Here is a 288,358-nt window from a genome sequence, read left to right as displayed (position 1 = left end):
GGACATAAATACCAGGAGTCAAGAATTGTTAAGATCCATCTTGGAGGCAAGCTACCATCCTGGAGAAGCATGTGTGGGAGGTTTTCATAGGCCAAGACTACTCGAATCACATTCAAGTACTCACATGACCACTTCTAATAGCAGAAGAAGCAAGGACATGCAGTGTAGCTGGCCAGCCATGTGTCTTTTATTATAGTGTAAGAAGGGGGCAGGGCAGTATTTAGATGCACATCTGGCAAACTCTGCTACAATTGGGAAAATGAATTAAGAAAAGAAAATATTCAAGAGATGAGTAACTAAAATAAAAACAATAAAAGTTGATCTTAGAAAATTTCCAAAGATATGTTTCTACGCCAACATAATGTTTAAAAATTTTTTTCTGACATCATGAAATTGTTCTTGCCAACAGTACCTCATAGGCAAAAGCTTTGAAATTCCAATAGGATGTTTGAAAAGCCAACATCCTAGTTTTGGGTTTAACAAATGTTTTCAATTTATTTTAAGTAACTGACATTTTAAAAATAGTGCAAAAAAAAATACTAATATCCATTAGCAAAACCCAAGACACATACACAACAGGGAAAATGTAGTCTGTCTGCACACTCATTACCCAGAAAACTAATAACATAAGAGCAAAATATCCTATCTCTTCTTTGAGACTCTCCCTTGGAGAAATGCTTCCTAGGCATTGATTGAGATCACAGACTAGATAATTCTCATTGCATTTCTTGTAAAACCAATAAAACCTCAGATAGAATATTAAGTATTCAATCAAAAGGGATTTTCAATTAGTTCTGCTTAATGAGGAAGAGAGATCTCTTAGCTGTAACATGAATCTCAAGTGGGGGAAATTTTTGTTCCTAATTTGTCCCAAACATTCTGTTTTGGCTTTGAGTCATATTCTGCATCAATGAACTGTAATTCAGAATGTTGTTGATTTGCCCTAAACATTTAACAACTTAGAACTAGTTTTGCCATTTCCACTGAGGATAGTATATATTCATTCTTTTTTAAAGTAAGCTTGCTTGGCTATACTTGGTTGGAATGATAGAAGTAGCCCCTTGTAAAAATTCTATATTCTCTGAATTGTTGCATGTTGCCTTGTTACAATAACAATTTAAGGAGGATGTAGTCCCATTTCAGGGTCTGTCAGTCTTTTAATAATGGAGAATTATGTAAATCAGATGGCAAAATTCTTGTCACTTATTACCATCACTTTGTGACATCTTGGTTTATGATAAAAAATAATATAAATATACATTATACATTTTCTATAGAATTCAAGAATTTTGACCCTGCCTAAAACAAGGAGCCGTTAGAGTGGGAGTAGAAAATAAAGTTGGGAATCTTGACTCTGTCATTAGCTAGGAAATCTTAGGCAAAGTCATTTAGTCTCTTTGAGTTCTAGTTTCCTCATCTAAAACAGAAATACTAATAACTTCCTCTCTAAGGTTTTGTGTGAATTAAAGGAGGGAAAACTATGTGAAAGTACTTAGCAAACATTTGTACAGTACACAAAGGTTTTGTTTGTTGGTCCTGTAATAGAATTTCACAGATGAGAAAATTCAGACAGAGAAGTCAAGTGACCTGCCTAATATATATCCAAGAACATTTTCTAGTGCACTTACCACTACACTATGCTCACCCCAAATTCTCTTGCAGGTGGCCTATACACCAATTACCTGCAACAGGATGAGTATGGGACCTAACTGGTTATATATGTGTAGTAGGAATTGAGAGTAGTGTAGTGTGGACTATTTTTTTGTACCTATTTCAACACATAGAGGAAAAGGTTAGTGTATATATATATATATATATATATAGTTTCTATATATAGAAAAGGTTAGTGGATATATATATATATATATATAAAGGTTGGTATATATATAAAAGTTGGTATATATATCTACATATTTATACACACGCCAATTTTAGAATTATTATTATTATTATTATTATACACAATCATTCTCTGCATAACGATGTTTCAGTCAATGATGGACTGCATATATGATGGTGGTCCCATAAGATTAGTACCATATAGCTTAGGTGTGTAGTAGGCTATACCATCCAGGTTTGTGTAAATACACTCTATGATGTTCACACAACAACAAAATCACCTAACAATGAATTTCTCAGAACATGTCCCCCTCGTTAAGCAACCCATGACTGTACACTAATTTTAGATTTTTTATTATGGCAGCACCTCACTCCAGGTGCAATTTCTGTATCAATCCCTATACAGTATCAGTATAGACTATCCTATGGCAACAAACATAAATATCTCAGCGGCTTAAAACAACAGAGTTTATTTTTCACTCATGCTACATTGTGGGGTGCCTGGGGAAATCAGCTCCACATCTTAACTCAGGGTACCCAGACTGATGAGGTCTCCACCATTTGCTGGGTCTTACACCTAGAGATTCTGCTTTTATCAGCAGGTCAAGGGTGGGGTCTGTTAATTTGCATTTCTAACAAGTTCTCAGGTGTTGATTTTGCTGGTTGGAAACCACACTTTGAGAACCATTGACCTAGAAAATTAACTCCTTGCTCCTGTTCAGGAGTTTCCAACCAGGGTTTTCATACTCTCAGAAGGTAACCAAACCTCTGAATCTATAAGTTGTCTCAGAGTAAAGACTCAATTAAGTGAGAGCAAATCCTTTCAAGTGGTCGAAACAGCTCAGGGAAATGAGATTAAGTCTGCTTCTCTCAACAAAGTCTAGTTAGCTCTAAGTACACACGTTTACAATTAAGAGAGAGCGCTATGGGGACAAGGAAGCAAAAAAAGCATGGTAGAACCATGTCTCAAAAAGAACCATGGGTACAGTTACTGGTAAGTGGAGCAGACAAGAAACAAACAGATTAAAAATCCTTCTAAATTTTTGAGAGAGTTGTATTGCCAAAAGAGCCATCCGCCTAGACCAAAAGAAAAGGTAGCTATTTCAGATTTAAAACAACCCTTGGGCCTCTCACTGAGGCCCAGTAGCAGAAACTGGGCTGAGACAGCTGCTCAGTCCTGAGAGAGGGCATATTCCCCAATGTCTATTTCAGATTTGGCCAAAGAGGAAAACGAAAAAGGAAGAATCTTTCAGAAGGCAGAGCCAGGGACCACAGAGAACAATGAGCAAAAGAAACTTCTCAAAATCAGGGCTTAATCAGATAACATTCCTTAATCAGGTAATCACAGGTAGTGAGCCCTCAAAAGTTCTCCCTAGCAGGATTTCAGAATTCCTACAGACCCCTGTTCACTGTGTATTTCCCATTTTCTCCAAGGAGAGTGTTTATTGCAATTATCCTGTTCCTGTACTAACAGTATATATTGAGGGGGAGCAGGTAGGTTCCCCACCCCCCACAGGTACAGGTAGGATCTAGAGAAGCAGCATCATGATTTGAAACTACCACATCTTACCCAAAGATCTCAAATTATGAACTTGATGCCAGAACTGCATGGGACTTGGAGGCTTTCTTCCTTAGGGAGTGGATGAGTATATTTTGCACATCAGAAACAGAGTGAATCAAATATTTGGTGAATAAAAGGGAAGTAGACATTAAGGCTGTCCTAAATATTTCAGTTCTTCCAGGGATATGATAGTATTGTACTTTCTCGCCCCTTGAAGTTAGACATGGACAGGTAATTTACTTTGGGCAATAAAAGGTGAGTATAAATGATATGTGTCACTTCCAGGCAAATCCTTTAAGAGCCAGTGCATTATTCACATGTTTCTCCTCTCTCCTACTGCAGTGATCACAGAAGCACATGCTGAGATGGAACCTCTTTGAGCCTTGGTTCCTGAGTCACTAACATGAACAGAGACCCTTTGGCTGAGCTGGGTTCTGCATGTAGAGCAAGCAAGAAGTAAATATTTGTTATGATCAAGCCTCTGAGAGAAGGGGGTTGTTTATTACTCCAATAAAGGCAGTCTATCCTTATGGATACAAGCACAAAATTTCTTAATTCATTGAGACCACTTCTTTCACAAAGGAACTTCACAAGTAGGATCAATTTCAACCAACATGAGACAAGGTTTTTTTTTTTTTTAACCAGGCTAATAAGTTGTATTTCCCAATAGCAGGTGAAATTGTTTGCCAAAAGTTCTGTCATTGATAGAGCCAACAATCTAATCTCCAATCATCTATGTCTGGCCATTTCATTAGAGAGTTAGGCTACAATCTGTGCCATACAGTGTGGAATGAAAGGCAATTATCCGGTGAATTTTGTCAGCATAGATGACTGATATGGATAACTCAAACTTTCTTTTTTCTTTTTTTTTTTTTGTGTGTGAGGAAGATCAGCCTTGAGCTAACATCCATTTTAATCCTCCTCTTTTTGCTAAGGAAGACCGGCTCTGAGCTAACATCTGTTGCCAATCCTCCTCCTTTTTTTTCCCCAAAGCCCCAGTAGATAGTTGTATGTCATAGTTGCACATCCTTCTAGTTGCTGTATGTGGGTTGCGGCCTCAGCATGGCCAGAGAAGCGGTGCGTCGGTGCGCGCCCGGGATCCGAACCCGGGCCGCCAGTAGCCAAGCGCACGTACTCAACCGCTAAGCCACGGGGCTGGCCCAGGATAATTCAAACCTCAAACAACATTTTCCCACAATGTAGCAAAATTTTTTCTCTCCCTTGAATTATCCTAAGAGAGCAGTTGCAATTTTTATTGTATTTTACTTCTCTAGGAAAAGTTGATAGGAACAAAGAACTGGTGTGGGGGAGGGGAATGAATCTCCAATAGAATTTTGTAAAGATAAAGAATGTTCTTATTTCAGTAATTTCAGTGTATATGTGTGTGTGTATATATATATAATATATTGTTATATTTCTGAAGAATATATTTGAAAAATCTCCATTCTTATTTTTTAAAAGAATCATTACATTTATTTGTGCTTTCAATTTGTGCAGAACCACAGAGCTTCTCAAACAGGGATAAAACCAATTAAGGACAGATTGCAATAATTGAAGGAAGAGGAGGCTTTTTTTCTTCCTTGTAGAATGTGACTATAAGCAGAACTCAGCAGCCCAGCATCATTTAATTGACAAGTCTTCATCAAGAAAGGAGTCTAGGAATAGCTCAGCACAAGAGGCCTCCCAAGGAGGCCAAAAGTAACCCCTCTGTGGCAGAAAAGCAGAGTGGAAGAAAAATATTGTAATGATGAGGGCCTCAATAAATGTTCACCCTTTCTCGTGTCAAAAAAATATGACTGCTTAGCTTGTGATATATGGGTTTCAAGGTAAGCAAGAGAGGTTCTGTAATTTTCAAGAAAATTCTAGATTCTTAAAGTGGATCCATGAGTGGGTGGAAGGCATGCTATGAATGCAGGGGTGGAGTTACCATAAAGCTAATGAGGCATAAGCTCCAGGACCCCTTACTTGCACAGGCATCCTCCAAGGTCCTGTGAAGTGACCTAGCAATTTTGCATTTATAATTTTTTTGAGACGTGCACCCTATATTATATAATCTTCAGTTCCATGAACCTCTATCTACTTCTCTATGAAGGTAGCAATCCGGCATGGAAAGCATTGTCACGTCTTTAGGCATTGTGAGCCAGGTTCGGGACACTCACAAATAGGAAATTAATCTTTCCTTGGGGAAAGGAGGCTTCAGAGGAGGACCAGCTACATCATTGCAGGGCCTGGGACAAAATGAAAATGTAAAACTCTTTGTTTAAAAAGCAGGAAACGTGTGTTGTTAAAGGGACTAATATATAAATCTTTTTCCTTTCTTCCACTTTCTCATTCTCAACCTGTCATGGTGGGGATTTTTTTGCTGAGGAAGATTCACCCTGAGCTAACATCTGTGCCAATCCTCCTCTATTTTGTATGTGGGTCGCTGCCACAGCATGGCTGACGAGTGGTGTAGGTCTGTGCCCGGGATACAAGCCCACCAACCCAGGCTGCCAAAGCTGAGCACATGGAACTTAAACACTACACCACGGGGCCTGCCCCCTGTCATGGTGTTTTTAATTTGCTATTTGACACAGTGCTCCGTCTGGCATGGGGATCCTGGTGTGATGAATGTAGACCCTCTCAAGCAGGGGAGGGGTGGCTCCATGTGGGGTGGCCCCACCAACTGCTGGGTCCCTCCCCCCGCACCTAGCCACTAGACCAATGCACTGCTCCCCGGTCAGGGGTGAGGAAGTATCCCCTTCCTACTGGCCTGGTGCCCCAATCCATAGTGGACAAGACACCTCCAGATGCACTAGATTCCTGGATCAGGGGTAGGCTAGAGGCTCATTCTGCCAAGTTCCTGTCCAACATGTTTTGGCACTATCAGCCTAGGGTGGGGATGGCATTGCCCCTGCCTAACTAACCCCATCCCTATGCCTGCACACAGGCCCCAACAGGGGACAAAGGGCAGCAGCCACTACTGGGTGGGGAAAGTTAGGGGGAGGCTGGACGGGGCTCTGGGAATCAGGGAACAGGGGGTTGGACAGTGGAGAACCCATCCAGGGAGGTGGTGGGAAGTGGGACTGTGCATGAACCAAGGCTCCAAGCCATGGGCACGTGCTTCAATGCCCCATCAGACTTTAATTACAAAATACAAAGTTGAAGATGAAAGTATTAAGAACTTCAAGATGGTGACCACAGAACATTAAGCCTTAAGCATGGAGCCCCTGTGAGGCTGCACCCATGAAGGAGGTCCTGCTTGATAGCGTAACATGCCGGCCAGAGTTGAAGCTGATATCCATTATTATATATCAACTGATACAATTCTGTTCCAGGAGGGCTTGATTATGTCTCAACTCAGAGGATTTAGACATGAAAAGGATTTATTTTTCTCCAATCCTTGTTTTCAGCAGAGCTCTGAAGAATCTCCCCTTCCTGCCCTTAACAACTTTTAGAACTTTTAAGAAAGTTAGATTCCTAACTTTCAGATTCCATAACTACTCACTTTGGTATTAAAACTCTATTTAATGACTTTAATCTCATTCTCAATTGAAATCTCATTTCCCCTTCCCCTAGGGCAGAACTGACTTGGAGTTCTGAATATTAGAGAGCCTGGCTGAGATGTCTCTCCCCCTTCCCTCTTCCAAAGCTGAACTTTGCAGTGTTGGGCAGGACAGACAAGTGACCAGAACAAGGATCTCTTCCTCTCTTGGTGGGTTGTTGCTTCTCTCTGGTTAACACTGTGGTTTTGAAGATGTCCTCTGTGTGACAGTCACCCAAATTCTGCCTTCCTTGTAGGGTGCATGTGTGAGTTCTTCAGAAGCAAGGCCTGCCTGCTGCAGGAATCCCTGAAGTGGGGGATGCCACCCAAGCTCTACCTCTTCCACAGACAGCCACCACCCGGCCCCTCAGTGGTATACCTCACAGCCTCTTATTACTGGGCTTCCTACTGGGCTCTCTTGCTCCTTCTTTGCCCACTTGGCTTGGGGTGGGAGGGGAAAGCTCCCTCTTTACCCCCAAGGGAAGATGAACCACAAGCCTGATATTCTTGCTCCTTCTAGTATCTTCTTAACATAGCCCAAGGGTGGGATGGGTGGGTGACATAATGATTGGGGATAAATCAGTTGGTTCAGCCTGTTTTAGGAATCTTGGAAAAGATGTGTCCCATTGTTGATAGCTGCCTTATAATGTATGGTATTAACTCTTGTTTTGAGCTGGCCCTAGTTGCTAATTCCTCTGCAATAATACTAATGTTTTAAAAAATACATGCATCAAACCAATAGGGATATTATTAAAAGTCTCAGCCTGGTTCTTCAGGACCATTGCAAGATCACCATCTCTTTCTGGCCAAGGCTCAGGGCAGGATTGAGATGCTGGAATGTGCCCTGAGTAGGGGCATCATGGACCAAATCAGGGCAATCAGCCCAAAACCAGGCCACTAAGTCCAAGGGCCTAGGCAGAGAGTAAAGGCTGGTGTAGAAGTCAGAATCTTCAGAGAACAGAGAGGTGTTGGTGACTGAGGGGAGTAAGGAGGCTGCAGAGGAGGATGGATGCCTTTTTTCCATAGGAGTTTTCTGTGGCTCTCAGCCCACTTATGTGAGCAGGATAAATGAATTAAAAGCAGACAATCTGAAGATTTGACATGAAAATGATATTTGCACACTGAGGAGGGTAAGAAAGAATGCATTCATTACTCTTTTCAGATTACTGCCAATAAATTAGGCATTTCTGGTTTGAGTCAATGCTGCACTATATAAGAACCACATAAAACAGTGAAAACAGTGTATAATTATGGAAACTTTCATCCATTTTTAAAAAAATATTTGCTAAGATTCTAGAATGTGCCAGACCTATCATGTTTGCTGGGGATACAGCAGTGACCACGAAAACCAGGCTCTTGATATCCTGAAGCTCACCTTTGTCTTCTGATATAGCTTTCTATACTTGAAAAATGATTATCTACACAATTAATGTGATTATTAGACCATTAATTTTTAAGTGGGGTGTATGGCTTATTCATCTCTGTATTCCTAGCACCTAAAACGTGACTGATGCATAGAAGCCACTCAAAAAATATTTGTTGACTGAACAAATGAATTCACATGCAGTGGGAATAGCATAGCTCATGAAATTCATCCAAAATGCGCATATTGTTACATTAGTATGACTAAAACTTCATGAAACCAAAATCCATCTCATATATTCTGAAATGTAACACCAAAAAAGTATTTTGATTAATGAAGTTATGTAGAAAAATATCCTTATAAAGGATATATTCAGAGATTAGTCAGGAGTTATTTTTGTTTTCTTCCATTATGGCTATTACTCTGTGCCAACAATTTGCTGCTAGAAGCTGTTTTTTAAAATGGATTCATTAAGTTTGGATTAAATCCAGCTGGCTTCAAATGATATGGGAGGAGGAGGATGGAGGGGACAAATATGGCCACATATCCAGGGAATTCTATGACCTGAGTGATGACCAACTGAAATTCCTAGACTTTTCTTGTGAGAGAAGTTCTATGTTCCTTGAGAATTATTGTCATTATTTTTTATTACTGAGGTAAAATTCACATAACATAACCATTTTAAAGTATACAGTTCAGTGACATTTAAGTATATTCACAATGTTGTATAGCCATCATCTCTATCTAGTTCCAAAATATTTTCATCATCCTAAAAGGAAATCCCATACCCATTAAGCAGTCATCTGAGAATTATTTAATCTTTAGCTCCATGTAATAAGTACTAATCCTATCAGCTCTGTAATAAAGAAATAACATGAAAATTATTTTCCTCCAAAAAGTATAAAAATAGTAACTTAATAACACAGTTTGCAAGGCCTGTCAGGGGCCAGTCTGTGATCCCAAGAGTGATGCCCTCCTGACCTCTTATTCTGAGCATGTGGGTATGGTCTGCCCTCCAGAGGGGCAGCAGTTATACGCCCGCACAGACCTTACAGCCTCTGAGAAAGCTGCCTGGGTGATCCTAGAAGACCAAAATGTCAACTGAGTTTTGAAGAGTATTCAAAGTTCAGATTTAAGTGATTTTGAATTATCAATAGCCAGGCAATCAGGAGATGTGGTAAGTGGTTCAAAAGAAAACTGTGGATTCAAAGTCTATAAATGGATGGGAAAGTGAAAAAAGCCACAAACACTACACTAACAGTCTCCAGGAATTGCCTCTTCACAACCTTGACTCTATTGATGGAGAATGTGTGCTGGGAAAGGGATTCACGGATTTAGGGGAAGGACCAAGAGGCCTCTTGGGGAGAAAATCCATCCTAAGAGAAGAGCCTGGAGGAAGAGTTTGGTCAAGAAACAAAGATTGAGTCACCAGAAGGGCATGGTTTTTCTGATTCCAGTGTTATATTTGTCATTCAGATTCCTCTCCTAGCCCAGATTCTCTTGGGGCTCATGTCGGGGTTGGGTAGTGTGGGGGAACTGGTGAGTAAAAAATTGAAAATTGAAAGAGCTGCTTAGCTAAAAAGGAGGAGCGCTGAACTAAGCTAAGGCAGCTCACCCATTCATCAAATACATGTGGGAAGAACAAAGTGCGGGGCATTTGTTAGACGCGGAGGATATAATGGTAAACAAGATAGATATAGTCCCTATCCCTGAGAAGTTTACAGTCTAGAGGTAGATATTTAAGATGGGACTACATAAATACTGATTCTAATAAAGGCTACAAAGGAATAGTTCAGTAGGCAATGGCAGTGTTTAATGGGGCAATCTAACCTGGTCTGGAAGGACAGGGAAAAGGCTTCCCTAAGGAAACAACATTTCAGCTGAAACCTGAAGGATAAAGAGTGGGGAAGGATGTGTAAATATTTTTAGAGGTGGGAGGAGCTTGAGTTTGAGGAGCAGCAGGGCACAGCTTATGAAGGCGCTGGCTACTTCGCACTTGCCAAGTCGAGTGTCCTGCTAGCAAGCACACCCAGCCCCAGGAGGGACAGAGAGTCCCTCTCAGTTGTAAGACTGTGGGTGTGACCTGAACCAGGGCCTGGAAGAGCTTAGTAAAAGGATTTGGCAGGTGTCCAGTCTCTCCTCCAGCTAAATGCACTAGGCCATTAGTTTGGTCACATCATCTGCCTCAGTCTTCTGTATATCATTGTCCCAAAGATGTGGATTTAATCTCTTCAGGAAATTCCATGACTATTCTAGAATCTAGATCAAGACTTATATCAGGAGCCAAAACTAAGGCATGTGGTGCTGGCAGGACCAGCATACTGCCTGGTTAACACTTTTGGCTCAGTTCAGGGCCACATCTGTTTGTACTGCTGCATGAGAAACTTCTCACAACACGAACTCCTTTGTGGTAGGAAGGGCGGCCATGTTTATGCTTTCCCTAGCAGAAAAGTTTCACCAGAAATGAGCAGCCTGAAGAGTCATAAATTTCTGTTACATCAGGGCCAGGTTTCCTACCAGATATTTGGGTAGAATTGCTATGGGTGGGGACAGCACCTCCAGCCATCCTTTGCTCCAGGAGGCCAGGAAAGTTGACCTGGTTTAGCTCTGTATCCCGGCACCTGGCACTGTGCATACTGCGTGGTAGGGAGTCAATAAATATCTTTGTGTGGAGGCAAGCACAGGGCAGGCAGTTCTGCCTGAGCAGGTCCCAGCCAACCCAAAAGATGAGCATTCTCTGCTCGCGGAGATGTGAGAAACCAGCAGCTAAAGCAGTGATTCTTATCCTTGCCTGCACATCATGAGGATTTAAAAAAAATACATATACGGTTTTATCTCAGATATGTTTTTTTTGTTTTTTTTTTGTTTTTTTTTTTGTGAGGAGATCAGCCCTGTGCTAACATCCGCCAATCCTCCTCTTTTTTTTTTTTTTTTTTTTTGCTGAGGAAGACGGCCCTGGGCTAACATCTGTGCCCATCTTCCTCCACTTTATATGGGACGCCGGCACAGCATGGCTTGCCAAGCAGTGCGTCGGTGCGCACCCGGGATCCGAACCAGCGAACCCCGGGCTGCCACAGCGGAGCGCGTGCACTTAACCACTTGCGCCACCGGGCCGGCCCCTTATCTCAGATATGTTTTTAAAAGTATATTTATAAAGAAATTAGACTGGAAGTAAATATCACCAAATATTAACTTTTTGACAGTGAGGGGCTGGCCCCGTGGCTTAGCAGTTAAGTGCGCGCGCTCCGCTACTGGCAGCCCCGGTTCGGAACCCCAGGCGCGCACCGACTCACTGCTTCTCCAGCCATGCTGAGGCTGAGTCCCACATACAGCAACTAGAAGGATGTGCAGCTATGACATACAACTATCTACTGGGGCTTTGGGGGGAAAAAAAAAAATTAAATGACAGTGAGATTGTGTACAGTTGTTATCTCGTTCTGTTGCTTTTCTGCATTCCAAGGTGGGAATGTTACTTAAAAAAACAACAACAGCTTTACTGGGGTGTAATTGGCATACAATAAACTGAATATGTTTAAAGTGTCAATATGATAAGTTTTAACATATGAATACATCTTAGAAACCATCACCACAAAAACATAGTGAACACATGGATCACGCCCCAAAAGTTTCCTCTTGTCCCTTTATAATACTACCCTTCTGTTCCACCCATACCCCATGCCCAGGCAACCACTGAACTGTTTCCTGTCACTATAGATTAGTTTGTGTTCTCTAGAATTTTATATAAATGGAATTATAAAGTATGTATTCCTTCTGTCTGGCTTTTTTCACTCAACATAATTATTTTGAGATTCACTCATGTTGTTGTGTGTGTGTATCAATAGTTTATTCCTTTTTTATTGCTGGCTAATATTGCATTGTACATATACATAATATATTTATCCATTAACCTGTTGATGGGCATTCAGGTTGTTTCTAATTTTTAGTTGTTACAAATAAAGCTGCTATGAACATTCATGTTCAAGCCTTTGTGTAGATGTATGTTTTCATTTATCTTGGGTAAATACCTAGGAGTTGAGTATAAATACCTAGGTAGGTGTATGGCTTAATTTTTATTTTTTATTTTTTTTTATTGATGTTTTAATGGTTTCTAACATTGTGAAATTTGGGGTTGTACATTTTTGTTTGTCCATCACCATACATATGACTCCCTTCACCCCTTGTGCCCACCCCCCACCCCCACTGCCCCTGGTAACCACAGTCCAGTTTTCTCTGTCCATGTGTTGGTTTATATTCCACATATGAGTGAGATCATACAGTGTTTGTCTTTCTCTTTCTGGCTTATTTCACTTAACATAATACGCTCCAGGCCCATCCATGTTGTTGCAAATGGGACGATTTTGTCTTTTTTTATGGCTGAGTAGTATTCCATTGTATATATATACCACATTTTCTTAATCCAATCGTCTGTCGAGGGACACTTAGGTTGCTTCCACTTCTTGGCTATGGTGAATAATGCTGCAATGAACATAGGGGTGCATAAGCCTCTTTGGATTGTTGATTTCAGGTGCGTTGGATAGATTCCCAGTAGTGGGATGGCTGGATCATAGGGCATCTCTATTTTTAATTCTTTGAGGAATCTCCATACCGTTTTCCATAGAGGCTGCACCAATTTGCATTCCCACCAGCTGTGTATGAGGGTTCCTGTTTCTCCACATCCTCTCCAACATTTGTTGTTTTTTGTCTTGGTGATTATAGCCATTCTAACGGGCGTGAGGTGGTATCTTAGTGTTGTTTTGATTTGCATTTCCCTGATGATTAGTGATGTTGAGCATCTTTTCATGTGCCTATTGGCCATCTGTATATCTTCCTTGGAGAAGTGTCTGTTCATTTCCTCTGCCCATTTTTTGATCGGGTTGTTTGTTTTTTTGTTGTTCAATTGTGTGAGTTCTTTATATATTATGGAGATCAACCCCTTGTCAGATGTATGTTTTGCAAATATTCTCTCCCAGCTGGTTGGTTGTTTGTTCATCTTGATTCTGGTTTCATTTGTCTTATAAAAGCTCTTTAATCTGATAAAGTCCCACTTGTTTATTTTTTCTTTAGTTTCCCTAGTCTGGGTAGGCATGTCATCCGAAAATATTCCTTTAAAACCAATGTCAAATAGTGTGTTGCCTATCTTTTCTTCTATGAGTTTTATAGTTTCAGGTCTCACCTTCAGGTCTTTGATCCATTTTGAGTTAATTTTTGTGAATGGCAATAGCACATGGTCCATTTTCATTCTTTTGCATGTGGCTGTCCAGTTTTCCCAACACCATTTATTGAAGAGACTTTCCTTTCTCCGTTGCATGTTCTTAGCACCTTTGTCGAAAATTAGCTGTCTGTATATGTGTGGTTTTATTTCTGGGCTTTCAATTCTGTTCCATTGATCTGTGTGTCTGTTTTTGTACCAGTACCATGCTGTTTTGATTACTATTGCTTTGTAGTATGTTTTGAAGTCAGGGATTGTGATGCCTCCTGCTTTGTTCTTTTTCTTTAGGATTTCTTTAGCTATTCGGGATCTTTTGTTGCCCCATATAAATTTTAGTATTCTTTTTTCTATTTCTGTGAAGAATGTCATTGGGATTCTGATTGGGATTGCATTGAATCTGTAGATTGCTTTAGGTAATATAGACATTTTAACTATGTTTATTCTTCCAATCCACGTGCATGGGATATCTTTCCATTTCTTTTTGTCATCATGGATTTCTTTCAATAATGTCTTGTAGTTCTCATTGTATAGGTCCTTCACCTCCTTGGTAAGATTTATTCCTAGGTATTTTATTCTTTTTGATGCAATTGTAAATGGTATTATCTTTTTGAGCTCTCTTTCTGTTAGTTCATTATTAGCATATAGAAATGCAACTGATTTTTGTAGATTGATTTTGTACCCTGCAACTTTGCTGTAGTTGTTGATTGTTTCTAACAGTTTTCCAACAGATTCTTTAGGGTTTTCTATATATACAATCATGTCATCTGCAAATAGTTAGAGTTTCACTTCTTCGTTACCTATTTGGATTCCTTTTATTTCTTTTTCTTGCCTAATTGCTCTGGCCAAAACCTCCAGTACTATGTTGAACAGGAGTGGTGAGAGTGGGCAGCCCTGCCTCGTTCCTGTTCTCAGAGGAATGGCTTTCAGTCTTTCCCCGTTGAGTATGATGTTAGCTGTGGGTTTGTCATATATGGCCTTTATTATGTTGAGGTACTTTCCTTCTATTCCCATTTTATTGAGAGTTTTTATCATAAATGGATGTTGTATCTTGTCAAATGCCTTCTCTGCGTCTATTGAGATGATCATGTGGTTTTTATTCTTTGTTTTGTTGATGTGATGTATCACGTTGATTGATTTGCGGATGTTGAACCATCCCTGCGTCTCTGGTATAAATCCCACTTGATCATGGTGTATGATCTTTTTAATGTATTGTTGTATTCGGTTTGCCAATATTTTGTTGAGGATTTTTGCATCAATGTTCATCAGCGATATTGGCCTGTAATTTTCTTTCTTTGTATTGTCTTTGTCTGGTTTTGGTATCAGGGTGATGTTGGCCTCATAGAATGATTTAGGAAGTGTTCCATCTTCCTCTATTTTTTGGAATAGTTTGAGAAGGATGGGTATTAAATCTTCTTTGAATGTTTGGTAAAATTCACTGGAGAAGCCATCTGGTCCTGGACTTTTATTTTTTGGGAGGTTTTTGATTACTATTTCAATCTCTTTACTTGTGATTGGTCTATTCAGATTCTCCATTTCTTCTTGGTTCAATTTTGGGAGGTTGTATAAGTCTAAGAATTTATCCATTTCTTCTAGATTGTCCAATTTGTTGGCATATAATTTCTCATAGTATTCTCTTATAATCCTCTGTATTTCCATGGTATCCATTGTAATTTCTCCTCTTTCATTTCTAATTTTATTTACTTGAGCCTTTTCTCTTTTTTTCTTAGGTAGCCTGGCTAAGGGTTTGTCGATTTTGTTTATCTTCTCGAAGAACCAACTCTTTGTTTCATTAATCCTTTCTACTGTTTTTTTGGTCTCAATTTCATTTATTTCTGCTCTGATTTTTATTATTTCTCTCCTTCTGCTGGCTTTGGGCTTTGTTTGTTCTTCTTTTTCTAGTTCTGTTAGGTGTAATTTAAGGTTAGGGCTTTTTCTTGTTTGTTAAGGTAGGCTTGTATCGCTATGAGTTTCCCTCTCAGGACCGCTTTTGCTGCATCCCATATGGTTTGATATGGCATGTTATCATTTTCGTTTGTTTCCAGATAGTTTTTGATTTCTCCTTTAATTTCATCAATGATCCATTGGTTGTTCAGTAGCATGTTGTTTAATCTCCATATTTTTGTCACTTTCCCAGTTTTTTTTCCTGGTTCATTTCCAGTTTCATAGCCTTATGGTCTGAAAAGATGCTTGTTATGATTTCAATCTTCTTAAATTTATTGAGGCTTGCTTTGTTTCCCAACATATGGTCTATCCTAGAGAATGTTCCATGCGCGCTTGAGAAGAATGTGTAGTCAGCTGTTTTTGGATGGAGTGCTCTGTATATGTCTACTAGGTCCATCTCGTCCGGTTTTTCATTTAAGTCTACTATTTCTTTATTAACTTTTTGTCTGGATGATCTATCCATTGCTGTAAGTGGGGTGTTAAGATCCCCTACTATTATTGTGTTGTTGTTGATTTCTCCTTTTAGGTTTGTTAATAGTTGCTTTATGTACATTGGTGCTCCTATGTTGGGTGCATATATATTTATAAGTGATATGTCTTCTGGATGTAGTGTCCCTTTTATCATTATATCTTTCCCTTCTTTGTCTTTCTTAACCTGTTTTATCTTGAAGTCTACTTTGTCTGATATGAGTATGGCAACACCTGCTTTCTTTTGTTTGCCATTAGCTTGGAGTATTGTCTTCCATCCTTTCACTCTGAGCCTGTGCTTGTCTTTAGTGCTAAGATGTATTTCCTGAAGGCAGCATATTGTTGGGTCTTGCTTTTTAATCCATCCTGCCACTCTGTATCTTTTGATTGGAGAGTTCAATCCATTTACATTTAAGGTAATTATTGATATATGAGGGCTTAATGTTGCTGTTTTGTCACTTATTTTCTGGTTCTTTTGCATTTCCTTTGTTTCTTGTCCCATTTGTTTTGGACTGCCAATTCAGTTTGGTTGTTCTGTCTTATGATTCTTCTAGTTTTCTCTTTGTTTATCATATGTGGTTTTGCTTTGATTATTTGTTTAGTGGTTACCTTGAGGTTTGGGCAAAAAATCTTCTGTATGAGATAGTCCATTATCTGATAGCCTCCTATTTCCTTATACTAAGTCAATTCAGTCACTTTCCTCTTCCCCTTCTAAGTTGTTCTTGTTATACCTTATTCTATCTTGTGTTGTGGCTGTGTGTTTACAGTGATGAGGTTAAACTTATTTTTGGTGAATTTCTTCCTTTGATCTTTGAGTTTAGTATTTAAGTGGTTGCTAACCTATTCCGGTAAAGATCTACTATTTCTCTGATTTTGTCTACCTACTTTTCTCCTTCCTCCAAGCTTTGTGTTCCCTTTCTCTTCTTTTTTTCAGGCCTGAGGGCCTTCTTGAGTATTTCTTGTAGTGGGGGTCTCGTGGCCATGAACTCCCTTAGCTTTTGTTTATCTGGGAGAGTTACTATTTCTCCATCATATTTGAAGGATATTTTTGCTGGATAGAGTATTCTTGGCTGAAAGTTTTTGTCTTTCAGTATTTTGAATATATCATTCCAGTCTCTTCTAGCCTGAAAAGTTTCTGTTGAGAAATCCGCTGAGAGCCTGATGGGAGTTCCTTTGTATGTTATTTTTTGTTTTTGTCTAGCTGCCCTTAATATTGTTTCTTTGTCGTTGACCCTGGCTAGCCTTACCACTAGGTGTCGTGGTGAAGTTCTTTGTCTGTTAATATATATAGGCGTCCTGTTGGCTTCGCTTACTGGTATTTCCTGCTCCTTCCCCAGATTTGGGAAATTCTCAACTATTATTTCCTTGAATAGGCTCTCTGTTCCTCTTTCCCTCTCCTCTCCCTCAGGAATACCTATAATTCTTATGTTACATTTTCTAATAGAGTCCGATATTTCTCGGAGTCTTTCTTCATTTCTTTTTAGTCTTAGTTCTCTCTCTTCTTCCATCTGGAGTATATCTGTATTCCTATCCTCTAAAGTACTAATTCTTTCCTCCATATTGTCAGCTCTGTTCTTTAAAGATTCCAGATTCTCCTTTATCTCCTCCATTGTGTTCTTCATCTCCATCAGCACTGATTGGTTTTTCTTTATGATTTCAATCTCTTTTGTGAAGAAACTCCTAATCTCATTTAATTGTTTGTCTGTGTTGTCTCGTATTTCGTTGAGTGTTTTTATGATAGCTATTTTGAAATCTCTGTCATTTAGTTTATGGATTTCTGTGTCTTTGGGGTTGATTTCTGGGTGCTTGTCATTTTGTTTCTGGTCTGGTGATTTCATATATTTTTGCATTGTGGTTCCTGTGTTGGTTTTGTTTTTCCTCATCCTGGAAGTCTCTGGTTGCAATTTCCACCTGCCGCCACTGTCTGGTGGTAAAGGGCTGTGTAGTCTAAGCCCCCTGCGCTCTGCCCCGGTTTTTCTGCTGCGATCTGCAGTTTTTTTTTTTTTTTTTTCCCCCGCTGCGATCCACGGGTCCAGTTGTTTAATCAGGTCTGCCTCGGATCGCTAGGTCTGGTCGGTTGAGCTGCAGAGTCCAGGTTGCGGGGAGGGGGGAGCTCTCTCTTTTGCCCTCTGGGTCCCCGACGTGGGAGGCTTCTCGTTTGCCCCTCTTTATCCGCTCTCTGGGGTGCTCAGATGTTGATGGTAGCCCTGTGGCTCCTCTGAGTCCTCTGTGCGGGAGTTTCCCACTGGCTGAGAGAGTCCGAAGAGCCACGGTTTCCCTGCTGAGGGCCGCCCCTCCCCCCTCTCTGGGAGCCGCGCGGACCGGGATCGCTGATCTGATGGGGAGGGAGCGGAGTTCTCCTTACCTCTCCCCACTTCCTCAGGGGGCCCAGCACGTTCCGCTCTCAGATGTGCGGCAGTGTGGATCCCTCTGCTCTAGGTTTTCACTGTCTGGGATTCCGTTGTTGGTCTGTGACTGTTGCTTTTGTTGTATCTTGTTGGGGGAAGAGTTCATGGGAAAGCTCACTCCGCCATGATGCTGACGTCACTCTGTATGGCTTAACTTTTTAAGAAGCTGCCAAACTGTTTTCCAAAATGGCTATAACATTTTACATTCCCACCAGTAATGTATGAGAGTTCCAGTTGTTCCAGATCCTCTCCAACATTTCATATGGTTAGTCTTTTTAATTTTAAACATTCTAGTAGGTATGTAGGTATACCACTCTGCTTTTAATTTGCATTTCCCTAATGACTAATGATGTTGCGCATCTTTTCATGTATCTATTTGCCATCTGACTATCTTCTTTGGTGAATGTCTGTTAAAATCTTTTGTCCATATTTTTATTTGTGTGTGTGTTCTTATCACTGAATTTTGAGAGTTCTTTCTGTATTCTGGATACAAGTCCTTTATCTAATATGTAATTTGCAAATATTTTCTCCCAGTTTGTGGCTTGTCTTTTCATTCTCTTCACAGTGTCTTCTGAAGAGCAGAAATCCTTAATTTTGATGAAGTCCAATTTATCAAAAAATTTTTTATGGATAATCCCTTTAGTGTAGCATCTAAGGAATCTTTGCCTAAATAAAGGTCACAAAAATTTTGCCTATTTTTTCTTATAGAAGTTTTATAGTTTTAGGTTTTATATTTAGGTCTCTAATCCATTTTGAGTTAATTTTTCATATGGTGAGAGATATGAAGTTAATTTTTTTTTGCACATAAATGTCCTATTGTTCCGGTACCATTTGTTCAAAAAAAGCCCTATACTTTCTTCTCTGAATTGCCTTGTTCCTTTATTGAAAATCAGTGGACCATATATGTGTAGACCTATTCCTGGATTCTCTATTCTGTTCCATTGAATTACTTGACTATTTTGACACCAATATCCTTAAGTCATGAAGTCATGTACTATAAGTCCTCCAACTTTGTTCTTGTTTTTTCAGAATCATTTTGGCTCTTCTAGATTCTCTGCATTTCCATGTGAATTTTAGAATCAACTTGTCAATTTCTACAAAACGTCTGCTGAGATTTTAATGGAGGTTGCATTGAATCTATAGATCAATTTGGGGACAAAGTACATCTTAAAAATATCAGGTCTTCAATCACTCAGATGTTTTTAAAAAAATACTGAGGCCTGGCTACTCCAGACAAATTGAATCAGAATCTCTGTGGATGGGACACGGGTATTGTTATTGTCTAAGAAATTCCCCAGGTGATTTTAATGAGCAGCCTGGGTGGCAAACACTGAGCCCTGGCTTCTCTCTAGTGGGGTTCAGCCTGCTTAATGCTCCCCAGCCATGTTGAATAACACAAGGAATGATTGAAGGAACTAGTGATGCTGAACTTAAAGAAAAACTTTCAAGGAGACACAGATTTGAAGGGTTATCATGCAGGAGAGGAATTAGATTCTTTCTAATCCAACAGACAGAAACTTCAGGGAGTCAGACATCATCTCAGCCCAAGGAGGTACTTTCTAACAATTAGCTATGTCCTCAGAAACAATAGGCTTCCTGGGAGAGGAAATTGTTGCAGTCCTATGGGCTGAATAATTATTTGGTGGGATCCATTCATTCAACATCCACCAGACGCCTATTATGTACTAATAGAAAATTTGCAGAGGCTTTTCAGCATCAGCAGAGTTCTTGGAAAAATGATTTAGCTAACTACTCTGAGTTTCTGATTCTGTGAACTAGTTCTTTAATAATTTTCATGAAATGGCTGCATTACACTGTTGGGCCACAAGTGTAGACTCTGTTATAATTCATATCTCAGAGTTGATGTGGAAAAAATGAAATACACTGCTGAGGGGTAACTAGTTCTGTTTGAGGGATAAGAACAGTCAGGGGCATAGAGCACTATGTGGGAGGGACAATAGAAATGGTAATAATGGGCAATCTTACTGGGAAAAGGAAGCTCAGACCACAAAACTTCTGTGGAATCTATCTACTGTGTTGATCACATGAGCAGGATAATGATACTGTGTTGTAAAGTTTATATGGAGGTAAAGTAGCAGCTAAAATGCTTGACAGATTTAAAAGTATAATTAGCTTTTTTAAGGGTACATGCAATGTTGACCATATTCTGGGCCATAGAGTCTAAAAAAATTTAAAATGATTGAAACTATATAGAGCATGTTCTCTGATTACAGTGGAATTAAGCTAGAAATCAATAATAAAAAGATAATTAAAGGGGCCGGCCCAGTGGTTCGCAGGTTCGCTTCCCAGGCATGCACCCACGCACCGCTTGTCAAGCCATGCTGTGACGGCATCCCATATAAAGTAGAGGAAGATGACACAGATGTTAGCCCAGGGCCAATCTTCCTCAGCAAAAAGAAGAGGATTGGCATCGGATGTTAGCTCAGGGCTAATCTTCCTCACACACACAAAAAAGAAGATAATTAAAAAATTGCTAAGTGTTTGGAAATTAAGTAATATACTCCTAAATAACCTATGAGCCTAAGAAGAAACCACAATAAAAATTGGAAACTATTTTGAACTGAAAGGAATATTTTGTTTCATATTACAAAAATACAACATATTCAGACTGAGGTGCAACTTAAGTTGTGCTCAGAGAAATACATGTAGCCTTAAATGAACATATTAAAAAAGAAGAAGGGCTGAAAATCATTTTAAGAAGTTAGGAAAAGAATACCAACTTAAACCTAAAGGAAGCGTTAGAGTGAGTCATATGAAATTATCTGTACCCAACCATTTTTTACCTAAAAAACCAGCAAGTTCATTTTGTTCAACCTAATAGAAGAAAGGAAATAATGAAAAGTAAAACTTAAGTTATAATGAAATAAAAAACAAATTAATGGTAAGAATCAAACCAAACTTGGTTCTTTAAAAAGAGTAATATAGAGGTTCTTAAAACGTAGTCTGAGAACGCTTGGATGTCTCTGAGTTCAAGGGGTCCACAACATCAAAATTATTTTCATCATCATCATCATCACCAGTTATTTTCCTTTTTCATCCTCATTCTCTCACAAGTACACAGTAGAGTTTTCCAGTAGCTACATGACACATAATATTGTGAAAGATTGAAAGCACAAGTAGATAAGAGAATCCAGCTGTCCTCTATTAAATCTGGTATTAAAAGAGATTTGAAATGTAAAAATAATGTCATTCTTATCACTCAATTTTTTGTTTTGAAAAATATTGCTATTTTCATTAAAATAGAGATATTTTTACAAAACTATGTTATTTTATTAAAATGTAATGGGTTTTAAATGAATTAATAAATATTCTTATATTTTCACAATTTTAATTTCTAATATGATAGACATTGATACATATAGCCAACACAACAAAAGTCCTTTAAGGTCCTCAACAATTTTTAAGAGTGTAAAGGATCCTGAATGTCACTGGACTAATAAAATTGATTTACCACTGGTGAGGTTTATCAAGTAAAAAATAAAAAAGAAGGCATGAATCTTTAATAGAAATAAAAAGGAGATATCAGTATATGATCTATGGACATTAAAAAGATAAGATATTATGAACACATTTATGCTAATTTATTTGAAATTTTAATGAACTGACAAATTCCTAGAAAAACAAAACTTACTAAAAACTGACACAAAAAGAAGTAGAAATGATAGATAGTTCTATATCTATTTAAACATTTACTCTCTAATTTAAAACCGTGCTCTGGCATATGCAAAACTTCTAGGCCTTGATGACTGTCCCAGTAAATTCTACCAAAAAATTAAAGAAGAAATAACACTAATCTTAATTAAATCTTCAAAAGAATAAACTGAAAGGGGAAACTTGCCAATTTGTTTAATGAGACCAACATAATCTGATGCCAAAACTGCACAAGGACATTACAGGAAAGGAATATCACGGGCCAATCTCTTTCATGACAGATACAAAAATCCTAAATAAAATATTAGAAAATTTAATCCAGTGATGCATAATAGGATAATATATCACAACCAAGTTGAGTTTATTCCAGGAAGGCAATGTTGGTTTAATATTTGAAAATGAATCAATGTAATTCATGACGTTAATGGAATAAATAACATCAATTATATGCTCAATTCAACAGATACAGAAAAAGCACCAATGATTTAAAAAATTTAACAATTATTCATGATATAAAAATAAAACAAAACAACCTATTAACAAATTAGGTATAGAAGGGAACTTCATTAACCTGATAAAGGATAGTTACAAAATACCTACAGCAAACATCATACTTAATTTGAGGTATTGAAATCTTTCCTTCTGAGATTGGGAATGAAGCAAGGATGCCCACTGTCACTACTGTTATTCACTATATTTCTTTTCTTTTTTTTTATTTATTTTTTTATTGAGGTAATTATGTAAATAAATTTATTATATAAATAAATTTATAAATTATATAAATAAATTCAGATGTACATCATTATAGTTTGACTTCTATATAGACTACATTGTGTTCACCAACAAAAGTCTACTTGCCATCCATCACCGTACAAATGTGCCCTTTTACCCCTTTCACCCTCCCTCCACCCCCCTTCCCCTCTGGTAACCACTAATCTATTCTCTGTATACATGTATTCACTTGTTGTTGTTGTTTTTTATATTTTCCACATATGAGTGAAATCATATGGTTTTTGGCTTTCTCCATCTGACTTATTTTGCTTAGCATAATACCCTCAAAGTCCATACGTGTTGTCCCAAATGACAAGATTTCATCTTTTTTATGGCTAAGTAGTCTTCCATTGTGTGATACATATATATATATTCCTTAGGGTTTTCTATATATACAATCATGTCACATGCAAATAGTGACAGTTGTCTTCTTTCTTTCCAATTTGCATCCTTCTTATTTCTTTTTCTTGCCTAATTTGTCTGGCTAGGACTTCCAACACTATGTTGAATAAGAGTGGCAAAAGTGGTCATCCTTGTTTTGTTCCTGTTCTTAGAGGGTTTTCAGTTTTTCCCTGTTGAGTATGATGTTAGCTGTGGGTTTGTCATATATGGCCTTTAATTTGTTGAGGTACTTTCCTTCTATACCCATTTTACTCAGAGTTTTTATCATAAATGGATGCTGAATCTTGTTGAATACTTTCTCTGTATCTATTGAGATGATCATGTGATTTTTATTCTTCATTTTGTTAATGTGGTGTGTCACGTTGATTGATTTGCAAATGTTGAACTATCCTTGCATCCCTGGAATAAATCCCACTTGATCATGTTGTATGATCCTTTTAATGTACTGTTGTATTGGGTTTGCTAATATTTTGTTGAGGATTTTTACGTCTATGTTCATCAGCAATATTGGCCTGTAATTTTCTTTTTTTTTGTGTTGTCCTTGGCTGGTTTTGGTATCAGGGTAATGTTGGCCTTATAGAATGATAGGAAGCGTTGCCTCCTCTTCAATTTTTTGGAAGAGTTTGAGAAGCATAGGTATTACATCTTCTTTGAATGTTTGGTAGAATTCACCAGGGAAGCCATCTGGTCCTGGACCTTTGTTTTTTGGAAGATTTTTGATTACTGTTTTGATCTCCTTACTAGTGATCTATCTGTTCAGATTCTCTATTTCTCCTTGATTCAGTTTTGGAAGATTGTATAATTCTAAGAATTTATCTATTTCTTCTAGATTATTCAATTTGTTGGCATATAGCTTTTCATAGTGTTCTCTTATAATCCTTATATTTCTGTGGTATCCCTTGTAATTCCTCCTCTTTCATTTCTGATTTTATTTGAGCTTTATCTTTTTTTCTTAGCAAGTCTAGCTAAAGGTTTGTCACTTTTGTTTATCTTTTCAAAGAGCCAGTTCTTACTTTCATTGATCCTGTCTATTGTCTTTTTAGTCTCTATTTCATTTATTTCCATTCTGATTTTTATTATTTCCTTCCTTCTACTGATTTTGGGCTTCATTTGTTCTTCTTTTTTCTAGTTCCTTTAGGTGTAATGTTAGATTGTTTATTTGAAATTTTTGTTATTTCTCGAGGTAGGTCTATATTGCTATAAACTTCCCTCTTAGTACTGCTTTTGCTGTATCCAATAGATTAGTATGTCATATTTTCATTTTCACTTGTCTGAAGGTATTTGTTTATTTCTCCTTTGATTTCTTTGTTGATTCAATAGTTGTTCAGTAGCATTTTGTTTAATCTCTACGTATTTTTGACTTTTTTAGTTTTCTTCTTGCAGTTGATTTCTAGTTTCATACCATTGTGGTCAGAAAAGATGCTTGGTATTATTTCAATCTTCTTAAATTTATTGAGACTTGTTTTGTGGCCTACCATGTGATCTATCCTGAAGAAGGTTCCATGTGCATTTGAAAAGAATGTGTATTCTGCAGATTCTGGATGGAATGTTCTGTATATATCTATTAAGTCCCATCTGGTCTAATGTGTTATTTAAGGCCAATGTTTCCTTATTGATCTTCTGTCTGAGTGATCTACCCATTGATGTAGGTGGGGCATTAAATTCTCCTACTATTATTGTGTTACTGTCAATTTCTCCTTTTATGGCTGTTAATAACTGCTTTATGTATTTAGGTGCTCCTATGTTGGGCATATAGATATTTACAAGTGTTACGTCCTCTTGTTGGAATGTTCTCTTTATCATTATGTAATGACCTTCTTTGTCTCTTGTTACAGTTTTTGTTTTAAAGTCTATTTTGTCTGATATAAGTATTGCTACCTCAGCTTTCTTTTCATTTCCATTTACATGCAATATATTTTTTCATCCCTTTACTTTCAGTTTGTGAGTGTCGTTAGGTCTGAAATGTGTCTCTTGTATGCAGCATATATATGGGTCTTGCTTTTTTAACCATTCAGCCACCTTATGTCTTTTTGCTATTTTTTGTGTGTGTGTGAGGAAGATCAGCCCTGTGCTAACATCTGCCAATCCTCCTCTTTTTTTGCTGAGGAAGACTGGCCCTGGGCTAACATCCGTGCCCATGTTCCTCCACTTTATATGGGATGCCGCCACAGCATGGCTTGCCAAACGGTGTGTTGGTGCACGCCGGGATCTGAACTGGCGAACCCCGGGCTGCCACAGCGGAGCGGGTGCACTTAACCTCTTGTGCCACTAAGCTGGTCCCACCTTATGTCTTTTGATTGGATCATTTAGTCCATTTACATTTAAAGTAACTCTTGATAAGTATATACTTATTGCCATTTTGTTACTTTTTTCCTGGATATTTTTGTAGTCCTTCTCTTTTCCTTTCTTCTTCTCTTGCTCTTTTTCATTTTTTTTTTTTTTTGTGAGGAAGATCAGCCCTGAGCTAACCACGCTAATCCTTCTCTTTTTGCTGAGGAAGACCGGCTCTGAGCTAACATCTATTGCCAATCCTCCTCCTTTTTTTGTTTTCCCCAAAGGCCCAGTAGGTAGTTGTATGTCATAGTTGCGCATCCCTCTAGTTGCTGTATGTGGGACCAGCCTCAGCATGGCCGGAGAAGCAGTGCGTCCCTGCGCGCCAGGGATCCCAACCCGGGCTGCCAGTAGCCAAGCCCGTGCACTTAACCTCTAAGTCACAGGGCCGGCCGCTCTTTTTCCTTCTGATTTGATGACTTTCTTTAGTATTATTTTAGGTTCTTTTCTCTTTATTTTTTGTGTATATATTATAACTTTTTGGTTTGTGGTTACCATGAGGTTCATATATAATAACCTATGTAAATTGCATCTATGTGAAACTGATGATCTCTTAAGTTGGACTTGATACTAAAAAGTCTATGCTTCTACTCCCCTCCTCCACATTTTATATTTTTTTTAATTAAAAAAAATTTTTTTTAGGCCCTCCGCGGTCGCGATTTGGCAGCCGCCGCCGCCGCCGCGGCTCGCCCTGGGATGTCTGAGCCCGCGCCTCGTGGCCCCCGAGCTCCACGCGGCGGCCGCCGTCCTGGCCTTTAAGGGCCGCCGCGCCCCGGCGGCGCGGGCGGAGGGCGGCTTGGTGCTGGCTGGGGGCGCCCGGGGCGGGTCCCGGGCAGGCCGGAAGGGGCTGCCCAGGCTCCGCGCCCACTCCACCACCGCGGCCGGCGCGGATGCGCGGCGCCGGGCTCGGAAGCATGGAGGGGGTTCTGTACAAGTGAACCAACTATCTCACAGGTTGGCAACCTGGTTGGTTTGTTTTAGATAATGGAATCTTGTCCTATTATGATTCACAAGATGATGTTTGCAAAGGGAGCAAAGGAAGTATAAAGATGGCAGTTTGTGAAATTAAAGGTGCTTACTTGGGGGGGGACAACTCTTGACTGGCACATAAATTCTGTCCATTCAGCCGACAACACGAGAATGGAATTAATCATTCCAGGAAAGCAGCATTTCTACATGAAGGCAGTGAATGCAGCTGAAAGACAGAGGTGGCTGGTTGCTCTGCGGAGCTCCAAAGCCTGTGTGACTGATACTAGGACTAAAAAAAGAAAAAGAAATAAGTGAAACCAGTGAATCTCTGAAAACCAAAACGTCTGAACTTCGCCTCTACTGTGACCTCCTAATGCAGCAAGTTCATACGATCCAAGAATTTGTTCACCATGACGAGAAGCATTCATCTCCCAGTGTAGAGAATATGCATGAAGCCTCTTCGCTGCTTAGTGCCACATGTAACACATTCATCACAACCCTTGAGGAGTGTGTGAAGATAGCGAATGCCAAGTTTAAACCCGAGATGTTTCAGCTGTCCCATCCAGATCCCTTAGTTTCTCCTGTGTCACCTTCTCCTGTTCAAATGATGAAGCGTTCTATCAGCCACCCTGGTTCTTGCAGTTCAGAGAGGAGTAGCCACTCTAGAAAAGAACCAGTGTCTACACTTCACCCACTCTCCCAGCGACGCGGAAGAACCTACTCAGATACAGACTCTTGTAACGATATTCCTCATGAAGACTCTGATAGACCCGTTCACTGTTCAAGAAATACACTTAATGGAGATTTGGCTTCAGGAGCTATTCCTGAAGAAAGCAGACTTATGGCCAAAAAAAATCTGAATTGGAAGATCCTCTTCCATCCTTCTCTTCCTGAGGAAACGGAAGTGTCCAACTTCCTCTAAGTATTGCTATGCAAAAGCTGCTGTAATTAAACTATGTTATAGGGAGTAGTTTTTCCCTTAGGATTTCTCTGCACTTTATAGAATATTGTAAAACAAACAGAAAACAACCCACATACCTTTGAAGTGTATTTTATCTTTATATAGTTTATTTGCAAGAGTATTTTCCTAATAACTTCACGGTATGAATGTGCATCTTTTTTTTTTTTTTTTAAACAAATGATGGTGTAACATTTCGACATTCATAAGGACAAATGTAGATATTTTTCTAAAAAACTGTGAGGGACTGACAGGTTAGTCAGTGTGTATTGTAGCTTATAAACATGAAATCTTATAAACATAAGTTTTCAGTTTGACAGAAATGTGATATATGTAACTTCTGCCATGGACCAAATGGTCACTTTACCCCAGCAAGAAATGAGTTACAATAGCAGCTTTATGGTGAATGTATTGTATTCCTTTTAATATTCTATTTATTCTATTCCATTTAATATTCTAAATATTTTTAGCCCAAATACTATGACATTGAGGATTTTTTAAAACCAGACTGTGCTGTCCTTCATATATGAAGCTGACACTACTGATTGGTCAATACCAAATGTTGGGTTAAAGTATTTAATTTTTATTTATTTATTTTTCTGTTGCATCAAAAAAATGATTGCATCCTTTATGACCTACCAAATTTAAGATGTGTATACATTGTTATTTACATTGTTCTAGAAAAGAAGTTAATGTTGTAGTGACTTGCTCACTTACACCAGAGAAATAAATGACTTTCAATGGAAGAGGATTTTAGTGCTTTTTTCCTAAAATAGACATTAAGCTGCTGTTGTAAGGTATTAATGTTTGCAGCTCTTTAGAATATCTAGAGACACTTTTTATTTATGAATATTTATACAAAAAAGGAACTCTGTCAAGGCGACTGCTCTACATCACTTGAGAATGGCATTATTTAATTAAAGAACAAATAGCATTTTTTGGTAGTGCCTGTCCATACCTATTGTCAGTGTTTGCCTTGTAAACTGTTGTTTTAAATTCAATTTGGAGTGACAGTTTTTTCCAAGACCAGACCAGACAAGGACAACACAAAAAAAAGAAAATTACAGGCCAATATCACTGATGAACATCAATGCAAAAATCCTCAACAAAATACTAGTAAATCGCATACAACAATAAGTTAAAAAGATTATGCACCATGATCAAGTGGGATTTATTCCAGGTATGCAGGGATGGTTCAACATTCGCAAATCAATCAACGTAATACACCACATTAATAAAATGAAGAATAAAAATCTCATGATCATCTCAATAGATGCAGAGAAAGCATTTGACAAGATATAGCATCCATTTATGATAAAAACTCTGAGTAAAATGGGTATAGAAGGAAAGTACCTCAACATAATAAAGGCTATATATGACAAACCCACAGCTAATATCATCCTCAATGGTGAAAAACTGAAAGCTATCCCTCTAAGAACAGGAACCAGACAAGGATGCCCACTGTCACCACTCCTATTTAACATAGTACTAGAAGTCCTAGCCAGAGCAATTAGGCAAGAAAAAGAAATAAAAGGGATCCAAATTGGAAAGGAAGAAGTGAAACTGTCACTACTTGCAGGTGACATGATTTCATATATAGAAAACCCTAAAGAATCCACCAGAAAACTTTTAGAAGTAATAAACGAATATGGTAAAGTTGCAGGATACAAAATCAACATACAAAAATCAGTTGCATTTCTATACACTAACAACGAAGTAGCAGAAAGAGAAATTAAGAATACAATCCCATTTACAATTGCAACAAAAAGAATAAAATACCTAGGAATAAACTTAACCAAAGAGGTGAAAGATCTGTACACCGAAAACTATAAAACATTGCTGAAAGAAATTGAAGAAGACACAAAGAAATGGAAAGATATTCCGTGCTCTTGGATTGGAAGAATTAACATAGTTAAGATGTCCATACTTCCTAAAGCAATCTATAGATTTAATGCAATCCCTATCAAAGTTCCAACAACATTTTTCAGAGACATAGAACAAAGAATTCTAAAATTTATATGGAACAACAAAAGACCCCAAATAGCTAAAGGAATCCTGAGAAAAAAGAGCAAAGCTGGAGGTATCACACTCCCTGATTTCAAAATATACTACAAAGCTATAGTAACCAAAACAGCATGGTACTGGCACAAAAACAGACACACACATCAATGGAATAGAATCGAAAGCCCAGAAATAAACCCACACATCTATGGACAGCTAATCTTCGACAAAGGAGCCAAGAACATACAATGGAGAAAAGAAAGTCTCTTCAACAAATGGTGTTGGGAAAACTGGATAGCCACATGCAAAAAAATGAAAGTAGACCCTTACCTTACACCATACACAAAAATTAACTCCAAATGGATTAAAGACTTGAATGTAAGACCTGAAACTATGAAACTTCTAGAAGAAAACATAGGCAGTACGCTCTTCGACATCAGTCTTAGCAACATATTTTCAAGCACCCTGTCTGACCAGGCAAGAGAAACAATAGAAAAAATAAACAAATGGGACTACATCAAACTAAAAAGCTTCTGCACAGCAAAGGAAACCATCAACAAAACGAAAAGACAACCTAACAATTGGGAGAAGATATTTGCAAACCATACATCTGATAAGGGCTTAATCTCCAAAATATATAAAGAGCTCATGCATCTCAACAACAAAAAAACTAACAACCCAGTTAAAAAATGGGCAAAAGACCTGAACAGACATTTCTCCAAAGAAGATATACAGATGGCCAACAGACACATGAAAAGATGTTCAAAATCATTAACTATCAGGGAAATGCAAATCAAAACTACAATGAGATATCACCTCATGCCTGTCAGACTGGCTATAATTAACAAGACAGGAAACTACATGTGTTGGAGAGGATGTGGAGAGAAGGGAACTCTCATACACTGCTGGTGGGAGTGCAAACTGGTGCAGCCACTGTGGAAAACAGTATGGAGATTCCTCAAAAAATTACGGATAGAAATACCATATGATCCAGCTATTCCACTGCTGGGTATTTATCCAAAGAATTTGAAAACACCAATGCATAAAGATACATGCACCCCTGTGTTCATTGCAGCGTTATTCACAATAGCCAAGACTTGGAAGCAACCTAAGTGCCCATCAAGGGACGAATGGATAAAGAAGATGTGGTATATATACACAATGAATACTACTCAGCCATAAGAAACAATGAAATCCAGCCATTTGTGACAACATGGATGGACATTGAGGGTATAATGCAAAGTGAAATAAGTCAGAGGGAGAAGGTCAAATACCATATGATTTCCTTCATTAAGTAGTAGATAATAACAACAATAAACAAACACATAGAGACAGAGATTGGATTAGTGGTTACCGGAGGGGAAGGGGGGAGGGAGAAGGGCGAAAGGGATAATTTGGCACATGTGTGTGGTGATGGGTTGTAATTAGTATTTGGGTGGTGAACATGATGTAATCTACGCAGAAATAGAAGTATAATGATGTACACCTGAAATTTATACAATGTTATAAACCAATGTTACTGCAATAAACAAAAAAATTAAAAATAAAATAAAATACAATAAAACAAACTGGTTTGGTGTTTTTAAGTTAATCATATGTTTAACAAATATGTGGTTTTTGCATTCAAAAAAAATTTTTTTTAACTTTTTATTTTGGTGAGGAAGATTGGCCCTGAGCTAACATCTGTTGCCAATCTTCCTCTTTTTGCTGAGGAAGATTGGCTCTGAGCTAACATCTGTGCCTATCTTCCCCTATTTTGTATGTGGGACGCTGCCACAGCATGGCTTGAGGAGTGGTGAGCAGGTCCATGCCGGGGATCCGAACCCGCGAACCCTAGATCCCTGAAGCAGAGTGTGTGAATTTAACCACTATGCCACAGGGTCAGGCCCCACATTTTATGTTTTTGACATCATATTTTACCTCTTTTAATTTTGAGTATCCCTTAACCTCTTATCATAGAGATAGTTGGTTTTAGTACTTTTGTCTTTTGACCTTCATACTAGCTTTCTAGGTGGTCGACCCAGTATGTTTAGTATATATTTGCCTTTACCAGTGATATTTTTTCTTTGATAATTTTCTTATTCCTATTTGTGGCCTTTTCTTTTCCACATAAATAAGTCCCTTTAGCATTTTTGTAAGGCCGGTTTAGTGGTAATGAATTCCTTTCATTTTTGCTTGTCTGGAAAACTCTTTCTCTTCTTCCATTCTGAATGATAACCTTGCCAGGTAGAGTATTCTTGGTTGCAGGTTTTTTCTCTTCCAGCACTTTGAATATATCTTGCCACTCCCTTCCAGCCCGTAAGGTTTCTGCTGAAAAGTGAGCTGATAGCCTTATGGAGTTTTCTTTGTATGTAACTTGTTGCTTTTTCCTTGCAGCTTTTAGGATTCTCTCTTTATCTTTAATTCTTGACACTTTAATTATACTGTGTCTTAATGTGGGCCTCTTTGGGTTCATCTTGTTTGGTACTCTCTGTGCTTCCTGTACCTGGATGCCTGTTTCCTTCCCCAGATTAGGGAACTTTCCAGCTATTATTTCTTCAGATAACTTCTCTTCCCCTTTGTCTCTCTCTTCTTCTGAGACACTTACAACGTGAATGTTAGTATACTTGATGTTGTCCCAGAGGTCCCTTAAACTGTCCATGTTCTTTTAAATTCTTTTTTCTTTTTTTTTGTTCAGCTTGGGTGATTTTCTCTACTCTGGAATCCAGATTGCTGATCTGTTCTTTTGTGTCCTCTACTTAGCTGTTGATTCTTTCTAGTGAATTTTTCATTTCCGTTATTGTATTCTTCAGCTCTGACTGGCTCTTTGTTTTTTTTTTTGTAAGATCAGCCCTGAGCTAACATCTGTTGCCAATCCTCCTCTTTTTGCTGAGGAAGACTGGCCCTGGGCTAACATCCGTGCCCATCTTCCTCCACTTTATATGGGATGCCACCACAAGCAGTATGTCGGTGCGTGCCTGGGCTCCAAACCCTGGGCTGCCACAGCGGAGCACGTGCACTTACCCACTACACCACTGGGTCGGCCCCTGATTGGCTCTTTTTTATGTTTTCTAACTCTTTTGTTGAAGTTCTCACTGTGTTCACCTACTCTTCTCCTTGCTTCAGTGAGCATGCTTATAACCATTAGTTTATACTCTTTATCAGGTAGATTGTTTATCTCTATTTCATTTAGTTCTTTATCTGAGGATTTGTCCTGTTCTTTTTTTAAATTTTTATTTATTTTTATTTTTTGTGAGGAAGATCAGTCCTGAGCTAACATCTGCCAATCCTCCACTTTTTGCTGAGGAAGACTGGTCCTGGGCTAACATCCACGCACATCTTCCTCCACTTTATATGGGACGCCGCCACAGCATGGCTTGACAAGCGGTGCGTCAGTGCGTGCCCGGGATCCAAACCGGCGAACCCCAGGCCACCGCAGCAGAGCGTGCGCGCTTAACCGCTTGCGCCACCCGGCTGGCCCCGTGTTCTTTTATTTGGAACATATTCCTTTGTCTCCTCATTTTGCCTACTTCTCTGTGCTTATTTCTATGTGTTAGGTAGATCAGCTACATCTCCTAACCTTGGAAATGTGGCCTTATGTAGGAGATTTCTTATGGGGCCCAGCAGCATGCTCCCCTCTGCCAAATGCTCCAGGGGTGTCCCCTGTGTAGGCTGCGTGTGCCCTTCTGCTGTGGTGAGGCTGCTATTGCTGCGGGCACATGGGTATGCTAGGCTGATCCCCAGGCCAGCTGGTTGCAAGGCCCCGCCACATTCAGCTGCCACAGCCTCATTATTGGATGGGGCAAGCCCCTAGCACAGCTGGCTACAAGGTCTGGTAGCACACAATTACTGCTGGTTTGCTGGTGAGCAAGTCACGCCCCCCATTTGGCTGACTGCTAGGCCCGGAGGCGCACAACTGCTGCAGGCCTCTGGTATGGCTGGCTGCACAGCCTGGCGCACTCCGCTGCCTCAGGGGTGTGTGCTGGTGGCGGGGGTAGGCCTCCAGCGTGGACTGGCTATGCAGCCCAGCATTGCACAGCTGCCTCAGGTCCACTGATGGGTGGGACAGGCCCCTCATGCGGCAGTGCACAACTGTTTCAGGCATGTTGGTAGGCAGGGTAAATCCCCTGTGTGGCTTTTTGTGAGGCCCAGCTGCACTTTGCTGCGGGCTTGCTGGTGGGTGGGTGGGGTTCCTCCCTGGGGCCCTGCCTGCACTGCCTGGCTGCGCTCAATTGCCTCCAGTGCTCTGGGGGAGGGGCAAGCCATTGCGCTAAGAGGCTAGAGGAAGGATTCCAATGGCACCTGTTAGCGTCTGTGTCAGCATGGCTGAACTAGATCACAATAATGGCTGCTGCGAGTGTCTCAGACCCTAGGGGGTGGGCTCAGCCACCTCCTGCCTCTCCAAGATGTGCTCTGAGCTTAGGAAGTGAGACTATTTTATCAGTGAACTATTTACTTTTCAATCTGGTGTTTTTGTGCTGGTTTCTGGGTTGAGTGAGTCTGCGCGGGTGCCCTTTAAGAGCAGGTTTTTCTTTCCCTGAAGTTCTATAATTTTCCTGGGCCTATTCCCTGTTAGTTTTCAAAGCCAGGTATTTTGGGATCTCCTCTCTCTTGTGCTGAATCTAAGGACTGGGGTGCCTAACGTGGAGCTCAAATCCCCTGCTTCTCCGGGAAAAGGTTCATACCTTCGAGCTCACTCCCGATCCTGACATGCTGCGGCTAGAGTGTGGTTTTTTCTCAGCAGGGCTGTATCTCTGCCTCTTCCACCGCTGTCTGTGTTGTTCCTTTTGTGGAGGTTCTTTTTATCCAGTTTCCAGATCTCTCTCAGAGCAAATTGTCCCATAGGTAGTTGTAGGTTTGTTGTGTCCATGGGAGGGGGTGAGCTTAGGATCCTCCTACGCCGCCATCTTTCAAACTCCTAAGCAGTCCTGAGGAAGAGTTTGGAAGCAGTCTCCCTACTGAATGCTTGTATGTGCTGGATGCTGGCTCAGATCCTGTTCCGATTCACTATTTTTCCGAAGGGCTTAGACAGTACAGTAAGTCAAGAAAAAACATAGTAGGTATAAGTATTAGAATGAAAGAAAAATGATAAAACTATTGTTATTCACAGATAATATGATTGTATATGTATGAAATCCAAAAGAAACTTCAGAGAAACCATTAGCAGTGTTATTTCTTTATATAACTTCAGTCCTGCATCTGTATCCAGTAAAATGTGTACCAAAAGACATTTACAATATTTATGGCAGCATTATTTACAATATTCAGAAACTGAAAACAATCCAAATGCCCATCAACTGTATAATGGAAAAATAAGTTGAGATATATTCATACAGTGAAACACTATACAGCAACAAAAAGAAACAAACCAATGATAGATGCAACAATATGGAGAATCTCAAAAGCATTATGTTGAAAGAAAGAAGCCAGACACAAGAAGTATATGTTGTATAATAACATTTATATGACACTCACAAACAGGCAAAACTAATTTATTCGGTTAGTCAGAGGAATAATTACCATTTAGAAAGCAAGGAGAATGACTAGGAAAGGTACAAAGTGAGGATTTCTGAGGTACTAGTAGTGCTTTATTTCTTGATCTAAGTGGAGATGGCATGGATATGTTCATTGTGTAAAAATTTATCAAGCTGAGCACTTATGAATTTTGTATTTTTCTGTATATATATTATACTTAAGTAAAATAATTCATAAAGATATTTGTACAAGATATTGAAGAAGAGATTTCTTTTTTATTTGTACAGGTAAATGAATGACTGTTGAATAAAAAGGCTTAGAGAAATTCCAGGGCTGATTCAAAAATACTTTTGAGATAAATCAAACTGTGCCAAAAGAGGATTATAATATAATTATATAACTCAGTTTAACATTATTATGAAAGAGAAAACAACTTAAAAATCTTATCATTTTGTTTTAGTGTTGGAAACTTTGATAAAAATGTTAGCATTGTTTAGAAAATAATGATATGGAGAATTGTAAATGTAATTAGTCACTGTATCTTCTAGGGACTGTATAAAACATCACATCAGAAGCCTGGGAAAAATTGAACCTCAAATTAAAAAGACCTCCTACTCTAATAAAAATACACCATGGCTAAATACAAAGTAAACCAGACATAATTTTAGGTGAGATCAGTAAAATCCAGGAAATGGTAGGTCAGAAATTACATATGGAAAAAAAAAAAATCACAGAAATAACTTTTAAGGGCCACAAAATCCAATAACAAAAGTTTTTTATGACACAAAATGTTCAAAATCAGGCTGAGAATCAATGGAACCAGGTCATCATCATGGAGCAAATGTAAAATGAAGGAATAACCACAGAGAAAACCTTTTTTTCTTTCATCTTTACTGAAGAATATTTTAGAAATTATCTTACTTCTAAACTCTCTATTCTCAGTGTTCCAACCTCTTCTCTTCCCCATCTACTAAATCTCCCCAGGTAATCTGATTATTCCCCAAATTTCAACCACCACCTACCAGTGTGTTGATGTCCTCAAATCTCTATCTCCAGCCTCCCCTCTCTTCTGAGCTCCAGATCTTTATCTTTAACATTCTACAGCTATTTTCACTTGGATAATTCAAACACATAACCTCCAAATGTCAAAAACCCAACTCATGATTTTTTCTGGCAAACCTATTCTTCCTCCTTTGTTCTAAATTGCGGTTAGTGGCACCATCTTTCTCCTAGTTTGCCAATCTAGAATAATCTTAGAGTCATCTTCAACTCCTTCTCCCTCAACCCCCATATCAAACCATCACTCTGTCTGTTGCTTCTACCTCTGAAATCACTCTTGAATCCCCACCTCTCAGTTTCCACTACAATTGTCTCAAAGCAGGCCCCTTATTATCATTTACCTGGACTATTTCAACAGTCTCCTACCTCTCTGGCTTCTCTGCCCATTTCAATGCTCATTCTCCACACTGCTACCAATATCATCTTGCTAAAATACAAGTCACATCAATACCATGCTTTAAAACCTCCAGTAGGTTCTTGGCCCTGCTTCTGAGATTCCCTTGATCTGACAGAGGTGAGACGGCTCTGTTAGGTAACAGCCTTTTCAAACGGATGCTAACCCCAAACTCAACTGTCTCCCTTGACATATAGGTCTGTATTCAACGAGCAGCATAGAGAAACGGAAAGTATAATTTTGGGGTCATCTTCCCAGCCCCCAAGCAACACTTATCAAAAATTTGTCTAAGAGAAAGCATGGATCATTGCCTGAAAGAAATAAAGATCATTCACCCTTCTTTATTGTCCAGACAGTCTAAAGCATACTCTTACATCGATTTAGCTCATCAGAGAAATGGGTACCTATTCTTTGTTGTAATGGTCTCTTGAAAGATTGGCTTTTACTGAATTGCAGCTAATTATAATGTGATCAGCCCATACTGAACTACCATAACAAAATGCCCCTTGAAACTTGCTGTTATTGTCCGGGACACTGTTCCTCCCTCTATGTGAGGTTCCTTGGGAGAAATTCACATCTCATCTTAGTACTAATATGTCTCTTAAGCAATTGGCTTGTTTGTATCTTATACACGTTGAATTGCTGCAAAGGTTAGAGGCAATGTGCAAATGATTATAGCATGCATTTTTAGTGTCATTAGTGGTTCCAGTTTATGTCCCATCTTACTTTTATTTCTTCTATCTACTTTCAAGTTATGTTATCTTGGATCCTTGTAAACTATCTTAAAGTTTTTCTGGAACAAGATGAAATATAAGGAAATAACTAAACAAATATACAAGCATTCAAATAAATAAATGCAACATACCACCACCTCTGTTGTTTTATGCAGTATTGGCAGCAGTAGCTGCACACCAAAATCGTCTTTGAAGTTTTACAAATACTCAGATGCCCAAGCCTCTTTCCAGACTTACTGAATGAGGATCTTGAGGGAAGAGGGCCAGGAATTAGTATCAAAAAATAAATACAAAACTATGCCAGTTGCTCCATAAAAAAAATAATCAATTGGACTTCATCAAAATTAAGAACTTTTTGAAAGATACTGTTGAGAGAATGAAAAGACAAGTCACAGACAGAGAAAATATTTGCAAATCATATATCAGATAATGTATCCAGAATACATAAAGAACACTCAAAATAATAAGAATACAAACAACCCAATACAAATATGGACAGAAGATTTGAATAACCATTTCACCAAAGAAGATATACAGGTGGTAAACAAGCATATGAAAAGATATTCAACATCATTAGTTATTTGGGAAATGCAAATTAAAACCACAATGCAAGTTAAAACCACATCTATTAGAATGTCTAAAATTTAAAAACTGACCATATCAACTATTGGTGAGGCAATGGGAACTCTAATACACTGCTGGTGTGAATATAGAATATTATAGTAATACACTGCTGGTGTGAATATAAAATATTATCGCCATTTTGGAAAACAATTTGGCAGGGTCTTAAAAAGTTAAACATACGTCTATTGTATTGAAAGCATATATCCATACAAAGACTTGCAGTTGAATGTTCATAGCAGTTTTATTTGTAAAAGCCAAAACTGGAAACAACTCAAATGTCCATCAATAGGTGAATGAATAGACAAATTATGGTACATCTATACAATGGAATATCACTCAGCAATAAAAGGAATAAACTACTGATAACACACAACAACATGAATGAATCTGAAAATAATTATGCTGAGTGAAAGAAGCCATACAAAAAGAGTACGTTATACAATTGCATTTACGTAAAATTCTAGTGACACAAACTAATTTATAGTGACAGAAGTAGATCAGTGGTTGCCTAGAGATAGGGGGAATAAGAAGGGTAAAAGAGAAGGATCACAAAGGGGCATAAGGACACTTTTGGAGGTGATAGAGATATTCATTATCTTGACTGTGGTGATGATTTCATGGGTGTATCCACATGTCAAAACTTATCAAATTATACCCTCTAAATATGTGCAGCTTTTTGTATGCAATTATACCTCAATAAAATATTTTTAAAAATGTACAAATGATTCTGATGAGGAGCTAAGATTGAGAGCCATTGGTCTTCAGGACAAAAAGTGAACTCCTAGTATGCCATTCAATGCTTTCACAATCTTTCTACCCTATTTCCCTCAACTCTACCCAATCCATCCTGTGCTGCTTATACCTTTTGAGTATGCCTTCTCCTTCATGTCTCTGAGCCTTTGAACATGGTGTTTCTTCTGCCTGTAGGTCATCTCATCTCTCTCTTCTCCACTTGTTGAACTTCTGCCCATTCTTCAAGAGCCAGCTAAAATGTCCCCACCTCTGTGATACCCTCCTAACTCCCCCCACCTGCCCTTAGTCCCTGTGTCCTCTGGTGATCTTGTTACTCTTTGTGTAAATACCACTATTCTTAAACTTACACGGCAGTAATTCTGTATTTTCTTTACATGTTAGGCTCTGCCACTAGCCTGAGCAGCATTTCTTGGCTTTTTAAAAATCCATTTTCTCTTTTGATAAACATCAGGATCTTAACCCTCAAAGCTATGCTTAATTCTGAGACTCTATGCATCTTCTGCATAATTACTACCAGTCCCAAATTATTGTTCAAGCTTTACTTTCTGTTGTTCATGTTACAAAATATTTTTGTTTTCCAATAAAATATGATATTGTGATATTAAAAATGCTTTTTTCAAGTTATACATGTTTCTTACTCCCTCCAGCTACCCAGGAGGTTCTGACATACATCCCTCTCTCTCCCAGTTGAGAAACATCACACTAAGGAAGGGGAATATGTCTTTTCCTGCTTTGAATCCCAATGTTGGACACGTAGTAAATCTCAGTTAGGTTTTATAAGGTCTAATTGAATTGAACCTATCTTTGTAGGCCTAGAGAGAGACTCTTAGGATACATAATAGTAAAATTCATAAGAAGGTTCAGGACTAAGTCACGAAATACATTTAGATAAATCACTATGATCAAGCAGGCATCTTCCCAAGAATTTGGAAGGCTGATAGGAACTGTAAAAATACTATAACTGTTCTCCAAAGTGTGTAACCTGTTGTATAAATGGCTACTTTATGGTAGGATGAATTGCTATGGCCTCCAACCATAAAACATACTTTTGAAAATAAACAAGTAAACAAACAAAACATACTTTTGGAGGAGACTCAGGGAATAATAGGTGTTAAATCTCCTTTTCATTCCTGCAGTTAAAGGTAGGATTTTAGAGTGCTTAGGTAATTATATTCTTTAAGTTGGGAAGGAGCTAAAATAAAATTTCTGAGAAATAAGGCATATGCTAGTCCTGGCATATTCTGATCTTGCAGGAGCCTCCGAGGCAACACGCTGCCTCGTGTGTCTAGCACCCACACCTCCTGCCTGAAGATAAACCATGATCTGTCTGCAAGTGTGTATTTCTTGGGGCAGAGAATACGGCCTCATGTTGATTAAGTACCTTGTGAGGAATAAACGGTAAATGCTTTCCATTCTCGAGTGTAAAAATAGGAGGGAGTTCTACAAGATAGTCTTTCAAAACAGTTTCTCAGATGGACAAAAACACTGTTGAAAAAACCTTGTTCAGCTTCAACTTCTAACCCACAGTGTGAGCATGGGCCTTTAAAGCTTAGGTGGCGCAGCGGTTAAGTTTGCACGTTCCGCTTCGGTGGTCTGGGGTTACCGGTTCGGATCCTGGGCGCGGACCTACTTGCTGCTCATCAAGCCATGCTGAGGCGGCGTCCCACATAGAAGAGCTACAACTCTACAACTATGATACACAGCTATGTACTGGGGTTTGGGGAGAAAAAAGAAAAGAAAGAGGAAGATTGGCCAATCTTCCTCAAAAAAAAAAAAAGCTTAGTCTAGCTTCATGATAAATAAAATCTATATGTCTGAATTATCCTTTCATTTCTTTTTCCAAAAAGACTCCAAGAATTAGTTCTTAGAATCAAGACATTGTCCTAACCTTTGACATATTTTCTTAATAATTCATCAGATAGGGTTCTAGTATACAAAGATGAATAACACCGAGTTCCTGCCCTCAAGTTGTTCACAGTCTTTCCCCCAAATACCAACAATACTCCCACGGCTGTTTTCTAGGCACAAAACAATCCAGGAAACTTTGCCTTTTATTCTTATTTCCAGATCTTTGCTCCTGTACTCAGGGTTCCAGCTATGCACAGCTGTTTGCTTCTGTCTTGCATAAGTTGCAAATGTGTTGTGTCAAAGAGTGACTGGCAGGGCCAGCCCCATGGCTTAGCGGTTAAGTGCGAGCCCTCCGCTACTGGCAGTCCGGGTTTGGATCCCGGGCGCGCACTGACGCACCGCTTGTCCGGCCATGCTGAGGCAGCATCCCACATATAGCAACTAGAAAGATGTGCAACTATAACATACAACTATCTACTGGGGCTTTGGGGGGAAAAAAAAGGAGGAGGATTGGTAATAGATGTTAGCTCAGGGCCAGTCTTCCTCAGCGAAAAAGAGGAGGATTGGCATGGATGTTAGCTCAGGGCTGATCTCCCTCACAAAAAAAAAAAAAAAAAGACTGGCAGTCAATGACCTTCCCAATCCTAAGTATAGTCCCTGGCTCACGGGAGGCCTGGCTCAATACATTTCTGTTTAATAAACGAATATTGTGTCTATCATTCTACCCTGAGAGAAGCTTTCAATCACCATAAAAAAGCTAGTGGAAAGGGTTCTCTTGTGGGTCATGGGAGACTATGGCTGACAAAATACAATCTGGAAAGAACAGATAGAAGGATTATTCTGCTCTTCACCAGAAGGACACCCTGCTGGTGAGCCAGCCTGAGCATTATTATCCTCAATTATAGAGAATTAGATATTTTTCCTGTTACATGTTTTTCCTTCTAAGCACAGAACCCCCAAGGACATACTTGGCTTAATCAGAAGTAGGGGCTGAAGCGTAACAAATGGAAGGCAACTTCAGGAGGAGAATCACAGCGTTTTAATCAGCCCACAAGGTCTAATTCAAGACACCTGCTGCTTTGTTTAACAATAGCAGTCTTCTCAGGACAAAACATCTTTCTTTGTTTCCTAGCACTGACAGATAATACACTCACAGCTTGGAGAACAACACTTATTATGGTAACTAACTTCAGGCAGAATGGAAGCAATAAAGAAAATAAATAGGTAGTCAGACTGCAGCGTAATGGAGCCTTTTTAGGCTCTAAAAAAGAACAATATAAAACAAAACAAAAAACAAACAACATGTGGGACCTGAAAATCAGGCCAAGTAGTTATCATATAGTCCTCCCTCCACAAAGAAAACCACTTCAAAAATGGATGGGCTCTCTATACACAGTTGGAATTGAGCCAACATTGAAAAGTTGGAGAATCAGAATTTTTGTTACAGAATAATCTGTTACAGAATTAGTTTAAGTGTATTGCTCTTTGAGCCATTCAGCTAATTAGTGCTATTCTCCCTGTATTATTACTTCAAAGCTACTCTCTTGAAGAGTACCATAAGATCTACATGTTTTTTTCCTGTAGAATTTCCATACTCAATGCCAGCCCAACTGTGAGGACTAGGGCTGGCCCTAAAGTGCCATGTAGGTATTTGCCGAGCGTAGGCATTCCATGACTGGCACATATTCACCATTGCACATGCCTGTCCATGTAGCATACATCACATATGTCAAATATATGTACCCAGAAATGTTGAAATGAGATAGACATGGGGTGATTTGGGAAGGGAAAGAGAAGGAAGGGATAGGAAGTTACATTTAAGTGCCTACTATATGCCAGGCACTCTGTAAGATACTTTATGCATATTAGCCAAAACTTGCCTATCTCTTCTCCCTTCGCACCCAAGATTTTCCATTTTGTTTGTAGTGTTACTATTGATGGCATCACACCCCAGGTATCACCATGCCAGTTAGCTCCAGGTATACCCAAAGAGTGAGAACGGTGGAGAGAAGATAAGCACAATGTCCAAGGAGAGAGTACATTTAACTTTCCCTAGAAGCAGTAAAAATTCTCCTATTCTTTATTTCATTCGTTTTTGAGAGGTACTCCAGTGGTAGTTTGTCATTTCATTTATCACTCATTTAGCATTATTGAGTACTCACGCTAGGCACTGTACAGTCGTTATGCTGGGTTCTAGGAAAACAGAGGTAAGTAAGACAAGGTCTCTGTCCTCAAGAAACACAGCCTACTTGGCAGGCAGACAGACATGTAAACAACAGGAACAAAATGATTTGTGGAGTAAGTGTAACAGTAGAAGCAGATACATTATAGGAGAGGTGTATAGAGGACGGAGCAATCACTCTGCTTGGGGCAACTAGGAAAGCTTCTTGGAGGCAGTGGCATGTCCTTAACATGAATTATTACAGCTGTAATTTCAGTAAGTGAAACTGCCAGCATATCTTGCTGAGGAGACACTCCCAGTAGGCCCTAGGACCCTGCCCTCCCTTCCCCAGCCACAGCTCTCTGGACCAAAGGTGAGCACACTATGGGAGGAAAAAACTCTTCCTCTGCCTTCTTAGGTTCAGTGTATGGGGCCCTGAAAATTAAACTGACAATAGACAGATTAACAGGAGAAAAAAATCCACAGTTTATTTATGTGTGCAATGCTTGTACCCACGGGAAAACCCAGTGATGAATAACTCAAAAGGGGGGGTTAGAATTTGGGGTTAATATACCATCTTAATAGCTGAAGGGGACAGGGAGAAAGATAGGGGAAAATAAATGACTTTTTTGAAAGGTAAATGAGTTTTCAGGAGAACAAAGACAGGAGATAAGAGAGTTTGTGATAATGTTTGTCTATACAGGTATGAGTGGTCTTTCCAGCTCCTACACTGCCATAAAACTCCCTTGGAGAAGGGATTTGGGGTAGATTTTCTTTACATTCGCCCTTCTGGGAGTAGACCCACCCTGAAGAGGAATTTATAGCAGCCTTATTTCCCAGAAATTGCTGCTTGTAGTCAGATAGGGGAAGCTCAGGGGTTTTTTTCTGCATCTGTTGAATCCCAAATGTCTTCAGCTTAAAATAATCTTTATACATACCAAAGTGGCATATTTCAGGGTGGCATAATTGGATCCCCTTTAGCACCTAACCCAAAGCAGTCAATCCACAGGCAACTTATGGTATGACGTAGGCATGTGTGTTTGTGTGTGTGTGTGTGTGTAAAAGGATAACTGGAAAATGCAGAAAGAATCAGGTAGTTAGCCCAGAAAGCTCCTTTCCCCTCTTCTTGATGTTAATTCATCCTTCAAGCTGCAGCTGAAGTGTCACTTCCTTATAAACAGTCTGGCGTGACTTCCTTGACTACGCCAAATCCCAGTACCGAATCCCTGGCACCATTCACATTTGCAGCGTTGCTTTTGTATGTTTGTTGAATTAATATCTAACTCCCTTCTGTGCTGTATCTATGAGGGCAGTGACTGTGTCTTTTCCCTCCTTATTGTATATCCGGCATCTGGCACAGAACTTCAGACACAGTATGTGGTCAATAGATATTTGTCGAATGAATGAACAGAGGAGTTTTAACAAGGACAAGTAGGCCTGACGCTGAAGTGAGGAAAAGTCAAGGCAGAGTGGGTTGTCACCCGAGGTGCTCTGAGCAGCCAGGGTTCAGCACGAAGGTCCTGGAAAGGATCTCTGAGGTAGTTAGAAGCAAACTCAAAGGAAGATGGAGGAATCCCAAAGACAAGCTTTGGCCCAAGACTGAATTACATCGTCTTAGGTCAGCTGGCATATGAAATTCCTTTTGAAAATAGTGAAATGTGCCTGCATTTGATAGTAGAATTTGGGCATAAGAAAATGTGAGTTCAAAAAAGTTCTGATTCTTTCTGTAATACTAATCATATAGATTGAAAACGTAAGGGACAAACACATGAATTGTCTTCAAAGACAATTTTTAAAAATTCTGAACTTTTGAAAAGAATCTCTTTTTTTAAAAAGAAAAATGCTGTTTCTAGATGGAAGCCCTTCAAAGATCTTGCTGCAATAAGGAAAGACAGTGAAGTAATAACAACAATTAACTCAAAATTTAGGCCCAATTACCCAACACAAATGTTAGCAAATGATTACTGTATTCTTATAAACTGAAAATAGTAAACCATGTATACAATTATATTGTAGTACCTGAATTCAAATCTCAGTATGTTGTCTTTAGGACACAAGACTTTAAAAGTGGCAAACCTGATGTGAATACTGATTCTTTGGGTGAATTTCTTAACTTCTAAAAGCCTCAGTTTCTTAATAGAGACCACGAACATAATTATACCCCCTCACAAAGTCGTAAAGATGAAATGAGACAACATATATAAAGAGTTTGGCTGTGCCTAGCATACAAGGATTCAATAAGTGGTAATTATTGTTAAATAAATGAAACTACTTTCTTTAAATATTTAAAAATATTTCTGAAAAATCAATTTCTCCATCAGATTTGCTCTTCAGTTTCATTGAGTTGGTTTTTTTTCTCATCCATAAGAATATTTAAATATATTCTTATTCTTCCTAGTTAAAGCTAGTGAAAACGTGTTCCTCAGGAAGAGAGGAGAGACTATCTCTTTTTTCCTTCCCAGGTTCTTTCTCATACCAAAGGAATCATTTCTTCCTTCCTCCCTTCTCCCCCTCTGCTTCTTCTGTACACACCTAGGCTGGCTACTTAGCATGAGTTCACACTCACTGCTTCTCCCTCTCTCTATGTGGAGAGCTGAGCTCATTCATTATTAAAGAAGGGTAGAGTGTCATTTTTTTTAGTCAGTATTTTGAAAAGATACTAAATTGGCATTTATAAATTAAGAATCTATAAATATCACATTATATACACTTACTATTCTACTTTAATATTTATAAAGTTCTTAATGCAACATTCCTGCAGATAATTTTTTTCCTAGAGTGCTATATTTTAGGAAGTGTTTATCATATCCCTCCATTCTCCTCCTTTTTTTAACTTAAAATTAGGCATCTTCCAGAGGCATGCACTCTTCAGCTTAACTGAAAGAAAGAACCACTGGAATCTTCTTAGATTCATTTTCTGTCCCCTAATATGAACTTTACAAGTTTTAATTTAGGTCATCTGGAGAAACTTGAATTGTTTAAAACTGAGTTTTTATATGATTGTGTAACAAGACAAAGATGTTTAAAAAAATACATCAAGAAAGAATGATCATGGTAACAATATCTACATTTTTATTAGAAAAAAACTGAGTACACATTGGTAGCACAGCCTCATGTTTTGAAAACAAGATGAATCACACTAACCTGGCTTTAGCTAAAATTTTAAAAAAGAAGTATGTGTTTGCCACAGACAAATTCCTTATTCTAAATTTTTATGTTCCCACCTCATTTTGTTTCTCTATATGATAGTCAATTAAGGAGAAAGTGAATATTGGAATAAAAAAATTTAGTCCCATTATGGAATGTCTTTAGGAGGATGGCTCTATGCAGTTTTGAAGAGGGCACCTAAGTAAGCATTTTAATCCAAACCTTCAGGAATCCTGGAGAAATTTTAATGCCTAGAATTTGCTCATGGCACACATGTATGCGGAGCACAGCCTCTTTAGGTCCTGATCTGGACCTTCACCTCCATGAAATTGGTGAATTTTAACCTGTCAGCCTCTTACTTTGTTTTCAATATGGTGAGAAGCAAGTCTGTCACTGACTGGCCACTTAAATCGCCACATCTCAGACACTCAATTGTGTTTCATCAAGTAATATAGATATGACATAAAGCATGATCAGAGGAAACAGTCTGCAAAAAAATACAAATTGCATGCACTGATGTTATGATTTACAATATGAAAAAGAATGATTCGTACTCTCAAGAGACACAAAATTGTACAAAAGTGAGCACCACATGCACAGGGACTTTTATCTTTTGGTGCTTGATGTATTCCAAGTGCCTAGAACACTTTCTGGCACATAACACGTGCTCAGTAAATACAAGTACCCCTCAGAGATACCGAGGATTTGATTCCAGACGACCACAATAAAGTCAATATTGCAACAAAGTGAGTCACAAATTTTTTGGTTTCTCAGTGCATATAAAAGTTATGTTTTCACTAGACTATAGTCTATTAAGTGTGTAATAGCATTGTGTATAAAAAAACCATGTACATACCTTAATTTAAAAATGCTTTGGGGCCAGCCCGGTGGTGTAGCAATCGAGTTCACGCGTGTTCTGCTTCGGTGGCCCAGGGTTTGCCAGTTCGGATCCTGGGCACAGACCTACTCACCGTTCATCGAGCCAAGCTGTGGCGGCGTCCCACATAGAAGAGCTACAACTCTACAATGATGATACACAGCTGTGTACTGGGGATTTGGCGAGAAAAAAAAAAGAAAGAGAGGAAGATTGGCAACAGATATTAGCACAGGGCCAATCTTCCTCAAAAAAAAAATGCCTTATTGCTAAAAAATGCTAACCATAATCTGAGCCTTCAGCAAGTTGTAATCTTTTTGCTGGTGGAGGGTCTTGCCTCAGTGTTGATGGCTGCAAACTGATCAGGGTGGTAGTTGCTGAAGGCTGGGGTGGCTGTGGTACTTTCTTAAAATAATACAACAGCAAAGTTTGCCTCATCAATTTAACTTTTCCTTTCACAATTTCTCTGTAGCATGCGATGCTGTTTGATAGCATTTTACAGACAGTAGAACTTCTTTCAAAATTGGAGTCAATCCTCTCAAATCCTGCCACAGCTTTATCAACTAAGTTTATGTAATATTCTAAATCCTTTGTTGTCATTTCAACAATCTTCACAGCATCTTCACCAGGAGTAGATTCCATCTCAAGAAATCATTCTTTGCTCATCCATAAGAAGCAACTCCTCATCCATTAAACTTTTATTGTAAGATTGCAGCAATTCAGTCACATCTTCAGCCTCCACTTCTAATTTAGTTTTCTTGCTATTTCCACGACATTTGCAGTTACTTCCTCCACTGAAATCTTGAACCTCTCAAAGTTATCCATGAGCACTGGAATCAACTCCTTCCAAACTCCTGTTAATGTTGAAATTTTGACCTCTTCCCTTGAATCATGAATGTTCTTAATGGTATCTAGAATGGTGAATCCTTTCCAGAAGTTTTCACTTTACTTTGCCCAGATCCATCAGAGGAATCACTATCTATGGCAGCTATAGTCTTATGAAACGTATTTCTTAAATAATAAGGCTTGAGAGTTGAAATTACTCCTTGATCTATGGGCTGCAGAATGAATGTTGTGTTAGCAGGCATGAAAACAACATTAATCTCATTGTACATCTCCATCAGAGCCCTTGGGTGACCAAGTGTATTGTCAATGACCAGTAATAATTTGGAAAGGAATCTTTTTTTCTGAGCAGTAGGCTTTTTCTCAACAGTGGGCTTAAAATATTCAGTAAACCATGCCATAAACAAATATGGTGTCATCCAGGCTTTGTTGTTCCATTTGTAGAGCACAGACAGAGTAGATTTAGCATAATTCTTAAGGTCCTTATGATTTTCTGAATGATAAATGAGCACTGGTTTCCATTTAAAGTCCCCAGCTGCATTAGCCCTTAACAAGAGCATCAGCCTGTCCTTTGATGTTTTGAAGCCTGACATTGACTTCTCCTCTCTAGCTATGAAAGTCCTAGATGGCATCTTCTTCCAATACAAAGCTGTTTCATGTACACTGAAAATCTGTTGTTTAGTGTAGCGACCCTCATTATCTTAGCTAGATCTTCTGGATAACTTGCTGCAGCTTCTACATCAGCACTTGCTGCTTCACCTTGTGCTTTTATGTTATGGAGATGGCTTCTTTCCTTAAACCTCGTGAACCAACCTCTGCTAGCATCAAACTTTTCTTCTGCAGCTTCCTCACCTCTCCCAGCCTTCGCAGAATTGAAGAGAGTTAGGGCCTTGCTCTGGATTTGGCTTTGGCTTAAGGGAATGTTGTGGCTGGTTTGATCTTCTATCCAGACCACTAAAAGTTTCTCCATATCGGCAATAAGGCCATCTCGCTTTCTTATCATTTGTGTGTTTGTGGAGTAGCACTTTTAATTTTCTTTAAGAACTTTTCCTTTGCATTCACAACTTGGCTAACTGTTTGGCATAAGAGGCCTAGCTTTTGGCCTATCTCGGCTTTTGACATGTCTTCCTCACTAAGCTTAATCATTTCCAGCTTTTGATTTAAAGTGAGAGACGTACAACTCTTCCTTTTACTTGAACACTTAGAGGCCACTTTAGGGTTATGGATTGGTCTAATTTCAATACTGTTGTGTCTCAGAGAATAGGGAGGCCTGAGGAGAGGGAGAGAGATGGGGGAATGGTAGTCAGTGGAGCAGTAAGAACACACACAACATTTAACAATTAAGTTCACCATCATATATGGGTGAGTTTGTGGTGCCCCAAAACAATTACAACATTAACATCAAAGATCACTGATCACAGATCACCATAACAAATATAATAATAATGAAAAAGTTTGAAATATTGCAAGAATTACCAACATGAGACACACAGAAATGAAGTGAGCAAATGTGTTGGAAAAATGGTACCAACAGACTTGCTCAATGCAAGGTTGCCACAAACCTTCAATTTGTAAAAAACACAATATCCGTGAAGCACAATAAAACAAAGTGCAACAAAATGAGGTATGCCTGTATGTGTCAAGTGAATGAATGATCTAGACAATATAGATGAGGAAAGGGCACCATTTCTAGTAGATTCTTACATTCCCATCCATGATTATTCTAGCCCTCTCCTATGAGTACATCCACCTTGATTTTTTTTTTTAATTACATGAACTAGTGTATCCTGGGATCCTAAGGAAAATAAACACAGAACAGGTAAATTTAAAGTGGAGAAAGAAACTATGGTACCTATGATCTTACAGAATGAGGTACTAGGAACTGAAAGGAAACATTTAGGATAGAGTACCTGGGGCCCTTAGGGCAAGAGTGACTTCAGGAAAAAAGAGGCAGGCATCTAAGACAAACATTACCTACTTGGTAATTTTGCCCAGCGTCACCTGGATTTCTACACCACAAGCAAAGTGTGTTTAAGTAAGTAGAGTAGAAAAATAGACTGAGAAGTTCCTCTTCTTATACCTATTGGTAAAGCTATTGGACAAAAAAGATGAAATATGCATTGATTGGAGAAGATTTGTTTTTATCTTAGACCAAAGTAATTTTGATTTATAGATAAAATATCTTACCTATTAATTAAGGACACTAAAATTTTGAAGAATCAAATGTGTGACTTACTTTCATTTGCTGTTCTGTAATAGACTGCTTTAAAAGATATATTTATAACAAGCATACATCAGAGCAGCATTACCTAAAATTGGAAGTAAATTTGAAGACTGACTGTAATCCAACTTCTGTCAATTAAAATGATAGTAAGTATAAGTAATTACTAAACTATGGAACAAAATATTAAGTCAATTTGACTTAGTAAAATTGGGGGCCAATATCATATTATCTCTATCTCTTTTAACCTTAGATAGAACGCATGATATCCAGCACGTCTGCAGATGTATATTGCAATTATTTTATAACCAGAATAATTACACAGCCCTTTAAGACACATGTACAAACAAGTAGTATAATTTTCTAGACCATGATGTTCCAGTAGTCAATTATTATAAAAGACAAAAATGAGCAATATGTCATTAATGGGTATGACTCACAGGACATTAGCCAATGCACTTTCCAATAAAGAGTCTGATCAACAGATGTAATGGGAAACAGGAGAATTTTTCTTAGTAAATTTTCCAACTTCATATTTTTACACTTGAGAGAAACATATGGTTCAATACTTAACAGACTTAGTGGTAGCGGGAGGCCTGTGAAACCTGTTTGCAGCCACAACTTGGAGTACATCTTTAGGGTTTCTTTCAGAACTCCTTTAAGGACTTCCTTTCTTCCTAATGCTAAATACAGATACAGTCCTATTTTATTCACTCGTATCATTATTCATTATAATCTGCGTGAATATTATCTAAAGGACATTTTAATTTTTACCAAGAAAAACAAACTACCGTAGTTCAGTTATTCAGTTGCGCAACTGATTAGGAAAAAAAGGAACCTCCTGCTTCCTTTTTATTACTTTTTGTTATACCAATTATGCAAATAGTTTTCAAAAATGCATACAAATTCTATCTGTCTTGGCTGCCCTCACATTTTCAAATCTCCTTTCTGTCTTTGCCTATCCAACCTTATTGCCTTCTGCTCCTGACACTGCCAGACTTCAGTATCACACACATCTGTCTATAGAGTGTGCCTATAATTCTGACCACTCAGACTCTAAACACAGCCTCATACAATAACCACAACAACAAATAGACGAATAAGGGCAAAGACAAAAAACTCCAACGAAACAAAAGCAAACAGCATGGGGCGAGGGTTGGGGAGAGGGGATGTGGTGGGAAGGAAATGTCAATCTGGGCACACGATGCAGGAGTCCAACAGTTGGCATTGGGACACTGTGTCCATATTAGGGCTGATGCAAGGACAAATCACAGAATATGGAAGCCTATTTCCTTGGCTGTTTTACCTCATGCATCCCCTACCCCCAGAAAAAAGTGGGCCAGGCTTGGGGCAGAGATTATGTCTGTTTTGTAGTTTTTCCTCTAGTGACAGAAGTAAATTCCCTGTGAAGCTAGTGAAGTTTAAGCTTTGGGCCCCTTCACTTATAGGGGCCTAGGAGGGCCCTAGCAATGTGTTTCCGTGGCAAATGCTATTGTAATATTTGCAAAAGTGAGATATTCTAACTGCAATAACAACCAAAGTAAAAGTATCCCCACTAGAGCTTCTCATACTTTCCTTCATGGTGTAGTGTTGGAGTAGCTGCAAGTAGATTCAGCTAAGGGAAAGTTGAATTGGAGATACATCGTTTGCGTTTAGTGGGAATGTTCATATGTTTTATAGTCACTTTCTGAGTATAGTTAAGTTTCTGCTAGCCATCTCAATGGAGGAATGGCCTCCAGGAATATCCCTAACTCATCCATGACATCAGGTGTGTCAGAACCCTAAGGTGAAGTGGCCGGAGGTTGTATCATGATGTGAACAGGTCCTATAGTGGCCAGCCCGGAAGTATACGGGTAGTGGAGAAGAAACTAGGTTTGAAATGTATGGCACCAGAAGCTAGTCTGAGGGAAATTCTTCCAGTCATTACAAGTGAAGGATTTAATTCTCATCAATGGTAAACAAAATAGAAGTTCTCTTCTGTACGAAATGAACTTGATAATGTCGCTTGTGTAATTTTAAATGCACTATACACTTTTCTCCCATTTAAATGAGAATCAGATGAAATAGAATTTATCATCATCCCTGTGTTCTTGGGAAACACACCTGTAGCAGTATTACAAACAATACATACAGTTGAGTATGTAATGTTTTATGTATCTCAAAGTATTATCACATAAATACACTGATAAAAGATTTAAATTGCTTGTTGACTTAATATGAAATACTGAAACAATATAGATAATATAAGACTCATAAGACACCACTACAATGAGGACATCAATGATAATTCAGAGTATTAAGATTAGCTCCTGTACGAGAAGATTTGCAATTCCTCAAATCTTACTGCTTATATATGAAGGAAACTTGATAGAGGTTTTCCCAAATCTTAAAAATTTACATGACATTACTAATGTGAATAGTGAGGCTGAAAGAAAATTTTCTAAAGTCTCAATTTAAAAATTTATTTTTGGGGGCCGGCCCGGTGGCGCAGCAGTTAAGTACACGGGCTGCGGCAGCCCGTGGTTCGCAGGTTCGGATCCCTGGTGCACACCGACGCTCTGCTTGCTAAGCCATGCTGTGGCGGCGTCACATATAAAGTAGAGGAAGACAGGCACGGATGTTAGCCCAGGGCCAGTCTTCCTCAAGAAAACAGGGGAGGATTGGTATCGGATGTTAGCTCAGGGCTAGTCCTCCTCACACACACACACAAAATTTATTTTTGATCAACCATGCTAGATGACTCTCCGTTATTTCTACGGGAAAAAATTTACAAAATTATTGTTATATGAATAAACTATCAAAGAATATGCAGAGAAAAAAATAGGGGAAAAGTATTACAGAGGTTTGTCAGGCATAAGTTAATAAAAATATTATATTATTTTTCTAGATTTTGTAATTTTAGTGGTATTTTTCAGCTTTTAAGAACTTAAATTTGTCATGATTTCTTTTCTCTATTCATTTTCGTACCTGTTTTTGGTTTGTTATTTAGTATTTTTTTCCTTAAAGAGGGCCCCCAAATTATATAAGCTTTCGGTCACAGAAAACATGGCTCTGCCTCTGCCCAGTGCCTGGCTTGGAACCTGGCATGTTAGATGTTTATAGAAAGAATATGTAGGAATGGCTGTCAGCGTAGGGGTAGAGACATGATACTCAGCTTAGTGAAGGAGGGGTCAGCCTATGCTGAGGTTCTTTGGTATATCCAGCCTCTAGACTTGGCCAGTTTGGGAACTGTGGTGGTACCACACCTACCAGTACAGACCCTAAACCCAGCTAGTGTGAAGTCAAGAAGACAGAGGCAGAGAAAATGAGGCCAGATCCTGTCACATTGTTTCACAACCTAGAAACAATATTTTTCCTGTGCTTTCATTCTTGATGGGTGCTGAAATTAATTAAAATAAATTCTTCCTATCTCCAAAGAAGATGCAAATTAATTTTCATGTGTTTGGAAATTTATTCCTTTGAGTTATGTTTCCTATTTGAAGAAAATGGTTACTCTTCTTTCCCTTTAAATTGAATAATATGAAACATATGTGAGTAGGATTACATCAAGTCCCAAGATATGAATGTTTGGAAGTGAATGAAGTCTTCCACATAGAGTCCCAAATTAAAATACCTTACTTGAATTAACATGCATATTGTGACATGCTATTGCTATTCTATTCATATTCCTACTTGACAATATTCCCACTCTAAAATAATGTTTAGCCTCAAAATTTCTAGATTGCTTAATTCCCATCAAGTGCTAGAAGTCTAGAAAGCTCTATTAACTAAAGACAAAATAAAAATCTAGGTACATGGTTCGGTTAACTGCTTCCTGATGGAGCTGCTTCTGAGGCACAGCACCTAGAATTAGACCCACCCACCAGATCAGGTAGAGCCTGATGCGAGGGGTTAGGAATAGGCAATCCTCTCTCAAGGTTCTGGGGGAAAGTATAGTGTAGCACGATATCTAAATGGTATAGCAATAGACAAATTCAAACAGTCGACATCATGAGTTCTGATACTCAGAGTGAGGTACCCCCTAAAGGGAGGAAATACGGAACCCAGAGGAAAGCAATTTGGAAGCAGAGAGTCAGCATCAGGGACGCCCATCAGCAGATAACAGAACTTTAGCCACCTGGCTAGTGTTCAGGGGCAGACTCCAGTCCCTGGGAAGGGTTGATAGCAGAGCTTGAAAATAACAAAACAAGACTCTGATTGTTGAAGACACTATGTCAGATACCAGCCACAGGAAAGCAAGGCAGAAACTCAGTTAACCAAACTGAAGCACAAGTGGGTTCTTGGAGGATGAGACAGATTTGTAATCAGAACTTGGGCAAGTAGTAGAGCTGGACTAGCAACAAAGGTGGCTTGATGCTGAATTCTGTAGCATTAGGCTAGAGCCCCCTAAATCTCTTCTATTCAAGATCTGGATGGGACAGTAAGGTAAACTGAGCTCATGATTAGGACCAAGTAGACTTTGCTGGGAGAAGAAGAGTACCGTGGAGACTTGGAACCAGGTAAGAACTAACTGACGATAAAGTAAAGGAAGGCCCTACCTATGCACAGGGCTTTAGAATTAAGTCCTCAAAAGAGAACCTATTACATAAAACTTAGCAAAAAAAAAAGAAGATAAATTGAATATTCTAGGCTACTTCTAAGAAAAAGAAGGCCTCTTAGTAAGGGGAAAAAATTTTTAGCAGAAGTAAGAAATAATCAAATATGTTTTTTAGTATACATTCTTTAGCTGTCCTTTACTCAAAATAAGACAAGAATGAAAGTGTCAATACAGACTGTAATTAAGGACTCTTTCTTTTTTTTTTTTTAATTTAGGAAGGATTAAGCTAGGACAAGAAAATAACTTTCTCTTCCTAAACACTGATTCAGCAATTGTTTGACATGAATTCCTCACCTAGAAAAAAAGCTGCTCAGCACATTTTTTCTCTTGACTCATTGCCTGATTCACCAGGGAGATCGGTTGTGCCAATCCTGGACATCACTGGGATCCATCATTTACCTCCACATATCATTGCTCAATTCCTGGGTCTAGAGTAGGGAATATACTAGAAGATTCCATATAGGATGAGTGGGATTTGGAATTAATCTTGTTGTTATAGACTTGGTATCTGGTGAGCCCTGGGTGGCCATATGTTCATCCCTAACCTTGCCAAGTCGGCTGAGTTTCAATCACTGGGCTTCAAGTTCCTCCCTTAGTATTCCAATTCCTTGCTAAGATGGAGCTTTACACCGAGTCCCAGTCCACTTAGCTGGGCAGCTGACCTATCTCTGGATCTTGACTCCTGAAAGAGTGAATCCCATTTCCTATACTTCCAGCTCTGATTAGGATTCTTCTCTGAAGGTGACGATAACCCTAAGCCATGGTAATGGTGCCTGCTTATCTTGGGGCACTGCTTACTGCCTGAATATCTGCCTGGAATAACACTGAGATCGGCACCCTCTCACCCTTAGGTAATAGGGAGGATATCCATAATGTGTTGTGTGGAGAAAAAAGGGAAAAATTTGGAACCTGACAGACTTGGGGTTGATCCAAGCTCTGTTACTTAACTTTAGATAAATTACTGAACTTCTCTAAGCCTATTTCCTCATCCGTAAAAACAAGGATAGTGACTCCTACTCCCATGACAACTGTGAAAATTAAATGAGATAGATAATGTAAAGCATCTACTACAGTGCCTGCATGTAAAAGCTGCTTAACAAGTGATAGCTATTGTAATTACTAGCAAATGTAAGAAAAAAACCTAAATTCATTCATTCAACAAATGTTTAAGAGCCTATTAGCTGCCAAGTATTGTATTGAACTCTGGAGGGAGGTACAAAGGTGAAGATGACATGATCCTCTAGCGGAGAAAAAGACTAAGTAAATAGACATCTTCAACACAATATGCTGTGGCTAGTACAATGATAGACATTCGCCCAGGCTGATATGGATATTCATAGGAGGGGCATCTAAACTGGAAGAGATGATCTTGAAAGAGCATCCTAAAGAAAAGAGCTGATTAGGAGGAAAGGGGGATGAAAGGTGTTCCTGGCAGAAGCATGAAAGAGCTTGGTGGATTTTGGAAACTGCAAGTAGTCCATCAATGTGGTTGGAATATGGACTGGGAGTAGGGAGGGGAGTCAGAGAGGGAAATGGAAAGGTAAGTAGGGGTCTCTCCTGATAGCTCTATGGCTGGACTGAGGAGTCTAGGATCAAACCTGAGGGCTGTGAATGGCTGCTCATGGGTTTTAAGAGGAGCAACACGATCATATTTGTATTTTAGAAAAATCACTCCAGGGGCTGGCCCCATGGCTTAGCAGTTAAGTGTGTGCGCTTTGCTACTGGTGGCCTGGGTTCAGTCCCCGGGCACGCACCGACGCACGGCTTATCTGGCCATGCTGAGGCGGCATCCCACACACAGCAACTAGAAGGATGTGCAACTATGACATACAACGATCTACTGGGGCTTTGGGGAGAAAAAGAGAAAAAAAGGAGGAGGATTGGCAATAGATGTTAGCTCAGGACCAGTCTTCCTCAGCAAAAAGAGGAGGACTGGCATGGTTGTTAGCTCAGGGCTGATCTTCCTCACAAAAAAAAAAAAAAAAAGAAAAAGAAAAATCACTCCAAAGCACTCAGGACATCAAGGATTTGAATAACACTGAAACAAAGGCAGAACCACCATGGTAGAAGCCCATGTGCCACTCAAGAAGTATGCGCCCCTCTTTTTAATTTTGTAATGTAAATGTCATGCCAAAATGATTACAAAGATATTAGGAAAATGAAAAGAAAACATTTAAAAAATAAAATGTCTTTTACTTTGAGTTTCTTGATTTTTTTAAAAACAAAAATATAAGCAACTAGAAGGATGTGCAGCTATGACATACAACTATCTACTGGGGCTTTGGGGGAAAAATAAATAAATAAAATTATTTAAATAAATAAATAAATAAAAATAAAAAAAATAAAAACAAAAGTATACATCTTCAAACCTGATTAAAATGAAATTCTAGGATCCCTACATGTGCTCCCACACTTTTGATCTTAACACCCTGTGCATGAACTCCTGGTAGTCACAGGTCAACTAAAAATGACTTAATAAATGGAAATTCTATTTAATGTAAAATGTTTAGTCTTCCAGGGACACTGTAGAGCTATGTCACACTGAACTCGACAAATGATATTGACAACTTAAATTAAGGAATTCTTAAAATTCTCAATTTTGTAAAATACTTAGTACTTCCATAGTATATACATGGCGAACAGCCATTTTTAGGATGCTGGCAGGAAATTTAATTTTTGAGAAAGGATTGCAAAAGAACTTAAGGGAACTGAATTATAATTAAAGGCATCTGCTGAATCATACACACAGATAAAATATTAGGTAAAAAATGTCAGATATTGGTTGCTGAAGCCTCTGTTTCTCATGTGGTCAATCTGGCCAGATCCACGAAAATGGCATGCTCCAGCCAAAGCCCAGTTCTGAATTGTCCTGTTTCTTGTTTGTACTTTGCCTTTTATCTTTTATCCCTTATTACGGGATTCCAATTGTGTAGTAGACACTGAGGTCATCTCTTCAACATCATCTCACCCCTTGACGTTGTGCATCAGCCATGTGGTTTAAGGAATTGACCTAGGCAACTGAGACAGTCTAAGTCTGACTCAATCAAGAAAATCTGATCCTTCTTGCCTATAATTAGTCTAGAACCAACGCTTAAACCAGTTAGCATATGACATTCCTTTAGAAACAGGCTTGTTTAGGAACAGACACACAACTGTATCTAGGCCAATGAGACATTCCAAGAAGATTGTTTGGAGGCATCTGGGAAAAGTTTCCTCACTCTTAAGTGAGAATCATTAGAAGAGACGGCTTTTTTTTTTTTTTTTTTTTTGAACAAAGAAGCATGTAGCTCCAGTTGTTACTACCACCCTATGACCTTAAGATAAAACTGATATTATTCTGGGTCCTTGATGTCATTGTTGAACTGCATTTCAACCAACTCTGAAGCTCATTCTACCTCTGGACTTCCAGTTGTGTGAACCAATAAATTTCCTTACATTTAAGCCACCACTTTTAGTTGGGTTTCTATCACTTACAGCTGAATTCATTCTAAGTGATGCAATTTCCTACCACTTTTGCCTACCACCTTTGTTTCTAACCTGATGCACCAGTTGGCTTTCTTTCTTAGCTCTAGCCATCAGCATTCCTCTATCTAGTCATTTATAGTGAACATATTGGTTGTGTACCCAACATCTGTTCCTAGCTTCTTCCACTAGACATTATCAGGCAGGATAGGTTGTATGAACCTGGTGCAGCCATGAGAGAAACTAGCCTGAGACCAAAGTAGATATGCTAAAAACAACAAAACAATGCACAAAAAACCCCCGAGTCTTGATAATGTCATTTAACTTCTGGAGTATACTACTTTCAGCCTTCTTATTATCTAACTAACAAATATTGTAATTATTTAAGACAATTTGAGTTGGGGCATTCTGTTGTTTGAATTTGAAAACAACTGAGCTGATAAAGAATTTGGTACCACCGTGCTGTGGTGGCAGCTCACATAGAACTAGAGGGACTTACAACTAGAATATACAACTATGTACTAGGCTTTGGGGAGGGAAAAAAAAAAAAGAGGAAGATTGGCAACAGATGTTAGCTCAGGGCAAATCTTTTTCCCAGCAAAAAAAAAAAGAATACTCAAATCTTTAAAAAAAAAAAAAAAAAAGAATTTGCTACCAAAATGTGAGATGCTGCAAATAACAAACCCCAAATTGTAGAAATGGAGGAGTGGAAGTGGTAAATCAGAGGACAGTGAGAATCTCACTATTCCAGACTGAGAAGATAGCCACTCTTGTTCTGTGGTTGAATAACATTTCATTGAATTGGCACTTCTGAGACACAGCTATCTGAGACTCTAATATTAGGGAAACTGGTAGTAAGAATGAGAATGATGGTATGTGTTGGCTACTTCTTATGACTTTCACTAAAAACCTATAACAAAGAGGGAAGCTTAGGCTGAAAGCAGACAAAGATGTGGGAGGCAGTGGTAGGAGATAAATGTAGTTGCGAAAGTTTCTCCTAAGGATCTCCTGTTAAATAATCTACACTGGACAAAGGCAACTAGTTTTGTGTCAAATATAGGATTACAGGGGCTGGCCCGGTGGCACAGTGGTTAAGTTCATGCGCTCCACTTCGGCAGCCTGGGGTTCAAGGGTTCGGATCCCAGGTACGGACCTTACGCACCGCTCATCAAGCCATGCTGCAGTGGCATCCCATATAAAAAGTAGAGGAAGATCGACACAGATGTTAGCTCGGCAACAATCTTCATCAAGCAAAAAGAGGAGGATTGGCAACAGATGTTAGCTCAGGGCCAATCTTTCTCACCAAAAAAAAAAATAGATATGTATATATATGGCTTCTCTACCTAAATCCATTGTTTCCAATTGCACTGAGGGCATAGGTCATCAAAATGTGGACCAGGGGAATGGGCAGATCTCAGAGAGATGTCTGTGGCTAGAAAACTGGAGTTCTCAGACCCAAAGACAGTGTCTCGATGAGCTCTCTGATTGTATTTACTGGTTTGTGGAACTGGCCAAAAGAAAAGAAATCAGGACCCACAAAGTTTTTAAGGGAATTGACTACCAAAGAAATTCTAAGCCTGGTCAATCCACAATAAACAATCTTGTGATAGCTCAATCCCTAAGACACCCCTCAGTCCCCCTCACTCACACTACCAGGAAGTGCTAAACTCTCCAATACCCGTTTCAAATGTGGCCACAGGAGAAAATGAACAAGGAAGATGTTCCCAAAGGACAGAACGAACGGCCATGGAGGGCAATGAATTCTCCCAGAAAACAGAATCAGAGGCTACCAGATTGGCTGATCAAGGAACACATCACCACTAGGGTGGGCAGTCCTTTCTCTTCTTCCTAATAGGATATGATATGGGCTATGGACAGATATCCACCGACTGTCATTTCCCATTCTCCCCTTTTCAAATGAGAGTTTTAACTGTAGTTATCCTGCTCCTTCTTCATAATTGTATATTGAAAATCTTTGCGGTGGAAAACATCTATAAGCAATGGGACTCTGGTTCACAAGAAGCCATGGCAGAGAGCTCTTGACCTTGGAGCTGGATATGGTTACTGGCTGTGACTCTAGGCTGTTTCCCACTGAGGATGTAATGAATGTGTCTCATGTAGGTATGGACAGTTTTTAGATTGTCTGTGTGGGAAGAGGAAGGTATGAAACTTGACTTATATGTGATACTGTTGACTGTCTACTCCATACCCAGTCCCCCTTCTTCCTTATTGAAAAAGCCCTATTTTTGTTCAGGTGCCCACCCCTTCTATGTGTCCATGTGCATCAGGAGAGACTGGTTTTTGCCCATTCCCAAAGGTAAATTCTGGCTAGTCTAGGCAAATCATGATTCTCCTATTCCCCTTGCTGGTAATTGTTTTACCAGAGCGTGGAGCAATGAGACGTGAGGAGAAGTTTGCCGAAAGATTTCTGGTAAAGATTTCTCTACTTTTTTAAAAAGGCAAAAGAAAGTCATTGCTTCTCTCTGTGCCCTATACTTTATCATGTCTGGTTATGATGCACGGACCTTCTGCAGCCATCTAGTGACCATGAGGAGAGCTTTATACTAAGTTCAAAGCTGACATGCTTAGGAGAGGAAAACAATGGAAAGAAATAGGGTCCTTCAGACACTGAATTAAACAGTCTTATAGCCTCTCTAGCATTATTATTGGTAATAATATCATTATTGCTTAAGTCTATTTAAATTGAGGATGTCTTTTACTTGCAGTTCAAAGTATCCTCACTGATAGATCTCTGTTTCACCCTTTGAGTGCTGTTTTTACCTGATTAATATTTTGTAATGCAAACTTCCCTAGACGCAGCTCATTGAAGGTGGAGCCTGGACACTAACCTAGACATTATATTCAAGTATACTTTTTGGAGCATGAATACATTTATTCAGTTATGCCTCACAAATATTAATTCAGACTCTAGTCTTTAGTATCTGTTACGGATTGAATTGTGTCCTCCTCAAAATTCATATGTTGAAGTTCTAACCCCTAGCCCCTCAGAATGTGACCTTATTTAGAAATAGGGTCTTTACAGAGGTAATCAAGTTAAAATGAAGTCATTAGGGTGGGTCCCAATCCAATATGATGAGTGTATAAGAAGAGGAAATTTGGACACAGACATGCACAGAGGGAAAATAATATGAAGAGCTATAGAGAAGATAAGCCATCTAAAGCTGAAGAGAGAGGCCTGGAACATATCCTTCCCTCACAGCCTTTAGAAGGAACCAACTTGGCCAATATCTTCATCTCAGACTTCCAGCCTCTAGAACTGTGAGAAAATGCCTTTGTATTGTTTAAGCCACTCAGTTTGTGGTACTTTGTCACAGCAGCCCCTGCAAACTAATACCTTGTCTGTGCCATTTCTTCTAGGAACTAGGAAGAAGCTTTTCTTTCTTAACAGATTTAGCAAACAAATTGCATACTCAATATTACAATGCTATTCATTCATTTACTTATTCAATTTAATTAGACAAGCATTTATTTAGCAATTACTCTGTCCCAGGACTTGTTAAATGCTAGGTTCTCAGAGATGAATAAAGTACTTACTCCCTGTTCTCAAGGAGCTCAGTAAAGTAGCTGACTATGTAGTCACATTTAAACTAATTAAGAGAGGAGTTATTCTCGAACATTTTAGAAGAAACTATTTATATTTCAACATGTCATATGCCAATTAGATCATTCTTATATGTACATTAAAGCAGATTTCTATCATAAATTTTCATGATAAATAAATGTTCATGAGAAGAATAAAGTTGCATTAATCTTAAAATATTTGATAATTGATTCAGATCGACTTCTATAATCAGTCTTAATTGGTGAGGCTTTATCCAAAAGATTTGCAATGAACAAATTTTTAAAAGTTGCTCAAGACTATCACTAAAGTTCCTAGGATGTGGAGATTATAAAGGGAGGGGGTAGTAAAAAATACAGAAAATGTGGTCTTTGTCTTCACTTACATAATCTAATAGATTAATAAGACAATGAAAAAAGACTATGCCTATAAAGTAAAGTGTAGGGAAAAGAAAATCTAACTGATGAAAGGAAGCTAGCACTAGGAAGGAATAGTCTTGGAAGGCTTTCTACATAGAAAGTGATAACTTTCATGCTGGGTTTTAAAGGAGAGGAGCAAATTTCATACAGCCATCATTTTTTTTTTTCTTTTTTTCTTTTCTTTTCTTTTCTTTTGTTTATTGCAGTAACATTGGTTTATAACATTGTATAAATTTCAGGTGTACATCATTATACTTCTATTTCTGCATAGATTACACCATGTTCACCACCCAAGTACTGATTACAACCCATCATACAGCCATCATTGAGCACTATTCTATTTCTCTTGCCTGGTTAGGGCCAGGAATTAGGTCCACATTTAATTTGCCAAAAGAACACCAGGCTCCTCTTGCTACTGAGGCTTAACAGCCAGTCCCCTCTCCCTGCCAACTCACCTTGGGGCAAACTATGGTGAGTTATAAAATTCTTTTAGTCCAATTGATTTCAGATGCTTTTGCAAAAAAAAATGTGCAACTATTACCAAAGAAATAAATGGTCATAACACAATAAAGTTTTAAATTTTATTTGAAATCTATCTATCCTGAGCTCTTCTAAGTTTGTCTTAATGTTATAATCTATTACCTATTTGCAGGAAGTCATAGAATAATTCCTTCATAATTGATTTTTTAAAGAAACAGAATTAATAAGTAAATAAAATATTTGACCTTAGATGAGTATGCTGTTTTTGATCCTTTCAAGTAAATTTAAGCTTCTTTGTAAAAAAAAAAAAAAAAAAGAAAGATAAATATTAAAAAGGCCATTTTAATGTCCAAATGTTTCTTTTATTCCAGAAAAAATCTCTGGTTAGGATAATCAAACAAGAATAAATATCTTTATTTTGGCTTGTAATTAGATTGTATCTATCATAATTAGTTATTGAACTGAAATCTAAAGTATCTTTCTTCTGACAAAGTAGGATAATTTTATATTTAATATCTTTAAAATGTTACATTTCTCAGTCAAAATGACACCAACTTTAGAATTACTTATTTTGAATTTTGGTAGGTCATCAGTGTTCCTAGATCTAAGATCCATCCATGATCTGAAATATTTTAGAAGTGAGCAAATGTGTGTTTCTTACCTTTGCTTAATTACCATACCTACTAAGAATGTTTCACACTTTAGAGTCTGCCAACACAAACATTAATTTTTTGTTTCTGGAATTTTTCCTATTATGTAGATCAATTGCATTTCTGAAGAGTCATTTTGGTCAAAGTGAACAGAGAAGTCCAGGAAATCTAGCCTACAAGGAAATTAATTAAGAAAACTCATCAATATCTTGTTAGTTGTTGAATTCAAAAGGAGAAACTGAATATGATAGAGGGTAAACCATAGAAAATTGGTAGTTTCCTAGAAACAGACTTTTAGATTTGGAAGTGATCTCAACCATTATCAAGTTACAAATGAGATAACTAAGGCTCACTGAGATTCAGGGACTTGCCCAAGGTCTCAGAGATAGTGGAAGTTTTAGGAATATACCAAAGAAACCTTAAGTCTAACCTGTCCTTGACACCACCCCTTTAGTGACAACCACTCAACAGTAATCTTAATGGTTTGTAAGCAGCACCAGAGTCTTTTCTTTTTCTTTTTTTTTTTTTGTGAGGAAGGCCAGCCCTGAGCTAACATCCGATGCCAATCCTCCTCTTTTTTGCTGAGGAAGACTGGCCCTGGGCTAACATCTGTGCCCATCTTCCTCTACTTTATATGGGACGCCACCACAGCATGGCTCAACAAGCGGTGCGTTGGTGCGCACCTGGGATCCAAACCTGCGAACCTCGGGCCACCACAGCGGAGCGCATGCACTTAACCGCTTGCGCCACTGGGCCAGCCCCCAGAGTCTTTTCTAAAGAGATCTAATTCTAGGGTGACATAGGTAAGAGGTCTGCAAATTTTTTCTGTAAAGTGTTAGATAGCAAACATTTTAGGCCTTGTGGGCCACAGTCTTTGCCTCATTCTTCTTTCCTTATATAACCCTTTACAAATGTAAAAACCATTTTTAGCTCAAGCCCCAGCTAAGGGCTGAAGGCCAAATTTGGCCCCTGGGCCAGTAGTTTGCCAATCCCTATTACAGGTCACGGAATGCTGGTCAGTACAATTTTCATTGACCCAGGGCAAAATGAAAAAAAATAGGGCAATGTAGTGAGCTAAATTCAGTCAATTTAAAGAACTGCCCTCTGTACTGAAATCAGGTCCTTCCTCTATTTTCAGGGAGAGAGGCATTAAAATGTTCTTTCTTTCATGGAATAATGATGATATAGATAGTAAGTTTTTGTGTGTGTGCATGTGTGTGTGAGGAGATCAGCCCTGTGCTAACATCTGCCAATCCTCCTCTTTTTTTGCTGAGGAAGACTGGCCCTGGGCTAACATCCGTGCCCATCTTCCTCCACTTTATATGGGACACCGCCACAGCATGGCTTACCAAGCAGTGCGTCAGTGCGCGCCCGGGATCCGAACAAGCGAACCCCGGGTCGCCGCAGCGGAGCACGCGCACTTAACCGCTTGCGCCACCGGGCCGGCCCCCAGATAGTAAGTTTTTGTTTGTTTTGTTTTTTATGTTCTCAGTAAAAAAAGGATTAGTTATTATGTCCATAATTAAAAATTATATGTATTACTGGTACCTGAAATCCCAAAGTCTAATAGAGTCTTTATGGATATTCTCTGCTCCCAAATAAGGCATCTTAGGGTCTTAGAATGTATCCAAATGGCATTTACAACAGAATGCAACATATCACTTAATCCTAAGAAACCCCAGTTAAGGTCTGGCAATTACTTGAGAGACATTTGACAAGCTCTTATGTTCCCTTTATTTGGATAATAGAATGTTACTTTGTCCAACAAGTTATGAGCTCAATATAGTTGCATTTCTGGTTCTTATGAAGCCCGGTACCTGAGAGTTACTGTAAATATTCAATAAGATTACCGTTCGACCTTGTTATGAAAAGATGTTAATCTTGCCAATTTGCTGTTTTCTCGTTTAACCGAGAGGTAACTCAAGGCTCACAAGGATTTATGAGCTTGTTTTACAGAAGAAAGAGAACGCCTTCAAGATCACCAGATAACCAGCCCCCAGCTGCCACTGACACTCAGAAATCAGATTGCCCAGGGGCTTACTGGAGTGAAAGAAACACAGATTACCCCTTTGTTTCTCCAAAACACCCGCAGCCACACCCCTTAGCTCTATAAAACTCCCTGCTTTCTTCTCTTGTTAAGGCAGATTTGAGAGAACCCATGCTCCCGCCTTCTCATCTTGGCCAATTCAAATAAACCTTTCTCCATCTCCAAGCACCAATGTCTCAGTGTTTGGTTTACTGTGCATCAGGCACATGAACTTGAGATTAAGAGGTTCAGTATCACTCACATAGTGAAAACAGCTTTTCTCAAGATGTATTTCTCCTGTTATGGCGTCACATACGAAGGGAGACTGTAAATTCTTTAAAGACAGAGAAGATATTTTGTCCATATTTTTATCTTCCCACAGTATCAAGCATGGTAGTAATGAGAACTACATTTGTTTTTCTGATTGAATAAATAAGCAAAATAAAATGATCAGAAATTCAGAAGTACGTTGGCAGGATTACTGCCCTTAGAAGATATGAATTTAGAGGAACTGGGGGGATAGTCTGGACTAAAATTTATGGGTACTGCAGGCAGACTAACAATTTGACATATTTTCCAAGGAATATCTAAAAAATATATGTTCAACACTTATTTAGAGGTAAAGCTAAGTGCTTATTTTTTTTTTTCTGTGAGGAAGATCAGCCCTAAGCTAACATCCATGCCAATCCTCCTCTTTTTGCTGAGGAAGACTGGCCCTGAGCTAACATCTGTGCCCATCTTCCTCCACTTTATGTGGGGCACCACCACAGCATGGCCTGACAAGCGGTGCATCGGTGCACACCCGGGATCCAAATCCACGCTGCCAGCAGCGGAGCTCACGCACTTAACTGCTATGCCACGGGGGCGGCCCAAGCTAAGTGCTTAATGGAGGAAGAGTGTATTAGTTATCTTTTGCTACACAACAAATTACTCAACAGTTTAAAACAACATTTATTATCTGGAAATTTCTGTGGGTCAGAAATTGAGGAGAGGCTTAACTAGGTGTTTCTAGTTCAGGGTCTCTCATGAGTAGTCAAGCTGTCAGTTGGGGCTATAGTTATATGAAGGTTTGGAGGATCTACTTCCAAGATGGCTCACTCAAAAGAGGACTCAGTTCCTCACCATGTGGGCTTCTCTACAATGCTGCTTGAGTGTCCTTACAACATGGCAGCTAGCTTCCCCCTGAGCAAGTGATCTTAGAGAAAGAGCAAGAAGGATGTCACAATATCTTGTCACTTATGCCATACTCATGAAGTCCAGCCCACACCCAAGTGGAGAAAGAGGGAGGATGGTAAGCACCACCTTTTCAAGGGAGGAATATCAAAGAATTTATGGACATATCTTAAAACCACCATAAATAGCAAAGAACAAGCACATTGCCTCTCTATTGTTCTGAACCACTCAGCTTTAATCTCCAACTTGCACACCCTACCATCATCATTAAAGGTGATTTATTATTCTCAGCATGCCCTGTGGGAAAGAGACTCCACCCATCAATCCCAAGTAGTTTACCAAAATATTTCTCTTAGCCCATAAACACCAAACACCATTCACACAATTTTCTCCATATAATAATATTTCCAGTGATATTTTAGTCTCACAATGAGGTTTATAGATGTACTAAATTATAGAAATGTCCCAAAGAACTGCCTTGCTGAACTTTATCTAGCTCTAATTGAAGGTTAAAAATTGTAAAGAATATTGGACTGAGTTTCTTAGAGTAACATTTCCTACAGATGATGATTTTTAAAAATCGTACAGTATACACAACTTCTTACCTAAGAATTTTGCTGCACTGCATCTACTCCAGTAAATGTATATCAAAAAAATTGTCTATATTTTTATTAGTCTGTACAGCTTAAAAAAAAAAGACATGTGGAAATGTATTGTTTCTTCCACCTAAAAGAGAAAGAAGAGTTCTGAAAAACTCTAATTCTTAGATTTCTTTAGCACATTTTAAACCAATTATTGGAAGTAGCTTAGGACATTACTGTAAACATGGAGTATTCTACCCAAACTCTAACCAACTGAAACACTAATTTCATACTTGCACCTGTTCGGGAAGTGAACCCTTTTCACATGGTCATAACACAAAAAGCTCAAGGTTTTCTCTTTGTAGTTAGATCCTTTATGGCATTTCTAGAGACCCTGACATTTCAAAGGCCCAAACCTTGAAAGCTATATATGGAATAACACAGGCACTTCCAAAAGGTGGTCAGAAGAGGCTGTGTCTGCCCACCAATTCAAACTAATAACATTTATCGTTAATTATCAATAGAAATTTATCATTAAGCTTCTGAATGGAACTATGTCTCATGGGATTCCAACATTTTCACTCTGATATTCATTCCTTGGCAGAGACACCAACCCTGACAGCAGACAATGCTGTGAGTATGACCTATGAATTTCAGCGGAGCACAAGCACTTAACCGCTACGCCACCAGGCCGGCCCCAGACCTATGAATTTCAAACATACAAGGAAAAGAGTTTCTGATTTAATACTTAAAAAAATAATAAATTTGGTAGTCAGATTTATTTCCTGCAATAAATTTTAAAATTTATTGCAAGCAATAAACATATGGAATATATGCTAAAAATAGCATGGTATTTCTTTTTGGCAGAATTAGTATAGTATAAACCACAAAAGTATCATCTTTTCTTACTATATTGCTGAGTATTATAGAACTAGCATACACTAAAAGTTAAAAACTTTGGCTCTTTGCCTAAGTAACTTTGAGTAGTGAGTTAACGTAATTTGCTAGGATTTACCATCTGCTGTAACCCCTACCTCTTTATTTTTCTGGGTGTTTAAAATTATTTTTCTGGGTACTTTCTAATAGTTCTTAATACAGAAATTACTATTCAAATATTACATTTATTTTATTATGTTTCATTATTTTTATAAAACAGATAATATCTTAGTCCCTTCAAGCTGCTATAACAAAATACCATACACTGGGTGGCTTCTAAACAACAGAAATTTATTTATCACAGATCTGGAGGCTGAGGAGTCCAAGATCAAGGCACCAGCAGATTCAGCGTCTGATGAGAGACACTGAACGCACTTCCTGGTTCATAGACAGTGGTCTTTTCACTGAGTCCTCTCATGGCGGAAGGGGCAAGGGAGCTTTCTGGGGTCTCTTTTATAAGGGTACTAATCTCATTCCTGAAGGCTCCATCCTTATGATGTAATCACCTCTCAAAGACCCCACCTCCAAATACCATCACAATGGGGACTAGGTTTCAATATATGAATTTTGGGGGAACACATTCAGTCTATAGCAGCCAATAAGGGAAAAAAGTAAGTTATTTCCTACTAGCTCACCTATTTAATGTTACTGAGGAGGTTACAACTCAAACCTGAGCTCTCCCTTGATTTCACTCACCACGTACTAAATTCAACGTTCAACTACACGTAAGGTATTTTCAGATACGTTTTGGAATTTAAGTTATTGAATACAAATATACATAATTTAGTTTTAGATATGCACTTAACATCACTGACAATTAAATGTCATGTTTTTATATTTAATTTCACATTGTTCCTTCAATCTTCTATTTTCACATCTCTTTGATCACCAGAAAACTATGTGTGACAGAGTGAGAAAAATTGGCATTGAATTGAAACAGCTGCCTTTCAGGGGAGTTTTCATTCAAAAATAGATTTATCCTAGATGATACTGCACTTTGTAATGTGATTGTGACTAAGTATAAAATTTTATCTGGCTCAATTCTTCCCCTTCTTATCCAGAGCAGAGCTGGTATCACACCTTTCCAAGCACATTAAGGAGAAGCATCTTTCTCGGTTCCTATTCCAGGCTTTCGGAGGCACAGAAATGTCTTAAAGAACAAGCCAGATGCTCATATCCCAACTCCACATATGTGCCTTATCCTTATAGGGGCAACGTGGCCAGATCCCACCTTTGCAAAATAATGTTGGTGAGCAGCTAGAATGACTTAGCAGAATTCTTGAAAGTTATGGTGGAATAGCTCTCTTCCTCTACCCTCTTCTTCTTCAGGTCTATCTCCTTGTCATATGTGACAAGAGCGTATGTTGAGTTCACACCAGGGCGCCTCTGGCTGGAAATAGGAGCAAAGGGAAAGCTAGCCATGTCATATCAAATTTACGCAGTTTTATTTTCCTTTATAGAAAGGAAAGCATGAGGGCCAACAATTTAAATCAAGCATTATGCTAAGTGAAATAAGACGGAAAGAAAAATGCCATATGATCTTACTTATATGTGGGACCTAAAAAACACAAAACAAACACAACCTAATTCATAGACACAGAACAGACTGATGGTTGATAGAGGCGGGGGGTTGGGGTGGGCAAAATGGGTGAAGGTGGTCAAAAGGTACAAACTTCCAGTTATAAAATAAATGTCATAGGGATGTAATGTACAGCATGGTGACTATAGTCAACAATACTGTATTGTATATTTGAAAGTTGCTAAGAGTAGATCTTAAAAGTTCTCATCACAAGAAAAAATTTTTGTAATTATGTATGGTGAGGGATGCTAACTAGACTTATTGTGGTGATCATTTTGCAATTATACAAATATCAAATCATTATGTTCTACACCTGAAACTAATATAATGTTATATCTTAATTATATCTCAATAAAAAGATAATTAGGGGGTTGGCCCGGTGGTATAGTGGTTAAGTTCATGCGCTCCGATTTGGCAGCCCGGGGTTCTTGGGTCCGGATCCTGGGCGTGGACCTACGCACCGCTTATCAAGCCATGCTGGGGCAGGCATCCCACATATAAAGTAGAGGAAGATGGACACGGATGTTAGCCCAGGGCCAATCTTCCTCAGCAAAAAGAGGAGGATTGGCAACAGATGTTACCTCAGGGCTAATCTTCCTCAAAAAAAAAAAAAAAGAAAGAAAGAGAATTAGATATACTTTTGACAATAATGTTTTCTGTCGGGAACCTTTATGTTCAGTAAGTACACCTACTTAATCCCACTTAGGATCACTGAATTTCAGAACTGGAAGTGATCTTAGTGACTCTAATTAGAGCTAGGCAGTTACAGGTCAAAATATTACCTTTATCATTGAGAAAGCTGTTTGGGGAATGAGGGTTAGGGCTGAGAGCCAAATGAGCTTGCTAATATTCCCTGACATACGTTTCTCCAGCCTACTCCCACCCCTACCCCTGAAACCAAACCCTGGAACAGAACTTGAGACCACCTCAGTTCAGTCCAGGGCTGAAAGTTTATGTGCTTATGTTCTTGTTAATAGATTAACTCCACTCGGTTATGATAAGTGGATTTCATGACTGTCAGCCACTAACCAGGCAGGGTAAGAGGCCAAAGAATTACTCTGGGGAAGTCCTTCCCAAGGAAAATAGGAGTAGGGGGAAAGCACACCATCTCCCCAAGGTTTATGAGGGGCAGAACCATAGGAAATCTGGTGAATAAAATCCTCCCTCTCATCTCAAAATAATCTGAGAGCAGTCTAGTAAGAATGTACTGTAAATTATCAATACAGAACTCTAGTCTACTCTTGATAACATATAAAAGACTTTACTAACCTCTCTCAAATATATAAGCAAAAAAATTAATAAAATTTAAACCACTGTATTTTTCTCTAAGTTTTATCACAACAATTTACCTTACATGTTAAATTGTGAATAATTTTAACCACAAACTTATTTTGAAGGAAATAATACTGGAAATAGAACTGCTCTATATGAAAGAAGTTTAATATTAAAACTAAGAAGATGAGTTTTGCTTGCAATTTAATTCTAAATTACAGGACTTGTAAAATTAAAACATTGAATCTCAAGAAACGACATTACACTGGATTGATGAAGTTCACAAATACATGGAAACCATCTGTTAGAAAATAATCAAACCAACAAAAGCTGTAACCAATCCATATCAATGTACTTGTTGAATTATTATAAAAAGTGACTACAAAAAATCCGAAAAATTGGGTTTTTATCTCTCAACATTAAGATGTTTAATTCATTCAGGGCTTTCCAGAAGGAGAAGGAATACTCTAGGGAAATGGGACAGAGGTGGGAGAAACTAGCAAAATAGCCCAAGACAGCGTCCCTATATCTGCATAAAGTACTAACTCAAACACTTTGGTTGGTTTGTTGTGTGTTTGTTTTAATAGAAACTATGCTTAACTTCAAGATCATTCCCAGAGATAGTATCCACCGAGTAGATCTCAAGGCTAGAGAAGACTATGCGAGTGTAGTGATAGACTCTAAGGTGTCTCCTCATGATCTTTGCCTCCTGGTGTTCACATCTCTGGTGTTCATGCCCCTTTGAGTGTGGGCAGGAAGTGTAACTTGCTTATAATGAATAGAATATAGCAAAGGTGATGGACTGTCACTCCCTGATCACATTGCTCTGTCTTGCTAGCAGACTCACTCTAGAGACTCTCCTTACTGGTCTGATGAAGTGAGCAGCCTGTTGGGAAAATCCACATGGTAAGGGATTGTGGTGGCCTCTAGGAGCTGAGGGTAGCCTCCAGCCAACAGCCAGAAAGAAGTGGGACTCTGAACTATACAACCACAAATAAATGAGTTCTCCCAACAACATGAGTGGGCTTGGAAGCAGATTCTTCCCCAGTCAAGCCTCCAGATGAGAACAGAGCCCTGTTGACACTTTGTAGTCTTGTGAGATCCTAAGCAGAGGACCCAGGCAAACTGTGCCAGACTCCTGACCCATAGACACCATGAAATAATAAATGTTTGTTGTCTTAGGCCTCTAAAATTTGTGGTAATTTGTTACACAACAATACAAAACTAATACAAATGTAACATCCTCCCTCTCCAGTCTCCTCCTTTACCAAATTTATAGATATTTTGTAATCTGTGGCCTTCGTTTGACCTCTGGGTTATATAAGTTTTAGAAAAATCACTTTCTAAAGCAGCTGAAAGGATGGATTAGAGGAGTGAGAGACTACAGGCAGGAGATAATGGCAATAGCCCAGGTGAGAAATGGTGGAGGCCTAAACCAAGTTAGGAATTATAAGAGTAAGAGCAGGTTTCAGGAGAAATATAATGAGTCCATTTGGGACATGGGAAGTTCACAGTGTCTATAGTACCTCCAAATGAAGATATCTAGTAAGCTTTGGTACTAACTTTGAGAGATGCTAGTTTTGATTTGGCAAAAGTCACATTTCCCTGAACATAGTCCTTCACAACTGGACAGTAACTTACCTTTTCAGCCCTTACCATATATTTTATGCTTCATGGAGCTACTTGATGTTCCCCAAACAGGACAAGCACATTCATATTTCTATGTTTTTATTCATGCTGTTCCCTGTGAATGACATGCATTTCCCAATTATGTTTATTTATAAAAATCCAACTTACCTCTTAAAATCCATTTAAATTTTCCTATGCTTTGTTGGAATGTAGGCTTCCTGAAGGGCAGGGCTCTTTGTTTTGTTTACAGATATAGTTCGTAAATCTAGAATAGCGTCTGGCACATAGCAGGCATTAATAAATATTTCTTGAGTAAATGGATGAATATCTTGAATAAATTGATGAATGTCTTAGAATTAGCTATTTCTAATTCTCTCCCCCGTCACAGAGCAAGTACTAGTTATTCCATATGCTTAACAAATGTTTGCTGATAAGGAGTACAACTAAGAACCTCTCCTAATGTTTCTGAACAAATGAGGAAAAGAAAATGTAAATTTAACAGGAAAGATAATGAAAGGGTGGGTGTATACCTGAACTTTAGCTCTGTTGAACACTGCGGATCACTTGTTAATTCGTACAACAAATGATTACTGAGCACATAGCAAGATGTGATTGGTTACCCAAAAGTCATTCCCAACCCTTTCTCCCTTGCCTCCCTCTAATACAGAGGTGGAAGTAGAAACTCATTTTCCCAGCCTCTTTTATAGCTAGGGATAATCACATGACACCATTATGGTCAATGAAATGCAAGGGGAAAACTACTGGTCGGATAGGTGATTTGAAAAAGATATGTCTTTCCTGGGAAAAATGAGGAAAGTAGCAACCTCTGTCCTACTTCTTGCCTTTGAAAATCGTTGTGCTGCTTGGAGCTTTTGCATCCATCTTGTGGCTATGAAGAGAAGGAAAGGGGATCACAGAGATACCAACGTAAGCCCTTACATTAAGCTGTTAAACCAATGCCAGCAAGCACCTAATGCTGGACTTGTTATGTTAGACAAACAAACCCCTTTTGCTTAAGATCTATTAGTCTGTTATTCTGCTACTTGGAGCTGAAAATATTCCCAAATTAGTAGAGGAGGCTAGAAAGTCTGGATAATAATGCAATCTGGCAAATAATGTTACATATGAAATGCCTTTAAAATGCCTAATTTGATTTTAAGATTGCAATTTTGAAAGTAGCACTTACATATCTTTTAAAAATATTTATCATAAGTTACAGGATCTAGCATTTGTGTTGTCATAGTCTTCACTGTCTTTCTGTTAAACCTCATCCTGTGGATAATTGTGTCAAAAATGAAGAAATTATGATTTCAAAAGAGTATGTTTGTCAACTCCTATTTCAGAGATAGGCCTATTAAAATGAAAATGAAAATTAAAGGAAGAGAAAAAGGAAAAATGGAAAATCAGAATTAGTGAAAATTCCAAATTTATCCATCCAAAAGTTTCAAAGTAATTATATTCCAAAATAATGGAGCTGTAGCTACACTTTTCAAAAAAAGTTAAGTTAGATTTTTGATTTATAGACATTGCAAAAGATGGGGGTGGTAATGACAGAGCATATTACATAATTTTGTTCCTATTAAAAAAAACTCCAAACCATTTTACAGAACCATTTTTTAAACTCTCTAAAAAGTCTAATGAGAACTCTGTGCTTTTCTCTGTTACACTTGCCAAGTGTCATTAGGGCCTGAGTAGTGTTTTAAATTGCTTTTATAAATGAATGGTGTAGCCAATCACCCGTTCCTAGAATTGCTGAACAAATGAAGCTGATATTCAATAAGAAACCACCAGTGTAATAAATAATATCCTGGAGACTTTCCAATAGATTTAAAAAAAAGGAATCATTTATTAAAGCTATTTCTAAGAAACTTCATTAGCAGGAACTGTTCTGCATTAGTGGAATTACTCTACCATGAAGAATAGATTTATCAACATCTTCCTTCTTATTTTTTATTCACAGGCACAATTTGGGTCAGGAAACACTTATAAGGTTAAGAAAGCATTGAGCTGGGCCTGGAGTTGAAGGATACACAGGTGAATGAGGCAGAGTCCCTCCCCTCCAAGAAGCTTTCACTGTAGAGTGGCAGCCCACCACACAGGCAGAGAGCCTCTAAACCACGTGCCAGTAGTTCTGTTAAGGTTGTGCCTATCAGAATCCAATGGGTGGGAGAGCAGTCCAGATACATGGCTTTATTTGTTTGTTTACTAAGGAGCTGCATTTAAATCCCATACCAGTGAAATGGTCAATGTTAGTCATGCCCATGATGAGATAAATGTACCAAATTTAGCCTAGGTGATGGCTGCAAGCACTACTGCAAAGTATCACAACAAAAACAGAAGAATTTACAGAATGGAGTCAAGCTGTCTCTGTTGTTTACTTTAATCTGGTATTGCTGTTATTTTAAGGAGTTAAACTCAATGTTTCCTGGTCTGAAACTTGTTTGTTTCTTGATAATGTTTTGAGAAACAAAAATGAAGATACTTATTAGAATTCCATATCTTGTCTCATGGCAGTATTATGTTTTCAGTTATACAACATATTTAAGTCAAGGGTATGCAGGTTGACCAATTCTTACAGAAATTCCTGCCAGAATTAAAAATTTTATTATGGGTAATTATCACTAAAAACAAAATTAATCACATCTTATATTAAGATAATTAGAACTGGAATTCAAAAACTGTGAAGCTGAAAACATATCCACAGAAAGCCTGTACAATAATAGTCATGGCAGCTTTATTCATAATAGCCAAAACAAAAAAGAGAAATAATTCAGATGTCTATTTTTAGGTGACTAGATAAACAAACTGTGATATTGTCATGGGTTACATCCACCTAGAACCTGTGAATGTGACCTAAATTGGAAAAAAGGATCTTTGCAGATATAATGAAGGATCTTTTGATGAAATCATCCTCGATTAGGGTGGGTGCTAAATCCAGTGTCACCGTCCATATAAGAGGCAGAACAGAAGAAAGACACAGAGACACAAAGGAAAAGGCCATGTGAAGACAGAGGCAGAGATTGGAGTAAAGCTGCCACAAGTCAAGGAACCACTGGAGCCACCAGAAGCTGAAAGAAGCAAGGAAAGATTATCCCCCAGAAGCTTCAGAGGGAACATGGCCATGCCAACACCTTGATTTCAGCCTTGTGGCCTGAAGAGCTGTGAGAGAACAAATTTCTGTTGTTTTAAGCCACGAAGTTTGTGGTAATTTCTTAAGACAGCCTTAGGAAACTAGTAACAGGTATATTCATACAAACTGTGGTGTACTCATACAATGGAATACTACTCAGCAATAAAAAGGATTGAACTACTGATACCCTCAACAACATGGATGAATCCTACAAACTATTTGAATGAAAGAAGCCATATAGTCAGACATACAGACACTGTATAATTTTATTTATAAGGAGTTCAAGAACAAGCAAAATTAATCTATAGGAATAGAAATCAGAAGAGGAGTTAACTTCTGGGGGTGAGGGTAAGGATTGACTGGAAAGGGGCATGAAGATACTTTCTAGGGCAATGGAAATGTTCTACATCTTGATTAGGATGTTGATTACACAGGTGAATACATTTGCCAAAAACTCGTCAGAAAGTACACTTAAGAGCTGCCACATTTTATTAAATGTAAATTAGATCCTACTAAAAATACTGCAGGGCCGGCCCCGTCGAATAGCGGTTAAGTGCGCGCGCTCCGCTGTGGCGGCCCAGGGTTTGGATCCCGGGCACGCACCGACACACTGCTTGTCAAGCCATGCTGTGGCGGCGCCCCACATAAAGTGGAGGAAGATGAGCACGGATGTTAGCCCAGGGCCAGTCTTCCTCAGCAAAAAAAACAAGAGGATTGGCAGATGTTAGCTGAGGGCTGATCTTCCTCACACACACACACAAAAATAAATAAATAAATAAAAATACTGAGAAAACAACAAAACTACAAACAAGCAGCAATGAGGACTGAAATTATGCACCAAGGCCGCGGTTGGCAAACCACAGCCCATGGGCTAAATCCGACCTGCGGCCTATAAAATTTTATTGGAACACAGCCAGGTCCAACCATGTACGTATTGCCTATGGCTGCTTTCACCCTACAAAGTCAGAGTTGAGTAGTTGTGACAGAGACCGTAGGGCCTGCAAAGCTGAACATATTCACTATCTAGCCCTTATAGAAAGTTTGCCAACCCCTGCACTAAAATTGTAGTCTATAACTATGTCTATAGCTATGGAGGCCCTTTCTTGTCTAACATTTTGTAATTCTCATTATACTCAATGGTATGCATTAGTGGTGTTTGTTAAGACACTTCAAATGTTTTTACCCTAGGCACTTAAGCGAGATTTTGAGCTAAACCTTATGATGCTTAGTGCATTAGTTCATTTTCTTTCATTTGCCACTTTTCAGCACAATTAATAGTTCACTACTGCGCTGCACAAAGTCATGGCATTTTATCCATATATGCATTAACTTACATGGCCTCACCTGTGAGGTACACTAGGAACTAAAGGAGTTCAAAATATGCCACCCCAAAATATGCTGCTCTGGCATATTGACTATCTTGAGTGAAAGGCACTTGAAAAACAGCACATACGAGAAAAACACTGACTTTTCTTCTTTTTCTTAAAAGCAGGAGATGAAATTCCTGTATGAGAGATGTCCTCCCTAATATCAGAAGGAAAATTACATTCTTATCAAGAAGTTAAGACCGAGAGAATTCTACACAAACAGACCTTATTAAAATAATTCTTATCTTCCTTTATCCTCCCCACACAGTTTTGTCACTTTTCCATAATTGCCTCTCTTTGTTCAACCTAATATAAAAGCAAGCAGATTTTGCCATTTCTTTGGGTCTTCATTCCTTATGCAGGGCTCCTGTGTCATGTAAAACCTGTATTAAATAAATTGGTATGCTTTTCTCCTGGTTGATGTCTTATGTCCATTTAATTCTCAGGCCCAGCCAAAAAGAATCCTAAGAGGGCTGAAAGAGAAAACTAGCAACAGATGGGGCCAGAGCCAAGAGAACTTCACTAACAGCTGAAGTGACCCCAAGAGGCCGTGGGGCAGAGCTTGGGGAGGATCTAGCCAGCTTGGTTGGATTCTTGCAGGAATGGTTATCAAGGGGGTCTAGTCCGATGGTCTAGGGACTCGCAGAGAAGAGTCTCTGAGCTTAGAAAGTTAAAACTGTCAGCCAGATAGGGCTTTTCACTGCCCTTAGAATAAAAACCAAAATCCTTAAAATGGTCTCCAAGGCCCTGAATAATGTGTCACTGCCTACCTCCCAGCCCTTCTTCTTCCTCTCCTTCTACAACTTCTCTTAACAGGAAGGACATGATCCATATTGACCTTCAGAAGATTCCTCTGGCAGCAACTGGAAAGAGCCTGGAATTGAATACAGTTAGGGATCACTGGGATAACTAAAGTAATAAGGAATCATTTAATGAATGCCTGAATGGGCCCGGCCTGGTGGTGTAGTGGTTAAGTGCGCATGCTCTGCTTCGGCAGCCCAGGGTTTGCAGGTTCGGATCCCAGGCGTGCAACAACACACCGAGTGTCAAGCCATGCTGTGGTGGCGTCCCATATAAAGTAGAGGAAGATGGGCACAGATGTTAGCCCAGGGCCAGTCTTCCTCAGAATAAAGAGGAGGATTGGCATCAGATGTTAGCTCAGGGCTAACCTTCCTCACCAAAAAAAAAAAAAAGTGAATGCCTGAATTAGGGTAGTGACAGTGGGAATGAAGAAATGATGGATTCCAGGATAAATAAAATATTTATTATTCACTCGATGAAATACTATACAGCAATGAAAATGAAATTATGGCTACATGCAACATGTATGAATGTCACAAACAATGTTGAGCCAAAGAAGCAAGACACAAATGGATATAAACAGTATGATTCCTTTCATATGAAGTTCAAAACAGAAAAAAATCAAACTATGTTTTTTGAGAATGCTTATAGACAGTTTAATAAAGAAAAGCAAGGAAACAATTATCACAAGGCAAGATAGTGGTTTCCTCTGGGGGAAGAGAGAGGCATACAGGGGCTGCTGGTGCACTTTTTCATATGTATTGTATGTATGTTATATCACAATTTAAAACAAAGTTTAATAAAAAAAGATGAACTCTACAGAAACAGTTAAAGTAGATATATGACCAGTAACAGAGGGGACTTGGAGTCAGACAGCCCTGCATTCAAATCTTGGTTCTGTTACTTATTAGTGGTGTGACTTTGAACAGTTATTTAACCTCTCTAAGCCTTGATTTTTATTGGAGGAGTTAATAGGACTGCTATTAAGATTAAAGTTGTCTTCTGTTTGATTATTTCTCCCTAAAAGAGTCACCCCTTCTGATTGATCAGCTGGGTAAACCTCCCTCAAATTACTAAATTCATTAAATGCATTGTAATTTTCTGTGCCCTACAAATGATATGAGTTCCTCAGTGCCTTTACAGGTCAGGTGCCTGGGGTTTCTAGCAGGTGGAGGATATTAAGCCATCTGTTCTCCATGCCTTGTGGTTCACAGTCTCCTGGAGGGCTTATTAAAGCACAGCTTCCTGGGCTCCATTCACAGAGTTTCTGACTTATAGGCCTGTAGTGAGGCCTGAGAATTCTCATGCATCTAACAAGTTCCCAGGTGATGCCATTGCTACTTGTCCAGGGACAACATTTTCAGAACCACTATTATAGCCCAAAGCAGACAAGCTGGCAAATTGGGATCCCTTCACTGAAAGGGGGCAGGAGAGAGCTTCTTTGCTCTTAGGCTTTCCATGTACGAGGGAGAAAGACATTCTTTTCTCAGACACTTGGAAGGAGAGTGACTCTGTCTATCTGTGCAGCCCTCCTGTCCATTCCTGACAGGACTTGGCTTCCCCAAGCTACAGACTTGGGACTCATATGTCCAATATCTACTCTCTCCTATGCATGACCTCAGACACACAGGTTACCTCCAAGGGCCTCTGGTGGTGGTTTTTAGTTGCTGAGTTGCTCCAGTAAGGAATTAGGGGGAGGTAAGGAGGAAAAGTGGGGCATCAGGTACATGTGTTCAAGCCATTTTCTTCCTAGAAACTCCTGTGAGAATTAAGGGAGATAAAAAAGCATAGTGCCTGGGATGTTAAGAGTACTCAACAAAGGTTAGCTGTTATTGTTATGACTTCAACTGTTTTTTTTTTTTTTTTTTTTTTTTTTTTTTTTTTTTGTGAGGAGATCAGCCCTGAGCTAACATCCGCCAATCCTCCTCTTTTTTCGCTGAGGAAGACGGCCCTGGGCTAACATCTGTGCCTATCTTCCTCCACTTTATATGGGACGCCGCCACAGCATGGCTCACCAAGCAGTGCGTCGGTGCGCGCCCGGGATCCGAACCAGCGAACCCCGGGCCGCCGCAGCGGAGCGCGCGCACTTAACCGCTTGCGCCACCAGGCCAGCCCCTGTTTTTTTTTTTTTTTTTTGGTGAGGAAAATCAGCCCTGAGCTAACATCCGTGCTAATCCTCCTCTTTTTGCTGAGGAAGACCGGCTCTGAGCTAACATCTATTGCCAATCCTCCTCCTTCTTTTCCCCAAAGCCCCAGTAGATAGTTGTATGTCGTAGTTGGACATCCTTCTAGTTGCTGTATGCGGGATGTAGCCTCAGCATGGCTGGAGAAGCGGTGCGTGGGTGCGCGCCCGGGATCCGAACCCGGGCTGCCAGCAGTGGAGCGCGCGCACTTAACCGCTAAGCCATGGGGCCGGCCCAATATCTGTATTTTCATATTCATAAATTTTAATATCATGGCTCTAAGGTTAAAATTGAGGAATTTTATAAAACAGAGCTATAACAAGTTATATGCCAGACAGCAGAAGGTTTCCAGAGCATCTTTTGGGAAATGGAGATGTGACCCCGTTTGAGACATAACTAGCTAGAGTGTATCCCAAATTCCAGCAGCTAGCTGGCTCATGGAGACTAGTTTTTGAGAGCAGCCAGTAAGCACATGTTAAGCTTGTGATGTGCTTTGGCAGAATGTCTTGACAAATCTCTCTCATACTTGAGACACACGGTTCCAAAGTTTCTAAACAAAGTTCAGTCTGAACCTTGACTTTGCCTCCCATGGTGGTGAGGGGAGCAGATTTTGCAATGCCTCATTAAATACGTCAGGGTTATGCTTTCTAGAAAAACATGTTCTTTTCAGGCAAGAGTTTCTTTTTGACACATTCCTATACTTTAATATTTGTATCTCAGCTATCCATTCTAATATTATTTCTTTCAACTTCAAACTTTCTCTTACCCTCCTTGATCTTTCTTCACAGACCTTACTACTACTTGAAATTTTATTAAATATTTATTTGTTCATTATCTTCTTCCCTCCTCCAAGAATATATACACACAGGGCATAGGCTCGGTTTTATTCACTGCTGTATCCCTACTACATAGAACCATACCTGGAACAGTAGGTAGCTAATAAGTATTTGTCGACTTAATGAATTAATGGCCTCTCCTCTATGCTTTACTCTTTCCTTTTTAGGCAGATGAATTCTTTTCTGTGTATCTATGCAGATCGGCCAAATATGGCTGCCCCAGAATGATACTCTTATTCCCCAAGTGACCAACACAAAATGATCAGCATTTCTGAGTTCCAATTCCAAATTCCTAGGAGAGAAAATCTGACTGGTACAGGTTGGGTCAGTGGTCTCTCCTTGGTCCAATTAGGTATGGCTAGGCGACTGTCACAAAGTGCACATGATCACAGAGGTCTCTCCCCAGTGGAGTAGAAACTTTTAGAAAAGGGAGGGCCTGGGCAAGCAGGTACTCAAAACTTGTCTCATATTTGCTGTAAGGGCAAATTGAGGAAAATTGAAAGCCACCATAGAAATGCAAGCAATTATAATATTCACTGTAGAAGAAACAGTAGTACATAGAATCAATAAGGTAAAATTATTTGTTGATTCAAGATCATTCTTAGCATTAGTTTACATTGTGACAATGATATTTAAAATTTTTTATTTCTCTTGCTTTATCTTCATCCTACTTAATCCATTGCCTGGACTCCTAACATCTTAAATTCTTGCCCCCACCCCAGCCTTCCCTTCCTTGAGCCTTAAGAAATCTTTAAAACTTATTGTTCACTTTTCCTTTCTTGCTAAGTGATGGTAAGATTGCCTGTCATTTTGTTTCTCAAGAAAATTGCCTATTTGCTTTTGTTAGGGAATATACCATTTTATGTTATGGAAGCTTATGAATTTGTATTTTTTGTGTATTAAAAATCAGAGATACAGGGGCTGGCGAAGTGGCATAGTGGTTAAGTTCATGCACTCTGCTTTGGCTGCCCGGAGTTCGCAGGTTTGGATCCTAGGCACGGACCTATGTACCACTTATCAAGCCATGCTGTGGCAGGTGTCCCACATGTTAAGTAGAGGAATATGGGCACGGATGTTAGCTCAGGGCCAGTCTTCTTCAACAAAAAGAGGAGGATTAGCAACAAATGTTAGCTCAGGGCTAATCTTCCTCACCAAAAAAAAACCCAGAGATACATATTTTAAACGATTACAATAAAAGTAATACATACATGAGTTAAAAAAAAATTCAGGGCCGGCCCAGTGGCATAGTGGTTAAGTTCGCACATTCTGCTTCAGCGGCCCAGGGTTCGCAGGTTCGGATCCCAGGCACGGACCAACACACTGCTCATCAAGCCATGCTATGGTGGCGTCCCATATAAAGTAGAGGAAGACGCGCATGGATTTTAGCCCAGGGCCAACCTTCCTCAGCAAAAAGAGGAGGATTGGCAACAGATGTTAGTTCAGAGCTAATCTTCCTTACCAAAAATAAATAAATAAATAAATTCAAACAGCTGAGTAGAAAAATGAAAGATAAAAAGGCAGCCCAATCACTGTCCACAACCTAATTCTACTTTCTACAGCACTTTGTTGACCAGGAAATTTTAAACACACACACACACACACACACACCTCCCTCTAAAGCTGAAAAAAATTTCACCAATTTTACTTACCCTTACTGGTGTAATGCAACTTGATATTTCCTTTTTTGTTCTTCCTCTCCTTCTAATGTAGGTTGTAACCCACTAAATTGATTCCACTCCCACAGTTTGAAAAATACTGCCCTACAGGTAGCTACATCAAATTGTTTTTATACTTCTGACAGTTATCTCCATAATTGAAAATAATACACATATACTGACACATTTTTGTTCAACTCCTGACATCTTTTTTGACTCCACTTTTTGAAAATGAACAATAAGAATTTAGCTCAATTACATTACTTTCCATTTTCTTCCCCAAATCGCTTCTTTGCAATTTTTATTATATTACATTAAGTTCTATTAGTTACTTTATTGCTTTAAAGAATATACTTAGGCCTCTATTTCTTGATCCACCCACCTCAGAAAGTGTCTCTTGACTCCTCCATTATGTAAGATCAATACATTTGCATCCTTTCACTTCCCTCCATTTTCCAGCTTCCATTAGCTGTACTACTACTTTTACACTGTCAATATTTATATTTACTCTGTTAGAATAATTAGGTCTTCTGCATTGTCTTTAAATTTATTTTGAAAAGCAAAATCTTTTTTCAGTATTACAATTTTGTAAATCTTTTTCACTGCTGAATCAAGCAGTATGAATGGATTTGGAAAAAGGGAAATGTAAACCATGTTACTAACTCTACATTTACTGAAGGAGAATGTTCTAGGTGTCAACGTCAAATGGATTCCCTTTTCTTATACAGTAGTCTCCGCTTATCAGCAGTTTCACTTGCTGCAGTTTCAGTTACCCATGGTCAGCCACCATCTGAAAATATTAAATAGAAAATTCCAGAAATAAACAATTCATAAATTTTAAATTGCACACTGTTCTGAGTAGTGTGATGAAATCTGTCACCCTCCGGCTGCAGCCCGCCCTGGACATGAATCGTCCCTTTGTGCAGTGTATCCACGCTGTATACGCTACTCACCCATTAGTCACTTGGTAGCTGTCTCAATTACCAGATTGACTGTCACAGTACGGCAGTGCTTGTGTTCAAGTAACCCTTATTTTACTTAATAATGGCCCAAAAGAGCAAGAATAGTGATGCTACCAATTCAGATATGCCAAAGAGAAGCTGTAAGGTGCTTCCTTTAAGTGAAAAGTGAAAGTTCTTGACTTAATAAGGAAAGAAAAAAAATCTAATGCTGAGGTTGCTAAGACCTACAGTAACTTTTAATACAGTGTATTGTCATAATTGTTCTATTTTATTACCAGTTATTGTTGTTAATCTCTTACTGTGCCTAATTTATAAATTAAATTTTATCATAGGTATGTATGTAGTATAGGAAAAAACATAATAGATATAGGGTTGGGTACTATCTGCAGTTTCAGGCATCCACTGAGGGTCATGGAATGTATCCCCTGCAGGTAAGGAGAGACTCCTATATGTCCATTGATGACTCATAATATCACATTTTAGTTTGTTTCATCTTTGGACCATGGCTTACACAATTTTTTGCCTTTACTAAAGATTCTAATTCTCTTTCTTTGGCGTTGATGACAGCAGAAGTATATGTCACCCTATTATTAAGATCACTAAGGTTTTTAATCACGCTATTTTGTAAAGCGAATCTACTTTTTTCTTAAAGACATTCTTCTGAGATCCTTCTAACTTCCCATTCTATTACTATTTATTACCTTGAAAGCCTAAATATTTGTGCTGAAATATCTTTTTACTGCACTCCTGGATCGGATCCTATTATTGGTTTCCCATGTTTCTTTCTTGAGTTCTCTTTTCATTTTGTTAGAACATTTCCTTAAGCAATCTTTTTTTTTCTGAAAAGGTGCATAAGAGGTCAAAAAAAGTGAAAAAGTCCCTAATTTGTCCTCATCCTTGAATGTTCTGTCTATAGAATTCTAGGTTCAGAATAATTTTCTCTCAGAATTTGAAGGTATTGCTCTACTGTCTTCTAATAATCAATGTTACTGAGAAAATAGCAAACTTCAATCTATTTCAATCTCCCTATCACTCTTATAAAGGTAACTGACAACCTCTATTTGGCTGACTCTCTCTTTTCTGTCCTCAGTTTAATTGAACTCTCATAATTGGTCTTTTCTGATACTCTCCTCTGTGGGCTCCATACCACACATTACTCTGGTTTTCTTAAATAATTGGCTACTCTTGCTTATTCACCTTCACATATTTTTCCTTTTTCTATGTGACCTCTAACTGTTGGAGTTCCTGTACCCTCTTTTCTATTCTCTATGCCTTCTCCCTATATAATCTTATCCATTCTCATGCTTTCGAAACTATCTGCTGACAATTCCTAAATTTATATCAGTAGGCTAGACTTCCTTTCTGAGCTCCAGATTCACATCTTTAAATATCGACTTGACATCTCTCTTGTATGTCTCCTAGGCATTTCAAACTGAACATGACCCAAATGGTTCTCTCTCTCTAAATCTGGATCTCCCTCAGCCTTTACCATCTCAATAAATCACTCTGTGATTAATCGTCCTCCTTGATGCTTCCTTTCTTTCTTTTTTTTTTTTTGTGAGGAAGATAGGCCCTGAGCTAACATCTGCTAATCCTCCTCTTTTTTTTGCTGAGGAAGACTGGCCCTGGGCTAACATCCATGCCCATCTTCCTCCACTTTATATGGGAGGCCGCCACAGCATGGCTCCACAAGTGGTGCGTTGGTGCATGCCCGGGATCTGAACCGGCGAACCCCGGGCCACCGCAGCGGAGCGTGCACACTTAACCACTTGTGCCACCGGGCTGGCCCCTTGACGTTTCCCTTTCATTCACCCCAATGACCCCTCCATCCTTAGCCGATCCATCACCAATTCCTGTTAGTTCCACCTTCAAAATACATCTTTGTACTTTTTAAAAAATGTAAATCAGATCACATCAGTTCCTTGCTTTAAATGATCGGATTGCTTTTCATTGCATTTAGGATAAAATCCAAAACCTATACAGCCAGCCCTAAATGTCTCATTCCTTCCTACTTCTCCAAACTCATTTCTTGTCTCTTGCCGTTCTCTACTCATTTACTTCCTCACTCCAGCCTCCTGTCATCTCCTAGAATACACAACGCTCTTTCTGTCTCAGAGCCTCTGTGTTTGCTATTCCACATAACTGGCATACTTTCTCCACAGATCTTTATATGGCTGAATCCTTTTTATCCTTAAGGTTTTAGCTTAAATGTTCAGAGCATCCATGTTAACCCACATATGCACTCTACGTGAATTAGGAAAAAGTACCCTTCTGGAAAGCACAGTGTGTGTTGGATTTTGGCCCCCACAGGCAGCAGTCTAAATGCCCCCTCTCAGAGAGGTCTTCTTGACTGCCTTACCATGTTAATGCTCCCTGTTATTCTGGATCACAGTACTCTGTTTATTTCCTTCATAGCTTTTGTCTTGACATGAGTACAGCCATGTTTGGCCGCTCCATTGACCTACAGCCACCAGCACAAAAAGAAATATAAAAGCTGCTTTCTGCGTGGTGGGAACTGGCCCTTCTCCCACAGAGAGAGTTGCAAGTTGTAACATTTCAAGGCTCTTGGAGCGTCGTAGCACGGGATGGACTGGCCATCTGTGCCGGGCTAAGACGATAACCAAAGAGAACAATGCACGTACACAATTACTGGGCTGGGACGTTAGCCAAGGGGCTCAGTGCACGTACGCCACTGATAACCATTTGTGCATGGGAACACTAGATGCTTGCTCTGTAAACTCTGTAACTGCTTATATAAACTGCTGGAAACTGAGACCTGGTGAGAGTTCCACCTGTGGAAGGGAAGCCTTGCCCAGGACGTGTGATCCTTGCCCAGCCGTGTCGATTGACAGGACTCTCCCGGTAGTGGGGCGTGGATGTTGTGAGTAATTGATTTACTGTGAAGTAATTGATCTGATGTGTTCTCTTTTCGGTCAACCTGGTGTTTCTCTTTCTGGTTGATTTGTGTCATTTCCCTTCAGTCGATCTGGTGTTTCCCTTTCCGTTCGATCTGATGTTTTTCCCTCTTATTATAGGACCTATTCGGATCTGCTGCTATCTCAGCCGATGTGGATGTTTTCCCTTTCCAGTCGAGCTGGTGTTTTTTCCCTCTTATTATTTGACCTATTCGGATCTGTTTGCGGACTATCGCCTTTACTATCCTCTATATAATAAAATATACCTTCAGTCCCTTTGTTTGGAGTAGAAAGTTTCTTTTACGTCTCCGATCGAATCCCTGAACCTCTCATAACAGCTTTTCATTCAATCTGCAATTATTTAACTAATTATTATTTTATTTACTTGTTTATAGTCTGTCACTCCTACTTAGGTCAGGAACTTCTCTGTCAAGTTCACTATTATAAACGTACAGCCTACCAGTGCTTGGTTCACGGTAGGTGTTCAATATTTGTTGAATGAATAAATGAATGAAACTGTGCTCTGAAATTTCATAAGAATGTGAAAAAGAAAATGATTTAAGTCATCCAGTTTAGTTTTTCATGAACACATTTCATCTGAAAACTTGTTTTTCTTCACATTTTCTTTTATTGTTTATTTAATTATTGCCACCCCTTCATTTTTTCCTGTTCTCTGTTTCCTGGAACCACTTTTTGACACATCATAGGGTTTGAAAGGGATTTATCGCATTGCCTCAGAGTTGGTGATACGTCAAACTGAGTACAAAGAGCTATTAAGTATTTCTCATTTTAAAGAGAAAGCCTCAACAATTGGAGCTTTGCTACTTCCAACCAGTATCCCGATTTCCCTTCCCCCTCAATCCCCTGTGTCTATGACTAGAAGACTGAGGAAGAACAGTGAAAAAAGAAATTATCAGCACTGTTGTAGGCCAGTGTGCAGCACCTTTTCCATGAGGAGCAGGGGAGTGTGTTTCCTACCTCTCAAACCAGGTGAGGTATGTAGACTGAAAATTACTTCTCACAAGAAGGGAAGACCAACATCAACCTCAATTGCTGGATATTTTTTAGATAGCCTACTTGTTGACCTGCCCAGTAATATTTTAAGTGAGGAAAGGAGAAATGAAAGAGATGCTAGAGGGAAAGCAGGAAGCAGAGGAGAAGTTTGTACTCAGACCATTTGGTCTGGCAAGGAAGTAGGAATTTCTCATTAGCCAAAGGACTCCTTGGAAGATAGCAGGGCTTAAGCCATTTTGCTAATGCTCATTCTGAGAGCAGTCTTTGGGGATCCTTATAGCAAGGATTTGTGAGGTGTATTGCCAGTTGTAAGAGCTGAGGTAGGATAAAAGAAGTCAAGTTTGCATTAAATCTCCCAGGTCAAGGAACTGTAAAGAAGGCCTTGTAAGCACCCTCCTCCTGGTCCCCCCACCAAATCTTATAAGTACTGCATCAGAAAGCTAGTATTTGCATCTTGGCCACATAGAAGCAAAGCAGTAACAACCAACAAAGAACTGTAATCGCAAACCCAGTGAACTAAAGAGATATTTATCACTCTTCCCTATTTTTCTTCCCACTCTCCCAACTCTTGAGCTACAACCAGAAGGAGAGGGAAGAGGAATGAAAATATGGACCATGCTTCCTTCACCGCTGCAGGTTCCTGGAGCCGCAGGTAAGGCCTGAACAAAAATGAGAGGGGATTGGGAGATGAAATTTAAATGGGAATATGAAATTGGAATTTTAAATTGAACTACGAGAGTCTTAAAAGCTGAAAGTAACCAAAAAAACTATGGAGTCTGCCTAAGGTGTTGCCAAGAGTCAGGAAAAGGCAATTTGACAGGTCAAATTGAAAGAAGCATTTAGAAAAAGAAAAGTTTTATGTTTGTGACACGACTAGTTCCAACAGTTTAATAAAATGGAGATAGGTGGATACTGAAATTCCTGGATTAATACACCACATATCATAACTTTTCTCTAATATTTTCAATCTTTTTGTCTCTTTGCTGTACGTTCCAGGAATTTCTGAGACTTTACCTTTCATCCCTTCAATCAAATGGTTTAATTTTGGCAATTACATTCTTTTTTTTTTTTTTAGTGAGGAAGATTAGCCTTCAGCTAACCTCTGTTTCCAATCCTCCTCTTTTTGCTGAGGAAGATTGGCCCTGGGCTAACATCTGTGCTCATCTTCCTCTACTTTATATGTGGGACGCCTGCCACAGCATGGCTTGACAAGCGGTGCATAGGTCCGTGCCCAGGATCCAAACCTGCAAACCCTGGAGCACCGAAGTGGAGCACACGAACTTAACCACTATGCCACTGGGCCAGCCCCGGCAATTACATTCTTAATTCCCAAGCACTATTTCTTGTACTTTGATTGTCCCTTTTATATAGCTTGTTCTTGTTTTATGTATATAGTATCTTTATTTCTCTGAACTAATCTTCATGTCCTTCATATTTAAGTTTTCTGTTTTGTTTATCATTGTCCCTCTCTTTGGTGCAGTTGGTTTTCCTCAAATATCTGGTGAGTCTTGATTTTCCATATTCATGAATGAGGGACTAGGTTGCTTAATGCTGGTGCTAGAACGAGAGTTTTCTTCTCATTGGATAGGTCTATACCTTAAACATGACTTTTATTTTTATTACACAAATAATATCTGCTCATAGTAGAAGTAGTAGTACATAAAAATAATTAGAAAGAAGAAAATAAAATTCACCTATGATCTCACCACCAGAGGTAACCATTAACATTTTGGTGTATTTTTATCCAGTCTTAAATAATGAATAAGCAAGCAATTTTTTTTCCCCAAAAGTTTGTAAAAACTGGGTCTTACTATATTTATTTTTTAGCCTGATTTTTTTCCCCACTTAGGATATAAGGAATATTTTTCCATCTCAATATCTATACTACCACCACATCTTTTAATGACTGATAGTATCCTTTTATATTGATTCCAAATGTATTTATCATAATTTAACTACTCTCCTATTAGTGGCATTTGAATTGTATCTTTGTTTTTACTACTAAAACACTGCAAGAAATATTCTTGTATATAGAGTGCATCTTCAAAGCAATATATTTTAAATTATGTTTAAAAATATATTTTAAAATCAAAACTTATCTTTTCTCACTTACAGAATCTCAAAAGCTCTAGCTGAAAAGCAGATCTCTAAGTTTAGGGATATTGATTTAACAAGGAAAGTGATCAAAAGAAATCTCTTCCTCAGAAGGTTTGAAGAACCGAGTTTAGAGGTGAGAAATGAGTGAGATGAAAAACACAGTCCCAGTGTGCAAAGATTAAGGGCAGTTCTGGGGCTAAACAAAGAGTACATGAGCATGGTTTGATTCTTGTTTGACAATATATTTATGGTTCTATCAGCTATCTTGTACTGTGTAACAATACACAGTATTGGATATAGCTCAGCTGTGTGATTTTTCTACTGGTCTTATCTGAGTCACTCATGTGGCCAGTTTGACTCATTAGGCAGTCTGACTAGAGCTAGAGAGATCAAGATGGGCTCCAATGCATGTCTGGCAGTTAGTGCTGGTTGGTCTAGAAGGCCTCAACTGGAAAAACTCATTTCTACTTTATGTAGCCTGTCATTTTCTAATAGGTTCGAATGGGTTTTTTCATATGGTGGTCTCAGGGCAGCATTCCAATGGGGGAGACTAAAAGCTGGAAAGCTTCTCGAGGCTAATACTTGGATGTCATCACTTCTGCCTCATTCTATTGGTCAAAGAAAGTCACCAGGCCAACACAGACTCCCCCCCCCGGACAAAGATATGGGGGGAAAAGACTTCACCTTTTAATGGGAGCAGTGACAAAGTCAAATTGCAAAAGAGTAGGGCACAGAGATGGGAAGAACTGTGGCCACCTTTGTAAACACTCTATCACAAGAGAACCTGTTTTTCTTTTTTTGAGGTTGGAATTCACTTTTATTTTATTTTTTATATTTTTACATACTTTTTTTTCTTTTAATTTTTTGTTTATTGCAGTAACATTGGTTTATAACATTGTAAAAATTTCAGGTGTGCATCATTATACTTCTATTTCTGCATAGATTACATCATGTTCACCACCAAAATACTAATTACAACCCATCACTACACACATGTACCAAATTATCCCTTTCACCCTCCTCCCTCCCCCCTTCCCCTCTGGTAACCACCAATCCAATCTCTGTCCCTATGTGTTTGTTTATTGTTGTTATTATCTACTACTTAATGAAGGAAATCATACGGTATTTGACCTTCTCCCTCTGACTTATTTCACTTTGCATTATACCCTCAATGTCCATCCATGTTGTCACAAATGCCTGGATTTCATCGTTTCTTATGGCTGAGTAGTATTCCATTGTGTATATATACCACATCTTCTTTATCCATTCGTCCCTTGATGGGCACTTAGGTTGCTCCCAAGTCTTGGCTATTGTGAATAACGCTGCAATGAACACAGGGGTGCATGTATCTTTATGCATTGGTGTTTTCAAATTCTTTGGATAAATACCCAGCAGTGGAATAGCTGGATCATATGGTATTTCTATCCGTAATTTTTTGAGGAATCTCCATACTGTTTTCCACAGTGGCTGCACCAGTTTGCACTCCCACCAGCAGTGTATGAGAGTTCCCTTCTCTCCACATCCTCTCCAACACATGTAGTTTCCTGTCTTGTTAATTATAGCCAGTCTGACAGGCATGAGGTGATATCTCATTGTAGTTTTGATTTGCATTTCCCTGATAGTTAATGATTTTGAACATCTTTTCATGTGTCTGTTGGCCATCTGTATATCTTCTTTGGAGAAATGTCTGTTCAGGTCTTTTGCCCATTTTTTAACTGGGTTGTTAGTTTTTTTGTTGTTGAGATGCATGAGCTCTTTATATATTTTGGAGATTAAGCCCTTATCAGATGTATGGTTTGCAAATATCTTCTCCCAATTGTTAGGTTGTCTTTTCGTTTTGTTGATGGTTTCCTTTGCTGTGCAGAAGCTTTTTAGTTTGATGTAGTCCCATTTGTTTATTTTTTCTATTGTTTCTCTTGCCTGGTCAGACAGGGTGCTTGAAAATATGTTGCTAAGACTGATGTCGAAGAGCGTACTGCCTATGTTTTCTTCTAGAAGTTTCATAGTTTCAGGTCTTACATTCAAGTCTTTAATCCATTTGGAGTTAATTTTTGTGTATGGTGTAAGGTAAGGGTCTACTTTCATTTTTTTGCATGTGGCTATCCAGTTTTCCCAACACCATTTGTTGAAGAGACTTTCTTTTCTCCATTGTATGTTCTTGGCTCCTTTGTCGAAGATTAGCTGTCCATAGATGTGTGGGTTTATTTCTGGGCTTTCGATTCTATTCCATTGATCTGTGTGTCTGTTTTTGTGCCAGTACCATGCTGTTTTGGTTACTATAGCTTTGTAGTATATTTTGAAATCAGGGAGTGTGATACCTCCAGCTTTGTTCTTTTTTCTCAGGATTCCTTTAGCTATTCGGGGTCTTTTGTTGTTCCATATAAATTTTAGGATTCTTTGTTCTATTTCTGTGAAAAATGTTATTGGAACTTTGATAGAGATTGCATCGAATCTATAGATGGCTTTAGGAAGTATGGATATCTTAACTATGTTAATTCTTCCAATCCAAGAGCACGGAATATCTTTCCATTTCTTTGTGTCTTCTTCAATTTCTTTCAGAAATGTTTTATAGTTTTCGGCGTACAGATCTTTCACCTCTTTGGTTAAGTTTATTCCTAGGTATTTTATTCCTTTTGTTGCAATTGTAAATGGGATGGTATTCTTAATTTCTCTTTCTGCTACTTCGTTGTTAGTGTACAGAAATGCAACTAATTTTTGTATGTTGATTTTGTATCCTGCAAAAAAGGGATAGCTTTCAGTTTTTCACCATTAAGGATGATATTAGCTGTGGGTTTGTCATATATGGTCTTTATTATGTTGAGGTACTTTCCTTCTATACCCATTTTATTCAGAGTTTTTATCATAAATGGATGCTGTATCTTGTCAAATGCTTTCTCTGCATCTATTGAGATGATCATGTGATTTTTATTCTTCATTTTATTAATATGGTGTATCACGTTGATTGATTTGCGAATGTTAAACCATCCCTGCATACCTGGAATAAATCCCACTTGATCATGGTGTATAATCTTTTTAACGTATTGCTGTATGAGATTTGCTAGTATTTTGTTGAGGATTTTTGCATCGATGTTCATCAGTGATATTGGCCTGTAATTTTCTTTTTTTTGTGTTGTCCTTGTCTGGTTTGGTATCAGGGTAATGTCAGCTTCGTAGAATGAGTTAGGGAGCTTCCCCCCCTCCTCAATTTTTTGGAAGAGTTTGAGAAGGATAGGTATTAAGTCTTCTTTGAATGTTTGGTAGAATTCACCAGGGAAGCCGTCTGGTCCCGGACTTTTATTTTGGGGGAGGTTTGTGATTACTGTTTCGATCTCCTTACTGATGATTGGTCTATTCAAATTCTCTACTTCTTCTTGATCCAGTTTTGGAAAGTTGTATGATTCTAAGAATTTATCCATTTCTTCCAGATTGTTGAATTGGTTGGCATATAGCTTTTCATAGTATTCTCTTATAATCTTTTGTATTTCTGAGGTGTCTGTTGTAACCTCTCCTCTTTCATTTCTAATTTTACTTAATTGTGCCTAAGAGAACCTGTTTTGAAATGCTTCCTTTAGTGTTCTAAAAGTAAATTTATAAGTTAACTGTCATCCAAAACAAGTTTCCTAAAGAAATAAAGGGAAGACTCTAATATTCACCTACATAGCACTCTACAGCTTTTAAAGTTCATTCACAAATATCTCATTTGATAATCCATTCAACAAATTTCTTCTGAGGGCCTATTATGTGCCAAGCACTGTGATATGTTCTGAGGATACAAGACAGATATGGTCCTTGCTCTCAAAGAGCTTACAGTCTATGGAGGGAAAATAGATATTTAATAAGTAATAACAATCAAGTAATAATAGCTTGAGATTAATGTTATGGCAAGGCAATACAGGAAATCATCATTAGTTGAAATCATCATCACTCATACTCTGTGCCAACACTGAGCGAGATGATATTTATGGCAACTGTGTAAGAGGCTCTTGCTATCAGGTTATTAGTTGTTATTCTCATCTTTAGGTGAGGAAACTAAAGCTCATAGAGTTAACCAATTAATTCATCCAAGGTTTTCAGGTTCTAAGAGACAGAATTCAAAATAAAAAAATAGGCTATTTTCCAAAGTCTGCTTTTTCCAATATATTCTTTTGCCTCCCTAGAAACCAATATTGTTTTGAGTACTTGAAACAGAAAAAAACACCAATAAATTAAAACAAACACACATAAGAACTCTTAGATGATGGTACATATTTTGTAGAGATTCTTCTGAAGGGACTTACAGCTTTACAGATTCATCATGTAATGTTAACATACCTAATCTAGTATACCTACCTATGCAACAAGGAATTCTGCTTACTTCCTAAATCTCTCCGGACCCTAGAATTTAGACTGTTATCATTTGGGTTCACTAGGTTCAGAAAAAGCCATTTAAAAAATAATGCCTGAAGGGGTTCTTTAACATGACTATCTAAAGACAACAAAAAGGATTAGATGAGAATGACTAAACTAAATTACCACTATAGAAGTACTATATCCAGTTTAATAAGCAATGAACTTAATCAGGAATATACATGTCTTGGCCTTAAATTCTTTTTGGAGTAAGAAAGGATGTAAATTATAAATAAATATATGGAATGTATACCAACCTACATATGTATATATGTATATATATGCACACAAAAATTTCAAATAATTATCAGTGTGACTTTAGTATTGTTTTACTCCTTCTCACTAGGAAACTGGTAAAACCCTCAAGCTAACATGGCTTAAGGAAAGTTTTGGTGTATCTGGATCTTTTTTCCCTTTCATTATCCTTTTACTCCATTTGTGGCTTTATCTGGTCTCCATCCATACTGGTCTGTGTTAGAAAGGCTTATATATCAAACAGCTTAAAGTCTCTGGATCTGTCTGTGATGCTCCAAATCCAGACAGTAGTCTTCAATAAATTTATTTGAATAATCTCAGTTTTTAATTTGTTACTGTACAGATCCATGCAAAGCCAGAACTTTAGTAGGTTTGCTGACCTCTAACGTTTTCTCTGTAAAATTCTCGTTGAAAGTCACTGTATTGAAAATGGCCTTTCTCTTTCTCCCAGCAATGCCCTCTGCTCCAAATTCTCATTTTCTTGGTGTGCTGCCCAGCATTGGTGGGAGGGGTAATAAAGACCAGAATTTTCTAATTCCATGCTTTGAATGCCTTACAGTTGTGAAGCATGATACTGAGCCTTTCAGGCCTGAATCAGGCAGTTGGGAGCCCCCTGGGCTGGTTGCCTCCAGCTGCTAGCAGCCTTTATCAGAGGACAGCCCAAGAGGAACAGAGTCTCTAAAGGTGGAGCGGATGATGAAAAAATCCAGTAGTTCCACAGGCCTCTTATGCAAGGTCAATAGCAGTGTGCTTAGCAGGTGGCTGCTGAAGTAGATGTCCAGATGGTAGAATACCTCCTTGGCTGTGCTCAGTACATCGCAGCCAGCATGGACTCCTGGACGGTGCAACTCTGGTGGCTCTGAAACTCTGACTTCACAGACATTAGATACTTCTCATTGCTTGCAGCTGATGTGCCCTTTTACTGGTATCCAAAGTAGTTTTGGTCTAACTGTTCCAACAACGAATGTGTATTTTTCAAATTAAAGCTTTATCATTATTTTAAAATACTTGCTAGGAAAAAGTTCAGTTGCATTCAAAATCCATTTGCCGTATCACATCAAATGTCATCACTGAGTTTGTCAATAAAAAGAGCTGTTAGATTCTTTGAATATAATTTCAACCATTATACATTTTTGAATGGTTGCAAAAGAAATGGTTTTCACCCATTCATGCAATGTTTCTCATGAATGGTGACTATATTAGTTTCCTATGGTTGCTGAAACAAATTACCACAAACTGGGTGGTTTATAACAACATATATTTATTCTCTTATAGTTCTGGAAGACTTAAGTCCGAAATGGGTTTCTCTGGGCCAAAATCAAGGTGTCAGCCGGGCCACACTACCTCGGGAGGCTCTAGGAGAAAATCATTTCCTTGCCTTTTCCAGCTTCTGGAGGCTGTCTTCATTCCTTAGTTCATAGCCCTGAATCGCATCGCCTTTTCTACACCGCTCCCCCTCACTGCTTCCATCATCACATCGCTTTTTTCTTCTCTGTCTTCAAATCTCCCTCTGCCTACATTTTATAAGGACACTTGTGATTACATTTAGGGCCCACCCAAATAATCTAGGCTAATCCCTCCATCTAAAAAGCCTTAATTTAGTCACATTTTTGAAGTCCCTGTTACTACACAGGGTAACATTCACAGATCCCAGGGATTAAGAACTGGATATCTTTAGGGCCCGTTATTCAGCTACCACAGTGACTATCGAGAATTTGAAGAGATTATCATTTGAAAGTCTTGATTAGAAACTATGTGTAGCTACTTAAAGCACAAAACTTGATTCAAAAAAGGTTATGTTCATGCAGGCAAGTTCAAATTTCTCATTTGAAAAGATTTTTATCTCAGAGTTTTATACAAATTCAATATTTAATATTTCTCCTATTACTTTGCATTTATTTTTATAATTTTATATATATTTAAAAAGCAATTAGTTTTTCACCAACTCCAATATAGACGTCCACAAAGTCCCTCTAGATTATCCCAGGATGCCATACAAATATTGCCATTTTCTCTCTGCGCCATGATGAGGAAAAGTTGGAATATACAGCTCTACAAAGTTTAGGAAACTAATACAAATGTAGAAAAGAAGGCTGGGAGTGTAAGTGAGCAAAGTCCATATCTATTTTCTAATAGGAAGTCAAAATATATAATGCCTAAAATCCAGAAACCAAAGAAATAGAAATATAAGCATTTAGAAATAACTATCAGGTATATATAACTGAGGTAATTGTCAGAAGAAAAATAGTTGCCTCTAGGGTGCAGGGTTGGAGTAAAGATAAGTAGGGCAGGAGAGTACTGCTACTCATTATGGGCATTTGGGTACTAGTTATATTTCTTTTTTTAAAAGATGTGCATTCTTATTGAAAATTTTTTAAAAAGTTCAATTAAAAATGGTACCAGAACTTAACATTAACATACCACATTTTTCCTGTGGTCTTCTCTCTAAATATGACATTCCTCCTTCTTCTCACTCTAGAGAAGGAAAAATATTGTTACTTTCTATTTCCTAATCATATTACCCATTTAATGACACATAATTACCCATTTATTTAGGCCTCATCCAAAGAATAGTCCTGAGGATCCTCTCTGTGATATTTAGTTAGGGTGGTGGGTGTGAAATGCTTAAAATAAATTCCCTGAGACTAAGTTAGGGAACAGAAGTTCTTTATCCTTTCCTTCCCAGTGGTGACACTGGCAGGAAATTTAATAGGCTAGACCAGAGGCAGAGATGTTTGGAAAACCATCAAAAGATGATTGATGGAATGCACAACAGGGAATCTTTAATATGGTTGAAAGAGGAAGAAAAAAATAGGATTAAACTGAAGCTTTTCTATTTCACAGCTCTTCTCTATGAGGATTTCAAAGTCAATAAGAATAAGTAACCTCATCATCTATACAAACATCACTATAGAAAAGCAGACTAATGTTTATTCTATCTTATGAGTTTAGTAAGAGATGTGTTATTGCTTAGTGTTATTTTATATTTCCAAATTATGATTACATAATGAACTATGTTTACTAAAAACTGAAAGAATATAGGGTGTTTCTTTATGGTTATTCCTGGGCCTACTCATTAAAGGAAATGACTCCTCTGCTTCTATAATTAAGGGGGGTCTGGAGCTGCAGTGTGGCACACAAGTGGGATACAATTTCATGGGCATCACCGTTTCTCACCAATGATCTCCTCTGGGCAATATGCAGAACAGAAGAAACAGGAGACAACATAGTAAGGACCTGCCTTCTATGCAGCTTTCAAAGGAGACCCTGGAGTGGATTTACTGATAAAGGTGAACAAGACAATGCATGCTGTGGTTAAACTGCATTCTTGTGAAACTGATAACTTTTAAAACTACTTGGAAGATTGGTTTATCAACTCTTTAGATAATTATCTGTTATGTGAGACAATCCTGTTTTTTAAAGCATCTTAGTTATTTGAAATAATTGCTACTGTTACGATATAAAAGTTATATAACCTTCAAATGTAATTTAAAAATCATACTATGAACAAATGGAAGGATATGTCATAATTTAAATTCATAACTTATTTCAGCAAACTTTCTGATTCATTAACAACAGGGTGTTGGCAACAGGAAAGAGTGAAGTCTTTCTCTTCCTCAAGAATTTGGAAACACCATTCATTTTCTTAGACTACTCATTCATTAGTAGTCCATCTTACAGATATTATTTGATATCTTTTTCCAGTTAACCCTGTTTGGTTACCTTTTGACTCAAGTGAAATGCCCTATTGTTAGATCTAGTCAGTAACTGGCAACCTCTGGCTGAATAACAGCAGCTCCCTTTTTCCTCTTTCGTGTGGGTGGTCTAGGATTTAGATGGGTACAGATGGGAGCCAATATTGAGTGTGGGCAACAGTCTAGTGTATAATTGTTGCCCGGTCTCTTGGCTAAACACTTTGTGCATGAAATAGAAATTATTACGTCTCTGAGATGTTCTCCAAAACTGCACCACTTTATTTTCTTGTGTGTAGGGGATGGGGATAGGATAGACAAGAAAAAAATAAAAGACCACACACATTGCTCATCTGTACACTTACTTCATACTTTAGCAATTTCTAAGCCACCCCTTACTGGATAATGCTCATAGTAGTTTGCAAAGATTACTGTAAAGTCATCAAGACATTGCATTTGCTGCTATTATTCCAATACTTCGGCCCAAGTTCACATTCTAGGTGGAAATAACTGAAACTTAAAAATTCTTTACCTCTAAATATAAATTAAATTTTTTTACTTTATTTACAGCTCTCAAAGAGTAGAGAACAGGATACAATACTACGAGTTTAAAAGATTTAGTAGCACTAAACTGGTCATTCATTATATACTTATCGAGTGCTTGCTATGTACCAGACACTGTGCAAAGGATTAAATCTAAAAAGGCACCAAAAAGGATGTTTAGAAATAGGGCAGCAGCCATTGTTTCCTAGTTGTTGATAGAATGTTCCTATCTAAAGAAAAAAAAAAAGATACAGCAAAGTTGCTATACATCCCAGGACATGGGACTGGGTATAGTAAATTGAATTTTCTCACGTTTCTAGGGAGAAGTGGGAAGAAGGAATGAGAAAATAATAGGCAGAATTTATATCATCCTTGGATGGTAGCATATGGTACTAGCGAAAAATTGGCTTCCAGGCTTTTTAGTTTACAATCCATCTCATTCCAGCTCATCCCGGCACACACACTCCTTCCCATCCCCCATCTTCATCCTCCTTTAGATTCCCTCCCAAGTTTCTGCAAAGCTTCAATCTGTAAATCTATCTATCCATGTTACAGATTGCTAAAGATACAGATATCAGCATCACGCACCTTGAAGGGAAATTCCATAGCAGTGTATTATGAAACACAGGATTAAACACACATACACACCCAGAGAAAGCAAATTTTCAGGTATTAAAATGTATAAATGTATAGATAAATAGGCAACTGCCTTCTAAGCAGACTTGAGATTGCTCAATGGCCATGATCTTTCTCCTCTAACCCCACATGACCTGCCAAGTAAGATTGTTTCTAGTAGCTCTGAGGGAGTGGGAGGGTCTTCTACAAAATGTTTGGGGTTCAGAATTTAAATTTAAGCCACTGAATAAAGAAATTCCATTTTACAGGGCACTATTTGGAAACAATATTTGGTAATACAGCTTCTAGAGTGCTACTTCTCTAAGAGCCAACCTCTGGGTGGTTATGGCCTTAACGTTGAAGACAAGTAGTTACTTTTTGGAGATTTCTTGAGACAGTAAATGTACATCCTTTGGTACTATATCTCAATATTTAATCACTCATAAATCAAGATGTCATTGTTAGGTATTACCAAATGCTCTTGCTGCAATTAAAACTCACTTCCTCTCCCTTAATCTTCTGTGAAGGTAGAAATAACTGATCATCCTTCTTACACTAAACCTTGTATAATTAAAATCTCTTCATCTCTTCAACTTTATCTTTTGCAGGCTAAGCAACCCTATGGGGCCCAAATCTTTTGATGGTATTTTATTTTGGTGTTAACGCTTATTGATAAATACTGCTTATTTAGCGCTGGAACAATTTCTCTATCGCACACAAAGGATATGGAGATTCTGATTAAGATCTTCAGTCTCCAAATGCTGTTATTAAAATGTAGACATCTGGATTTTTAGACACTTCTTTGGTTTTCTTTAGGGGAAATTAGTTTTATACCTGAGAGGTTTTTGGGTGTAATCTTTTGGGATTTCACATAAGAAATACAGTACCAAAGGTTGTCATTCTCTAGCATAACAAATGAATCACTGGCCTTTTCTGTGTTACTTGTCTAATAACATTTCTAATAACATATACAAATATATGGCACTAAAAAAATTAAAATTTGTTTAGAGAACGAGTCATTTAAATTCTCACTTTACCTTGATTGATTAGTGTTGTCCACAGCCTCAAACTCTTCTAGAATTACTTGGTTTATTGAAGGTGCCTAAGAGAACGCTGACAGTTCATTTGCTAGTTGAGTCATGAAGTGTAAAGTTTAAGACACTCATTGACAAGCGCACTGAGTCTTACAGGTAGGTGCGGTTGGCAATGACAGGTGTGATTTGCTGGGCGCTGGGCTGGCCCTCTCGCAGTCCCCACGCTACTGCCAACATTCTGTCTTTTAACATCCTCTTTCCTTGAGGTCTTCAAGAATCTATTAAAAGATGAGCATCTCTTGAGGGGTAACTTAAACCATTTCCACTTTGATCAGAAAAGTAAACACCTATCACAGCAGAAATCTCTACAGGAATAGGAACCCGGGTGGGTGTGGTTCTGGTGGGAGAGCCTTCACTTGGTACTTTCTTTGACTCCCTAATTCCCTCCTCCGATTAGTGGGCACCACACATCCCACTGCTTACTCCTTAATTTATCTTCATCCTCCCCAGAACAGATGTGGTGAGTAGAGTTTGTGTCTACTGAGAAGGGCCTGGGCTCTCTCGGGGTAGTTGCTGTGCTGTGCTCTGGCTCTATCCGCCAGACGACACCTATCTTGAGTCTCTGGTTGGTACAAGGGAACATTTTTACGGACTGCAAATAACTACTCGTGCTTCAGATTCCCTCCCTCGCTGAAGCATCTGGAGAAGGCCGGGAGTTTTACTGGTGAAACACCCCTCGCCCCGCCGCCGCCTGTACAGCTCCCACGCGCGGGATCCCAGGATTGGGCTCCGCGCCCACCTCCACTGGGCTCCCTCGGGCCGCGGACACCCCGCCCCCTGACACCTCCGCGCGTCTCATTGGCCAGGCTCTGCGTCCGCCTCCGCTCCTGACTGGCGGCTGCTCCTGTCGATCTGCGCGCAGGGACATTTCCGCATTGAAGGGGGCTGCTCCAAATGGGGGGAGGGGAACTGTTTAGGAGAAGTAGGGGGTTCTGGGTGTCGAGAGGCTGCAGCGGGGAGGGCGGAGAGGGTCAGCAGCTGGGCTGCGACCGTTGACGAGGGGCTCAAGGTGTCCATGTGTGAGGGGAGGTGGGGGAGAGAAGGGTGCTTCAGAGGTGACATTCAGCCTGCGAGCCTTCTTCCTGGGGCGCCATAAACGCCCCCAATTTCCCAGCTGCTAAAGGAAGAGGAAGAAGGTGGGTCTCGGTGGCGTTTTGGGGAGGGGCTGGGGTGAGCTTCCTACGACTCTCTAGGTGGGTGTTTCCCTCTCTGAAATGTATAGAGCCCCTAGCCCCGACCCGCGATGTGGCCCCGGAGGCCGAATTTGGGGATCGGAAGAGCGCAGGGTAGGAGGAACTAGAATGTGTGAGGGTAGGGTCGGGGCTCTCCCGGCTCCTGTGCCTGGCACTCGGGTCTGCACACGGGTTCTCCCCTCGCGGATGGCCCCTCGGCGTCCGCAGCGGGGGAGGGGCGATGGAGCCTTCGGCCCCTCCAGAGAAAAAGCGGCGGCAGCGTTCCGCCGCTCACAGCCGGAAGGCGGGGAGCTGCAGGCCCCGGCCCGCCCAAGCGCGGAATTCTTAGCGTCTCCAAGTCCAGGATATTTATGGGCTGGTAAAAATGGTTGCATTGCCCTTCTTTGTCAGCCTCACCCGCCTCCTCAACCCCTGCTTGGGCGGGGGCCAGTGTTGACCAGTGTCTCCCGGGGAACCGGCCGAAGGCTGGACGGCAGCGAGGGAAGGGGGAGCCAGGGTGCGGCCCGCCAGTGCCTGCTGCGGTCCAGCCTCGGAGGGCGTGGGGAGGGGGCGGTGAAATAGCCGCTGTAGATCCGCCTCTTTCATTGATGAAATTTAAGTTCGTGTGATTTTACCTTTTCCGGGAGTCTCCAGCGGGCCCTCATCTGTGTCGGGAGCGCAGTGTAGGCAGGAGTTCCAAGCAGACTCAGTCACACCAAGTTTCTGTCTTTTGGAAGTGGGAGAGGTTTTCCTGGGTGTATTTTTTTTTTTTTTTGAGGCAGTTTTAATTGCTTTGAATAAATACTCCCTTAAGTGGCTAAACATAGGAAGAAGAGAAAGAACACGTCGGTTGTTAAAGCTAGGGAGAAGAGAGACCTGCCCTATAGGTTGACTCCCAGAAATTAAAATATATATATAAGCCAGAGTATTTTAATAAATCCCTAAAATGTCGAGATTTGTACAAGGTAAGACACGCTTCTTATCTCCTGGGTTGTTTCAGCCGAATTTGGGTACTGGCAGTCGGGAGGTCGGTGGGTGGTTTGGAAGTGGAAATGTTCATTTGAGATACTATTTGCGAAACCCTTTTCGTTAAATTGACATTTGAGCTGCCGGATTGGTGTTTCAGCTACGTATAATTTATACCCCTGCGCTCTGCTAGGTTTAATTCTGCCTCCCTGCAGTCAGGTTAGTAGTACTCTGGCTCCCCGGGATAGTGGCTATAAATGAAGATAAACAGGGTTTTGGCTGCTAGTTAATTCTTGTTCTCTTTTACTGGTCGAAGTCAAGGTAACTGTGCGTGCGCAGACGGGAAGGGGAACTGGGAGGGCTGAGGGAAGGCGGGTGGGTTTAGCCAGGACTGTTGGGGAAGCTTTAGTGTTCTCAGCTTCTACGCTGTCTGTGTGTACGTGGTTTGAGTCTCAGATTCATTTATTGCGAAACCGGGAGTAGCTCGTAGAAGCTGGAGGTCATTTCGGCAGGAGAAATGACTTTGCTCCATTGCTGTGTTTTATTTTTTTTCCTTCTTTGAAATCTGGAAAGATTATTAAGATTTCTTTGAAATTTGAAAATTGCTCTCTAAATTCTACATGTGTATTGAAAAAGAGCTAAGGAATGCGTCTCCACTGACTTAAGCAGTAACATTGCATGTATGTGTGTGTACGTTGTACACATTGAAATTGTTGCTACCTTAAGCCTCTGTCACCAATTTCTAGCATAGAGTTTGCCGTCTGGTATGCAAGTAAACCCTTTTCTTGCAGACCCCAGAGTGTGAAAGCTTCAGCCATCTCGCTGAACACACAGCTAGTAAAGTTCACAACCACTTAATGTGACTCTCAATAGATGTAGACGTACCTTAAAAAAAAATTGTGTCAGTAATGGCCATCATTTGACCCTTGGAATAAAAATGCCCCAGTAAGTTTTACATCACTTTATTAACTCTTCTTTGAGTTTTGTATAATAGATTGAAGTAAGAGAATTTGACTGCCTGTCTTGTTATGGAAACAGATGGGACACTTATACCTATCTTTAGCACTAAGCTCAGAAATGTCACTTGTCATTAGACTTTCAAATCAATGTTATACCTTATATGTGGTGAGAGATGCTTCTTATGTTCTGATTGAATAAATGTCTTAGTCAAGAATAGAAAGGCAGAGGTAACGGGTAGAAATTTGCTGGTTGTGTACAGCAACAACAAAATTTAATGACCAGAAAGCCAGTATTTTGCAAGAATACGCTAGGGAAAAGTGGACAAGTCACTTCTCTTTAAAAGTTAAGAATGTTAGTTAAACTCCAGGTGTTCCTTGTAGTTATGCTTTAGAATAGCTTGCGGAGGTGGTGTGCTTTGACTGACTTCACAGCCTTTTCTGTTAATGGGTAACTGTCTTAGGGAGATCCTAAATCAAGTGGCAATGCCTAAGAGTTGCTGTGAATGTTGTCATTCCCTTGTCATCTGCTTTTTAAAAAAATAAGCTTTTTACCTTGGAATACTTTTGGATTTATAGAAAAGTTGCACCTTTGTCAAAACTGAGAAATTATCCTAGATACATTACTATTAACTGAACTACAGACTTATTCAGGCGACTGTTCCGTGATTCAATCCAATATAGCATTTAGTTGCCATCCACTTTTGGTTTAAATGGTAGTTTTCCTTTTAAATTGGCAGTTTGGCACAAAAATGACACCTCTCTCTCCCCAAATTTAACGTGATTGTGCTCCTGTTTATCATTGTTTAAATTTTGTACAAACTTCTCCTTTAAGCTTTACAAGAGCCTTGAGAGGTAGCAGATTTTTATCATGACCTTATAGCTGAAAAATTTTAAAGTATCTTGTCCAAAGTTCACAGCTAGTAAGCACTGAAATTCTTATACAAATATGTCTAAAACCTTTCTCCTTTGCAATACCTTTTGTTGCCTCTTACATTAAAAACTTATGTAAATGGCTTGTTTCTCTAACTAGACTGTCAGTTCCCTGTGGGCAAAGATTATTATATCCCTGGGGGATATACAGTGTCTAGAAGTGGTGGATGCTCTAAAAGAATTTGTCGTGAATGGCAAGTGAGAAACTCATAACTTTCCCTGTTACTTTTTAGTAGGTTAGCCTACATTTTGGTTTTTTTTTTTTTTTTAATAACCCCTCTTAGATTACATCAGTTGAGAAAGATAAAAAGGTATGGACTTAGGTTTGAATCCTGTTACTAAAAGGTGATCGTAGACACGCAACTATTCTGAACTTCAGTTTCTGCTTATATAAACATTGGGTATTAATACTTATGCCACAGGGTTATTGAGAAGCTGAAATGAGATGAATTATGTGAATACTAGTCACATATTAGATGGCCAGCAATTTTTACTTTTCTTTCTTAAAATGCTGGTGGCCTTTCAAACAGCATTGCCACCATAAGTATAACCACATGTCAGCAACAGAAATAAACAGAAACGGGGCAGGTATGACCGTTCTTTATTCTCTATTCTAAGTTTGGTATTCAGGCCTCCAGTATTTGGGAATTGATGTGTTAAAAAAAAGTGTGGGGGTGGGGGGGAGCTTGAACGGTGATGTGAATACATAGTTGGTGCCAGTTTGTTTCTTTTTTTTTTTTGCTGAGGAAGATTCACCCTGAGCTAACATCTTGCCAACTTTCCTCCTTTTTTTTTGCTTGAGGAAGATTAGCCCTGAGCTAACATCTGTGCCAGTCTTCCTCTGTTTTGTATGTGGGTCACAGCAGCAGCATGGCTGACAAGTGGCGTAGGTCTGCACCTGGAATCTGAACCCGAGCCCTGGGGCCGCTGAAGTGGAGCAGTCGGAACTTAACCACTATGCCACTGGGCTGGCCCCAGGTGCTAGTTTTTGTTTCAGCCCAGTCAACAACATTTTTGAGTGCTTACAGTGTGCAGTGCTCTGTACTGGGATTTCTCCTGAAACTCGTATGGTGGGCACTTGAAATTTAGAAGACCTGGGAATTATACCTGTGTTATGTACACATGATTTTTAATATCCTGGAACTTGGCGTTGCTTGTTTTTTAATATCCTGGATCTTGGGGGATGCACTTTGCTTGCATCTCTTCCCCCCAATCTAGGCAATGTGCTTTATAGGAAAGCTGGGCATCTCTGTTCTCAAGCACTTTGACCATAAGTTATTAGGTAGAAATGTTCAATTAATAAAAATATGTAACGTCGATAGGAGAGTCCTCAGTATATATTCCTTGGCCAAAAGAAGGTTCAGCTTTCTTTGGGCATCTCCCAAGTCTATGTTCCTCAGGCGCTTAAGATTCCTTCTCATAGGAAGACTCTTGTTTACTGGATCTAGGGCGCAATCCCCTAGCTGTGTGTATTCTGCTCTCAGGTCACCTTCTGCCTGCCAGTGAAATTACTTCTCCATTTGCTAGTTTTCTCCATCACAGGGGTTGTTGCACCCCCAATTATTCTAAATAAATGTGAATAGCAGCTCAGAGGGGATACCTCCTTGTCCCAGTTGGAGGTGCTAGGGGTAATCAGCAGGTGTGACTTTTTGCCAGGTTGTCAATGGATGCCAGTTGGGATTTTGCTTTTTAAAAGTTCTGAGAGCTATGGGGTAGTTTCCCTACATGATTTGAAACTTATAAATGGTGCAGAGACTATTGTCATCTAGCCAGCTAAGGCCATGTTATGTGTTTATACTGTAATATTAGAGGAACTTTTTTTGAACGGTTTTTAATAGGGCATTATCTATCTAAATTATATAAAAATGTCCCTTAATGTTCTTAAATTGAGGTGCTTTCTTATATTTCAGGGGAAGCCATTTGAGTACCTCTGTGTCACTTATAAAATATTTAAGGCCTGTCAACTTTCCCATTTGTTGGAATTCTCTTTTTATGACTTTTTTGGTGATTCCTGTTTGGTAGATGGCAGCTAGCCAAGGAAGATTAGCTGAGCTAATTATAACTGGGGGGTCTCAGATGAATGCAGGGATGAGAAGCATTCTGAGGCCTGGTTCTTCTCAAATCCCAAGACCAAATTTAGCCTGCTGCTGATTATTTAGATGACTAGGGTGCTTTTAGCGCAGGGGGATTGTGGCATAGATTTGAGGCAGGACCAGAGGCAGGACTAGAGGGGGCAAAGCAATGACTAAGGCACACTCCTCGTTTTTTGAAGATGTGGCTTAGGATTCATTATGTTGCTAGAGAGAGGGATTTAGTTAAATTCAAAGTCACGGTTATAAATGAAAAATTAAACGCAAAGAGTTGAGCTGATGAAAACTTTATTTTCCTACATGGACCTTGTAATCTCTGGTTAAATTGCCTTTGTTCTTGATAACTGGGTCTTTCTTCTAGTAAGATGGATGATTTTCATGTGTGAAAGCCTACTGAGGAAAAAGAAATTGACAAGGAACAGAGAAATGAGAAATATTAATTGGTATACTTCTCAGGTGCCATTTTAACATTCTGAAGATAAATTGAAAAGTAACTTTAAAAGGAAATTACTCTAAGATGTTAATTTTGAATGGTAGGTGTTTTCTTGTAATTTTGCTTCTCAGAGACCATTCTTGTGTATGTTATTTTTTCTTCATAGAAAATTGTAGTAATTTTATGAATTGTAGTAACTTTAATTACAATAATCAGATACTTAATTTGCATGAAGTACATTAGTTGGCCTAATAATGAAAATATTCTAGGTTAAAGAATAATATACTGTGGTTTTCCAGTTTCCACCAAGTTGTATTTGGTACTTTTTATGGAAGTGCAGATAATAGGAGTTCCCAGAGAGAACTCTCTGGGAACACTTTTAAGTTCTCTTCATTATTACAAAAAAGCCACAACGTCTTCTTTCCAAGAAAATTTGTATAAATGTTGATACCTTCATTTCACTTTCCACATAGACACTAAATACATTTTTTTCTGAATGACTGAAATTAATTAATTTAATAAAATATGTTATTTTATATCCATTATTGAAAAGTTTGTATAAACAAATATTTGAAAGTCAAACTAACTCTGGATTGTCTATAAAAATGAATAATTAAGAGTTGACTAGGGACCGGCCCAGTGGCACAAGAGGTTAAGTGTGTGTGCTCTGCTGCGGCTGCCGGGGCTTCACCGCTTCGGAACCTGAGCGCGCACCGATGCACCGCTTGTCAAGCCATGCTGTGGCAGCGTCCCGTATAACATGGAGGAAGATGGGCATGGATGTTGGCCCAGGGGCGGTCTTCCTCAGCAAAAAAGAGGAGGATTGGCGGATGTTGGCTCAGGGCCGATCTTCCTCACACACACAAAAAAAGAGTTGACTGTACTAACTTTCCATAATGCTGTTCTTCTTAATATCCAGAACTTATGCCGGTGGAGAAAATCCCAGCAATATTAGAATAAAATTGTGGGGGAGATCCTCTGAGGATTTGGGAATGAGGAAATATGATTCACTTACCACCCTTTTGATTGCTTAAGATCTCTTTAGAACCTGGAGATTTTCTAAAGACTGGTGTCCTTTTAACACAGCCTACAGTTTCTTTTCTAAAATATCATATTTTGAACTTGGTATAGTAGTGTTTGAATTGTGGACATCTTGGTCTTGAGTAATTTGATGGGTTGTCCCAGGCACAGTGACTATTAATTGAAACCATATGTCTTAGATCTCTAAAATGCTGCTACTAGGTATGCATCTTTCTATCAATAACATTAAAGTCTTTGAAAGTTGGCTTGCTAAACTAGTGAAAGAAAATTAAACTTGATTTTATGTTTTTTTTTGATTGGTCTTATGTGTGAGAAAGGGCATAATACTCTATTTGAAAACTGTTTCCCAGTTCTCTTGATTGGTGATGCAGGCATTTCCTTTAGTTGGTTGTAAAGTAATTGTCTAGGGCTCAAATTCCGCCTCTGCCAACAGTCTCATTGTTTATTTTTCTCAGTCATTGCCAAATGAAATCAATTGTGCCCCCAAACCATTTTGACAATTAAAGATTGTTTTTGAGAACCATGGAGAAATTGGCTGTGTTGTCTTAGTTAACTTAACAAAACATTTTGTTGTTTATGTTTCTAAAACGTTTCTAGGTATTTGTTAGTTTTTCCTGTGTACATCAAGAGAGTTCCCTGTTTCTCTGTGATTTCACTTGTATCTTTAAAAAAATACTATTCGTTATATTCATGTACATGAAATAGTCATATTATGCTTAGTTCGCATCTTCTTAGTCACCGAATGGTAAAAAATACTATTCTAGGGGACACTCCCTTTAACGATAGCTCCACTTGTTCCTTGGCCACGAAAACCTGCAGACAAGGTGATTGGAGTTTGTATTTTCTTCTGATTGCTGCCCTGGCAAAGGTTGATGTGATGTTTCATTTAGGTTATAGCCCTGCCTAGAATTTTAAAACTTCCAAGGAGTGCAGGAAAACAGAATAACATAGTTATGTGCGCTGTTTTGGGCCCATTTATGCCAATGGTAAATGCTTAGCCTTGGTAATAAAATATTTATAGAGTGCATAAAAGCTTTTTTCGATTTTTCATTGCCCAGAAAATAAATAATATAGAAGGAAAAGTTGCATAAGAGAATGCTTGTTCTGATATGTAGTTTTAACCTTACATAATAACCTCACATAATAGTCATAGTTGGGTTTTTGCTGGTTTCCATTCAGATTTAGTGGCATACACCTGGAGGTGATAAACCATGTAAATGCACTGTAACCAAGAAAGAGGAGACCTTCCTCCAGGAAGGAGAAGCAAGGCACCAGGCAACAGGGTTTGGATTCCAGCTCGGCACTGCTACTATGTCTTGAGGCAAGTCAGCATCTCTGGGCCCCTGTCTTCATCTCCAAGATAAAGGAATTGGATTCACTGACCTTAAAGCCTTTCCACGCTCAAAAGTTTTATCTAAATGCACATGTATCAAATTATAGGGCAGGCCTGCCAAATCATTGTTTGGTCCTTGATGAGGATTTTTTTTTTTGGTGAGGAAGATTTCCCTGAGCTAACATCTGTTGCCAATCCTCCTATTTTTTGCTGAGGAAGATTGGCCCTGGGCTAACATCCATGCCCATCTTCCTTTACTTTATATGTGAGACGTCTGCCACAGCATGGCTTGATAAGCGATGCGTAGGTCCGCGCCCTGGGATCTGAAACTGCCAACCCTGGGCTGCCAAAGCAGAACGCGTGAACTCAATCACTACGCCACTGGGCCAGCCCCCCTTGATGACAATTTTATGTTGGTATCCCTTTTCTCTCCTCTCAACAAATGAGTGTGATGGGCTGCTTGGCATGCCTTCTTCTTATCATCCATTAAACTTAATGCAAAGTGATATTTTTTTAGCTAGTTGACACATTTCTTCTGAATGTTCTGTTTTCCAGAATTGATATTTTCTGGGTTTCTGTTGTTTTTTGTTTTTTTGGGATTTTAAGAGCTACTCTGTTGTATGAGAGCAAGGTTAATCTTAATTATTAATGAGAAGTCAGGTTTATGTATATATTCTAACAGTTAAAAAAATTTTTTTAAGTAGCAATGCATGATTAGCAAAGGTCTTGATTAGCAAGTAGCTCTGCATATTCAGTGCTGGAACAGTTCTCAAAAGCCTGGTACCTTTTCATTTTTGTTATCAAAAAGCATTTATTAATAATTATTCATATGTATGTAAAGCTAAGTCACTTAAAAATCTATGTAAATGTAAACAGTCATACTATAGTTTACAATCTAAAATAATCAACATTGACTTTAATACTAAAAGATCATATAAAATTGATCATATGAAATCAACTGATTTTTCTTATATGATTGAATGACATAGACTATATTTTTCCATATTTTTCCTAAATTAAGCTAAATATAAATATATAAATTGCCCAATTTTGTTTAATCTCTAAAGTTAGTGAAAACATTACGCTGACTTTTATACAGGGTGATAAAAATTGAAAGGAAATTTAGAGGTCATTTTGTCTAGATTGCCTACCAGTTTGGAATTTTTTGACCGCATTCCTGATACGTGACTGATAAATCAGCCTCTGCTTAAGAAGTCTTAGAGACTTCAAGTATTCAAGATATGGTCCATACTTTTCTTAGCCCTGCTTCCGCCTGACCAGAATCATGGCTCTTGGCCTTATCACACACTACCTCCACTAGACTGGATAGACTGGACTCTACCTTCTTTATTCCCAGCACGTAGCTGTATCATAATAGGCTCTTACTCATTTATTTAATACATATTCCTCGAGTATTTACTATGTCTCAAGCTCTGTGTTCAGCAGTGGGAATACAGCAGTGAACAAAATAGACGCGATATATTCTTACAGAGATTGTAATCTGTTGGGTAAAATAGACATTGAATAAATTTTAAAAGGTATGATGTTATAAAGGAGAGGTACAAGGATCTACCATGTGAGCATGTAATGGGCAATCTTGCTTAGTTTAGAAAGATTTCTAGAGGAAGATTACATTTAACTAAACTGTGACAAATGATATATTAGTAGCTGGTCAAGCCACTATTATGAGAATTTAAGTCTTGATCTCCAATTTATTTACATATTATCAGGTGCCTGTACTGTGCCAGGTGCTGAGGTAGGTGTTGGGGAAAAAAAAGTTGAATAACATAATATGGCTTGTGCCCTTAAAGTATTGCAGACAGACATCTAAACAAAGAATTAAAGTTTAGGGGGTATTATGGTGCAGAGGCAGGAGTGATTAAAACCTCCACATAAAAGAGTTGTGGCAGAAAGGAAGGCCTCTTTGGATGTTCAGAAGCTACTACCTAGAACAATAGGAATGCCACCCCCAAAATAGGAGAAGCTACTCAGGTTACAGAATTTGAGCCTTTGGGGGCTGCAGGATCAGGGAGGTTTCCTGGAGGTTGGGGTGATTCTCATGATTTTGGAATTCACATTGGGCCGTTAATTTCTAATTTTTTCTCCTCATTTCTGCCTACTCTTCTCTAAAAGTGTTGAACAACAACTGAGATGTGTTTTGGAACAATCTTATAATTTCATGGGACAGAAAAATACCAACTCAGTTGGCTTGAAAAATGAGGGACTTGTATCATATGAATCTTAAAGTAGGATGTTCAAATGTTGGTTAATTCAGTACAAAGACTGCATCAGTCTCTTTCCTTCTGCCCTGCTCTCTTAATCTGTCTCATTTTTGGGTCAGCTTCCTTCAAGGTCACCAAATGGCAGAAGAAACTGGAGGTGAGGAGTTGACACATACTCATTATGTTCAGGGGTGGAAATGGTACTATTTCTTCCCATGTGTCTCTTTTTTCAGTGAGGAAAGCTTTTCTTCAACATCCTTTGGCAAACTATACCTTTGTGGCTTACTGGCCAAAATCATATTATGTTTCATGCTTAAACCAACCACTGGGAAGGCTTAAGACCAATCTGGGCCGGGTGCCATCTCTGAAGCACGTGGCCTTGGAGCTAAGAATAAGTGACAGAATTGTATTGGGGTAGGGAAAAGAATGATGTGCATGGCTGCTGCAAACATATTAAGATAAATGGAGTATAATCTATATCAGAGCTACTCAAAGCAATACTGGCAGCATTCGCTTATTACAAATGCATATTCTCCTGCTCCAGACCCACAGAGTCAGAATCTCTCGGAGCTTGCCCAGGAATCTGTGTTTTAACAAACCCTCCAGGTGATTTGTACGCACATTAAAGTTGTGGAAGCACTATTGAGATGTCACCAATAGAGTAGGAAATTGCAGCCTTTAGGCATTCTCCTTTAGCACCTTCATTAGCCTTGGCTACTCAAAAGGTGCTTCAACTTGGCTTTTAAGACATGCCTGGCCGAGGAATTTGTATTTATTTCCCATCAAATGAAAATCCCATCAAATGAGGAAGAAAAGTGATATGATTGAGGTTGCAGTTTAGGGGGACCAGTCCATTCTGCCTGGTACCACCAGAGTAGAGTAACAGATGGGCAGACTAGTTAGAAAGCTGTTGTCATCATGATCAGGAGAGAGAAAATGGGAGGGAAATTAAGGTAGCAGCAATGGGAGTGGAAAACAATGAATGGAATTGTGGTGATTCGATTAAGAAGTATAGTATTAGGGTCCGGCCCTGTGGCTTAGCGGTTAAGTGGGCACACTCTGCTACTGGCAGCCCGGGTTCAGATCCTGGGCGCGCACCGACCCACCACTTGTTGGGCTATGCTGAGGCGGCGTCCCACATACAGCAACTAGCAGGATGTGCAACTATAACATACAACTATCTACTGGGGCTTTGGGGAGAAAAAGGGGGAAAAAAAAGGAGGAGGATTGGCAATAGATGTTAGCTCAGGGCCCGTCTTCCTCAGCAAAAAGAGGAGGATTGGCATGGGTGGTAGCTCAGGGCTGAATCTTCCTCACAAAAAAAATAAAAAAAAGAAATGTTCCCAAGGCCAAAAAAAAAGTATAGTATTGCATTAGAGGGTAAAGGAGGGAAGAGCCAACTGTGACTGAGATTTCCAGGTCACCTCGGAGTCACTAGGAGAATGTTAATGCCGTGGGGAGCAGGGAGGTCAGGGAGATGAAGTTAGTTTAGATACCCAGCTGAGTATCCAGGTGCAACAGGTCTGGAAGGCTATAGGGAATGTGAGCCTGGAAAAAAGATCAGGATGAGAGGCACATATTCAGGAGTTATCAATAAGGAGACTGGTAAGGGAATAATTGAGGAAAAAAGTGGTTTGGGTACAGAATCTTAAGAAACCCAGGAAGTAGGAGAAGAAAGAGGAGCCAGTTATGGAAATTGAGGCCTGGTCAGAGAGGTAGGAGAAGATGTAGGGTAATATTGGGTAATGGAATCCAAAGATGAAAAGCTTTTCTAGAAGGAATATTCACAAATAACTGAGTTTGAAGGACTGCAGTGAGAGCCCAGAAGAGGATGGTTAGCTTTAATTGGTCATAAAACTAGTCAGTATATGTCCTCGACTTTGTTCATGGTTACTTCCAGTTGTCACTACATTCTTAAGAGTTTTATGCTTATTTGGGTCATAACCCATTTCTGGTTTAAAACAGATTAAGCGAGCTCTCCAATTCTCTGACTTTGGGTACTTCTCAGTGTGGGTTTCCAAGGAAGGTTGGGATTGATCAGATCTAGTGAGTGGTGGGAGGTGGCCTGGGGAGGGCTCCTCACCCTCTTTGTTGCTCTTGGTGGTCTTTCTGCAGCCTTTCCATGGCCTGTGCATTGTGAAGCTGGCTTTCTGCTTTAGAATGTGAAGTTGTTTTGTTTGTGCCGGTATCAGGAGGTCAGAGAAGAGTGTTATGTATACTTCTTAGTTGCTGAAATGGATGAAATGAAATACTTGAATTAAGAAACAAAAACAATCGCTTGTTAGATGGACTGTCTCCTTCCTTATGATTCTATTGCTTTCCTCATCCTCCTTTTTTTTGGTTCCAGTTGGATAGGAAAGTCCATGATGTTGAAATTTTAGTTCTTGTGAACAAGGAAGAATTAGGAAATCGAGGTGGGGGAAAAACTTCTAAAAAAAAGTTACTGCCTGTTCTATCCCACATTGACTTAATTATAAGTAAGTCAGCCAAGACAATTCTAGTAAGCCCAGTTTTATGTAATGGGAAGTTTCCTGTCTGTTCTCTTGGGTATAAGAAGACATTCTGATAGAAATGATTTTGGAGGAGAGTGTTATTTAGGGATTTTGTGCCAAGGATTAAAGAGAGCCAGAGTAGGAGGAAAAAATGAGCAGGATATTTCCACCTCACTGTGGTAGGATGGGGCTCAGGATAAACTAGCTTTGCTTCCAGGCTCTGGCGTTAGCCTGCTCTGTGACCTTAGATAAGTCAGTTAACTATTTTACCCTCAGTTTCCTCATATGTAAAATGTTGAGGGTAGATTAAATGTTCCTTTTCATCTCTAAAAATGTTTTGATTTATGACTGAGGTAATGAAATGTTTGATTCCTAATCCACTCTCTGTCTAAAGTCCAGGAGGATCAATTCTCCATTGCTAGGAAGTGAGGAGAGACAAAACGTTTTAGGAGGTTAGAAATCTTACATTATTCAGGGGATTCTTTTACTTGACCTTCCATTAGAAACACAGCTGTCATTGCCAGAAGTGTAACCTGAGAATGTTAAATCCAAGAAAGCTTATAAGGTCTGTACTTCTTTTCCTACGTGAAATTCCAGACCTTTCTTAAATTCAGGATGGATAAGGAGGTCACTGCAAAGGGAATAGTTTCTAGCTCTGTGCCTCCTGGTCTGTGCCAGGTGCTTAAGATAGACACTTTTCTTGATTAAGCACACTTCCTTATTCTTGAATTTTCTTTATTCCTTAAAAGCCCGCCCTTATTCTTTAATCACTGCAAAACAGAACTTCATAGTAGCACTTTGCCCAGGGGAAGGGAAAGGAAACAGCAGTGGAATTGGATGGAAGAGGTGATAGGCTTGCAATGTTCTTTTGTTGCGTAAGCTTTCATCTTTGTAGAGGGAGTAGAAGGCATACAAATGGTTCTTCGTTTGCATTTGGTGCTATATCAAACAAATGAGAGGAATAAAGGTTAGGGAACTTTGTCATAACTCAAATTTGAATCTGTGTTTGAGTTTTCTTGGTTCTGTCTGAAGGTTGGACCTGGTGCAGTTGGCAGAGATCACATGCAGTATTAAATGTGAGTCTTTCAGCCAGCCTTCCTTGGCTTGGTAGGGAGGATAGTGACATCAGTTTTATGTGTTTTGACCTTAAATCGTGTACATTGATAGGCTGTTGTTCTGCAGAGGGAGTCTCTAAAGTTTGGTGGGGTTTTTTTTTCTTTTTGACTATTTTCGTGTGGACAAATCTCAAACAGCTACTATAGTTATTTTTAAACTTTGCAGTTACATTTAGTTTTATCTCATTTTGGCATTTGCCCATAAGTTAAATGTTTCTTTCCATCACTGTGTTTTAGGAATGTGACTGTGAATGCCCGGCCTTCAGGATCTAACTTCAGCAACAAAGCAGCAACTGTAGATGTCTTTGAGTCTAACAAAAAAACTTACTTTAAAAAACATTAGATAGTTCTAGATCTATTTTAATCCGTCTGTGACACAGAATCAAACAGTTCATGTGTTAATTTAGAGATTTTATATTTAGTAGATTTTTCTTCTAGATTATTTCCTAAACGTTAATATGGGAGTTAGCTTAAAGACTGGGGGAGAGACATCCCAGGTATACATGGTGGGGCAGCAGGGTGGGGGACCTAATCTGTGACAAATTTTAAATTACAAATAAGTCAGCCAAGGGATGAACATGCATGGTTCAAGTCACATTAACTCTAGTTGAAAATGTTCTGCAGGAGTTTTTAATTACCTATGATAGTTATGCATAAATGCTCATCCATTGTCATGGATTTTTATAGATTCTAATCAAATTGCTACTTATTAGTCGAAACATATCTTTAAGTTGTTTATGGAACACACACGTGTGTTTCTTAGCTCACAAAGAAGTTATTTATGAACCACAGTTTGGGTGACTGTGATAGTTTTACTGGAGTCCATAAACTTAGTTGTGTTGTGGTTTATGCCTATAAAAAGAGCACAGTTGGAAGATGGCTATTTTGGGATTAGGTTGTGTGCTCTCACTACATTTCCTTGTTTTTTTTTTTTTCTTGTGGATTTTAATATGATTGAAAGTGTGTATAAAAAGATTTTTGAAGAGCTATGTTAAATATCTCACTTGTTAACATTTTTAAATATTTAGGAAAGAGAGAGGCTATCTACATTAAATAAATTGCCTCAGGAGATATATAATTTACTAATTTCTGCTCTCAAAAGCATCTTAAAAATATTGATTATGGTGGCTTTAATTCTGTCTATTTAAATGTTTCCTTCTGCCCAGATAATAAATGAAGGAATTTATGTTGTTTTTAGCTTTATTGAAGTTAAATAAACTTCAATAATAAAACTTGATTGGAATGTTTTTGGCTTTATTTAAATGTGATTCTGCTAAATTAACTAACATTTGTAGAACTAATTAGTTCTCAAACAAAATATTTGAACATAAGGTTCAAAAATACATTTATAAAATAAGATTGAGTTAGGTATTGAGGATAAAAGGGGAGGTGAGCAATAACCTGAATGTCCCTTATTTTGTAAGAAGTAGACAGGCTAATTACTGTCTAGATGATTAAATATTTGAAACAACCTATGTTGGCATTTTTATTCCAAGGTACTTGGACCTGGGATGTTTTCTTTTTCTGTATTTTTCTATTTTTGTTTGTTTTCATCTAACAGGCATTTCTGTCACCTTTAGTGAGATTCGTCTGTCTCAGAGATGCCTAGCTATGCCAAAAGCCCTGGTAGTCTTGTCTGACACAGATAAGCACTGAAAAGTCTTGGCTGAAATTGGGGCCCAGAAGTAGAGAGACAGACCTGTGCCCTTCTCCTTTTAAAGAGAAGATTTTGCTGTGGGAGGAGAGGCACCTTGAAATTGCCTCTCTCAAGGAGTTCTTCTTTAGTAAGAAATATAAAACTGGAGTGGCTCTACTTCTCAAATGGAAGGGATTCTTTAAATTTTTCATCTGGCCTGGAGGAGGGAGGAGTCTTTTGCTTCTTCGAAATTGCCAAACCCCTTCAGTTCTGTTATGAGGTGGCAGTTCCATAAGGGCATGTTCAATAAAACATGCCCTTATAAACATGACTAGTTCTTATTGTTCTTCAGCTTTGATGGCTACAAGGGAAATATCAGTAGAGAAGGAACTGTATGTTCAAATGAAGATTAATCTTTTTACTTCTACCTGCCCCATCTTCCCAAAAGTGTTTAATTAGTGTTTCAGATACACTAGTAAAGCATATAGATATACCAAACAGTCAAATTTGAGCCCATATGATTGTATAGTCCTAACTGGTTGACACTACTGAAATCCTGCAAGAGGATGATGGGACCGTAGGATTGAGCCCTTTTCATTTGCTGGAACACCAGAGATAAATCACTTGTAGCTTACCTGCTGTTTGAATGACTGTCTGATTTTTCATTTGGTGGTTTTGTATTTTTGTTTTAAGATCTTAGTAAAGCAATGTCTCAGGATGGTGCTTCCCAGTTCCAAGAAGTCATTAGACAAGAGCTAGAATTATCTGTGAAGAAGGAACTAGAAAAAATACTTACCACAGCACCATCACATGAGTTTGAGGTAAGGACTCTACAGTGTTTTTTGCTTTCATCTGTCTGCATACTGAATTGCTATTGCTGCTGCTGATCGTCCAGCTTAAAATAAGCACAAGGTGTAATGGCAACATTAAAAAAAAATTATGATTGCTTAGCAGTTGAGGATTTTCAACATTTGGCCATTATAAACCATTGTCTTTTTTTTTTGTTTTTAATTCTAGGATGTTTCCAAAGTCTAAAAGCATCAGGACAAAATTACACTTAATTTGTTCTGTGTTTTGATATATTCACCTGGAGAAATGGATACCAATGTTTAGTTAGAATTGTGAGAAGTTAGTTTATCAACCATATATTCTGCATGCCTTTTCAGAGAGCCAATTCTTTTTTTTTTCTGAGGAAGATTTGCCCTGAACTAACATCTGTAGCCAGTCTTCCTCTTTTTTTTTCTGACGAAGATTTGCCCTGAGCTAACACCTGTTGCCAATCTTCCTCTATTTTATATGTGAGCCACTGTCACAGCATGGCCACTGACAGAGGTGGTGTAGGTCCATGCCTGGGAACCAAAACTGGGCCACCGAAGCAGAGTGCACTGAACTTAACCACTAGGCCACTAGGGCCAGCCCTCCAGAGAGCCAATTCTAATAGAACCATGTTACTTTGTCAGCTAATTAGAGGGTTCCCAGAATAGGCAGGTGTTTACTTTTTGCTTATAAATCAATAGATTATCCTTTTCATTTTCAGTTTTCAATTTGTACTTCATGTTTTGAGGTTAGCTGTGTTTTGTTCCTTTTTGTTCTTTTGGTGAAGATTAATTTTCGCTTAAAAGAGTAGAGAAAGATATTGGTGAATTATATGTAGAGAATCAGTTGGAATTCCCATGGACCAAATGGTGTTCAGATTATATGATACTGGTGGGAGATGGGAAGGATTATTTGCTTTTATTCCTTTAAGTGTGATTCCTATTAGCTTTTCTTCCTCTTTAGTTTTAAATTGGGGTATAAAAAAGGCTCTGCTCTACTCCATGTTCTAATAGTATAAGAATTTCATTGAAATATATTTTAAATGTATAATATGTATCTGTTTTTATTAAATATTAAGCATTCTGCTAGTTGTAACAATAACTTCTATTTTCATAGCACACTAAAAAAGACCTTGATGGATTTCGGAAGCTATTTCATAGATTTTTGCAAGAAAAGGGACCTTCTGTGGATTGGGGAAAAATCCAGAGACCTCCGGAAGATTCAGTAAGTTTTAGATAAAATGTAGGAAAATGTAAGGTAATTTAGGACGTTGGTTTAACTATGCGGTGGGGTAGTGTAGGGGACCTGTAAGAACCATGACTTCAGACACGGACAGGAATTGCTTTGCATCATCTATCCCCTCACGCTGAAACTATGGAGATAGCCGTCTACCACTTTCCCTTCTGTTAGACCCATCTTTCCAGTTCTACAGAGGATTTAATGAAAGTCTAATCTCCCTTTAAAACTACATCATAACTTAACATCTCTGAATATGAGGTCTGAATATGAGGCAATTCTTTCGCAAAGTACCAGACACACAGTAAGAGCCTCATTTGTATTTTTTTCTTTCTTCTCTTTCCCAAACCATCTGATTTCTCATTGCCTGTAGGGTTATATACAGATGCTAAGTCAGCTACTTAAAGCTCTCCCCATGTTTTCAACCCATCTTTATAGCCATATTTCCCCTACCTGCCTTATGTAAACCAACCCAGCACTCCCTTCACACACGTATTTCCCTGCTTCTTGACTTCTGTTTATGTTGTTTCCTTGTGATGCTATGGTCTCAAAATCCTGCTCATTCTTCGAGGCTCAGTCCAAATGCCTTCACCTCTGTCATCAGCCCCTAATGGAAAGCTGCACTGAAGTGGTGTAGTGCGGTAGTATCAGAGGTTCAAATCCTAGCTCTCCTGCTTCTGAGCTTTGTGAAAAACGAGAATAATACCAAGTGCTTTATGTATTTCACAGGGTTGTTATGAGGCTTTATTAAGAAACATATGTGGAAACATGTTAAACCGTGAAGCATTTAGCAGATGTGGCACTTAGCTGGCCTAATTAGTACTATTTGTTTGTATTCATATGTTGCCTTGTACTAGTCTTTGAGGCCAGGAGCCGTGTGTCCTGAGCAAATGTTTGTTGACTGGATGCTCTAAATGAAATGATTGTCTAAGGAGTAGGTTTTGTTAACATATTGACCTTTCTTCCCTTTCCTGTTAGCAATTTTGACCTCTGCTGCTTGTAGCACTTTTCACTGCAGGTAGGAAAGACTTGATAGAGTGGAATAATTGTATATAGCTAGTTTATCTCTTATGTGTCTGCAATCTTAGATAATCTAATATTGGTTTTAAAATAGGGCTGTTTTAGAGCAGGGGTTTGGCAAACTACTGCCTGAAGGCTTCTCCACTGCCGGTGTTTATAAAGTTTTATTGGAATATAACTATACGCATTCATTTATATACCATCTATGTTGGCTTAAGCTAATGCAGTCTCTCATATTTTTTCCTAATGAGAAAATCTTAAATATAGTTCCCAGTTAGGATTACTTTTATTTCCATATGTGAAAAATGTCTTTCAGTTCTTAAACTTTTTAAAATGAGAAATTACGTGCTCATTGTGAAAAAGAAAATAAGCTAAAAAAATAAAAATCCCACCTAAGCATTCCCCTTGAGGAATCTCTAATTTTTGATATTAAAGTTAAAATTCCTCTTGTCTGTAATGCTTACCAGTTACAGTGTGCCTGTTTCTTTTAGGGTCTACTTTTTTAGTCTTTGATTTCCTTAGCCCTAGTGAAGGCATTGTGATTTATTTTTCTGCTTTTAAGTGGTAGAATTAATAATTTTTTTTTTGAAAAAACTAATAAGAGAATTCTTCTGGATAGGTATATAGTTTGAAAAAGAAACTAGTGATAAATTCAGTCAGATTTAAAAAAATGTTTGGGAGCAGGCCTAAAATTATAATAAAAGATAGACATTATGTGTTTCCCCCCTTTAAATAGTTATAATTTTTGCCTAGGAATTTATTCCTAATTGAAATAACCTTACTTTTCTAATTAATGATGGGCCTGAGTATAAAGATGTGGTTTTCTTACTTCTTAATTTTTGCTTACAGCCTAGGAAATTTTTGTTTTCCCCTACACAAATTTAACCTTTTGATGATAGAGCCTGCCTTGAAGGAAGGCACACAGATTTGTAATTTTCAGTGTATTTTAAGGTTGAAGATTCTGCTTTGCCAGCGGAGAAAACTGCCTTTATATGTTTTGAGAGAAAATTACGATATATAGTAGAGTTTCTTGGAGTGGGAATTAGAGGATGGGGAAGGAAGGGATTAGAGGGATCAGAACCACCTAGGGATTTTTTCCAATTCAGTTACTCCCATCCCCAACAAGGTCCTGACAGATCCTTTCAGGAGGCTGTGCCCCTGTGGTGAGCCATAGTTACTGATAGGAAGGCAGAATTGATATAGAAAAAAGAATAGAAATAGAAAATAGAATTCTGGATCTAACATGATTTTTGTGAAGTCTTTTTCTGTTTATAAAAGTGTAGGTCTTCATCAAAAATATGTCTTTATTTTGAAACCTAGATTTTGAGCGTCTTTAAAAAAATATGCTTATAATCCCATATGCCCTTAATGTTGAAAATTTTGGAAGGTGGAGGCAAAAAATGTTTGTTCTTTTAACTATGTTATGAGCTTCCTGAGGGCACAAATGTGTTTTATACTCTGTTAACAGCTTTTGCAAATAGTTCTGAGAATACGAATCATGGGTTAATGTTCATTCACCTTGCTTCCCCTACACCTGTCCAGTTCCCGCCCTCCACCTGCCCCCAACACAGGTTTTCTCTGTCTGGTCATAGAGATTATATAGAGATCAGTTTTCCTTCTAAACATAACTTTCTTTAGTGAACATAGTTTTTTAAATGCAGGTGATATTTTATCCTCCTAACCAGAAATAAATTATTGTGCGAGAATAGCCATTTAGAGTGACATTTCTCAAGTCAGCTTTGCATCAAAGGTGTGCGCATAAACATTCTCATAAGATCTGTATATTTGTATAGGAGTTGGCAAACCTTGTTTTGTAAATAAAGTTTTATCGAAACACAACCACACTTATTCCTTTACATGTTGTCTATAGCTGTTACAATGCTATAGTGCTACAATGGCAGAGTTGAATAGTTGAAATCAAGACCATACAGACTGCAAAAGCTGAAATATTTCCTTTGTGGCCTTTTATGAAAAAAAGTTTTCTGACCTCATTTTAGTGTATTTACTTTCAGAAGATCTTCAGAAGTTTTTTTTTTTATTTCTTTGGCCCCTAGAAAAGTGACCTCAAATGCATTTTTCAATTCAGATGATCACTTTTTAGATAAAAATATTTTTTCATAAATACTAGATTGAAGGACATACTTATAGATAGACATTGAAATTGTACATTGTCAAGTTTTACTTACTCTTGCCTAATGTGGTGAATACTTCATTTTAGCTCTGTCAGTGAGCACATAGATGTTTTTTGAAAAGCCCACAGAGTCCATATTTTATTGAATTATGGCTAAGAAGAACACAATTTATGGAGTTATGATATGGATAATGCTCTGCCCCAATTTTGTGAATGTTAACTAAATGAATGTTATAATCAAGATTATCTTGATATTTAGCTACATAAATAAAAGAAAGTTTAAAAAAATGTATTAAGGTTAATGTTTTAAACTATTAGAGCAAGGAAGGACCAGTCAGCATGTACAGCTTCATTTGACCATTTCATTGTTTTCTAGAGAGGCTCTTCTTGGCCAAGCTTAATGTTTGAACATGTTGGGGATAGAGAGCGATGGGATTTAGATAAAAGAGGCAAGGAGGTACCGAGCCTATTTAAGACGGTACTGAGGCTGACAGGTTCTTTTGAGCCCTAACTTAAAATCTGTTATCACCTGGCTGGCAGTGACTCTGGTGATAATAAAGTACATTCTCGTTTATATGAAAAATGTTCGGTAATGAGGGCTTTTTCATTTAGTTTGAACACAAGGTCCCTGGTTGATTTATGGTCGTCATTGTTCTTATTTTAAAGTCCTCAAAATGGTGAGGGTGTATTTGTGAATGCAGGAGTTATATAGGGTCAACTCTTTTTTGTTTTTTGATTGAGGCAGAGAATTGGCATGAAGAATATCATGCCAATGTGGTATTTAGTTTCAACAGATTTTTTTGTTTTGCTCCATAAAATAACTGAGAGCTTTTCTTACTCTTAGTCTATCAGTACAAAAACATTAAAATGTATATGTTTAAATGATAAGGCATTCTGAGAAAGTTACAGTGTACGTGTGCAGAGTGAAAATATACAGGTGTTTTTTTTTTCTGGAAGATGAATCATAGTATATTGTGCAGCTAATGTTTGCACATCTTTTTTGAAAGACTTACTGGAGGCAGTTTGGCCAAGGATCTGACATGATGTGACACAGGATGGTTTGCTTTGAGCATGTTGAAGATTTCCCAGCTGCAGTCAGCTAATGATAAAGCCACTAGGGACTTGTTGTGTGTGTGTGTGTGTGTGTGTGAGTGTGAGTGTGTAAAGATAAAATGAGATCCTGAATGTAAAAGTATTCCACAAAAAGGAAATAGTGGCGTTTAAGGAAATGGCCCTGAGGACATGGTTGGATACCAAAGAGTCTCAATTTTTCCTGACATAGAGTTTTAAAATGGTGATATATAGAATTACCAAACTAAGCAAATAGGCTAATGTAGAAAATATTGCCAAAGCTGTAATTCCCTACCTTTTTATTCCACGATGAATTGAACAGTCTTTCATTTTCCCCAGGACTACTTTCCTTCACATGCCTTTATATACAGGACCTTTATTTCAGGAAGGGGACGTGACTAAGAGGCTGACCATGCGTCTGTGATTCTTAATTCCATTCTGGTTACTTATTGGTTATTTTACTTTATAAATAGTATTGGTAAATATGTGGCTACTTTAATGGCAGTTCCATGATTAACTTTGAGAGACTCCAGGTAACGTTGTTCGACCAGGGTCTTTAACCACTGCCCTTGTGTCCAGAGTAGGGGACAGTCCAGTCCTACAAAATTGAGCTTCTTGGGAAAATCATAGCATGGGTATAGGTGGTAGTACCACTCTTTGAACATCGCCATTCCCCTCTCCAACCCCTTTCTCCTCCCCCCCCCCACAGAGTCTTTTTGGACCTTGGCTCATGTGTTACAAGACCTAATACAGATCATTTTCATATTACACTCTCCAAGTGTATCTTTTATGTGGGCATTTTGCATCTTATAATCTCAGGAGCAGAGTATATCTGTGAGGTTCTCCTATCCCAGATCTTCATCTGTGGTACACCTCTGAGGGAATTTCCATTATCTTTATTTAATATAGGCTAACCCTGAACCTATAAGATTGATACTAGGAGAATTTTTATATAAAACAAGATGAGTGACCCACGCCTTCCTCCAGTCCTTTCTGCCCTGTAATTCCTTGGGGATATTTTACTAATTCCTTTTCCTTATTCTAAATCAGGTGTGGACAGCTGACTCTGCTTGTCCCTTTATTGTATAGCCAATATGAGAATGGAATGTTTACACCAGGCATCTGAACCTGGGTGGTCTCAGCAGAGATTGTAGGCCCTTCATAGATTTCTTGAACTTATAGGTAAAACTGTTTATAAATATACATTTTTTCCAGAGTAGATGCCTTGGCTTCATCAGATTCTCAAAGGAGTTCATGGCCTCTAAAGGTTAAAAACTACTGTCTTAGAATCTCATTCAAGAAACATTTATTAGGTGCCTCCTCTCTGCCAAGCACTAGCTGGATACTGGGGCTACAAAAATAAGTCTTGGTCCCTTTTTGGCATTTTAGCCTCGAGTTTGTGGAGGAAATGGATCGAGAAACAGCTAATTATAGAACAGTGCGCTAAGCAGCCCATAGGGTACTGTGGAAGCATCTAACTGGCATAGGAACTCAGGAAATACTTCCTGGCATTAAAGTAGACTCCTAGAGTAACCTTAAGGCAAGACTTCTCTGAGGATGGGAGGAAAATCAAAGAGAAAAAAAGCTGTCAGAATAGGAGTCTAGAAATCACAGGCTTATAGCATGTAGCTGGTTCTCTGGTTGTGGAGCATATGGTGGATGTGTCTGCTCCTCCGTATCGAGAGCCAGAAGAAAGGCCCTGAGAGAACCAGATGCTGAGTCTTTTTGCCATTGCAGCTTCTGTTCACTGGCTGAGAAACTCAGCCAGGGGAATACACGGGAGAGATGTCGGAAACTACAATTTCCATTGAAGAGAGACACTAATGGTGGAAGATTGGAACAGTATTTAAAAACCATGCTTCATTATATACCTCAAACAGTTTTAGATTTTTCAGTATTGTAAAACATCAACCCAAATAGTAAGTTAACTGATGCTTATTCTTGTTTTTGTTTTTTTAAATTGTGGTGACTAAACCTTATCAAGTTAATGAGCATTTTAGCTGTTGAGAGCTTTTATTTTGTTAACCTCAGGTTTATTGAGGTATAATTTACATATAGCAAAATTTCCCCTTTTTAGTGTACAGTTTTATGAGTTCTGGCAAATGCATACAGTAACATAACTACTGTCACAATCAAAATATAGAACTTTTCCACCATCACCAACAGTTCCCTTGTGTAGCTTTAAAATGTGCTTCTTCTTAAACTCTTATTGGGCTCTGGTTCCCACTTTACCTCTTCCTTTAAATACACAAGCTAAGCAAATATGTATCTTTCTAAAATATTGCCTTTTCCTTCATTCAGACTTCTCCAAAGGAAGAGGTCAGCCTAGCCTCCACCCTTGGTTTTATGTCATCTGGCCTTTCTGTTAGCCTTTGTCCACCTCCCCACACTTGCCCTTTAATCTTCCATAGAACTTTTCTTTGTATAGTCTCTTGCCTTTTCCCTCTTCCCTCCCATCATTTCTCCAGGGCTGCTCCAACAATGTTAATGATATAATTAACAATGTACTTTACACTGCTTTAATCAGTGGCTGTTTAGTGAATTTAAAGCTAGTATACAGCATAGGAGGATGTTAGAAGCTTCAGTTTTATTTTTTAGGGAATTTAGGATTATCACAGTTATTTTGAAGCATCTTTTGTCTACAGTTAGACTAACAGGAGGGTTGGCTGATAGGGGAAATGCAAAGTGATTTTAGTAAAGAGCTAGTCCTAGTCACATAAGCAAGTTGGCTTTTGGACCTCCCATCTCTTTTATTAGAACTCTTTTCCAACTTTCTGGGTCATCCACCTTTGTCCTTTGTAATCCATACTAAAGTGGAAAATTCTTTGAAAAGTGCTACCTTAGCTGATGAGGATATGGGCCAAAGGCCTCACAAGGTTGACTAATTTTATGACTTCAGCTGACTTCTATAAAAGGGTAGTAAATATATACCTGTTTGTCGTGTTTGAATTTTTGGGCCATCTGTGTATATTACTTTTGCAGTTAGAAAAATATCCAAAAGTCTTTGAACTTCTAGAATTTCTATTAAAAAAATTCTAGATTACAGTAAGGTTTAGGGAGAAGTTGGCACTTTCTCTTCTTAGTTACTTCCTACTTTGTAGGATAATTTGCCATTTGCAACCATCCTCTTTTTGTTTCTTTTTTTGTCATTTGGGTTTTCTGCCAGTTCTTTTATTGTCTTCTGTTCTCTAATTGACCGGGTTTAAAGTACACAATTGTAATGGGAGTATTATAATTTTACCTCTCTACAGCGTTTGGAAGGTCCTACAATTTAGTGGGAGGGCAGTAGTGGATTTTGAGAGGCAAAAATATCAAGAGTAAGAAACAAAATTCTATTAGTAGGTAGACACATGAGAATTGAATAAGTGAGAAGCAATTTACAATATGTGTTTTTAAATAAACTTTTAATTTTAGAATAGTTTGATTTATAGAAAAGTTGCAAAGATACACTGTGTTTTTAACTAGAAACATTATATAGCTATCCAAACTGACTTTTGTTACCTATATCCCATTTTTAAACTTCTTGCTGGGTCAAAAGAAGTACAAAATAATTGGTGAAAGTGCTGATGAAATTTTTCTTTCAAGCTCAAAAGGGAAAATAACTAAAAAGATAGCTGGGAAGAAACATGGAAATGCCAGAGAGGTACCTATGACTAGATTAAATATGGAAAAAGGTGGAAGTAAGCCATTAAACAAAGATTTCTATTTATAGATGGGCTTAAGACAAGTGTCTTCATTGTACATAATCCTAAAGCCCTTGGGAGAGTGGAAAGTTTTCTGTTATTTCAAAAGAGCATGAAACAAACACCATTCCAAAAATTTTTGTTTTTTAATGAAGCAAAAGTTTAAGCATTTTTCATTTAAAAAATTCATGAAAACCTATGTTTGCAAAGCCCTATATTCTATAGTTAATGATTATTGTCAGTGTTGGAGTGCTTGTGTGTCAAATATACTGAATCCTTTATGTCCATGATCTCATTTAATATTCACAATAGACCTGGAAGATAGGCACTATTATTATGCTCATTTTACAAAAGAGGAAACTGAAGTTCATATTTAGTAACTTGCCTATGAGGAAGAGCTCTGATATGATCCAGGTAGTCAGACTCCAAAGACCTGGATCTTTGGTATCTAATAACAATAATGGAGGTCTTAAGGAGTACAGCCCTATCTTTATCTCTAGTGCACAGAATGTGGTGTACTTTATTCGCTTATCAACAACAGTAATAATAGCAACAACAGCAAACATTTATTCAGTACTAATGGGCCAAGCATTATTTCTCAGCTCTTTACGTGTACTTTCTTACATGATCCTCAAACAACTCCACGAGCTTGCTAGTATCCCTGTTTCACAGTAGAAGACTCTGAGACTGAGAGGGATTGAGTTGTCCATCCAAGTTTACTTAGCTAGTAAATAAGTGGCAGAACCGGAATGTAGGCCCAGATCTGCCTGAGCCCAGACTCTTAAGCACTGTGGTACGTTATAGAGCAATCACCAGTTGCCATCAATGTTTGAAAGGATCTTGAAAGTCTTTAAAGCATGGCTTTCCCATTTCTCCATCTTTTCTTGAGTAGAACTGTTGAGTAGGCTCCATTCCTTTCCTTAGATCTTAAAATACTCTCACTTCTTTTTGAAAGTTCTTCCAGCAACAAAAATAACAAATATTTATTGAATAGCTAGTGTGGTGGGCATTTATCTGGGCATTGGAATACAAGTGAACAAAATAGACAAGGGCCTAACTCATGGAGCTTCATTCTGGTGGGAGAGAGAAAACATAAATGCGTAAATAAATAAGATAATTTTAAAGACTAATTTCCCATTGCTGCTCTTCTGGCCCAGGCTTAACCTCAGCAGTCGCATCTCCCTGGCTGAAGTCTTTTTCTGGTTTACCTGTAGTCACTACATGAGGTTATGAAGGTCTCTTTTATTCATTACTTTTATTTTACAAATTTATCAAATATCCACTATTTCATTTATTGGCAATGCAAAAATAAAGACAATCCCTGCTCTTAAAGAGCTTACAACTTTGTACAATGCTTCCCAGCCTTTCCTATCTTCTCTCACCAGTGGAGTAGCTTGTTCACCAAAAGTTAATTGTGTTTGTTCCCAAACCTGTTTATACCAAATATATTTGTTGTAATGACATAATGTAATTAAATTTTATATAAACCAATGAAATGGGTTTTTAAAAAGTTATTTCCATAAAAATTGAGAGGAATGCTGTGGAAAAATTGGATAAAGACAAGTGGCCCCCTCCAAAAAGCTATTGTTAAATTAGGTGTGGGCGCCACAAGTATGAAAGATTGAGAAAATTGCATACGTCTAGGATGATTCTTCTGCATGCAGATTGTTTCACAGATGACTAAGTTGTTGGTCCACTTTGAAGAAATGAAACTGGAAATCCCAAATGGTATGTTATTGGTGTGGTTTACATAAGACGACACAGAGCTCTGTTCAGCAGATCCATACCATACCTGAGGAAAAGACCTTTGTGAATGAACGTACATTTATTTGTAAGAAGTTGAAATAGTTTATGTACCTAAAACTTTTTCATTATTCTGTGCTTGAACTTAGTTTTTAAATGAACTGTCTACCTGTCCGTAGTGTTGTAGATGAGTCGGTTTCTGGTGTGTGTACCTAGTGTAGCAGGAGAAGGAGCAGCTGGACAGCTGGGAAGTCCTAAGCAAGTTAGGGATGAAGAGGTGACGTTAGAACTGAGACTGGAAGTACGAGTAAGAGTTTGCCCAAAAAGTCAGGTGGACATTTCAGAGAACATGGTGTGCAAAAGCTCAAAGGCACAAGAGAGTAGAAAGTGCTCTAAGAACTACAGTTTTTATAATGGCACTGGAGAATAAGAGTGGAAATGAGTGGGAGATGAGGGTAGACAAGGTAAGCAGAGACCGTGTCTGCAACTCATTGTCAACTAGGAGGGATCAATTTGGCTGAACTAAAAAGATGCTGGAAAACACAGGAGATTGGGAGGTCCTTAGCTTTACAGCAGGCTAGTTGGAATGTATTTTTAGAAGGCAGGTGAGGAGTGGCTGTACTTTAATTTCTTAAATCCTTAACCCGAAATTACATAGAAAATTTGGATTTCTTATAGTTCTTGGTCACCATTGGAGAAATGGCTACTCATTTTAATTTTTCCTGTTTTTTTTTTTTTTTAAACACCCTTTATCAGGCTAGCTGACCTTCTTGCAGTTTAGTTTCTATAAACTAGTGATGTATATTGAGCAAATTTTTATAGTTTTAAATTATTTTTATAGTTTTAAAATCTCTAATTTCGTGATATTGAGCTATAATATTCCCAATAATATGCTTAGTCAACAGGTATATGAGAAATTACCTCATGCTTAGTGTCATCACTAATATATTCCCCTATTACAAAACCACCTACATATGCATACTGAATTCATTCTGCTTTCAGTGTATTTAACACTTTTCTTTTCAGTTTAGCGGTAATGGCAGTAAGGTCAAGAACACAGACTCCAGAGTTTTTAATCCTAGCTCATTACTTCTCAGCCATATAACATCAGGCAAGTTATTTAACTGCTTTAAGCCTCCGTTTCCTCACTCATAAAAAGTAGACATAATAAAAGTAGGATTTTTAGTGAAGATTATTGACAATGCATGTAAAGCACTTACTATGTGCCAGGCACTCTGATAAAGACTCAGTAGATGTTTGCCATTGTTGTTATACGTTCAACAACTATTTATTAAGTACCTCCTAGATGTCAGGTGCTATCCTGGGCACAGTAAAAACAAAAGAATTATATTAAGATTATAGATGGTATTTCTTTTTAAAATTCTATAACTTTCATATTTATGTATTCTTTTTGCTTTGGTTATGGATATATTTTTATATATTATCAGATTACTTAATTTGATATATATTTCATTTATGATCATGAATACTTTAATGTTTTTTATGTTTATATTATTTTAGCAAAATATTCCATCATGTAGGTGAACTGTAATTTATATCCCTGTAATTCTCCTGTATCAGATATGTTGGTAGTTTGCAGTTTTCAATGTAATAAATAAAGCTTATCTATCCCTAACAAATTTTCCTTATTGAGAGATAAAGTTTAGCTAATTCTTTAACTTTCAGGCTTGCAGGAGGTCTGTGCTCTGTAAGGTCGGTGAGAATAAACAACATTATACCCTCCATTGTGAAAATGATTAGCTGTACTATTCTGTTTAGTGGGTTTTATTGAAGGGTATTTGCATAGTGAAAGCCCTCGGATGCATGTAGAATTGTCTTTAACCAGCAACTCCATCCATGTTTATATATTTTTTATCTACTAAACTCAAGATAGATGTAAGGGTTTGGCCTTGTCTCAGAGGACTATCATAGCTATTAAAAGAATCGAGTGCCCTTGCTCATACTATATAGGGGTGTAGGTATTTAAAGAATTGGTGGTGTTCATTGTGGGGTGTAAGGTTTAGTGAGCTGAGGAGGCTTTGCAGAGTATTCTTGGCATTGGATTATTAAAGCTTAGGTGAAATTGTAGGAAGGATGGCTGGTAACCATTATAGGATTAGTTCTTTGATCATCTATCATTTAGCATGGCAAAACTTTGGAAATCAAATGTTTTTTTACAATTTTTTGATGGTGGGAAATAAGACAATGAATCTAACTCATTCCTTGAAGGAAATATATTGGTGGGAACAATTGATAGGAGTGTGAGGGTTGGGAGTTTGTACAAGTGTATCAGTGTGTGTTACTTCTGGGAATTGTCTTATAGTTGGACATGTAGATCTATTTTTGCTATTATAGAAACCCTATGATTAATATACTTACACATAAATCTTTGCATCTCTGAAGTACTTCTTAGAATAAATATTCAGAAATGGTGTTTTCTTCATAGGATATGAACTTTTCAAAGTTTCTTGTTACATATTTCAAATTGCTTTCCAGAAAGAGTATGCCCATTTGTACTCCCATTCATATTGACTTATTGTTTCAACAGCTAATTTTTGAGTGCCAACTGTGTATTAGTAGAGGACCATACTGATAAACCTCATCTAGTTTCTAGTTTACAATCCAGTGGAGGCATGGACAATAAAAGACATATAATATAATGTCAAGTAATGATAAGTGACATGAAGAAAAAGAAAGGGTAGGGGTACAGAGACTGAGAGAGTAGAGGTAATATTTTAGATAGGGTAGGCAGAGATAGGAGAGGCCTCTCTGAGTTAACATTGAGTAGAGACCTACAATCTGTTTTATTGTTGGTCTCACTACATTTATTAAAGCATCAAGTATTACTTCTTTAAAATATATTTGCCAGTTTAGATGAAAAATATTTTTAAATTTTTATTTAAATTTTTATTTATTTGATTATTAGGTTGAATTTTTTCATTGGCTATTTGTATTAATTGTTACTTGAAATATTTAATATAGAATAGTCCTTTTGTTTGTGGTAATTGGTTATTGGAGTTTGAATTGCTATGATTCTTACCTTTATGTAACAAAAAGATACAGTATTCAAGTTTGGCTCCCCAGAGAGGGCAACACAAGACTTAAGGTGAAATAAGCGAGTTTTATGATTCTAGCTCCTGGTAATAGCAGTCCTTGCTGAGATTTTTACTAAGGCTGACTTTAGTTACTAAGGTAGCAGATTGTATTGAAGGATATTGAGCATGAGTTATTAGATTGGTGCTGATGAGTGTAATTGTTTAGAGAACAGTGTTGGTGCCAAGATTTCTGACTTGTTCTTTGAAAGGACCCCTTTACTTACCCCCTTTTAATGTTTTAATTTTTTTTTATTCTTTTATTTTTTCCCCCAAAGCCCCAGTAGATAGTTGTATGTCATAGCTGCACGTCCTTCTAGTTGCTGTATGTGGGACGCAGCCTCAGCATTGCCGGAGAAGCAGTGAGTCGGTACGCGCCCGGGATCCGAACCCGGGCTGCCAGCAGTGGAGCACCCGCACTTAACCGCTAAGCCATGGGGCCGGCCCAACTTACCCCCTTTTATAAATTTTTGCGTTTGGACATGTGAGGACTCAGTGTATGAATAGGACAGCTGATTCCATCAACCACTGAAAAAATTGCCCTCATGTTTTTCTGTCCATACGTTTAGTAACATTTACTTTAGAATAATTAAAATTAATTAAAAAAAAACCCTCAAAGATGTGGGAGCTAATATTAATAGCTGGAAAAATTGAAATATGTACTTGATTTGATAGTTTGCCTTTTGTTCTTATAATTTATAAGTGGACGAAGACAAAATAACTTTCTTAGGTAATGTACTTTTTCAGGCTTAGCTTCTAATGTTTATTATGTGTTCATTCTATTTATTGTCACAGATGGATTGTTTTACAATTACTACACTAATATTATGACCTATAAAAATTATTTTTTATGCAAAGTCTTAGATTTAGATTTTCTTTATCAAATTTATGTATAATATATTGCTAATTCAATACATTTTTCTTCAATTAAAATAATGGGTGTTTGTAATCTGTTTTCTAATTAGTAATGAAACCACTTTTATCTTAAACTTAATATTTAATAAGACAAGAAATAAGTTCCTTATCAAAAGTAGAACAAGAAATCATTTCCAGAGAATAGATTTCATTTATTAATAGCTCTACTGGGGGGCCGGCCCTGTGGCTTAGCGGTTAAGTGCGTGCACTCCGCTACTGGCAGCCCGGGTTTGGATCCCCGACGTACCACTTCTCCGGGCATGCTGAGGCCGCGTCCCACATACAGCAACTAGAAGGCTGTGCAACTATGACATACAACTATCTACTGGGGCTTTGGGGGAAAAAAATAAATAAAAGAAAAAAAAATTAAAAAAAAATAGCTCTATTCGTTCCATTCATTTATTCACTTATTTACTCAACAAATATGTGAGTGCTGCCAATGATCCTGACACTTAGTAAAAGGTGATGGATGTGATGGGGAGAGTACCATATGGCAGTTACTGCCCTCAGGGAGTTTATAGTCAAGTAACAGATGTGGAGCACTCAACAGACAATTTGGAGACAGTGTAGTAAATTGCTATGATGGAAGCTGGTACTGAGGCAAGAAGTAGAGGCTGTGTCAGATTCATTCCTGGGGGTATGAGGGTCACAAAAGTCTTCCAAAGGAAGTGATGTTTTTACTGTGTGGTCCTTGGACTTCTGGATAGGGCATACATGTGTACCTGCACGTATGCACCCACGCAAAAGACTTTAAAATTTTTTTAAAATTCTTTTAATTGTGGTAAAAAACATATAACAAAATTTGCCATCTTAACCATTTTTAAGTGTACACTGCAGTAGTGTAAAATATATTCACATTATTGTACAACCAATCTCTAGAACTTTTTCATTTTGCAAACTTGAAACTCTATACCCATTAAACAACAACTCCTATTTCCCCGTCCCCCCAGCCCATGGCAGCCACCATTCTGCTTTCTATCTCTATGAATTTGAATACTCTACATACCTCATATAAGTGGATAAAAGACTTTTTTAATCTTAGGTTTTCTTTCTGTTGTTTTGACAATTGCCTGAGTTCTACCAATTACACATCCTTGGTTTTGCTTTCCTGGACAAATATGAGAAGATAAAAAAGGCCTAGTGGATTGTTTTATGGCAGTGTTCTTGCCAGTGGAAGCATGAGGCCAACATAGCCTAAGGGAGATCCTGCTCTCTCTGGTCATCCTGAGAAGTTGTCAGGTAGTATGGAGCCATTTTAGGAGAAGCATAGTTTGAAAAAGCAGAAATGTTATCAAAACTTGGATTTTTCTCACCTCAGAAGACTGTCTTAAACCAGGGTTTGGCAGACCTTTTCTATAAAAAGCCAGATAGTAAATATTTTAGGCTTTGTAGGCTATGCAATCTCTGTCTTAATTACTCAACTCAGCCATGGTAACAGAAAGCAGCCATAGACGATATGTAAACTAGTGAGAGTGGCTGTGTTCCAATAACACTTTATGAAAACAGGCGACAGGCCTGATTGTCCCACAGACTGTAGTTTGTTGACCCCTATCTTAAACTATCCTCAAGCTACACGTGAGTGGAGAGAGACTCTGGGAGAAACCTACACCTGGGAGATCATTGAGCTGCTTTGTGGCTTGGAGCAGAGAGAGAAATTCAAAACCATATCTTATCAAATTTGTGCCATTGTTTATAAGTTGCACCTTTTATGTACCACTAAAGGCGAGAAAAAGTGCAGCCAATTAATGGTAAGATCCAATTGGTTGTATGATGCATCCTGGTTTCAGAAATGTTAAAATGTGGAGTGGGCTGGAGAGTGTGTCTAAATCAATGATGTAGTGATAACAGCAGCCAACATTTGTGTTTTTACTGTGGGCCACACACTTTGCTTAGCACTTTACATGCGTTATTTCATTTATCCTCCTAATAAATCAATGAAGTAAATGAAAAAGGCTTAGTGCAGTTAAATAATTTACCATAATAAGCAGTGGAGTCTGAGATTCAAACCTAGGCAGCCTGGCATTAAAGCCTGTGCCCTCAGCTACTGTTCTGTACTGCCTCATTCAGCTTTGGAGCAATCTTGCTTGTCAAATGATGCCCATTCATGCTGGAATTGATGTAATTTATTACAGTGATTTGAATCAGGTCATGGAGGAAACAGCAGCTACATCAATTCCTTTTAGCATGTCCTTGCAATTTCAGACATTGCTCAGGGCAGCCAACTACTGGTTTTCATCCATTATATGCCTGCTGGTATCCTCAAAGAAGAATTATTATTTGTGAACCTCTTCTGGAAATGTGTTTAAAGTGATAAGGTTTCTAAGCCAAGTAAAACTTGTGCTGGGAGAGAAGTCTTAGTGCTCTGTTCACACATAGTATCTGTGATACCAGCCAGCACCTCTGTCCTGCTGCCATAGAGGAGAATGAGTGTCACACATCACTGTAATTCATCCTCTCCTGCATCTGCGAGCTTTGCCTCTAAGATGGCGCAATCCTGCATAGGAATGCAGACTTCACCAAAGAAGACCTTATTGATTTTTGAAGACACAGGGAATGTATGAGCCATTGAGCTCTCAGAGTCTTGGGGAGTTCTGGTATTCCTAGCACCGGCCTGCATTCAGCTGACAGAGCAAGCTGTGAGAGCTTGCCTTGAAGAGAGTTGAGGTTTTCAGTACTTGTGATCATCAAAAAGAGAAGTCAAAGTAGAATGGCAATAAAGATGGCATGCATGTAACCATCTCAAATTACATCACAGTGTCAATTTCTTATTCAAACTAAATAGAAGCCTTCTCGTTGAAATTCAGTTTGAAGAGTTAAAGTTTATTTTTTGCTTTATTTGCGTATTTATTTTCACTGGGAATGAACAGCATCTTTTATAAAGGTGATTTTTATATTTTATGAATGAAACTTCCACTGTAGTGAAATAAATTGTATGGAAGAAGTTGTGTTTTTGGGGGGTGCTGTTGCACTCTTCTGAAAGAGATTTCATTAACTTCTGGTTTTCACAAGTGCCTGTTAGCTCATAAAGCCTGAGAATCACTGGTCTAAACTGAGATGTGGAGGATGAAGAAAAGGTAACTGGTGAAGTGAGAGTGCATGAGGGAGAAAAGTGCAGAGGCCTACAAGCGAGAGATGTGGCATGTTCCTGGAGCGCGTGTGTCAGGGAGAGTGGGAAAGAGTGGAAGGCAAAAAGAGCCAAATCATTAAGGACCTTGTAAACCATATCTCCCAGTTAGGATTAGATTCAGCTACATTTAATGGTGAAACTCAAAATAACAAAATGAATGTAGACAGGGGCAATCCAGAGCTAGTATGGCAGCTTGTGATCATCAGGAACCTGGGCTTCTCTATCTTGTGACTCTGCCATCCTTAGCATATCTCCTCATGGTCCCAGATGGCCACCTAAATGAACTTTAGTCATCATGTGTCCATTCCAAAAAGCAGGAAGGAGGAAGAAAGGCACGCCCCCTGCCCTTTCAAAGAGACTTCCTAGAAATCTTTCAGTTCACTTCTGGTTAATCACATTCACCAGAACTTTGGCACAAGTAGCTGTAAGGGAGGCTAGGAAATGTAGTCTTTTATTTGGGGTCATGGTGTGCCCAGCTGAAAATCAGCATTCTAAAGTGGAAGGGAAAACGTGATGTTGGAGTAGGCAGCTAATAACTCTTCCATGCCATGTTAATGTTTTATTTTGTGAATGATGTAATAAGAGAAACATGTTCAAATTCTCTTTTTTAAAAGATTGCCACCTGCAAGGTGGAGGGCGGATTGGAGGGAGGGAAGGAAACCATAGAGATCACTGCAGTAACACAGGTGAGAGGTGAGCCGGGTGCTGACTGTGGCACAGAAACAATTTCATGAGACTGACAGGACTTGATCATTGATCAGATATGAAAAGGCTCCTGGCTTAGCGGCTGGGTGTGTCTTGATACCATAGAGGCAGGAATGATTGGAGCAGATTGCCTGGCAAGAGGAGGTCTGCTTAGAATGGGCTTGAAAAGGAACAGGCAGAAAGAAGGGGAAAATAGAATATGGTGTTTCAGAAGTCAAGGGGCATAGAGCATTTCAAGATTTAGGGAGGGGTCAGTTGTGTCAAATGGAGCTGAGAGCGCAAGTAAGAGAAGTATTGATGTTATTGATAGGATTTAGCAGTTAGGCGTGTTGATTGATGACCTTAAGAGCAGTTCATTGAATGATGGAGAAAACTAGATTGCAGTGACTGAGGGAAAGGGAGGTGAGGAAGTAGAGGTGAGGGTAGCAACTTTTTCAAGAAGTTTTGCCTCTAAGATGGAGGAAAAAAGGATGTGGGTGTAGGAAAGGATAAGTGAGTGTGTGTGTTGATGTTTTCTTTAGTTTTTAGATGGCAAATATTTGAATATGTTCATGCTGATGGAAAGGAATAGAGAGGGGGAGGCTGAAGGTGAGACTGGATGATTGATGAAATGAGGTTCTTGAGATGGGCACTGGCGGAGATTGCCTTAGGGTGGGGACAGCGCTGCTTGTAACCAGAAGGAAGAGAAAGAAGCAAAGGTGCAGATGCAGAGAGCTCCTGAGGAGCTGGTGGTGGAAAGTTGAGGGCATTCCCATATATGATGGCTTTCATTTGCTTTATGAAATAGGAGTTGAGCTCCTCTAGGTGGCTGAGGGGGTGTTGGTAGACCATGTGATAATGTACATGATTTGCCAGCTTTCTCTTAATGAAAAAAAGTCTATGGTCTACGTATGATTTTTCTGTCATTAAATTAATCTGTAGGAGCTTTCAAACAACCCAGATTTTGGTTTTTATCTTTAGAAATGTGAAATGAAGAGACAATATGCCCAAGTGCCTAGCACAGAACTTGGCACACAGACACCATGCAGTAAGGGTTTAGTGAATAAGCCGGTGTTCTTGGAACACTTCCTGTACATATGGAACGTCATTCCAAACTTGTTTTACTGTTTACGCAGCTCATTTTCTTCCAGGCAAACTTGCTTTTGTTGAAAAAAAATCTTTCAGACTGAAATAATCGTACCCTTGTGAACCATAACAGGGCAGGTACTGTTAGCTTGTTTTGCGTATTTGGCGCTGTCTCCAGGAATAGCACAAATATGCTACCAAGAACTGGGTTATACTATTGCTAATGGGAACAGTGTGTCCATGACTGTGTGATGAATTCGGCTTTTCTTCTAACTGGAAACTAAGTTGTGAACAGACTTGGCAAGGCAGAGATCCTGGTAGACAGTTTTTAAAAGATCTTTTTAAAAATCTCTCAGTTTCTGGAGAAGAACTAGATTGACATCCTAGAGGGCAGAATGTTGTTTAAATCACATTCTTCAGTAGATTGCCAATTACTTTCTTTTTATTCCTCAGAGGAGGTTGGGTATTTGACCAGTTCTTTCAGTGAAAAGAGAACATGAGTGGCTTAGCCTCCTCTGCACATTTTGTAGGGAGCCTCATGGGGTTGGCCCCACCTCACCTGTAGAGGTGGCCCTACTGTATATTTAGTTGCAGTCGAGGTCTTCCTGGAACACTGAATTCTATTCATGTCTGGGAGAGAGAGAAGCAGGGTGATTAGGATTGAAAGCACAAAGGTCCGCACTAGTGACTGACAAAAGTGATTCAGTCAGAGTAACATGGAGGCCGTATCCAGCAGTGCGTGGTACTCCCTGTTGTCTCCAAACACCATCCATCTTTTCCTGAGTAGATGTCTTTGTGCATTCTCCTGGGGGAGCTGAGAAGGGGAAAGTGGAGGGCAGGTCTAAAAATGTCTCTGTGACTAGGTATGACCAGTGTAACTTCAGCTGTTGCCAAGCAACTTTCTAACACAAATCCCCTTAGCTTGTGGAACTAAACTGAGCTCTGTGGGGTTGCTTAGTGAGGTCCGTGGTGGAGAGTGGGACAGCATCACCAACAGAAAATGTCTGTTCGCATATAGGGTGATTTACGTGATGGAAAGCTGTGCTTACCACCTAATTTAACCTGATCGGCACTTTCTTTGCGTGTGTGTGTGTGTGTGTGTGTGTGTGTAATTCTGAATTATTTTCAAATAGTTGGTGTGAAATAAAATGAGCTGATCTAAGCATAACATTAAGTTCCAAAATCGAGTTAATAAAGACTTTTGGGCACAGGCCCAGGCAACTCACCAGGAGAAAGACTTTACCATTCAGTTGAGTGCCCAGAATTCTTTGTGAAGTGCCACATTTAGAAGCTTGCACCCCAAGTTAAGTGGGCAAGGAGCAGCCCTATCTCTGCAAATGTCAAGGAATCGTGGTTCTTTATGTGGTGCTTTCAGTAATACCTACTTGTCTTGCTATATCTAATCTTTAAAGCAGCTAATTAAATATAGGCCCCAGGCCGGCCCCGTGGCTTAGCGGTTAAGTGCAAGCGCTCTGCTACTGGCGGCCTGGGTTCAGATCCCGGGCGCGCACCAACGCACCGCTTCTCCTCCCACATACAGCAACTAGAAGGATGTGCAACTACGACATACAACTATCTACTGGGGCTTTGGGGGGAAAAAAAGGAGGAGGATTGGCAATAGATGTTAGCTCAGAGCTGGTCTTCCTCAGCAAAAAGAGGAGGATTAGCATGGATGTTAGCTCTGGGCTGATCTTCCTCACAAAAAACAAAAAATATAGGCCCCACTTGAGGAACTTGACTGTTACAAGAAAAGGACTCTGAAAAGAACTATGGAGGGAAAGGGAAGAGAGTCATAGGTGTGAAGTTAACAAGGTATGATGAGGGGAGAGATGTCCAGAGTGGTCAGCTTAGTGTTGCTGTTGGAAGTCTCCACTGGAGGTCTTTCAGTTACATTTCGTGACCTAAACCCATCCCCCTTTTGTTAGATTTATTCCTAGATATTTGCTATTTTTGATAGTATTGTAAAAATAACTTTTTAATCAATTTTATTTTCTAATTCTTTATATATAAAAATGTTAATCTTTTTTTAACCATCTTTAAACATTTTTAAGCATACAATTCAGTAGTGTTAAGTACATTCACGTTGTTGTGCAATCAATTTCCAGAACTCTTTGATCTTACAAAACTAAAACTATACCCGTTAAACAATAACTCCCCATTTCAGCCTACCCCCAACCTCTGGTAACCACTCTTCTACTTTCTATCTGACTACTCTAGGTGCCTCATATAAGTAGAATCATACATATATTTGTCTTTTCGTGACTGGCTTATTTCACTTAATATAATGTCCTCAAGGTTCATCCATGTTGTAGCATATGTCAGAATTTCCTTCCTTTTTAAGGCTGAGTAATATTCCATTGTATGTGTATATCACATTTTGCTTTATCCATTCATCTATTGATGGACATTTGAGTTACTTCCACTTTTTAGGCTATTGTGAATAATGCTGCTATTGAAGGGAGTATACAAACATCTCTTGGAGACTTCTTTTAGTTCTTTGGGGTAAATACCCAGAAGTGGAATTGCTGGATCATATGATAATTCTACTTTTAAGTTTTTTAGGAACCATCTTTTTTTTTTTTTTTTTTCCCCCAAAGCCCCAGTAGATAGTTGTATGTCATAGCTGCACATCCTTCTAGTTGCTGTATGTGGGACACGGCCTCAGCATGGCCGGAGAAGCGGTGCGTCAGTGCGCGCCTGGGATCCGAACCCGGGCCGCCAGCAGCAGAGCGCGTGCACTTAACCGCTAAGCCACGGGGCTGGCCCAAGGAACTATCATATTTTTTTCCTTAACAGCCACACCACTTAGACTCCCACCAACAGTGCACAAGTTTCCAAAAGTAGTCTTTTTTTTGTGTGTGTGAGGAAAATCAGCCCTGAGCTAACATCTGATACCAATCCTCCTCTTTTTGCCGAGGAACACTGGCCCTGGGCTAACATCCATGCCCATCTTCCTCTACTTTATATGGGACGCTGCCACATCATGGTTTGACAAGCTGTGTGTCGGTGTGCGCCCGGGATCCGAACCTGCAAACTCCGGGCCGCCACAGCAGAACACGTGCACTTAACCACTATGCCACCAGGCCGGCCCCCTAAAAGTAGTCTTTTTTAAAATACTGACCATGTATCTTCAATGTTGCTATGCTCACTTTATTCTAATAATTTGTAGGGTGTTTAGATTTTCTACATATAAAATCATATCATCTGTGAATATTGACAGCTTGCTTTCTTTTAGTGGATATACAAATTGAATACTATAGTGAAGAGAATGTACTATAGCTACATGCATTTATGTGAATTGTTCTTAAAACACAACATGAATTAAAGAAGCAAGTCAAGAGGATACTTTATATTCAATGATTCAATTTATTGAATAAAATTAAGTAAAAATATTATCATTACAGATACATACATAAGTGGTAAAACTACAGAGAGTAAAAGGCAAGATAGTGGTTACCACTAGGGATGGAAGAGGAATGTGATCACGGACAGACACACGGAGGCTTCTAAGTTATGGCAGTATTCTTTTTTATTTAGGTTATTCTTTCACCTGTATACATGTATTTTATAAACTTTTGTGTATGTATGTTGTTTCACAATGAATATTTTTTAGGTGAAATTGGAAAACATAGGCCTGTCTCACCATAGGTAGAAAAAAAATTTTGCTTCTATGTATTCTATTTTTTAAAAAGTATATTCAAAGAAGCATTAAATGCATAAAAATATTTCTGAACTAACAATTTTACCTAAAATGAACTGTGGGTTTTCAGTTAAATTGATTTTCACACCCTTGTGAGACCTCTGTAAATATCAGATTCTTTCCTGGGAAGTCAAAAGTAATAGCTAAATGGAAACTCTTGGCTTTTAAAAGATAATTGGAAAATATTTGGCTTGGTCCCATTTGCTAACTCTTTTGAGTAAATATAATGTGCCCAAGAAATTCTCCCAACCCAATAATAGACTACTTGAAGCCATTGTAGCACAGAGGCATTCCTTTTACTGACTGGTTAATTTCAGTAGCTGGGCTAGAAAGGATTATACACTACCATGTTATATGAGAGTGACAGAAGGTTCCAGCTCTGTCATCTACTCTTACTTTTCTGGTAGTGTGGCACTTACATTGGACTTTTTCTCTCACGCAGTATTACCAGTTTCTTTGAAATGCTGAACAATGATGTTCATGGCAGTGGAGCCAAATTAAAACATCCTTCAAAGCATATCGGTCAACTGGGCCATGGGCACTGTGTGTGTGTGTGTGTTGGGCATCCGTGATGTTATCACCTATACATTGTCTTCACCTGAACCAAGTGCTGCCAGGGAAGCAACCAGTGTGGTCTGTGTTCTTTCTTACCTCCCTGTCCTCCTTTTCTTTGGTGGTTAGCATCCAGTATTGAGGTAGCACCCACTGGAGGGCCATGGTGCCCACAGGCCTGTCCCTTCCTCCAGTCTTTTTCTGTCACCAGCCCTCCTTTTGAATCTGAATGACTGCTGAAGACTGCTAAGTGGCACTTACCAGGAAGATTCGCAATCCTACCACATTGGGAAATAATTCAGGAGTGATAACTGAGGTGATAACCAGTAGAGAGTCGTGGAGAAGAGAGCTCCGTGTTCCTTAGTATTTACACCAAGCAAGAAAGTGTGTTCATAGTGTCTTGCAGGGGAGAGGAAATAAGAGTCACAGACTAGTTTTTGTGGAAAGAGCTGTTAACAGTAGGAATTTTGTGGTCAGGAATCTACATGTGACATGTATGTATGCTTGTCTGACCAAGGATAAAGGGATTTTTCCTCCACAGCCTAATCACTAGAGTGTGAGCCTATCACCTCCTTTCCCAATCACAGACTTCATCCATGACACACACACACATACACAATATCACACACACCTACAGGTAGCAGAACAAATAAAAAATAGCTCAGTGTTTGCTGAGCACTTACTGTGTGGTTTTATTTTTTCAGTCCCCTCAAGTGTCATCTATCCTACACCATGATGTAACTGAAAAGCACATTTGATGACCTATTCCATTAAAGAAAGATAACCACAACAAAATGTCCCATGAATGGATAGAAAATATATTGTGATCTTTGTAAAAGCTATTATTCTTGCTATAAGATGTTTAGACTTGCTTTTGCCTCTGCTTTGAACAAAAGAATTTGGGCTTCTACTGTGTCATTGTTCCTTTCCTATGAGGGAGAAGTTGAAGATTAAGGTTCTATGCTCACAGAAATACACGAGGGGGTATAGAGAAGATCGAGCTGGGATTCTCTCGCCCATTCCCACCCTACCAGGACATTTGTTGGAGCAATGAGAACACTTAATTTTCCAATGTGATCTTTTATACAATGATGCCTGAAAGTTAAATTCTTAAGGAAGGAATTCTATCCTTGTACATACCTAGAAGTAGGACAAAAACCCTATGCCACCTTCCTCTGAAGGGCAGACTTAGGACTGAATGGAGGAAAATGGCAAGGAACATTGTGGTTTTGGTTTTTGCCTCCTTTGGAAGAAGGAATAATGTGTGATCATATATATATATATAAATACTTCTCTAGAATTGAAGTGTACCAGAAATATTTACAGACTTGATGAGTTTTAGATATCCCATTTGCTGTGCTGATACAAATTGAGAATTCTGAGTTTTTGAAGGTAATTCAAGAGACCTGGATGTTCTACAGGCCAGCCAAATATCATTGTGATGTAAATGAATTACTGAACTACTTATGTGTGCAAGAGGAGTTGCCAAGAAGTACTTGATTTTGAACCATAAGGGCCTGTGACATTAAAGGAAATGCAGCTGAAACTTTCTACAGAGAAAGCAAAACTCTGTAAGGATGCATGGAAGTAACCCTGGGATTGATTTGGTTTAACCTCTCATAAAGCTGTTTGAATTACTTTCATAATTTTTTTTTTAAATTTCAGATTCAACCTTATGAAAAGATAAAGGCCAGGGGCTTACCTGATAATATATCTTCTGTGCTGAACAAGCTGGTGGTGGTGAAACTCAATGGCGGTTTGGGAACCAGCATGGGCTGCAAAGGCCCGAAAAGTCTGATTGGTGTGAGGAATGAGAATACCTTTCTGGATCTGACCGTTCAGCAAATTGAAGTGAGTAGTAACATTTAGCCTTTCTCATAAGCTACTAAAATCGTTTTTAGTTTTTAGGTTATTATAAATGTTACCTTATGTGAATTTGAGCTAGTCAAGGAGCTTGCTGTCTTTAGTCTATTAATATATAAAAAGGTTTGGTGTTCCTAAGGGCAAATCCTCAGGGTGATGTAAAAGTTTTTGATCTTTAAATAGCATTTGTGGTTGGTGAAATCTCTGGATCTATTCGGTTTCTGCTTTGATCTCCCCACCCTTCTCCCCCTTTCTAGTGGCAGCCTTCGTCACAGCTGGGATGATCTGGCTTTATTAACCCCTTTTGGGTGGCTGGGGAGAATTTCATGTATCTGGTTGGATGCCATGGATGCTAAGAACTGTTCTTGGGTTCTCTCTTATAATAAAGTCATTAATCATAGACCATAAGCTCTTCAGGGGCAGTGGACCTATCTTTTTCATCTCTTTATCCCTAGTATCTAATACAGTGCTGGTAACCACGATAATAACATTAGCAGTAGCAGCGGCTAACATTTATCCAACACTTACGGTTCTAAGTGTTGGATAAATGTTACAGTATACCAAGTATTATTCCCAGCTCTTTACATGAATTGACTCATTTGTTCTTCTCAACAATTCTGTAAGATAAGTACTATTATCATCCCCATTTTACAGATGAGGAAACCAAGGCACAGAGAGGTTGATTTACGTGCCCAAGCTTCCCTAGCTAGTTAGTAAGTGCACAGTCAAACTTTGAACATAGGACAGTGTGACTTCTAAGATCCTGTTTTCTTCCCACTCTGTGTTGCCTCTTAGCTCTGCGTAGAGATTGAAAAGATTTCAGTTGGGGTGTGATTCACAGTTCTTGACATTAATCCTTAGGATAGGGAGCCATATCTTCATAACATTTGTACTTTCATCCCCACAGTGCTCTGGACTCAGTAAATGCATAGTCAGCATTTGCCCATCCAGTAAGGCCACAGGGCACTGTGGCCGGACACACAGCTCCAGAGGTGGACTGTGGTGGGGAGGGGTCTCCCGGCTCTGCTGCTGACCTGCCACCTCTCTGGGCCTCAGTTTTAGCCATCTGTAAAATGCAGACAATAGTTTCTGTCTCATAGGGTTGTGATTTAATGAGCAAGTATGTGGTGAATTGCTTAGCAAAATGTCTGGCTTATGCTAAGTAGTTATTGTTTCAAATCTATGTATTTGGCTACATGTAGATGATGTTTTGGACATTTTGTGATTAACCATTAAGAGTTCATTTTACACTTTTAAGCACAAGAAAAGTAAGTCTGAGTAATTTGTCATTTTCCTCCCTAGCACTTGAACAAATCCTACAATACCGATGTTCCTCTTGTTCTAATGAACTCTTTTAACACGGATGAAGATACAAAAAAAATACTACAGAAGTACAATCATTGTCGTGTGAAAATCTACACTTTTAATCAAAGCAGGTAAAAGGAGTAAAAAAATTAACTCTGGCGGCTGGGGGGCGGGGTTGTTACTCCTGGGAAAGAAGGACTTCTTTGTCTTGTTTAAACAGAGCAGCCTCAAGATGTGCATGTGCCAAGGACTAATGTTTGCAAGTGATGCCTTTAAAGGCTGAACATTTGTTAATAGATATGTGATTGTTATCATCACTCTGTGGTTCTGTAACTTCCAATCTTAAAAGAGAATCTGCTTGAGATTCTGTTCTAGGTCCAGAATATTTGAGGATAGCTTAGATAACTTAGCTTTCTGAGGGCACATTTGGGCTCCAAGTGGGTCTATGAAAATCTTGCTGTATTCCACAATATTGATAACATTCTTTCCTATGAGAAGGAATTTCTTCAACATCTTGAATAGGCTTGGAGGAAATTTAATAAATTCTGGGGAAAATCTTTCACTTTGGGGAAGGAAAAGTAAGGAAAAAGGAATTCATATGATTAAGTGTGATAAAGCCCAGGCAACTGGCGAAATAAGGCTTCCATTTAAGGACACATACGGGTTTATGTGACCTTGTACAGAAGGGTTATTTCTAAAGTTGTACTATTAGTTGTCTTTTTTTTAAATCTATTTTTCCGTGGACACTTTCTTATGTTGCAGGTGCTCTGCCTCTATTTTCTGGTTAGTCTTTAGTCTGATACAGTGCTAGCTCCTCTGTTTCCCTCTTCCCCCACTGCCAGCCCCTACACATGTTCTCACTAATGGTAGAAGGCAGACATTCCTGAACACTAACCTGCTGTTGATGTTCTGGGAAAGAAAGAGCACCACCCCGGGATATATTTGTTTGTAAAAATGGACAGCTTTTCCCAAATAGATTTTCAAGGAAAAGAACAATCCCACAACCAAGTAAGTTTGAGAAAATTTACTCAATATATATCTCTCCTCTTGGAGAGTCATAAAACATATTAATATCTTAAAAATATGAGGTATCCTCCCATCTGTATGACTGGAAAACATTTTTTTGCAGCAAATATTACTATCTAGGAAACTGATATTTAGACAACACAGATAATGAGATTTTCTTAAATGGATTCACCTATGATTAAATTACTTACTATAGATAAGTCTGAAAAGGAGGAAAATTTTATGTAAGTGCATTGTTTTACTTGAAGGTCTGGAATGCTCTTCAGAGTTGATATTGAAAAAGAACTTTTTTTTTTTAAGGTACCCAAGGATTAATAAAGAATCTTTACTGCCTGTAGCAAAGGATGTATCGTACTCAGGGGAAAATACAGAAGCTTGGTACCCTCCAGGTCATGGTGATATTTACGCCAGTTTCTACAACTCTGGTTTGCTCGATACCTTTATAGAAGAAGGCAAAGAGTATATTTTTGTGTCAAACATAGATAATTTGGGTGCCACAGTGGATCTTTATATTCTTAATCATCTAATGAACCCACCCAATGGAAAACCCTGCGAATTTGTCATGGAAGTCACAAACAAAACACGTGCAGATGTAAAGGTAAATACTAAGAGGAAGCAGTTTGGGAATTCACATTTCATAGGTTATGTACTTCAAACTTTTTTTTTATTGGAAAATTTCTGTGTTAAGCAGAACACATCCACTTGATAACAGTGAGATAGTATTCTGTAGAGTACCCTAAGTGCCGCCTGACGTAACAGTGTGTATATAAATCCAGATTTAACAGTGTTAAAATCATCTTTATTTTTTGAATAATCGACACAGGCAGTTTTAACTTAAAGTAATTGCACATTTATTTATAGGCTAAATCTGAAACATATGTGAAAACACTTTCAATAAGTTCAAACCTTTAATTCTCTTCTTGTGTGGTGCTTAAGTGTTTTTATTTCATTATTCCTTTAATGAAAATATACTATTTCTATTTATACACTATTTCTTCATATTTTTTTATTTCATCACTGTAATATCTCTGTAGTAGCAAAAAAATGCAGTTTGACACAAAGCAAAGATTTATTTTTTAACTTGGCATGTTTAGTGGTGATGACACTTGGCCTTTGATGAAATGGTATACAGGGTTTTACTACTTACCCACAGGGAGTAAGAAAAGTGGCAGTGTGTGAATACTGAAATGGTCAGTCCCTGGGTTATGTTCTATGCCTCTTGCAAATGTCCCCCTCACATATGAGTGAATGTTTCCCTCTTCCCACACTGTCACTGCCTCATGACTGTAAGAATATCTTTAGGCTGAGGCCACTCAGGGGTCACTTCTTGTCCATTTGTGCCTCTGTCTTCCCTTTTCTCCCCTTATCCTAGAGCCAGTCATATCCTAGAGCCAGTCAGAGCAGGCTCTGAGATGGGAGGACTGGTTGTTTAGTGATGTACAGTGATTTGGGAATAAGAGGAATGGCTTTTCCTGTAGCAGACCTTCGGAAAGTGAGGAAGACTCTGAGGTACTCCCAGGGCTTTTATTATGGACAAGAGGGTGGGTATATAGTATAAAACAACAGACAACCTGAATTATTTTCTTTGGTTCTACCTTCACACGTATGTTGCTTTGTTATCACAGATCAAATCACTGCCAATGCTTTTTATTTCTGGGGGATTTTATCATCAGTGTCTTTTCTGTAACATTCATAGATGATAAACATTGTGGTACGGTTGTGACTGGGAGAGATATGGAGGCACTCACTCACTCTTTTCTGTCTTTCTAGGGTGGGACACTTACTCAGTATGAAGGCAAACTGAGACTAGTGGAAATTGCTCAAGTGCCAAAAGCACACGTTGATGAGTTCAAGTCTGTATCAAAATTCAAAATATTTAACACAAACAATCTATGGATCTCTCTTGCAGCAGTTAAAAGACTGCAGGAGCGGAATGCTATTGACATGGAAATCATTGTGAATCCAAAGGTAAGCCAAAGTTGCAGCCTATTGGGCTCCCTGGTTCCTAAGATCATAGTAGGCTATAACACAGACCCACTGCCCACTCTCTCTGGCCCATCTATTCCGTCGATCACTCCTTTTTGCCTAGTCAATCTCTCTAGTTCCTGGTCCTATTTTTCAGTCTGTACCCATCCCTTTAGTGTGCCAAGCCATCGTGCCCTTACTTGACCCCAGGCTGTGGTAGTGGCAAGAGCACTGGGCCCAAAAGTAGAGGACCTACCTCAGTCTTACTTCTTGCTCTGATACTTATAGGCCTTTTGACCACAGGCACCTTGCATGAGTTTTCTGAACCTTCAGTTCTTTATCGTAAAATGGAAATATTACTGAACAGAAGAGTTATGATGCTGAAAAAAGATCACATATGTATAGACACCTGGCATATGGTAGGTGCTTGATAAATGCCAGTTCCAAAATTCTGTTTCCTTCAATGGATCTCTGAAACCACTCCCCAAATATTAACTGGGCCATATAGAACTAAGTTGCTAAAACCTGTGTTTCTCTCTTCCCCCTCCCTTTCTTACAGACTTTGGATGGAGGCCTGAACGTTATTCAGTTAGAAACTGCCGTAGGGGCTGCCATTAAAAGTTTCGAGAACTCTCTAGGTATTAATGTTCCTAGGAGCCGTTTTCTGCCTGTCAAAACTACGTCAGATCTCTTGCTTGTGATGTCAAACCTCTATAGCCTTAATGCAGGATCTTTGACAATGAGTGAAAAGAGGGAATTTCCTACAGTGCCCTTGGTTAAATTAGGCAGTTCTTTTACAAAGGTACGTAATTATAAAGATATGACATACATGTGAATTTGTAGTTCTTAAATGTGTAATTATAAAGATGATACACAGTCTCTGCTGCTGACCTATTATAATCTCCATCTTTGATGTCTTTTAAAGGGAACTGACCATAGAAGATAAAGATGTAATTCACTTTTAAAACCTGATTGCTATAGAGTAAAAAAGAATGTTTAAATTTTGGGACATTTTGTCTTATGTCTCTTCTAAGACCATTAATGCTTTCATCAGTGGCAGTACGTTAATTCTGGTTTAACAAATATTTATTGAGCTCCTATCATGTGCTGGGCAGTGTTCTAGGTGCTAGGTTTTTAGCAGTAAATAATAAACAGACTAAAATCCTTGCCTTCATGGATATTCTAGTGGGGTGAGGATGATAATAAGCAAAGAAATTGAATGTATAGTATGCCTGGTGATGGAAAATGCTATGGAGAAAAATAAAGCAGGAATAGGGACTGTGTGGGTGGGTTAGTGATGGTGTAATTTTACATTGGGTGGCCAGAGACGGCCTCACTGAGAAGTTGAGTGAGTGTGGCATACAGGTATCTGGGGCAAAAAGCATTCCAGGCAGGGGGAATAGCAAGTATAGTAAAACTCCACCCTAACATAAGTGGAATCCAAAACATTTAGTCACATAAAATGTTGTGAGGTTAATGAAGTGACAGGGTGAGCCTTTGTGGCTGGCCTGTAAGTCCTGCTATGCCATCCAAGTCTATTCTAGTCCTGGTTGTGGTTTAGTGCCACCTGGTGTGGATGTGCGTAGTGTCTTATATATTGATGGGGGATGATTCTGGGTCCTGTAGGTGGGCTGGAATTTCCAGGATAGCATCAGTTATTTTAGGAGTCTCCCCATTCTTTGGTGCCTCTTTTGTGTAATATAAGGACCCACCATCTTCCCACATCCTGAGGTGGGATTGCCAACCATTTTTCCACCTAGCCTCATCCCCCCTTCAATTCCCTCCCACTCTTCCTAGCCTCTTCCGTACCCTGCAGGAGATAAGAACTTTAGCCACCCCAGTTTGAGAACAGGGGCTGAATGGGCAATGGCTAGTTGCTCTGAGGAAGAATATGTTTTGGGGACATTAGAGAGCAAAATATGGCTGGAGCAGAGTGGGCAAGTGAGGGATGAGGGGGCATATATGGTCAGAGAGGGAACAGGCCAGATTGTGTAGAACTTTGTAAATGAATATTGAGAGTATGGCTTTTTTTTTCTGGTGGATGAGAAGCCATTGAAGAGTTATGAGCTGAGGGGTGAAGTGACTGATCTGGTGAGCAAGGGTAGAATCAGGGCGGCCAGGGAATAGGCTGTTGCAGGAATCCTGGCAAGAGGAAACGGTGGCTTAGACCAGGTTGGTAGCAGTGGAAATAGTGAAAAATTCTGAGATATTTTTGAAAGGTATTACCTACATGATTTGCTCTTGGACTAGATGGGAGGGTAAGAGAGAAAAGAGGAAGGACGACTCCACGGTTTTTGGCCTGTGCAACTAGAAGCATGGAACTGCCATTTACTGAGATAGGGGAAGGCTTGGGTAGAGCAGTTTTATGGGGAGCAGGATGGGGAGTTAAATTTTGGATATACTGTACTTATTAGACTTTCAAATGGAGAAGCTGGTTGTATGAGTCTGGAGCTCAGAGGAGAGATCTGGAAGAGATAGGTAAATTTGAGAGTTGTCAGTTTATAGCTGGTAGTTAAAGCCATGAGATAAGGATCACCTAGGGAGTTGGGGCGGGGGCGGTGTCCAAGAACTGAGCCCTGAGGTACTCCAAGGCTTAGCGGATGGGGATGAGGTAGAGAAAGCAGCAAAGGTGACTGAGCAGCTGCAGATGAGGAATTGGGTAGAAAATCGTTGAGTATGTGTGTCCTGAAAGCCAAATGAAGAAAATGTTTCAAGAAAGAGGGCATGATAATCTGTGTCAAGTGCTGCTGCCAATTCAAGTAAGATGAATGAGAATTCACCATTAGCTTTATCAGTGTAGAGGTTTTGGAGCCTGACTGGAATGGATTTAAAAGAGAAGAGGAGAAGAGAACTTGGGGAAATGAATGTAGATAACTTTTATTAAAGAGTTTTGCCTGAAAGAAAAAAACAGAAAAATGGAGCCATAGATAGAAAGGAATATAAGATTTGAGAGGTTTTGTTGTTTTGTTTTTTAAAGATGGGAGAATTTATAGCATGTTTATACATTGATGGGAACTGATACAATCAAGAGGGAAAAAACATTGAAAAGGAAGAAAGAATCACAGGACAATATCTTTGAACAGGCCATAAGAAGCGTTGGCCTTGACATGGAGTGGAAACAGTCCAAGCCCAGTACTAGGAGGGACAGAGTAATGGGCTAGGGGGCAAGTGGGTGGTGGTGGTAGTGGTGTCTAGTAGAGGTAGAAGCCAGTGGAAGTTTTCTGATTGCTTCTGTTTTTCTCAGCAAAATAGGAAACAAGGCCATACAGGACAATTTCTAGTGTCTGTAAATCTAAAGAAATGAGGCAAAGATAGTGATTATTTATGACGGTAATTTGTGCTATTGCTCTTCCTGAAATATATTCCATTTCTTCTGAATCCTACACATCCCATAAAGCCCAGCTCCAATCTAGCTTGTTCAAACCATGATGATCTCTTTTGCCAATGAACTCCAGATTATCTGAACTACTCATCTGGCTCTTAGCATGTTAGTTGGTTATCTTTTTATTTTTTATTTCATTTTTTATATCTGATCTCAGCTATATTGTAAATTGCTTGATTGCAGGGACAATGTTCATATTGCTTGGTTCTCTTGCACAAGATCTAGCATATCGTGTGTGCTTAACAAATAGGCTCTTCCCATAGAGGGCCTGAGCTTGGCCAGAAGCAGAATAATTCTACAGTTCAGTTAAACTGTCTTGTTAATTTAATTCCTGTTTTTCTGTTAACCCATTTTTGAATTTGTATGTTTCTATTTTTCCTTCAGGTTCAGGATTATCTAAGGAGATTTGAAAGTATACCAGATATGCTTGAATTGGATCACCTCACAGTTTCAGGAGATGTGACATTTGGCAAGCATGTTTCATTAAAGGTGTGTTGTTACAATGAAAATTACAGTTCTTATAGCTTTACAAAACAGGTTTCATTTTCTAGTCCTAAATTTACCTTTATTTAAAGGAATACTTCTTAGTCTGTACCAGATGTTTATAAGATATAGATACATTTAAAAAATGAAATAGCTTACCACAATGTTTAGTAGTCATACTGTCTTCCATAGATATACAACATAGTTAAAAATACAATCATAATTGTTGTATATAGGAATTTTGTGGAATATACCATTCAAATGAAAAGCAAACACTAATAAATAATTGAACTGGTACTATTTTGTTGAAATATGACAATCTTTTAAAAATAGAATCACTGTTAAATTAGTATTAACTCACTAAAGATGACTATTTGAATCTGAATGAAAGTAGAAAAAAATGACAACTTCGTTTATACTGACTATAATCTATTCCTGTTAAAGTAATCTGTTGTCATCAGTATAAAGATATTCGTTCACAATACTGTGGTACTTGGGTACTTTGATGAGTATCATTCTAGTCTAGCATAAGAAATAGGAAGGATTATGGGTATAAATATTAAAATTTAGAACCAAAGATCCAACAGCTTTTTCCTAATCAAGTGTTTTTTAAAAATCTCACACCTAGATTTCATGTGTTCTTCCTATTGAAGCTGTTTAAATGAAGATCTTGAAAAAACAAAAATATACATAAATAGAACTTTATTGCCAATACTGCTTCATCTAAACAGTCTCACTTAAGATACAAAAAATGTATCAGTAAACTGTTCTTTAAAAAACAAACCCAAACCTACATGTAAATATAAACCAAGCACCTTTCAGTTTCCTTATGAAGGTAGATAATGCTGGTGGCCGTGCAAGTAGTTCTTTGAAAGGGCCAGTTGTGCTGTGGCACTGGGTCCACTTCCCACTCCTGGTACCACCTCTGATAAGGAGGCAAGGAATCTAGAACTACTGCCAGGATTGTTACAGGAGGACACATAACAGTTTTCCTTAACATGTTATTTGTTTTTCATGTTTAATATTGTTTATAATATAATTACTGCATTGTAAATAGAGTTCTACATAAACTTGATAATTGTAAGAAAATCAATTGCATTTCAGCTGCAGTTGTAAATATACTCTTGCTTTTTGTTTTCCTTGTCACTTAGGGAACAGTTATCATCATCGCAAACCATGGTGACCGAATTGACATCCCACCTGGAGCAGTATTAGAAAACAAGATTGTATCTGGGAACCTTCGTATCTTGGACCACTGAAATGAAAAATACTGTGTACACTTTATACCAATTATGGGCTAAATAGTTTCCTACAATGAAATATACTCTAGGATTCTAAAATAGGCAGGTACTTTACTATGTTACTGTACCCTGCAGTGTTAATTTTTAAAATAGAGTTTTCTGCAGTATGCTTTTAGTCTAAGAAAAGCACAGATGGAAGCAATACTTTCTTCTTTGAAGAGGATCCTACAAGTTAGTTCATCTTAAAGTGCAATATTGTTTAATCTTAAAACTGGGGCAAGCTCTGCTGGAAAATCTTTTAACAGAGGCCTCAATGATGGTCACTTTGACTTGCTTGTGATTTCAAAAATAAAGCTGTTAAGCAATACATGTGTACACATACTTTTCAATGCTAACTTGATAAAATGGTGAAGAAAAATGGTTTACTCTTGCTAAACAGTTACTAAATCAGTTGGAAGATTTGCTCTTGGAATATTTAAGTACTCACTGGCCAGTTACCTAACAAATCCAGGTTTTGCAATCTAAGAATCTTAATCTTAACCACATCATTATTTCCACAGGAATTAAATTTGAAGGTATTTAGTACTTTCATCTAGTTCTAAAGCTGGGATGCCTGCCATGCTTTCCACAGACTCTCCGTTTATTGAAACAAAGTGGTGTTTCTTTTCCCAGCTGAAGGGGTGGGGTGGGTAGAGGTAGGGCATTTCTTTCACATCTTTGTTCTCTAGTATAGTGGGGTGGGCGTATAACTTTATAAAAAGTTCCCTTTCCTTGAAGCTTCATTTCTTGAAGCTTGCTTATTGTCACTGAAAAATGTTTATGAATATCCTTTTAAATCAAGCCTGCTGGTAGTTTAATTTGTGGCTTTTTTCTAAGAATCAATTACATTTTCCAATTCTTCCATACTTGTTTTTGAGTAGGCTGCTTGTTTAATTTAAAGTTTACTGTATACTATTAAAAAAAAGTTGTCTTTTAAAGTCTGGTAATTTTTTACAGCTTTATTTTAGACAGACAGTTTAAGAACCAATGACATACCTCTATAATGATAAAGAAAACAGGCTTTCCTTTTAGGAAACTGAAGAGCACAAAATAAGACTATTTCATTGTACATCATCACCACAAGGTTAGGCACTCTGACAGGGTTAGGCAAGATTCCCGGTGTGAGGTGAGGCACAGGCACTTTCATTTGTAGAGTGCTGCTGATTCTAATTTTGAAGGTAGGTGTTATAAAAGTCATTAAATAACTTACTCATCACCTTATATTTCTGGCCCCAACACAGCAGCCTACATTTTAAAAGTTCTATTTCTCCCTGGTCTTTGTTCACATACACATGGAAAGTAACTTAGAAACAAGAAACTAAGGGGGCCATACTTATGTTATCTAAATGTTAAAATGAGAACTCATAAGTAGGCAGAATATATGAAAATGTATTCTTACCTCTGCTAGAATAAAAAGGCAAAAAAACCCTTCATAGATACTTTTATAAAAATACAGCTATTAAACTGCAGCCTTTCATATACCACTTCTTAAAAGTATTTAAATTAGTAGTTGCATAAATAAATGCCAGTATCTAATTATTACTTGTGATCAGCCTTTCAAATATATAGACTATTCTGGAAGGCTTGACCCAGTTGACATACAGTGATGGTAGAAAGATTAAATATGCAACACACAAAGCCTGAAACTTGACATTGGTCACTAAAACAAAAATCGAATTCCTAAATCCAAGCAATCAAAAGATGTTTATTTTTTATAGAAAGATCTGTAAAAAAATAATTTTTCAACAGCTTTACTTTCATAGAGAAAACTTTCTACAGAGATTGACTAAGATTTTAATATTTTAAATTGTACCATCATTAAATAAGGTGGGACACCATATGAATTTCATTGCACTGGAAGAAATGCAAAGCATTTTTTAATATAAAGTATACAGAGCATTCTAGTCAACTACAGCTGTGTTACAGCTATGTGTTCTTTTGGATTTGGTCCAAAGAAACCTGAGTCTGTTTCCAGAGAGAATGAAAAATGTTATAGACACCTGATCAGTTACTCCTCATTGAAGGAAGCACAAAAATGGCATTCCTTTGTAGATCCCACTGAATCCCAGTTTCCCAACACTGATACTTTCCTTTTCCCCTTTCCCCCTACCCCAGTTCACTTTGGGTTCCAGGTTCAGTTCTTGAATCACAGGCATCCATATTTTCTTCATAAATACACACATGCCATGGTCAGATGAACTACCCAGTTTTCCAGTATGTCATCACCTCTTCTGTTCCCAGATCTCAGCCATATTTAGGTCCAAATCTTTAAGGCCTTTTAAGGCTTGAAGATTTCCAGTGTAAAAAGCTACATCTGCTGTGACCAACCTAAACATTGGAAAGAGAATTATTTTTAATCTCACACTTTCTATTTGGATAATTCAAGTAGCAATGCTCACATAGAGTCCTATCCTAGCTGCTAGACTATTATTTAAAATTCAGATTTCCTGGGGACCAAACGTCAATATATTTCTCTTAGCAGGACTACTGCTATCATATAAGTTAGACCATTTAATGCTCTATTTCAACAATAAATGTTTTAAAAAAGAATAAACGAATGCAGGTTGGACTCAGTATCATAATTCTGTCCAATAAAATAGATTTATCTTAAAACCACATGAAATAAAATAGAGACCAGGTTAAACTATTTTTTGTGTGTGTGTGTGTGTGAGGAAGATTGGCTCTGGGCTAACATCCATGCCCATCTTCCTCTACTTTATATGGGATGTGCCACAGCATGGCTTGACAAGCGGTGCGTCGGTGCGCGCCCAGGATCTGAACCCGGGCTGCCAGCAGTGGAACGTGTGCACTTAACCGCTACGCCACCAGGCCAGCCCCTAAACTATTCTTTTGATCAGTTGTCACTAGACTAGACTATACATGTATATGACTAATGAAATCAAAGGAAAGAAAGACAAGGTTTCCTGAGTGTCATCCAAAGAAGTTAATGAAGGCTGGAACTCATGTAAGGATTACTGGATATGAAACTTGATACTGATAATCAATATAACAACACTCGATGAAAAAGGAAAGAATTACACTTTTGAGTATGGAGCTGTCACATTAATGCCTATACCTGAAAGAACACTGCTGGAAAGAACGCTCAGAAAAACAGAAATATCAAAGCTCCATGCATAAGAAATAGGGACTGGTTGTGGCCCATGGAGAAACAAATAGGAGACCTTGATTTAGTAGTTTGTAAAAGAGAAGAAATCTAGCTTCAATATTTTAATGAAACATAAGTTCTGGATTGCTGGACTACATGGGGGCAAAGGTGTTGTAAGCACCCTTAATATCTGTACTATAGTCTAATTTATAAATAACCTTTGGACTTAAGTACTTAATGTTTCACCTTTTATCACATGGCAGAATTTAGTAAGGACCGTATTTTTTCATTTGAAACTCATCTAATTCAGGGTGCTTTAAAATCTATAAAAAGATTCTAAATTATCATACTTGTGATAATATGGTCAGTAAGTACACTGAAACTGACAGCAACAGCTCAAAAAAGAACAAAGCCTTTATAAGGCAAGGTCCCCACATTACAAATTAAACATGAAATTAACATAAATCTCCACTTAAAAATATTATCAATAGTTGTGTTTAATAAATACAACTATTTACAGCCTATACAAGTTACAAGTCTATACATGAAAGTCAAAAAATTTTGATAAAAAGAGAAAAGAAAAGCAGATACTTGCAACATACATAACCAACAAAGGATCAGTTTGAGGGCATATGCAAAAATCTTAAAATGAACAAGAAAAATATAATACCCAAGAGAAAAACGGGCAAAGAATATGAACAGGAAAAGTCACAGATGAGAACACCTGGATGACAAATAAATATATTAAAAGATGACAAACATTAGGAAATGCAAATCAAAACAAGATACCATTGTCTCCCATCAGACTGGCAACAAAAAATCTAACAGCAAATGTTGGCAAGATGTGGAGAAATGGTGGGAGTATAAACTTGGTACAGCCACTTTGGAGAAGATTCTGGCAATACCTAGTAGAGTGAAAATGTACATGTGCTCTGATCCACTTGTTGGTACATACCCTAAAGAAACAGTCACACCATTAGACATGTATAAAGATCTTCACTGTGGCATCATTGTAATGGAAAAAAATAATAACTTAGAAATCTATCACTAAGGGAAGCGAATACATTAAATACGGTTGATTCATGTGGGAGAATACAATAAAGCAGTCAGAAAATGGACAATTTCTATATGTCAATGTGGATAAATCAGTAACAATGTTGAGGAGAAAAAAGTAGCATATGTACAATATACCATTATAAATTAAATTTACAAAACTACTACTTTTTTTTAGATATAGAGATAATAAATGAGAAGGACTTAAAAGATATAGACCAAATTTACTAGAAATAGCGCCTAAGGGTTGGAGGAAAGAGAGAATGGGACTTGAGAGAGGGTCAAAGGGTACTTCAACTTCATTTAAAATGCCATTTTTTTTAACATAAACATTTTTTCAAGTGAAAATGACAAATAATAATGAGCATTTCTAAGTAGCAGGAATATAAATATTATTCTCCATATGTCTCTGTATTTTAAAAATATCTTAGAGAAAAAGATAATCACATTAAAAAGAAAAAGTATAGGGCTAGTGAGAAAGACCAATAGGGAGCAAATGCTTAATGGGTATGGGATTTCCTCTTGGGGTAGTAAAAATGTTTGGAAGTGGACAGAGGTGATGGTTGCACAGACGTGGTAGTTGTGAATGCATTAAGTGCCACTGAACTGTTAACTATAAAACAGTTAATTTTATATTATGTGAATTTTACTTTGAAAAAAAAACGTATATTTTGAGAGCTGTTTCAAGAACAAAAATTCCTTTTAAGCAGGTAGTTATGTCTTTGGCTAGAGTCTACAGGTTAATTTTCAGGAAATTCTATCTTGCAAGGGATCACTCAAAGACATGAACTGACTTACACAGAATTAGTGTCTTTAAAAATATGTGACAGTGAAGATGTCTTAAGGTTGTACTGACCCCCAAATAGCTATATTAATAGAGAAAATAACACGTAATGAATTAGCTTGGATGCTTCAGAAAAACCAACCAACTAACCCAGATTCTGTTATGGGAATAAAAGTAGAAGGGTATGAGTAGAGTAGGGCTTAAAAATTATTAGCTTTTTTTGAATAGTCTCTGAGAAGTATTTGGTGTTCATCTGAACTTTTCTGTAGCTTTGAAATTCTTGAAAATAACAATTCTTAAAAAAAAACAAAAAGAAGAAGAACCAGGTAATAATCAAGGAAGAGAATCAGATTTTTGCATAAAACTCCTAAATTCAGCCTGGCCGACAGATTCAGCAGTCTGAAGCTTCCCACCAGTTTTTCGCAAAATCAGTTCAGTGTACTTTTTTTAAGGGCAGGGCAAACTTCTAACTCCAAAATATGTTTTTTCATTTGTTCCTATAAGTTTGATTAACAGGGAGTAAAATATTTTATTCCTAAAAATCCTTGGAATAGGTAACACACTAAGGAAATCATATTAAGGTATAACTACATGATCAATGCTTTGCATTTTGTATAATCTTTTCCCCATATCTTTATCTATGTTGTTCTTCACAAAAATCCTGTGAGACAACTTTTTATCATCATTCCTATTTTCAAATCTAAGAAAATTAAGGCTCAGAGAGGGTGAGTGATTTGCCCAAAGATACACAGCTATTAAGTGACAGAATATGATCCAAGTTTTCTGATTCCAAATCCTATGTTTTCTCTTATGTATTACACTGTTTCACCAACAATACATAAAATTTGTTGAATGGCTTATATATACACACTTGTATTTATTTTTTTGAAACACTGTGAGGGAATTAAGGCAGATTTTATCTTGCTCATTTTATAAATAAAGGACAGAGGTTAAGTGACTTGCTCATGGTCAAACAGCTACAAAGTAGGACATTGAGTCTTGTCTGGATAGGGGAAGACTACTGGGTAACCTAAGGAGGTGCTACTAACCCACACTGCCTCAAAATGGACATAGAAGGTCAGTTAAGTAATTGACCATTTATAAAACACTCTAACCTAGATAGACAACTAGACAGACAGACAGATATAGACATATATCATCTCCACACAGGAAACAAGGCAAAAGTTTGCTGATTTTACAATTTTTGGTCCCTGGCATTATTATAGTGGAAAAAAGGCAGCATAATGAATAAAAACCAATCAAACAATTTGATACGGGAGTATGTAGTAAAAATATGTTGAAAACATACCCATTTTGAGGTCCTCCATCATTTATCACATTTAAGTGAGATAACTGCTTTTTCAAGTGGAGTTTATAACTTGCATTAATTCTTAAAAATAACATCTGGAAAAGAAAGAAAACTAAGTTTCTTAAAGCTCTACTAAAATAGAAAACATAAGTATCTGAGTTATCAATATCAAATCATTTCAAAAAAATATTAAAAAAAAAACCTTTGCTTTGATATATACTTTAAAAATGCTCCTTTGAAAGTATTTAATTGCTATTTCAGCAAAGCTTTTCTCCCTAGTTGGATAAAAGCTCTTTTTCCTCCTTTCAGCAGTACTTCTTTTAGTGATATGACTTATCACTATCTTTCTGCCCCTTAGAAGAACTCCTCTGGGATACGTAAGTGGGATCAACTGTGACAAGTAAAAAGAATAAAAAGACATAGAGAATTCTGCAATATATTAACTAGGAACTTGATAGAGAAAACAAAAAAAGTCACAATGGTAGAGGCAACTGGTAAAATTACTTGAATGTATTTTATTGCTCCTGCATACAGATTTTTAATGCAATGGCCCAATACTTCTTTGGGAAATACCCGACCTGAAATTATATACAATTAATCTATGGAAACAATTTTGTGGAATAACATATATTTTCTAAGGGAAAAATACATACAGTCATCTATGGAAACGTTTTGTGGAATTACTGGTATTCTAGTGACTATATACACACAAAATCTATAATTTTTGACCAGCTTTGACAAGAGGTCCCTTTAAATTATGGTGCAGATAAAAACCCATGGAATACCTGTATGCCCAGCACCCTCAGCTGGCTAAGCCTTGCTCTAGAATTAGAACTCAGATGACAAATTCTGAAAGTCAGAATGTCAGAGGTGGGCGATCTTACATGTGGAATGAAAAGGATGGCATGGCTAGGAAGAAACGAGAGAAAAAAGAGACCCTAGCCCAATGCTCCATATCTTATGGCTCCTCCTCAGTCCTCCGTGAGCCCCAAATAAGTTAGATGATATGTAATCATGAGGTAAGTATGATTAATGAAAACCCAGGAAAGCATGAAGAAAAATGGTACTAGCTAGCATAGGATGGAGGTCTGAGGTGGCGTGGGAAAGGAGACCAGCAGCAGCAAGACTAGCAAGAGACGCGAAGAGACACAAAGACCACTTCCACGCACTCAACCAGTTAGAGACAATCTGAAACAACAAGCTTGTCTGAATAGCAAAAATCCCAGTGAAAGTTAAGTTCATTAGTCATACAACAGCTAGGCTTGTATTTTAACATTGTACCATTCTACAACTAGGCTTGAATGAGATCACCTGGTATAAATGGAACAAGCTATGGTGGGTCAAGAAGACCAGGTAAAAAAGGAATACTGGCACCTCTAAAGTACCAGGAGAGGGAGATGAGGGAAGTAGGGGGTAGAAGTGTCACTGAGCAGTGAAGAGAACTCTGTGATAATTGTAGAGGAAGACCATAGGGACAGAGGGGGGATACTTCGTAGGTGAGAGGTGCCAAAGACTAACCAGTTTGCTATTTTTCCTAGTTTGTGCCTACTACAGATCACTTATGCTATCTAACAAATATTAACAATGAGGATATTGATTAAGTTACTTTGTCATCTCATCATTAACTCCATTACTAACTCCTCCTCTATCCAATTTGGATTATAATCACAGTGAGTAACATATTTTACTATTCATTGATAAACGCCAACTCCGATTTTCAAACTAATAATGTAATGAATGATGTAAGTAGAATCTGGGATCTCTGATACTCAACGGACAAATGGAAAATCTTCCTTTTAGAATTGCTGACTATACAGCAAAGCTATTATTGCTCTGGCCTGTCAGAACAAGGGGCACTTTGAAATCAGAAATTTTTATCCATGTTCCACAAGTAAATATAACCAAAAAAAACCAATAACAATCACATTGGAATATGAACTAAGCTTAACTGTGCCAAAGATATGTAAAAACACTCCAATTCTGCATGCATATTATACGTTATATATAAAAAAGTAGTTTTAAGAATTACTACTCACTTGTGTTTGTTCTTCTGGAAGGAGATCAAATATAGCTTCATGCATTTTTGCCATTTGCTTACAAATATTCCTGAAACAGGCAGAAGGAACGGGAGCTTTCACCTCATACTGGCAGGGAAAAATAATGAGAATTATGTTCATGTCCTCTGGATTGCATATTGTCCCCAGTAAGACACGTTTTCTGCCCCTACACATCTAACTCTGATACAGTGCTCAAGCTTACACTTCAACTGTGACCTGTACTACTCGCACAAATCTCAAGAACTTTTCATTAAATATCCTAATCTACTTTGAGAGAACCAGCATAGCTTAACGTCTAAGAACATAGGCTGCCTCCCTTCTTAAAATGGACTGCTTGGGTTCAAAACCTAGCTCTTCCAATTCTTAGCTATATGGTGTTGGACAAGTTACTTCATTTCTCTATATCTCAAAGGGATTGCTGGAAAGATTTTAAAAGATGGCTCATAAGAACATAAAAGAGTGCTTGATACAAAGTAAGCTTTGTATCAAAAATGTTAGCATCAAAAAACGTTAGCTACTAATCTAGCTCAAAATACAATGATGAATCATTCAAGTAGGCTCTCCAAATTAAAAGATTATTTTTTAAACATGATTTTAAGAATGTATCAACATGAGCATATCTGAAATCAATATAATTCTGGTAGAATTAAAATGTTCTTTTTCTTTTGTAGGTGGGCCAATATAGTAATCATATTTACCCTGACTAAGGTAAGGGAAGACTTTTTCAGCAATGATTTATACTGAAAATTTAAACTTAGGTAAATTCACTTTACTATTCTTACATCTGGAATAATATACTGGTGTGATTTAGATAATCATCTTTTGGCGTAGATTTTAGAATTCACAGCTTAAATTATACACCATTTTTATTTATAAGACAAATTTGGGCTAAATAACTATATTTTAAATGTACTAATGTTATACAGTTTATTAAAATGATGAGTTCCAGTACATGGCTGTAGCAGAACCATGTAGAAGTCACCATGTGACTGGACCAAGATAAGCAAAGTTGTGACCACACAAGGGTTTGCCTCTCTTCAGCCTAGAAATATATCAAACATCCCCTTATCATTTTTATTAATAACAGCTTTAAGATATAATTCACATACCATAAAATTCACCCTTTTAAAGTGTACAATTAACTGGTTTTAGTAAACTCATACAATGGTTATACAACAATTGCCACTAATTTCCAAACATTTTCATCACCCCAAAAGAAACCCCATACCCATTAATAATCTCTCCCCATTTCCCCCTCCCCTCAGACTCTGGCAACCACTAATCTCTATAAATGGAGTCATACAATAGGCAGCTTTTTGTGATTGGCTTCTTTCACTTAGCATATTGCTTTCAAGGTTCATCCATGTTGTAGCATGTGTCAGTACTTCATCCTTTTTATGGCTGCATGATATTCCATTGTATGAATATACCATAGTTTATCCCATCATCAACTGACAGACATTTGTGTTATTTCCACTCTTTGGCTATTATGAATAATAATGCTATGAACATCCACGTACAAGGTTTTATGTGGACATATGTTTTCAGCTCTCTTGGGCATATACCTAGAAGTGGAATTACTGGGTCATACAGTAACTCCACGTTTAACCTATTGAGGAAATGCCAAAATGTTTTCCAAAGTGGCTGTACCACTTCACAATCCCACCCAGCAGTGTATGAGGGTTCCAATTTCTCCATATCCTCACCAATACTTGTTATTGTCCATCTTTTTTATTTTAGCCATCCTGGTGGATATGAGGGGTATGTCATTATGGTAACATCCCCTTAACTATCCCCCTGTACTGGGTTGAATAGCATCCCCCTCAATTCATGTCCACTTGGAACCTCATGAGGTCAAAATGGATTCGAGTGGGCCCTAAATCTACTGACTGGTATCTTTATAAAAGAAAGGAGAGGGAAATTTAGACACAGAGATACACAAAGGGAAGATGACCATGTGAAGAGAGAGAGATTAGAGTGATGCGTCTAACAAGCCAACTAACGCCAATGACTGACAGCAAGCACCAGAAGCTAGAAAGAGGCAGGGTAGGATTCTTCGCTAGAGCCTTCAGTGGGAGCACGGCCTGGTGACACTTTGATTTAGGACTTCTCACCTCCAGAACTATGAGAGAATAAATTTGTTTTAAGCCACTCAGTCTCTAGCAATTTGTTATGGCAGCCCTAGGAAACTGGTATACCTCCCCCAAACCTTCCTTCACCGCTGCTTTCCCTAAAGATACTATTCTTTCCATCTTATTTTCACCATCACATTTCTTCAGTCACCTAAACTTGATACTGTACTTCTTTATTCTCAGCCCTTAAAATTTGGTTCTTGCCACCACCCAAACCACCTCCCCCCACTATTAACAATTTTCTGACATTTCTCTCTAGAAAAATCATTAAAGACATCCTAATTTCCAAATTTAGTAACTTTTCTAGCTCCCCTTCCTCATTGCTCTGCAGTATCTCACACACTCACACTTGAAACATCCTTGTGTAGCACAATGATTTCCTGGTTCCTCCCCTGCTAACCTTCTCTTCTGTCTTGTGTCTCCTAAGTGCAAAGTTTCTTCAACGTTAAACCCCACTTATCTTCTCTTTTCTCTCTTATCAATCTCATTCAATCTCAGGACTTCTAATATATCTCTAGTCCTGAACCACTTTATTGAGTTTAAGTCACACATTTCCTAGATGTTCCACTCCATAACTGAGTTCACCATGAGCTTTCCCAAACTTGCTCCACTTGCCTGTTTCAATTACTATTGCTAGTATTACAATCCTCTGGTCACATAGACTTGAAATCTCCTACTCAGTTTTTATTCCTCCTTTTCCTTGTTTCCTTGTGTTGAATCAGTGACGAAGTCCCAACAAATGTAGTTTCAAATTATTCTGCACATTAGTTAGCACTCTAGGTCAGAGTTTCTCAACCTCTACACTACTGACATTTTGGGCTAGATAATTCTTTGTTGTGGGGGCTATCCTGTGTATTGTAGGATGTTCAGCAGCAGCCTTGGCCTCTACTCGATAGTTACCAGTATCATCCCACTCCCCAAACTGTGACAACCAAAAATGTTCCCAACATTTCTGATCGTCCTCTGGGGGACAAAATTGTCTCAGTTGAGAACACTGCCCTAGGTGAGGTCGTCAATATTTCTCAGCTGAAAAAATGTCATAGCATTTTAAGGAGTCTAGATATTAATTCAACAAACATTTAATAAAACTGCCTGGCACACAGCAAGCTCTGAATAAATATTTTCTTGGATGTGTGTATGTATGTAAGTACACATACATGTGTATATATGTACACAGGTATGCATGTGTATGTGTATGTGTGTGTGTGTGTGTGTGTGTATGTATTTGCTTGATTGAATGTGTCAGATATTGTGTTAGTTGAAGTGTACAAAGATGAATCAGAGACAGTCCCTTTGGGGAGCTGACTGTCTAAAAGCTGGTTAGTGTTGTAGAAAGTGGACATTGCATGCTACAGGAACACAGGTGAAGGACACTTAGGCGAGAGCCAAGATGGCTTCCTGAGTGGCAAACCTGGGCTGCTGAGTCTTCAAAGGAAGAAAATTAAATGAAAGTATTCCAAATAGAGGACATACTGTATCATCTCAAATCCATTCTACAGACTATCTGATTAATCCTTCAAAAGTACAATCTTAATCATGTGATTCATTAGTTTAAAAACTTTTGGGTTCTGCTTCCGTTTAAAACTTAGAAAGCTGCAGAGAAAGTTACTACTACCCAAACCACAAGAAAACACTAGATTTATAAAATCACAACTTTTCTTGAACCCATCAGAGAACAGAGGTCATGGGACAAGGAAACTAATTCCAAGGAGTGACAAGGCCCTCTGAGGAGAGATGGGACACAAGAACTGTCTCACTTTGGCAGAGTATAAGAAGAAGAGATGAACACCATAGAAGAAAACAACTAACAAATTCCCCAAGGCCAAATGTGGACTATGTTTAGAATACGTATGTTTAGAATAAGTGAGAACACTAGCCATAAGAGGAGTTTGCACTCACTCACAAGCTCTCTATGGGTCTCCAAGAGGTACTCGCAAGCAACACTAGGGTCAGGGCAGGAAACCACGAAGTCAATCTCATAGCACAGGCAAGCAGGAGAAACTGGCTGCCCCTAGGGAAAAGGAGCAAATGCCACCTACTTCCGCAAACCCTTCTCTTGTACAAAGCAAAAACATTAAGTCACTGAGAAGAGGCACCAAACTTTTTCATCCCTGGGCCCCCTGTGTGAGGGGTAGAAACAAAACATGGCTGCTCCTGAGAGAAGGCAGAAAAACACCTTAAGCCCAGGATTATACACCAATCAAAGCAAAGGTTGGCTCCCATAGGAGGAGGAGCAGGAACACTGAGAAGGCTCCAAGACCAAAGACTCACATTACCTCACTTCAAGACTTATAATAATGCTATAGTAGTTAAGACAGTGTGGTACCACTGTAAAGACAGACATATAGATCAACGAAACAGAATCGAGTCCAAAAACAGAGCCACACAAAAACAGTAGACTGATTTTCTACAAAGGTGCCAATGGAAAAACGATAGTCTTTTCAACAAAAGGTGCTGGAACTATCCAAAGAATTAACACTGACTCATACTTTGCTCTATATACAAAAATCAACTAGAAATGGATCATAGACTTATAAATATAAAACCTAAAACAAGGGGCCAGCCCGGTAGTGTAGTGGTTAAGATTGCATGCTCTGCTTCGGCAGCCGGGGGTTCGCAGGTTCGGATGCCAGGCACGGACCTATGCACTGCTAATCAAGCCACGCTGTGGCAGGCGTCCCACATATAAAGCAGAGGAAGATGGGCATGCATGTTAGCTCTGGGCCAATCTTCTTCAGCAAAAAGAGCAGGATTGGCAACAGATGTTAGCTCAGGGCTAATCTTCCTCACCAAAAAAAAAAAAACCCTAAAACAATAAAACTTCTGCAAGAAAACACTGGAAAATATCTCTGTAACTTGGATTATACAAACATTTCTTAGGATTAGACATAAGAATCATGAAAAATAAAAGAAAAAAATGATAAAATGGAGTTCATCAAAATTAAAAACTGCTCTTTGTAAGACACTGTTAAGAAAATGAAAAGCCACAGACTGGGAGAAAACACTTAAAAAACACATATTTGATAAACGACTTGTATGTATCCAAGATATATAAAGAACTTTTATAACTCAATAAGAAAACCCAATTTTTAAGAATGAGAAAAAAATTTGAACAATTTACCAAAGAGAAGATATCGATGGCAAACTAACACATGAAAAGATGCTCAACATATTAGTATTATGTAAATTAAAACCACGGTGAGATATTACTCCATACAGACCTTCTAGAGGACTAACACTGAAAAACAGACAGATAATAGAAAGTACTGGTGAAGATGAATAGCTAGGACTCTTATACATCAAAGTAGGAAGACAAAATGGTATAATCACTTGGGAAAATAATTTGGCAGTTTTTAATAAAGTCATCATAAAGTTTTACATTTCTATACAACCATCAATCTATTCCAAGGTATTTACACAAAAGAAATGAAAACACACGCCTACAGAAAGATGTGCACACGAATGTTTATATCAGCATTATTCAAAACAGCCAAAAACTGGAGACAACTCAAAGGTCTACCAACTGACGAATGGATAAACAAATAGTGCTTCACCCATACAATGGATATTACTCTATAATAAAAAGGAACAAACCACTAGCACATGCTAGAACATCCATGAATTTCAAAAGCATTATGCTAAATGAAGAGAGCCTGGGACAATAGGCTATATCCTGTATAATTCCATTTATAGGACATTCTGGAAAAGGTAAAAGTATATGGACAAAAATCAGATCAGTGGTTGTCAAGATTTTGGGATGTGGGGAGAAGACTGACTGCAAAAGTGCCCAAGAGAATGTTTAACAGTGATGGCACTGTTCTATATCTTGATTTTCGTAGTTCCACGACTGTGTAACATTTGTTGAAGTCATCAAACTATATACTTAAAACAGTGAATTTTACTGAACGTAAATTATACCTACATAAGCCTGACTTAACTGCTTAGCTTTCCACTGGTAGTCCAAGCTCTCCACTATCTTCCAACGTATCTCCCACTCCTTGGCTCACCCACACTAACACATTAACTAAATAGAATTACTTACCTTTGTTATTATTAACAACAGCAGCAAAAGCATTAGCAGTCAACATTTACTGGATACTGCTACAGTCAGACACAGGATAAAAGAAAAGCACTCCACATATATAATCTCATTAACCCTCATGACAACCTTATGAGGCTCTATTATTATTCCCATTTAGAAATAGAAACTGAGGCTTAAGGAAATTAATAATTTGCCCAAGGTGCTTCAATGGCTAATAAACAACAAACATGGAATTTGGACTTAGGTCTACCTGATTCCAAAACCCTGACACTAAACTTCCGTCTTATGATTCCTACCAACATGTCTGCTCATGCTGTTACTTCAGAGTATCTCTTCACTTCATTTGCTCTCATCGTACATATCTTTAAAAGCAAAACTTATATGCATGACTCATCTATAAAGCTTCCTCAGATTTCCCTCCCCAGCTGGCAACCATCTCTTTCAAAGCATTAAAAGCTCCAATAGCACTAAATCGATTCCTTACTTATGATACTTTACATAGTCTACTTCCTGTTACAGTTATTGATAAACTTTTCCTACTAGATATTTTACTATTTGAGGACAAGATCGAAGGCTTCTTCACTCTTGTGTAATTCTGGTACCTAACACAATTTAACTTACTGAAACGAATGAATGAAGGAATGGTGGCTGGGAAATTAGTCTAGCCAGTAGTGCAATTAGATGTTCATGTTTCATGCTACCCAAGCAATGGTACCATATTTATTAGCTTCTTAGAATCAGCCTATGTTATATTACTGTGTTATCCTTCTTTCTTCAAATTCAATTTTCAGATAAGAAAATGAAAAGCTAAAAACTGACAGTCTAACCCAAACCAAACACTGTCTGCTATTTTGGTATGAATTAAAAACAGGGCCAAACTCCTGGGCAACCCATGAAAGCAAATAGGGCAGGGAGTGGCAAGGAGAGACTTGTTAGTACAGGGAGGGGAGAATGTCACCTGTCAGGGTAACAGGAGAACTCATCAGTGGGGAAGGTAATAGAGAAAACACTAAGTTGCAAAAGTCTAGGCATATTCTTGACATTAAAAAAAAAAAAAGACATAAAAAAATGAGGAGGGGGTGTTTAAAGTTTTTAAGAGACAATAATCAAATACAATATAGAGACCACGTATAAGTTATTATAAAAAGACATTTTGGGACAATTGGTAAGTTTCAAATAGGAGTAGGTATTAGATGATATTAAGGAATTATTGTTAATTTTGTTGGGTGTGATATGGTAGTGTGATTATATAACAAAGTGTCCTTAGTTTCTAGAAATACACACTGAAGTATTTAGGGATAAAATATGATAATACCTCAAAATTATTATAAAATATTTTAGCAAAAAAAGCAAAATATTGGGGCTGGCCTGGTGGTGTAGTGGTTAAGTTCACACGCTCCACTTTGGCGGCCCGGGTTTCGCAGGTTCAGATCCCGGGTGTGGACCTACACACCACTCGTCAAGCCCTATGCTGTGACGGCATCCCACATACAAAAATGGGCGAAGATTGGCAGAGATGTTATCTCAGTGATAATCTTTCTCAAGCAGAAAGAGTAAGATTGGCAACAGATGTTAGCTCAGGGCCAATCTTCCTCACCAAAAAAAGAAAAATATTAATGACTGTTAAATATAGGTGATGAATACATAGGAAGCTCATTAAATAATTCTCTTTATTTTTTTTGCCAAAAAAAAAAAAAGAATAAAATGAGTTGTCGCAGGAAAAAGTCTAGCCACGTCCCAATTCTTGTTCAAAATCTCTGGATGACCAAAATGACAGAAAAAAGTCAGGGTTTTAAGAGCACTGGCACTTTCTCAGTATTGTTTCATTATATACCACAGTGTATTACTAGTTCTACTACTTAACATTTACCTTATTCTACATTGTTAGGTGATGATAGTGTTTATAGTCCTCTGCCATGTTAGATGGTAAACTTGAGGGCAGTCACAATGTGTTATTTTTGACTTCTGGTACACAGAAGAATGCCATGTATCAAAAAGGAAACTGGTGGAATAGAAGTGCTTTTGAATTTAGCCTGTACTTGGCAACCATGAAGAAAACAGAGAATTTCTAAACAACAACAATTTTTCTCCATAAAAAACTAGAAACTAATTTAACAGGCATAATATAGGTATGTTTGCAGATAACTATAAATTCCTTGAGCTTCTTAAAAGAGAAGCATAAAACATCTATCTTATCTATCAACTACACCAGAGGTTCTCCAAGTGTGATCTGGGGACACCTGGGAGTCAGAGACTCTTTCAGGGAATCTGTGAGGTAAAAACCATTTTCACAGTAATACTAAGATGTTACTCTCTTTCTCATTCTCATTTTCTCATGACTGAATATTGGGGGTTTTTAGATGACTTGTGACAAGGTCATCATTCTGAAGCTAATGGAATGTGTTTGTGTATTCTTGTGTTTTAAATTTTTCTTAGTTTTAATTTCTAATATGGTACTTACTGATTAGTGCAATTTGCATAAACAAAAGCTCTTTGGGGTCCTCAATTATTTTTAAGAGTGTAAAGGCAGTCCTGTGACCAAAAATTTTGAAAACTATTAAACAAACACAATCTTATTTTCTAAGCACTGCTTCCTCACTGTCATCTTCAAAGGTTTAGGCACATGTCTATGTGTGTGAATGGGCACCGCTCTATCGTGCCCTTTTATGATTTTTATGTGCCTGCTGCTCTTGCCATCTCAGAATCTGAAGGATTCAAGTAGGAGGAAAAGCACATCAAAGTGCCTTGCTTTATAAGATTACTCTAAACATGCTCTTGGGCAAAAAGTATAAACTAGATACACTTTCAAACTTTCAAGGTATGAAATTTCTGCTTTCTCCCTAAGACGTGTTGAAGAACTTAGGGAAAGGAAAGAGTGAGAGATAGGGCAAAAGTGACTGGGGCTGACTAAGAGATATTCTTTAAAGATATCTTCCCAATGTAATCGAGAATTCTTTGGAAAACACTGCTTCTTTTAATGACTTACTGGGAATGAGAAGCAATCAAGAAACGAATATTGAAATTGATTATCTACCAGGAAAATAATAGAGCACCTCAGACTCTGCCTTTTTAGTTTGGAAAATAAAGTAATACACTTTATCACAAATAATTTATTTACTTTTTTCTCTATTTTGATCTTTGTTCTCTCTGTCTCTGGAAGGCTTTCAAACTAAAATCTGTTTTGAAGAAGGTACATATTTGTCAAAACAGCTAATACAAAATTACTTTTGTATAGGGTTTCCATCATCCTTGAAATTATCTCCCTCCCCCTCCCTCCAGCCCCTTAGGAGACAAATATCAACTACTTGGGCAATCTGAACATTTTATTGAGTTTTTTCCTAAACCCTGAAGAATTTGATTTGTTAGAAAACTGTGAAAAGTCACAATGCTTTTAAGCAAATCCCAATAATTTCCATAAATCATTACCTTAGATAATAGCTTGTCAAATAAGCTATCCATTATCGCTACAAGCTTAGCTGATATTTCAGCTATGTGGTCATGGTAGTCCTGTAATGAGAAATAACATTACATTTTAAAGTCCCTGGAACACATCTGAAAAATACTTACTAATTAAGGAATTAAATTTATGAAACTCCAGTAGAAAATATCTGGAAAAGTACCTTAGTGATATGATCAAAATGCCTAAGCATGCTATATTGCTTAGGCTGTAGTCGAGCTTCAAAATGAGCCCGGATCACAGGAATGTAGTGCACAATTAACTGCAAACAGCGTGAAGAAAGAGCTGAAGATCCAGATAGTGGATATATTATGGAGAAAGAAAAAAGGATATTAGTTGACTTTAATTACAAATCAAATTAAGTAAAAAATGTCAATTCTATACAGACTCCAGTTTATTTCATAAATGAAGAACACAGTGGCAGAAAGCAACATATTTCATTTTGTTTAAGAAAATCATTTGGTACTGAATAATGTAATGAACACACTGCTTTTGCCAGCAGACTCAAGTTGTATTACTGGCATGAGGAAGGTAATGGGACAACTAATTCTCTTCTGACATTCAGATACCTTTCACCCCAAAGTTACTTCATACATATTACATCTTAACATTTTCTACAGTGGTGAAACTTTCAAATAACTTACACTTGTTAGAGTGGAAATTCCTTATAACAGAAGTTAATTTTTCAATTATGGCAATACATAAAAGAGTGAAGTCACATTTGCTACTTTTAGAGCCTTTGGTTTGAGCCACAAAAACATCATGTATAATAAAAACACAATGAGTATAGTAACATCATTGTAACATCTCAGCAGGTGAATTAAATGCAAGAATCCATACCCAAATTTTTTGTAGTTATTGTTTTTAGTCCAACAACTTGCAATGCACCAGCTCCAAGAACTAACTGGCAACTTCTTGAATTGAAGTACTAACAAAGGAAGGAGAAAAACAACAACAATTTATTAAAAACTACTATTTATAGGCTAGCAATGTGTTAACAGTCCTAAAAATATATTCCTCTTTCCTGTCATTCAAGGACCAAATGAATTTTCTAGTAGGAGCAATTAGGATCTATTTATGTAATAACAAAAAAAGGGGGGAGGGGTGTTTCTAAATGATATTTACCGTCTGATAGGAAAAAAGTTGAGAAACTCTAAAAATCAATTGTTCAGAAATTAATCTTTAATTTGCATTCACAAAACTAGTTCAGTTTCAGTCATTCTTATTGGACAGTCCTATTTTCAAAAGGGCAACAAAATCTTTCTGGACTAAAATATGACAACTCAATTCGGGACAGAATTAATTGATAGATTAGACATATGAGGAAAACAAAGCCTTTTCTTTCTGCTAGCAGTTAAAAATATTTGTTAATATGAAATGGCTGAATAAAATTATCACATTTTCATTTTACATCAATGGTTCTGAAAGAATGATTTAAGAAAAATCTCTAACCTTAGTGAGATGAATTTTGTAAAGTTCAGTGAATTCCTTCCATGCACATTTGAAACCAGTCCAGGTTTTTGGACCTAAGAGGCCTCAGTCATGTTCAGCACCTACCGAACAAATCATCTCCTGTCTCCAATGTCATTAACAACTCTATGAGTGTAATGAGGAATCACTAAATGCGGAGTGAGAAGGAAGCAGGCGGCTTTCTTCCAGTAACATGTTGTGATTCAACCACAATCAAACGTCACAAAATTAATGTCTTAAAGATAACTTAACCTTGAAATGTCAGAGTTGGAAGTTTAGTCACAACCTAATGAATTACTTCTTCCAACTATTTTTCCATAACAGAGTGAAATCATACACACCTTCAACAAATCTGACAGACGAGTAAGCATGTCAGTAGTAACAGATGGGATATTATCCACACACTGGCAATATTCAAGGATAATTCTTATCAACAGCAATACAGTTCTATAAGAAAAGAAAGATGACCCAGTAGGCAGTCAAAAAAAGAAAAATCAAACTGATTCAGCATATAAAAATCAATACTGATCTTGGTAACTGTTAAATTATGTGTTTTACCTACAAGTGCAGTAGAGCAGGGACTACGGTGAGGCAAGAGAGATCCCTAGCGTGCAAAATTAAGGAGGCACTCAATATCAAGGTTGTGCAATGGCAGGGTCAGCACTTGCATGACACTGAGAATGAGCTCCTCCTCAAATTTCTTTTTTTTTTTTTTAAAGATTTTATTTATTTATTTCTTTTCCCCCCAAAGCCCCAGTAGATAGTTGTATGTCACAGCTGCACATCCTTCTAGTTGCTGTATGTGGGACACGGCCTCAGCATGGCCGGAGAAGCGGTGCCTCGGTGCGCGCCCGGGATCCGAACCTGGGCCACCAGCAGCAGAGCGCGCGCGCCCAACCGCTAAGCCACGGGGCCGGCCCCTCCTCCTCAAATTTTATGCTATGGGCACACCACTCTCTGTCTGGCATTCTTATTAAGTAAGTCTCTTCAATAAGGCAGGTATCCCACTTCTTGGCCAATTCAGAAACACTGATAAAAAGCCTACCCAGTGTTTCTGATTATGTAGTAGGTCCTCAGTCACAACTGCTGGATTAACAAAGGGAACCTAGTCCAGATTTTCTTAGTGAGACCAAAGACAAACTGTGGCTTCTAAAAACAACCTATCTCCTTAGAAGTTTAATGGTAAGTCACAAAAGGTTCTCCAAAGATGAGAAAGTTATCAGCTCATTAGCAGGACATGTCATAAATTGAAAAGAGACACTACTGGGATGTTAAGATTGAAATTAAGGGGGAAAGAGCTGTTCATTATAGAACTCTAAGTTCAATGAGATGCTCAGAAATGAGGGATCCATGGAAAATAATGTTTTACAAAAGCCTGAAGGATATCAGGAAGTAGTGATCCAAGAAAGATAGTGTCTAGCCTTTATAACAGCAAAATTGTCAGATCATATATTACTCTCGATGCATACTCCTAGAGTCTGCTTTACTGGGCAGGAGTCCCTTGCCTTTCTTTCGCAATCTTCTCTCAGAAGATATAATATTCCTCCTTTAAACAGAGAGTTCAGTTTTTTGGCAGTAGTCTCTTTGCCTAAAGAGTCAGAAAGCCAGATGGCCAGAGGGGACCATTTCCATCAAGCACGGGAAGAGTAACAAGATAATGGGTAAAGGAGAGAAAGCATAATTAGATCAAAGGGATGAGATTAGTACAGGGAGGTTGAAAAAGACTCTGCTCTGCCAGAAACAGAAAAGAACTGCAGAGGAGAAAGAATGGAAGCTTTAGTTTATAACGGGTGTACTTCAGAGTTCTGGATAATACAGATTGAGAAAAAAGCATCAATTCTATATATACTTTTTGAGTGCTTATGAGGTGCCAAAAAAAATTAAAATGGTAAGACATGATTCCCACCTTTGAGGAACTCAGTCTAACTAGGGAGATAGATTTATATAAATAATTCTAATATGCTGCAGAAAGTGCCATGACAGGGGCACACAGAGTTAGAAGGAGAGGATCATCCATTCTTCCTGGAGGGGGTGGCTATTTCGGAAAAGTTTTATACAGTGACGAGAAACAAAGAAGAAAGGGAAAAAGAATTCTGGTCTAGATATTGGGAACTAGATCTTGATTCTAATTCTGGCGCCATTTGGGTCATTTTATATTAACCATTTAATGTTCTAAGCTTCAATTCTCTTAACTGTAGAAAGGAAACAATAATCCCTGAAATGCCTATTTTACAATGTGGTTGTAGAGATCAAATGAGATCATATATATGAAAATACTTAAACTATGAAGTGCTGTTAAAGAGTATGAAGATATTATTTTAATTACTCATTTCATAAAAGGCATGTAGTACTAGACAAACAACACTGGAATTTATGTTTTTCTTAGTTAACTTGAATTTGAAATACTGTTATTGGTAAAAGAGTAAAAGACCTAATGACAGGGCCGGCCCCGTGGCTTAGCGGTTAAGTGCGCGCACTCCGCTACTGGCGGTCCGGGTTTGGATCCCGGGCGCGCACCGACGCACCGCTTCTCCGGCCATGCTGAGGCCATGTCCCCCATACAGCAACTAGAAGGATGTGCAACTATGACATACAACTATCTACTGGGGCTTTGGGGAAAAGAAAAAAAAAAGGAGCAGGATTGGCAATAGATGTTAGCTCAGGGCTGATCTTCCTCACAAAAAAAAAAGACTTAATGACAAATGATGACAATGGAAATAACTACCAACAACTATCAACTTCTTACTAGGTGCTAGAACTGTGCTAAATGCTTTATATTACTTGTTTAATTTCACAATAATTCAATGTATAGTACTATTTTCCACATTTTGTTTTACAGATCAGGGAACTGAGGCACATAGAGTAACTTGCCCAAGGTCACAAAGAGTGACAGAGACCCTGAGCTTCAAACCTAAGCATTCTGACTCCAGAACCCACAACTTCAACTACTATGCTATACACTACACACTAAAAACGCTGCAGAAAAAAAGACAGAAAGAGCTTGAGATACTAATAACGTCTTGGAGCCACTACACCACCCTTGGATTATGTACCTCCAGATTTCTTGTTAGATGAGAAATACCAACCAACCCCTTTTTTGTTAAACCAGTATAGTCCCTAACGGATACAGAAGATCACAAAATATAGAAAATAAAAAGGAATCCATAAAATTTCCTTTAAATTCTTGGTAGGATTTAAAATTGTTAATCCAAAATTTCCAATTCACATCAAGGAGGAATTAGAAGACCTATGTTTTAAATAACTGACTCAACTAATAAAGAAAAATGTGTCACTCACCCAACAACAGCATACTGTTGTCCCTCGACAATGAGAACTTCAGCTGGTTTTCTTTCTCCTGTAGCTTGAGAATAAAGTAAAGAAACAAGAGAGACATAGATACAAGATGAAATAAAACATGTGGGAAAAAATTTAAACTAGGAAAAAACTGAAGAAGATAGTTCTTATTTAAGGCCTGGAACCATCTCATTTCTGAAAATAAATACTTCTTGGGAAGCACTCTGGCACAGAGTAAATCAAGTATATTGGGTTTGGAGTCAGAAAGATTTGGATTTGAGTTCCAGTACTGACAATTACTGGACGCATGACTGTGGGCCAACTACCTAACTTCTTTGAGTCTTAATACCTGTAGCCATTAAACATTGATAAGAATATCTGTCTTTCAGGGTTGTCGTTAATGATAGAGATAATGATTATCTTCTAGGTCTGGCACATGGTAGATAATCAGTAAGTAGTAAAGAAAAAAAATGTTATCAGTTTCGAAAAGGCAGAACTAGCACTTCAACTGGGTGTCTTTTCTTTATCATAATTCTGAGAATACAAATTAATTCCTATATTCAATGGAGAGATTATATATTTAATTTTCAAGATTTTAATCCAGAAGTTACTTTATTTTTAGCATGTGGTATGTCTTATCATTATAAAACAAAATTCAGCATGTTCAGGTGAAACGAACAGTAGACTGGATTATTTTCCTGAATCAGCCAAATTAATTAGATTCCCATGGGCAAGTTGTCACGCTTCCCTAAGCTTCATGTCTCTTTGAGCTCTTAGACATTTAATGTTTACTTTCTCATTTCTTTCAAGCCAAAACATTCACCGTGATATAATTTCTAATCACAATTCACTCTGTATGCCACATTAAATTTTTTGAGGACCGGGACTGCGCCTTAACCAATTCTCTATATTGCAGAGAAGCAACATAGCATTGTAGTTAAGAGAAGGAGCCCTCAAGTCAGTCTGCCTGAATTTAGATCCCAGCTCTACCATCTCCTAGCTATGTAACCTTAAGCAAGTTGATTAACCTCTTTGTACCTTAGTTTCCATATTTGTTAAATGAGAATACATACTAACAGTGTCTAGCTCATGGACCTGTAAATGAGATTAAGTGCTTAGAACAAACTGTCTAGCATCAAGTAAGCACTCAATATCAACTGCTATCCATTAACCTTCATTTCCCCAATGCCTAGCAGAGTAGCTAGTAACTCAATAAATGGATGGTGGATGAATGAATAATAACCAAGGATCCTTAACTTGGTAAGAACTAGTAAAATGTTAATGGACTTCTAATAGCATACACTTGCTTCTCTCTCAGAGGAAAAACAATAGATTGGGACAGAAGCAGGATATGTAAGAGAAAGCTCCTACCGTCAGTACCCTCCAAAGAGAAAGAGAAAGTAAATAGCTCACTTTGCGGGAAAAATACATGGTTAATTCAATCACTCTATATTTATCATTTTAATTCAAAAATCGTTATGTTTGCATGACAGTGGATTGCAAGACCATGAGCTGTTCAGGGACAGAAAACATGTCAGTTTTAGTTATCTGGCACAGTATCTCACACAGTGGGAAGTCAGCCAAATATAGCTTGAAAGAGTAGATGCGTGATAAGTTTTATAATTTTAAACTTGTGATTTAGAATGATCAGAGTGTTTTAGTTTTCTTTCAGTCTTTGCTACTTGAATGCTTTTGCTTTGCTAATATCACACAACCAATTTAAAAATTGTGACCACCACCCAAGCTGTTATCTACTAAAAATGTTCACTAGACAACAGAAATTTACTTAATTCAATTCCTCTCTCTGCCCTACATGAATTAATCTATTTTACACCTGTCCGAATCCCTCCTCTCTTGTCACAGTGGTAGAAGAGATACCCTTTCTTTTGAACTCTGGATTCAATTCCAGAGGCCCTGCCCCACAATCACTCTGTGTCACTCTTTTCCCGAATTAACCTTCTTCCTCTTTCTGTTAAGCATAAAAATATAATTCAACTTCTCCTACCTTAAAACTCTTCTCTCAACTCCCTGAGTAGATTCAGGTAACAATCTCTGTAATTTCTCTTGTGTCTCTAGCTACCACTTCATCACTCACTTTCCCTTCATAGCAAAACTTTTTGAAAAAGTAAGCTACCACTTCCTACCCTTCCTCCCCTTTCGAATTACTTAGCACTGAACTACAATCTGACTGTTACTCTACTGAATTACTAAGATTGCAAACGATCTCCTACAGTTCAAACTAGTGGTCACTATCTGTATTTTACTGTCTTTCTCTTGTAGTGCAGTTGCATTTTGTGCAAATGTGAAGCATACAATTCAAAAATATTTCTACGTAAAAATATTAAGCTTTCATTAAATGCATATGATTTGAAAATGTAACCGTCTCCTCCATTAAAAACATTCAAGAACATCCTAATTTCAAACCTGGTATTATAGGATGAGTTGTACATAAGTTTACATTATCATCACATGACAACTCCACTTCAACTGGTATACAAAAATCTCTCTCAGTCATTGCATCTCTTCCATATGAATCCCAACTGGTATTTGATACCAATGACAATTCTCTTCTTGAAACTCTGATTTTGTGGCTTCTGTGTTCTTCTGGATTTCTTCCTACCTCTCTGGCCCTTCCTTCTTAGTCTCCTTCATAGTTTTCTTTTTCTATGGTTCTTTACATTTTGGTTTTCTCTATCACATCACTACTACATTATTTGTGATTAATATTTTTTTTTTCATTAGACTTAGCCCTTTTAAAGTAGAATTATAACTTTTACCTCTGTCTCAATATCTGACACATAGTAGAAGCTTACTAGTGTTCAGTGAATGAATACATGTTTCTAAACAATATGGTATGGTGGTTAAGAACATAGCTATGAAATTATATAAAGCTGGTTTCAAATTCCAGCTCATCATTTGTACAAAATTCCTTAACCCCTTAATTCTCATGCTTCCTCATTGCTAAATAAGGTAACAATGGTATCTTCATCATAGGTTGTTATGAGGATAAACTGGAATAATGCATATAAAGCACCTAGTCCAGTGTCTGGCATATAGTTAACACTCAACAAATATCTGAAATTATTATTATAAATTACCACAGATACTTTTCCAGTCAACTACTTACTAACTAAGCTGGGAACATGAGTTCCATGGCTTTTTAAGAGGCATTGTCAATTAGAGATATTTAAATTAAAGATTCCTTCAAAACGAATAAATAATATAAAATTGGAAGAAAGTGTGTGAAAGAAAACACTTACCTCCTGACTTTTTTTCAGGTAAAGCAATCTTTCCATCTGATATAGAATCAACAAGATCCTGAAATTCTGCAGGAACATCAGCTTGCTTCCAGCGCTCATTGTCTAAGAGGAGGCTATCCAAAGGTAAAAAGAAAGGAAGATAAACTTTAGTAATATTTCAACACCATATTCCTTGGTTGAAAAGAAAAGGAAGGGCTGAGTACATAAGACTTTTGTTATGTCTTTTAGTAATAATAAAGACTGCATGTATCTTAGTTAAATTCAAGTAGGGCTCATGCAATACAAAGCTGAGTTTTTAAACAGTAATGGCTGTTTGCTGTTGTTAGTACATAAGACTTTTAAAAGTGCTGAACACCTTAATAAATTGGCATCATTCATAAACAGTATGAATACTTTCAGAAAATATTTCTCTTTTTCTATCTCTTAGCCTAACTAACCAAAAAGAGTATGAAACATAACTTCACTTTGAGTGGGAAAAGAAAAGTCAATCTATTAGGATCTTCCTGGTAAGTACTTTAATGGAAATAAACATTCTAATTACACTTTGAAAAGCCAAGAAATGTGATTTTAATTCCACAAGCTACCTTTAATTAAAAAGAAAAAAATTTGTCAGGGGTGTTGGTTGGCCAACCAATTAAGTTTCCTCTTTTAAATATAATTGTGTTTTGTAGAGAAAAGGAAAAAAACTGAAGAACAGAAAGAACATGGTAATGATACCTGAGCTTGGTTTTTCTCTCTTCATGAAACCTGTTTACAAATTTATTAGCTTGGCTCTGAAGTGCTCCAAGTAATGACATGCTTTTTCTTCCACAGATCTGTTCAGTGTCTAAAATAAATGTTTCCATTAATCTAGAAAGTGTTATGAATTCCGTGGAATTTAGCTTCTCAAGAAAACCATCCTAAATTTTAAAGATAACACAAAAATCATGACAGAGAGTTAGTATAACACCAAATATGGATGAGCTATAAAATCAACTTAGTTTAACGAACATTAATATTATTTATAATTTTAAAATGGTTTTTAATGAAATTTCCCTATACTTCAGTCTCAGAAATTGAACATAAAACACCTAAGGTGTCTAAATTCTATTCTGACCCCTTTATAATACAGTAGCTCAAATAAATTCAGATCATACTATAAAATTTTCACAATATTGGAGTTCAACTAATTTTATTAATAAATTATTTGGCTAGTTATAACATATATAAAACAGAATACTAATTTTAAATTAATTATTAAGGTATGATATTTCAAAATAAGTCTTTTAATCATTTATTTGAAAAGAATCCTTTAATAAGTTTTCCTATTTCTTTTATTTGGATTATTTTACATTTCAACATCTCCCTAACAGACCACACCAGCACCATTAACCTTATTTAAGTGTTAAAATGTAATACGCATTATAGGGAATATAGGGACAAGGATATGATTCCAGATCTTCAAAATAATTATACTACGTCTAAAATATCTAAAGCTTTATCAAAACAACTAACCTTTGCTCTTGATATGAGAAATTTGACGGCTCGATCATGACATATATCTGAGGCACTATACAATAACTCCTGGATATTATTTGCCAGCTTTCCTAGCTCTAAGTCAGTTAATTTCATGTCTTCATTGACCCTGAAAATGATAAAAAGAGATTAAGTCAGGGAAAGTTGTGAACACTTTGTTCTCCACAGGTGACTTATCAATAAAAAACAAAAAGCAATTCACATTTGAGCAAAAATTCTGTGATGTTTCAAACACTTTTTTTGTATGTGGTGAAGCATCACTTAAACGAGCTCAGATAATACAAATATATTTTACCCTAATCTTATATAAGAATAATTTTCTCTCTCTGCTGTAGTATTTTTAATACTTAGTTCAGACTCTGATTGGAAATTCTGCAAAAACTACAGCAAAAAAAAAATCTAGATACAAGGTGGTAGCTGTAGCAGGTTGTGCACAGGTGCCTAGGATGGACGACACAGCAGAAGGAGGAAGAAGGAAGGAAGGAATGTTATTTCATAACAAACAGGCTCTCTTTTGACTAATAATTATGAATGATTGTTAATATTCAGTTCAACTGAACTAATATTTCCTGAGCAGTTACTGTCTTCAAATGCTAGGTACTGGAGGGGATACAATAGGTTGCTGCCCTCAAGGAACTTATAACTGAACGGAGTATTTATAAGATGTAACACATTTTTTACAGTTCTGAGGAGGAAACGTAAGACTTTCTGTTTTTACACATTTTTCCATGGGCCATACATAAAGGTCACTGATTCCATGGCAACAATTCAGTTTAGTGTGACCATGAATCAAGTTAAATGCCTTAGCATCATTTTTATCCCTTTCAGTTGAATTAAAATAACTTTCAAAGATATTACAAAGAGGGTCTGATGTATATTAATTTGAGGCAAACCACTACTCTAACTGGGTTATGGTATTAAAGAAAGTTATTACCTGCTATCCTTCAAAACTATAATATCACTAAATTTACTTACTAATGCTTTAAAATAATAGAGGAATTAATACTCTTAAAGTACTCTCAGAAACAGTATCTTGGTTTGGTTCTCTCTGAGGCAGGTAGATAAACACCTACTTTACAGATGAGGACACTGAATCTTTGGAAGTTTAAGTGACCTACCCAAGGTCACAGGTTAAGAGGGTAGGACTAGAACCCAGAATCAGTCTAATTCTATTTCTAATCTGCTAAGCTTCCTCTACTCTAACCTTTACTTCCAGTCCAGTGCTATTTCAATACCAGCTCTCATAAAACTGTTTGCTTAAATTTCAAAGTTCAAATTTACTATCGAAATAAAATTTTATTTTCTGAAGGATTTCTAAAATTTGCCCCCATATAAAGAATGATTAAGAATTTGTAACTCTTGGCAATATGCTACCAATTCACAAAGATATAAACAGAAAATACCAAATAAAAACTTAGGTCTTTAAAAAAGTAGTGTGACAATCCAAAAACCTACAAAGTTTGGTTTTTTAAAAAATCATTTATTTAATTATTTGTAGGTTTGCTTTTTAAAAAGATTTTTAATTTTTTAACTCTAATTGGATCTCTTTCATGTTAATAGAAAAAAATCACCACCATCATCCAGCAACTCTGCTTCTAGGTACATATACAAAAGAATTGAAAGCAGGATCTCAAAGAGATATTTGCACATTCATGTTCATAGTAGCACTATTCATAATAGCCAAGAGATGGAAGCAACCCAAGAGTCCACTGACAGATGAATGGATAAACAAAATGTGGTATATACATACAATGGAATACTGCTCAGCCTTAGAAAGGAAGGAAATTCTGACACATGCTACAACATGATGAACTTTGAAGACATAATGCTAAGTAAAATAAACCAGTCACAAAAGGACAAATATTGTATGATCCCAGTTATATGAAGTACCTAGGGTAGTTGAACTCCTGGAGACAAAAAGCAGAAGGGTGGTTGCCAAAGGATGGGTAGAGGAGGAAACGGGGAGTTGTTGCTTAATGAGTACAAAGATTCAGTTTTGCAAGATGAAAAAGTTTTGGAGATTGGTTGCACAACAATGTGAATTAATTACCACTATTGGACTGCACATTTAGAAATGGTTAAGATGATAAATTTTATGTGTTCTTTCCCACAATTTAAAATAAAATATTTTTTTAAAAAACCCCACCAAACTTTCTAGTCCTTTCTATTATTTTTCCTTTCTCATTTCTTGCCTGGGAAATTATTTACTCTTTTGTAGATTATTTTCATAATGTAAGAAAATAAGGAAAATCTACCACTAACAAAGATAAAATGTCAGACACCATTTTTACATGTGCTGTATCCGTGACATAATTTTATATACTGTAAAAACACTTGATACAGGAATAGCCAGAGTCCTTGTAAGAAAGAACTAGTTAGGGTCACATGTATAAATATACTTAATTAATCCACTGCCACTTTGGCCTGGGCAGTTCCCAGACATTTATGTGCCTATGGAACATAGAAGGAACCATCTTTAGAACCTATGTTTATCATGCTGTGGGAGCACGTCATTGGGGAAAGCCAGAGAAGCTTCAAAGTGTCAAGTGAGCCACAATGGAGGTGGGAGGGGAGGGATAAAAACTATGGGACTGCATCTAATTTAAAGGAATCTCAAATGGTACGGCAGACTGCTAGCTATCTTTCAACATCTGTTCTCTCTTCTGCCACAATAATAGTTTTAACTGGGAAATAGCCAACAAGCTAAAGACTCTATTTCTCAAGCCTCCCTTACAGCTAGATATAGTTATGTGATAATATTCTGGCCACTAGGATGTGGGTGGAAGTAATGAGTGCAAATTCTGGATTGTGCTCTTAAAAAGAAAAAAAGGATAAAATATAAACAAATCTATGTGAAGGCCACAGAGAACTAACAAATCTAAAACGTACATGGATTTACAATAGACTAAGAATTGTCAAGGTAATTTTGGAAGAAGAATAATAGGAGAAATTACCAGATATTAAGACCAATGAAAAAGCTATGGTAACTAAGACAATTTTACTTAACGGTACTGGTGCGAAGACAAGACAAAGGAAAAAATAGAGTCTAGAAACAGACTCACACATACATGAATATTTGATTTAAGGCAAGAGTGGCACTATAAAGCAGCGGGTAAGACAGTCTTTTCAATAAATGGTGTGAGGTCAGAAAAATATCCGTATGGGGAAAAAAGAAAACCTCATACTGTACACCAAAATCAATTCCAGATAGACTGTAGATCTGAATGTGAAAGGAATAGCAACAAAGCTTCTAGAAGACAACCTAAGAGAATATCATCAAGGCCTTAGGGTAGGGAAAGATTTCCTAAATAGGACACCCCCAAAAATGCACAAACCATAAAGGAAAAGAATGAATCATAGGATTATACTAAAATTAAGAACTTTTGTTCACCAAAGACCCCAATAAAAGAGGGAAAAGTCAACCCACAGAATGGGATAAGATATTTGCAATATGGACAACTGACAAGGGACTTGTGTTGAGACTACACAAAGAACTCCCGTAAAGCAATAAGAAATAAAAGACAAAACAATAAAGAAGTGGGCAACCCAAAGGACTTGAATAGGCACTTCACAGAAGAGAATATCCAAACAGCCAATGAATATATGAAAAGTGCTCTCTCACCAATCATCAGGGAGATAAAAATTAAAACTACTACACCCACGACATACCCACCAGAATGGCTAACATGTAAAAGACTGATGATACCAAGAGTGAATGAACATGTGGAGTGACACTTCCACACTGCTAATGGGATTATAAATGATTACAATCACTTTGGGAAACTGTTTGGCATTAGCCAAATTGACCATTCATATACATTATTTCCTAGATATATACATTCAATAGAAATGCTTATAACATGTGCACCAAAGACATCTACAAGAATGTTCAGAACAACAATCAAATGGAAATAACCAAAATTTCATCAACAGTAGAAAGAATAAACACATTGTGGTGTAGTCAGACAGTGGAACATTTGTACACAAATAAAAATAAACTACTGCTACAAGCAACAACTTAGAAAAATTTCACAAACATAACGTTGAATGAAAGAAATTAGAGACAAAAATCATGATTCCATTTATGGTTCCATTTATATAAAGTTTAAAAAGTGGAAAAACCAATAGTTTTAATGGTTTCCTTTGGGAAGAAGTAGAAGGCGTAGTGGCAAGAGGGGATTCTAGACAGCTGGTAATGTTCTATTTCTTAACCTGGTTGGTGATTACACCAGTGTGTTCACTTTATGATAATTAATTGAGCTGAACACTTATAATTGGTGTGTTGTCCTATATGTATATTATACTCCAATTAAAAAGTTAAAACAAAACAAAAAAATAAAGAGGATACTAGCCCTTTGTCCTCTCCTTCCTGCTGCCAGAGAAGCAGATAAGATGATAAAAGCTTGGAGCAGTATCCTTAGACACAGATGGAAGCTACACAATGAGGATGGTAGTAGAGCTGCCTTCTCAGCTCTGGACCTCCTACCTCTGAACTGTTACATGAGAGAAGCAAAATTCTATCTTGTTTAAGCTACAGAGGTTTTTATGTCTCTTTTAATAGCAGTTTTAGACTGCATCCTAACCAGTATACATGAAAATATTAGCCTGAACAAAGAAAAAATATTTTTATTATTATGTAGTTCAGGTTTTCTTTTTGGTGGGGAGGGGAGGTGTTACAGCTGATTTTATGCTGTAACTTCAACCTTTATAAGCTCTTGGGCCATTAAGCTGACTTACGTAAAAATGAACAAAAGTACTGAGTTCTTACTATTCTTACCAATAACTAAATCCAAACTATGTTCTTGGACCAAAAAGATTTTATTGGCTTTGTTTTGTTTTTTTCTTTCTATACAAGAGATTATTGGGACAACCATTATTGGAATGGGGTCTATGGATTAGATGATAATAATGTATCAATGTTTTCTTTTTTTTTTTTTTTTAAAGATTTTATTTATTTATTTTCCCCCCCAAAGCCCCAGTGAATAGTTGTATGTCATAGCTGCACATCCTTCCAGTTGCTGCATGCGGGACACAGCCTCAGCATGGCCGGAGAGGCAGTGCGTCGGTGCACGCCCGGGATCCGAACCCGGGCCGCCAGCAGCAGAGCGCGAGCACTTAACCGCTAAGCCATGGGGCCGGCCCTGTATCAATGTTTTCTTGATTTTAATTGGTATGCTGTCGTTATTTAAGAGAGTATTATTGTATTCAGGAAATATAAGAGTATTATTGTATTCAGGAAATATAAAATAAGGTATTTAGGGATAATGGGACATCAAGTCTGCAACCTATTGTCAAATGATTCTGAAAAAATATTAACATGAGAGAGAGAGAGGAGGAGAGAGAGAGAAAAAGGGAGGGAGAAGAAAGAAGGAAATGTGGCAAACTGTTAGGGAATCAAGGTGAAGGATATACAAGATTTTTTGTACTATTCTGGCAACTTTTCTGTAAATCTGAAACTATTTCAAAATAACTATTAAAAAGTAATGTTTAAAAAGGGTGATCCACTTGGAAATTCATGTCTTTGAAAAACTAAAAATTGTAAATTAAACAGATCTTCACTATATACAAAATACAAAGGTGACACTGTAGAAGAAAGAAAAATAACCAAGGTAATATTGACCTGAGTTCCAGGACAAGTGCTGACACTAGTAACTTTAAATAAGTCATCTACACTTTCTGAAAATGAGACCCTTTAATTAAATGGTTCCTTTCCAGCCTTAAAATTCTGCAATTCTCGATTACTTCCAATGCTGACCTCCTTACTTTCCATACATTTTCAAAAAGATACGTTTCATAAAATTAATTTATTTTTGTTACATTAAATTCCAACACCAAAGTTTACATGGTTTTTCAATAAACTGAATAATTAATCTTATTGATACCATTAATAAGATGACTCAAAATCTTGCTAAGTCGGCAGCAGTCAACATACTCACATAATATCCACACATCCTGGAGTAGCAGATGATGATGTCTGCTCTTTGCTAGATGAAGAATCAGTAGTACATTCTGGTTCGGATACTGAATCACTGCTGCAGGGCTCGCTATTTGGAGATGCATTTCTTTGAGAGGTAGTGTCAATTGCTATAGATGTTAATTCACGCTCACTGAATGCATCACTTATAAACATGCCTTCATGGATTAAATAAGCCACCTCTGTGTCCAGTGAATTATCTTTTGCAGCATTCTTCTGTTGTGAAATCTCCTCCAATTCTCTAGTCCTTTGGTTTTTGTCAAGAACTGAGAGAACAACACTGTGAATGATATTTAATGTTGCCTACAAGAAAACAGGATACATTTTTAAAAGATTTAAAATATCTTGTATCTAAAGTTCCCAAAAGTGAATTTTGTGCATGTACTTTTGAATATCTTATACATGAGTCAAGGTCATGCATATCACAATTTCTACCAATCTTTTATTACACAGAGTAAAGGTGACTTGTGAAATAGAACTGCTCAAGAGAAATGGGTTCCCTAAGCTTAGGAATACAGTTCTGTATTTTAATTGATTTTGTAAATGGAAATCTCCCTAAAATATATTGTGTATTTCTCTAACCTCTTAATAGGTTACACTAGACATAACTTGCCTGTCAGGGAATCATATTCATTGATGTGCCTGCTTAAAAGAAAAAAATCCATATTACTTACCACGCCTACCCTTATATCCACATCTCTCTCCTCACCTCATGCCTTTTCTCACTCATTCACTACTCTCTAGACATTCTGATTCTCTTTCTATTCTTCTAAATCCCATTGTTCCCATCTCAGTGCCTTTGTTGTTTCCTCTACCTGGAATGCTCTTCACCTTGATCTTTGCATACATGTTTCCTTCTTATCATTCAAGTTCTTGAACAAATGTCGTTTCTCAAAAAGGTCTTCTCTGACTCTTCTTCCAAGAACTCTATCCCATTACCCAGTTTTTAAAAAATAAGTTATCATTATCTTTTTAATTTTTTAATTTGAGGTCTCCTTCCACTAGAATGTTAGCTCCATGAGATACTGTAATCCTAATACCTAGACTAGTTCTGGGCAAGTAGGAGGTACTTAATAAATATTGAAAGCTAAATGAATTAAGAGTAAATTTATGTAAATTAATGTCTTCATGGACTATTAAGAAATAAGGGGCTACTTGCCTACTTTAACATTCATGGTTGCATTCCCATAATTTGTTGCCCTCTTTCTCAAAACTCTTGATGTTTTTTTTTTCAAGATCTATATGGTTCTGGGGAAGCAGACACCAACTTTAGGTCTCTAAAGACAGGATAAGGGTCTAAGTTTGTCCAATCAGCATATGGAACCACCATGGGCCGGAGCTTAAAGCTAAAGAAGATACACAGAAGACGGACTGAGAAAAATGCAGAGAAGCAAAGCCAAGGCTTGATAACATCATCAGCCTCTCTATTAAGCACCTACTAAAGGCTGACCCACCTCTGGATATTTTTCAGTTATGTGAGCTAATAAATTCCCTAATTGTTTAAGACACTTTGACTTGTGTTTCCTGTTATTTGGATCTAAAAGCATTCTAATTGATACAATAGCCCATACAGTATACAGCAGAGATTCTGTGTCTTCAAGGCTATAGTACCAAAGTGTCTACGGATACTGCATTTTTTTCCCTCTACTGATCAGTAACTTCTCTATTGTCACAAACTTCCTCCTAGCAACACTCCATCACTGATGCTTTTAATCCCCATTACTGTCTTAATCTTCAATGTGCTTATTTCCCTCATCTTCATTTTGCCTTTCTTCTTCCTTATCTCCTTTGTCTTGCTGATTTTCTTTAATTTTTTTTTTAACAAAAAGACTATTGATGATGAACATGGTCTTTCCCTCCCCAACATCTACTCCGCACCTCCCCCACAGTAATACAGCCACGCAAAACTGAGTCTACTTTTCAGCTTCAGGCGTCGGTCCTGAACAGCCCATTCAGTGCACTGTCAATCTCCTTGCCACATGATTAGTTCAGAGATGAAAAGACAATCCAGACCCAAACCAATCAGTGCATGGCATTTTCCTGATCACAGTGATTGGGTACGTGACCTAAATTGGTCCAATCAATTAAAGCCAAGGACTTGCACTTGATGACTGGAGAAGAAAAATCGTGTTCTAGGTGATATAGTATACAATTGTGAAAGAGCTGGAACTGTTGTAGTCATTTTGCTACAATTAGGTTAGGTAGTCTAAAGATGAAGCTAACAAAAATGAAGGCAGAAGTGAATTAAAACAAAGAAACTAAGCTAGAGAACCAAGACTACACCATGTATGAGGCCTAGTCTCGTTTTGGACTATTTTTAAGTTACCTGAGCCAATACATTTCTTTTATTGTTTAAATTACTTTGATTTGAATACTTTGCCCCTTTTAACTGACAACATCTTAGCTAATACAGTAATATATTTTCCATATACAATGTATCAGGTGTTCTCTTAGGGATTCTTCTTCCCTGTTTTCACCATACCTACAGTTTTAAAGGTTTGCTGATTATTTTTTTCTAAGTCCAGACCCATTCTTGCTTAAGGGTGCCAGAAGATTTTATAACATATAATAGATTCAACAGTAGGTACATGATTTACTTTCTGAATTAACCTATTACAGCAATTTATAGTCAAGTTCATGTTTCAAAAACACCAGAACAGCTAGAGGAAAAAAAATTTTCCAATCTTGAGAATAGTGAATGAAATACTCTGGTAACCATATATTGATAAGTCTCTAAAATGACAGATCAGGTGTATTTGCCCACATAACAAAATGAAAACAAGAGCTAAAAATTCCTCAAAGAGAATGTAAGCTGCATTTAAGAATTATTTTCTGTTTTAGCTATACAAATCAGCCGAATCTATGGGTTATAGACAACAAACAAGAATTTTAATAAAAATTCAAAATACAATTAACAGTAAAGAAGAACAAAATTGGAGGTCTCATACTTCCTGATTTCAAAACTTACTATAAAGCTACAGTTATCAAAACAGCGTGTTACTGGCATAAACACAGACATACAGACCAATGAGACAGATTATAGAACCCAGAAATAAACCCTCACATATATAGTCAAATGATTTTTGGCAAGGGTACCACGATCATTCAATGGGTAAAGGACAGTCTTAAACAAATGGCGCTGGGAAAACTGGATACCCATATAAAAAAGAAAAGTTAAAACTTTATCTTGCACCGTATACAAAAATTAACTCAAAATAGATAAAAGACCTAAAAGTAAGACCTAAAACTATAAAACTCTTAGAATAAAACATAGGGGAAAAGCTTCATGACGTGGATTTGGCAATGATTTATTGGATATGACACCAAAAGCACAGGCAATAAAAGGAAAAATAGATGAAGTGGACTACATCAAAATTAAAAACTTCTATGCATCAAAGGGCACAATCAACACAGTGAAAAGGCAACCCATGGAATGCGAGAAAATATTTGCAAATCATGTATCTGATAAGGGGTTAATAGCCAGAATATATAAGGAACTCCTACAACTCAACAACAAAAAAATAACCTCATTAAAAAATGGGCAAAGAAGATATACAAATGGCCAATAAGCACACAAAAAGATGCTCAACATCATTAATCATTAGAAAAATGCAAATCAAAACCAAAATGAGATACCACTTCACACCCATTAGGATGACTACTATCAAAAAAAGAGAAAAAAACAAGTGTCAGCAAGGATGTGGAGAAACTGGAATCCTTGTACACTGTTGGTGGGAAGGTAAAATAGTGCATCTGTTATGGAAAACACTGCAAAAAATCAGAAATGGAATTACCATATAACCCAGCAATTTCTCTTCTGGATGTATACCCAAAAGAACTGAAGCAGCTAAGAAATATTTGTACATCCATGTTCACAGAAGGCACAAGGTGGAAGCAACCCAAGTGTCCACTGACAGAGGAATGGATGAACAAAATGTATATACACACAATGGAATATTATTCAGCCTTAAAAAGGAATGAAATTCTGACACATGCTACAACATGGATGAAGCTTCAGGACATTGTGCTAAATGAAATAAGCCAGCTACAAAAGAACAAATACTGTATAATTATACTTATATGAGGTACCTAGAGTTGTCAAACTCATAGAAGCAGAAAGTAGAATGGTGGTTGTCAGGGACTAGTGGACAGAGAGAATGGGAAGTTATTGTTTAATAGGTTCAGAGTTTCAGTTTAATGAGATGAAAAGAATTCTGTAGACAAATGGTAGTGATAGCAGCACAACAATATGAATGTACTTAATGTCACTAAACTGTACGATTAGAAATAGTTAAAATGGTAAACTTTATGTTAGGAGTATTTTGCTACAATAAAAAAATTCAAAAAACACAATTAACTTAATCCTTAAGTTGTTAACAATCGCTCAAATATGAAATTTTCAAGCCCCCAACTTTTAATTTCTTCTCCATTTACACTAAAAATATTACTGAAATGTTCTGGCTGAAATTTTAAGCTTTAATTTCTTTTAAAAAATATAATTTACTTTATATTAGAGTGACATAAAATATCCTTTGTTTTTGAGAAATAAATACAAGAATGTAGGATGGTAAATTAATAACTCTGGTAAATTAAATAAGATTTTCAAATAATTTATTCCTGTAACATGATAAACACTATTAAAAAATAAAACAACCTTTTCTGATTATAAAAGTAATACCTCTCTTTGTAGAAAATTTAGGAAAAACAAAAAAGAATGAGTAACAAATTTAAATTATATGTAATCCTACCACCTAAAGATAACCACCAAAAAGATAAGCTGTCTCTTTGTTCTATGAAGATGAAGAGATAAAAAATATTTTTAACATAGCTGAGATCAAACTATATAAGTAGGTCTATATCTTGCCTTTTCACTTAACGTTACAATGTACGCATTTTCTCCAATCATTAAAAATCATTGGCTGCATGATATTCCATGGTAATGAATATACCACACATAACTTATGTTACCATTTCTCTATTGTTAGACATCTCGGTTCTTTCCAATTTGTAGTTATTTAAAAATTCTTCATTAAAAACGAACAGCTTGTAATTAACATTATTTTTAAGTGAAATCATACCCTTATAGAACCACAAACTTTTTTCAAAGAAAAAAAGTACCATATTTAAAGGTTTTATGTCATCTTCAAAGCTGTTTTATAGAAACTTTAGTTGAAGTGGCCTATACGTGAAAATGAGAAATTACAACTATGACAAATCACTGTTCCCACATCATACATACATCAAATAATAATTTGGCTTAGTTTAACTGATATAGAACCTAAAAGTGGAATAGCTACTTAAAAAATTACTGGCAAAAAGTTGGCCAACTCTACCCTATGCAATGTAGGAGTTCTATATATCCAGACACGCAATAATAGAAGTGTGTGTGATAAGGTCACGGTGGGAATATAAGGAAAAGTAAAAACATGGCCTTAGTTACTGAGCAATCCACAGACACAGATTTATTATCTATCACTCTCAATGGGTAGGATCAACATTTTGGGAGGAGTCTAAATTAAGTACAGTGAATCACATTTTATAAAACTTTTCCCACTCTGGAGAGCTTCTGCATGTGACTTAGCATCACTCCAATGTCAATAAGGAAAAGTCATCTCATAGATAAGTACCAAAGTCCCCGAGACCATTAAACATGATACTCAGGAAATGCTGGGGATGTTAACTAGCACATACAACACAATACTGATACCTGCTAATTCAAAGAATATCAAGTTTCACAAGTAGGTTGTTAACACTCAGTAATTCCTAATGACTGTCTTATTAAAACAGAGCTATGACATGCTGGTAATTCCAACCAATATGTATTAGAGGCTGTGACATCTTTTCTTCTGAAAAACGCTGTGTGGCATGTGTTCTTTTCCTTATACTGAATGGCTTAAAATTAAGTGGTTTGACTAACGAGATAAAATAATTAAATGTAATGCATGATCCTTGATTGGATCCCAGAGGGAAAAATGAAATAAAAACCTGCAATAAAGGACATTAGTAGAGCAATTTAAATATGAACTATATGTTAAAAAATACCATTACATCAACATTAAATTTCTAGAAAAATTCGTGGTTTGGGACAGATTTGTGAGTGTTTCACAATATTCTACCTCTAGATAGTCTAGACAGAGTCAAGCATCACAAAATCACAAGACAAAATATTATCTACTATTTAATGCCAAGTAAGCATTATATTTCCTTTTTAATATAAAACAAACCATCTAAAATTATAAAAAGTACCAAAGTACTCTGAAGCACTTCAAATCTTATTTAAAACCAAGCCTCTCTAGAAAAATTACAAAAACAAAGAAATTGTTTTATTCTAGTTTGATTCTATATGTATTATATATCTAAAAAGCTGACAATTTTAGGGATATCCTGGACAAACTGATACTCATATCAGCTTACCTTGACTCTCTGTAGGAAAATTGTAAATTTCGAGAAAATATCCTTTAGCAGATCAAACCACTGAGGAAAATTCAACATTCTCATCTGATCTGCAAGCCTAGAAAAAAATTAATTCAAACAAAAATAATGAATGTCTTGGGCCAATATGATAATATCTACAAATTGGAGGAAATCATACTAAATACTATCTAGTAAGAGAAGAATAAAATGCAGTTTCACCTAGATATCTAACTAAAATCATAAAATTGAGTTGAAGAGGTCAGTTACCAAACAACTCCTCCTTGTTTAAACATCTCTAAGACTAGTCTACTCAAGTATACTGACTTAAGAATCTTATCATATAGTAATTCCATGTGAACATGCCTCGTGACCACTGGATGAAAAATCACAGAGAAATAAACCAATTTTGGTTAAAGGTGGCGAAGATAAGTTCTAGAATAAAAATAGGAACATACTATCTCCCTCAATAAACTTAATAACCTACTTTTCTAACTACAAACTAAAAAGTACTTTTCCACATAAGAAAGGTAATATGGCACAGTGGCTAAGAGCATTGGCTCTTGGGCCACACTGCCTCGGTTCAAGTTCCAACCCTGCCACTTACTAGTTGTATGACCCTTGGCAAATGAGTTAACCCCTCCATGCTCTAATTTTCTCATCTTAATATGGGCAAAGTAACAGAATCTACCTTACATGGTTGCTGTGAATATTAACTGAGTTAATAAGAAGTACTTAGAACAATGCACAGTGCATTAAAAAGTGCTATGTATTAGCCAATATTATACTAGTATAATATATATATAATACATCTAGTATATATTACATGTATCTAGTATATATACAAGATATTGTATTAGTATAATAGATAATAGTATAACCAATATTTTTGTTGCTGACATCAATCAATAATTTCAAGATAAAAAAATTAATGCAAAGTAGAATTCCATAAAGATATTTTATAGTAGTACAATGACTTTTTACTCTAAATTTTTAATAAATGCTGCTGCAGCTAGGAGTTTATTCTTAAAAGATACTCCTATACTTGACATACAAGAAGTTCCCTATTTAAGTTGAGAAAACTCCCTAGGGAAGAAAAAAATTAAAAATAACTGACTCTACATAACCACGGGGCTTTTAACAGAGTCCCAAAAACTTCCTTCTTCCAACTACTAGTGATTCCTGCATTATTTTTAGGGTTGCTTTAACTAATTCTGAAACTGAGTTTTCACTAGGTAATAGCGTGAAAATTAAAACTCTACAATCCTCATTCTGTGAGTTTGCCCCAGAGAAGTTTCACAGTTGTCCATATTGCTATTCATATCTTAGGCCAGTTAATAAAGTTTAGATATCTATATAAATGAGAAATTCAGAGTCATAAAATATTTATCGCTATTCTTCTCAAAATAAAAGAACAGGAATTTCAAGGGTGAGAACAAAAAATTACACACATGGGTGATTCAAAATCACGTACTCAAACTTCTCAAAGCCAATTGGAAGCTGGATTTTAATTATATAGCTAAATAATTTAAATTTAACACTGCTATTCTTCTGAAATGGATGATCTTCCATTTCCCCCCTCTATATCTACTACGTTGTATCCTCTCCATCCTCTCTGCCTGGGAGGCTGACCTGCTGGGCTTGGCCAATGAGGAGCTCTTACAAAAGACTGGAAGGAGGAAAGGTACTTATAGCTCCATCTCCCTCCCTGAGGGGTTGCCTGAGGATGACTGCCTCCCTCCACTGAAGATCACTTCAACAAACTATATGTCTTTCTTTTCAACTACTACACATCCTTCTCCTTCTGAATTCTATTAACTGCTCTCTTCCCTTGTCCCTTAAAGGTACTGCACTGTCACTTGGGATTTTCCTACATTCTGCCCATACCTTAGTAAATAATTCCTTAACTAAATCCTCCTTATTCTAATGTGTCATCTTTTCCCTAATAACCCCCAATCTAATATTTATACTTACTTCATAACAACATCTGTGTCTATTTCTTCTATTTTTGAAACTTTATTAATCACACACTGCAAAATTTAAGAAGAAAAATTGATTAATGTCTTTAGGATTCTAAGTACTACATGTTTATTTGTATTAAAAAGGGCCTCAATGACTATAATAATCATTTTACCAGACTTCTCTTGTGTCTTTTATAAATACTTTAAGGTGTTTAAAAAACTGCGGCATTACCCTTACCCTATTAAATAATTATTCCAGGGTATGCTTGAACTGTATTAATTAAAATCCCCTACTCCTTAAAACTGTTCAAAATCATACACCAAAAAACCTTAGAACTACAATACTTAAGAACAAGATATAAGCCCCATATTAAAATTCCAAGAGAAATTCATTTTAGAGGTTACATTTCCTTGCAATACCTGCAACAGTTTCAAGTTTAAAAAAAAAATAAATGCTTAGACTTCAGGAGAAGTCTGGGAATTAAAACATAGCAGTTTAAAAAATCTGTTTAAAAGTAGAACATATATACATATATATATACACACACACACACACATATATATATACACATAGAAAATTGTACAAACTATGTTTACAGCTCAATATTTTTTTCACAAATGGAGTACACGTGTGTAACCAGAACTCAAATCACGAAACTGAACTTTTGTCAGTGAGCCCCCATCATGCTCCCCTCCTAGTCACTACTTCCTCCCAAAGACACTACTATTCTGATTTCTAATACCATAGATTAATTTTGCCTGTTTGAATTTTACATAAGTGGAATCACAGTGTATACTCTTTTGTGGCTGGTTTCTTTGGCTTCACATTACGTATATGAATTCATCTACGTTGTTCTATGTAATTTATTCATTCTTATTGCTGAATAGTATTCAATTGTATAAATATACAATTCGATTTATTTTTTCCACTGATGATAGAATTTGGGTTTTTCCAATTTTTATTACAAATAGTGCTGCCATGAAATTCTTGTGCTGTCTTTGGTGAGCTTACGTATGCAATTCTGTTGAGTAAATACCTAGGAGTAGAACTGCTGAATCATAATATATGTGTATATTGAGCACTAGTAGATATTGCCAACAATTTCTGAAAGTGGTTCTAACAATTTAAAATACAGTGTTTCAGTCAGTGTGTGAAAGAGGTAGAAGATGAGGTGATTGTAATCTTTTTGTCTGTTTTATTTAAACATTAAAAACTCAGAAATGCACATTCAACCTAATGATGATGATAATTAAGCCTAATAAGTACATTTAAAATTGTTCTTTTTTTGGGCGGCCGGCCTCGTGGCGTAGCGGTTAAGTGTGCGCGCTCCGTTGCCGGCGGCACGGGTTCGGATCCCAGGCACGCACCAAGGCACCGCTTGTCAGGACATGCTTCCTCACCAAAAAAGAAAAAAAAATTCTTTTTTATATATAGAAAAACTGAAGTTCAGTGAGTGAGATTTATCTGAGTGAAAAAAGTCAAAACAATGATCAGGGTAAAACACATGGATTTAGTCTACAATTATAATTTCTTAGAGATCAGGGTAAAAGGAACATTTATGTACTGCTGGTGAGAGTATATTTTGATAAAATCATTTCAGAAAGCAATTCAGCTCTTTGTATCAAACAATTTAAAAATATTTTTCAGGGTGGGCCGGCCCCGTGGCTTAGCGGTTAAGTGCACAAGCTCCGCTACTGGCGGCTGGGGTTCAGATCCCGGGCGCGCACCGAAGCACCGCTTCTCCGGCCACGCTGAGGCCGCGTCCCACATACAGCAACTAGAAGGATGTGCAACTATGACATACAACTATCTACTGGGGCTTTGGAGGGGGCAAAGAAAAGGAGAAGGATTGGCAATAGATGTTAGCTCAGAGCTGGTCTTCCTCAGCAAAAAGAGGAGGATTAGCATGGACGTTAGCTCAGGGCTGATCTTCCTCACAAAAAAAAAAAAAAATTTTCAGGGGCCGGCCCAGTGGCATAGTAGTTTAAGTTAGTGTGCTCCGCTTCAGCAACCAAGGGTTCGCAGGTTCAGATCCCAGGCGCGGACCTACACACTGCTTATCAAGCCATGCTGTGGCAGGTGTCCCACATACAAAGTAGAGGAAGATGGGCACAGATGTCAGCCCAAGGCCAGTCTTCCTCAGCAAAAAGAGGAAGATTGGCAACAGATGTTAGCTCAGGGCTAATCTTCCTCACCAAAAAAAATATATACATATTTTTCACTCTCTGACCAATAATTCCACTTCTAGGAATCAGATATAAGGAAATAGTCTTAAATATGAAAAACCAAACAAACAAAACTTTATACCAAAGACGTGGGCTGGCCCCGTGGCTTAGCGGTTAAGTGTGCCCGCTCTGCTACTGGCAGCCTGAGTTCAGATCCCGGGCGCGCACCGACACACCGCTTCTCCAGCCATGCTGAGGCCGCGTCCCACATACAGCAACTAGAAGGATGTGCAACTATGACATACAACTATCTACTGGGGCTTTGGGGGGAAAAAAAAAAAAAAAAAGGAGGAGGATTGGCAATAGATGTTAGCTCAGAGCCAGTCTTCCTCAGCAAAAAGGGGAGGGTTAGCATGGATGTTAGCTCAGGGCTGATCTTCCTCACCAAAAAAAAAAAAAAAGATGTGTGTTCTTTACAGTACCAAACTGAAAACAACCTAAATATTCAACATAGAGGAAAGGTTAAGTAGGTTTAACTAACATAATATTGATGGAATTTTATACAACCATTAAAAATGATGTTTCTGAAGGCTGATATGAGAAAATGCTTATGTTATGATTCTAACTGAAATATATGTACAATTCCAAATCATATATACAGCTTGACAGCAACAATGAAAAACATCAGTAACAATTTACACTTAGAAATATTCTTAAAGTGATCATCTTTTGGATGGCAGGGCTATGTTTTTCTTTTGTCTGTCTATATTTTCAATTTTTCTTTTTGGTGAGGAAGACTGGCTCTGAGCTAACATCTGTTACCAATCTTCCTCTTTTTGCTGAGGAAGATTAGCCCTGAGCTAATATCTGTGCCCATCTTCCTCTATTTTATATGCGGGAGGCTGCCACACATGGCTTGATGAGCGGTGGGTATATCCACGGCCAGGATTTGAACCTGTCAATCCTGGGCTGCCGAAGTGGAGTACACAAACTTAACCACTATGCCACAAGGCCAGCCCCATCAATTTTTAAATAAATGAGAAAATATTACTATTATACTGCATATATTATTACTAGGATCATGTAAAAATAAACTTCAAGAAAGATTCCAGACCAAAATGTAGCAAATAAAAAATGTATAATTACCTGTTTAATGATATTCTTTGCTGTAATAATCATTTCTTCACTATAGATTTCTAAAAAATTAAGCTTTCTTTGTTTTAAAAGTCCAAATACAAGAGATACTAGTCTTTCCTATTAAAATAAAAGAAGAGTATGTAATTTCACACTTTAAATATAAAATAATCTCACTTAGAGGTAAAAATATTCAACATCAAGGATTTTATTGTTTGATCCTCAGATGTCTATCTTGCATGTAGCATTTTCTAGAAGCCTACAAAAACCCTTTCCACAGCAATCTTGTCATCATATTTTGGGAGTTAGGGTTCTAAAACTGGTAAATCCTATACCACTACAGTGGATCAAATGAAGCAGGTTTGGCGGCAAAACAATCTAAGAGTATATTTTGGCCTAGTTTTAACAAGCAGCTAGAAAGCATTCTTCTCAAACACTGATGACCAATAAATACTGCACGAGCCCTGGGTTTTTAAATTAGTGGTCTAGAAGACTGGGGGAAATTAACTGCTAACATGTACAAAAATATCTTTACTTAGGCTGCTATCAGGGCTTTTTGGATTCTCTACTAGTTCTTGGCAGTAATCAGCACTGAGAAGTCACCAGATAAGTGAAGCCTGGATATGAAATATTTGTATATGCATATACATAAAACATGTTTATGAGTATTCAGTGAATGTGAATGACTAATAAGTTGCTACATAATAATAATCACTTTTTATAAAAGACATACTCCAGTACATGCATACACATGGATATATGTTAATTCATCCTATATTTATATTTTGAACTTGGTTTGTAAGCTAAAGCCTTCATTTTAACTCCAATTTCTAATTAAGCTATAAAATTATTTTATTCTCTAATTTCATAGGATAATGAACAATTATGAGGCTTGTTAAAGTCACATAGTGAAGGACTTCATAGGTCTGAAAGAGCTTAAAATTTAAGATAATTTTGCTCACTATAATCTGAGAAGAATGTGTTCTAAACTAAGACTGCTGGGAATTAACACTAAGCAATGATATCAATTTCATTTCACAGTTCAAAACACATACCTCTTCTAAAATTTGACAGTCATCTTCCAGTGGTCTATTTAAGTCACTGTGAGAATATGCAGAAAATTCTGCAATCATCATTTTATCTATCAGCTTTTCTAATTCACAAAGTTGTGATCCCAAATGCCTAAAAAGGAAGAGGAAAATGTTACATATATTCATTAAAAACCCAAATTCACTCCACAACCAAGGGAACTAGTAGGCAAAACTTTTCTAGCTGACAGTACTTGTGCAATAATGCGATGCTTTAGTAAAGTGGAGTCCTCTAACTTAACAAAAGTGTGATGTTTTCACGGTGTCTCCCAAATTGTATTTCTCTCTTTATACATTTAACCTCCAAATAGTGAAATGTGTTGTAGGAAACCCGGCTCTAGAAATTTCATGACTGTTTTTTGGTCTGCTTTTCACAGACAAAATATTCAGATATTCTAAGCCCTTTCCTCATTAACCATTCACCGAATATCAATGATAGAAGCTCTTCATCCATTCATTTATTCAACAAATACAAGTGCTTACTATGCCAGGCCCTCTTCCTGGTGCATATAAATATCTTAAGGACTACAGGGACAGACTGACTCAATTCAATCTCTGTCATGATCAGTTTGAGTTACTGTGCAATATCCCTCAGGTCATTAAACTGAAAATCATTAGAACACAAGACTGAAAATATAAAAATACTGAGCTACAAACTATCCATGGAACTTTTTCTCAAAAAATGTAATGTTCCTTTTTAACCTATCTCTAATATTTGCAGATCCTAGCTAGGGTTAAAGTAAGAAGGACTCTAATCTGGACCACTGTGGGGATGGTAAAGGCAAGTATTACTGAAGGGATTTGGAACTAGGGATTCCTGAAGGGATTTTTCCCTAGAAAAAGCATGCACCATCCAAGTGACAAGAATGGTCCCATGTAGTCCATGCTATGCAGGGCATTGACGATGGGTACCTTTATATACAAAGGGATTTTTGCCACACAATCTAATAGCTTCATAAAACAATAGGTTAAAAAACACCTAGGTAATCTAGTTGGTCCAAAGTATTTCAAAATTAAGTGAAATAGGCCAACGGGAAATCTGTTTATACCCTAGGATAAAAAATTTTTAAAAAGCTCTATCTTTGGGGGAAATTTAAAAACATTTATATTTAAATGTTTAAATTTCAGATAAAATTTTAGCTGAAATTTAAACATTTATAATTAAATAAAAACCAAACATTTAAAAATATACATACTACACTTACTCGAAAAACAAACCCTTAACGTTGGCAATTGTATTCACTAAGCACAGATATAGTATATTTAAAAAAAATTAGTTTAAACCATGTGACCTTTTAGACAGATCCATTGTTCTTTTATAAACTACAGATGGTAAGTAATGCAGTGATAATTTTGAAAAAAATCTGGTAAGTGAAATAATGTCTAAACTTCCATTTTGCAACATGAAAATATTTCTTACAGCTAATTAGAAGACTAATAAGGTTTTCATAAATGGCACCAACGTCTCACAATAAACTAATTCAGAACATATCCACTAGTACAAACTAAAACATTGCCATAAGGGGAATTTGGCAGTGTCTAGCAAAATTACATAGGCAATTAGCCTTTGACCTAGGAATCTCACTTCTCAGAATCCATCTCAAAGATACACTGATGAAAATACAAAAGAACATACGTTCATTGCGGCACTGTTGGTAACTGCAAAGGAATGGAAACAACCCAAATGTTGACCAATAAGAGGCTAGTTCAATATATCATAACAGACACTATACACTTTTAAAAGAATTAAGGAATATCAATTAACGTACTATATAAAGAGCAGTTTCTCAACCTTTTTTTCAATATTGTCCCCCAAGAAGTCTTTTTAGACATTTTCATTCCTAATCACCCCCCCATAAAATTTTAGTATCACAGATATACTGTGTATCTGTTTATGTACCATGACCCTTGGGAGGGCCACAAACCACTGTAACATCCAACATTTTATTCACTCTTCAAGAACCAATTTTTGCCCCATTGGGGTGATATTCCCCATTGAGAATGCATACTGTAATCTCCAGAGTGTACTGTAAGCTGAAAACAGCAAAGTGGAGAAAAGTATGTCGAGTATGCAAATGCTTATCTAAGACGAGGGACACACAGAGGGAGGGAGGGAGGGATGGATGGATGGATGGATCAATATAAACCAAAACTTTTTAAAATGGTGACTTAAAGGGGTATATAGGGAGGAAGGGGACCAGAATTAAAGTTAAATTTCTCTAAGTATGCTATATTTCTTGGATTTGACTTTGGAATCATATAACTACTTAACATAGTTATAAAACAACATTATATATGTATAATTTTTTTAAATAATTTTATTTATTTATTTATTTTTCCCCCAAAGCACCAGCAGATAGTTGTATGTCATAGTTGCACATCCTTCTAGTTGCTGTATGTGGGACGTGGCCTCAGCATGGCCGGAGAAGCAGTGCATCAGTGCGCACCCGGGATCCAAACCCGGGCCGCCAGCAGTGGAGCGCGCGCACTTAACCACTAAGCCACGGGGCCAGCCCACAACATTATATTTTTAAAAAAATCAATCCTTAAACTATCAAAATCAAATGAAACAAATTAACTGTGTATCAAGTTAGTGGCAAATCTACACAAAGCGGAATTATTTCAAGTAACTTTAAAACATAGTAATTTATCCGTTCATCCCACAAAGGATATATCCTTAAGAAGAGAAAGAAATTCTATATGTTTGTAGTATATTACTAACATTGTTAGTTCTGAGAGCATTCTATATATATTGGGATATAACAAATGAGTAATTACGTTGGTGTCACTGGGAACCACAATTTTCAGCCTGTTTGAAAGGAGATACATATGTAAGATTGAAGAAGTAAAAACTCTATAGTCCTGAATTTAAATTGGAACTATCAATACAAACTCATATTTTTTCTTTAAAAAGAGAAAGTTATTTTCTAGTTTTGTCCACTACAAAGGCCTAGAGATAATGACCAATGCAGTAGCAAGGAATATCTCTGGTACCCAGACTGTAATTTTTAAATACCATTTCCTACTAAAAGAAACTAGGGCTCCTTAGAGAAATGGCGGACTACAAATCTGGGGCAGAAAATGTATAATATGAACATCTTGCCATAACACAAAGTACGAAAACTATCAATGACTAGTCATGAAATGTCAGGACTCAAGAATAAACTTGAGGAGGTTCCTACAAAAGATAGGACAGTTTGAACATCGATAAAAAAGCAAAGATCTTAAGTACTTCAATATTTATAAAATATATTTTTATAAAATTATATAAAATATTTTATATTAAAATTATAAAAATATTTGTTTAAAAATTCATCAGTCACCTTTGGAAGACGCTAGACTTTCAATTCATTATTTTGAAAACTGCTAAATAAAGGAAAAGAATCTAGAATTTACCCTGCCTATCCTTGTAAGAATTGTCCTTCAGAGTTACCAAATAGTTGTTATGGAGAAATATCACTTTATAGAAATATTCCAGTTAATAAATGAATATGGAAGTATATAATTAGAATATCATGATTTACAATCCATAATAAGATGATAAACCTAGGCAACGATCATCAAATGGCTGCTAATATCATAAAAAGAGAGACAACCAGGTATGTGCCTCTTAACCAACATACACACCACTACCTATGGCACCTATTACCTATTTACAAAAAGTAAAACTTAAATTTGATCAAGCCTTTAAATCTAACTACCAGTTTATAGAAAATATAGGAAAAAGAAAAACATGCTAAACATGGGGATGCAGTCGGCAAAACCCAGACTGTGAGAAGTTCTATAAGACAAATAACTCAATTTCTTTATTAAATATTTTGAAAGGGAGAAAATGAGAAGAATGGAGAACTATATATCAAAGACACTTGAAATACATCAACCAATTGCAATGTATAGATATTATTTGGATCCTAATTTCAACAAACACTATAAAAAAGAATTTTGAGACAAAATTTGAAGAAAAATTTGAACACTGACTAGCTATTTGAAAATATAAATGATATTAGAGTTATCTTTTTAAAAATCCTTATCTTTAAAAGATACATAATAAAATATTTATGGATGAAATGAAATGATATTTTGGATTTGCTTCAAAATAATCTAGGAGTCGAGGAGGGGTATAGAGAAAAGACAGTTGGCCATGAGTTGATAACTTACAGGTGATATACAATTTATCCAGCTTCATATAACTCTCCTCATATAATTTCCTGTATTTTTGTGTATATTTGAGTTTTCAATAAGTTTTTTAAAAAGCAGCAACAGGGTAAGATATAAATCTACACATAATTTTAACATTGCTTGGTTCTCAATTAGTGTTTATGAAGATCACAGATTCCTTTTTAATGCAGACTACAGGTTAACACTCAGGTATGTGTTATCCTCAGGTATGAAGAGTCTTCAACAAACCACAGCAAAGAATTATGGTAGGAAGTCCATGTGACTGTATCTACTGATGTTTGGGCACCAAAATAATAAAACTCTCTGCCATTTCAGCATAATATAAATGTAAGGTTCTACTTGACCTCAGATATTGTCTTAAATAACTGAGTGGCTTCATTTTTATGCATTCTTAACCTAATTTTAAAGTCTGATAAATATTATAAAAGAGAGCGGATATAAATCTCAATACTAACATCAAATAGTATTTATTATGAAATCACAGGTATATGATTATATGCAAAGATTTGTCTAAACAAATCATTAAATAAAACTTCCAGAATTAAAATGTTCTACAAGATTCATCTATTCATCCTTGTTCTAATTTTTTTATATGCTTGACTACTTTGACAGGAGATGCAATAATAATGGCCTGCACATTATTATTAACTTTATCAAAAATATTTAATAGGCAAATCTGCTAACAGTTCATTTTAAAAGTATGTATTCTAATAATCACACACAGTAATTTAGAGTGGTGAAGGAAATCTACTGAAATGACAAATAACCAAAATATCACTTTCTGAAAAAGTACTTAGGTTCATACAACCAGCTTAAATAAATGAGAACAATTCCAATACTTTCTACTTTGATATGCCTCAATTTATACATTAATTCAGATCTTCTACTAAGCTGTAAGTTCACTACAATGACCTTTGTGCTGCTTTTATCAGAGAAACTAACATATCATTGAACTCCACAGTAATTCTAGTTTCATCAAATAGCAGAAAGTCTGTTTTTTGGCTTTATCACAGAGCACACAATGTGGATGTTTTCTTACTATAATGTTTTGAAGATTTGAATTATAGGAGATTATAGCAGGATCAAAGAATATGTTAAATACCTTTTGATACTTCCAATAATAAAAATCCCATAAATGGAATCCCAAAGTGGCCAATCAATGAAACCACAATAAGCTGGAATCTATAGTTAACTCTGAATGTTTTCCACCTTTTCTTTCCAAAGAAAAACAGGCTTATGACTAGATAACAACCTAGTTTCATTCATTTTTATCCTAAAATCAACTACTATGGTAAGTCCTAGCTCAGCAAACCTAGCCCACAGTTTAACATCTATCGCACTATAAAGTCAGCATTGATGTTCAGAGTGATCTACTTGAGGTCCTATAAATCCTCGATCAAATATACATAGCTCTCGGGTCAGATGAGACCTGGGTTGAAATCTCAACTCTACTGTTTCATAACTTACTGTAGATTTTGAAGCAAGTCACCTAAGACTTTCTGTGCCTCGGTTTCCTTATCTATTAAAATGGGGATAAGGGGACCAGCCCTGTGGCATAGTGGTGAAGTGCGCGCGCTCTGCTGCTGGCGGCCCGGGTTCAGATCCCAGGCGCGCACCGAGACACCGCTTGTCACACCATGCTGAGGCGGTGTCCCACATAAAGTGGAGGAAGATGGGCACAGATGTTAGCTCAGGGCCAGTCTTCCTCAGCAAAAAGAGGAGGATTGGCATGGATGTTAGCTCAGGGCTGATCTTCCTCAAAAAAAAAATAAATAAAAATAAAAATAAAATGGGGATAAGATTACCTATCTCATTGAGGTGTTTTTTTTGGGGGGGGCTGTCAAATAATACATGCAATATACTTAGCACAGTTAGTATCTGGTACAGAGTACCAAAGTATTCAAAATATGTTCTTAGGTTTTATAGTGGTGGTGGTAGTAGAGTAATGGTGGTAGTAAATGGTAAGAAAAGAAAGTTAACAATGGTGAAAACTGAAAGAGTTTCTACATAAACCTTTACAATGAGAAAGAGTAAATAGGGGCCAGCCCAGTGGCACATTGGTTAAGTTCGTGCGCTCCGCTTTGGCAGCCGGGGGTTCCCAGGTTCAGATCCCAGGCACGGACCAACGTACCGCTTGTCAAGCCATGCTGTGGAAGCTTCCCATATAAAGTAGAGGAAGATGGGCACGGATGTTAGCCCAGGGCCAATCTTCCTCAGCAAAAAGAGGAGGATTGGCATCGGATGTTAGCTCAGGGCTAACCTTCCTCACCAAAAGAAAAAAAGAGTAAACAACTACACTACATCCTTGAATTTCAAGGTAAGTGAAGCTTTCCATACCAAAACCTGCAAGTTATCAAGGTTCAAATATATTCTTACATCCATAATGAGACTTCTGTATTACACCTGCTTAACAAGTATTTGAATGTCATTAACCTATCAGCAACACATTTAGTTAAATTAGTATAGAACACAAATGATATATATTGTTACACTAATTACCATACTTTTTTTATTGCTGATAGCAGAATTTCATTTCATGAGCAATCGTTAAAAATATTTATGTCCTAATAATTCAAATTGCCCAGTTTTGCAAAACTTAGGCAATAATTTAAAAATCTTTAATTATAAAAATCAACAAATGTTCAAAAGATCCATTTTAATAATTATGAATTATGCAATGAGCCAAAATTTCCCAGTGTGTAAATTACTCTCCACGCTCAGAAGAGGAGATAGAACTGTGAGATTTTTACATCAATAACAGATACATTGTACCCCTAACATATTAGTAGGACACTCTTTGAAAAGAGAAAGGAAGATGTTTTAGTTGAAAATTTTGTTTTAAAAAGAATGAAATCATGTGGGAAGATGTTACCACTTTAATTCCAAATTCTGAAAAAGTAGAATACCCAATGGCAATTAGAAACCAGGCTTTTCAATTCTAGTGCATACTAGAGTCTCACAGAGAGCTTTAAAAAAATACAAATGTGCAGACTTTACCCCCTAGGAAATCTAAGTTAACTGGTTTGGATGAAGTGTGGTATACTTTTTTTTTTTTAATAATTTTATTTTTTATTTTTTTTCCGCCAAAGCCCCAGTAGATAGTTGTATGTCATAGCTGCACATCCTTCTAGTTGCTGTATGTGGGACACGGCCTCAGCGTGGCCGGAGAAGCAGTGCGTCGGTGCGCGCCCGGGATCCCAACCCTGGCCAGCAGCAGCGGAGCACATGCACTTAACCACTAAGCGACGGGGCCAGGCCTGGTATACCTTTTTAAAAGCTCATCTGAGGATTCTAATATGCAGACAGGATTAAGAACTACAGTCATATATAAACTACCAATGATCAATCAGGGACTATGATTATGGAAAGAAAAAGAAAGAATAAGAGAATGGTACAAAGAGTCAAGATACATTTGGTAATACCCTGGCAGATTCCATAAATATGTAAATATTTATTTTTTAATAAATAAATAAATAAATAAAAGCTCTTGCCTAAGACATTCAGGGCCCAATAGAAAGATATTTTTTAAAAAAACAACACAAATGACAATAAAACATGGTAAATGTTGTAAAATTTCATTAAAGAATACAAACAAAATGTCCTGGGAGTTTCAAAGTCACAAAAAAAGTTTCTATAGAAAATAATATCAAGATTAAAAAATATAGAAAGACTGAGAAAAAAGAAAACATACATAAGCACTTTTTACTACCACTGACTGGAAAATATATAATAGGTTAATAGCACACAGAAATATCGGACACAAATAAGACTATTCAAATTATTTTTAAATAAGTAGAGATTTGCAATTATAGTAATTTGACTATTAGAAGATTTTGATGTGAAAGTTCCTTTTAAAAGCATTAGTAAGAACATAGCCAAAAACAAAACTTGGACTAAGATCTATCAAATGGAAAGACTATTAACAAATCAATCCAATAGAGTCCTTTGGTTATTCTACTGAGAGAAAGATTTCTTATTTTAAGTAAGACTCTATGCTTTTCTAAGATATGCCCCACAAAAATGACTAAACTTTGGTCTCTGGTATGAAAAAAAAAAAGAGAAAAGTGTGTAAAATTCAAGTACAGTATCTCTTTTCTCCCACTGGGAGAGCATAATTATTTTAATAAACTAAGAACAGAGGTTACACCACTAACACTTATAGTAGACAAGAGACCTATAACACACGTTATCCTAATTGATCAGACAAAAACAAAAAGGGTTCAAAACTAATTCTTATGCTTCCAAATAAAGTTAAACGGCATTAAAAATATCTGTGAAGCTATAAAAGAAAGTAACTGATGATGATATTTATCAACTTTATAGCAAAAGGAATGATAAACTAAATCATTCAGATAGGATTTGACAGTAATTAAAAAAAAAAAAACTGGATTACAATATAGCCAGCCTTAAATTATTTAAACTATGAGTCAGTATTCTTCCTTGATGGAAAAACATTTTCTTTTAGAGTATTTTTATCTTTGAAAATTACTTGCATATGAAGGTGTTTATCAGAAGTTAGAAGAAATTCAACACAAGTTCTGATACCAAACTTCTATACAGTTATTACCACACTGATATTTGATAGGTAGCTTTGCAGAAATGTTTTATATGAAGAATAAATACTCTTTACACATGTGTACGTTCTTAAAAAATAATAGTAGAAAGATATTTGAGCAAAATGTAGACAATCAGAATATTTGGAAATCTTTTTAAAAATCATATACTATTTTATGAACAATATTTTATTCTTTGAGTTAAGATACAAACAAAAAGAGTAAGGGTGCAAATAAATGTAAACTCTTCTTTGGGCTCAAGATAAATATGAGATTATAAAATTTTCATTCTGTGTCCAATAAATCATAATCTACTGGGAATAAATATCCAACCCTGTTCTTAAATTTTTTCCAGATAGCTTTGGATAACTATACATCAACATTATTAGGCATAAACTTATGACTCAAGGAAAATTAAATAAAATAAAATAAACTGCAGGACCTTTGGGGTAAAAATTACAACAGATTTGGATTTTGTGTTTAGCAGGCAAGCAATCAACCTTTGATCCTATTTCTCAGCACTGTTCTATTTAGAGGATAAAGCACTCTATACTCTGTAGAACTGGCTCCCAGGTCTGTTCATCAACATTCATGATATTATATAGTAGAGACAAGTGAAAAACATAGTTTCTGTCATTACAGAAGTCCATTTTTCTAAAGCAGTGACAAAATTTTTATTTTAAAAATATATTCCAGGGCCAGCCCGGTGGCTTAGTGGTTAAGTGCACGAGCTCCGCTGCTGGCGGCCCCTTCGGATCCCGGCCGTGCACCGACGCACCGCTTCTCCGGCCATGCTGAGGCCGCGTCCCACATACAGCAACTAGAAGGATGTGCAGCTATGACATACAACTATCTGCTGGGGCTTTGGGGGAAAAAATAAATAAATAAAATCTTAAAAAAAAAAAAAAATATATATATATATATATATTCCACACACACGTTCAAAAAAGGGCAATATTTACAATTTCAGAGGTGAAAGGGAAACTAAAAATCATTTAGTCACCCTGGGTTCCACCCTGGGAAATCTAAAATAGGCTTCAAAGGACTATAGACCACTCAAAATTGATTGCAAAATTTTATATACAGGTATATTTTTATGGAAAGAAGTTCCAATCACAGCTTTCAATAGATTCTCAAAAAGGTTTGTGACTCAGACTTTTTCCGTAAACATCCAAGTCTGCATTAGGTTCCTCCCCTAAGGTTAGAGCTCCATAGTGATCTGTACATTCATCATCATACTGTATAGCATATATTATAACTACCCAGGAATTTCTGCCTCCCTGCTCCCGCCAAACGAATTGTAGAAACAGTGAGAGCATAGAGCATCTCGGCTTTGTTCATGGCTATATTCCCAGTATTCTGCCTGGGGTCTGACATGTAATAGGTGATCAACAACCATTTCTTGAATGAATGAATCAATCAATCATTTACGTAATTAAACTTGGGCGAATCTTAAAAAAATGCTTTCTAAATAAATATTCCAATTACATATTCTTAGTCAATAAGAATTTATAATTCAATTAAAATAAACTTATTTTGAAGCTAACTTTTCCAGAATATATTATCTATTGTTTTCCAGAATATATTAAGTATCTATTAAGTTACAGAGCACATCTTCCATAAAACTTCTTTGTAGTTACTCAGTAACGTAAAGTTTGGATGGGTTTATCAGTAGATAGGAACTTCCACAAGGACACTGCAAGCCTGCTTAACTGAATGAAATTTTGATGGTTTGCAATTGGTCTACCTGTAAATTAAACATTTTGACATGATCTCACATAAAATAACTAAAACCCTAATCTTAAAGTATTTTCAAAATAAGAACTTAGGAGAAATTGGGTCTTTTCCATCACCATGTGGAAGTTTTTGCAATGTGATAAACAGACAATGCAAATCAGAAACGAATTTTAATAATTATTAAATTTAAAACCTATTCAAGAACTTGTAAAATGAACTTAATTTTAGATATACTGGTATTCTTTCCTTCACCTTGATCTACTATCTTGACACAATACTACTTGAACATTTTCAAAATGTAATCATTTTCAAAGTCATGACTGACCTTTCATTGATTTCATCTACGACAAAATTTAATCTTGCTTCTCTCTCCAAATGTTTCATAAATATTGGTCTTTACAGTTTTTGTTTGTTTCGTTAAAACTAAAATATCAGAATGATAACATTACTAAACAGATCGATCTGAAATAAAAAATACCCATGTAACTTTAAACATATTCACACTTCTTTGGCTAACATTACACACTAAAATTTATCCTTTAAAAATTTCTAACATTTCTAACAGCTTACATACCGGAAGCTATGAATGCCCTGAAGTTCCTGCTGTAGAACCTCCTGTGTTGTTGCTATTAAGTCCAACGCTCCAACAAATTCAGAAGTAGATAACAACACTTGTACTGTAGGCTGAGTTTGGTGTACAGTGGCCATTAATTTCAGTTTATTGTACACTTTAACACAATTATTTCTGGTAAGTGCCAGTCTTAAAATGTGTAGTGATCCTTCACACATTACTTTATCAATCTGTGCAATTTTATCTCGAAGCATTTTTACAGCCTGGGAAGTTTTCTTGAGGTAGTCCTGCAATTCGTGTTGAGAGGTCATTGCATGAAAAAATGCTTCTGAACGTAGAGAGATCTGGTGAGCAATGTTTACTTCCACGATATCCAGATAATGGCTCAGCTTAAGAGGAAAGGGAAAAAAAATCATGGAGCATTAAAAGTATACCTTCCTTGACTATCCCAATACTTTCTGAAAATGATACAAGATTTCTACATGTATTTTAAATCCCATTTTGTGAACTGTTTGATTATGGGGTCCTTGATATTAGGCATAACAAAATGGATGGGAGATGAAAGGTACAGCCACTCCAAAGATTAATAAATCTAAGACAAAAGAGTAGAAGGTGATTTACCTTCTTCTGCTCCTATCCTTACTGCCCTCCAAACATCAACTACATTCTAGAAAGTGAGAGTACCCCACAGTCATCTCAGATTATAATCTAGTTTCAGAAATTCTAAAATCTGAGAGAGAATGATCTCCTTAACCCTCACACATCACCAACATCACACATCACCAACATCACACATCATTTAACTGACCGAAAGATGATTAGAGTAACCATTTATTGACCTCCTCCTTCTATATACCAGGCACTGGTATTTTATATACATCACAGATGAGGAAACTGAGGCTCAGAGACATGAAATAACTTGAATAAAGTCACGTAGTTAGTAAGCAGCAAAACTAAAATTTGAACCCAGGTCTCCCTGACTCAAAAACTGAAGCTCTTTCTACTGTACTTTGCTGCCTCAAAATGCTAACAAATCCATGCAAGACAGATTGGTGGTCCAGTCACAAATTACAGAAAGTATGTATCAGAATTCATTTGGATTTTTTTTCAAGGCTGCTTATTTACATTTCAAAAATTATTTTTCTCAATTTGTAAAACTTAGTTTATTTCCAATGCATTTTCCTCTTAAAAGGTTGACAAATGCCTTAAACAATTAGTTCATGTATATTTTATTTGCAACACTACCAAGATTAATTCCTAACATATATTAAAAATGCTTCCTAATTTCAAATATGAACTTCTAAAACTTGAGTTGTCTTTTCTTCCTTTCTAAATGCACATGCCTTTTTTGGCTATGTTATCTTTCCATTTCTCTCCCACTTTTTTACTTTTAGATTCTTCAACCTATAGCTCAAACTTTAGGCATTATCCCTGAACATCTCAGCAGAATTCATAGCGTTAAAGGGTTAATGGACTTTCAATATTTAGGACTCCTAAAATTAGAAGAGATTACTTGGTCACCAAGCCTCTTTTCTTAAAACCATATAAGATCATGCATTTTTTCAGTAAGGCTCCTCTAATAATCTATTATAATAAATAATAGGTTACAAACAAAAAATTCTTCCAGAGTTTACATCTCTTGAGTTTATACCCTTTTGCTGTTCTTTTCATCTTCAGTATGGCTGTTCATTTGTTTACCTAAAAAGCAATATGGGGACAAAGGTACTTGGGTATGTTGCAAGCTAACATGGACTCAATTTTCAGAAGAGTAAATGGAGAATGGGTAACTCCTTTAGGACAGTGCTGTTCAGAATGCGATTTATATGCTGCTGCCAGTCTGCAAACTATTGAACAGGTTCGTGATAAAATAAGGAACTTGGCTGGAAAGCAAATCAACTACATCGCTAAACCCACTGCACTGTTTTCATAGAAAGACTTTCTTCATGAAGGAAGCAGTGCAATTTTTTCATTCTAGTGCAAACTCCTTATCTCATCACAGACCAGCACTTTGGGAAGCACTACAATAGGATACAAATTTCCCTAATCCTGGTTGTAGCATCTCCTGTCTTGAAAGCTAAGAAGATAAGACAGCTGTTGTCAATCATAAAGTAAGTCTGAGAGTGCTCTCTTGGAATCCTGTCTTCTATTCCTTTTCTTAAGAACAGAGCAGAATGAGCAAGAGCCAGAGTGTAAATATAACAAACCTGATTCTGCAACTTACCAAAAAAAAAAAATTCCATTACTTTAGTCATTTAAAAACATTTAGCATGAGAAAATTGTTTCATTTGAATTTCAAAGATTTCTGCAACTTATCAATATTCTACTCATCTATTCTTTTCAAAGGCATATTTTCGTAATTCATTTCCCATTAAAATTCTATAAAGGGAACAACTTTTAAAGTATTCCTAAAAGTATCTGTATAGATTGATGAGATTTTTATTGGCTTTTGTTGTTTTTCTCTTTTAAGGTATTATTCTACCAGGGCATATATTTGAAATGTGAAAAAGCAGTTTGGGAGTGAGCCTGTGTCCATAAACCCATCATTTTCATCAGATTTATGAATCTGTTCTTACTCAAGGAAATCCTTTAGAAGGTGAAAATGTTGTCAAAGGAAAAAGTGAGTTCATTTTCGTTTTCAACTGTGAGAAAAGGAATACTCATGATTCTTTTCCCACATTTCTTCTCCTCTCCTCCCCAAACTAGTTCTTACTTGAGTTACTGAGGAGGGAACCTAATTTATTGAATAGTCTTTCTAAGGCAAGCTTTCAGACTGCCAAAAGATGTCATTAGACTGAAGCAAAACGCTTTCTTCTCAGTTTAAGAACCACAGTCAGTTTTAGAAAAGCTCTAAACCAAGTGCTGAGAAAGAACAGAGATCAAAGGTCTTTACTTCCTAAGCACGTTTTAAAAGATTCTTGATATGTGAGTTGATATGTTTAAAGTTCTACATTTTTTTTTTTTTTTTTTTTTGCGAGCAGGACTAGCCCTGAGCTAACATCCAACGCCAATCCTGCCCTTTTTTCTTGAGGAAGATTGGCCCTGGGCTAACATCCGTGCCTGTCTTCCTCTACTGTATATGGGACGCTGCCACAGCATGGCTTAGCAAGCGGTGCACCTGCGAACTCCAGGCCGCCACAGCGGAGCGCATGCACTTAACCACTTGTGCCACAGGGCCGGCCCCTAAAGTTCTACATTTTAAATGACTTTCAAGACACTGACTTCTGAAATATAGAACACTGTAAAATTTTTAAAAACCGTTGACTAACAATATGCTAAAGACTAGGCTTTGCAAAGCTAAAAATACAACAGGAATATTCTATTTTTTAACTATGATGTTTTTGCTTTAAAATAATCATCCTTACTAGGTGTAAATGAGGAAAAACGGTATATCAGGAAAAGGTGATTTTCTGTGCTTTAAATCATAAAGAATATAAAATTAGCCAATATAGTGCTTGGGATAAATGTAAAGCAATTAATTGTGTTATCTAATATATCTTTTCAACTGAAATTCCATCAATCGCTGTTTCAGATAAGAAGCACTCAAACAATAAGCTTCTCCTTTTTCACCAACACAACTTGTATTCCACTGAATCAAAATGCTATTACTTTATCAGTTAAGATTTGAGGGCTTACAATTATCAGTAACAATAAAAATGAAATTAAAAGTAGTGCTTACTAAATAACTAAATCTGAACCCATGAAATAGTACCACTTAACTAGAATAAAGTTCTCTACACGGAAAAAGTAAAAAAGAAATTACCTTTTCTTGTAGCAACTTTGAGGAAGCTGCATCACGATTTCCTTTTCCACCAGCAGTATTAAAATGAGACCATGGTAAAACTGAATTAAAAGTTAAGGAATCATCCAAGGCAAAATCTGGTTTCATAAAAATCTATTAAAAAAATGCATTTCCCTCAATTAGATTACATTTTCTTTACATTCATTATCCCTTCTAATATCATAAGACCATTAAATAATAATTAACTTGGATCTCAAGCATAAAGAGCAAAAGCAAGTGATGACAGGTTGTTACTTACACAAAAATCTGTATAAGAAAAATGTATAAATAATGTTTCATCAAGCTAAAAATCCTCATGAAAGATAGAAAAATGTTTTTTTGCCTTTACCAGTGGAGATGATCATTCCATTACTACTTGATCAAACTCACTAATGCAGTCCCATTGGGCACATACCAAAGAGAGATAACATACTTATCCTAAAATTTCCATATTATTTACCACTGATAGTGGTTTTTAAAAAATGCCAAATATCAATTTCTCTATATTTATATTTCTATTTTCTCCTGCTTAAAATTTTTTCAAAATTAGTTTTTTAGATTAGACATACACTAAATTTCAAAACCAAAGCAAATTCAATTTTATTAAGAGCCTCCTCTTTTTCCCTTACATATCACATCCATCTGGGCACTAACTCCTAATCATTATATTTCCTAGATATCGCTTGCATCTCCTCTCTCCTCTATCTCCACAGCATGTCATTAGCGCAGTTTTTCATTATCTCTGGATTACAGTAAATGGCTACTTACTGATGTCCTTCCCCAATCTATACCCTATATTGCTGTCAGATATGCCTTTAAAATGCAAGTATAACTGAATTAACATCTCTGTTTAATTCTCTCAGTGGATTAGCATGACCCCAAAGACCAAACTCTTTAAAGTGGCATCAAAAGCCCTTCATTTTTTTGGACCCACCTACCTCTGTATCTTGCCACTCTCACTATTTACAAGTAACATTCTAGCAATACTCAACCGTCTTTCATACCCTCTTATGCTTAAGCATCTTTATACATCCTTTTGGCCTAGAATGCCCTTTCTTGTCTATCTTCCTAGAGAATATGACCCAATCTAAAGGACAAACATGTTTCTGTATATGACACAGAGATTAATCATCCCATTTCTAAACACAAGTATATCATGTGTACTTATCTCATAATTCACAAAAATTATTTATTTAATATGTATAGCTCCCCCTGGAGACTATATGCTCCTGGTAAGACTGGATTTATAGCTTACTAATCTTTGTATCCCCAAGACCTAGCATAAGGTCTGAAACATGGTTTAATCAATTAATTACTTAATTTCTATGCTATATTTTATTATATTTACTGATTCATTTTACCTATATCTGAAAATGAGTATGAATGTGATAGGGAAAATCTAACTAGGGACACGAGTATATTTTCTAATCCCAGCTTTAATATAATTGAAAGTATTGATTAATTCAATAAGTATTTACTAATTCTCTAACTCTTATGGTAGGCACTGAGGGGGAAACAAAGATAAATTATTACAGAGGTCCTAATCTCAAGCATCTTTAGTCCAAGAGATATGATAAAATATATACATAAATATCTTATAAGGGGAACTGTGACAAATGCCTTAAAAGGGAAGGCAGGGGTCTAGATAAAATGCTACGAGAATTCGGCAAAGGGGGCAATTATCTTCAGTTGGGAGGAAATATATTCATGTAAAGTTGCCATTTAAGCAAAAGATTGTAAAGGATTCAGTATGGGGAGATGAGGGAAAAGTCTTCCAGGCTAAAGGAACAGTGCAACTAAACCACAGAGCCAGCAAAAAAGTTTAGCTGAAGTAAAGAAATGTTTAAAGGTTACTAGGCAAAAGTTAAGAGTGTGACTATGATGGAAACGAATAATTAAGGCCCTTAAATGACAGAGTTTGAATTTTGTAGGAATCAAAGAACTTTAAAAACAACCACCCTCTCCTTTTTGTTTCTGTCTTTCATCTTTCTTTCTCTTCTCACCCTAAAGAGCAATTATCACAGACCTCTTTGAGAATCTGATGAATGCAATGGAATCCTTACCCAGAAAAAAAAAGAAAACCTCATCTATTACACACCTCTACAAAATTTTTCACGGAAAATTTTTCAGATTCAAAAAGAAATTTCATTTCAAAAAAAACATCTCAGTAATTTGAAGGAGTAGTAAGAGCAATAAAATTCTTTTTTAGGATGGAGAGACAAACATATTTGTAGGTTTCGGTGATAAAGAAGAGATTGATGAGGCAAAACAGAGAGAAAAGAAGTGATGCAACAAAGTCTCAGAAGAAGCAAAGTGGTCAAAGTGTCAAAAACCAGCCAAATGAAAGCTTCTGACAAGGCAAAATTAAAGATAAAATATTAAAAAGCAGTATTCTCATTTTTTAAGCTTTGTTACCTTAGGTACTTGCTCCAGATCTGTCCTAGATTTATCTATGAAAAAAAGGAAAAGGAAAATATAATTGTTTAAACTTGTTTTCATTTTACTTCCATAAACTTTATTTTGACAGATTCAATACCATACTAGGTCACAACCAAGTAACTCTTTAAGTTTCTTCCTTCAACAAGTTATCTGTCAAGCACCTCCTATATGTCTAGCAGTAGGCAAAACACTGAATAAGACCTGTTTCAAATAATTTTAATCAATTGTCTAGTAGCGATAAAACAACTAAATACATTTCAAGTCTTTTTTAAATGGATATAGAAAGCTTGATGTTATCCTATTAAGTTTTGGTGAGATTAAGTTTGGCATGCTATGTAGTTGTAAAAAATAAACTAAATTCTAAAATAGGAATACTGTTTGTATTGTTCAAAATATCCACCATTCCATTCAGAATTTCTTATAATCAAAGATTTTTTTAATACCATATAAATTTTCTTCTTAGACATCTTAGTTTGTATCATCTGCACTTACCTGCAAATCAACCTACTTTAGCTTCATCTCGCCAACTGGATCTCAGACAAGATACCCTCCTTTCCAAAACTAACCTCTCTGCACTTGGACTCTAGCCCCTCCTGCCTCTTCTGTGAGCTCACTTCATCAATTACCCTGCCTCTCTCCATATCTTCAATGTCTCCCCTTCTAATAGCTCTTTCCTTTTTGCACATAAACATGTTCAGTTTTCCCCATTAAAAAAAAAAAAAAGATAAAACCCCCAGGGCCCAGACTAGATTGAAGCAAGGGAGGACCTCGGATGCAAAATTTAAGAAAGCGCTCAGTCTCAGTTGTGGAAGTACCTCTCTTGCTTCATCTAATCTTGGCCATGCAAAAACATTCTTTCACTCTGTTCCCTCTAGTCAATACCTATATCTCAGATCTTCAAGTCACATCCATACTGGTAGTCTCCATTTCTTTCTCTTGTACTCACTCCTTGATACACAGTATGGAGGTTTCTCTAATCACCAGTCCAGTCTAAATGCTCTCCCTAAGATCTCCTAAATTGCCAAATCCACGGAGACTTCTCAGTGTGCAAAATGAGCTATCCCTGAATTTTTCTGACATTATAGACTAACCATTCTCACTTCTTTGAAACTCTCACTACTCTTCATTTCTAAGGTGGAACTCTCTCTTGGTTGACTCTCCTATCTCTCTGACTCTCCTATCTCTCCTATCCTCTCTCTTGGTTGACTCTCCTATCTCTCCTATTTATCTCCTTCACAGGTACCTCATTTTCTATTTGCCTCTTAAATGTGACAACTTCCTAGTGTTCTATCATCCTTTCCATCTCACTATTCACCTCCTCCCTGGGTGATCCCATCTGTGCCCTTGGATTCAACTACTATGCTATTGTCTAGCATATTGTCTATGATAACGTCTACCATACCTACATCTCCTGCCCATATCTCTTTCCTGAGCTCTGGGTTGCAGATCAGACATCTCCTTCTCTGCAAAACTGCAATTAAACCAGCCTCCACCTCTTCCAAAGTTCCTCCTCCTATATTGCACCTTTCACCTAGCCAGCTGCCCAAGCAAGAAATCTGGGAGTCATCCTTGAATTATCTTGCTCCATTACCAACAACTGACTGAACACCAAAACCTGTGGCTTGATCATTGAGGTATCTCTCAAAGGCCTAATTTCCTCTCCATCTTCATTATAACTGCTGTTGGAGCCATATGATTTCTCACTTGTATTACTGAAATAGCCTCCAACCATCTCCTTGCCTCCAGTTTTAACATCATCCATAAATTTATTATCCATAACTGTTTTCACAGTGAAATGGATAATCATAAATCTGATCATGTCTGGTCAAAAATATTTTGCAGCTGTATACTGCTTTTAGAAAAGAAAAATTCCTTAGCATGGCATACCAGGTTCTTTGCGATCTGACTCCTACCTATTTCTTCAGCCTCATTTCTTGCTCCCAGTGGAGCCAACATACTGAACTCTTGCGGTACCTTGAACACACTAACTTCTCTCTGACTCTATGGCTTTGCATAAACTATTTCCTTTTCCTGGAATGCATTTTCCCACAACAATCTTTCTCAACAGCTAGTTCAGAACACAAGCAATCATCATCAATACTAGGAAGACTTCTAAGGCTAAGTTAGGAGCTCTATACAATCTTACCACACTGACTTACCACTTGATACACAGTGCAGTAATTGCTGGTTTATTTATTTAGCCTTACTTAGGAGACTATTGGCTTCTTGAGGACAGGGACTATTTCTTATTCATCTATTTTTCAGCAAAAAGCAAAGTACCGAGCACCGATATATTAAATAAGTATTTCTTGAACTGAAGGATAACATTACCATCAGACCCATGATTTTTCTCTTAAAAGCTTATAGAAAAGATTATGATCATAGACTATAAAAATTTCACTAGAAATAAAAATTATAGGTATGACAGACAGTAAGTTCCAAAAATTCAGATTTTATTCACTAATATTTATGCTATGCTACAAATAGCACATATTCATCTAAATATTATCTACAAATAGCACATATTCATACCATGAGTATGTAAGAGAGTCCTGTCAAAGGTATCTTTAGGAGGACAAATATTCTTGCATCTCTCATGAATCTTCTCTCTCTAATAAAAAGACACAATGTGATCAATGCTATGTGGCAATATGAGTATTCAAAGCATCAAAATGTTTCCCAACAGAGCATCAGAATATACCAAATTAGTTCTACAATTTTTAAATAAAATCACTAGCCTCTTGGACTTAAATAGAAACTAGTATGTTTAATAAACCAAATACCAATGAGATGTATAAACACTTATATACCTAAATTCATCCCATTTTACATAATTACAGTACAATCTCCATAAATTTGGAGTGAAGTGGGAAAGCAAATGAAAAATTCTTATTTATATAACAGAAATCAATTAAGAGAATACGTTTTTTAAAACAAGGAAGAGTGACATCAGCATCATGGTGGAGTGAGTTTTTCTCGTAGACTCTCCTCCAATAAGATACAACAAAAATGCCTTTCGCATGCCAACAAAGGACACTCACACAACATAAAAAATATCTGAGAGACCCATGCAGATGTACATTTGAAGGTGAAGGTGTTGGAACCCCTGGAGGAAGTGGGGAGAGGTAAGGAGAAACCCTCCCCCTCCCTATTCAATCAGTGACTCCAGGTCTGCGAGGCTCCTGGGGGGCAGGGGGCCGGGGGGTGAGGGTGGGGGTCAGGTGGCCCTCTGTGGGAAAACCGTCACTCTCCAAGTTCTCTCACAGCCTCTGGGAAATTCCCATATGGAGGAGACGGATCTGTTGTGGGGGTGCCATCAACATCTGAGCACCCCAGGAGAGCAGACAGCGATGAAAGAATGAGAAACCCACAGGATCGGGTAGGCAAAAGAGAGCCGTTCCCCTCCCCGCTGCCGGAACTTCAGCACAGAAGTGGAGCGGCCAGAGTACCCGCGGATCACAGCAGGCTCAGAGTATACAGCTCTTGACCCCCACCCAGTGGCAGCAGGTGGAAACTGTGACCAGATATTTTTAGGATGAGGAAAAACAAGCCAACATCAGCAGGCATGATGCAAAAATATATTAAATCTCCAGACCATAAGGAAAATGACAAGCACCCAGAAATCAACCCTGAAGGCACAGAAATTTATAATCTAAACGACAGCTATCATGAAAAAGCTCAACAAATTACAAGAAAACATAGAGAGACAATTCAATGAATTCAGGAATTTCTTCACAAAAGAGATTGAAACCATAAAGAAAAACCAATCAGTAATGTTGGAGATGAAAAACACAACAGAGGAGATAAAGGAAAATCTGGAATCTTTAAAGAACAGAGCTGACAATATGAAGGAAAGGACTGAAACCATAAAGAAAAACCAACCAGTAATGTTGGAGATGAAAAACACAATGGAGGAGATAAAGGAAAATCTGGAATCTTTAAAGAACAGAGCTGACAACATGGAGGAAAGAATTAGCATTATTGAGGATAGGAATGCAGAAATGCTCCTGATAGAGAAGAGAGAACTAAGATTAAAAAGAAATGAAGAAATTCTCCAAGAAATATCTGACTCAATTAGGAAATGCAACATAAGGATTATAGGGATTCCTGAGGGAGAAGAGGGGGAAAAAGGAATAGAGAGCTTGTTCAAGGAAATAATAGCTGAGAACTTCCCAAATCTGGGGACGGAGCTAGAAATACCAGTGGATGAGACCACTGGTCTCATCCCAGCCAACAGATCACCTAAATATATCAACACGAAAAGACCCTCTCCGAGGCATATAGTAGTAAAGCTAGCAAAAGACAATGACAAAGAAATAATATTAAGGGCAGCGAGACAAAAAAAAATAAATAACATACAAAGGAATTCCCATCAGGCTCTCAGCACAATTCTCAACAGAAACTTTACAGGCTAGGAGAGACTGGAATGATATGTTCAAAATTCTGAAAGACAAAAACTTTCAGCCAAGAATACTCTATCCAGCAAAAATATCCTTCAAATATGATGGAGAAATAATAACTTTCCCAGATAAACAAAAGCTAAGGGAGTTCAATGCCACGAGACCCCCCCACTACAAGAAATGCTCAACAAGGCCCTCGTGCCCGAAAAAAGAACGAGAGGGGATACAAAGCTTCAAGCAAGGAGAAAAACAGGTAGACAAAATCAGAAAACTTGCAGCTCTCTCTCAGAATAGGTTAGCAAACACTTAATTATACAATCAAAGATTAAGAGAAGGAAAACACCAAAAATAAATATAACCTCATCACTTTAAACACACACTCACAACACAAGATGGAATAAATTGTGACAATAATAACTGAGAAGGGGGAGAGGAAAGGGATCGAATCGACTTAGTCTAAGGAAATAAGAGGTCATCAGATAATGGCCTATCTCATCCACGAGATTTTTATAAACCTCAAGGTAACCACTAAACAAATAATCAGAACAGAGTCACATAACGATAAATAAAAAGAAAACTAAAAGAGTCATTATCCAGAGCAAACTGACTGGTAGTCTGAAACACACAGGACAAGAAACAAAGGAAATGCAAAAGAACCAGGAAATGAGTGAAAAAATAGCAACATTAAGCCCTCAGATATCAATAATCACTCTAAATGTAAATGGATTGAATTCTCCAATCAAACGACACAGCGTGGCAGAATGGATTACAAAGCAAGACCCAACAATATGCTGCCTCCAGGAAACACATCTCAGCTCTAAAGACAAACACACACTCAGAGTGAAAGGATGGAAGACAATACTCCAAGCTAATAACAACCAAAAGAAAGCAGGTGTTGCCATACTTATATCAGACAAAGTAGACTTCAAGATAAAATAGGTAATGAGAGACAAAGTGGGGCAATATATAATGATAAAAGGGACACTGCACCAAGAAGATATATCAATTATAAATACATATGCACCCAACACAGGAGCTCCAAAGTACATAAAGCAACTATTAACAAACCTAAAAGGACATATTAACAACAACACAGTAATAGCAGGGGATCTTAACACCTCACTTACATCAATGGACAGATCATTCAGACAAAACGTCAACAGGGAAATAGTGGACTTAAATGAAAAACTAGATGAGATGGACTTAATAGACATATACAGAGCACTCTATCCAAAAACAGCAGACTACATATTCTTCTCAAGCACACATGGAACATTCTCAAGGATAGACCATATGTCAGGAAACAAGGCAAGCCTCTATAAATTGAAGAAGACTGAAATCACAACAAGCATCTTTTCTGACCATAATGCTATGAAACTAGAAATCAACTACAAGAAAATAACTGGGTAAGCGACAAAGATGTGGAGACTAAACAACATGCTACTGAACAACCAATGGATCATTGATGAAATTAAAGGAGAAATCAAAAAATATCTGGAGACAAATGAAATGAAAATACGCCATAGCAAATCATATGGGATGCAGCAAAAGCAGTCCTGAGAGGGAAACTCATAGCAATACAGGCCCACCTTAACAAACAAGAAAAAGCCCAAATAAGCAACCTTAAACTGCACCTAAGAGAACTAGAAAAAGAAGAACAAACAAAGCCTAAAGTCAGCAGCATGAGAGAAATAATAAAAATGAGAGCAGAAATAAATGAAATTGAAACCAAAATAACAGTAGAAAGGATCAATGAAATAAAGAGCTGGTTCTTTGAGAAGATAAACAAAATTGACAAACCCTTAGCCAGATTCACTAAGAAAAAAAAAAAAGAGAGAGAAGGCTCAAATAAATAAAATTAGAAATGAAACAGGATGGCCAGCCCCGTGGCTTAGCGGTTAAGTGCACGCACTCTGCTGCTGGTGGCCCAGGTTCGGATCCCGGGCACGCACTGATGCACCCCTTCTCCGGCCATGCTGAGGCCGCGTCCCACACACAGCAACTAGAAGGATGTGCAGCTATGACATACAACTATCTACTGGGGCTTTGAGGGAAAAACTAAATAAATAAAAATTAAAAAAAAAAAGAAATGAAACAGGAGAAATTACAACGGATACCACAGAAATACAAAGGATTATAAGAGAATACTATGAAATACTATATTCCAACAAACTGGACAATCTAGAAGAAATGGATAAATTCTCAGACTCATACAACCTCCCAAAACTGAACCAAGAAGAAACAGAGAATCTGAATAGACCAATCACAAACAAAAAGATCAAAACAGTAATCAAAAAGCTCACAAAAAATAAAAGTCCAGGACCAGATGGGTTCTCTGGAGAATTTTACCAAACATTCAAAGAAGATTTAATACCTATCGTTCTCAAACTATTCCAAAAAACAGAGGAAGATGGAACACTTCCTAACACATTCTACGAGGCCAACATCACCCTGATACCAAAGCCAGACAAGGACAATACAAAGAAGGAAAACTCCAGGCCAATATCGCTGATGAACACAGATGCAAAAATCCTCAACAAAATATTGGCAAACCGAATACAGCAACACGTTAAAAAGATCACACACCATGACCAAGTGGGATTTCTACCAGGGACGCAGGGATGGTTCAACATCAGCAAGTCAATCAACCTAATATACCACATTAACAAAATGAGGAATAAAAACCACATGATCATCTCAATAGATGTAGAGAAGGTATCTGACAAGATACGACATCCATTTATGATAAAAACTCTCAGCAAAATGGGTACAGAAGGAAAGTATCTCAACATAATAAAGCCCATATATGAGAAACCCACAGCCAACATCATACTCAACAGGGAAAAACTGAAAGCCACTCCTGTGAGAAGAGGAACAAGACAAGGGTGCTGACTCTCACCACTCTTATTCAACACAGTACTGGAGGTTTTGGCCAGAGCAATTAGGCAAGAAAAAGGAATAAAAGGAATCCAAATAGGCAATGAAGAAGTGAAATTCTCACTATTTGCAGATGACATGATTTTATATATAGAAAACCCTAAAGAATCCATTGGAAAACTATTAGAAATAATCAGCAACTACAGCAAAGTTGCAGGATACAAAATCAACTTACAGAAATCAGCTGCCTTTCTATGTGCTAATAATGAACTAACAGAGAACTCAAAAAAGATAATCCCATTTACAATCGCAACAAAAAGAATAAAATATCTAGGAATAAATTTAACCAAGGAGGTGAAAGACCTATACAATGAAAACTATAAGACATTATTGAAAGAAATTGATTTCATGCACATGGATTGGAAGAATAAACATAGTTAAAATGTCCATAGTACCTAAAACAATCTACAGATTCAATGCAATCCCAATCAGAATCCCAAAGACATTCTTCACAGAAATAGAACAAAGAATACTAAAATTCATATGGGGCAACAAAAGACCCCAAACAGCTAAAGCAATCCTGAGAAAAAAGAACAAAGCTGGAGGCATCACAATCCCTGACTTCAAAATATACTACAAAGTGTTAGTAATCAAAACAGCATGGTACGGGTACAAAAACAGACACACAGATCAATGGAACAGAATTGAAAGCCCAGAAATAAAACCACACATCTACAGACAGCTAATTTTCGACAAAGGAGCTAAGAACATACAATGGAGAAAGGAAAGTCTCTTCAATAAGTGGTGCTGGGAAAACTGGACAGCCACATGCAAAAGAATGAAAGTAGACCATCTTCTTTTGCCATACATAAAAATTAACTCAAAATGGATCAAAGACCTGAAGGTGAGACCTGAAACTATAAAACTCCTGGAAGAAAACAGAGGCAGTACACTATTTGAGGTCAGTCATAAGGGATCTTTTTGGATTCCATGTCTACTCAGACAAGGGAAACAAAAGAAAAAATAAACAAGTGGGACTTCATGAGATTAAAGAGTTTCTACAAGGCAAATGAAACCAGGATCAAAATGAATAGACACTCCACCAGCTGGGAGAAAATATTTGTAAATCATATATCCAACAAGGGGTTAATCTCCATAATATATAAAGAACTCACACAACTGAACAACAAAAAAACAAACAACCCGATCAAAAAATGGGCAGAGGATATGAACAGATATTGTCCCAAGGAAGATATAAAGATGGCCATAGGCATATGAAAAGATGTTTAACATCACTAATCATCAAAACCACACTAAGATATCATCTTAGACCCATTAGAATGGCTTGGTTATTATATAATTATATATTATATATTAATTATATATATTATATTATTATATAATTATTATTATATAGTTATTATATAATTATATATTATATATTATATTATATAACCAAGACAAAAAACAACAAATGTTGGAGAAGTTGTGAAGAAATGGGAACGCTCATTCACTGCTGGTGGGAATGCAAACTGGTGCAGCCTCTACAGAAAACAGTATGGAGATTCTTCAAAAAATTAAAAATAGAAATACCCTAGGATCCAGCTATCCTACTATTGACTATCTATCCAATGAACTTGAAATCAACAATCCAAAGAGGCTATGTTCACTGCAGCATTACTCACTATAGCCAAGACGTGGAAGCAACCCAAGTGCCCCTTAACCGATGATTGGACAAAGAAGATGTGGTATATATATATATACAATGCAGTACTACTCAGCCATAAAAAAAGACAAAATTGTCCCATTTGAAACAACATGGATGGACCCGGAGGGTATTATGTTAAGTGAAATAAGCCAGAAAGAGAAAGACAAACACCACATGATTTCACTCATATGTGGAATATAAACTAACACATGGACAGAGAGAACTGTATGGTGGTTACCAGGGGGAAGAGAGGTGGGGGTGGGCACAAGAGGTTAAGGAAGGCATTTATATGGTGACTGACAAACAATAATGGACAAGTAAAATTTCACAATGTTATAAACTGTTAATATATCAATTAAAAAAAAAAAGCAAGGAAGAAAATTTGAAAACTTATATACCTAAGATAGAAAGATAGCTATTAGCTGACACTTTCTGAGTCAAAAAATAAAAGAATTCCCACTCTGATTTCAGATTAGATGACCACTAACAACACTGTTATCCTTTCAGAGATACCATAAATAGGACACATAGGAAAGTGGAGTGTGGTAAGGGGAAAACACTGGGCTAGTGGTGTTCAGAGGTCTGATTTCAGTTCTGTCAGAAACTACAGGACTGTCCTCCAAAGTGGCTGTACCATTTTGCATTCCTACCCACAATAAATGTGAGTTCCTATTAGTCCACATCCTTGCCAACGTTTGGTGTTGTGTTTTGGATTTTTGCCATTCTAACAGATGTGTAGTGGCATCTCGTTGTTTAAATTTGCAATTCCCTAATGACATATGACGCTGAGCATCTTTTAATATGCTTACTTGTCATCCATACGTCTTCTTTGGTGAAATGCCTGTTCAATCTTTTGCCCTTTTCTGTGTTTGTGGCAAAATATACATAATATAAAAATTTACCATTTAAAACCATTCATGATGTTGACCATCTTTTCACGTGCTTATTGGTCACTTGTGTATCTTCTTCAGAGAAATGTCTTTTTAAGTTCTTTGCACATTTTTTAATTGGGTTGTTTGTTTTCTTATTGTTCAGTTTTAAGAGTCCTTTGTATATTTTGGATACCAGACCACTACTACTTATGTGTTTTGCAAATATTTTCTCCCAGTCTCTGGCTTGTCTTCTCTCTCTTAACAGTGTCTTTCACAGAGTGGAAGTTTTTAATTTCAAAAAAGTCTAACACGTCAATATTTTCTTTCATGGTTTTCATTTGATGTCCTATCTAAAAAGTCATCACCAAACTCAAGGTCACAGATTATCTCCTATATTATCTTCTAGAAGTTTTACAGTTTTGCACTTTACATTTAGGTCTATGATCCATTTTGCACTAATTTCTGTGAAAGGTGTAGGTAGTCTGTCTCTAGATTCTTTTTTTTTTTTTGCATGTGGATGTCTAGTTGTTCCAGCAATATTTATTCAAAAGACTCTCCTTTCTCTATTGAATTGCTTTTGCATCTCTGTCAAAAATCAGTTGACTATATTTGTATGGGTTTCTTTCTGAGCTCTCTATTCTGTTCCTTTGATCTATATGTCTATTCTTTCACCAATACCACAATGCCTGTATTACTTTGGCCTTACAATAAGTCTTGAAGTTGGGTAGTCTCAGTCCTCTGACTTTGTTCTTCTCCTTCAATACTGTGTTAGCTGTTCTCTTTTCCCTTTCCATATAAACTTTGGAATCAGTTTCTCGATACCTACAAATTACTGGGGTTTTAATTGGGATTGCATTGATGCTACAGATCAAGTTTGGAAGAACAAACATGTTGACAATATTGAGTCTTCCATCCATGTACCTGGAATCTCTGTCCACTTATTTTATTGATTTCTTTCATCAGAGTTTTGAGTTCTCCTCATGCAAATCTTGTACATATTTTGTTAGATTTATACCTAAGTATTTCATTTTCTTCGGTACTAATGTAAACGGTGTTGTGTTTTTAATTTCAAATTCCAATTGTATGTCACTAGTATATAAGAAGGCAATCAACTTTTGTAATATTAACCTTGTATCCTACAACTTGGCTATAACTGATTATTAGTTCCAGGAGTTTCTTTTTCGATTCTTTGGGATTTTCCACATAGACAATGATGTCATCTGTGAATAAAGATAGTTTTATTTCTTCCTTCCCAATCTGCATACCTATTATTTTCTTTTCTTGTCTCACTGACTTAGTTAGGGCTTCCAGTGTGATGTTGAAAAGAAGTGGTGAGAAGACATCCTTACCTTCTTCCTGATCTTAGTGGGAGAGATCTAGTTTCTCACCATTAGCTGTACGGTTTCTGTAGATGTTCTTTATCAAGTTGAGGAAGTTCCCCTGTATTCCTGGCTTGCTGCAAGTTTTTATCATGAATGGGTATTGAATTTTGTTAAATGTTTTCTCTCTATCTATCGATATGAACATGTGATTTTTCTTCTTTAGCCTGTTAATGTGATGGATTACACTAATTGCCTTTTGAATATTGAACCAGCCTTGCATATCTGGAATAAATCCCACTTAGTCGCGATGTATAGTTCTTTTTATACATTGTTGGGTTTGATTTTCTAATATTTTGTTAAGGATTTTTACATCCACGTTCATGAGAGATAATGGTCTGTAGTTTTGCTTTTTTGTAATGTCTTTGTCTAATTTTAAAATTAGGTTAATGCTGGCCTCATAGAACAAATTAGAAAGAATCCTCTCTGCTTCTACTTTCTGGAATAGATTATATAAGAACTGGTATAATTTCTTCCTTAAATGGTTGGGACAATTCACCAGTGAACCTATCTGGCCCTGGTGCTTTTTGTTTTGAGAAGTTACTACTGATCCAATTTCTTTAATAAGTATATGCCTATTCAGAGTATCTATTTCTCACGTGTAAGTTTTGGTAGATTGTGTCTGTCAAGGAACTGGTCCATTTTATCTAGGTTATCAAATTTGTGGGTACAGAGTTGTTGATAATATTCTTCTAGTCTCCTTTTAATTTCCATAGAATCAGTGATGTACCTTCTTTCATTTCTGATAGTAGTACTTTATGTCTTCTCTCTTTTTTTCATAATTAACCTGGCTGGAGGTTTACCAATTTTATTGATGTTGTCAAAGAACCAGCTTTTGGTTTTGTTGACTTTCTCTATTGATTCCCTGTTTTCAATTTCACAGATTTCTGCTCTAATTTTCATTATTTCTTTTCTTCTGCTTACTTTGGCATTTGCTCTTCTTTTTCCGGTTTCCTAAGGTGGAACCTGAGACTATTAATTTTAGATCTTTCTTCTTTCCTAATACATGCATTCAATGCTATCACTTCAACCCATACATTTTCATAAGTTTCTAACAACATTTCTTAAGGTCACTGATTCTTTCCTCTACCATTTCAAGTCTATTGATGAATCATCAAAGGCATGCTCCATTTCTGTTACAGTGCTTTTGATTTCTAGCATTTCCTTTTGATTCTCAGAGTTTCCATCTCTCTGCTTACAGTACCCATCTGTTCTTATATGTTGTCTACATTTCCCTTTAGAATCCTTAGCATATTAATCATAGTTGTTTTAAATTCCCAGTGTGATAATTCCAACATTGTTACTTATCTGTGTCTTATTCTGGTACTTGCTCTGTCTCTTTAAACTGTGTTTTCTTGTCTTTAGTATATGTTGTAATTTTTTGTTGAAAGCCAGATTAGATGTACTGGACAAAAGGAGCTGAGATAAACAGGCCTTTAGTATGAGGTTTTATGTTTATCTGGCTAGGAGTTAGGCTGTATTTACTGTTTGCTATAGCTGTAGGTGTCAGAGGCTAAAATTTCCTCTGGTGTCCTTGTTTTTGTCTCTCTTGCTGTCTTTAGAGACCTCTTTAAGTCTGAAACATGTAGCTCTTTCAGTTGTATTCCCCTATTATTGAATAGGTGCCCTACTGATGTGGTGATGAGGTGTGGGAGGAGGGGAAGCATTTTATAGTCCTATGATTAGGTCTCCGTTTTTTAGTGAGCCTGTGCCCCCTGGCTGTGACCTTCAAAAGGCTTCTCAGTTGTTGATTTTCAGTTTCTTCAGATTTTTCTTATTGTGAAGCCAGGAGTAAAAACTTCCAAGCTCCTTACATGCTGGACCAGAAGTATTTTTAAGAAACTGCCTAACTTTTCCAAAAGGGTTGTACCAATTTAAATTCCCACCAACAGTATATGAGAGGTCTAGTTACTCCACCAGGGCTGGCAGTAGGGTGAGGCAAACAAGGAGCCTAGGCTGCAATATTTAAGGAGGCACCTACTCTCAGATTCTGGTGCCCCTTCATATTTTACACCTTAGGCACTTCACTTGCCTCATCGTAGTACTGGCCCAGTCCTCCACATCCCCACCAAAACATGAAAGAATATGTGTAGACTTGGTATTATTTTTTTCCTTAAATGTTTGGTAGAATTCAATAGTGAAGCCATGTGGACCTGAGTTTTTTTGTGGAAAGGTATTTAACCACACATCAATTTTTTAAATAAACAAAGTTATTTCAAATATATAAAGTAATTCCTCTTGAGAGAGCTTTGGTAATTTGTGTCATTCCTTGAATGACACAAAATATATATTATACAAATTTATAAATATATAAATATTAAAGTTATTTCAAAAATATAAAGTAATTCTTCTTGAGAGAGCTTTGGTAATTTGTGTCATTCAAGGAATTTGTCAGTTCATCTAAGTTGTTGAATTTATTGGCATAAAGTTGTTCATAATATTTCATTGTTAGCCTTTTAATCTCCGTAGAATCTGTGGTGGTGTCACCACTCTCATTCTTGTTATTGGTGATTTGTGCCTTCTCTCTTTTCTTCCCCAGCAGTATTGCTCGAGGTCTGTCAATTTTATTGATCTTCTCCAAGAACCAGCTTTAGGTTTCACTGATTTTCTCTATTTTCTATTGCACTGATTTTGACTTTGATATTTATCTCTTTCCTCTGCTTATTTTGGTGTAAATTTGCTCCTCTTTTTCTAGCTTTTTAAGGTAGAAGCTGAGGTCATGGATTTCAGATCATTCTTCTTTTCTAATACATTTATTGCTATAAATTTCTCCCTAAGTACTGCTGGAATAGCATCTCATAAATCCTGATATGTTGTATTTTTATTTCCACTCAATTCAAACTACTTTCTAATTTCCCTTTCCTCTTTGACCAACATTTTATTTAGAAGCGTAAGTTTTGGCTTCCAAATATTTGTGGATTTCCACATAACATTTCTGTTATTAATTTCTAATTTAATTCTATTGTGGTCAGAGAATATACTTTGTATAACTTGAAGCCTTCTAAATATATTAACATTTGTTTTACGGTCCAGATTATGATCTATCTTGATAAATGTTCCACGAACACTCAAGAAGAAGACATATTCTTTTGTGTTGCATGAAATGTTCTTTAAATGTGTTCTCTTAAGTTAAGGCAGGTTGGTTGATAGTGTTGTTCAAGTCTACTATATACTTGCTGATTTTCTGTTTTTGCTTGTTCTATCATTTATTGAGAGACAAGTTTTGAAATCTCCAACCATAATTGTGAATTTGTCTATCTCCCCCATAAAGTTCCCAGTTTTTGCTTCATGTATTTTCAAGCTCTGTTATTAGAGGCATAAATGTTTAGAATTTATTATATCCTCCTGATTAACTGACAGCTTTAACATTATAAAATAACCTTCTTTATCCCTAGTAATAGTCTTTGCTCTGAAATCTACTTTGGCTGATATTAATATAGCCATTCTAGGTTTCTTCTGACTGGTGTTAAGCCTGGTATATCTTTCTCTACCCTATTACTTTTAAATGTTTTGCGTCTTCATATTTAAAGTGCATTTCTTATAGGCAGCATATAGTTGGGTCTTGCTTTTTCATCTGATCTCACAATCTCTGCCTTTTAATTGGGGTGCTTACACATTTACAGTTAATGTGATTATTGATAGGGTTAGGTTTAAGTCTATCATGTAGGTGTTTATTTTCTTTTTGTCTCATCCATCTATTCTGTGTTCCCTTTTTACTCTTTTTTTGTCTTTGGATTGAGACTTTTTTTAATTCCATGTTATCTCTTCCATTGGCTTATTAGCTATAATTCTTTGTTTTGTTATTTTAGTGGTTGCTTTATTAAAATATATACATAATATATCATTATTTGATATTGTTCATCCCCCTTGCTAGAAATTTAAGCTTTGTAATGGAGGGACTTGGTGTCTGTTTTGGTCTGCTGTATCCCTAGTGTTAGAACAGCGCCAGGCATATGGAAGGCACTCAATAAAAATTTTATCAATAAATGGATAAATAGAAAAGCCAAATTGTAGTTATGAGATGTGAGACTAGAAATCATCGAAAAGAAGGTGTATTAAAGCTCATCCACTTAACAACATCAGACAGTTAGATGTGATCACTGAAAACAGAACACAAAAACTCTAGACGGGGCCGGCCTAATGGTTAAGTTCAGTGCACTCAACTTCGGCGGTGTAGGTTTTGGTGGCTCAGATCCCCGGGGCAGACCTACGCCACTTGTCGGCAGCCATGCTGTGGCAGCGACCCACATACAAAATAGAGGAAGATCAGTACAGATGTTAGCTCAGAGCAAATCTTCCTCAGCAAAAAGAAAAAACAAAACCCTAGACTGTATATGGCAATATACACATAAAAAGGTAAATAATATTTACAGGTTCTGTACAAAAATATTAAGTAGGACTAAAAATGAACCAGATACTGTATAGTATTAATGTCAATAATATAGCCAAATTCAGCCTATTTTCAAATTATAAAAAGAATAATCAAGTGAAATAAAATCAGCTAAATGCAAATTAGTCTTGCTAATGACAAAAGTATAAAAAGGAATAATTATAAAATTATAAATAAATATCTCCTATACAAACTTCCACTTATAAAATAAATAAATCATGAGGATGTAATATAAAGCATGGTGACTATAGTTAATAATACTGTATTGCATATTTGAAAGTTGCTAGGAGAGTCGATCTTAAAAGTCCTCATCACAAGAAAAAAAATTTTTTTGTAACTATGTATGGTGATGGATGTTAACTAGACTTATTGCGGTGATCATTTCACAGTATATACAAATACTGAATCATTATGTTGTACACCTGAAACTAATATAACGTTATGTCAATTATACCTCAATAAAAAAATTTTTTTAAATATCCCCTGTACAACTTTAATGATGACTTTTTTAAAGATTGAAATGATAAACAGAATTACATTAATAACAATCACTTACTAAAAATAAAGAACAGGCCATCTCAAACTCAGCACTGCACTCACTTCTTGCTCTCAGAACCCAGTTTAGAGCAACATATTATGTCTACAGATATTAAGACTATCTGCTAGAGCTAATGCTCTATTAAATTGTCTGTGGTGAAGGAGAGGCATAGAAACAATCCCACTCTGATCATTTCTTAAACCTCACAAATCATCTAGGCTTTACAGGCTTAACAGAATCATTTTCTCCTTAGTAGGCAGGGTAGATTTCATGTTGATTCTTTTTTTTTTTTTGTGAGGAAGACCAGCCCTGAGCTAACATCTGACGCCAATCCTCCTCTTTTTTCTGAGGAAGATTGGCCCTGAGCTAACATCCGTGCCCATCTTCCTCTACTTTATATGGGATGCCGCCACAGCATGGGTTGACAAGTGGTGTGTCGGTACGCGCCCGGGATCCAAACCGGGGAACCCCGGGCCGTCACAGAGGAGCGCGTGCACTTAACCACTTGTGCCACCAGGCCGGCCCCTCATGTTGCTTCTTAACACCATTAGGAATGTCATTCTGAAAAATCACTACAATAAGAGAAATATATTCACACATATCTAAGTAAAGAATTAAATACAATCTACGACAGTAGAATGTGTATGAATAGGAAAGAATACCATATGCTCATCAAAGATTATTGGTCAAAATCTATAATATATCAAACTAAAAGTCTTTCAATTATTTTTGACCTGACTATAACTAACTTCAAGATTAGATATTACCTGGCAGTACACCCTTTGACATCGGTCTTAGCAGCATCTTTTCAAATACCATGTCTACTCAGGCAAGGGAAACAAGAGAAAAAATAAACAAATGGAACTACATCAGGCTAAAAAGCTTCTGCAAGGCAAAGGAAACCATCAACAAAACAAAAAGACAACCCACCAACTGGGAGAAAATATGTGCAAATCATACATCCGACAAGGGCTTAATTTCCAAAATATATAAAGAATTCATACAACTCAACAACAAAAAAACAAACAACCTGATCAAAAAATGGGCAGAGGATATGAACACACATTTTTTCCAAAGAAGATATACAGATGGCCAATAGGCACATGAAAAGCTGTTCAACATCACTAATCATCAGGGAAATGCAAATCAAACCTACAATGAGATATCACCTTACACCTGTTAGAACGGCTATAATAACCAAGACAAAAAACAACAAATGTTGGAGAGGATATGGAGAAAAGGGAACCCTCACACATTGCTGGTGGGAGTGCAAACTGGTGCAGCCACTATGGAAAACAGTATGGAGATTTCTCAAAAAATTAAAAATAGACATACCATACGACCCAGGTATTCCACTACTGGGTATTTATCCAAAGAACTTGAAATCAACAATTCAAAGAGACTTATGCACCCCTATGTTCATTGCAGCATTATTCACAATAGCCAAGATGTGGAAGCAACCCAAGTGCCCATCAACTGATGAATGGATAAAGAAGATGTGATATATATATATATACAATGGAATACTACTCAGCCATAAAAAAACGACAAAATCGTCCAATTTGCATCAACATGGATGGAACTTGAGGGTATTATATTAAGTGAGATAAGCCAGACAGAGAAAGACAAACACCGTATGACTTCACTCATATGTGGAAGATAAACAAATACATGAACAAAGAGAACAGATTAGTGGTTACCAGAGGGGAAGAGGGCTGGGGGTGGGCATAAGGGGTAAAGCGGCACATATATATGGTGACTGACAAATAATAATGTACAACTGAAATTTCACAATGTTATAAACTATTATGACCTCAATAAAATTAAAAAAAAAAAAAAAGAGAGAGAGCAGACTAGTGGTTACCAGAGGGGAAGGGGGTGGGGGTGTGCAAAAGGGGTAAAGGGGCACATATGTATGGTCATGGATAGAAAATAGACTATTGGTGGTGAGCACGATGTAGTCTATACAGAAACTTATATACAATAATGTACACCTGAAATTACCTTGTTATAAACCATTATGGCCTCAATAAAATAATTTTTAAAAAAATGAGATATTACCTGAGAGATTTCTTGTTGATATACTGTAAAATGTTCCTTGCTAATCTGTGGGAGGTAGAATGAAGGTATGACTTCAGTGTCCACAAAGTCCAATCCCCATGTTTTTGTGAAGAAGTCAGATTCTCTTTTTGCTAATCTAGGATCATTTAATGCTGCTGGGAGATTTACTTTGGAATGATATATAGTCCATCTATGTTGATCTGTAACTAGAGATGGGGCAACACATAAACTATTTGAATCACCTGCAAAAAGTAAATAAGAGAACTCTGTCAAGTAAGTTCTGTGTTTGAAAGTATACCCTAGAAAAATAAAAATGCTTAGATTCTACTTTATACAAAGCAATTACACTCTCTCTTCAATAGCAAATGTTTTAATAAAAATCAATCTGATTAAAAAACCTTCAGCTTTCAACATCAATTGCCAAGGGGAGGAAAAACATGTACAAGATAAAGGATATGCAAAATTTGAAAGTTGCAGTTGCAGGGTGGGGTGGGTGGTAAAGAAAGTCTTTCATTAATTCTTTTCCTTAATGTACAATTTCTCTCTCTTTTTTCAACGTCAAAACTCTTCTACCTTCTATTGTATATTTTCTATCCTTTAATACTCTAGTTTTTTTCACAGGTAGGTCTTTGTTCTATTGTATTATGGCAGACACTCCTGGTTCCAATATCCTTTGTTTGGCTTATAATTAGATAACATAAATGCTGACGTGGCATTAACCATAGAGGAAAGAAAACTATATAGTTGATTCTTGTTATTCACAGTAGTTTTGTTCTATAAAGTCACGGGAACACTTAATTAGCAAATACTAAACCATTGCTCCTAGGGGAAACACAGGGTTAGGTTTCTGTGAGTTTCTGGTCACATTTTCTCAACCAATCAATACATAATCTTGTTTTGTGTGTATTTCTGTTTAAAGACACCTTATTTAATATCTACTGTTCATTCATTAACATTGAACTCACAGCTAACACCACTATAATTCACACCTGAATGAAGCTCCTAGAACATATGTAGTTTTCTTCACAAGGCACATTACAGCCTTCTTGCGCTCAAGAACACTAGAAAGCACTTCAGCACCACATTTGGGAACCACCTTAAATAGCAAAATCACCAACAAAAAGCACAAAAATGCGAAAAACATGGCACTAAATAGACCACAAAAAGGACATGTGTTTACAGCATGACAGCTAAAACAAGAAGGCAGAGTGTTGCCTTTTTCAACCTCAGGTGGGAACGTATGCATTAGGCAATTCAAATTTTTCACTCCTCTGTACATGCCTGAAAATGACCATAAAAATACCACAAGTATTGATTTTGGGGTTACAAACAAATTTTAGGGAGTATGCTAATTTGCAAATACAGAATCCGCAAATAATGAGGACTGACTGTACTATGTTTAACCAAAGAGCTTTCATTCTGCACCTTCCTTTACAAAACTTTTAGTTTATGTAAGTAACTTCTTTTATGGAAATGCACGAAAGAGCTATATTCCAATTTCCCAGTCAATTTACTTCCAAATTACTTATATCTCTTTAGTTTTAACATCATAAAATTTACTCTTTTAAGATAAGTATATGAAATCTGACTACCCAATTAAAGATTATACAAATCCTCAATAAAAATTCTCAAAAAAAAAGGCATTACCTGTGGGTTCCTTGGGACACACATCTGGCAGTGACTGCACAGGTCTGATGTGTTTTGCCGGATCTACCTCTTTTTTAAAGAAAACATCACTGCTGCTTCCTTGAGGCACTGGTGAAGAACTGTGGCTTGAAGCCATTGCATAAGATCACCACTCAACTGAAAATGAGTAACAAATAATAAGACACTAATACAAATCAAAATTCATCTATAAGTATTACGCATGTCACAAACTTTCTTTCAAAAACAGACACATTATTCAAAACACCTCAAAGTATAAGCACACAATTTGACTACTCACTGTTAACTGTGAGAATCACTCATAACATTTAGTTTGCTAAGAAAGTTATTTGTCCTTGTTTAAAAAGAATTCTCCCCAAAGTGATATATTCTTACTTAGTCTTTTATCCAAAGTGCAAATAGATACCAAAGCTGAAACCGATATATATTAAAGATGAAAACATTTCATTCATTCAACAAGTATGCAGTAATTATGCCCTATAGCAAAATGCTTACGTGCATGGGTTTTTGAAATCTGACTGCCTGGGTCCATATCCCAGCTTCACTTACCAGCAGTATAACCTTAAGGAAATTTACTTAACCTCTGTATGCTTTACCTCATCTGTAAAAATGGAGATGAAAAGAGATCCCATCTCATAAACATTTTGTCAGAATTAAAGGAATGGATATATGTAAAGCATTTAAAACAATGCCTGCCTCAAAGTTAGTATTCATAAACATTAGTTATCATTATGATTATTACTATGTGACTGTCACTATATTAAATGATTATAAAATAAAAGAAGTATCATTCTTCAAAGTGCTTGCAATTCTATTAAGTAATCAAAACACTAAACAAAACACAAGTTAACCTATGTCTACATTTTTTAGTAAGGGCTGAAAGAATTCGTGGGGCAAGGCAACATAATATAGGTTACAGTGTCAGGTAAGACTTTACAAATGAAGCAGTACATAACCTGGATACTGAAGAACATGTATTATTTTATTATTGGAGGGTAGATAATCTTATATTGCTGAGCATATCTATCAAATAGCCGGCATTCAATAAATACTTTTTAATGAAGGAATAAATAAATGCACATAAACAAAAGCTGATAGCTAAAGTGAACTTAGAGATCCCCGAGTCTAAGCTTCCTCATACTAGAGATATGTATAGCAAGGCCCAGAAAGACTAGGTGGTTTACAAAGATACATGTGGTTTAACAAGTTTAAAAAAAAAAAAGCCAAGTTAGGAAATTTGGTGAACAGAAAAATAAGAAATAAAAAAACCGAGATATAAGGCTAGGACTGGTGACAAAAAGTTCATCCACTCTAACTCCTCTTTAGTTTGGTGGAAAGCTAAAAATTACATTTCCCACACTTCCTTGTATTATCTGTCCCAGTTCTTCTAATGCAAAGGAAACACATCCAACTACACCATTCACTGAGACCATAAGAAACAAGCTGCTAAGAAAATACACAAAGATAATAACTTCCTCAAGGTTCGTGAACAGAAAGCAAATAACAGCATGAACAAAGGTTAAGGGGCATAGAATAATCATAAGATTGTGTGGAAACTGACCTGACTAGAGTGAAATGTTTGCATTGGAAAGTACTGACAAATAAATCATATTTACACACACACACACACAGTATGGCCAGACTAGAGTTGCTTCACACACACACACACACACACACACACACACGCAGAGTAGGGCGAGACTACAGTTGCCTCTCTAAGCAGTAAGGAGTAAGAGGTTTGGAGGCAAAAGAGTACTATGATGAAAATATCTGGGAAAATTAATCAGCGCCTTGGTTTGAAAGGCATCACTCATCGCTGTATTTATATCCATACATATTAAGTGTATGGTTGTTTCTGTATAAAAGCATTAGCACAGCAAATACCTAAAGAATAGGAAACACTGTATAACACAGAATCTTGTACATTAAGTGTTTGGTAAAAACAATTCTAAATTTAACATTAAGTATGTTTAACTATTTTATTAATTTCATCAAATAAAATGGCTAACATACATATTTTGACACTTGAAGAGGTAAGCTACAAATACATGGAAAATATATATATGTTGAAAGCCCATTGCTTGATGTCAGATAAATTAAATATTGACTCCAACAATAGTACACTACTATTTCAATTTATTTTATTTACCATCATGTTGTTTTTACTGGAAAAAGAAATCCTAAGTGCCATCTTAGGTAGCTGGGGAAGATAGGGACTTTCGGAAAAACATTTTTAGACTCCTGTAAGTTATTTCTGTATCTGGGGGGAAAAAACACCTTATTTTCTCTTTAAAGATTCTGAATTGGGAAACATACGCAGGTTTTGTTTTTTCCTACACCTTTCATAATTCTTCTTATAAAAAGAGGGACAATCTCTAGCCATCAAGGGATTATGTAAAATTAAGGGACTGCCTAAATATATGAGTCCCAATTTCCAAGCATTTGACTCTCCATTCCCTTCACCATCCTGAGTTTATTAAGATCTCCTCACAGTAAGAACCAAACTTTGTATTAATGATCACATAACAGGTATGATGCAGACACTTGGTAAGTGCAATCACTGGTAATAAAACATGATGGATTTATTCATAAGGCACAGATGTATAAACAAATACAGCAAATCCACACAGACTCTAAACCAAACCATTTCAGCAAAGAAATAATCTCTTATTGAAAAGCTAAAGAAGAGAAATGATGAAGCATCTTAGTAAGTTTCAGCGTAAGCAAAAATAGTTTGTCTACCCAGAAAAAAAATTAGCAAAAATAAAAACAAACAAAAAACACAGAATACAGGAAAAAGGAAAGCTCTAAGCACTAAATGCAGGTAACCTCTGATTTCAAATAATCTCACCTGTAACTATCATGTAGAAACAAATTTGACATTTAATCAGTGGTCAGGTACAATGACAATCTATAAATAGCTCTACTCTTCTTCACATGGTAATCTCATAATTTTATCAATACCATACTCAAATATTATCTTCACCTCCTCCTTCAGTTTCTCACACTTAGTCATTCTTTACGTATTTCTATTTTTGCACCAATCATACGGAAATTTTGGTTTTCATATAGGTCTTCCCTATTAGACTGTGAAATTCTGGATGTTTCCGTTTTCCTATGTATTCTACACGCCTAGCACATTTCCTGGCAAACAGATAGCACGTAATATTTTATAGATGAATGAAAGGGGTGGTATATAGAACAGAAGAGAGAGACATTAGTTAAGACAGCTACCAACAATCCTTGAGTGAATAGATAAAGAGCATGGGTCTGGGCTGATAAGGAAAGGAATAAATAGGGGCCATCCTGGTGCTGTAGCGATTAAGCTTGTGCACTCTGCTTCGGCGGCCCAGCGTTCATGGGTTCAGATCCCGAGCGCAGACCAACACAATGTTTGTCAAGCCATGCTGTGGCAGCGTCCCATAAAAGGAGAAGAAGATGGGCACGGATGTTAGCCCAGGACCAATCTTCCTCAGCAAAAAGAGGGCTAATCTTCCTCAAAAAAAAAAAAAGAGAAGGGAATAAATAAACTCATTCATTTCAAAAGAAATAATTTGCAAGGATGAGTAAAACAGAAATATTTGAATTTCTTTCTTGTAGCTCAAAATATCTTTTTATGTTAAAAGTTTAGTTAAAAGCTTCTATTAAAAGGGCCTAGGGCCAGCCCCATGGCCTGGTGGTTAAGTTCGGTGTGCTCCACTTCGGCGGCCCAGGTTTATGGGTTCAGATCCCAGGCATGGACCTACACCTCTCATCACCATACTGTGGTGGCAAGCCACATACAAAATAGAGGAAGACTGACACAGATGTTACCTCAGGGCTAATCTTCCTCAAGCAAAAAAAATAAATAAAAAAAAATAAAAGGGCTTAGAAACATTGTCACTCTAGAAGCAACGAGCACACCAAGTGCTCAGACTATGGTTTCTAAACACTATTCTCCAAAAAGAAACCATGATTCTTTGAAGACATATCTGACTCCAGACTTGGAGCACAGAAAGAACAAGCTGATCCTGAGAACTCAGAAAGCAACCAAATGTTCTAAGACCAGTAGGGTCTGTCAAAAGGACAAAGGACCAAATTAAAGGGGTTCCCACTGGCCAATTTGGGACAATGTGAGCACCCCAAAAAAAAAAAAAACCTAATTGAGTGCAATACTGAATAAATAAAAATTAATGAATCCATAGTGATTCTTGGGGTGAGGGAGATGAGGAAAAGGAAGTGGGGTGGGGTGGGGAAAGGAAATCTCTTATCTTTACAGAAGAATGCCAGTAATAAATGTAAAGGAATGACTGAATTAGAAAATCACCATTTTGTAACCCCCAAGGTAAAAACAGACTCAGGAAAAATCATCAAAGTACAGTAAGCCATTAGGTGAAAGGTTGTTCAGAAACAGAAAACTCACCTGGTACCAAAATATTACCCACAGATTACTTAGCAATGCAAAGGGAAAAATGTATCTTTAAAATGGAAAGATCTAGTTGTCACCACCTTAACTAAATCATCAAACTTGGCATCAATGATAACAGCAAGATAACATTATTACGTGACTCATGAAATGACAATATAAAATAAACATCACCTATGAAGCATTCTCACCAAAAATGTTTAACCCAATCTAATAAAGGCTCTAGACCAGAGGTTAAGCTATTTTGTTCTATGGATTCCTCTGGCAGTCTGGTAAAGCATATGGATCTCTTCCCAGAGCAATGTTTATAATGCATAAAATACATGTGATTACAATGGACAATTATACTGAAATATAGCTATCAAACTATCTCTTAAAATTGTAATATAGTAATATTTTTGCTTCTTGATTAATGCAAATCTATCTTAATTTCTGAAATAAATGAGTATAAATATTTTGAGATACCTGCAACACCTTAATGTGATATGAAAATATCTGAAATTCCTATTGGTGACAAAGTTACAGGTAGTGCTAATATCCTTGTGAAGGGTTTCCTACATTCATAATTAAAGGAAATGCTAAAACCCAGTTAAAGTAGGGTTTCTCAACCATGGCACTATTGACATTTTGAGCCCGATAATGCTTTCTTGTTGGGAGCTCTCCCTCTGTACATTGTAGGATCTTTAGATGTGTTCCTGGCCTCTATCTACTTGATGCCATAGCACCCTCCCACCTAGTTGTGACAAACAAAAATGTCTCCAAAGCCAAACATCCAGGGTGGGGGAAAAGACAGGAGAGGACAAATCACTCCAGTTGAGAACCACTGAGTTAAAATATAGATGGAATTTTTTTCCCCATCCAAAGTTCAGAGACTCCCTGAATTCTATCCACAGACCCTATACAGTCTGTGAACCTTTGGTCTGTGATGTACCCCTGTTCTAGACCTACCTTCCAGTCTATAGGAAATAGAGGGGAATAGGATAGTGAGGTTTAAATCACAACACAGGGAAACAATCAAACAAACTCAGAATATAGACATTCTACAAGAAAACTGGCCTGGATACTTAGATCAATGTCATTTTAAAAAGGTGGGGAACTATTCTATTTTAAAATGAATAAAGAGACAACAACTAAAGGCAATATTGAGTCTTGACTGGATCCTCGTTCAAAAAGAAAAAAACTGGCTCTAATACATTCTTGGGACAATTGGGAAACTTAGAATATGGGTTGAACGTTATGTGGTATTTTGGAATTATTATTAATTTTCTTAGCTGTATTATTAACGGTACTGAGATTATGGGAAAATGTCCTTCTACTTAGGACATGAACACTGAAGTATTTAGGAGTGAAGTATGATGTCACCTGCAACTTACTTTCAAATGATTCAGCAAAAAATACACAGTTAAAACAAATATGGCCAAATGTTAAAAACACCTTATCTAAGAAAAGTATATATGAATGTAACATGTTCTATTCTTTCACTTTTCTGTATGTTTTTAAATTTTCACAATAAAAAGGTGAAGGAAAGAAACTTTAAATATTTGTCAAATGTTAAATAAATAATGCAAAATCTATCAGAGCGAAGGAAAAACATTCAATTTGTAACTGTTGATCTACCTGAAGATGGCATTACTGTATAACTTCAAATTTGGAGGGAAAAAATCAATAGATTTCAATCAAATTTTAATGTTGCAGAATAATACCATATATAGAAACTGGAAGTCCTTAAAGGCTGAATGAGAAGGCAGCTGAGACAGAGAAACATTTACCACAGACATTACCCAGAAACTGTGCAAAAATTTCTTCCCTTGCTTCTACATTGTAACAGTAACTGCTTACAGAAAACACTGATATTACAAAACCACTTACAGTCAACTCTGAACTCTCCATAAAATTGCCTATTACAGGTAAAGTATAGCAAAAGTGTTTTTTTTCCCTCTACCATTTCAATGTATACAAAACATTTTACCAGAGTGGTTAACCCAGAGATATACTAATTAATCATTTTATTTCCCTTCTCCTATTTTTCAAAAGTGATACCCCACTTTATAAAATACCCTACTTTATAAAATCTGAACTTGCCTACCCTCTATCATGCTTCTATCATACTGTGGTCCCCTAATTGGTCTCTCTGCTTTTAGTCTAAACCATTCCACATATTGCTTTAGGATGAATCTTCTAGAAAGTTTCATTCTGCTATACTTCAGCTCAAAAACCTTTAATGTTATTCATTACCTTCCAAACAAATGCTGGTACTCAAGGCTTTCCACAATCTGATGCTTGTCTTCCTTTCTAGCCTTACTTCCTATCATCCATGGATAACTATAACCTCTATTCTAGACAGAGTGCTATTTTGTCCCTCTAATCCATCATGCTATTGAGGCTTCCTTGCCTTTGTGAAGGCTGTGCCCTTCCTGGAATATTCATACCATCTTTCTACCCATCTAATGATGCCTCTTTTCCCTTCAAAGGTCCTTTTAAATTTCATTTCTAGATTACATATCCTAAGAAAACAAATATACACACACTCCAAAATATGAAAAATAGTCCCAGCATTATTTTTAAGAATGAAAAAGTTGAAACAACCATACTCTTAAATAAGAAGGAACTGGTTAATAAACTATAGTACAATCAAATAATGGATTACACTGCCATTGCAGTGGATTGCAGACCTCACATCCATTAGGATGGTTATTATAAAAAAAAAATAAACAGAAAATAACAAGTGTTGGCAAGGATGTGGAGAAACTGGAACACTTATGCACTGTTGGTGGGAATGCAAAATGGTGCAGCTGTTATGGAAAACATTATGGTGGTTCCTCAAAAAAGTAAAAATAGAACCACCATATGATCCAGCAATTCCACTTCTGGTTATATACCCAAAAGAAGTGAAAGCAGGGTCTTGAGGAGATATCTGTACACCCATGTCATAGCAATATCATTCATAACAGCCAAGAGGTGAAGGAATCCAAGCACCCATCAACAGATAAATGGATAAACAAATGTGGTATATATACACAATGAACATTACTATTATTCAGCCTTAAAAAGGAAGGAAATTCTGACATACGCTACAATGTGGATGAACTCTGAGGACACTACGCTAAAGTGAAAAAAGCCAATCACAGAAAGAGAAATACTGTATGATTCCACTTACATAAGGTATCTAAGTAGTCAAATTCATAGAGACAGAAAGTAGAATGGTGGTTGTCAGGGGCTAGGGGGAGGGAGAAATAGGGAGTTGTTTAATGGGTATAATGTTTCAGTTTTACAAGATAAAAAAGTTCTGGAGATCAGCTGCACAACAATATAAATATATTTAACATTACTGAACTGTACACTTAAAAACGGTTAAGATGGTAAATTTCATGTTATATGTATTTTACCACAACTAAAATTTTTGAAAAATAGGATTGCAGAATATTTAATAACATAAAAAATGTTTAACATATATTGTTAACTGGAAACAGTTTTCAAAACAATACATATAGTATGATCCCAATTTTCTAATTTAAAATAAGCATACACATTTGCAAAAAAAAAAATTTGCAGGGACATATACCACAATATTAACAATGGTTACCTCCAAATAATAAAATTACAAGAAATTTTTATTTTTGTTTGCACTTTTTTGAATTTTCCAAACATTCTCCTATAGAAACAAATTACTTTGTGTATATTAGTCAGGGCCCTCCAGAGAAAGGAAACCAATAGGATATACAGAAAAGGAGATTTAATAAAGGAATTGGTTCACGCAGTTATGGAGGCTGAGACATCCCACAATCTGCCTTCTGCAAGATGGAGAACCAGAAAGGCCAACGGTATAATTCAGTCCAAGGACAAAGGCGTGAGCTGGTGTTAAGTCTTGGAGTCCAAAGGCACGAGAACCAAGAGCTCTGATGTATGAGGGCCAAAGAACATGGATGTCCCAGTTCAAGAAGAGAGAGCAAATTTGTCCTTTCTTTGCCTTTTTATTTTATTTGGGCCATCCAAGACCTGGATGAGGATGATGCCTGCCCACACTGGTGAGGGCAGATCTCTTGACTCAGTCTACTGAATCAAACGCTAATCTCTCCCAGAAACATCCTCAAAGGTACACCTAGAAATAATGTTTTACCAACTATATGGGCATCTCTTAACCCAGTCAACTTGACATATAAAATTAACCATGACACTTTGTTAACCAGGAACAATGCTATTATTAAACTGCAAAAGTTTGGCTTCAGCCTTATACCCACCTCCACTATGAACCTTTTCTAATAACTATAACCCACAGAAAACTAGCCTTCCTTTGAACTTGGGATGCTTATTGGCTATATTAGCAGTCTACAAATTTTCTTGATCTTATATCCCATCAGTGAAAAACTTTTTAGCAATCATCATTTATAAATTATATAGGGTATTACTGTATTAATATGTATAATATAAGACTACACTAAATGGAAATTTTTAAGAGATGAGATAAAGAGGAAGAAAAATTTTTTAAAATAATCTATTTTATTAATTAATGGCAAAAAATACCTTTTTACTCTTACTATTTTTAACTGATAGCAATGCAACTCACTATGCCTATTATTATTAAAAATTTTGATTTAACACTTTATAAAATGGTAATTCAAAGGTTTGGCTCTTAGTTCAATTTATTTTTATACCCAGCTTTAATGCCTGTTATAGAAAAAAAAAGATATCTCACAAATGTATGCAGAACTGGAAGAAATACATTACTGCATCCCTGATTACACTTTCTAAACTCTCTATTTTGAAGTTTTTAAAGCAGGTTATAAAACTCCACGCTGGGTTTTTAAAGAGTTCATCATTTAAAAAAAATCACATAATGATGGAATATTTCCAAACATCCATTTGCAAAATACATTTACCATGGCATGAGGGTTTCTAGAAAATCAACTATTTCCTCACTTATTATTTAAAATTAAAAACAAAAACACCCTGCAAGAACAGATTGTGTGTGTGTGTGTGTGTGTGTGTGTCTGTGCGTTTAACTATCTGTTTGGTTAAATATTATTGTCAGTCACATGCCATCTCTGAAAAGATCAGCAAATTAGGAAAACATTTTCTTTTTGCTAAAAAAAACAAAATCACGTAACATATTCTTATGCTTGACAACTCTGAGTACTTTTTGCGTGTGTGTGTGTGTGTGTGAGAGGAGGACCAGCCCTGAGCTAACATCCAATGCCAATCCTCCTGTTTTCTGCTGAGGAAGACTGGCCCTGGGCTAACATCCGTGCCCATCTTCCTCTACTTTACATGGGATGCCGCCACAGCATGGCTTAACAAGCGGTGCGTCGGTGTGCACCGGGGATCAGAACCAGCGAACCCCAGGCCGCGGCAGCAGAGCGCGCGCACTTAACCGCTTGCGCCACCGGGCCGGCCCCAACTCTGAGTACTTTTATGTAAGGCTATGGAAGAGTTTGAACCAGGAGTAGGAGAACCCAGCTCTGCACTTTGTTATTTACTTATAGTTCCATTATTAGCATTATCTTTAACCCAAGATGTGACTTCTCTACAGGAATCATTTAAGTTAATTGGACATTTTGTGTGAGTTGGTTTAGTTAAAACTAGATAACATAATCTGTAAACCCAATTAACCACTTATGTAAACTATATTACATCACAAGGACGAACTAAGTGAAGGATACCTCTGTTAATCCCTTGTGCTTGCTCACTTATTTAAAATGTGACCATCTGATAAATGAACATATGGACTGACTGAAGGTGTTGATATCAATCCTTACAATAAATATTAGTAAAGGTTCATTTCTTTTTTCTTCAGATCAAAAAAAAAGAATATTCCTCAAGCTGGGTGGAACCTTACACAGGAGTTTGGACTCAATCCACAAGACTGTGGTGAGCCATAATAGACTTTAGGACACTGGTGTTGAATATTGAATACATCACTCTAGGAGAGTATTAGTAAGGAGGGTCAAATACAAAACCTAAGAGGACTCTAATATTTCTGAAGAAAGAAATGAAGAAAAGATACAAAGAAAAGCATGTGATAAAGAAGGAATATCCAATAAGGGGGGAGAAAAACCAGGAGAGAAATATCAGCTCAGAATTTGCAAATAAAATAATAAGGAAAAAAATCTCCTTTAGATTTGGCAATTAAGAAGTGACCAGTCACATCAGAAAGCAACGTCAAGTCCAACAGTGGAGGTGGAAGCCAGACTGCAGAGGTTAGAGTGGAACAGAAGGTGAGGAAATTAAAAAACAATGGCTACTGTTTCAAGAGACTCAATTATGAGATTACAAAACAGAATATATAGTACAATCTCATTTTGATATAAAAACTTTATATAGCTATAGATAATGTATGAAAGGTATACAACAAAATGTTAACAGTGGTTATATCTGCTTAGTGGGATAACAGACCTTTCCTGACCACTGTATCCAAACATGTCCTCCCTCTCCTTGTCCCCCATCCAACACACACACCCTGTTGTTATAGTTTGTGATCTTTATAGTACTTTCTCAAATTATAACTGATAATTTATTTACCTGCTATTTCCTGTCTCCCTCACTATATTGTAAACTTAAATTTATTTCATTCACCTTCCTATACCACACACAGCAGAGTCTAAGCACTCAGTAAATTGCATTAATGTTCAGTGAATGAACAAATGAATGACTACTGTGGAAAAGGAGGTAAGCACACACAAGCCACTATCAATGTCTCATATAGGTTCACATACATTCAAAACAATCTAAAAACCTAAGTTAAAAAATACATTATCTTGTTTGTATAACAATACCTGACTTTCTAAAGTTTGATTCTAGATCTCTACCTTTCGTATAACACAGTACAATATACTGGTTAAGAAAACTGGCCATAAAATGAGTTAGATCTCTGTCATTTATTAGCTATGTGACCTTTGACAACTTTCTTACCTTCCTAAATCTCAGTTGCCTCATTTGTAAAATGGGACAGCAACAGTATATTCCTCATAGGAATGTTGTAAGATTTAAATGAAATATAACTTACAAAACCTATGTAAGCTCATGGCACAATACTTGGCACACAGTAGATATTCAATAAATAACTGCAACTACTACTATTTATTATTATAAACATCTTAAGCGTTAACATTTGGACTGTGCCATATAAAATTTTAAAATAAATTTAAACTTTAGGATCCCAAGCCTCCTCTATTGGTGTCCTTTGCTTAAATGCCCCTAGTTTGGGGGAGAAAGGGAGAGAGGAGGCAGCAAACCAATACAACCAGATATAATTTACTATTAGAAAAGTAGCCAAAGCATAGAACAGTGGTCCTCAAAGCCATGCCAGTAAAAGGAAAGAAAAAAAGAGTGGTGGAAAATGGTGATGAAACTAGAAAACACCGTGGCCTACAAAAGAAGCAATTTTGATGACAAAAACTGTGCTTGTAGGAGAGAAGAGGGATGAGAAAGTAGAGAGGCTGGAAATAACGCTTTGGTGGACATTTGAATAAAGGTCAAAGTTGAATCCATGGGAGTGGAGTGGATGAGAATTATCTCAGAGATTACTCGGAGTTGGACAAGACCTTTTTTTCGTGTGTATGTGAGGAAGATCGGTCCTGAGCTAACATCTGCCAATCTTCCTCTTTTTTCTGAGGAAGACTGGCCCTGGGCTAACATCCATGCCTATCTTCCTCCACTTTATATGGGACGCCGCCACAGCATGGCCCAACAAGCGGTGAGTCGGTATGCACCCAGGATCCAAACCGGTGTACCCCGGGCTGCCGCAGCGGAGCACGCGCACTTAACCACTTGTGCCACCGGGCCGGCCCCTGGACAAGACTTTAAAAGATCATCTGGCTCAACTTTCTACCTATACATGAATCCTTTCTACAAGGGGTCTTTCTGCCTCCACTTGAAAACCTTCAATAATGGAGAATTGACCACTTCAAAGGAGATTATTACTGTAAAACAACTGTAATTACTTTAGGAAAAAAATTCTTTCTTGTAGTGAACAGAATCCTGCCTCCCTGAATTTTCCATCACTGTTCCTAGTTCAGTTACATTATAGGAATAATAGAACAAATAACTCTAGTCACAGGAAAGTAATACTTTAAAGGGAGAGAGTACAGAAAAAGAGAGCTAATGAGAGCTCAGAGCAAGGGGTGGGGAAAACACATTTAAGACCAAAGGAAGAAAGCAATCAAAAATGCCATCCTTACAGAAGCCAAGGGAGAAGTGTCCAGGAGGAAAGTGTAAACAGTAGTGTCAACATGCTGCAGAGAGAGAGGTCAAGGAGGTTACTAACTTCAGAAAGGATACCAAATTAGAACAGTTTTATGACAGTGGTTGAGGCAGACGCCATACCACAAAAAGTTTAGTAATAAAGGCAATAATATCAACATCTCTTTGGTGGTGAAAGAAATGAGACTAAGAGTTGATCAAGAATTTTTTAGGCCATGGGAGACCTGAACATACCTGTAGGCAAACAAGAAACCAAGTGAAGGGTGAGATTAAAAAGGAAAAAGAAAAAGCGGTGAAGAAAGGAGATGGGAGGAGAGGTAAGAGATACACATGGGAATGAGGTAGGATGGGGTGGAGGCAGAGAGAGAGAGAGAGACTGATCACGCCCTAGGACAATGGGCACCTTAGGCCATGCCCTACCTTAAGAAAGACAGAACTCTGTCAGGCAACAGTGAGAAAATAAGCAAGCTGATCCAGATAAGTTGCCTTCCATTCTACTCCTCTGTCTAATGCCCTTATCTGGGAGGGAAAAAAAGATCAACTGGGACTTGGGTAAACCTGGATTGCTTCACTTCTACCACTAGCTCTAAAGATTCTCTGAAGTCCTAAGATCAAGTTGTTGCTAGTGCAGACAAGTCGATTCCAACTCTTCGGGACCCTGCATACAGCAGAGCAGAAACCTGCTCAGTCTCCCCTGCCCCCAAACTCTCATCTTCTGAGGATCTATCAGATAATGCTCTGCTACTATTCATAGGATTCTCACAGCCTATTTTTTCACAAGTGGGTGGCCAGGTCCTTCTTCCTAGTCTGGAATCTCTGATGAAACCTGTCCACCATGGGTGACCCTGCTGGTACTTGAAATACGGTGGCATAGATTTCAGCATCACAGCAACATGCAGTGGCCACAGTAAGACAACTGACAGATGGGTGGTGTGGTTCCCTGAAGGGGAAATGAACAGGGCGTGGCAGTGTGAGTGCTGAATCTTAACCACTAGACCACCAGGGCTGGCTCCTAAGATCAAGAGTGCAGTGAAAATATGTTATCAATGAAAGAAGGGAGGATGGCAAAGGATAGGTAAGCAACAAAAAGACAGTAAGAAGAATTACATCATCACTAATATTTGACTAAACACTATACAGTTCCTAATTGCTTGCTTTCATTCAGATTATTTTGTTGGTCTTTCTAACAACCTAGTAAGAAAAACATTTCTGAATGAATCAGTGAATGAATGAATCAATGATCCCCATTATGTGGATAAAGAAATAGGTTCAAGAGGAACTTGGTTTTAGATCATTTAGCTAATTGTGAAGATGGGATTTACATTCAGATCTTCTGATTCTAAATAACATGCCTCTGTCTCTACATCACACTGGCTCTCCAAAAAAAGCCTGTTACTTCACTACAGTCTCCCATCCATTTCAAGCACCCAGTGCTTTCCTCTTCTGTCTTCTTTTTCTCCTTATCAGATCAATTACTGATCCAATAACAATTATTTATACAAATAATTATTATTTATGTCCATCTTATATTAAAAATAAACGATAGCAATAATTAACATCTGATTGTAATAAGAATTTTTTAAGACTATTTTTTTAGGGCAGTTTTAGGTTCAAAGAATTTTATAAGACAGGGACCTGCTAGAAAATTATCCCTCAAGGAAAAAGACACTACACGTTTTCATCAGTATAATTTACTATATTTTTCAGCAAAGGGATAATTCTTGAGTTGCAATGTGAGATAAATATGCTACCATTAGCCATCATTTTAGCACTTTCAACAGGAAATGTGTTCTGAATTCCAAATAATTGACTAACTAATGAACTTCTATAACTTGTCTATTTGTAATTTGAGAAAATAGGGAAAAAGTGGGATTTTTTTTTACACCGGGGCTAGACAGAGGTAGCCTTTTTTGATACAATTTTGGATTTAAGTTTAGTAACAAAGAAAAAATCAATAGTCAATGCTATTTTTTTAAAAAGCAAACAAAAAATGGCAAACTTGACTCTTTCAAATTTAGAAGTATTGACACATGCAAGAAAAAAACAAGAACAACCATACTGTAATGTCCTTCCAAAGATCGATTTGATAGAAATCAGTAGAGATTATTTTTTTAATCACAGTAATTTAAAATATCTCATACTCTAAGACGCACTTCCCACAACACTTTTGAAATTTTAAGAGCCAATTTCGGGTAAATGGTATACTTAAGCTTCTTTCATATAGCCTAGACACAAATAACAATATACTTCTACACTAAGTATCAGATTTATCACCTGACAAAATCTAGTTTAATCATAATTTTGAAAAGTATTTAGGGGCCCGCTCGGTGGCACAAGCGGTTAAGTGCACGTGCTCTGCTACCGCGGCCCGGGGTTCGCCAGTTCAGATCCCGGGCGCGCACCAAGGCACTGCTTGTCAAGCCATGCTGTGGCGGCATCCCATATAAAGTGGAGGAAAATGGGCACGATGTTAGCCCAGGGCCAGTCTTCCTCAGACTGGCAGAGGAGGATTGGCAGATGTCAGCTCAGGGCTGATCTTCCTCACAAAATAAAGTATTTAAAATTTTTAAAAATACATATCATATACATTATAGCTCACAACAATCTCAATAATGAAACTAAAATTTAAACATAAAGAGCTGGGCTTTTAAGAAATACTAACAAATTAAGGCTGTCATATAAATAAGTACTTGTCTACTCAACTTGGGCACTAAAGGAGTACGGAAGAAGCTAAAGGAACCCAGAAAATGAGAAAAAAATTGTACTAATCTAATTTGCTTTTTCCTTACTTTCCCATTTGACATATATGAGACCCTGTGCCTTGCAGGAAACTCTGAATACATGTGTTTCCTGAAGTTCCTTATTTACTTTTGATCTAGTGACAAGAAAGAACAATAAGAAATAATCTCGGCTAGAAGGATAAAAAGTATAACTATTTATAATATTAAATTGAAATATTTTAGGGCCAGCCCCACGGCTTAGCGGTTAAGTGCACGCACTCCACTACTGGCGGCCCAGTTCGGAACCCGGGCGTGCACGACGCACCTCTTGTCCGGCCACGCTGAGGCCGCGTCCCATATACAGCAACTAGAAGGATGTGCAACTACGACATACAACTGTCTACTGGGGCTTGGGGGGGGGGGGGGAGGAGGAGGATTGGCAATAGATGTTAGCTCAGAGCCGGTCTTCCTCAGCAAAAAGAGGAGGATTAGCATGGATGTTAGCTCAGGGTTGATCTTCGTCACAAAAAAATAAATAAATAAATAAAAGATTTAAAAAAAAGTTTTTTTAATATTTTAAATGGCTATCATATATTTCATGTGTGACACTTATCAGGAATAAAAATCATAAATATCCTCAAAACTATATATATATACATAGTTTTCAAATCTAGATGTTATTCAAAATAAAAGCAATATCTTTTTTCCCTAGCACTCATCAGAGACTTAACACACTAAAATAACATAATATAACAGCCATTGAAATCAACTAAGGGTCACTGGCCTGGAATCGAATGGTAAAACTGCACTGTGATAAAATCTCTCTAGTATATTAAAAATTCAATGAAAAACAAATATAACGTGGATGCTTTATTTTACTCGTTTAGGCCACTGATATGACTGTATTACTAATGAAATTCTGGTCAAAGTGAATCACATTAGAACACTGGTATTCTGTTCTTGATGTCTCGGCCAAAGATTACCAAATAAATCCTAAAATCACTCATTGAAAGTTATTAGAGAATACATACATCTTAAATACATACACCATTACACACATTAAATGCCTACAAAATTAAACTTAAAATAAAATCTGTATAATCTATCCTACCTTGAAAATAACTGCTAGAAGAAATTACGTATTAATATATTCCTAAGAAGAACAAAAATGACACTTGGATTTATCCACTGTTGGGTTATCCCTGCCTTGCTTCTTTCCAGAGCAGAAATAATCTAGTGTTAACAGTCTTTGTTAATAAAATATATTTTATATCTAGATCCCTAAAGGGCAGGGTCTTCAAATAATCGAAACAAGTACTCTATAAATATTAAGTAACAATAAAGATGATGCTTTCAAGAAATTTTCTTTTTAGAGAAAATAAAGCAAAATGGCTAGAAATTCATCTGCAATGAGTCAGTAAGAGGTTCAAGAATGAAAATATTAGTCTGAGGTATAAAGTAAATAACTATAAAGTTCATTACTACTATAACCTAAACCAATAATAAATTATTTTAATTTATCACTGCTTGGCATTACCTCTACACCCCTCCCCACTGTTTAGGTCTCAGCCCAGTTCTGCCTTACTACCTTCTCCACTTAGCTTGAGTCACATGGTGAATTACTTCGGCAGTCTCCCTTGCATCTTCAATTCTCTCCTCCCTCATCTATCTTCAATACAATCTGTCTTTGCTTTGTTCCTGGCTGCAGAACACTGCCAAAGAAAACTCACGTAAAACATGCAGATTATAAATTTATGAACTCCAATTTCAGATGAGGCCCTGCTCAGCAGTCCTTTCACTTATTTACCCTGAAATACTTCTCTTTCCCAATCCCCACAGTATTTATAATAAACTTCCATCACTCTCCTCATGTCCCCTAGCTTACCTTCATCAATCCCAGGATCAAAAAGTAACTGCCTTTTTACTTAATAACAACAACAACAAAAAGTCCTCAAAGTACCCCCACAAAAAAGATATGACTTCTTCCCTTCATATCCAAACATATTTGATTCTCACCTGTACACAACTCCTAACTTTCTGAGGTACAGTATAGGTGGCCACTCTTTTCCAGAGTTAATCTCCCAATCAACTGTTCTTGACCTCATCTGTCCTCATTTTATCTGAGACTTTGTTCTATTAATTATTCCCTGACTCTCCTATCTTGAATCTCATCAGCCCATCAAAAAACTGTTCAAGTACTAAATTAAAGTTCTTTCCCTCAACTCTGCCTCCTCAAGCTACTTTTTCTTGCCTCCCCTTCACTGGCAAACTTGTATTCTCTCTTTGGTCTACCTTAGTAATCTGTCTTCCATCTTCACCACTCACTTGGCTCTGGAAAAGGTGAGGAATGACCTGATTTCTAAATTCAGTTGCCTACATTTAGTCTTCATCTAACCTGACCTCACCGCCCTCAAAAGTCAATGAAGGGGGCCGGCCCCGTGGCTTGGCGGTTAAGTGCGTGCGCTCTGCTGCTGGCAGCCCAGGTTCGGATCCCGGGCGCTCACTGACGCACCGCTTCTCCAGCCATGCTGAGGCCGCGTCCCACATACAGCAGCTAGAAGGATGTGCAGCTATGACATGCAACTGTCTGCTGGGGCTTTGGGGGAAAATAAATAAATAAATAAAATTATAGGGCCGGCCCCGTGGCTTAGCGGTTAAGTGCATGCACTCCGCTGCTGGCGGCCCGGGTTCGGATCCCGGGCGCGCACCGACGCACCGCTTCTCCGGCCATGCTGAGGCCGCATCCCACATACAGCAACTAGAAGGATGTGCAGCTATGACATACAACTATCTACTGGGGCTTTGGGGGAAAAAATAAATAAAATAAAAGTTTAAAAAAAATAAATAAAATAAAATTATAAAAAAAAAAGTCAATGAAGGTAATAAACGTAGATGGAATGAAAGAATAAGAAAAATCACCATTTGTAATCCTCCAATGCAATGACTGATTCAAGCAAGAATCATTAATAGATGCTAAAACCACTGGTTTCAAAGGTTGTTAGAAACAGGATATTTACATGCGATGAAGTATCACCCTATCAATTATTTATTAATTAAATAGTAGAGAGATCTGTCAGTTCCCACCTTTACCAAGTGATCAAGCTGGAATCACCAATAGGGATGATTTTATGTGCCTTCTGATGTGATGAAGTGGTAGGACTACATATCATCTGTGTAGTATTCTTGCCAGAAATATCCAACCAGAATCTAAGCATGAAGAAAGAGACTAATTCAGAATATGGAATATACTCAAGGACAAATGCTCTCCTTTTCAAAGGACAAACCAAAGAAGGGAAGGAGGCAGTGGGACTAGCCCAAACTGGGGAAGACTAAAGAGAGACACCAGCCAAATGCAACGCATGAACCTTGACTGAACCTTGCATTAGAGGGGGGAAAAAGTTATAAAGAATTTGAGTACAAATAGGGAAATTTAAGTATGGACCATACGTTGAATAACTGTCGATATTCCTGGTGTCATGACAGTATTATGGTTGTGTAAGAGAATGTCTTTGTAATTGGGAGACGCATGCTTAAATATTTAGCATTAAATATTTAGCATGTGTGTGTGTGTAGGCGTAGGTGTTCACTCTACTATTATCTTGACTTTTCCATAGGTTTAAAATTTTTCAATAATAATAATGAACCAATGATGGCTTTCTAAGAACTGAAGACAAGTAGAAATGAGCCAGACAAATGGAGGGGAGGAAGGGCATGATAAGAAGAACACTCCAGGAGTAGAGAACAGTACGTGCAAAGGCTTGGAGGGAAAAGAGAGCCTGTTGCAAGAAAGCACAAGTTCAGTATATCTGAGAAAATTACATATGTGGGGGGTGCAGGGAGTTGTGGAGAGTCACTAGGCTAGAGAGATAAGTTGGGTAAAGAACTTAAATGAGTTTATAACCTGTTAAAGGAGTAAGAAATGTAGATTTCATTGTGAGGATAAAAGAAAGTCACAGAAATAATTTAAGCTGAGGAATGATACAATCAAATTTCTCCTTTAGAAAGATCACTAATTGCAGCCCAGAGAATGGATTGGAGAAGATTAAGACTAGAAGAGACCAGATAGGAAATTTGCAATAATCTAGGTGAGATATGACAGTAGCCTGAACTCAGATAATAGTAGGGGAGATGGAAAATAACCAGATAAATTCCAGATCTTTTTGCAGTCCCAACCTCTTTTCAGGGTCCTACACCCAAATTTATAACTGTCTACTGGTCATCTTCACCTACAAGTCTCACAGATACCTAAAATGCAATATATCCAAAACTTTAACTCATTGTCTACCATCTTTAGTCCCCTTCTCCACCTGCCAGAAATTTATTCCTTCTCTAGCTCAGATAATGGCAACATCATCTATGCAGTTTCCTAAGTTAGAAACTCTAGAGCCAACTTGACTCCCTGACCTCTCTCCATTCTTCAATTTCCATACCAATTTAGACTGTCCTATGGATTCCACCTCCAAAATTCATCACAGACCCATCCCTTGTTCTCCAGTCCAACTGCAACTGCTCTAATTCAGGATTTTACGTGCAGATTAGTCTGCCACCAAAAGTCCTTCTTTGGTCCTAACCTCAATCAACTTCAGAATCATCTTTCTAAAATTCAGATCTGATTAGGTCTCTCTTTCTTAAGCATTCTATCAAATCTAAAAACTCTTCACAACCTGGGCCTAATCCAACCCCTCAGTTTAGCCAAATTGAAAAATAAAACAAAACAGGGCATGAACTTTCTTGACATAATTATTATGATTTCAAAATTTTACTTTATTCACCCCATAGGAGAAAAACATCATAAAATATGATGCATCACAATATTCATACACAAACATCCACTGTCTGAACTTTTTAGTCAAAAAGCCAACTATTTGAATATAAAATTCTCCAAATCAGTAGCATTTTTTTACCATGAAAACTTCCCCCAACTTTATAAAATCCAATTTTTTTAAGTTCACCATATTAAAAAAAAAAAAGACGAATACTACCACATGATTCATTCTCAATACTGTCTCCAACTATTATACCTTCGTGCTACCCCAGAAAAATCTCACCAAATAGCTAGATCTCTGTTTACCTGCAGTCTTACTTTTGCATGATTGTGAAGGAAAGTTGACCAGTTAACAAAATTGTAAGAAATTACATTTTTCCCCATTCATGTCATGTATTTTAGTTAATTCGACTCTACTCAGGACCTTCAGAGAGTGAGACTGACACACTGCCAAAGGAGCTAAGAGGGCAGCTTTAATTAATTCAACTCTAAATGCTACAGCACAACTATGGACTACTAGACATGTAGAAAAATCCAAGTATCTCTTTTTGTGTAAAAAGATGTTGAAAAATACTAAGAAAAAGAAACAAATCTAGAAAGAGACGAGATTTTACAAATAGTGAGAAAGTTTAAAATCCCTATTTCTTCAGTTAAATCCTCACATTTAAAGAGCAATTACCAGTGGTAGAAAAACCCTTCAAATATAAAGGCAGGCATGAACAGTAAATGAAGATAGAGGAATTATTCCTAACAAGAGAATTAATCCAGATAACTGTAGCTTACTCTTGAAAAGGCTAAAACTTTTTGTACAAATAAGTCACTTCTGTAAAATTTAATTCTGAAATTATGTATTTTCATGACTTTTCAAAAAGTATATTTTGAAAACGAGGTACCTTTTTCTCTTTACCTGCTCATTGCCAGAAATTTTATTTTTTCTTTTATTTTTATCATTAATGCACTTTTTTTATTGAGATGACATTGGTTTATAACATATAAATTTTCAATATACATCTTTGTATTTGATTTCTGTGTAGACTACATCATGTTCACCACTCAAAGTCTAACTGCCATCCATCACCATACACATGTGCCATTTTACCCCTTTCACACTCTCCCCTCCCCCTTCCCCTCTGGTAACCACCAATCTATTCTCTATAGCTATGTGTTTATTTGTTGTTGTTGTTTTCATCTTCCGTATATGAGTAAAATCATATGGTACTTGGCCTTCTCCATCTGACTTATTTCACTTAGCATAATGCCCTCAAGGTTCATCCATGTTGCTGCAAATGGCAAGATTTCATCTTTTTTATGACTGAGTAGTATTCCATTGTGTGTGTGTGTGTGTGTGTATATATATATATATATAAACGTATGTGTGTGTGTGTGTGTGTGTGTGTGTGTGTGTGTATACACACCACATCTTCTTTCCATTTAGTCATTCATTCATCTGTCGATGGGCACTTAGGTTGTTTCCAAGTCTTGGCTATTGTAAATAATGCTGCAAAGAACACAGGGGGTGCATGTATCTTTTCAAATTAGTGTTTTCATGTTCTTTGGATAAATATCCAGAAGTGGAATAGCTGGATCATATGGTCTGATATAAGTATTGCTACCCGAGCTTTCTTTTCATTTCCATTGCATGGAATATCTTTTCCATCCCTTCACTTTCAATTTGTGAGTGTCTAGGTTGAAGTGTCTCTCTTGTAATATATGGGTCTTGTTTTTTAATCCATTCAGCCACCCCATGTCTTTTTATTGGAGCATTTAATCTATTTTCATTTAAAGTAACTATTGATAACTGCATACTTATTGCCATTTTGTTACTTTTTTTCTGGATGCTTTTGTAGTTCTTCTCTGTTCCTTTCTTCTTCTCTTGGTCTCTTCCCCTGTGATTTGATGGCTTCCTTTAGTGTTATATTTGGGTTCTTTCTCTTTATTTTTTTGTGTATTTATTATAGGTTTTTGGTTGGTGATTACTATGAGGTTCATATATAATAACCTAGGTAAACAGTAATCTATATTAAGTTGATGGTCTTTTAAGTTTGACCTTTTACTAATAGCCATACACTTTTACTCCCGCTGCCATATTTTATGTTTTTGATGTCATATTTTATCTCTTGCTTTAGTGTATCCCCTCAACCTCTTATCATAGATATAGATGATTTTAGTACTTTTGTCTTTTGACCCTCATAATAGCTTTACAGGTGGTTGACCCACTATCTTTACTGTATATTTGCCTTTACCAGTGATATTTTTTCTTTGATAATTTTCTTATTCTTATTTGCGGTCTCTTCTTTTACACATAAATAAGTCACTTTAACATTTCTTATGAGGGTAGCTTAGTGCTGATGAATTCCTTTAGTTTTTGCTTGTTTGGAAAACTCTTTATCTCTCCTTCCACTTTGAATGATAACCTTGCCAGATAGAGTATTCTTGGTTGTAGGTTTTTTCCTTTCAGCACTTTGAGTATATTGTACCACTGCCTTCTAGCCTGTAAGGTTTCTGCTGAGAAGACAGCTAATAGCCTTATGGGGTTTCCTTTGTATGTAACTTGTTGCCTTCCTCTTGCAGATTTTAGGGTTCTCTCTTTAATTCTTGACATTTTAATTATAACGTGTCTTTGTATGTGCCTCTTTGGGTTCATCTTGTTTGGTGCTCTTTGTGCTTCCTGTACCTGGATATCTGTTTCCTTCCTCAGGTTAGGGAAGTTTTCAGCTATTATTTCTTCAAATAAGTCCTCTGCCCTTTTGTCTCTCTCTTTTCCTTCTGGGACACCTATAATGTAGATACTAGTACATGCGATGTTGTTCCAGAGGTCCCTTAGACTGTCCTCATTCTTTTTAATTCTTTTTTCTGTTTTCTGTTCAGCTTGGGTGATTTCCCCTACTCTTTCATCCAGACACCGATCCCTTCTTCTATGTCATCTAACCTGCTGTTCATTCTCTCTAGTGAATTTTTCATTTCCCTAATTTATTCTTCAGCACTGATTGGCTCTTTTTTATATTTTCCAATTCTTTGTTGATGTTCTGTGTTCATCTATTCTTCTCCCCAGATCAGTAAGCATCCTTATGACTATTAGTTTGTACTCTTTATCAGGCAGATTGTTTATATCTGTTTCATTTAGTTCTTTTTCTGAAGAACTGTCCTGTTCCCTTATTTGGAACATATTCCTTTGTCTCCTCATTTTGCCTACTTCTCTGTGCTTATTTATATGTATTAAGTAGATCAGCTGTGTCTCCCAATCTTGGAAATGTGGCCTTATGTAAGAGATGCCTTACGGAGCCCAGCAGCATGCTCCCCTCTCATCACTCATGCCAAATGTTCCAAGAGTGTCCCCTGTGTGAGCTGCATGTGCCCTTCTGTTGTTGCAGAGTTGCTATAGTTACAGGCACATGGATAGGCTAGGCTGGCTCCCTGACCAGCTGGTTGTAAGGCTCTGTCAAGTACGGCTGCTACCATCACTTTATGGGCCAGGGCAAGTCCCTGGCACCACTGGCTGCGAGGTCTAATAGCACACAACTACTGCAGTTTTGCTAATAAGTGAGATAGGGCCCCAATGTGGCTGGTTGCTAGGCTCAGGGGCACACAGTAGCACAGGTTGTTGTAGATTTGTTGTGTCCATGGGAGGAGGTGAGTTCAGGATCTTCTTACACCACCATCTTCCAAACTCCTGCCAGAAATTTTAAAGTTCCATAATACCAAGCTGTCAGGATATAATCACTGCTGAAGAGTGTATAAATTGGTATAACTGCTTCTCTAGTAAAATTGAAAATGTACATATCCTGCAAACCAGCAGTTCCACTCTTAAGTGTCTTCCCTGGAGAACTCTTGGACATGTGCACAAGAAGATATGCAGAAGAATGTTTATGACAGCTTTCCTTTAACAGAGAGGCATCTGAAACAAACTTGAGTCAGAAAAGAACCCATTAGTCCATAGCTACACTCAAAATATGGTGGAAGTGAACTTTCTTCTTTCAAAGGCTGCCAGCTTGATATTTAGGAACCTTTAGTAGCCCAGAAATGGGAGAAGTTCTTTTATCCAAGGTAACTTTTTCTTGATAACTTAATTTCACCATAATAACAATCACTTTTATACCATGCTTTAATAGTGATACTCTCAGGTGCTACTGAAGGAAGTCAGTTTGCCCCTATATTAAAGAGTTTCAGATTATAGCGATAATACTAGTCCTCTTACTAGTTTGTTGTCAATACATTTTTAGAATTTCTCTCTCCTCACTAAAGAGACTGTCAGCAGTCACTGTTCTCTGCCTTGCTATCTATATTCCTGCCTTTGGCACCCTCTATATCCCCTTCTAATTTGATTCTTCTGCAACAAGTAACTTTTTTTTTTAATTGAGGTATAATTGACATATAACATTATATTAGTTTCAGGTACCGTAACTAACTTCTGCAGTACTTTATAGTTGGCATAGCATCAACACACACACCTCATTTAATTCTCACAATAACCTTATAATACAATAACTATCACTATTCCTATTTTATAGATGAGAAAATTGAGGCTCAGAAAGATTGAGTAATTTATCTAAGGTCATAAAGTAGGTAAATGGCAAAAGTGATCTCAACTGTCAATCGTTTCTTCTTTCATCACCAAAGTGAGCTTGTTAAAAACAAATTAAGTGAGAGTCAAAAGTGGGGCCTAAAAGAAAAAGAAAAAAAAAGATGAGACATGTATAAGCTTTGAATTTTTTTTTACATTCATAACATACATTAACTAATTAAATAAACACTTAGCTTACTTCTCTACTTTCTTGGCAGCTGAAGCTACCAAGAAAAAGAAATACTTCTTGATAAAGAAAATACTAATATATATTTCCAATTTCAAAAACCTATGCATCGGTAATGAACAATTAAAAACATAATAGTAGTTCAAATTTGCAGTAAAATAAGGCCGCCATTCTCAGAAAAAAATTTTTTTCTTCAGATTTGAAGACAACTAAACAGACTAAAGAATATCTGCATTATGTCATAAACAGATTTCCTTTTACTTTTCCCTCAACTGCTCCCCCTGCCAAGAAAGAGAGTTGCTAGAGGACCTAAAGGGTTAATCTAATCCACCAAACAGTGACTGCCCACTGAGAGTATTTTCCCACCTGGTGGGGGTCAAGAACACTAGCTCAGGGCCTTACCAGAATCATGCAAACCATAGGTTTAGAACAATACTACTGACACTTTGCGTCAGATAATTCTTTGTTGTGTGTTTGGGGTAGGGTGGGGTAGGATATGTCCTGTGCAGTGTAGGATGTTTAGCAACATCCTTGGCTAGATGCAAGTAGCACCCTACCTTCAGTTGTGACAACGAAAAAATGTTTCCAGACAGGGCCAAACGTCCCTTGGAGGGCAAAATCATCCATTTGAGAACCATTGGTTTAGATGTTAGGGTCCCGGGTCTTTGAAACAGAAGGCCTCCAACTACAATTTTTAAAAATTAATTTTGATGTTAAATTTTAGATTTTAAAAAATAAGATGGGGCCGGCCCGGTGGCGCAAGTGGTTAAGTGCGCGCGCTCCGCTGCGGCGGCCCGGGGTTCGCTGGTTCGGATCCCGGGCGCGCACCAACGCACTGCTTGGTAAGCCATGCTGTGGCGGCGTCCCATATAAAGTGGAGGAAGATAGGCACAGATGTTAGCCCAGGGCTGTCTTCCTCAGCAAAAAAAAAAAAACAAAAAAAAACAAAACAGAGGAGGATTGGCGGATGTTAGCTCAAGGCTGATCTCCTCACAAAAAAAAAAAAAAAAAAAAAAAAAAGGGCCGGCCCTGTGGCTTGGTGGTTAAGTGCGCGCGCTGCAATGCTGGTGACCCGGGTTCGGATCCCGGGTACGCATCGAGGCACCACTTCTCCGTCCATCCTGAGGCCGAGTCCCACATACAGCAACTAGAAGGATGTGCAGCTATGACATACAACTATCTACTGGGGCTTTGGGGGGGAAAAATAAAATAAATAAAATCAAAAAAAAAAAAAAAATAATAAGATGGTAATAGTATAAGAAGATACCTAAATAATGCCTATGCCATCTCCTTTAGGTTCAAGCATTTTTAGAGGATTTTGTAACATGGATTTCATCTATGTGGATACATTGGTCTCCTCCTCCCCACTCCATCCCAAAGTGGGGAAATGTCCAGTTCTCTCCCCAATCTGCTAATAAAATGTCAAACACATACATACATACATTCACACATACATAAGAGAACCTAAACAATTCTAACTTGCAAATCTCCATTTCTTGCCTTTCATGGCCACATTGTGGTTCTTGAGCCATGCGTCCTAGCAATTCAAGCTTCCACTCTTCAGATTTCCTCATCTGGTTCCTACCATCTATTTGTGAAGCAAAAAGGAAGTAAGCTGATGACCTTAAAGGTCTTTTCCAACCCATATTCAATGGCAAAAATAATCCTTCAACTTTTACTTATTCACTCCCAGCTGACCAGACCACCTCTTGAGATCACTGAAGCCAATCATGCTAATTTTTTTCTTTCTCCACACTTTATATTAATCCATGCTGAAAACAGTTATGTCAGTTGTTTAAAACATCACTTATTAATACCAGTGATCAGTTGTTTATTCTCTGACTCAAATAAAATATTTTAAACATATAAATTGATTTTAAAGAAAAACTTTTCAAGAAGCTGTGAGCTGACACCATTTATATGAATGAACCACAACAGGCAAATATTGAAATAGAAAGCAGATCAGTGGTTGAAGGCCTGGGGGTGGGGTGGGGAAAATGGGGAGTACCTGCTAATGGGCAGAAGGTTTCTTTTTGGGATGATGAAAACGTTCTAAAATTAGATTACGCTGATGGTTGCACACTCTGTAAATATACTAAAAAATCACTGAATTTTACACTTTAAATGACTGTACTTTACTCAATAAAGTTGTTTGTAAAAAGCTAAAAGCAGGAAAAAGGAATTTTAATCAACTTTTATTGAGAGGAAAAGAAACGTGATTAAGAACAAATTCTGCAGTTTGCCATTTCATGAATTATATAATATTTGATTTTAATTCTGACGTAAAAACTTAATACCCATCCAGAAATAAACTTTAACTTTTCCAGAAAACAAACATATGCAAGTTTAGTCATCTTTTCCTAGTAAACCTTGGATAATTTGAAAGCGATGAAAAACATTTCAAAGAGCCAAATGCTAAAGTAACAATACCTCTACAAGAACAAAATATATGAATATCATCAACAACAACAAAACATGAACAGTCTTTACAATTTTGTTGTGATGCGTTCTTTACAAAGAAAACCATTACAACAGTTTTCATTTCTTTTAAAACTGATCCTCAGACTGTAATGTCTGTCCTGGTAGTGTGATAATTCTGAAGTTACCAGATCATAATTTAAAAATAGCCAAATCACAAGAAAATTGCAAACATCTAATCCCCCAGTCACAACTATCAATCACCCAAAATTTGCACATATTGATCGCTTTTACCAAAACCTATCACGAGCTATGATGATCACTTGAACTATCAATACCAATTTCTAGGAAATCAGACTAGGACTGCAATATTAAAAGAGTCAAACGAATCCCATCATTCCATCTGTTCTAACATAACCGCTTAGAAATCATTAAAGCTCTCAAGGTACTTTTCCAATTAGAACGCTCCATCAGATTTATAAGAATCATCCTGAATGTCCATCAAAATCTGCAGTTTAAGTTACAACAATAAGACATTTCTCAGTATACTATCATGATATCACTTGCCTCGTAAGCATTTACTATTAAGATTGCCCTGGGGTTTGACAAATCAGAAACAGAGCCAATTAAAAACAAAAAAACAAAAACACTACAATTTAATTCTTCGAAAGTAAGGAGAGCCTCAATAAAGACAGAAAATAAAACTGGTTAAAGGCGAATTTTAAAAAAAAATTGCAACCCGGGTCAGCTAAAATGCTAAAAATATCATCCTGAACTCAGACCAAGTGGTTAATTACAATGGGCAGTCAAAAGTTCTGTTGTCAAAGATGGGAGGGCAGGGGAGGCCTGCCTTTCTATCAGTGCAGAGACGGAAAGAAGCAGAACTGAAGAAAATTAATTATTTAACAAATTATTGCGAGCTACATTGCCAAACTGCAAAATACCGAGTTAGCCTTTAGGTTAGCCTTCCCCAGGAAGAAAAATGATTTTTTAAATTTAAATTATTCCAATAGGATAAAAAGGGGTCTAAGGGCCCGGCTGGAAAAAGAACGGGAAAGTTTGGGGGCAGCACGCAAGAAGGGTCGCGGAAGTTCCAGAGCCCGGATCCCGGAGAGGGGCGAGAGGGGCAAGCGCGGCGCCTGAGGCCGCCGCCTGGAGGTGGGGAGCACAGCTGCCCGTCCCGACCCCGCAGGGAGAGTGAAAAGGAAGACGAGGAGGTGGCCGAGAGGGGAATGGAAGCTTCCGCACCGGTCAGTTGTGACCAAAACTCTGGGCGTCGGGCCGGGGAGGAGACAGAGGGGGTGGGGTCTCGGTCCCGGTCTCCACAGGAGGTCGGGGTGAGGTGGGTCGCGAAGCGCTGGGGGCCGAGCGAGGCCGGCCCGACACCTACCTGCGGGTCCCGGGCAGCCGCCCCAGAGCGAGGCCTAGTGCATCGCCGCCGCCTCCAGCCCTCCACGTCGCGCCGACGCTGCTGCTCCGCGGGCCCGAGCCCGAGCCCGGCTTTCCGCCCCCGCCCCGCGCCGGCTGGCCGGTCGGCCGGGGGAGCACAGGGCCGCCTTCTCGAGCCCAGCTCCGCTCAGGGGTGAGAGGCGGCAGCGGCGGCTCCCTCACGTCTCTCCCGGGTGTCCTGTCAGCCAGCAGTTTCCCCCGGGTCCGCAGCGCCGCCTCCGCCGCTGCTGCCACCGCCTCTCCCACATCCCCGGCCTCCAGAGGAGCCGCCGCCGCGCCGCGACCACTACCCCTAGCGCTTCTGCTCGCTGCTCCACTGCTTCCCCTCGCCCCGCCGGCCCGGCTTGGCACGGCTAGGTCCGGGAAGACCGCGCCGCAGGCAGCCGCGAGGCCGCCGCAGCCCCCAGCCCACAATCCACCGCGCGGCTTCGCCGGGGCGGGAGGGCCGCGGCCCGGGCCGGGGGGAGTACTCGCCGCTTCGGGAGAAGGGGCACGGCGCGGGCGCCGCCGGCGTTCCCCCGGAGCGGGAGGTACCCCGCGCGACTCCTCTGCGCCTCCTCTTATAGTCCTACACTCGAAAACAGAAACCCACGCTGAACTCTACTTTTCCCCACGACCCCTCCCCCACCCCGAGTTCTCGGGAGCAGCCAGGTGCCGCCTTCCGCCTGCCCTGGCACTGATGCGCGCTCCCTCAGCTCGGCCCTCACCCACCCCCTAGACCAACCGACGCCAAACGCCCCCATATCACCCAGGACCTATTAAAGTAGATACTTCAACAACATTCCACCTCTCCTTTCACCCCCTCGAAATGAACGCTGTTTAGAATTTCCCAAATAAATGTTCTTTGAAAGGTTAAAGGTCACCCCCTCCCCAACCACTCCCTGGACTCTGAAAACAGTACATTGTCCCTCACCAACTCCTTCTGTAAGCTTCCCCCTAGTTCCAGGCCTTCCTCCAATTATCACACTTTTCTGGCGCTGAAATCAGTTATTCCTGCTATTTGACTGAGATACTTGAACTGTGTGTGTATTATTAATACCTCCTCATTGTGATTCTTAACAGTAATCCAATTCCAACCTGGTTTTAGAGAGTTTGCAATTTTAATCCAATAAAATAAAATCTGCAAGAAAAGGAACATCTTAGAATATTCTAAAGAGAGAAAGAAGGGCCCTCAATTATTCGAGTTTTTATGTCTTAATTTTAGGATGATTTCTTTCAATTTTGAAACTATTTCTTTGCCTAAAAATATCTGTTCAAGTCTCAGGCATTTATAAGATACTTAGTATGTTTTAATAAATCAAAAGTGAAAACGGTAACTTTTACAGTTGGAGATTGAAAACAACGTTAATGCAAGTTTCACTTCCAAGAAGTCACTTTGAAAACTGCAAACATAGCTCTTTGTGAAACAGTATTTTACCCACTAAAGAGCTCAAGTTGGGGGAAGGGAAGGACAAAAGAGAAGGAAGCAACAATAATAGTTGAGAGGACATTCTTACATTATGTTTTTCTAAATTCAATTCTCTACATTTTGTAATAAGACAAGTGAGAATATCAATCCCCAATATGAAATAAATTTAGCTATAAAATAATAAAGAAATCCTCCTAAATATCCCTTCTCATGTAAAACCACGTGAGTTTATGTTACGAAAATGTTAAGGAAAGATTCACCAAATTTCATCCAAGGCCAGAGAGGAAAATAATTTCATTTTAAGTCTAGAATCAGTTCATAGATTATACCAAGAAATGAATTTAGCTAGTTCCTATATTTTCAATCTGCATCAGGAAGTCAGCAACAGCTGGAAAGCTGCCTTAAACCTTCAGTATGACCTTTTAAAAAATATTTGCATTTATGCCCTGCCTTGTTTCAAAAAAGTTTCCAAGTTGCTCTAGTTGTCACTTGGAGTAAATAGTAGCCATAAGGTATCTCCCAGACACTAGAACAGGACAGACTGGTTTGCTTTCCTCATTATCCATCTGTAAATAACACACTATAGGAAGAAAATACACACTGAGTATTATGCTTTGTTATTTCAGAGATCCAGTATGATTTTTGCTTTTACTTTCCCACAGAACAATTCATAATCACAAGTCTAAACAGAAAAGTAAATGGTGATGATCAGGTTTGCCAAAGACAAAAGAAAATAAAACAAAAAACTAACTGGACAAATAATTTAATTTAAAGGTAGATAAATTTCAAATTAATTAATATATTCACTTGTTATCCCTTAAATCATTTCAGTATTAGAAAGAAAAGCCAAACCACAAATAAATATGTATGCATGTATTGTTAGTTTTCATTTCCAGAAAGCACACATGACAGAAAATTAAAAACTGATAGAGATCATCATTGCCCTCAAAAGAAGCAAATACGAAAAAAATATTTAGCTACCATATTATTAACACTGTATTTGGCATAGTATTTATTAAACCTATTAAGAATTATGAATGGTGATAGTCATCAGGGTCATATATTGTCATTAGAGGGAGAATGGGCAAATTTTCTAATGCTGTAACACCTATAAAGGGCCTGTGTTTATGCTTACTGTATGTTCAGTGCATATTTGTGTGTATGACAGTAGTGACATTAACCTGTCGACTCAATCAGTGAACACCATTTTTAATGACTTATTTGACAGAAACTATACATTCACATACCAATGTAAATACAGAAGGGGAGGGGGCACTGGTAGAAGGAACACTCAGAAATTTAGTTAGACTTGAGCACTAGCCCCTCTTTTTTCCACGATAGCAAACCTTGACTCTATCAAGTGGAAATCCATTCAAGTTCTCTAACCTAATCTATAGCTAAATATGTATAATTACATTGTGTGTTTACTATAAATTATCTTTGGTAAGCAAAATCCACATGCACGCATGCACTTAACACAGATGGTAGTTTCATGAGGGTTTGGTTTTTTTATCTAATGCCCTGAATTATTTTATCCATTATATTTAAGCTATTTTAAAATGTTATAATGTTTAAAAATCACAATTTATAGCAATGTGATTAGAACATAAAACTATGTTTTAATATTTATTCATATCTAACATAGGAAAACTTTCCAATTTACTTTGAGTGTGGTGTAAGACATCAGACCTAAATGTGATTATAAGCACCACTATAACTTTTATAACATTTCACATGATAATAATACACTCAATAATTGTTGGGAGTAATATACAAGTTTTCAACATACCATCATCTGTTTGTGTCTTCTAAATCAGCTGCTTGATTACTTTGGAAACAATTATTTAATTCTATTAAACTTCTCTGTTACATTTCTCTTTGACTCTGATATTCCAAATTTCTGTTTTGACTATCATAGTAATAGCAGCTACAATTTACTAAGAATTTACTGTGCTCCAAGCATAGGGAAACCCAAGGTAGTGTGGTGTGTTAGTTTTCTATTGCTGTGTACAAGTTACCACAAACTTAGCAGTTTAAAATAACACATATTTATTATGTTACAGTTTCTGTGAGTCAAGAGTCTAGGCACAGCTTAGCTTGGTCTTCTGCTCAGGGTCTCATAAAGCTGCAATCAAAGCATCAGTCAGGCTGTATTCTCATCTGGAGGCTTGCCTGGGGAAGAATCTGCTTTCAGTGTCACTCAGGTTGTTGGCAGAATTTATTTTCTTGTGGTTGTAGGACTGAGAGCCCTAGCTTCTTGCTGGCTGGAGGCTGCCCTCAGCTCCTAGAGCAGCAAGAACCTGCAGTTCCTTGCCATATAGGTTTTCCCGACATGGCTGCTTACTTTATCACATTAGCAAGGAGTGTCTCTAAACTCTCTAAAGTGAGTTGGCTTACAAGACAGAGTGATATTCTATCATCTTTGCTGTGTTTTACGATTTAGAAGCAAGTCACAAAGTTCATTCACACTCAAGGAGAGGGGATTACACAAAGGTGTGAACACCAGAAGGTGGGAATCGCAGGAGCTACCCTAGAGTCTATCTACCACCTGCAGTGATTTATTCCACAGGCTTTGGAATTTGACTAACCCTGGGTTTTTAGCTTGGCTTTAACACTTTTGCTATGTGATTTTGATCTGTTTCTAATCCTTTGTTTCTTCATCTGCTACATAGGAGTAATAACCTCTTCACACTTTATTTTTCTCCCATGTAAAATGAGAATAATAATAGAGTTATTGTAAGGATTAAATGAACATTTTAACCCAGTAACTGATAACATGAAAAGCTCAATAAACACTTGTTAGTTTTCTTCCTTTTCCACTCTCTCTTTTTAATTTTGATCTTGGTCTAATAGAAGTCTCAGTTGGCATTGCTGCTTTCAACTGCTGCTCTCTTAGTCTATGTCCAGAGTACGTGTGTGTGTGTGTGTGTGTCTAGAGCCATGCAAAACCAACTCTAGTATCAATATCTTTAAAAATAGGACTATAGTGCAAATGTTATCTCCAACTTGAATGAGGCAAAATTAAAAAATGATAAAACCATAATATTAGAAAGATAGCTATTAGACATATAGGCTTTGAGAGTTTAGAGAACTTTGTTAAGATTGGCTTTTTTTCTCCCTCTGAATCATGTTTAATATGCATATGGTACAAAAGGACATGTTATGGCATAGTAATATTCATGGGCTCTGGGTTTGCATTCTAGCTCTACCACTTTCTAGCTGAGTAACCTCGGGCATGTTAAGCTCTCTAAAGCTCTGTTCCTTATGGGAATAATGATAGTACCCACTTCATAGACATGCTGTGAGGGTTACATTTAAAGTATACTTAAATAGCATAGCTTAGTGTCTACCTCATAGTCAGTACTGAAAAATGTTAGCTATCATACTCATTATTACAATCTCCACTACCTCTTTATTATTAGGAGGGTTGTGTTAATGAAAACCACAGAACAGGAAGCAGCAAGACATGGCTATGAATGAAGTGGGTGAGGTGAGGCATGAGAAGCCACAAAATCTCAAAAGTCCTCATAAGCCAAAGTGCCACAAGTAAGATAAGTGGTCAGAAGGTATGAAAATTCACAAGTCAGAAATTGGACAAATAGGAACTAGGGGCCAAGGTAAGATTGTGTATTCTCAACCAAACTGTGAGGAATACAAGCTAAGACATCAGCAAGAGAAGAGCACATGAAACAGGTAATTCCTACCTCAGATATAAAACCTTTTCTATTCTTCCTTCTGCAACAGGAGTCAACCATAGAGCATATCTAGTCCAGCATCTTGAATAGGAAACACACAAGTCATATTACTATGGGAAAATAGTGAATAAGTTGTTGAATAAATTAGAGAAGTATAGCAATCAGAAATATGGGCAAATCCTGACAAATGTAAAATTATTTTCAAATTGGACCATTTCCCTAGAGGAATAGATATAATATATATACCATTTTATTAGTCCCATTATTATATTTTTTCTTATGTTGCTTTAGCCAGTATTTGGTTCTTTTATTGTTTCATTTGGTTCTTTTATCTATGGAGGCTTTGTCTAATAAACGAATTTATAAATATTTCTGGGACAGGATTTTCTGTTGTTGCCGCTATTGTACTTTTTAAAATATCCCTACAGAATCTGGAACAATATACTACATAGTAGACTTTCAGTAAATGCTTGTTGAATCAAAAAATAAATATGAATTACTCTCCCTTAGTAAATGGTATTTAGTATAATGAATATTAATAATTCATGAAATTAATGAATGACCTTGAAATCATACTTGACTCTTTCGTATCCCACATCTACTGTGTCAGCAAATCCTATTAGTTCTACCTTCACAATGTGTCTAGGCTAAACACTTCTCACACTCACATTTCATTTACCCTTGTCCAAGCCATCCTGCTGCTGGGCCCCCAGCTACAGCCGTTGGGCTATATACTGCTCATTATAGGAAGCACCATCCACAGACACTACAGGGTGAATGACGCTTCTTGGAGTTGTGTTATGCAATGATCCTACTTGCCTGGATTATTGCAAAAGTCTTCTAACCTTTGTCTCCAACCAGTCTATTCTAAACACAATAGTCAGCTTGATCCTGCTAAAACTTAAGTCAGATCATGTCATTCCTCTGCTTAAACTTTACTGTGGCTCTGTCTCATTCATCATAAAAGATTAAAGTCCCTACAAGGCCCTAGATGACATCATCCCACTCTTACCTCTCTAACTTTACCTCCTCCTGCTCTCCCCACTTCTCACTCTGCTCTAGTCATTTGGGCTCCTCACTGTTCCTTGATTATGCCAGGCATGCTCCTGCCTCAGAGCATTTGCACTTGCTCTTCCCTCTGCCTGGAATGTTTTTCCCCCAGATATCCAAATGGCTAATTCCCTCACCTCCTTCAGGTCTTTATTCAAATCTTACCTTCTCAGAGAGACTTTCCATGACACCCATATTTCTCGTTGCAACCCCATGCCTATCTGGTTTTCCACTTTCTTTTTCTCTTTAGCCTTTATTATCATCTAACCCTCCATATGTTTTATTTATTTCTTGTCTATCTTTCCCCCACAAGAATGCAAGCTCCATAAGGGCAGAGAGCTTTGTTTGTTTTGTTTACCATTTAAACACCCCACATCCCGTCCCCCCCACCTCCTGCCAGCACCTGAAACAGTGCCTGGTGCACGTTGAGAGCTTAATAAATACTCGTTGAAATAATGAATGACAGATAAAGACAAGATGGTGTTTATAAACATAAGCCACTTTCTTCCATAACACTAAGCAGAATGAGTAACCAATTAGTCTAATGTCTTGAAAACAAGTTGCCACTGTTATAGGGCTCAAGATTTTTGTAAGCCACTATTATTTATTAGATTTATGATAAAGATGATAGTCTTAGCTTATTTTACAATTGGAGTGTTTTAAGTAATAACTATATGAAATTATTTTTAAAATATGCAATTCTGTAGTGAAGTAGAACTCTAAGGATAGAATGGTTAAACATTTATTAGGAAAAAAATTCTCACTTAAAACTTCTCTAGGAAAGGACAAATATCATTTAAAACTTTTCTAGGAAAATTATGGACAATTTAAAAGCCATACATTTCCAGAGAAACAGAAGCCACAGTTGGCCTCTCAAGGGATTTCCTCAAGAACCACCTACATCAACTGGGTACGTGACTCAACACCAGCCATTGCTCAGAAAGAACCCCTAAGCAGCAGGAATACAAATTCTTACACCACCATGTAATATTTTTAAATAGAGAAAAACAATTAAACAGTGAGGAAATATTTTACAAGCAAAATAAACAGAGACCAAAAAAACTGAGTGTTGTGAAACCAAGAAAATTTCACAACATAATCCAAAGTAAAAGATTAGTATAACAATGGATTGCAGTTGTTTAATGGACTTTCCTTGGATACCAAAATGCATTAGAAAGGCCATTTAATTCTCATGCCACTGTCTGGTCATTTTAGTTCCCATTCTATCAAGCAGTAAAATATCTGTTTTCTCATCTTAGTCTCTTTACATCTGTGAATTCCTGAGCTTTAATAAAGACAAGTTCTCAATCAGAATCTGATTTCAATCTAGAAGTCTTATTTCCAAAAATCTAACATTAGATTTAGAACAGAATTTTTTCCCTTCCACATTTTTATTTATTAGCTTTTCTTTTGTTTTTGTTTTTGTTTTTTTGCTGAGGAAGATTTGCCCTGAGCTAACATCTGTGCCAGTCTTCCTCTATTTTTTAGTACGTGGGGCGCCAGCACAGGATGGCCGCTAACAGAGCAGTGTGGGTCAACACCCAGGAACCAAATCCGGGCTGCTGAAGCAGAGCATGCCAAACCTAACCACTAGGCCACTGGGGCTGACCCATTTTACTTATTAGCTTTTAAGGCTCTATGTAAAATAAAAATAATAAACTCAAAAGAAGGAAAACATCATTGAAATCAAAGACTTTTGGAACAGAAGTGGCCTTTCATTTGACAGATGAGGAAATGGAGGTCCAAAGGGCTGAAACAGATACCATTTTAGTGGTGGCAGCCAATTTTCCAATCAGAAGCCACATTTAAGGAGTTCCAGTCCTGTGGTCTTTGTCCCACACTATACTGTGGGAATGCTACAGCAACAAATTACCAAAAAAAGCAAAGAATTATGTTAAGTGGAATTACTTATCATTTGAATCCAAAAGATATCAGATTCCCTCTCTCCTCCAAAGAAAACTTAAGGCTTTCTCTAAAGTGTAGAATATGCAGGTTCTCATTACTTGTAATTTCTTACAAGTGATGAGACATTACTTGTAAATGTAAAACATGTAAATGTAAAAACATCTTGTAGGGAATATTTTGCTTGGGTAATAAGTAGTTAATAACTTAAATAATCAATGTAGATTAATTTATTATTTTACATACTCTTTACCAGTTCACAAATCCAAGAAACAGTTCCCATATTTGGTTGCAGGAATGCAGTATTTTAGAAAATGTATAGCTTATTTTGGTGTATTCCTTCTTTATAAATATGCAAAAGCCTATTTCCGTTCTTCTAACTTTATCCCAACTTTACTTTGCAGTTCAGTATGCACAGCAAAAGAAATGGTAAAGTGAGCATAAAGGACACATTTACCAAACATAAGTATTTCTGTGTCTATTACAAATTGAAAGTCAGACTACTGACAGTTTTTTTCCACAGATCCCAACAACAAGCATATATCAAATCAGTGAGCAAACAAAAAGCTTGTATAAATGTCTTTGTCTTTATGATTAAACTGGCTCACTGATGTGTGCCAGTGAGTGCTGCCTTGATTCCAGGTGGTCAGCATATCTCTCTGGTTAATGGCATCCACAGGGAAATTGCTTTCCTCTCTGTCTGATTCTTTACTGTCTGCCCTTAGCTGCCTGCATGTTGCCCCAGGATGTGAGAGGCTACGTCAGTTACTCACTACTTGCCCCTAGAATGAGGTTAATTTTTGTCAAAACTGTGATTTCTCTTAATGGTGGAATCAATGTGCTGATTCTGATTCTGATTCTAAATCTCTTATTATAATGAAAAGAGAGGAAAAATATTCCTGCACCAATACTCCTTAACCCCCTGCACTCATCCTCATTCTCAAGTAGACATTTACACATCCATTCACACTCAGTGAATATTTATCAAGGATATTTGTGGGTCCTAGATGCTAGTGGTAAGCAAGACTGATTCAGTTCATGCTATGAGAGCAATCTGGGGTGGGGTGGAGAGGAAGTACAGAAGAGAGACATTAAGCAAATAATCATAGGAATTGTTCAACCACAGTTGGGATACGTGTCACAGAAATATAAAAGAAGCTATGAGAGCTTGAGAAGGTGAGTGTAATTTAATGTAGATGAACAGAGAATCCTTGTCCAAGGAAGCAGTATTTAAACTGAAAAATGAATAGGAATTGGCCAGGAAAGGGGAATAGTTGTAGTGAAAAGTCCCTGGCAGAGCAGACAGCCAGCAGAAAGAAGCTCTAAGGCATGAAGGTGAGCAGAGGGAACAGAGAAAAGGCCAATGTGGCTGGCATGCAATCAGATGGAAGTCAGACCATATAGGGAGTTATAGGTTCTTTGAACTTTATTATAAGCTATGATAGGGCTTTGGGCAAGGAGATGACACAAGCATGTTTTTAAAAGATCAGACCACTCTGTGAAGAATGAGTTAGTGGAGATAACCAAGAGAAGTTGTAGCACAAGCAATTAGAAGTGTATCTGTTATGGACTGAATATTTGTGTCCCTCTAAATTCATATGTTGAAGCCCTAACTCCCAATGTGATGTTACTTGGAGGTGGAATCTTTGGGAGATAGTTAAGTTTAGATGAGATCATGAGGGTGAAGCCCCCATGATGGGATTAGTGTCCTTAGAAGAAGAAGAAGAAAGAGAGAAGTTGATCTCTATCTACCATGTGAGGACACAGCAAGAAGGCAGCTGTCTGTAAGCCAGGAAGAGGGCTCTCATCAGGAACTGAATCTGCTGGCACCTTGATCTTGGACTCCCCAGATTCCATGACTGTGAGAAATAAATGTCAGTTATTTAAGCCTATGGTACTTTGTTATAGCAGCCCAAGCTGGCTAAGAGAGTGTCCGAGTGGTCCAGGTGTTGGTCTAAGGTGGTGATGGTAAAGACAAAGAGCAGTAGATAGATTTTACGGGTATCCGAGGAGACAGAATTGACAGTACTTGGTGATTGGTTGGACAAAGGGGCTAAGAAATAGGTAGATGTTAAGGATGATTCCTAGGTTCCTGACATGAGCAACTGGGAGGATGGTGGGGCCATTTAATGAAGTAGGGAACATTGGAGGAGGAAAATATTTGGCACCCTAAGTTCAGGATTGGACATGTCCAATTTGGAATGTCTACGTAATAGCTACCTGGAAATGTTAGGGAGGCAGTTAGATATATGGGTCTGGAACTCAGAAAAGACACCTGAATGAAGATATAAATTCAGAAGTTGTCAACATATGGTTAATAATTAAAAGGATGGATGTGAATGAGATTCCTAGGAAAGAGAGTATAGAGGGAAGAAAAGAGAAGAGAAGGGGAAAAAAGGGAAGACAGCCTGCGACTGGCCACAGATCCATATAACAAGCATATATCAAATCAATGAGCAAACAAAACATTTGTATAAATGACTTTGTCTTTATGATTAAACTGGCTCACTGATGTGTGCCAGTGAGTGCTGCTTTGCTTCCAGGTGTCACCATATCCCTCTGGTTAATGGACTAGGTCCTGAGAGGAGGAAAAGCAACCAAGGGAGACTAGAAAGAAGAGCCAGAGAAATAACAGGAAAGACAGGAGACCATGGGGTCACAGAAGACAAAGGAAGGAATTTTTTTGAAAGAAGCCAGGAGTGGTCAACTATGGCAAATAAGATGTGTGCTGTCCATTAGATTTAGCAGCATGAAGATCACCACTGATCCTAGCAAGACAAGTTTGGTAGATGGTAGAACTGGAAGCAGTTCTATGATGAATTGAGGATTATTATATGGAGAAGATCAAAGGATGAGTAAACTGTTTCTAGAAGCTTAGTTGTAAAAAAAAAAAAAAAAAGGAGCTGGATGGAGGGGTAGGTGGAAGTGGGTGTGAGGGAGGATTTTCTTAATATCGTATCGTAGATATTTGAACGTTTGAATGCTCAGAAGTGCTTTTGAAAAAGAAAAAAAGTAACTCCACTGAGCATAACAATTTTTTCCCAAATATTTGTTCGCTCATTTTATTCTGTGTTTCAGGAGATCTAATATCATTTAAAACTTTTGATTGAACTTGACAAAAAAGTCGGGGGGGATAAATTATTGTCTCATGTCACTAAAAAGTCTATGGTTAGGGATGACTTGGGATATGATAGGCTTTAGAGGCTCAAACAATCAAGCAAGAACCAATTTTTTCCCCATCTCTCAGCTTTGCTATCATCCATTTATTCATCTAAAAATGTTTATTGAGAAGCTACTATGTCTCATGCTCTGTTTTAAGCACTGGAGATACAATGATACAAAAGATATGCAAGCCCACTTTCACTACTCCTTTTCAGCATTGTGGTGGTGGTTCTAGCCAGTGCAGTAAGAGGTTCTCCAGTTCACTGTACTGGAGATTCTAGCCAGTAAGGTAAGAAAAAGAAATTTTAACAATATAAGAATTGGGAAGAAATAAAACTGTTGTTATATTTAGATAATATAATTGTGTATTTAGGAAATCTCAATGAACCTATAGATATATTACTAGAATTAATTAACCAGTCAGGTTGCTAGATACAAGTTGTGGTAGGTAGAATTCTAAGTTTTTCCCAAGGTTCCAGACTCCTGGTGTACATGTCCTATGTAATCCCCTCTCCTTAAGTGTGGGTGGACTTGTGAATATGATGAAATTTCACTCGCGTGATTAGGTTATGGTGTATGGCAAAAGTGAGGGAATTTTGCAGACGTAATTAAGGTCTTCAATCAGTTGAACTTGAGTTAATCAACGGGGAAATCATCCTAGTGGCCCTACCTAATCAGGTGAGCCCTTTTTAAGGAGAATTTAGAGGTCAGAGATGTCAGAAATCAGAGATATTTGAAGCAAGAGAAATGGTCTTCTGCTGGCCTTGAAGAAGCAAAATGCCCCGTTTCAGAGAGAGCTACAGTGCGGGAAATTGCAGTGGCCTCTAGGAGCTGAGAGTGGCTGCTGGATGACGGCCGGAATGAAAGAGGAAACTCAGACCTACAACTGCAAGGAGCTGAATTGCACCAATAATCAGTGAACTTGGAAGAAGACCTCAGCCTTAGATGAGATCATAGGCCCGCTGACGCCTTGATTTCAGCCTAATGAGACTCTAAGCAGATGACCCAGCTAACTCATCCATACTGATTCATGGAAACTGTGAGATAATAAATTTGTTTTTTAAGATGCTAAGTTTGTGACAATTTTTTATGCAGCAGTAGAAAACTAATATATAAGGTCAATATACAAAAATTCAATTGCTTTTCTATATACCAGCAACAAACAGACAAGGAAAAAATTTTGTTACCATTTGCAATTGCACAAAAATATCAGATACCTATGAATGAATCTAATGAAAGACTGCAAGACCCCTCTACTCAGAAAACTATAGAACTTTATTGAGAGAAATTAAAGATAACTTAAATAAAGGAAACACATTCATTGTTCATGGATTAGAAGTTTCAATGTTGTATATATGTCAGTCTCTCCAAAGAGAGATTTATAATTTATAGATTCAATGCAATCCCAATGAAAATTCCAACAGGTTTATTTGTGGCAAATAGCAACCTGACTCTAAAATGTATATGAAAATGCAAAGGGCCAAGAATAGCTAAAACACTCTTAAAAAGAAGAACAAGGTAGGAGGACATAGTTACCAGTTACCAAGGTTTATTATAAAACTACAATATAATATGGTATGGCATTAGTATAGTAACTGAAGATAAAAAATTTTAAAACCTCCTACAAATCAAAAACGAAAACACAGGTAACTCAATAGAAAAATGGGCAGACACTTGAACAGGCACTTCACAGAAAAGAATATCCAAATGGCCGTATGAAAAGGTATTCAGCCTCATTAGTAATTAGGAAAATGCAATGTGATATTCTACACATCCACACCTAAAAGACTGATAATACCAAATGTTGCCTACAATGTGGAGCAACAAGTACCACATACTAGGGTAGAAGAGTAAATTGGTACAATCACTTTGGAGCATAATTTGGCAATATCTTTTAAAGTTGAATGTTATGTACACGCTATGACCTAGCAATTCTACTCTTAGGAATATAACCAATATAAATGCATGCATATGCTCATCAAAGACATTTACAATAATGTTGAGTGACAGAAACCAGACACATAAGAGTGTATATTATATAATTCCATTTATATAAAATTTAAAAACTCAAAACTATGTTGTTAATAATCAAGAGGAGAGAGAGGGTAGTGATTGGGAGGTGTATGAGGGGGGTAAATGTTCTATTTCTTGATCTGAGTGGTAAATGTGTATATTCACTTAATAATACTTTTTTACTCAAACATTTGTGCATTTTTTTCTGTGAGTGAAATATCAATAAAAAAAGATTTAAAGAGAAAGCCAAGCTTCCTGCCCTCATGGACTTTATATTCTACTGTGAAGATCCCTGCTCTCCTCCATGTTGGCTGGCTTCCATCTGAGGCTTCAAGTGGTGGGAAGTGGTAGGAAGATAGCTGCCAGCAGTCCTAGTCTACAACTTCCCATGTTCAAACCAGTAGAAGCTAAGGCATACTTGCCTTACAGGCTCAGCAAAAGTCCCAGATTGCCTCTCTCTGGCTCTGGGTGGGTTAGGCACGCATCCCAATCCCTGCGGCCAGTGTGAGGCTCTAGTTGGCCAGGCCTGAATCCCAGGCAACCCTGAAACCAGAGTCAAATGGAGTAACTTCAGCAGAACACGTAAAATAAGAATGACGAAAGATGTGGTTCTCCAGAAAAAGAAAGAGCAAAACCGGGGCCCCATTTCAGAAGAAGAAATAATGTGGGCTGAAAACTGAGCAAATGTCCACAATGGGTCTCCTGCAAGTGAAAACCCAGATTTGCTACTTCATATTAGGTCAAATTCCCTTTAATCTCTTTCATTTTATCACACATATATCAGGGATTTGGCTTGCTTACTTCTTCCACTGCTACTGTGATTACAAATGGACTCTTTTCTTCCTTTTCATCAGCTGAGAGATAGAGTACTCTCCCGCACGCCATCTCTGTTTCTCTTTTTGAGAAATAAACCCAAAACACTCAACAAACCACACAAAAAATAACAACAAAAATCCATTCAGAGTTTAAAATGTTTGTTTCTGCTAGAAACTACAATGTAACAAAAAGATTAATAAAAATAATCAGATCTTGGAAAATAAACTCTATTTCTACCTACCTTTAGAGGTTCCTTTCAGTTGCCTCAGGGGCTTCTTCCTCTGGTAAGCTCTCTTTACCATCCCTTTCCCTGATCTGAGTTACTCAGCTCCTCTGACTCTGTGCTCACTTACACTATATTGTAATTTTCTCTTTACTTATCTGTCTTTCCCATTGCCTCATGCGTTCCTTGAGGATATGGCTTCGGCCTTTATCTTTATCACCAGTACAAAGCTCATTATCTGGGACATACACAGTAGAGGGTCAATAAATGTTTCCGAATGAATGAGTGCTTCACATTCTAATTGCATTTAGTCGTGATAAGAGCCCTGTGGGATAGAGATTATTAACCTGCGGCTTGGAGAGGTAACGTAAGTGACTTGCTCAAGATCACACACAGTAAGTGGAATCAGGATTTGAGCTTGAATCTGTCTGATGCCAAAGTCTGGGCTCTTGGCCACTGCCTTGGTCAAAAATGTTCGTTTATTTAGAATAAGGTTCAAACTCTAGCTTGCAAAAGTTTTCCCTAATCGGATCCTACCTGCCTTTCTAAGCCTTTCTGTCATGGTTTACGTTCATGCATCTTTCCTCATAGCTTCCGAACAAACTTAGGTTTTCCTGCCTCTTTGTTTTTGCTGGTCTTTGCCAACTCTGCCTACTAAAATCTTATCTCTTCTTCAAGGATCAGCTCAGATGTCATCTCTTTTACAAAATATTCCCTTATCATTTAGCCAGAAATGACATCTTCTTCTCTTAATTGTCATATCATTTATTTCCTGAGCCATGGACATGATATTTATGACGTTCTTCCTCTTGTTCAAGCTATTAGTGGACCTCTTAGTTTCCATATTAGACTACTACACTATGGCTTGTCCTCTTCATGGCCCCTAGTACAGTGACTCGCACATAGTAGACTTAAAAAAAAAATTGTTGGATGTCTTAGTGGAGGTAGTGGTGCCTTTTTGGTATGCCAAAATTTCCTCGCCGTCTAGGGCTTAGGACTGTGCATATCATTGTTAAGTCTGCCCTTATATCCCATATCCTCCTCATATCCCATACTGTGTGTTCTCTCTTGATACTCAAAGAGATCTCATGCATTCAGAACTCCCAGCTATTAAGTTGGCAAACTGAAGTATAGAAGGGGCTTTTTTTTTTTTTTTTTTGTGAGGAGATCAGCCCTGAGCTAACATCCGCCAATCCTCCTCCTTTTTTGCTGAGGAAGACGGCCCTGGGCTAACATCGGTGCCTATCTTCCTCCACTTTATATGGGACGCCGCCACAGCATGGCTTACCAAGCAGTGCGTCGGTGCGCGCCCGGGATCCGAACCAGCGAACCCCGGGCCGCCGCAGCGGAGCGCGCGCACTTAACCGCCTGCGCCACCGGGCCGGCCCCTAGAAGGGGCTTTTGATAGCTGTTAACAACATGGTTTCACAAATAGTTTGAAGATATGGCTTTGTGAATAACATTTTTTGGTTTAGAAGGGCTAGTGACTACAAGAAGAAAAATAAGGGAATTTATTCTGTTTCTAGAGATGAAATAATTCGGGCTGCTAACAGTAAAACCTCAAATTAACCAGAACCCAATTAACTGGCATTAATTGGCACCTCCAATTACACACACACATAAAGCAGAGAGAAAGAGAGCGAGAGAGAGAGAAAGAGAGCGAGAGAGAGTGAAAGAGAGGGAGAGAGAGAGGATTTGCCCTTATTAGAAAGGGAAAAATGACAACAGAACAGAATATTATCAGAGGTGTGTTCAAATCAGCAACTAGCAGCATATGTCTTCTTCCCAGTAACGGCATCATTTCCAGAAAGGAAGCAACCCAAAATTCCAAATCATGCAACGAGATAGAAAGATTAGAGGGTTTAACCAGAAAATTCATGTAACTGGCATATGTCATTTCCCACAAATTGTGGTTAAGCAGTGTTATAGCGTAAGACTACAGTGAGCCACTTAAAAAACAACAACTTTGCAAACTTGTTTAAGGAAAGAATTATAGCAACTAAACTAATTAGAAATGTAAGGGCATACTCAAAAAGAGACCAGAATCCTCAATGTGCAGCTGGAGCAGAAGATCCTGGTGTGCCTTGTTTTCTGCTAAATTGCAGGCTTCTTCAATGACCAGGTTTCAAGTTTCACTGCAGCAACTGACTCAAAGTGATTATCTAGCCTGCAAAAGAGAAAAGAGTATGAAGGGACATGATTGCGGTACTGAAAATTGCAATTACAGAGGGCACATGAAAATTGATCTGTTCCTCCTTTTAATCTAGTTGAACAATACAGGAACAAGAGCATTTAAAATAAAGTTTAATATTAATGGAAATGCCGGAGAAGTAAGTATGATTTTATGTGGCATATGTAAAGAAGTACTCTTCACAATAGCAAAGGAGGGCGTGGAGAAAAATGCTGAAATGATATATACTTTTAACTGAGTAATCACACATTTTAGCCTTTAATGACAAACTCAACAAAATCAAGTTTCAGGTGATTAGAACCCAAGAACTGGTGGGCTGAAACTGAAGATTCTGCTGTAAGAACACAACAGATAGCTATTATAATAAGTAAGGCTGGAAGCAAATTAGCATGTTGAGCAAAGTGGTCAATATGTCAAATCTGTTCAGATGATGATGATGATGATGATAGCTGGTGTCTTCATAGCTACTTCCCCATTATTTATTTTTAAAAAAATTTCTCTTTCTTTTTGTTTTGTTTTGTTTTTCTCTGTTTCCTGGATTACCTTGCCTGAGCCCCTTCCGACCCTCCCCACCCCCAACTCTGCACATCAAAATTCTCTCTCTTCATCAAAGACCCTTTTTAAAATAGAGTTTAATCCAAGAAGTGATCTCTGACCTCACTACTAACAAAAAGCAAGCCTCCACTCTTTATCCCTCCTCCATACCTCTTGTGGGTCACTAGTCATTTTCTGCCTTGATATATATTATGTGGCTCATTTCCCCTACTCGACCTTAAGCATAAGATTCATGATTTATTTCTATATTCTCTACATTATCATTTCTTTTTTATATATAGTAAGCAACCAACAAATATTTGTAAATAATCATGGAGACTGGCCCCATGGCCTAGTGGTTAAGTTTGGCGCTCTCCACTTGGACAGCCCAGGTTTGGTTTCTGGGCATGGACCTACACCACTGTCGGTGGCCATGCTGTGGTGGCGACCCACATGCAAAATAGAGGAAGACTGGCACAGATGTTAGCTCAGGGCGAATCTTCCTCAGGAAGAAAAAAAAAGACTCAAGAAAAAGAAAAGATGTAAATAATCATAATATGTATTTAATGAATGGAATAGCAGAGATGTTGCATTGACGTAACTTTGTTTTATCGAGATTTTCTTTGACTAATGTGTCATTTCTTCAAAGGCTAAAGATGCAGTTCTTATGACTTCATGGGCTAAGCATTGCCAATTTTCAGATAGTATACAACAGATATGTTCCAGAATCTATATATGAATTAATTTTATAAATTTAATTATATTTTGATGCCAGAGGGGACTTGCTATTTAGAGAAACCATGTATAGGAACATTTTGAAATACTTAGCTCCTCCTAATTTAAGTATTTTTTTGTGATTTTAACACACAGAGATAGTTTGATTTTTTTTAAAAAAATTTATTTACATACAATAAAAGTCACTCTTTTTGGTGCATAGCTCTGTAGGTTTTGATAAATGCATAAAGTCACATAATTAGGAGACAGAACAGTGCCATCACTCAGAAAATTCTCTTATGCTGTCCCTTTGTTAGCCCATCCCCTCACCACAAACCCCTGGCAACCATTGATCTATTTTCTGTCCCTATGGTTTTGCCTTTTCCAGAATGTCATATGAGTGGAATCAGATAATATATAGGCTTTTGAGTCTGGCATCTTTCACTTAGTATAATGCATTTGAGATTCATCCATATTGTTGATGTATCAATAGTTCATTTCTTTTAATTGCTGAGTTGTATTCCATGGTATAGAGATATTATAGTTGAAGAATATTTGGATTGTTTCCAGGTTTTGGCTATTCTAAATAAATCTGTTATAAATATTCACATACAAATTTTTGTGTGAATATATACTTTCATTTCTCTTGGGTAAATACCTAGGAGTGGGATTACTTGGTCGTGTGGTAAGAATGTAACTTCATAAAAACTGCCAACCTGTTTTTCAAAGTTGCTGCAGCATTTTGCATCCCCATGAACAATATATGAGAATTGCTCTGCATCCCAACCAGCACTCGGTATTATAAGTTTTTTGTTTTATTTTGTTTTGTTTTTTTGGTGAGGAAGATTGGCCCTGTGCTAACATCTATTGCCAATCTTCCTCTATTTTGTATGTGGGACGCCACCACAGCATGGCTTGATGAGTGGTGCGTAGGTCCACGCCAGGGATCCGAACTCAAGAATCCCAGATGCCAAAGTGGAGCACACAAACTTAACCACTACACCACTGGGCCAGCCCCTATAAGTTTTGTTTTTAAAAGCCATTCTAGTGAGTGTGTATTGGCATCTCATTGTGGTTTTAATTTGTATTTGTATTTCCCTAATGACCAAAGATGTTGTGCATCTTGCAATGTACTTATTTGCTATCCGTATATCTTCTTTGGTGAAATACCTGTTGAAATCTTTTGTCTATTTAAAAAAGTTAGATTGTTTGTTTCTTATGGTTTGCTTTACTTAAATAATTTTAAAAATCACATAACTAATTTTGTAGAAAAGGAAGAAAATTAAAATCACCCATGAATCCACACTAAGAGAACTATTTTAAAATTTTGGTATATGTATTTCCAGACTATTTTTTTATGTGGATCAACATGTTACAACCAGCCCTGCTGGTCTACTGGTTAAGATTAGGTGCCCTCACTGTCACACCTGCCAGGATTCTTTCCCAGTCAGGAAACCACACCGCCCGTCTGTCAGTTGTCATACAGTGGTGACTACATGTTGCTGTGATGCTGAAAAGCCATGTGGTTGGTATTTCAAATACCAGCAGGGTCACCCATGGTGGACAGGTTTCAGTGAATCTTCCAGACTAAGACAGACTAGGAAGAAGAACCTGGCCACCCACCTCTGAAAAAATTGGCTATGAAAACCCTATGAATGCAGCAGAACAGTGTCTGATAGAGCGCTGGAAGGTGAGAGGATGGCGCAAAAAGACCAGGCAGTGTTCCACTCTGCTGTGCACAGGGTCCAGTGTTACAGATATGTAACTTGAATTTCCTTCGTTGCACCAGCCTAAAGATACAAACAAGGTCAATAAGTAGCAATAAATCAGATGTTACTCAGGTCCATTTCTACACCCTGCTCACAAAATGCTAAAGATAGGAGAATGGAGAATTCTTCAATGGAGAAACTAAATAGCCTCAGAAAAAAAAATATTTTCATATGCTGGCATTTGGTAATCTGCCGATAAAAAGGCTAACGTATCAACTGATCACCCTTAGAGAAGGCCACCATTTGACCTGTCCCCCTCACCCTAGTAAGGGCTTCCAATTTACATTTTTAGTTGATTTTCTCACTTAAAAAAAAGAACAGAGACCCAAGAGTCACTAGACAATTAAAAAAAGCCCACAACATCAGAGGTAACAAACGAACAAAAAAGGAACTCAGAGAAAACAAAGATGATGCAGGATGAAGAAAAAAACCTTTTTTTAAAAAGCATTTGAAAATTAAAAATATGACCATTGAAATACAAAGTCCAAAAGAAGATCAGGAGGGGAACATTGACGACACCTCCTAGAACGTCAAACAAGACGACAAAGAGACGGAAAATGGGAGAAAAAAAGTGAGACTTAAAAAAATCAAACAGAAATTCCATTGTTCGGCTAGTTAGAGTTCCAGAGAGTACAGAACAAACATGAAGGAGGAAAAATTGTAAATGAAATCCAAGAAAATTTATCTGATCCAAAGAACACGAATCTCCAGGTCAAAATATCCAGCCCAATGAATGAGAAAAGGCCAAAGCAGGACATGGTGATGAAATATCAGAGCACTGAGAATAAAAGCTTCCACAGAGGGAAAAAAATGATTGTATCAAAACTAAGGGGAGACAATAACTTCAGGCTTCTCAACAGCATCACTCAATGGAATATTATCTTCAGTATTCTGAAGTGAAATTATGTTTAGCTAAGAATTTTGTATCCAACCACCAATACACTGTAAGGATAGAATAAAGACATTTTCAGAGATTTAAGGTCTCAAAAATTTACATCTTATGTACCCTTTCTTAGGAAATTATTATTTCAGAGATATAAGAGAGTCAACCAAGAAAGAAGAAGACAGTCAAGAAATGAGAGAGCTAACCTAGAGGACAATGAGAGGAAGTCCTAGGGTGACAACCATGCCCCAAGCCTAGGGCGCAGTCAGTCTTGCTTAGATCAAGAGAACAGAGGGATTTTTTTTCTTTTTTTTTTTGAGAAAAAAATGGAACCGATAGATTGTTTGATGGTTTTGTGCTTGGAGGTTTGGAAAAAAATGTTGCTAGCCATTTGACATTTGAAAATCTTTACATAGTCATAATTATGTAAATACTGACTACCTAATTAATCAAAATATTTTTGCCTTATGACATTTTTGCCAAAACGTCCTACCATGTGACATTTAAAGATTATGAGAAAGCTACAGTGGGAGGAGGTGGGGAAGGGAAGTGGAGGTGGAGGTTGAGTAAAAAAGCTAAATTCTCAACTATCATAACAGGATGTCAATACACAATGTCTTAAGTTGATAAATCACTAAGTGGCTGAATGAGTAAATTATTTAAACACAAAGAGGTAAATCATAGATAAAACAGCTCGCAGTTGAAAGTGGCGGCCTCTCAAGAGCAGTATGGGTAAGAGATGGAGCAGAGGTTCCACTGTATCCCCATGTAAGTCTTTTAGAATAATTTATTTTTTTAGTACCATGTGCATATATTACTTTGATGGGAAAAAACACAAAAATTAAATAAAAAATATTTGCATAAACTCTTCAGATAGAATTGGAATTGATGGCTCAAAAGGCCTAACATTTTTTAGGTTTTTGCTAGATACTGTAAAATTGTCTTCCAGAAGTTGTTATCACTTTTACTGCCACCAGCGTATGGGACAAGTATCCATTTCCCTGCATCTTCACCAACCTAGGTTATGTTTTTAAATCTTTGCCAGTTGGATGGGGAAAAAAAAAGTTTCTAACTATTATTTGAAGTACATTTTCTTTAAGCGGGTCCTACTTATAGTTGAGGCTAAATGGCATTCTCTCAGTTTCCCTCCTGTTGAGTTCCTGGATTAATACTTGATAAAATTATTAATCTTCTATATAATAGCATATATGTTAACATCTAGACTCTAGATCTAGAGGAACTACAAAAATTACCCTCACTGTGAAGTACCAGAAAACATAACATATCCCAAACTGAATTGTTTATCTGCTTGCCCAAACAAGTGCCTCTTCCTGACTTCCCTATTTCTATTAATGTCCCTAGTAATTTTGGACCCTTTCTTCCATATTTAGTTAGGCATCTAATGAATCAACTTTGACTCTATGTAGACTCATACCTATTGCCTCCTTTCTGTTCCCTCTCTTAACACTCAAATGTTGCTTTTGCTTTCAGGAGAATTGTGATAGATATTTCCAAATTACCCTTCCAAAAGATTTTATATGAATTTATATTTCCACCAATAGTGTAGAACAACTGTGTCCTCAAGTTGTCAACAATACTTAGTATTAACAAACGTTTTGATCTTTATCAATCTAATGGGTGAAAAAGAGAATTACACTTCGGTGTTATTTTGATTTGTGTTGCTTATGTATGTAGGTATAATGTATGATTTCTGCCTGTACCTCAGGAACCAGCATTGGGTCACATAGACTTAGTGCCAGGGGGCTAGCAATGCCAACATTTTACTTTACAGGCTTTAAGTGGAAGGCGAGGAGGAAGAGGGCTGGAATGGATGCTGAAGCCATTATCAACTTTTTTCATTTATGACTTTTGGGTTTTATGTCCTTCTCCAGTCTAAGATTAAAATTTCATCCATGATTTTTTCACTTTTTATTATAAAAGCATTCAAAGACACAAAATAGAGAGAATAGAGTAATGAACTTTCATGTATCTATCACATGAATTTATGTTAAATATTAAAAGATTACTAACATTCTATATTTTTGTTTCATCTATCCCATACCTAATTATCTCAAGTTTTTTTTTAAAAAGTCTCATATATCATAGTATTTCACTCATGAATACTTCGGTATGTTTCTCTAACAAGTAAGGACTTTTTATTGATGTATAACATATATAAGTTAAAATTCATGGCTCAGTTAACTTTCACAAAATGAAAACACTCATGTTACTACATCTCACATCAAGAAATAGAACATTATCGATGCAGGTACTCCAGAAGCCCCCTTTTTGTCCTCTCCGGATTACTACTGTAGGGGAGTAGAAAGTTTTCCTTGACACTCTTAGGGTCCCTGGCTGGGTCTGAAAATTAAACTGACAAAGACAGATTAACAGGAGAAAAGCATACAAATTTATTTCATATGTAAGTTTTACAAGACATGGGAGCCTTCATAAGGAAATGAAGACCCAGAGAAATAGACTTGTGTATTTTTGTTAGGGTTGATGAAGAGTGGACAGTCATAGAGGAATATGATAGGTTAAGAAGTATAAGGTAATTGTAGTAAATTGGGGGAAAATTAGCAAGGCCTGTTTGTTAGGATTTTCTTGGCATTCCTTTGTCTTCCAAGATAAGGATGCTCCATTCCTCCAGGTATAGGGAGGATATCTCTCACATGAGAATGTTATGACCTGTTTCAGAGGAGAAGGGTAGGGGTGGGGGAGTAGTGGGCAGAAGGTCAGAGTGACCTTCTTGCTCTGCTGTTTTCTGAAACTCCTTCAGCTTAAAATGTTCAGTATGCCAAGGTGCCACATTGTGGGGTAGTGTGTTCTGAAACTCATCACTACCCTACCCCCAAAGTTAACCACTATCACCTTCAACTAGTTTTGCCTGTTTTTGAACTTTATGTATAGAGAATTATATTACAAACTCTACATATATAAATGGTAGCATATTGTTTGGTGTCTGGCTTACTTTACTCAACATTGTGCTTATACGATTCATCCATGTCACGTATAGCAGTAGTTCGTTCTCATGACTCTAGAGTATTTCATTTTATGAAGATTCCATAGGTTTTTAACCATTCTATTGGTGGATATTTGGGTGTTTCCAATTTTTGGCTATTGCAAATAGTGCTGCTATGATCATTCTTATGCTAGTCTTTTGCTGTACGTATGTCTGCATTTCTCTTGTGTATATACCTAGGAGTAGCATTACTGGATGATAAGGTATGCTTATGTTCAGTTTTAGTAGATTCTTTCAGTTTTCTAAAGTATTTGTACCAAGTTACACTCCCACGACAGTGTATGAGAATTACAATTGTTCCACATCGTCATCAACACTTGGCATTGTCAGTTGTTGCAAGTTGAGTTCCCTGGGAAATAGACTCTGAGAAGGAGATTATCATGCAGGAATTTTTTAAGGAGGTGTTCTTGGGATCAATACCTGTGGAAGGGAAAGGGCATAGGCAAGGTTGGACAGAGGGAGAAGTTGTGCTGTGATGCAGTTTCAACTAGTGCTTCAGCTGACCCCACAGAGAACCCATGCTTTTAGGCCCTTGCAGAGCCTCCACCCTGCCACTGTGGCTACTCTGTTTATATGTCTATTATATCAGCACTAGAGGCTGATGATGGAGGCTGACTGAAGTCAACCAGCTGAGTCATTTTGTCTCCTGATTGTTTAGGGCCTCTTCTATGGTAGATGTTCTCCGATGGGTGTTAATATGCAGTCTTCATACCCACTTTCTACCCACTCCCATATGGCCATCCTACCCCAGACCTTCTCATCCTTGACCTTCCAATCTTCTTTCTTCCACACGCTGACCAGTTAGCCATGCCTTTTGCCAGTGCTCATGACTCTGTATATGAGTATGTAAGAGTAACCTCCGGCCACTTCTCTTTCCACACAAAGTGGATAACAAGTACAATGAGATAA

At 37.5% G+C, this 288,358-nt stretch overlaps 2 protein-coding genes and 1 pseudogene across 8 annotated transcripts; 2 read left to right on the top strand and 1 right to left on the bottom strand.

Annotated features, from left to right (window-relative positions):
• Window positions 1-26,402: 26,402 nt before the first annotated feature.
• LOC131411668 (pleckstrin homology domain-containing family A member 3-like) lies at window positions 26,403-27,472 on the top strand (annotated as a pseudogene).
• Window positions 27,473-100,411: 72,939 nt separating this feature from the next.
• Window positions 100,412-152,344, top strand: UGP2 (UDP-glucose pyrophosphorylase 2). Of its 3 annotated transcripts, none has more exons than XM_058551106.1 (10): window positions 100,412-100,593; window positions 116,540-116,667; window positions 117,779-117,886; window positions 142,368-142,553; window positions 143,868-144,001; window positions 145,197-145,494; window positions 146,667-146,864; window positions 147,421-147,663; window positions 150,628-150,732; window positions 151,878-152,344. In XM_058551106.1, exons 2-10 carry the CDS (start codon window positions 116,554-116,556, stop codon window positions 151,983-151,985), a joined length of 1,494 nt encoding a protein of 497 aa, XP_058407089.1. In that variant the 5' UTR covers window positions 100,412-100,593; window positions 116,540-116,553; the 3' UTR covers window positions 151,986-152,344. The 3 variants fall into 3 exon arrangements, with proteins under 3 accessions (XP_058407089.1, XP_058407087.1, XP_058407088.1); XM_058551104.1 differs by lacking the exon at window positions 100,412-100,593 and adding an exon at window positions 100,669-100,743; XM_058551105.1 differs by lacking the exon at window positions 100,412-100,593 and adding an exon at window positions 101,502-101,594.
• A 601-nt stretch (window positions 152,345-152,945) lies between these two features.
• Window positions 152,946-264,098, bottom strand: VPS54 (VPS54 subunit of GARP complex). Of its 5 annotated transcripts, none has more exons than XM_058551100.1 (23): window positions 264,009-264,098; window positions 235,349-235,504; window positions 233,702-233,943; window positions 218,009-218,087; window positions 215,453-215,487; window positions 213,020-213,151; window positions 209,263-209,648; window positions 198,187-198,313; window positions 197,144-197,251; window positions 193,845-193,900; window positions 191,874-191,970; window positions 185,422-185,762; window positions 179,465-179,594; window positions 178,688-178,869; window positions 177,971-178,083; window positions 174,714-174,777; window positions 171,758-171,863; window positions 170,787-170,874; window positions 170,110-170,231; window positions 169,916-169,996; window positions 160,295-160,402; window positions 158,259-158,353; window positions 152,946-154,334 (listed from the first exon to the last, which is right to left on the bottom strand). In XM_058551100.1, exons 2-23 carry the CDS (start codon window positions 235,482-235,484, stop codon window positions 154,229-154,231), a joined length of 2,934 nt encoding a protein of 977 aa, XP_058407083.1. In that variant the 5' UTR covers window positions 235,485-235,504; window positions 264,009-264,098; the 3' UTR covers window positions 152,946-154,228. The 5 variants fall into 5 exon arrangements, 4 of the variants coding, with proteins under 4 accessions (XP_058407083.1, XP_058407084.1, XP_058407085.1 ...); XM_058551101.1 differs by having other exon boundaries at window positions 174,714-174,771; XM_058551102.1 differs by having other exon boundaries at window positions 233,702-233,907.
• Between the last annotated feature and the right edge of the window lie 24,260 nt (window positions 264,099-288,358).

Source organism: Diceros bicornis, chromosome 12, assembly GCF_020826845.1.
Source record: "Diceros bicornis minor isolate mBicDic1 chromosome 12, mDicBic1.mat.cur, whole genome shotgun sequence".
Taxonomy (NCBI): Eukaryota; Metazoa; Chordata; class Mammalia; order Perissodactyla; family Rhinocerotidae; genus Diceros; species Diceros bicornis.
This window is presented reverse-complemented; position numbering and strand designations above follow the sequence as displayed.

Bases quoted from the DNA above. Each gene is read 5' to 3' on its own strand.
- UGP2 (XM_058551104.1), top strand. From the start codon at position 100,701: ATGTGGCCCCGGAGGCCGAATTTGGGGATCGGAAGAGCGCAGG. The intron at 100,744-116,539 runs GTAGGAGGAACT...TTTTGTTTTAAG, and splicing joins GGGGATCGGAAGAGCGCAGG to ATCTTAGTAAAGCAATGTCT. The intron at 150,733-151,877 runs GTGTGTTGTTAC...CTTGTCACTTAG, and splicing joins GCAAGCATGTTTCATTAAAG to GGAACAGTTATCATCATCGC.
- VPS54 (XM_058551100.1), bottom strand. From the start codon at position 235,484: ATGGCTTCAAGCCACAGTTCTTCACCAGTGCCTCAAGGAAGCAGCAGT. The intron at 218,088-233,701 runs GTAATATCTCAT...TCTTTTTATTAG, and splicing joins ATCAACAAGAAATCTCTCAG to AGAGAGAAGATTCATGAGAG. The intron at 213,152-215,452 runs GTAACAAAGCTT...TTTTTTTAATAG, and splicing joins ATCTGGAGCAAGTACCTAAG to ATTTTTATGAAACCAGATTT.